The 288,358-nt window shown below is 39.5% G+C and overlaps 16 protein-coding genes across 40 annotated transcripts in view; 6 read left to right on the top strand and 10 right to left on the bottom strand.

Annotated features, from left to right (window-relative positions):
- Positions 1-1,741: 1,741 nt before the first annotated feature.
- On the bottom strand, positions 1,742-7,869 carry arl6 (ARF like GTPase 6). Its single transcript, XM_026319604.1, has 8 exons — positions 7,712-7,869; positions 6,410-6,563; positions 6,198-6,259; positions 5,929-5,997; positions 5,718-5,812; positions 5,329-5,458; positions 4,726-4,781; positions 1,742-3,992 (listed from the first exon to the last, which is right to left on the bottom strand). Exons 2-8 carry the CDS (start codon positions 6,527-6,529, stop codon positions 3,967-3,969), a joined length of 558 nt encoding a protein of 185 aa, XP_026175389.1. The 5' UTR covers positions 6,530-6,563; positions 7,712-7,869; the 3' UTR covers positions 1,742-3,966.
- Positions 7,870-8,802: 933 nt separating this feature from the next.
- Positions 8,803-63,779, bottom strand: LOC113137862 (ephrin type-A receptor 6-like). 2 transcript variants are annotated; one of them, XM_026319783.1, is made up of 20 exons: positions 63,701-63,779; positions 56,278-56,342; positions 47,425-47,553; positions 46,575-46,724; positions 46,328-46,489; positions 45,989-46,217; positions 35,628-35,748; positions 34,276-34,628; positions 20,083-20,207; positions 19,609-19,771; positions 17,575-17,680; positions 15,804-15,874; positions 12,163-12,288; positions 11,335-11,520; positions 11,153-11,214; positions 10,830-11,039; positions 10,588-10,737; positions 10,221-10,414; positions 9,607-9,756; positions 8,803-9,107 (listed from the first exon to the last, which is right to left on the bottom strand). In XM_026319783.1, exons 1-20 carry the CDS (start codon positions 63,777-63,779, stop codon positions 8,993-8,995), a joined length of 2,946 nt encoding a protein of 981 aa, XP_026175568.1. In that variant the 3' UTR covers positions 8,803-8,992. The 2 variants fall into 2 exon arrangements, with proteins under 2 accessions (XP_026175568.1, XP_026175567.1); XM_026319782.1 differs by having other exon boundaries at positions 34,276-34,626; positions 35,593-35,748.
- An 18,420-nt stretch (positions 63,780-82,199) lies between these two features.
- nsun3 (NOP2/Sun RNA methyltransferase 3) lies at positions 82,200-90,337 on the bottom strand. 3 transcript variants are annotated; one of them, XM_026319595.1, is made up of 6 exons: positions 90,152-90,337; positions 88,248-88,351; positions 87,650-88,170; positions 87,033-87,187; positions 86,195-86,316; positions 82,202-85,194 (listed from the first exon to the last, which is right to left on the bottom strand). In XM_026319595.1, exons 1-6 carry the CDS (start codon positions 90,272-90,274, stop codon positions 84,858-84,860), a joined length of 1,362 nt encoding a protein of 453 aa, XP_026175380.1. In that variant the 5' UTR covers positions 90,275-90,337; the 3' UTR covers positions 82,202-84,857. The 3 variants fall into 3 exon arrangements, with proteins under 3 accessions (XP_026175381.1, XP_026175380.1, XP_026175382.1); XM_026319597.1 differs by having other exon boundaries at positions 85,058-85,194; positions 86,195-86,284; XM_026319596.1 differs by lacking the exon at positions 88,248-88,351 and having other exon boundaries at positions 82,200-85,194; positions 90,152-90,290.
- A 614-nt stretch (positions 90,338-90,951) lies between these two features.
- Positions 90,952-94,685, bottom strand: LOC113138013 (ATP synthase F(0) complex subunit C3, mitochondrial-like). The gene is made up of 5 exons (XM_026320111.1): positions 94,609-94,685; positions 94,263-94,411; positions 92,154-92,225; positions 91,732-91,931; positions 90,952-91,307 (listed from the first exon to the last, which is right to left on the bottom strand). Exons 2-5 carry the CDS (start codon positions 94,299-94,301, stop codon positions 91,193-91,195), a joined length of 426 nt encoding a protein of 141 aa, XP_026175896.1. The 5' UTR covers positions 94,302-94,411; positions 94,609-94,685; the 3' UTR covers positions 90,952-91,192.
- A 1,889-nt stretch (positions 94,686-96,574) lies between these two features.
- Positions 96,575-99,557, top strand: rrad (Ras-related associated with diabetes). Its single transcript, XM_026320110.1, has 5 exons — positions 96,575-96,733; positions 97,010-97,389; positions 97,888-97,961; positions 98,078-98,282; positions 98,579-99,557. The coding sequence occupies exons 2-5, from the start codon at positions 97,017-97,019 to the stop codon at positions 98,854-98,856; spliced, it is 930 nt and encodes a 309-aa protein (XP_026175895.1). The 5' UTR covers positions 96,575-96,733; positions 97,010-97,016; the 3' UTR covers positions 98,857-99,557.
- Positions 99,558-99,739: 182 nt separating this feature from the next.
- cdh16 (cadherin 16, KSP-cadherin) lies at positions 99,740-123,746 on the top strand. 2 transcript variants are annotated; one of them, XM_026320108.2, is made up of 18 exons: positions 99,740-99,841; positions 100,381-100,431; positions 100,534-100,632; positions 102,637-102,771; positions 103,019-103,148; positions 103,603-103,761; positions 104,957-105,153; positions 108,626-108,751; positions 109,996-110,146; positions 111,625-111,837; positions 112,552-112,628; positions 114,962-115,153; positions 118,378-118,619; positions 118,727-118,857; positions 119,634-119,873; positions 121,915-122,031; positions 122,427-122,543; positions 122,785-123,746. In XM_026320108.2, exons 1-18 carry the CDS (start codon positions 99,824-99,826, stop codon positions 122,883-122,885), a joined length of 2,496 nt encoding a protein of 831 aa, XP_026175893.1. In that variant the 5' UTR covers positions 99,740-99,823; the 3' UTR covers positions 122,886-123,746. The 2 variants fall into 2 exon arrangements, with proteins under 2 accessions (XP_026175893.1, XP_026175894.1); XM_026320109.2 differs by having other exon boundaries at positions 122,452-122,543.
- Positions 123,747-148,311: 24,565 nt separating this feature from the next.
- Positions 148,312-158,632, bottom strand: ca7 (carbonic anhydrase VII). The gene is made up of 7 exons (XM_026320055.2): positions 158,534-158,632; positions 154,335-154,532; positions 152,830-152,948; positions 151,430-151,525; positions 151,184-151,246; positions 150,918-151,073; positions 148,312-148,669 (listed from the first exon to the last, which is right to left on the bottom strand). Exons 1-7 carry the CDS (start codon positions 158,568-158,570, stop codon positions 148,550-148,552), a joined length of 789 nt encoding a protein of 262 aa, XP_026175840.1. The 5' UTR covers positions 158,571-158,632; the 3' UTR covers positions 148,312-148,549.
- A 716-nt stretch (positions 158,633-159,348) lies between these two features.
- On the top strand, positions 159,349-168,572 carry nae1 (nedd8 activating enzyme E1 subunit 1). The gene is made up of 20 exons (XM_026320321.1): positions 159,349-159,441; positions 159,835-159,938; positions 160,023-160,083; positions 160,197-160,227; positions 160,411-160,482; positions 160,637-160,716; positions 161,098-161,207; positions 161,519-161,628; positions 161,730-161,792; positions 161,892-161,955; positions 162,074-162,165; positions 162,291-162,350; positions 162,455-162,588; positions 162,698-162,773; positions 164,108-164,147; positions 165,750-165,836; positions 165,968-166,060; positions 166,299-166,413; positions 166,515-166,564; positions 166,678-168,572. The coding sequence occupies exons 1-20, from the start codon at positions 159,392-159,394 to the stop codon at positions 166,785-166,787; spliced, it is 1,602 nt and encodes a 533-aa protein (XP_026176106.1). The 5' UTR covers positions 159,349-159,391; the 3' UTR covers positions 166,788-168,572.
- A 14,755-nt stretch (positions 168,573-183,327) lies between these two features.
- Positions 183,328-188,623, bottom strand: LOC113138251 (fibrous sheath CABYR-binding protein). 3 transcript variants are annotated; one of them, XM_026320555.1, is made up of 3 exons: positions 188,437-188,623; positions 184,791-186,098; positions 183,328-184,694 (listed from the first exon to the last, which is right to left on the bottom strand). In XM_026320555.1, exons 2-3 carry the CDS (start codon positions 186,088-186,090, stop codon positions 183,886-183,888), a joined length of 2,109 nt encoding a protein of 702 aa, XP_026176340.1. In that variant the 5' UTR covers positions 186,091-186,098; positions 188,437-188,623; the 3' UTR covers positions 183,328-183,885. The 3 variants fall into 3 exon arrangements, with proteins under 3 accessions (XP_026176340.1, XP_033181017.1, XP_026176339.1); XM_033325126.1 differs by having other exon boundaries at positions 183,328-184,651; positions 184,736-186,098; positions 188,437-188,622; XM_026320554.2 differs by having other exon boundaries at positions 183,328-186,098; positions 188,437-188,617.
- A 3,142-nt stretch (positions 188,624-191,765) lies between these two features.
- On the top strand, positions 191,766-204,981 carry dync1li2 (dynein, cytoplasmic 1, light intermediate chain 2). 2 transcript variants are annotated; one of them, XM_026319850.1, is made up of 13 exons: positions 191,766-191,904; positions 192,638-192,711; positions 193,196-193,312; positions 193,421-193,651; positions 196,565-196,728; positions 197,881-197,974; positions 198,272-198,407; positions 198,632-198,743; positions 198,902-198,961; positions 199,440-199,484; positions 199,632-199,749; positions 200,563-200,691; positions 201,489-204,981. In XM_026319850.1, the coding sequence occupies exons 1-13, from the start codon at positions 191,819-191,821 to the stop codon at positions 201,599-201,601; spliced, it is 1,479 nt and encodes a 492-aa protein (XP_026175635.1). In that variant the 5' UTR covers positions 191,766-191,818; the 3' UTR covers positions 201,602-204,981. The 2 variants fall into 2 exon arrangements, with proteins under 2 accessions (XP_026175635.1, XP_026175636.1); XM_026319851.1 differs by having other exon boundaries at positions 201,494-204,981.
- A 1,121-nt stretch (positions 204,982-206,102) lies between these two features.
- cmtm4 (CKLF-like MARVEL transmembrane domain containing 4) lies at positions 206,103-220,022 on the top strand. The gene is made up of 4 exons (XM_026319642.1): positions 206,103-207,057; positions 211,862-212,038; positions 216,620-216,718; positions 217,637-220,022. Exons 1-4 carry the CDS (start codon positions 206,872-206,874, stop codon positions 217,799-217,801), a joined length of 627 nt encoding a protein of 208 aa, XP_026175427.1. The 5' UTR covers positions 206,103-206,871; the 3' UTR covers positions 217,802-220,022.
- A 383-nt stretch (positions 220,023-220,405) lies between these two features.
- On the bottom strand, positions 220,406-228,819 carry LOC113137811 (CKLF-like MARVEL transmembrane domain-containing protein 3). The gene is made up of 8 exons (XM_026319640.2): positions 228,688-228,819; positions 228,039-228,194; positions 227,847-227,942; positions 226,872-227,051; positions 223,927-224,082; positions 223,698-223,793; positions 223,418-223,535; positions 220,406-222,654 (listed from the first exon to the last, which is right to left on the bottom strand). Exons 1-8 carry the CDS (start codon positions 228,745-228,747, stop codon positions 222,626-222,628), a joined length of 891 nt encoding a protein of 296 aa, XP_026175425.1. The 5' UTR covers positions 228,748-228,819; the 3' UTR covers positions 220,406-222,625.
- A 50-nt stretch (positions 228,820-228,869) lies between these two features.
- galns (galactosamine (N-acetyl)-6-sulfatase) lies at positions 228,870-246,326 on the bottom strand. Of its 3 annotated transcripts, XR_003296415.2 has the most exons (15): positions 246,152-246,324; positions 245,832-245,955; positions 245,455-245,529; positions 245,203-245,305; positions 244,336-244,479; positions 243,503-243,569; positions 242,894-243,021; positions 242,630-242,769; positions 242,197-242,300; positions 238,966-239,108; positions 238,096-238,198; positions 235,046-235,167; positions 230,608-230,725; positions 229,467-229,604; positions 228,870-229,160 (listed from the first exon to the last, which is right to left on the bottom strand). XR_003296415.2 is itself a non-coding variant. In XM_026319639.2 (14 exons), exons 1-14 carry the CDS (start codon positions 246,190-246,192, stop codon positions 229,518-229,520), a joined length of 1,569 nt encoding a protein of 522 aa, XP_026175424.1. In that variant the 5' UTR covers positions 246,193-246,326; the 3' UTR covers positions 229,269-229,517. The 3 variants fall into 3 exon arrangements, 2 of the variants coding, with proteins under 2 accessions (XP_026175424.1, XP_026175423.1); XM_026319639.2 differs by lacking the exon at positions 228,870-229,160 and having other exon boundaries at positions 229,269-229,604; positions 245,832-246,025; positions 246,152-246,326; XM_026319638.2 differs by lacking the exon at positions 228,870-229,160 and having other exon boundaries at positions 229,270-229,604.
- Positions 246,327-246,684: 358 nt separating this feature from the next.
- Positions 246,685-248,291, top strand: trappc2l (trafficking protein particle complex subunit 2L). The gene is made up of 5 exons (XM_026320051.1): positions 246,685-246,752; positions 247,006-247,178; positions 247,588-247,675; positions 247,957-248,036; positions 248,135-248,291. The coding sequence occupies exons 1-5, from the start codon at positions 246,714-246,716 to the stop codon at positions 248,178-248,180; spliced, it is 426 nt and encodes a 141-aa protein (XP_026175836.1). The 5' UTR covers positions 246,685-246,713; the 3' UTR covers positions 248,181-248,291.
- A 163-nt stretch (positions 248,292-248,454) lies between these two features.
- Positions 248,455-251,426, bottom strand: pabpn1l (PABPN1 like, cytoplasmic). The gene is made up of 6 exons (XM_026320050.2): positions 251,259-251,426; positions 250,503-250,626; positions 249,954-250,021; positions 249,749-249,855; positions 249,543-249,630; positions 248,455-248,998 (listed from the first exon to the last, which is right to left on the bottom strand). Exons 1-6 carry the CDS (start codon positions 251,328-251,330, stop codon positions 248,669-248,671), a joined length of 789 nt encoding a protein of 262 aa, XP_026175835.1. The 5' UTR covers positions 251,331-251,426; the 3' UTR covers positions 248,455-248,668.
- A 2,071-nt stretch (positions 251,427-253,497) lies between these two features.
- cbfa2t3 (CBFA2/RUNX1 partner transcriptional co-repressor 3) overlaps positions 253,498-288,358 on the bottom strand; it is a 39,785-nt gene continuing 4,924 nt past the window's right edge. For 4 of the 16 annotated variants that reach the window (XM_026320372.2, XM_026320367.2, XM_026320365.2 and 1 more), the window contains 11 exons: positions 271,320-271,475; positions 268,999-269,240; positions 268,787-268,876; positions 267,679-267,860; positions 264,887-265,170; positions 264,233-264,318; positions 262,838-263,138; positions 262,328-262,396; positions 261,537-261,590; positions 259,713-259,903; positions 253,498-259,193 (listed from right to left, as the gene is read on the bottom strand). In XM_026320372.2, coding sequence (XP_026176157.1) covers positions 258,810-259,193; positions 259,713-259,903; positions 261,537-261,590; positions 262,328-262,396; positions 262,838-263,138; positions 264,233-264,318; positions 264,887-265,170; positions 267,679-267,860; positions 268,787-268,876; positions 268,999-269,240; positions 271,320-271,475 — 2,039 coding nt within the window. In that variant the 3' untranslated portion in view covers positions 253,498-258,809. The other 12 variants (XM_026320376.1, XM_033325085.1, XM_026320370.1 and 9 more) reach the window with 12 other exon arrangements.

Raw genomic sequence — 288,358 nt, forward strand, 5'->3', positions numbered from 1 at the left:
GGAGCCTCGTCCTTCTTTGCACCGCGAGGAACAGCCAAATGAAACGTAGTTAGAAGTCTCCCGGGTGACTTACTGAGGCTTATAACGGGGGCATGTGCCGTCAGAGGACTGAGACACGCGTCAGAGAAACGAAATGTCCTTCTTAATGAGCACCTTTCGTTGTAACACGTCAATATACGCGTTGATCTGACTGGAAGAGGGTGGGAGAGATTCCTTTACTCTAACGAGGATGGGGGAGGACATCTTACATTTTTTAGTCCACTGAATCACTGAATGGCACGGCGTGAATTTTAATATTAGCGTTTTTTCTCACTAATTAATCAGTATTTCGTGGAAGAGATTTATGCTTCATGTGCCTCGTGTTCTTCCAAACTCGGTGCGTAACAACCGCGTTAATTGCGCAGCCATACATCATGCGCCCTTTTATCCGCTGTCACTCTCCTCACCAGTCGGCATTTTACCTTACAGCCGCAATTAACTTTGCTCCACAGGCACAGTTTTTAAGTGGATGAGAAGCCGTCCTGATGCCCTCCTTGTGCTACACGGGAGCAAACAGTGGAACGATGCCTACGTCTCATCACTTAATATGGTTAATCTTCATTTCCTTGATTCCACTTTCTTTTCTTTTGGGGCCAATAGCGGGAGAGTTAGTGCAACTAAAGATGCTCCTCACCTATGAGCAATTAGTAATCATGTACTCCTACTGAGGCTGCCGCACCCCCGTCTAGATCTATATCAATGAACTGTATCTACTTAATGACGTCCTCTGTCTGAAGTCATTTAATCTGGACTGCTCTTGTCAAAACGGACAAGCATCCAATTAGGATGGACCTTAGAAGCAGCAGAGGTTTAACGATACAGTCTGACTTTAACAAAATAACCCTGGCACACACACAAAATCACCAACTAAAACTAAACTGACAGACACAAATGCAGCTGCCCGCTAAGACCGAGGTATTCAATTAATTAACTAAACTGTCTAAATAGCGGTTTTTAATGTATCTTTTCTCCTGGATTAAAAGTACCTGAAAGATGTTTTCTAATATGCCTTGTTAATTTAGGAATAATGAGAAAAACATTTATTCAGTTCTGTTTTGAAAGTCTCGACTGTATGTTGTTTTCTAGGGCCCTCAATTTACCAGGCAGTCACAAATAAAGACAGTTAAACTGTTAAGTAATTGGAATAAGACTGACTTGAATGCTTTTTGTATAAAACCTAACAAGTGATACTCTGACACAGGTGCCAAAATCTGAATCATCTGCAAGACAGCTGGAAAGGTTTCTAACTACACTCTTGACAGATGGTTGGCACATGACCTTGAAAATTTTTTCAACCAAACACTGAAGTTGAGCCACATGTTTGTGGCTTTATGATAGACGTATACACATTCCCTGATCATCATATGTATGTAAACAACAGTATACAAAAATGATGTGGAACTCTGCACAATATATATAGTCACAACTTATATAAATAAATGTTTTAATTAACCACATAAGGTTTTCAGTGGCAAATGGCTTAAGGTTTAATGAGCAGCTGTCTCTGGCAGCACTCAAGATGTTTGAGAGAGAGAGAGAGAGATAGAGAGAGAGAGAGAGAGAGAAGAGAGCTCTAAAGAGAGCAAGAAAGAGATTTTCCTACCGCAGACAACCTGAGCATTTGAAAGCATAATTTCTCAAAAGATCAAACAATATACTTCTTTCCAACTGCATTTATTTTTTGACAACAGATACAGCTTAATAAAATACATTCAGCTCATTTGATGATAAAACTTAAAGTAAGTCTCATTTCTCTGAAGCTAAAGTGAACTTGTGCTTGTTTTGAAATAGACGTCTGGAGCACATGAAACATGATCTCACCAAGACCCTCTCCTTGTTTAGAAAATATGAAGTGAGATGTCTGGAGGTCATGAAAGTTGACCAAAGGTCTCCAAGATCAATGCAGTGTCTTTAAAAGTTCAATGAGTAGGATTGGAATTGGGCGTTTCCAGTAGTACAGAGTATAAAAAAAAGACATTGAAAATGTCTCCTTACAAATACATTACAGTACACTGATAAATAAATGACAGAAAGTGAAAATGTCAACATGATAGCAAGAAAAGCAGTTATTAGGTTGTGTAAGACCAAGTATTTAATGATTTGAATGATACGTATGGACTTGCTCTACATAAAATGTGTTTTTTAGGTACATCTATTGAAATGACATGACTAACAATGAAACTGCTCTTCAATTATTCATAACTTACAGAGCTACATTTAGAAAACTAGTTATACACTTTACAATTACTGTTTTAAACCACAAGCAAAGTCCTTTTCATGTCAGATACCTCATATATGCTGTATAGTGTTGTATAGTACAGTCCTGAGGGTGAGCAGGGCTGTAGTAAACTTAGCCTGATATTTTTGTGTTTTATGTGCTACTGGGATAGAACTTATTTTTTAAATCGACAAAAGAAGCCCTTTGGGCAGTTTAATTTAAGCAGATATTCTCTGTATTAAAGTTGGGTTTACAGTCAAAACATTTACAGGCAAGATACTAACGAAGCAATGAAATAAACCATCATTTTAAAGCCTGCATCATAACCTTTTGTAAGTTATTCCCTTTTGCCTTGAAATTTCTCAAGAACAATGAAACATATTTGCTAGAAAAAATATCCTGTGATCTGTACAGTTTTAATGCAAGCTTTAAAGCTAGAGGATCAAAGGCTTGTATTAAGAACTTTATGCAGGCCGAGCATTTCAATTGTTTTGCCTTTGCAGTACTGAAGTACAATAATTTTAAGAATTGTCTATGAATATTTTTTTTCTTTGAGCAATGAAATAAGGCAAAAATAAAACAGTAGGTGGAAAATTATCTTTGTAAAGAGACATTTTGACTTTTACACAAACTACACAGACTAATTAACCTGACATTGATTTATGACTGTCATTTTCTCACTTGTTACAGCTAATTTTATTATTATTTAAATTCACACTCAAGTAATAGTGTTTTATATACAACAAAGTGTAATGGCTCCTAGAAAACATCTATTTTGTTACAATTCTATTCTTCAATATGCAAAATATATTTCACAGCTACTCAAAGCAGCAGTGTTAATAAAAAAGGAGTGGAGCTGCATCACGTATTAGCTGCAGTAAAGCTATACTGTAGTAGCCTAATGTCTAATGTGGTAGTAAGATGGCCATAAGTACGATAAAGGCGATGTAAACTGGAATGCATCATAAACTGTTTGTATAAACTGAATTCATACAGATTGACCGTATGTTGACACAGCACGTGGGCTGTGGGTGGGATGCGTTGTTTCAGCCAGATTCCATTTTGAATGTTTAAGCCTATTAAATGCATGTACTGTATTGCCAAAAGTATTTTACAGTGATGGCTGTTGCATGTAGACATAAGAGAGCAATGGGCATAAAATTGCAGATCAAAGAATTTATCCCAGTAGCAATGTAGTGGATATGATCATAGCACATAAGGCTACAACAGAGCTATTATTAGTAATTGTGAGACAGTGGAAAACAACAAAAGCCATTGACTTTGTATCTCTGGTATAATGGTTGAATCAACCCACTGTCAATATTTGTCTCTTCAGGGAAGATGGCACATACCATTTTTTAAACAGTGTAAGGGCTAAAACATGGAAAATAACACGGGACATATGAAAATATGTTTGTCCCTTTGAACATGTGTATCAGTTTAAACTAAAAAGACCTGTATGGGACAAAATGAATGTGTTAAATTAACCTAGTTTGTATGTTTCTCATTAACTTAGCAGGGTCTGTGGGTGCGTTTTTTTACTGGCACCAGAAAATCAAGTCATGTAATAATTTCGATTAAACCACACATATTAAAGAACCCTCTAAATACCCTAAACATTACATGTACATCTGAAAACATGGTCAACTCATCTTTAATAAAAGACTTCCACAGATGCTGTTACTTCCAGCATGTCCCTCTCTATGTTCTCATGTCTTCATTGTTTTGATTTGATCTGGAAAAACAGGAGAAATTCTGTTAATCGGATAAAGCATGGTACATTAAAAAGACAAAATAAATAAATAAAATAAAATAAAACAGAAATCATTTAAGTCATGTCATTTATGTACAACTGTTGATGGAATCGGGGTGTGTTTGATTTACTTTGCTTCTACAGCTACACAGCTACACAGTATAAAGTATAATACAGCACTTACAAAACACCCAGTACTCACAGCATAATTTGATCTAGGGATTGATTTGAATATGAGAGCGTTGAAAAGAGTAAGAAGAAAAGAAAATGATGTTGACATAATGGAACAGACTACATTGTTGCAGATATGTGCAGTACATTTTCCACTCATACACAGATATGCAATGACTTACTTTGCTGTCGAGAAAAACTACACTTTCGTAGAATGAATTGTGTAATGCAAACATAAACTCATCAGCAGTCAGAACCTGATACAGTTTCACTTTCATATCTCCATCACATGATACCCTCATTACCCTGACCATAAATATTCACTCAAACTGACTTGTTTCCTTAGTGTGAAAGTGAATATTGAGCACAAGATTCACACAACCCCAACATTTCCTTTATGTAAGCCCTTGACAAGAAATATTAAGTGTAAGTACAAGATAATGTGTGTACTATATTGAAGTGTACTTTTACTAAACTGCACTGCAAGCTCATCCCACCACCACATTCTCACACTCAATTCCATGCATGAGAAATCTCTTCCTACCTTGTAACCAGTCAACTCCCTCCTGTAAACCTTCTCCTTTGAGAGCATCTGTGGCACTGAAACAAATCAGCAATATATGTAAAGAACTCTGTTATATTTTACTGTTTACTATAAAAGAAACAGTCAAAACTCTGATTATAATCACCTCTATGTTTCCCAAATCTCACATTGTCTTTTTCTGTAGTCCATCTGTTTGATAACCAATAGCAACAGTAAATGCAAATAAATATTTTGCAGGTGCTGGTATTCCTCCTTATCTTTTATTGTAAACAAGGAACAGTAAGGTATCAAGAATCCAGATAAATTATTCAACCTAAATAGAACTACCAATTTACCATAATAAACCAATGCTTACAACCAATGCTTAATCAACATAGTCACTGTCAGACCTGCTTGTTTAAAGTAATTATCTGTTTTCTGCTCACTCTAAAAAAGGTATAAATCATATTGTTACTTTTTAAAAAAGCAGATTCTGTGTCCACTGACATCCCAGACTGCATGGTTTCAAAGTATACTACAATTTATCAGTGATACAAGTCTTCTCAATGGCACTGAAATGCACGGATAACCAGTAAGCAAATAAGTGTGCATTTCTCTTCATACCAGATGTGCCAGGGTTTGTCTTTGATGTTCTCTAAACAGAGCAGCTGTGACACCTTGACTGAAGACAGAGCATCTCTGACATCCATCTTATTAGCAAAAAACAGAATAGGGATCCTCCTGTGTTTAATATCTGTAATGAAAACAAGAAAAAAAGTATTTAATTCACTTCAAAATATGAGGAACAATATTTTGAAATCAAAACAAGCTTTAAAAAAACATTTATAAATAAATACACATATATAAATACAGCCTTAACAAAATCAGATTTACTTATACATACTCATTATCAAAAAGAACAAAACCCATCATCTAAACTTAAAATAGCCCAAGAAAGAGACACACTGAGTAGCTGCACATGATCAGTATATGACAAATGTATATGAATGTACCAGGATGATTGAGTAATGTTTCCAGTTCTTCTTTGGCCACTACCATCCTCAGTTTGTCTACACTATCAATGACAAATATGATAGCCTGACCTTCCCTGAGGTAAACAAGAAAGGTAGATTTATTTATGTGTACGTACATCAACATTTATACATCAACAGTATAAATGGCAAATGTTGAAACAAGATAACTTTGTACCATCAGTCAACTCACTTGTAGTAATGTTCCCAGAGGTTTCTGTATCTGCCTTGGCCAGACATGTCAAATACTGTAAAGGAAAGACTGAAAGAAGAAAAGCTCTCATGTCATAGCCATACAGTAAAAAAACGATTAGATTTATCTAACAGATGGATCTATTAGACAAAAGATGAAAATTTATGACAGACATAGAGAACTGGAAAATGAAACAGTGGCATAAAATGAACTAGACTTTGAATTTTATTTAATGTCCAACCACTTGCAGTCTTACAATGCACAGCTACCTGGATGTCTTGAACTTCTCTATGCTGAAACCAATGGTTGGGACAATGTCTTGTGCCTGGGCCTGAAAGACAAATGTAGTGTATTATCAATAGAAGATTGAAGCACAGATTAGTACAATTGTTTTTTAATTCTTTTCTAGTTTACCATGCTATTAATCCCCTGTGTTGCTATGTGAGTTAATGTTTCTTATATCAGAAAAAGACAGACTTACATTGGAGGGCTTGAGTTGGTTGATTATGGTGGTTTTTCCACTGTTGTCCAGGCCGAGACACAGCACATTCACTTCCTTCTTCAACCCCAGCCATGCTGCCAATTTGTCGAACAACCCCATTGGCTAACCAGCGACCATCAGCTGTCTGTGAAATCTTCAGGAAAAACACCACAAAAACTGCATCATTATAATGTAACAACGCATCTTCTTGATTAAACATGGTATTTCACATTTCCTGGAAATTCATAGGTGGATAGATTACCAAACTGGGCCCACCTGAGCACTGGCTCACAGGGTACTGAGTCATGTGGCCACTGAGCCTTTGTATGAAATGACTGTTCTTGTGTTATTTTTAATTTGAAAGTCGATGAAGTAAGCGACAAAGAGACAAAACAACCGCAGACACAATATGACCATGACAATATGTAATCGACCACAAAGACGTGTGATCAGGTCGTTGTTAGTCCTTTTGAGTCTGGGAATCCTGTGAAGGAGTAGTGGTGGGGCTACTACCTATCTGTGCCCAGGGGTCCATCCCATCATAATCCATCCCAGTTCACAATTTTAACATCTATACTCAAGTGTATTCTAAATTAGTCATCTAGGTGAAAGTTGTATTTTGACCACCACTTTGTTTTGTCCCTTGCAGTGGGTTTAAAACATGCCCTAGTCCTAATTATAACATATGTTCTCTACACTTGTAGTTGTTTGAAAGCCATATATTGAAAGCCATGTATCTACCGGCCATTTCTCTAACACTCAAGCTCTTCAATTCAGTCACTACATAAAGTAATGAGGGAGGTCTCTTCACTGCAGTGAGACAAACCTCATCCTGTCATAAATAGATACCGTTAGAACCTTACTATAGCCAACTAGCTAGAAAACGTTAGAATAAGGTTTTAGTTAACGAGTATGTGGACACTAGTTACTGAACAATGGCTCTTATATAACTAACATGCTTAGTGGACTAGCAGCTAACTAACACTCGCTATTTAACGCTAGTCAGTCAGCTAGGTAGCGCTAATCTCTTCTTCTTGTCGTTGCTAGCTACCCTTAGCCACTAGTTGCTTCAGTTTGCTGACTTCACATGACAGTGTGTAATATTAGACATTTGGCCAGTTTTACATGATACAGCCACAAACATGAGACAGATAAATCTATGCTAACCTAGCTGCTAACTATCTAGCATAGAGTTATAGCGTCACTGTTAACGCTAACAGAGTAGCTTAGTGGCGATGTAGCGTTAGCTAACGTTAGCTAGTATTATAATTCCCCTGAGTTTTATGTGGAGCAGGATTTTACCTGTAGTATAACCGCAGGGTCTTTCTTCCAGGATGCACTTGACGGCCACCGTATGCTAGTTAGTTCAAGAGCCAACCAGGGTCACAGCAGTGTCTCATTCATCCCTCTCATGCTGTGGAAGGTTAGCCTACAGGATGTGCGGTTATTTACACCGTGTTGCTGGGAGACCACTGCTGTGACTCAGGTCTGCCCCCTGCAGGCCGAACAAGGCCACCTCACCTCAGGCAACGTGATTTTTAAAAAGTGGTGCAGAACAAAGATGTGTTGGTCCAGTAGGTATGCTGGCACAATCTGTACATGTTGAAAAAGAAACACATATTTTACCACTGTCTTTAACTCTTTAGGCTTTATTCCTTTTATTTATAACCTTCCACAAATAGCTGTTTGACAAACTCACCTGCCAATCCTTCATGTCCAAAAAACGTGCCAGTCTCTCAAGTGACAATTAAGTGCACACTATTACCGTGCATGCATGTGTTTGAACTGAGAACGTGTATCCATGGATCCCTGCGTAATGTGTTAGTGTGCATGAGAGATAGGTGTTAGGGCCTGGGGTTGTTAAAGTCTCAAGGAAAACAAAGTATTAAAATAGGGTTATTTATTCAGGAACAAACATACTGAATAAAACATACAATTTTCACAAGACTTTTTGTACAAGACATACTGCATTATCATGAGGATAGAACAGACATTTCTATAAAATGTTTTGACATTCAGCGGTCTTGAGTTCAAAAAACATGATTGTTTTTACCATTTTTTTCATCTTTATTTATGGTGAATTTGTTCAGAAACCAGCCGGAAACTGTATTATTAAAATCACATACTGTACCATACACCTCCATACCATATATTCTATCCAAATCTCTGGTCATGAGGTAACAGACTTGAGACCATTCAACGTTAATAGAAACCATTGGATTGTCACTTGGAGAGAGAAGAGGTATTGGTGAACACTTGAATTGACACTAGAGAGAAGAAGTCCTAAATTCAAGTGAATGCTAGTATTTGCTGAGATAATAAAGAGACCACATTTGGCCAACGCTGACAGAGGTTGGTTGTTGTGGAAGCTGTGGTGATAATGATCCATAAGATGACGATGAATGTGTATTAATTAGACCACATGTGGTCTGTTGGCGGTTAGCTCTCACATGAGCAGCGTGTGATACCTGCTACACCTAACAGTCTGGTGTTTTCTGCAATTAGTTGAATGACGATGCCAAGAAACTCTGGTTTGTTTCCAGCTCAGTGTGCACACACACAGTCTGTCTCTGTGCAATGGCCTCACACTTGAAAGCCACTCTGTTGGATGTGGTGAAGCTGCAGGCGAAGAGACTGTATGCTGCTTATGATTCTCCTCTGATGACCAATCAAACACACCCCGATACGCCTGATGTCGCTGAAGGGGAGAAGAACATTTATACCGTTTCAATTTAATAGTTCAAAAAGAACAGGAGACCTAATTGTACATCATGGCAAACATACAATAAAGTTGTCCACATCACTTTAACCTGCAAGCACATTGGTAAATCGTATCATAATCACATTTAATACAACAGGACAAAATATTGTAATACATGCAGTAGTAGCAATATAGCTCACATCAGACTGTGAGAGAGTATGTGCAGAAAATCTTGGAACTTGGAAGGTACATATTTACATTTTCATGATGATACAGCAATTAAGCGAGGACATACATTATTTAATAGTACAGAAAAAATACTGAACATTTAAAAGAATGAACGTCTACATGACACTTACTCTACAGATTCATGCTTGAGAAAATTTAATATTGAAATCACTTTTATTACAATATCAGCCTTCTTTTGTTCCTTTGTTTCTTTCTAGTGTGCTCTGTAATAGCGTAGCTGCCCTTTGATTAGGTTGGCTTCACTCACTCTATACTCATGGCTGAAATGGAATCCAGTGTTGTGTATCCTGCTGCAAGGAAGTTGTTCTTATACTGGCTCATTTTAATAGAGTCAAGCCAGTCACCGATAGAGATGAAGAGTGGGTAGTCTGGCATGTCCTCTGGGGAGTCATTGAAGCTAGGATGACAAACAAAAAGTTAATGAATATGTACAGAAAGGCTGGGATATATTAGACTTAGTGCAACTAAGTCTCAGATATCCTCATAAGGAGTTTAACAGAAACTTATACCATTCGTTCTATTTCATTGCTAAGTTTGATGTTTCAAAAATATACCACAAACCCAGCTTTCCATACTATCAATGTAGACTATTACTCAATCCAAATCTGTCGGCTTTCCACAAACACCTAAAAGCATCAGTACTGTTTACCAAACAGACTCTACTTGCAGCTCCATTACCATGCAGCAATAACTGACACAAGATGATTTTCATACCCTACTGAAAGTGAAAGCATTGGTTGTCTGGAAGGTATCAAAATGAACAACAGTAAATTGTATTGTGACAACTTGTAGAAAGTTGGCAAAATCAAGAAAAAAAAAAAAAAAGATCCTTCAACAGTAACTGCGTGAATCAGTACTTACCTCTCACCATCATTCACTAGGGTCAGCAGACTACTGGGATTGATTATGAGTTTGTCAAGGAAGGAGAGCACATCGCTGAAGTGTGGGCGCTGGCTATACTCTTTCTGCCAGCAGTGTAGCATTAACTGGTGCAGTGTCACAGGGCAGCCCATTGGTGCTGGTAGACGGTAGCCCTCTTCCATTGATAAAATGACCTGATATGAACATTAACATAATGTTGACTCTAAAACAAGACAATTACTGTTCCAATTTACTAATTTACTATTCCAATTTACTAATTGGACAATTACTGTTCCAATTTAAGTGCTATACAGTATATTCACACTGGTTGAGTGGTTATGGAGTTTAAATATGATCAGCAGCTTACATCTTGATTGGACATTTCCCAGTAAGGCCTCTCGCCATATGACATCACTTCCCACATGACAATCCCATAACTCCAAACATCACTAGCTGAGGAAAACTTTCCATAAGCAATAGCCTCCGGTGCTGTCCATCGTATTGGTATCTTTCCTCCCTGAAGCAAAACAGCAACACAGAACAAGTTTGTTAAGGAGACACTTAGAAGTCACCACCATATCCTGCAACAACTGTTAGACCCACACTCACTGTAGCAGTATAGGCAGCTTCAGTGTCATCTTCAAGGACTCTAGACATGCCAAAATCAGACACCTTACACACAAGGTTTACATCCACTAAGATGTTGCGAGCAGCAAGGTCTCTGTGAACGTAACCCATCTCTGAAAGGTAGGTCATGCCTACTGCAATGCCACGCAGCATGCCAACCAGCTGGAGCACTGTGAACTGACCATCACGTGCCTAGGGTGGTTGTGAGAAACAAAGAGAGAATAAATAATGCATAAAGAAGACATGAAACATATTCTTGAAAAAAAAAAAACATCTGTACATCTGTGAACATGTATTCTTCTCACCCGGAGGAAAGAGTCAAGGGCTCCATTTTCCATGTACTCAACTACTATCATTACTGGTCTGCCTGAAGAAAAGGCAAAAGGCATCATTTGAGTGAGACATAAAGGCAAAAGAAAGTCATTTCATCAAATAACATAGATGGTACAGAGAAAATCCTCTATGTAAATGCACACAAAAAGCTTACTCTTAGTGACCACTCCCTCGAGCCTGATAATGTTGGGGTTGTTGAACTGTCCCATTATTGAGGCCTCACGCAAAAAGTCTCGCCTCTGTTGTTCTATGTAGCCACCTTTAAGTGTCTTTATGGCCACAGCAATGTCCATCCTTCCAGGCACACGCAAACGACCACTACAGACTTCTCCAAATTCACCTGCAAACATAGTACACACATGCATCCAGAATGTCTTGTATATGAGAAAACAGACTAACATTGGTCTTATAGTATATAATGAATAAATATGCCTTCAACTACATCAGGTAAAATAAACAGTTTAAAACAGTTTCCAAATCTTGAAGTTTAAATATACAGAGATGAGGGTGAGATTACAGTGTGTTGTATGTGCTATTTTAAAAGGTTTGCACATTGTCTCCACCAGATGGAGCCCATGTCACAAAAACCACATAGACGAGATGCACTTACACTATTACTCATGGGCTACATAGCAGACACGATCTGTGCAATTAAATGAACCATCAAACATTATTATTCATAGTCAGCAACACTAGCTTTGCTACTCCAAGGTACAATATAATAAATTACATTAAATTCAGCTTGCTAAGAGTGGCAGTAAAAATTAGTTAAAACTAGAACTTTATGGAGTTTAACATTTCTTATAAAATAGAAATGTTACTTAACATAAAATCTGAGTTAAAGGTTGAGTTTGTCACGGACACAAGACAACCATCACTTGACATTTTTGTCCATGCAGCGTCAATTTAGATAATCACACTCAGAGATCACACAGTTTACGATAATGGAAAGCAAAACAATGTTGATTAGCATTCATTTTACCTGCACCAATCACTCTCTCAATGCATATGTATGCAGGATCAATCTCTTTGGCAAATTCCTCCACAGCCTGACTGGGGTCTTCATACGTGTCTGGATCCACATAGGTTTTTATCCCAGAGAATGGTACTAGAAGGCAAGAAACACAACACATGCTTGACAATTTCATATTACATTATTCTGGGCAGAATATTCTTAACTTTGTTGTGCAACTCAACCACATAAAAAACAGAAGCACTTTAAATATGTCTTTTGTATATGTATAGACACATGCCGAATAATACAGTATCTATCTAGATCATGTGTGCAAGGAGGTCGCTGTATGCTCGATATACAGTATTATTAGTTTTTATTTTATTATTAATTTCACTAAGTTCACTTAGGCCCAAAGAGAGTTGGCATTGTTGGACCAAGGTTTATGAAATTTAAAATGTTGTTGTTATGTATGACCTTTTACTTTACTGTAGAAAATAATTTCTGACATTTTACTTCATAACTTTTTGTGTGTGTGTGTGTGTATTTTGTCAACCATGGCATTTATTTTAAGGTAATCAAAATCAAACCTTTGCCTGGGCAATCCTGTAGCTCTTCAGTAAATTCTGTTATACTGAAGCATATACAGTAACTTAAGATATTTGTTGAGACAGTGCCAGAGAAACTCATTTTTAATTGAACTATGTGAGGCCATAATTGTTGGTGTATTTTGCTGCTATTATATTATTTTCTCTGTTGTTTTGTAAAAGGAGAAAGAAAATGTGCCAAAAAAAGACACAAACAGCTCCAGCATGAAAATGCCCCAGAACAGGGTATAAAGACAATGCAGTCAGACTTTCGTATCCTCCTCTATGACTGAGGCTGGGGACTGCAGTGAACACTGTGCATGATGGCTGGCACAAATGATAACTTGAAGCAGTCCCTGGTACACCTTGAGCAGATGAGCTGGGGGACCAAATGTACTTTATAGCTGTGTCAGCTCATATTGTAGAGGATTGAAGGCTTCGTCTGAGATAGATTCTAGTTTGGAGTCTACACTCTACCTCTGTCTCTAGGGTGTCTAAGCTCAGCTCTATAACAGAACAAGCCTTTTCTAGCAGTTTGTTAAGCCTGCTGGCATCCCCTGGCTGGGTAATACTTCCCCAGCACACAACAGAAAAGCACAAACAACAAAAGAAGACTGTGGATGGCAAGGATTATAACTACTCAAATAATTCTCATAATATTTGGGAAAAAAAGGCTCATAAATGTGTATTTGTATTGGCAAGGCTATTATCACTCTTTGTAATGCACTATAGGTAAAGCTAGACTGGTGATGTGCAGAACTGAATTAACAGCACACAGTTTTTATACACTGGTGGAGGGCCACAATAGACATCATGAAGACACCAAACAGTAGCACTGCACGAACACAGACAAGCCTTTTGTTGATTTCCTTGAACAGGTACAAGATGTGTACGTGTAGAAGTATTGGAATGTCGGGATATTACAGTTGGTAGAACTGCTATAGGCTTAGGAGCCACACCTGTGTCCATGCAGGAGTTTTCACTGAGCTTTCTCAGCAAAACAGAGGACACAATTTTTTTTCTATATATTTGCAATGAGCTTATATCAGCTGATACAGTGGGTACGGAAAGTATTCAGACCCCTTTAAATTTTTCACTCTTTGTGTCATTGCAGCCATTTGCCAAAATCAAAAAAGTTCATTTTATTTCTCATTAATGTACACTCAGCACCCCATCTTGACAGAAAAAAACAGAAATGTAGAAATTTTTGCAAATTTATTAAAAAAGAAAAACTGAAATATCACATGGTCATAAGTATTCAGACCCTGTGCTCAGTATTGAGTAGAAGCACCCTTTTGAGCTAGTATAGCCATGAGTCTTCTTGGGAATGATGCAACAAGTTTTTCACACCTGGATTTGGGGATCCTCTGCCATTCTTCCTTGCAGATCCTCTCCAGTTCTGTCAAGTTGGATGGTGAACGTTGGTGGACAGCCATTTTCAGGTCTTTCCAGAGATGCTCAATAGGGTTTAGGTCAGGGCTCTGGCTGGGCCAGTCAAGAACGGTCACAGAGTTGTTCTGAAGCCACTGCTTTGTTATTTTAGCTGTGTGCTTAGGGTCATTGTCCTGTTGAAAGGTGAACCTTCGGCCCAGTCTGAGGTCCTGAGCACTCTGGAAGAGGTTTTCTTCCAGGATATCTCTGTACTTGGCTGCATTCATCTTTCCTTCAATTGCAACCAGTCGTCCTGTCCCTGCAGCTGAAAAACACCCCCACAACATGATGCTCCCACCACCATGTTTCACTGTAGGGATTGTATTGGGCAGGTGATGAGCAGTGCCTGGTTTTCTCCACACATGCCGCTTAGAATTAAGGCCAAAAAGTTCAATCTTGGTCTCATCAGACCAGAGAATCTTATTTCTCATAGTCTGGGAGTCCTTCATGTGTTTTTTGGCAAACTCTATGCGGGCTTTCATGTGTCTTGCACTGAGGAGAGGCTTCCGTCGGGCCACTCTGCCATAAAGCCCCGACTGGTGGAGGGCTGCAGTGATAGTTGACTTTGTGGAACTTTCTCCCATCTCCCTACTGCATCTCTGGAGCTCAGCCACAGTGATCTTTGGGTTCTTCTTTACCTCTCTCACCAAGGCTCTTCTCCCACGATTGCTCAGTTTGGCTGGAGGGCCAGGTCTAGGAAGAGTTCTGGTCGTCCCAAACTTTTTCCATTTGAGGATTATGGAGGCCACTGTGCTCTTAGGAACCTTGAGTGCTGCAGAAATTCTTTTGTAACCTTGGCCAGATCTGTGCCTTGCCACAATTCTGTCTCTAAGCTCCTTGGGTGGTTCCTTCGACCTCATGATTCTCATTTGCTCTCACATGCACTGTGAACTGTAAGGTCTTATATAGACAGGTGTGTGCCTTTCCTAATCAAGTCCAATCAGTTTAATTAAACACAGCTGGACTCCAATGAAGGAGCAGAACCATCTCAAGGAGGATCAGAAGAAATGCACAGCATGTGAGTTAAATATGAGTGTCACTGCAAAGGGTCTGAATACTTATGACCGTGTGATATTTCAGTTTTTCTTTTTTAATAAATTTGCAAAAATTTCTACATTTCTGTTTTTTTCTGTCAAGATGGGGTGCTGAGTGTACATTAATGAGAAATAAAATGAACTTTTTTGATTTTGGCAAATGGCTGCAATGACACAAAGAGTGAAAAATTTAAAGGGGTCTGAATACTTTCCGTACCCACTGTATATTGGCTTAGCATCATCATATAGATAATGAATGGATGGATGGATGGATAGATGGATATTGGCTAGTATAGCTCTAATGTGAACTTAACTGGTTGCAGAGATTGTTTTGTGAACAGGTGATACTTAAACCAGTTGAAGCTTTTTGAGCCTAAACAGTATTTTTGGAAGTTAAAGGCATGTATGACTCTTAATCAACTCCATTAGCCAAGTAAGTTACTGTTACTGCATACATCCTGCCAGTTTAAAATCCTATTCTAAAATCAGGAATAATTTAAAAAAACAAAATTTAAAAACGCACATACATATACACACATACATACATACATACAATACATACACAACATACACATAAATACATATATATATATATATATATATATATAAAAAAAAGTACCATGTCCACTGTGGAAGCGAGTCCTCCTCTTCTCCTCTGACTTCATCCTGGCTTTAATGTACCCCTGACACCTGTACAGGTGAACCAGATTTTCATAAGAATCACCTTCATCACTACATAAACATTCCTGTAGACCTTAGCCTTTTTCCTCACTGCTAATAACCCTCTCAGTAATTGGCATTATCAGCAGAAAACATGTGTGACATCTAATAAATTTACTGCCCTCATGACAAAAGGTTGAAAACATTTTTTTCTGACAGGAAAACTGCCTAAAAACTGTTTTTCATAGGCTTTTCCCACATAGTACCATTAGGCTTCTGCCTTTAATACCATATCATCAATCTTTTGGTTTGCAAAAATGTCTCTGCTGGAAAAAACAGACAGCTATTTTCTTCTTTCCTGTAACCCATTCTTTTAGAGCAATTTTTGTTCTTGCCTTTATGTAGTTCTTTTTATTTTCTTCAATTTTCACACTTTTATCCTATTCACAGTCCCATAGTCAAAGCTTTCAAAGCTCAGTCACCATAGAGAGGGAGAATCGGGACACAAGTAGCAGTCAAACACTAGTATTCAGCAAAAAGAACCATATGCATCCTCTATTTAAAAAGCACACAGTAGATGAAGACTGCCCTTTGAAATACCATCATAAGTTTCAAATGCAAAATTTCACTTGTGTTTATTTACAGCAAATTGTTCATAAGTCAGTTTAATCAAAACCACTCTATGGATATGTACTGTAGACACAGTTAGACCTGGGCCAAAAGGAAATTGAAGATTTAGTAATTATTGTGAAGTTTCATTCATGCCTTTATGTCTATTTGGCTGACTCATGGTAAAAGAGAAGATCTGGATAGCTGATGTAAAGGCATACAGTAATATACAGTACATGTAATATAATAAAAAGAAGTTCATTACACATATTTCATTTTAAATGAGGCTGGGGATGGGTAATATTTTGATTAAAGTATACCTACATGTTACAGTATGCTTACACATAAACTATGATTACAAGTGCACTGAACTTAGAATACATATTCAGTTTTGGAAACCAATTTCTTATTGGGATCATGTATACTTGTACAAATAGGTTTATACAAGTTATGCCCAGGTAGTCTAGCTTCTGCTACACTGATGACTTATAAATTGATAATATGTAAATTAATTTAGAGTTTACATCTGACTTGGTTAACATTTTTGTTAAAACTGACGGGAACAGGCAGCCCTATATAGTAATTTAGGGGCATCGACTATACTATGCTTAAATCTCATAAATGTGCACTTGAATCTTGAGATATTGCTCCAATTTTCTGAATCGCAATGTTTTTAGCGTATGATATTTGCAAATTGCATGACCAAAGATGATCACTGTAGCGTTCCTATCGCAATTATTTTAAAAATACAGCAAATGATTTGCTTTGGGCAATTTTTCATTGTTTATCAGTAAGTGCTACTAGTAATAAAACCGTGTGAACCAGAAGCGCACTGAAGACAATTCTGAGCTAACCTGTGGAAGTTAATGGAATGGAGCAAACTGCTGGTACATGCATTACATGCTGAGTAATTAGGCAGAAAATTAGTTCAGCCATTTGGAAAATAAGTGTCTGCTTGGTGGCAAAAGGGAGTCCATTAACAGACTTCTGGTTATAGTGTCACTCTGGAGATTATGAGAAGAGAAGCACAGAGGTCTGCATGTATGTGTGCATGTGTGTGTGTGTGTGTGGTGTGGTGTTAATGATAAGCCAGCACTAAAGAGAAACAGAGGTTGTCTTACCGTCCAGTGATTAGGAGGAAGAGGGTTAGAATAACCAAGAGGGAGAAGCCTCCTACAGATGCTGTGACAACCACCAGAACTTGACCCTGATCAGCGATGTCAGGATCTGATGAAAGTGAGAACAAAATGAGAAATGACCAACCAGCACCTATTAATATTATCAACTCTCTCGCAGGTCAAACCAGAGAAATGACATATTACATAGTGATATGAAACCGTAGCAATTTACTGAACACAACAAATGGTACAGTGACATTCATCAGGAGTTAATAAATCTTGCTGTGCAGTCAGTTACACATAAATTTATTTTAAACCACAATTTCTACATTAGTTTGCTGAAGAGACATGGATCTTTCGTCTATGCATCTCTTACACATCAAACTAAAAACTGTTTGAGACTGTTCTGAAATTTTTCTGAGTAATTCTATATATTTATATTTATATGTGTCTGTATATATATTAATAATAATTTGTTTGATGATGCATTTCTTCTAATGCATTTCCTCTACTATTATTTTAGCAGTGTATCTTGATTTCCAAAAAGAAAGCAAAAAAAAAAAACAGATGGCAGGCAGGATGGAGAAGCCGGAAATCCTGAAATTATTTATCTATGTATCTCAGAACAGACTGACGCAGACTATGCTGCTAATGTGTTAATGTTTGATTGAAATAATGCTGAATTTCATACATTTATTCATTGATCCAAAATGTTGTTGACACCAGCTTCAGATAGTACAGATGCCTTGCTGTGGCACTTCGAACAGTGATCAGTGATCAATGTCCTATTTGCTTTAGTTACACCTGAGGTCTAGCTAGAAGTAGATTAGAGTCCACCTGTGGCAGACTGAATTGACTGATCAGATCCCCACAATCTGGTGGCAGCATTATGCTACGAGAGACTGCTCAGAATTGACGATGACTACAATCAAATACAGGCAGGTCCTTGAGACAGGAGCAACTTTCAGAATAACAGTGACCTGAAGCTTAGAGCCAAGACAACATTGGAGTGGCTTCTTGACACATCTCTGACTGTGTTTAAGTGGTCCAACCAGAACCCAGACTTAAACCCCTGATAAAGTTTGAGTAGGATAAACTGCCCAAATCCTAGTGTCCAGTACTTACCCAAGACACTTAAATTGATGCCAAAGGGCTGAATGCCTCTGTAAATGAGAGATTCTAGTTTTTGAGTTTGTGCAAACATGTCATGCCTTCATTATGTCAACATGGGTTACTGAGGGTAGATTGATGGGAGATAATATTAATTTCAAAGATCTAAAATTAAATCTATAGGAGAATATAGTTTTTAAAAAGTGAAAAAACACATTCTAAAATTGAGCTCTTAAAGAGGCTAACTGTTTTACATTGTTGGATCAGACCTAGTCTTGGACCTATCCAGCTGTTTGCAGAAAGTAGAAGTAGAAAGTAAGAAGTAAAAATGCCTAAATATCTAAATGTGTGATGTGCAGCTACTTCACAGCGAATTTTATGGATTTAATAAGGTGAGAGTAAGGTGAGACTGGCACATATGTATGTAGAAGCACAATCCATGTTTAAAGACAAGACAAACTTGTATATGGGATTAGGAGAATATAAAGGTAGATACCAACATATTCATTCCCCAAATTGCATATTTTGTAACAGGATGTGCATTTCAGCCTATTTCAAGATAAGAACCATCAGAGAGTTTTATGTGTATATGAAAAGTGTAATAAACACAACTGCACAGTGTGAATCAGGTACTTATAGAGTTTCTAAACATTTAAATGGCTCATGCCTGAAAAAGCAGAGATAAGTTTCACTCATCCATAACAATAAATGACCATAAAATGACTCTAGAATTTTTATACGGTTGTTGATCAACAACTCCACATTTTAACATTAAAACTTTGTTTTTCTCCTCTGCATTCTTTTAAAACAAACCTCTATACCATTGGAATTTCAAGACAAATCAGACTGATTAGCAGTGTTGTTCCTCCCAATACCATAGCCACAAAAAAAGACAATGTCCTCACACCTGCTCCTCTATAGTCATACCCTCAGCTGATGTCGCAAAGTCAAAACTGGGGCTGTAAGCAGTGTAGCCAGCAACAGTGCGAGCGCGCACGTGGAAGACATAGACAGTCGAGGGTCTGAGGCCTGTTATCACCACGCTGGGGGTTTTGGTCCGTGTTGATGAGTAGCTCAGTTGTTGCTGTTCCTAGAAAAGCAGAAACAGATTGTTAGAAACCTATTATCAAAACAAGGTTTGAACAAAACATATCATTTATGCACAAACAAATACTGGGGGATACATTTCTATTTTTCTTTAGCTGGGAGGGATGTGATGTGATGAGTCTTGATTACACACGTGTACACACGTGTAATCACTCAGCTCCAGAATGATTGTAATAAAACCCACTCTTACCACTAAGCAATTAACACACATGCTACATTATCATGTTTTAAGAAAATAAATTTAAAAAAAAAACAAAAAACAGAACTCAAAAAATATTTAGCTTGACAAAATACCTTTTCATAGTATTTAACTTCATAGTCCACTATATCTGAAGGAGGCTGTTCCACTTCTGACCAGGAGAGGGAGATGCTGTTTTGAGAGGCCCATTCTTTCCTGACTACACCCACAAGAGCAGGGCCTAAGGGTGCAGTCAAAAGTTGCACAGAAGAAAATTTAACCACAACAGCAACAAACATTCCACTTGTCTTTTCATACCATGGAGATTTGTAGACAAGCTGATGGACTGGTATTATTCTCAACACAATGGCACTTTAATGATCCCACTATAATCCAAGAAGATGATGACAATATGTGACTCAGCGACTAATTTATGTACAAAGAGTTAACTTACTAAAATGTATTAGGATTAAGAGCAGCATAAGAAAAAGGGAATTTCAAAGGAGAATGATGAAATGAAAGATTTCAGCTAAACTGAATCCACTGGGTCCACACATACTTCTGCAAAACACATTTCCAAAGTGTTTTCAGTCATTGGAAGAAAGATATCAACACTGAACAAAAAGTTTCAGAGCTCCAAATTGGGTACGAAAAATCTGAAATAGCACTTGTGGAAAATGTCTTGTACCATATACATAACATATCAACTCTCCAGTGTGCAGTAAAACTGCTTGTGAGAAACATAATGACCTGGTGGCAGTTTAGAAGAGAAATTGTTGCAGCATCACAGGAATCCCCAAAGGGACAGGATGGCCAAGAGACAATCATTTTACTGTCCACCACCAAGATGATGTGAGGCCTGGGAGAAACATTTTTGTTAACCAAACCACTCGACCTACAGCAACTGTTTATCATGTTTGCCATTACTGCTGAATTCTGGGAAATATTTTACACAAAGCTGCTGAGGAGACACAAAATCACCTAGCAGAGATTCAAATATTTACCATCAATTATTCATAAAGCCTTCGCTTGAACAGATTTGGCAAACTAATAGATTCGGTCCCTCTGTTGTTGAGCGTGCTGTTTGGCAGATCATTGCTGGAATACAAATTTAGGACAAGATTGGTGTCTTAAACTGTCCTTGTGCTCAAAGAAGCAGATAACCTACTACACACAGAAGGCCACAGACCGGATGGGGCAGATCAGAAAAGTGACGGGTCACTGTATTAAGTTGAATGCATTGGGGTGCAGATGCAACTTTCACATCTTGTCAAGAAACCATGATTTTCTAGCAGCAGTAGCTTGGCCCAGACACAATGCTTCACAGTCCAGCAACTCAACCATTTCAATTTGTAAAACAAAAAAAAGAGCAGGGAGAAAATGGTGCACCCAAAAAACAAGAGTTTGATCCTGACTCCTACAAAAATGCTGAACCCTCACGTCCTGTTGGTGAAACTTTGACATAAAATTCAGAACACTGTGTATACATACATTTAACAATTCAATACAACAAAGAAATTATAATGTGTCATTTAAAAACCATTATATGTGTGTCAATCACTGGATTCTGCTGTCTTTTCAGCAATTTGCATTGCCAGATGATATGCCTGCTGCCAGCCATGTTATTCCAGGTAGCATGGGCCCTTTCTATCCTGTTGGCAGGTGGTGCCTAAGCTGCAGAGAGTGCCTGGAGATGTTGTGGGAATATCTCAGTTTGGCTGCCTAGACAGTTATTAATGGCAAACAGCAGACACACCAATAAAGATATACAGTGTGTATTGACAGAACAGTGCAGTGCAAAAGTGCACAGCTAAGTCATGGACAAACTTTGCTAGGTTTAGTATAATACCATTAATTGTTGCAATATCTACTCAATAAAAAAGCAAGCAAATAAACAAACAAGTACTCAATATAAAAAGTACATAAATGCATTTCCAGATTTGGTTTCTATCTAACTGATGCATGACCATATTGGCAGTTAAATGTGTACAATACTAAATACAAAATCAAATGAAACAGTTCACTGTTGGACAATAATAAAACTGATTTAAAGAGATGCAGCTCAAATCCAAAGTCACATGTTGTCACCATGTAATGTATTATCAGTGGTATCATAAGTACATGTCTCTTGTGATTTAACACAATTTTCATTTTAAATCAGAGAGGGATCCAGCTGTGAAATCATCAAAAACATGCATGAATAGATCCTGAAATTTAGACAAATAATTAAATTAGTGACTTGTTCACACGTGTTTGGGATAAATCTCATAAAACACACTGAATCTAGACAATAATGGTGCACATAAATGTCATGTTCAGATAAGTAATGATGATGTTATTCAGTTAGTATCAGTGCAACCAGGCAGCTAAATATGCATAACCCACTTAGGGGATAAGAATATTTGCAAGAGTCTCATTACTGGAGGGGATTCCTGTCTGCAGCATACAGTATAATCTATGTATCTGTCACCATCCATATGTGCGTGTCACTGTACTTCCATCTTACTGAAAACTAACTGGAGTTTTCTGTGCACAGGCATTTCTGCAAAGTAAGAAAACTTCTTTAAAAAGCCTCTAAATTCTTATGTAAGAAACTATTTTAGGTTTAGGATAAATCAATCCGCTGGTTAGATACTTAATGCTATGGATGAGTGGCTCAAAGAGAACAATTATGGTCATTACAGTTTAATCACAATTCACACAGCCAAAGATAATTGAGAATCTATAAGCTCCAGTTGCTTTATTGGCAACATGTAAAACAGGTTAACCCTCAACTATGTGTGCTCAGACAGACAAAGAAAGGACAGAAGAGAAAGAGGAAGAGTGAACAGGGATAGTTGTAAAGAAATCCCATGAGGTTGCATCTCCCCAGCATCGGAGCATATAAATAGAAATCACTGTTATTCCCACAGCAAGGAAGATGAAAACAGAAGAGAAACCACTGGAGGAAAAGGGGAAAGAGCACAGTAAAAGGAGACAAAATCTCCTGAATCAGGACACCACAAAACACAGGGACATGTTCAACTATGGACTCAGCATGTGAGAACCGTGCAAAATTCTTAGCTGTTTTATAACCATGATGATGAAGACAACAACACGTATTATTTTTTTAAAAAGACATTAAGTAACAGAGATAAAAGGTACGTTTCAGCACAAACAAAAGGTCATGAGAAATGTTATCATAGGACTCCTCTGTTTCTTTTAACAACCTAGAAAAATATATGTAACAGAAAACCAAACCCCATACATCTACTGCATGGAGCATAAATATAGACAATATAATGAAAAAATTTGAATGTTGTGTGTTAAAACTAACTGAGACGTTGAGCCGCCAGTAGACGGCCTGTGAGCACCTGCGCTGTGCATAGTATACCACGGTGTGGCTTGGTTCTCTGGATCTTAACCACCACCAGAGGACCAGGATGTCCAGCCGCCTGTAGCCAGCATGTGAGCACCTTAGCTGGGCATATTATACCACAGCAAGCCTTGATTCTCTGGATCTTAACCACCATCAGAGGACTGGGACGTCCAGCCGCCTGTAGCCAGCATGTGAGCACCTTCTCTGGGCATCAGATGTAGAACAGTGTGTCTTGGTTCTCTTGATCTTAACCACCACCACTGCCACCAGAGGACCGGGACGTCCAGCTGCCTGTAGCCAGCATGTGAGGACTTTCACAGGGCATCAGATGTACCACAGTGTGTCTAGGTTCTCTGGATCTTAACCACCACCGGAGGACCAGGATGTCCAGGCACATGTAGCCAGCATGTGAGCACCGTAGCTGGGCATAGTATACCACAGTGTGTCTTGGTTCTCTGGATCTTAACCACTACCAGGGGACCGGGATGTCCAGCTGTCTGTAGCCAGCACGTGAGCACCATAGCTGGGCATAGTATACCACAGTGTGTCTTGGTTCTCTGGATCTTAACCACGACCAGAGGACAGGTATGTCCAATCGTCTGTAGCCAGCATGTGAGCACCTTAGCTGGGCATAGTATACCACAATGTGTCTTGGTTCTCTGGATCTTAACCACGACCAGAGGACAAGTATGTCCAATCGCCTGTAGCCAGCATGTGAGCACCTTAGCTGGGCATAGTATACCACAGTGTATCTTGGTTCTCTGCATCTTAACCACCACCAGTGGACCGGGATGTCCAGCCGCCTGTAGCTAGCATGTGAGCACCGTAGCTGGGCATTGTATACCACAATGTGTCTTGGTTCTCTGGATCTTAACTACCACCAGTGTACCGGGATGTCCAGCCGCCTGTAGCCAGCATGTGAGCATCTTAGCTGGGCATAGTATACCACAGTGTGTCTTGGTTCTCTGGATCTTAACCACCACCACCAGAGGAACGGGATATCCAATCGTCTGTAGCCAGCACGTGAGCACCATAGCTGGGCATAGTATATACCACACTGTGTCTTGGGTCTCTGGATCTTAACCACCAGCAGATGACCGGGGCGTCTAGGCGCTTGTAGCCAGCATGTGAGCACCGTAGCTGGTCATAGTATACCACACTGTGTCTTGGTTCTTTGGATATTAACACCAGCAGATGACCGGGGCATTCAGTCGCCTGTAGCCAGCATGTGAGCAACGTAGCTGGTCATAGTATATACCACAGTGTGTCTTGGTTCTCTGGATCTTAACCACTACCAGGGGACCGGGATGTCCAGCTGTCTGTAGCCAGCAGGTGAGCACCGTAGCTGGTCATAGTATACCACACTGTGTCTTGGTTCTCTGGATCTTAACCACCAGCAGATGACCGGGGCGTCCAGTCGCCTGTAGCCTGCATGTGAGCACCGTAGCTGTGCATAGTATACCACACTGTGTCTTGGTTCTCTGGATCTTAACCACTACCAGGGGACCGGGGCGTCTAGGCGCTTGTAGCCAGCAGGTGAGCACCATAGCTGGGCATAGTATACCACAGTGTGTCTTGGTTCTCTGGATCTTAACCACTACCAGGGGACCGGGATGTCCAGCTGTCTGTAGCCAGCATGTGAGCACCATAGCTGGTCATAGTATACCACAGTGTGTCTTGGTTCTCTGGATCTTAACCACCAGCAGATGACCGGGGCGTCCAGTCGCTTGTAGCCAGCATGTGAGCAACGTAGCTGGGCATAGTATACCACAGTGTGTCTTTGTTCTATGGATCTTAACCACCACCACCAGAGGAACGGGATGTCCAATCGTCTGTAGACAGCATGTGAGCACCATAGCTGGGCATAGTATACCACACTGTGTCTTGGTTCTCTGGATCTTAACCACCAGCAGATGACCGGGGCGTCTAGGCGCTTGTAGCCAGCATGTGAGCACCGCAGCTGGGCATAGTATACCACACTGTGTCTTGGTTCTTTGGATATTAACCACCAGCAGATGACTGGGACATCCAGCCGCCTGTAGCCAGCATGTGAACACCGTAGCTGGGCATAGTATATCGCAGTGTGTCTTGGTTCTCTGGATCTTAACCACCAGCAGATGACTGGGACGTCCAACAGCCTGTAGCCAGCATGTGAGCACTGTAGCTGGGCATAGTATACCACTGTGTGTCTTTGTTCTGTGGATCTTAATCACCACCACCACCACCACCACCAGAGGAACGGGATGTCCAATCGTCTGTAGCCAGTATGTGAGCACCGTAGCTGGGCATAGTTTACCACAGTGTGTCGAGGTTCTCTGGACCATAACAACCACTAGAGGACCGGGACGCCCAGCCGCTTGTAAGAGACTAGGAGCACCTTCGATGGGCATAGTATACCATCGTGTGTCTTGGTTCTCTGGATCATAACCACCACCACCACCAGAGGACCGTGACGTCCAGCCGCATGTAAAAAGATTGTGAGGACCTTCGTTGGGCATCATTTGTACCACCGTGTGTCTAGGTCCTCTGGACCATAACCACCATCAGAGGACTGGGAAGTCCAGCCGCTTGAACCCAGCTTGTGAGCACTTTCGCTGGGCATCAGATTTATCACAGTGTGTCTTGGTTCTCTGGATCTTAACCACTACCAGGGAACCGGGACGTCCAGCCGCCTGTAGCCATGGTGTGAGCACCGTAGCAGCGTATAGTATACCACAGTGTGTGGATCTAAACCACCACAACCACCACCACCATAGGACCGGGACGTCCAGCCACTTGCACCCAGCTTGTGAGCATCTTCTCTGGGCATGGGATGTATCACCGTGTGTCGAGGTTCTCTGGATCTTAACCACCACCACCACCAGATGACTGGGACATCCAGCCACCTGTAGCCAGCATGTGAGCACCGTAGCTGGGCATGGGAAGTACCACCATGTGTCTTGGTTCTCTGGATCTTAACCACCACCAGAGGACCGGGATGTCCAGCCGCCTGTAGCTAGCATGTGAGCACCGTAGCTGGGCATAGTATACCACAGTGTGTCTTCGTTCTTTGGATCTTAACCACCACCACCACCACCACCACCACCACCACCACCACCAGAGGAACGGGATATCCAATCGTCTGTAGCCAGCAGGTGAGCACCTTAGCTGGGCCTAGTATATACCACAGTGTGTCTTCGTTCTTTGGATCTTAACCACCACCAGAGGACTGGGACGTCCAGCCGCTTGCACCCAGCTTGTGAGCACTTTCGCTCGCCATCAGATTTAACACAGTGTGTCTTCGTTCTCTGGATCTTAACCACCACCAGTGGACCGGGATGTCCAGCCGCCTGTAGCTAGCATGTGAGCACCGTAGCTGGGCATAGTATACCACACTGTGTCTTGGTTCTCTGGATCTTAACTACCACCAGTGGACCGGGATGTCCAGCCGCCTGTAGCTAAATGTGAGCACCGTAGCTGGGCATTGTATACCACAATGTGTCTTGGTTCTCTGGATCTTAACTACCACCAGTGGACCGGGATGTCCAGCCGCCTGTAGCCAGCATGTGAGCATCTTAGCTGGGCATAGTATATACCACAGTGTGTCTTGGTTCTCTGGATCTTAACCACCACCACCAGAGGAACGGGATATCCAATCGTCTGTAGCCAGCACGTGAGCACCATAGCTGGGCATAGTATATACCACAGTGTGTCTTGGTTCTCTGGATCTTAACCACCACCACCAGAGGAACGGGATATCCAATCGTCTGTAGCCAGCACGTGAGCACCATAGCTGGGCATAGTATATACCACAGTGTGTCTTCGTTCTTTGGATGGTAACCACCACCAGAGGACCGGGACGTCCAGCCACTTGTACCCAGCTTTGTGAGTATTTTCGCTGGGCATCAGATTTAACACAGTGTGTCTTGGTTCTCTGGATCTTAAACTCCACCAGAGGACCAGGACGTTCAGCCACCTGTAGCCAGTAGATGAGCACCTTAGCTGGGCATGGGAAGTACCACCGTGTGTCTAGGTCCTCTGGATCTTCACCACCACCACCACCACCACCACCAGATGACTGGGACATCCAGCCACCTGTACCCAGCATGTGAGCACCTTCACTGGGCATGGGAAGTACCACCATGTGTCTTGGTTCTCTGGATCTTAACCACCACCAGAGGACCGGGACATCCAGCTGCTTGTACCCAGCTTGTGAGTACTGTAGCTGGGCATAGTACCACAGTGTGTCTTGGTCTTCTGGATCTTAACCACCACCAGAGGAATGGGACGTCCAGCCGCTTGTACCCAGCTTGTGAGCATCTTCTCTGGGCATGGGATGTATCACTGTGTGTCTAGGTTCTCTGGATCTTAACCACCACCACCACCACCACCACCACCACCACCACCAGAAGACTGGGACATCCAACCACCTGTAGCCAGCATTTGAGCACCTTAGCTGGGCATGGGAAGTACCACCATGTGTCTTGGTTCTCAGGATCTTAACAACCACCTGAGGACCGGGACATCAAGCCGTTTGTACCCAGCTTGTGAGCACCGTAGCTGGGCATAGTATACCACCATGTGTCTAGGTTCTCTGGATCTTAACCACCACCACCACCACCAGAGGACTGGGACATCCAGCCACCTGTAGCCAACATGTGAGCACGTTCGCTGGTCATGGGAAGTACCACCATGTGTATTGGTTCTCTGGATCTTTACCACCACCAGAGGACTGTGACATCAAGCCGCTTGTACCCAGCTTGTGAGCACCTTAGCTGGGCATAGTATACCACAGTGTGTCTTGGCTCTCTGAGTCTTAACCACCACCACCAGAGGATCAGGATATCCAATCGCCTGTAGCCAGCATGTGAGCACTTTCACTGGGCATCAGATTTACCACAGTGTGTCTTGGTTCTCTGGTTCTTAACCTCCAGCAGAGGACCGAGATGTCCAGCAGCCCATAGCCGGCCTGTGAGCACCTTGGAAGGGCGTTTGCTGTATCACAGTGCCTCTCTGGTTCTCTAGCAATACTTCTACTCCTACTCCTACTCCTACACCTACACCTACACCTACTACTACTACTACTACTACTACTACTACTACTACTAATAATAATAATAATAACATTAATAATATTTACAGAAACAATAGGGCTTTGAACATCTGGAGCTCAGGCCTTACAGAGAGAAACTGTGGATTTAAGGATTTAATTATTCAAACCAATAGCAATTTGATTTCCATTATTTCATTATACTGTAAGTTTAATACACAGTGTAATCTTTTACAGGCTTTTACTTTTACAGGCTCAACATTTTCACCTTCTACTAGGACACTATTTTTCCTTTTTTAATCTTGCATACAAAAAGGATTACGGTCAACACAGAGCCAGTCTATCTTTGTGGTTACCTCTCTGCCCCTATTGTAGGCACAAATTTTTCCTCTGTTCAGCAAACACCTCACACAACCTTATACAGATTTTTCTGTGCCTTTTTGGAGCACGCTGCAGTGAACTTTGTGGGAGGTATCTTCAGTGAGAAACGCTCTGCTGAGCAATAACTGCAGTGTATTTTGAGCAGGGTGCAGTTCACCGTTCACAAACACAGCGATCATCCTGCTCACTCTGCTCTTCATTGCTGACTTGAGAAGTATTAGGACAACACCTGACCTTCAAGTTTCAACACTCAGAAAACCAGCATGCTCTATTTCGAAGTGGAATAAAGTGTGGAGGAGTTTAGGCACAAATGGGCATTCAAGTATATCAAATGTGTTTTCTGAGAATTCATGACTAAGCAGATGTTGTTCATCTTTTACAGCTACAAAACTGATTTATAATTCCAGTATCTTATATCCATTCTGCTCAATGACAAAGTGATTATGCATCTTGCTTAACTGAGCATTATAACTTATCAAGGTTAGACAAGCACACAGACAAGAGGGGAGAGAATTATTAGTAATTCTGATTAATAGGTTTAGAATAATTAAAATCATAATGAGGTATTAATATACAATTTACAAACAAATACTATGGCAGCAGAAAATAAATCGCTCTGCTCCCTTGCACTAAAGAAAAATCCAGTTAATTGCCAATTCTGCTTTTAATTGGCTATTATTCCATCATTGACATAATATCACAATCAGATATATGAATCACATTCCAGCATGTGTGTTAACTGGCAATGACTTTGTCAATCCCAACTCCATCCAAACAGAGGTTTAGACAAGCACAGATTTACACGAAGCATTTCTTTTAACTCAATAAACTTTCTACCTCTTTTGAATTTATAGTGAGTTTGGGAGTGCTTCAGCGTTTTGCCTTTAACAAATAGTGGAGTGATTTGAAGAGTTTCAAATGTCACTTTGTTCTTAGGCAGAATAAACAAGAAGCTTCTTGAAAAATATTCCTTTATGTACAGGTAATAAATATCTATTAAATACCCTATGTACGTTTCTTGCTCATGTAGCTACATTTGTGGCAGCTAACACAGAAAACTGCATTCAAACATTATGAATGGTGTAAATTTTAAGAATAGATTTTGACCCCCACTCCCACCAAAAAAAAAAAAAGTTACATACCTGCAAACAAGGAATGTGACTGACTGTCTCACATTAAAAAATGTGCTATTGTACAATTTCTAATGATAGCAGTAAGAGAAGAAAAACTGAGAAAAAAAGAGAAAACAGAGCAAGGGGGAGGGTTTTAAAATGAGTTACTGGCTATATGCAATGTGGTGCATGGGTGATGCAAATATGTGTGTATAAATGTCATATGTGGATGAATTTGTTTGCCTGCTTGTTTGCATGCATGTCTGGTTGTGTGTGCATACAGTGTGACTACAGAGGAAAGGCAGTTTGACAAGTTAATCCACTCTAAACATCCTAATGAGAACATCCCCACAGGCTGCTTCTCCTCCTCTACAGAGATTATTTTGCATCCCAACTTCCTCCCATCGTTCTAGCTCCCTTTGACAGAGAGACGGGTTTGAAGTGACACATATACACCTGACACCTGGTTTCCATGATATGATGACAGCCTACTAGCATATTTTATTTATAAAAAATAACACTTTAATATACTATATCCCACTGTATAGTAGGGACGAATTAGCTGTGAGAAATGACTGTTGAAGTTATTACCTTATTTGAATAAACATGAGCATGATTCAAGACCATTATTATGGTGATGTGAAAATTGTAACCATGTTATATTTCATGCACTCTGCATTGCCTGAAAAACTGAACAACTAATCATTACAAAGAGCTACTAAGAGCGGAAAGGTTGGTAGAAAATGATAATAAATTAATAAGAAAACATTAATATTTATGAATTGCACTTCAAAGTCTACCATTCATAAACACAATGGGATCATTTACACAGTCTAAATACTTGACCACAAATGTGAAATGACATTTTTATTCCTTCCACTCAATCTTGGTTTCTTGCTGTCACTTAAACTGTCGACTCCACCATTAGTGCTACTTCATTCTCATCTAGTATCTTTCTGCTTTTGACACAGAAACCTTCGACTGTACCCGTGGGCACAAAATTTCTATGTAGCTCACAAAAAACAAGACTAATTATTTTACTGACTTTTTGTTTTTCGTTCTTTATGTGTTCATCAGTTGGCTGATCCAAAACCTCGGTTCAGATTGAAGAACCTCAAATGGATAGATTACGATACAAGTAGACACTGGCTTTCATGGTTTTCATGGTCTCCACCAAACCATTTCACTTTTTATTGAATGGGTCAAAGATGGTATTAGCACTGTCGTAGAAATTTCTTTAAGTTTGAGAGTTGCACTCATTTTTCCACGACAGCACTCAGGCAAAGTTGAGCAGAGAGGAGAGGGGGACAAGCATAAAAGCAGCAATATTTGAGGGCAAATAAGGCAAATAAGTGTGTTATTAATGCACATTTCTACGGATAATATCAAACACATAAATATATTTAATATATTTAATAAATATATTTAATGAGCACATATTACTTTCCTCAAACTGAGTGTTTCTATGTGTAATAATAATCTCTAGATCATTTGTGTGCATGCAAAAACTTTTTTCTGTGCTCAGAATGTCCCGTTGTGCACTCAGGAATATGGCGCAAACATAATGTCATAATCAAAGTTTGCTCACAATGAAATATTACAACATCCATCTGCATTTTGTATAGACACTCATGTTTACCCCAGAATGAACTGGAATTACTTTTCATGTAGCACTACTATCGGGTTAAAACTGTATTTTGTCTGAAAGTTCTGTTTACTTCCAAATAACTGCAAGCTACATCTATTCCCGTCATTCTCGGCTGCATTTTACTGCTGAGTAGAAAAAGTCAGCATGCACTTTTAACACATGAAACCAGGAAGGTGAACATGGTCGATATTATACATGCCAAACATCAGCGTGTTAGTATTGCCATGGTGAGGCACCACTGTGCTCAAGTACAGCCTCAGAGCCTCTAGCAACACAGAATCTTCAGGGGATATTCACTAAGGTTTTGCAGCTCATTTTTGGTGCTAAACAGTGAAATTGATGGTGTTCCTATTTACTAAGGAGTCACAAAGTGGTACTGCTGGAAATTTCACCTTTGGTCTCATGTATTATGCATTTTAAAGTGTTGCCATTCAGAGGTGGAAAATAAGAGAGGAGTGAATGGAAATTTATACAGATCTACTCAGCACCTGATTTACCACTGGTGCAGCTGAGGAAACTGTGGCTGATATTTAACATCAGGGGAAAGCAGGTTCAAAATTTGAGTAATGCTGTCAGCTTGGCAGCTGTTGTTCATTTGAGATGTCGTCTGCATTAAAAACACATACGAGGAAGGTGACATGTCTCCTTTTTGGATGCCAGAGGAGAAAATGAGAGACTTTTACAGGCTTTCATGTCAAACCATTCTTCAGTTAGTAAAATACAAGATCATCCGAGTGGTAGAAGACTTCCTGATTAAAGGTGTTCAACCAATATTATAGATCAAGAGCAGTATATGCACAATACAGAGACCAGTATATTTAAATTAACAATGTGGCTGTGTTTATTTACATCAGTGTTGTTGAATATGCAGCGAAATTGTGGTATTCCCATATTTTGTGCACTAGACTAGTATTTTGTCACAGATTTAGTAAACACTACCTATTAGTCATGTATAAATACCACAGAGCACAATTATTTTCAAGATACAAGAAAACTGGGACTGAGTTCCTGCAGTACAGTGGTTTGAATAAATATGGCATCTATAAATCTACAGACTCATTTGAAATAATGTGTCAAGCATAGCATGTGTCTTGTGGTCTGTACACCTGAAATAGTGTAAAACAGTATAAGTTACTGTGCAATATGTATATTGTTTGCACTTCCCAAATGTTTTACTGCCTTGATTAATCACTTTTATTAAGTCCTTTTCAGATTTTTTTTTTGGTAATCTAAAATACAAACTGTAAATTGCAAAAATGTTAGTGCTAATACCATTATGACAGCCTATTACTGCACACAACGATGGTTTATCATAGATATACCCACAATTCCCTACTTTAATATCTGAGCCACTGACTACTAATGAGCGTCAGTCTTGTTCTCATCAGATTTTCATCACAGTTCTTGCTGTGCATGCTGAAAGAAGAGAACATGTGCACATACGTCCCATTATGATTTATTAATCCACTCTCTTTCCTTCCTCTTCTAAGTCTTCTTTATTAAGTATTCAATCAATATTCCTGCCCTTCAAAAATATAAGGTTCAGGTTTCAGAAGTTGAATATTAGGTATCTTCTTTTTCTTAATTCAAACCTAAGACAATGCCACCTTAAGATCATCGAACTGTGACCTCGGGTCCCCTGGGCTCTGCTAATTAGGACTAGGTTCAGGGCCCAGTGGCTCTGTCAGCTATTCAAAGGTCAAAAATGTGCTTCACTTATTGACACATTAGGATGGACGGAAAAACTGTGACTGTGGGAAAAGACACAGGGTGCAGAAGAAGGAGAAAGGCTAGCTGCTGAATACATAAATAAATCCCAGCTTGTAGCATAAATATCTTCATCTACCCCGAGCTGCAATGGGAACACAGTGTTCATGATCTATAAATCAGACATTATGTAACCACAGTGTATGAATATGTCAAACATAAGCATGTAAATTTCATCTTTATTAATATTTAAGAGCCTAGGGCAACTAACAATGAGACGATGAGACTGAAAAACTTTTTTTGTGAAAAACATGTCAGGGCTCATACAATTTAGGTAGTTATGTGTCATGTGTATTTTTGGGAAGCAGCAAGATTAACTTGCATAAGTCCTGGTTGTTGTTGTAACCTGCTAGTTTTCATGTTTGGTAGTTTGGCTTGGTTCCCTGCCGTCTCACATGCTGAATAGTCCGCTGGAAAAAATCCCACCATTCCAGATGGCCATTTTCTCCACGCCAGCAGGATTCAAATCATGAATGTTTTGCATCTTACAATCTACTATTTCAACACTAAAACTATTTAAAAGTGATTCAGTTGAAATTCAAGGCTATAAGTAACGGCTATTTTCATTACCAGTCAGTGGAATATTTTTTTAAAGTAGTAAGTTAATTAGTTAGTCAAAAGTCAGAAAAAAAGACCCTGGATCCCAGTGCATTAGAGGACTAAAGCTTTTCCTGTCCAAAATGTTTCAGTCCAAAATCCAGAGCTCATTTATAGCACACTATAAAATCTGAAAATCCTCACAGACAATCTAGGGACAGCAAATGTTTGGTGTTTGATAGATGATTTATAAGTAACATACAATCAATTGTAAATAAATCAACTTACTGTCAAACATAAATGAAATTAGTAATTCATTTACTTGTTAACTGAGTTAAAAAATCATATTATTATAAGTCAATCCTATAGTTTTGTGGCAGGTACATCTGCTTGTCATCACCAGGCAGAACAACAGAACTGTAAAGTTGCCCTGAACAAAAACAACAAAATAAAAAAAGAAAAAGCTCTGTAACTCACCAGCTTGGTGTGTATTGACGGTAACATTTGCCAGAGAGCGTGCAGCCACAGCCAGAGCAGAGACGCCATTCACAGCCTCTACATGGAAGATATAGTTGGTGTGCATTGCAAAATCTAGTACTGCCACAGATGTACCAGTCAAACCAAGTGGCCGAGGGATGAACTGCAGGTCTGCTTCACATGGCTCACACTGAGTGACACCTCTGTCGATGTCACTTTCATCACAGCGCTGACACAGGATGTTGTAAGTGATGTCCTTCCTGCCTCCCGTATCACTAGGAGGCATCCACTGCAAGAAGAGAGCTGTGTCATTGATCAGCGAGACCAGGTTCCTGGGAGCTGACGGAGGTCCTGAAGAGAAATTAAAAAAAAATATTTAGTGAGAGAAAGTGGTACATCATTGATGAACTAGTTGTCACTTCATTTCGTAACTTTTTTTTCAAATGTGTTTCAAGTATGTGGTCTTGTTATTAAATGATTAAACAAAAGAATGAACAACGATCTGTGAGACCATCGAATGTACACAGACAGAATGTATTAGGATAGCCATTAACAGTATTGCAAACTTATGAAGTGAGCAGTAATAATAGAATTTTATTTAAATTCTGCAATAACTAGTTAGTATGAATGCATCAACACAACAGTGATGTGAAAGTAAGCACGTATACTCACACAACAGATCACACAACTCATCTGACCTTGAAAATGAAGATGAAGATGAAAATGAAGATGAAGGCTCTTGGCAGCCAGTGAGCATAATTTGAATCTGCAGTATGCATGTGTAGTGTGTAGGTACAGTAGGTGTGTGGGTGGTTGGCTTTCAGCAGTATTTCTTTCCAACAGTTTGTGTCAATTTCCTGGATAAAACTGTCGCAGTTCAAATTTTTTTCCCCAATTTTCACAACTGTAGAAGTCTGATTTGGCAAAGCAGCAGAACTGAAGTTGTGAGTGTGCCTTTGAATAACTGTGTGTAGGCATGTGGGCGGTAAGCTTTTGGAGCACCCTAAGTGTTTCATTCCAGTGTGCTACTTGTCAATTTTATGGATACTCATTCCATGTCAGAATTTTTCACATCATAACAGATGTATCTATCAGAGTTGAGATATGAAGGGATAAACTTTTTGAAAGAATTTATTTAAATTTAGGTCAACCATATCACTATATGTTAAATAAATAAAGGCAAGAAATTTTCAAAAAAAGAGCACCTGGATGGCAGGAAGATGATATCACAAACTAAAAAAAAAACTACAGACATAAACAGAAATTAAAAACATGCCTGCTCCCAGAGAGATAAGGTTTTTTAACTATTGTACTAACTTGTACAAGCCATGGTAGAAGGATCTTTGATAGCCCTGTAGAAGCCTTTATCGCAGTGACAGACAGTGGCAGCCTGGTCATGGCTGGAGCTATGTGGAGGGCACTTGGAGCATTTAGTGTTCCCAGCATATGCCTTGAAGAAGCCAGGCTTACAAGCTGGGGAGAGAGTGAGAGAAAGAGGAGGAAGAGAGGTTAACATTTGTCATGCAATTACATTTCCATCAGCACATATGCATTTGACGCAAAGCTCCAGCTGCTTCTCCCCTCACCTGTGGTCTGACCTTTTTTCTAGTAGTACTATAGATCACTGTCACCCCTTATTACCTCACTAAGCCAAATGCTTATAGTCCTACCCATTTCCCAGTCTTACAAATGCCACAGACCTTTTATGCCACTTTTTAGAAAAAAGAATCGCAATCTCATGAATATTTGAAATGTGCTCAACACAAATAACTCATAGCACTGCCCAGGCCTGGCACTAAAGTTTACAGGTATGTGCTGGCAGACTTTCACAGCATTCAAACTTTTTTTTTTTTCTTTATTGTGGTCTTTCATAGATCAACAAGCTTTTCTCTGAGATAGATAGATAGATAGATAGATAGATAGATAGATAGATAGATAGATAGATAGATAGATAGATAGATAGATAGATAGATAGATAGATAGATAGATAGATAGATAGATAGATAGATAGGTAGATAGATAGGTAGATAGGTAGAAATTCAGATTATCCAGCAGCTCTTATATTTACTTTAACATAGAAATGTCAGTATAAAATATAATAAAGAGATAAAGGCACCCAGTCAATAACATATAACACAAATAGCATAAATAACATATGAACAATTACTATTAAACGGTGTAATGGCTGTGGGGACAAAGGATCTCCTCAACCTCTCAGTTCTGCAGCGCAGTGAGATGAGCCTCCCACTGCAGCTGCTACTCTGTTTAGTCAGTATATTGTGTAGGGGATGTTTATTATTGTTCAATATAGAAAGCAGCTTCCTCCATATCTGCTGCTCCACCACAGTTCTGAGAGGGTCCAGCCCCCTGGCTAGCACAGAACTGGCTTTTTTCACCAGTTTGTCCAGGTGCTTACAGTTCCTGTCCATAATGCCACTCCCCGAACAGACAGCAGCATATAGCAGTCATATCAAATACTGAAGAAGCTGTTGGAAAAGTTATTTGAAAGCTGTACTGATCTTCAGGTTAATTGAAAAAGTCAGCCATTCACATTAGGAACTAATTATTTGACAGGAGGTAAATTAATAGTACCTCTGCTGTCACTTTAACCCCCCAAAATATGCTTTCTAACATCCCCATAGCCATAGTCACATGTTTTGTTTGAGCAGAAACAGAAAATAGTTGGGTTATAGGATTACTGGACAGGCGTATCTAAGGACCCCAAGAGATTTTACATATCATGTATGATCAGACAAAATGGCTACAGGGAAATGAAAAAAAAAACATAAAGAAAATGAATAAATAAAATAATGGCCAAAAAGAAAAGTGTACCTATCACGCTAATGTTAGCATGTTAGCATGGACACAGTACTCGGTTGACTGATTGGTGTTAAAAGTAATACTAGAATTTGCTAGCAAGTCTAAATGAAAGAAAGTGTAAAATCAAATAATGTTAAAAATAGTTACAGTTCATATAGTTCATATGTTGATCAAATATGTTGATGCTGATGTAATTGATCTAAATGCATGAGTGTCTGTAAAGAACTAAGGTATGTTCATCCAGGAATCTAACTTGCTGTGCTGAAGTGGTAATGTGACAGATGGTACTGCTGCTAGTGAAACTACAAATATTTGCTGACTCCTTTACATTGTAGATTGTTGTTTGTACCAGATACCAGATATTGAGAAAAAACTGCATGACCTTAAAAACCATTAAAAAAAGACAGCAAGTAAACACTGAAACAAGAATATGAAAATATACTGTACGTGACATATACTTTGTGTCTTACAATGCAGAAAAATGTTTAAGGGTTAAGAGGTAAAAATTTCAGGAGTTCAGAATGTAAATTTAGGGATAAGAGGATATTGCATCAATTATTAAGCTATGGAAGAGACTGTGGAGCTCATTTGTTTTAATCACCTGGTTTAATAGAGTCCCCACTTTCAGATCCCCTTGAATGCAGATAGAGGAAGGTTTGTATTGTTTGTCAGGCAGGTAAAAAAAAAATAGCTATTAACATACAAATAATGCATAATGAAAATGCAATTATAGCCTGCTTTCAGTCTAAAACCTCTATCCACTTACATGGTCCATTCTGCTGACCCCCATAGTCTTCAGTTTTCCATTCTTCCCTCAGTTCACTTTCCCACCTCATTACTTCCACCAGTTCTCTTCCATTTTACCTTCCCATTTCTTTTTTCCATCAATTCAACCAACCCTCATTTCCTTATCGCTATAATTTTTCTCCAACTGTTTTGCTATGCCACAATTTCACCTTTTCTTGAGTTTTTCATCTTTCTTCGAATATTTTTCCCCTTTCCCATCTCTCCTCCTTGCTTTCCTCTCCTTCACTCGTTCCCTTAGGGCTTATCAGAAGATGGCAATACTACTGCGGATTGCCTCCTTCTCCCCAGACTTATCTCAGCAGCGAAGAATAAAGCACAAATACTGCAGTTATTTAATATTCTGGGTATTTGGGGATCATTTTATTGCAGAGTGATTTGTAAGAGAATATGTGTGTGGCTGGCATAATAATATCAAAATTAGCAAATAAATATGCCAGCTACAAGACAGACAATGCAGTGATGGAGCTGAAAAGTAACACGTTGGGAAATTCAATCAAGACTTTGTGGCAGACAGCCAGAAGGATTTTATAATTTCAGCATTTTAATATTTTTTCCCGTACTAACTGTAAGTAGGAAGCACAAACCCATAGTTTTTCAGCCACATTCATTTATTTTCTTTCTCACATAATCAGTAGTAAACCTTATTACATAAGTCTCTTATTTTTTATGGATTATTGCCTCCACTGAGAAGCATTACCACTGTAATCCATCTATTGCCCTTTTTATTATACAGTGGTTAGTTTCACACTGAGTCCCATGAATGATGTCCAGCTGCTACCCAGTGCTGTACAAGTACTGTACCCGGGACGTCTTGTAAAAGTTCATTTTTACTGCGTGAATTAACCTGGTGAAATAAAGTCAATTGAATTAAATTGCCCCTGGTACACACATTGATACAATAGCAGAGACTCTAATTCAGTAAGTCAAATAGCTTAGATTGTAACATGGATTAAATGATGCAGTACCTGTAGTATCTACATGTACAGTGTACAATAAAACTGAGTACACCCCGCTCAGTATCACTAAAATATTAAGAAGCTACAAATGCTGCCCATTTAATCCAGTTTTATTTGTTTTTAGCCACACCCCAAGAAGACTGAAGCTAAATGAATGGAACAACTGAAATCTTGAACTAATACTAATTCAAATGTAATTAAAGTTCAATATTTAACAACCAGCTGCAACAAAAGTCAGTACAACCTGCTTTAGAGAGATAACATTTTTTTTGTTTAATATTTTCTATGTCTCAGATTTGATCTTCCTGGGCATGTATGATACTAGTCTTGCACAAATATGGGGAGAGATGTTCTGTCAATCTTCACAGATGATTCTTCTCTGCTGCTCTTTGCTGCAGGGGTTTTGTTGCTCTAAAACACCCAAAGGCATTGTATGAGTTCAAGTCAGGGAACACACTTGGTCAGGTTATAGTTTTACTGTTTTTCTTCTGAAAAAAAAAACTTTTGTGTGATTTTACATTGTGGTTGGAGACACTGTCATGTTGGAAAACTCCTCTGCTGAGTCATCTTTCATTGCGGTTTTGGTTATACAGCTTTGCCTTCATGCTGCTTTTTAAACGCTATGATGTGTCTGTGCGAGTCCCGGCCAGGTCCATGCCAAACATACAGGACGCCATCTGATCCAAACTCATTGGTTTTATTTACTATTATTACTAGTAATGTGCATTTAAAAGCCATAAAACTTCTTTTCGAGTTCTTTCGTGAGTATTGGTTTTCCTCTTACACGCTGTCCGCAGAAGTTTACTACATGCAATATCACAATGTCCTCTATATATTATTTATATTATTGTATTTTTAATCAGTGTTTGTCATTTTAAACCACAGGCTGCAACAACGTGTTGAAAGTATACATGTTTAAATGAAACTAGTAAATTGCAACTTTTTTCTTCTTTGAGGGCACTAGTATACAAGTAATACTGCACTCATTTTCTGTGTTTAAAAAATACCTCATCATTTTCCACATATCTGAAGAAGCCAGTTCATCACTGACTTAAACCTGCAGTAACTTGTTAAATAAATAGTTATGGATCAACATTGTCATTCATATGAAGTTGTATATTGGCCACCTGACAGACCCAATATTTATTCTGTGTTTGCTCTGGCTTTGGTCTTTAGTGTTTCTGAGATTTACTGACAAAATATTTGGCTCTTCAACTTTTAAATGACAGTTAAACAGTTAGCTGAAACTGGCTATAAAACTGCAGTGATGTAAGTTTATCACAGTTAGCAACCCTTTCACATTGTCACATTGGTGTAACATTGTCAATAGATACATTGTTAGTGTAAAATATCAGTTATAGTCACTTTAAAAAAATTAAAGCAGTAAAATTAGAGCAGTTGCTGCAAACTAGCAGTGAATGCTGAGTTACAGAATAAAGAAAATTATATAGAACAGTTTTATGATGCTAAATCTGTGTGATGCTGAATTTCATTAGCTACAAATACCAAGCAAAACTTTCAACTGGCCTGCATGATAGTGCTTTTCATTGTATGCAGTACTTTATGCCTTCACCTGATCATCAAATTTAGGGATACACTTACATTAGTTTTAATGCAGATTACTTTATTTTTAATAACTGTTATCAGATTTGTTCTTAGGTTATCTGAAATGTCAAGTTCTGATGTTCTGAGGTAACATCCATCATTCATCTCGAGCCGCTCAGTCCTATTTACAATCATGGGGATCTATTAGAATCTATCCCAGCTCTCTTTGGGTGAAAGGCAGGGGTACACCCTGGACAGGTCACCAGTCCATCACAGGGCCACATAGAGACAAACAACCTCACACACTCACACTCACTCCTATGGGCAATTTAGAGTCACCAATCAACCTGACATACACGTTTTTGGACTGTGGGAGGAAACCACAACCATACAACCATATATACATATATATGTATATATGTATATATATATATATATATATATATATATAAAATAGTTATATATATAAGAAGGAAAGAGTTACAAAAAAGTGTGTATAATTACTGTAGGACATAATTGAGTATAACAGTTTGTAAAAGCGATGGGATTAATAATTGACACACAGAAGTCCTCACGAGAAGAGAATGAGAAGGGTAATTTGTCACCCAGCTTCCAATTTTTGAGGCGCCTCATTCACTTGGATATTACTTTCCTCCTATGCTGATCTGCTGTCAAAGGCAACAGATACATAAATTCATTTGAATTTCCAGCTGTTCCTTGCTCTCTGGTATAGGCTGGCAAGATCACCACCAAAAAGCAATTACAATACTCATATCACTATTTCTATCAGAAACTTTGAAAAAATTCCCCACACACACGGACACACAGACACATAATGAGATCCAATTTGTTCACTATCAGTTTTCTGGCTTTTTGTCATGGAAGGCATTCCTAATCATGAAAAGGACATGGCACAAAATACGTATTCCCGCTCACAGTGAATACTGCTGTGCACGCAGTATATTTCAACAGGTTATAGCCTTAGGGTTGATACTAAAGATTACTTTTTCATTAACAATTACTCTTCAGATTATTTTGTTGATTAATATTTTAACTCATAAAATGTCACAAAATAAAGTGAAAATATCTGTTCTACATCCCAAAGAGATGTAGTCAAATGTCTTGTTGTATTTACCCAACATTTATTATCTTATGTCGAAAAACAAAATCAGCAAAACCCCATATTATAGAAGCAGGAAACTGGGGGAATAATTAATAGAAAAAAAGTTTATTATTTTCAATCAATTATTTGAGTAATTGTTGCAGTTTTAATTAGCTTAGTTGTCTTTTTCTCAGGTATCTCAGGTGGAGCCAGTGCTTCTCTTTGACATCTTCATATGTAGATGCGGAGCTACATTAGCATTCATTTGACTTTTGGTTTGCGGTTTCACAAATCTTGAAAATTAGGGAACATTTTACCTCTGTATTGGTCTCCACCACCTCTTAAGGAAATTTGTGATATTTTGGCTACTAAATGCTCCACTCTACTCAGCAACTAGTGGCTGACTTTGTGTGCTGTGCAGGTCATGTGTTTTTACAGCATTTTGCTGAATACAACTGCCTGTGTGCTGAAAACATTGCAGAGAAGAGCAAAAGGTAAATTTTTATGGTTATCACCCAGAAAACAAGAACGATCAGCTGATAATGCTGTAAAGCTCTGTAGATCTGAGAGGAAATACAGAATTGGGAGATAATTGTTGATTCATTATTATAAATCATCATTTTGATCCATGAAAATATTAATGAGAGCAGTTTAAAAAAGGTTATTTTCAAAACACCATGCAGTAATAAAACTTTGGCCTCAGGCTGATAATTATCAGTTAAGAAATTTAAAGATTTCAGAATCTGCTCAAAGGACATACATAAGAAGATAAGATAAGATTTATTTATCCCCAAAAGGGAAATTCAGGAGAAATGTAATGGAGGAATATAATAACGTGGTGACTAAGAGAGCTGGAAGTTTTCTTTTCACTTTATGTTGTTAGAAACAGATGGAGGCAGAGACTATGTTTATCCTGGTCTCTCAGCTTTGATATGCAGATGGGAAGTTCACAGAGAATGAGTGATGCTCCAGTCTGGCTGAGCTGTGTTAGAGGCCAGAGTAAACATAGTCCTTAATGGACAGAAGAGGGGCACAGTGACTCCGACGCAACTAACAGGATGTGCTGTATTTATTTCTTCATTTCCTATTTCCATTTACCTGAATTTAAGATCACAAGTTGGCAGTGCGCCTGCCTGATCAGTCCTGCTTCTCAAGGTGACAGAGGTCATCGACGAGCAAGTAAGTGTTGTCCATTTGTGGACAGGTATGACATAGATAGGTCATGGGGAATAACAGGGGGAACGAACTGACAGCCCTTATTGTATGATTTTAAAAAAATGCATTAATTTGTTTCCTAACTATTTTCCCTGTAATAAGAGAAACTGTGCAGTGTTGGATCAACTTTATGAAAAGTACAGTAGGTGTTAGCAGCAAATGCCATTCAAAACGTTCTGTTGAAGCCAAAATATTTGATTATAGAAGATTTTTCAGCTATTGAATTTAATCACTCAGCCTACTGTTGGGTTTTTGGTACATCCATATCTATTGTGATTTAAAAAGAATTCAAAGCAGAGTATCTATTAGCTTCTCCCACAATTCACTGCCTCTTTTGAATATGTGACGAAAGGATGTGGAACAAATAACATTAGCACTATGATGTTACCTTATATAGGTCATGATATAACCAGCCTATCTCTGAGTAATCCTCTTGTGGCTAACGCTGAATAAAAGGAATAGAATAATAAAGCACTCGATTGAGATGTCAAAACAGTCTGGCAGAATGCTTCTGGGGTGGAAAGCAGGGTCTGATAAGCGCTGATGCCTTTGTTTAGGCAGCTGGGAGGGAAAGATGGACATGTTAGCGCAGAGCTTTGCTTATATTTGGTAGAGCTGGGGTTTTCCCTGCTCTCTCTCTCGCTCTCTTTCTCACTTTCTCTCCCTCTTTTGCTCTTTCCCCATGCTGCCTCTCAGACAGCTTTGATCATGGTACCCTTTGAAGCAGTGTTCCAAAATGAAAACGAGGAGAAAGCAGAAGTCATCGCAAGTTCATGCCCAAACTTCCTGCAACTCTTGCAAAGCACACATCTTCATCACATGAGCTCTGCCAAATCCTATAGAAATGATTGATGAGAAAAAAAATAATTATCCATAACTCATTAAAACCATAAATCTTTAACTATAAGACCAAAAGCTGTTGTTACTATTGATTACCTTTTTTCACCTAACGTTAATTAGTTGAGAGATGCCATCGAGAAGTCTACAGCACAGCATTCTTGATTGTTATAAACCGACATTACAACAAGAACTGTACAGCAATACTATAGAGCAGAGGCGTATGTTTGGTTTCCTTTACTCAGGATTCAACAGAAGTACTTGAGAAAACAGTGAATCTTAAAGGAACAGCCATCTGGGGGAAAACACTTGTTTTCTTTCAGACTCAGAGTCAGATAAGATCAATATTAGTTACATGTCAGTGCAGTGATAACTCAGAGAAATGTTCAGCAGACACAAGGACTGGACGCAGGAGGAAACTGCTAGTGTAGTATCAAAAGTGAGCATATATCTTGTAACAGTTTTTAAGCTTTATTTTAGAGCTGGAGCAGTTACTCGATGAATCAGTCAAATAAATTTGTTATTTTACTTTCATAATAGACTGTTTCAATCATGTTTTAAGCAAAAGTGCGAGAAATGATCTGGTTCCAGCCTGGAAAACAAATAGTGTTACCGTTCATTTACTTGTTAAAACCATTTAATTAACTGTTACAAATAAACTATATATGGCTATAAATGACACCACTTATCCACCTGTTAGACTGTAATGAGTTTACTGCAGCAGACTACTGCTGGGCTTATTTAGATTATACGCAAAGAAAAATCGGGGGCATGGTTTGTTGACATCAAGTAATGTATTACATGTGAAAATGAGCATTTGGCCATGAAAATGCAGACGCCGTATCTACTCTCTCTCCACTCTCCACACTCTGCAGTGGTGGGCTGAGCTGTGATGAGGTCTGTGAGTAGTAGAGATCTTTGGTGGACAAACTACACAGCAGCGACACTGGTAATAAAAAGCAACTATCGTTGGCTTTCGATTACTGTCATTTGATACTGATTTATCTGCAATTAGCTTAAATCCAGCAATAAAATCTCTGGATCTCTGTTTATGCATGACTTGGGCTCTAGGATAGATAGACGAACACATATCATTTTCCAAGTGCCAAATGGGTTACTGCTTCATGAGTTACTGACCCATTCATTGTGATGGTTGCCAAAATCTCCTTGACACTGTTGCAACTACAGCACAATCGAGAGGAGCAGCTAACATCAGCCTTAGGTGATGAATAGGGATCATAGATGTACTGTAGGGCATATACCAGAGATGCCATGAGAGTACTGCTGCTAAGCTGCCATCTCATCAGTAATCTCTCCTGACAGGATTCTTGTTGTTTAACTACATCTTTGAGATGACTGAGAATGAGAGAGAAAAAAGATAAATAAAAAGCAGATAAAAGAGATGAAGATAAAAAGAAAAATTACACCCGAGGAGCCAATAAAGGAGATATTAAAGCCTGTCCTACATATCAGCTGTACTAATGACTGTTGGAGCCTCTCTGTAATAACCTAGCCCCTACCCCCAGTCTGTCTGCTCAGTCTAATTGAGAAAACAGGCCAAAGACTATCTGGAACAACTCAGCACTTGCTTTAACTTTCTTAATATGTTCTGCTCACAATGGGCCACATTTGCGTAATGCTGATACAACAAATTAGAGAGGAGGCTTCCCAAAAAGCCTTTTAAAAAAGCTTAATTATATTAATCAAAGTTTCCAAATTTGAGAGCTTTGATGAGAATGTTACGCAGGTACATTTTGGAGTTATCTACCACAAAGTGATATTTATCAAGGCAACATCCGACATAAACACCACAAATCCAAAACACAGCTGGATAGAACAAGAAATTACTTTCCAATTTAAGCCGCATTATTGATAGTGTCCAAAGAGAGCCTCATGAGAGCCAGACTAATCATTTTGAAATGTCAGAAAACACACACACACACACACACACACCAGTAATCTTTTCATATTCACATTGTTTAGGGGCCTCGCAGCAGAAAAGGAGGGCGGTAAGAGACAGTCAGAGTGAGAATTATGAGGAATGAAAAGAGGGGAAAAAAAGAACAAGGACGAGAATGAAGGAGGAGTAAGTGAAGAGTAAACATTGTGGACAAGAGAGGAGAGAAGATGATGAGGGGAGGTGGAGCTTATAAAAGATGAAGAGAAATGTGAATGGAAAGGATCAGACAAGGATGCAGGATGTTAGAATGAGAGCAGGGAATAGAGGCTCTGTAAAGTCAAACTCAAGCAGATGACTGAGGAGGCCCTAGAGGTCTGTTAATGTGATGCAATGCCTTCTCTTCTTTTTATTTCACTCTATGTCCTTCTCTGTCTATAGCTTTACTACATTGTTGTTGAAGTGTGCTGCTCTAAAATTTGTACAAACACAAACAGACACACGCACACAATAACTTCAGTAAAAACTACTCACCCCTGCAGTAGCCGTCCATCTCCTCGTGGCCAATACTACAAACACAGCGGCCCAGTGGTACCAGCCAGTCTCCATCAGCACCGCAGTACAATTTGGGTGTGTCTCTCTCCTCTGCGTTCTCCACACATGCACCCCTCACTTCCACCAGAGAGGATGAGTCCATATGTGGCACTGTGTCAGGAAAAGCTGCCAGGTTTCTCAAAGTTGATGGGCAGCGTTTGTAGAACACCTTATGTGAATGAGAAAACAAAAAGTTGCAGTATTGCTAGTCTTGGGAAAAAAGATGAGTTCTTGACTATACGTCATGTAAAAATAGGTCCCATCACCCTAGTCATTCACCTTGACAGAAACAAGAGCAATACAAGCTCCCACATCCTGGAAGGCCAAGAAGAAGCCTTTCTGTGTCACCGGCCCCACCTCCCTGACCTCAGTATTGAGGCGAAGAACACGATCTCCAAGATCCGTCTGTGTAAAACTCTCATCTGCTGCTATGGTGTCCACCTCAAAATCAACAACAATCACTTTATTAGCATAGGTCATTGATAACTAAAACACTTCCTTAATAATACAGACCCGGATAACCAACCTTGGCATAGTCAGTAGGCCTAAACCGTGTCGCTGCAGGGAGTGGTTCATCTGTCTGCAGGTAAAAGAGGTTAAAGGTTTCCTTGCAAGTACCAGACACCCAAGGGATGGAGTTGCAGTCTCTTAGTGTGAATCGCAGCTCCACATATACCTGAATTAAAGTAAAGTGGGTAAACAGATGCTCATTAGACATGCTAACATACTGCAGGGCTATCAAACTTTTTGCAGTCAGGTCCTTGCTGTGCCTGACTGAAAATAAACTGGTTTTGGGCTTTATAATAAATCTCAGTGGTCTAATATTAGTCACAAATGTATAAGTGTAATTATAACAACAATAATAGCAGGCTTTATTCTTTTCTAAATAGAAATGTGTACAAACATCACAGCAATGAATTAATTCATAGAAAGTAATTAAACTAAGAAGGAAACGACAGAATTTAATGTACATGAAATCAACAGTAAAGAAGATAAAAAGACCAACCATGAGAACAGTTTGATGAAATGGTTTCTATTTGAAACTACACAGGCAGGTCATTTGAAATCTGATGGCCCTGGTGGCATCAGCTGAGCCAGATTCACAGGGTTTTCAGCAGCTTGTGATACAAGTTTGTTTCAGATATAATGAGCAGCACTCCAGTCAACATGTAAAGAAGAAATCCTGCACCATCTTTGATTTATTATGGGCTGTTCTGCTGAATGGAAATTACCCTCACTCTAGAGTTCAGTCACGCTTTTTACTTTATGGTACATCTGCCTTCAATTTGTTTCACCACTGATTTTACATAGAAAGATGCAATGCTGAGACAATGTCACCAGACAAGACTATGTGTGTGTGGAAGAGTGGTCCAGACCCTCTGAGCAGCCTGCCGCTGGATCCATCCAGACCTTAGCCAGTTGTTCTGGTTTGGCTCCATTACATGGCAAACCTGGAAGGTGTGAATCGGTCTGTTGTGCTCATCCATCTCTGTGATGGCATCCCACTGTAAACATATATAAAGCACCAATGACACTCAAAAACAAAGGCATACCAGCAGATTATTTTAAAAAAACTGTTAAATTATTTCACTTGTTAGCTGAAATGTAGTCATTAGATAATTTTATCCATAAAGCTTTGACAGCTCCATTTCAAAATTTTCATGTCAAGCATGATACGATCACCCTAATTACAGACAGATACTGTTAATAAAATCCAGTTGCTACTGAGTGGCCTGGCTCTTACAGATAGCAGTATTTTATGGAGCAGTCTGAGTAACAAGAATTGACAAATATGTTAATTACTATGCAAGCATTCAGTTACAGTACAGTATACATACAGTAACATACAGTATGTAAGTAATATTCTATTACATACTAGTACAGATATGATGATTAGAAATTACAATACACACACCCATTGATGATCTGAATTCAGAGGTGAACCTGTGCACCTTCTGTTGCATGTAGTGAAACCTAACTTCTATAGAAGCGTTTGAGAGGCACCATGTTAGTTTCACTAATGTTTTCAAGCTGTTGCATCAGCCAGACTCTCTCATTTGTCAGCTCCACTTTAATGGTGTGCTGATCAGCGTTTCAGAAACCCTAATGTTTACTGACAGAACTTCCTTCTCAGAACTCCTGTGACAATGAATGGACCACTGAAAATGTGTCAGATACACAGCAGGGCATGTAATTATATCTCAATAGCATGAGCTAGATGGGACATATCGGACACATGGTAGCATTTATGTTTGATTCTGATTCTGTAAACGGGGTGGTAAGAGGTTGGAGGCTTGGGAGGCTATAAATCTGTGAAAATGTGTACACATACACATGCCCAGATCTTCCTAGAGTTCAAAGTTCAGGGACATCCCTGAAACATGAACAATAGTTACAGTAATTTTGTTACTATTACATGATTGATACTTTGGATCGATACGTTAAAGACGTTAATAATGCTCTAGCAGGAGTTTGTATGTGTTGTGATGTGCAGAAATCAAATGTAGTTATACTGTAGTTTTTCACAACACCCACATACTAAAGTGAAAAGAAAAGCCTGAGTGAAAAAAGAGACAATGCTTCACATATTCAAACTGTCCCTCTTGCAAGACATCTGTGGTGTTGTACTAAGTTGTTCACAAGAAATAACTGAGAATGTATCGAGAATGAAAAATGAGAGCTAGATGGAAAAGTTTAAACCCTGGCTTCTTTCTCACTTCTGCACCGCTGGCCTGTAGTGTGTAGTGGTTGTGATCTAGAAAGGTGGGGGTGAGGGTAGTAATGGAGAATTAATTTCCAGGTCACTAGCTTCTACTGAACTTATGCTGTAATCAAAGCGAAGCTTGAACCAACCATTGGAACACAGCAAGGCTTGTTTGGTTGTGTCTCCTCCGCATTGCAGTAATATTAATATAACAGTATTAACTTGTGTAAACTCTTAACACTGATCGGGTCAGCCCCAGTGATAAGTTGATATCCATGTCACTATTCTGAGGCTGGTTCCTTCCCAACTGAGACAATGCAGCCTCACAGTGACCAAACCTAATGGTGCATTTGTGCTGTCAAGTCTAAAAATTCCATGGCCAAATTTATCACTAAGTTGCAGTGAGAAATTGCAATCAACAGTATAACACAGTGTGATTAGCATTATATCCAAGCTGCAAACAAAAACAGTGATTGTAGGTATGTCCTCCATCATTTAGAGCAGTACCCTGTGGTAGATTCATCACATGGACCTAGAGCTAAGCACAAATACCATATAAACACCAGTTATTTCTTGACATTACTGACCATAGCCAATCAAACACTCCATCAAAATGCAATGATGTCTTGTGTATTTTGAGATACCAAGGGCTGTAAAAAAGAAGACAACATATCTCAGACACATGAGAGAAACCTTCAAAAATTTGGACAGAGCTACTAAAGACATTACCATCAAAGTGTTGTCACTATCCAGTAAAAGACTTTCATATGGGATACACTGTGCAAAATCCCTATTGGAGACCTCCACTCTTCCATATGCAGCAGACTGAAGCTTCCTCTATGATTGCAGCCTATTGTTTCCAGGTCACAGACTGGAGAAAACATAAGTAGCTAAATGGAAAGCACTCTGTGCCTGCATATTGATTTCATTCTCCACCAATACATTATGTAATGCTGTATCTGTGATATCTGCAAAATGGGGTATTCAATAGGTGAAAATGATCCAGAGCTGCTGTGTTGAGTGTGATGCATATGTCTTCATTTTAAAATACAGACAGGTTGAGGCTGCACAGACAATATGATGATCTTGAATGTGTCACACAAAGAAAGACTCAATCAGGGTAGATGACAAACAGACACAAAAACAACTAAGGTAGATTTTTATCAATTATTACTATTACAATATATTACAATACAACTATTAAATAACACTTTAACCTTGACTGAATTGTGCAAAAGCAATTAATTTTACATGAGTTATCTAAATTAGCTCTATGTGACACTCAAGTGCTAAATGATTAATCAATCACAATCATTCTCTCTGGAACTTCAGCCACCCACTAAAGCTGTGCTTGTGCCTTTATGATGTTAAGTGGACTTCGGGTTGCATGTAACTGTACATTTATTATTGATGTCATTGCTATGGGGAATATGCAAGTTATAGGAGCAGAATCCAAAATACAGAAAACATCTTGGTATCAATTAGTTATATAATAAATCAGTAAAATGCTAAAAAGAAAACCAAATCTTTGTATATGCATTATTAACCATTGTATGCATACCCACTGTTAATTTAATATAAAGTTTAATTTGGTACATCACATATATGTTAGGATTTATTCTCTCGCTTAAATAAGAAGCTGATTATTGTTGTATACAACTGCAGGGACTCTACAATGTCATTTTCTGCTAATGTATAAAAATAGAGCAAATTTAAATCTCGGACACTTGATGTGAGTGGAGTTTCTTCAACACATACAGCATATTCTGTAATTTCAGTGCCCTCCTTAGACCTGGAAAAAGAAGCCTGGTATCTTTAAAGAAAGCAGGCTTTCTGGTTTGCATAAGATCAGCATTAAGTAATTGGAGTTCCATTATGCATATAAACATGAGAAAATGGTGATTTGTCACTCGGTGTGCCTCAGTGTTCTAAAATGCACCCTTGGGACGTGGCATGGTTGAGAGCAGAGAAAACAAATGCAAGCCCCGCATTTGAAATATGAGCTGCATCCCACGCTATCTCAGGCAATCAGATATGCACCTACTAATTGCTCTGCCTATTAGCCCTAAGCTTAGCGGAGTGTCGCAGACAGAAACCAGGTTTTGAGTACTATGCATGGAGCTAAAATATGTACTCAAATTGTATTCACACTATTTCTGTAACATGAGAGTGCAGTACATGGTTTTCTGAACCTGCTCCGCAAAAATGTCCACTGTTAACTTAGTTTTGTGGTTGACCGTGACATTAACTATTGTAGATTTCATTAGTATCAACAGTCTGGCATAATGACTCTTGAGTTTCTTAAAACATTTCTTCACTTAAAAAGCAATTAAACCACAACGATACACTACAATTAGACCTGCCCCAGTGAAGTGTTGTACTTACTTTTGCTTGTTTATGTGCATGTTACCCTGGTCCAAAGTTTGCAACAAATCAATTAATAATTACTGTGCCTGCAAACAGATGGAGGTTTGAAAGAGCGAGTGGGAGGATCATGAAAGATTTCATTATTGCTTGGTAGATGACCATTTACTTCAAGAGTTTCACTCCCTCTTCGGATCTGAAGTGGACGTACACATAGCAGCTGCTCACTTTACATCAATTCCTTATGGCAGCATTGGAGGGGTGCTCAGAACACTGATACAGGTAGATGAAGTGCGTTCAATGATAGTTCTGGTGCGGTGTGAAAAATGTTTGTCTGGGCTGCATGTAGACCCTCACACAGTACACTAATACGTGGCTGATTCTTCTGTGATTGTAGGAATGTGAATATTAGTGTTTAAACAACAGTATTTTGCTTTTTGTTTTGAGCATGTCTTGTGACAGGATATTGCAGCAAACCCATCACCTTGTTTGATGGTCAGTGTTGCACAACACATTGTTCAGATTGTGGTGGAATGTCAGCTTCAATAGGTCATGAACTATACAAATCTAACAGTTCTGTTGTTTTTCATGTACCAACAGTGGCACTTCTGTGTATGTAATCTACTGATCAGCCTGGAGTGTCTTTATCTTTACTAACAAATATGTACATACTGTAAAATACTCATGAATTTCAAATGCTATTATCAATGTAGCATGATGATGATGTCGTGGGCCTCATTCTGATATTTGATGGGTTTGTATGTGGCACTGCCACATGATTGGCTGTTCTCCCTGGTTTTGTCCCAGTACTCAGTAACAACACTGGACTGAACATCTATGATCTGCACATCCATCCATCCATTTTCTATACCCTTAACCTATATCTCTCTATATCCTTAACCAGGGTCACAGGGATCTGCTGGAGCCTATCCCAGCTCTCTTTGGGTGAAAGGCAGGGTTACACCCTGGACAGGTCACCAGTCCACAGGGCCACATAGAGACAAACAACCTCACACACTCACACTCAATTTAGAGTCACCAATCAACCTGACATACATGTTTTTGGACTGTGGGAGGAAACCAGAGTACCTGGAGAAAACCCACACAAGCACAGGGAGAACATGCAAACTCCACACAGAAAGGCCGGGTTGCAAACCCATGACTTTTTGCTGTGAGGAAACAGTGGTAACCACTCAACCACCATGTTCTCGCCCTGCACATATAAATCCAAATCTGTTTATTCCACATCTCATCTGCACTGGGTTTCAGAGAGGACTCCTACCTCTCAGGTAAATAAGTATTCTGCATTGGATGTGTCTTCAAATTGTAGATGGCAGGCCTTGCTCTGAATTCAAAGAGCCACACTTTAGCCTTCTCTGTGACACTTAGAAGCAAAAGCAAAGCCCAAACATTGTGCAGAGAGATTCAGATATTGAAAACTTGGAGTAAGTTTCTTACAGTTCTTGTTATGATGTTTGTGGGGGTTTTTTTGTTGTTTTTTTTTCCACTGTGGCTCCCGGCAGCTTAAGGTCTGCTCTCAGCTACTGACAGGAGTTCTTGACAGCCACTGAACTGAACTGAAAGTTGTTCATCGATGAAAAGAGATTTAGATGGAACTTTTGCTTAGCAGATAAAGAAATTTTCCAATTCAGCAATGGGTGTGAGACTGAGATCGTATTCATTAGTAATAATAATTATATTTAATTTATATGTCAGTTTTTATAGCCAACATTCAATTAAGTGGTTATGTTTTTAATTAAGCAACATCATTAAATATTTCTTAACTATTTATTTCTCTGAGAACTAGAGTTGTAGAGCATGGAGAGAACGCATGACCAGAACTTCAGCTTGATTTGTGAGTTCAATACAAGTTGGCTGTAGCATGTGACACTTTATATAACAACCAGTCTACCCAGCTATTCACCTTTCCTCGCCTACTCATGCTTATGCATGTTATTTATGTAACTACACTGCCAGTGATGGCAATGGAAGAGCTGTGAGAAAGTGGCAGAAGGGGAGAAAAAAGGTGCTGTTCATTGCAATAAATGAATGCTAATTTAGCAGCTTAATGCCAAACAACTCTTAGAGCTTTTACATTTCCACAACTAATAACCTATAGTATGTGATGATTTTAATAACTGCTTTTCACATACTGACACTTGAAAGTTCTCTCCTCTCTCACATTATAACCGAGACACTGGTTGTGAAATCATTTGAGCATTTTTCACTGTTGTAGTTGGCTGTGATTTTGGGTCATTGGTGACTAAACTCTAATCACAAAAGCAGTGGGCTGAGTGTGTAAAGCTGGGAACCTCCAAGCTCACTGCTGCTATGTGCCTCACAGTCAAAAGGACCACATTAATCCTTTGTAGTCATATGATTGATTGCAGTCTTTATAAAGTGCTTGAGAAAATTCCTTAAACGTCTTTTCTTTTCAGTTCATTAACTTTTAACCACTCACTGTCTGCCTGCGGGGCACAAGCACTACAACTTTCACTGGACCTCAAGTAAACCTTCATTTATAAAACTACAGAAGCATGTAGTAGATAATAGTTTTAAAAATGATGAATCAAATAATATCAATCAGTACTGACTTTAATCAGCCACTGTAACCAAAGATTAAACCAAATGAACCAGTATCTTTACATGAGAATGACTGGTTAGAAACACAGTTGGCACGTTAACTATCGCTATCACATCCGCCACACCAGCTCACACAGACAGCAGCATCTCTCTTCCACCGCTCGCACTTTCACCACAGAATGAAGTCCTGAGTTTTACCACTTTAACCATCTGCCTGGGCTGCAGATGGCCTTGTGAGCCCAAGACAGAACAGGAGATTTTAAGAACAAGGACATATCAATATAAAGCTAGTGTTTCTTTAGGCAATGAGTCTATCATCATGAGTCTGTCTTTAAATCAACTGACTTGATGTTAGGGGTTTATCTACCCTGACATTTGTCATTATAGTCTGCATGGAAAAAACTTGGTTAGCCGATGTTCTGTCTTTTATTCTTAGTGCGGCAGCTCCTATCAAAGCTGAAGGTCAATGAATGAAATAACCTCAAAGGGGCATCAGAATTTGAGACTTTTAAACTTCAAGAAAGTTTTTTTAAAGAAAATGTTTAATGCAAAAAATATGTGTATTGATTATAAAATCACCTGCATTTACATAACAAACCAACACGATTCTTTGAGATTATGTAAGTAAAAAACTGCAGTGAAATTCTTGTCTGAGTATCAATATTTCATGTCTGTAGCTGTTGCAAAATACATTAGGCTGTTATCAAAACTCACAACATACACATGTATCTACATTGCACCAACAGTGCTGTATTAACACCGATGGTGGAGGCACTCCAACTGGCTAAGAAGTGTGAGATTTTGATTAAAATAAGACAATTTATCATTGTCAGACTAAAGGGAACCAAGAGACAGAGGTGTTATGAAAATATCATTATATCTCTGTAGTTGTGATGAATTATTGATTTGATGTGAATCTGGGTGGTGGTGCTGTGTTGTATTTTTTGTTCAACCAATTAATGGTGCTGTTGCTCCCCATAGCAAAACCCTGCTTAGGCTGGGTACAAGGGAAAAGAAGCTGTTTCAATATTGATATTTGGTCCTGAAAATATCTCAGTATTTTGTTTCTATTTATTGGTTATGCTCCAAAGGATTTATTACACTTTTAATAATAGCCCGAAAGCACAAAAAACTCCCGCTACTGCCTCGTGTCCCAAATTAGACACAACATCATGGAAATATTATTGTTGTTGCTGATGGTTGCTCAGTTCCAGCTGAAATATTTCTAAGGATGAAATCCATTTCCCCTTTAGGCCAAGGCTCTGTAAAAATTATATGCTACAATTAAATTACTTGAATCTGGAAATACTTTAAAGGCTTGATCAAATCTATATTCATTGCATATAATCATAGTTGCATGTGCTCTATATAAAACCACGAGCAGTGAAAGCAAAAGACTATTGAACCAAGAGTTTTGTGTTCTATCAATTTTGTTGAGATATGTCAGCATTTATTAATGCCTCATTTACACGTGACCCTTGATAGAGTCAGAGGTATAGATAATGGATGGATGGCTCACAGTCACAGTTTTAGCTCTTGCCTGTACAGGTATATGGTCTGAATGTACTTGTAAGTAGCTTTGGACAAAAGCATCTGCCAAGTGAGTGTAATGTAATTACTCTGTCACTCAAGTTAAAGACATGCAGGCTCAGCCAGCCATCAGAAACCCTGAAGCTGGACAGGGTGTTTACATGCCTCAGTATCTCTGTTTGTTTTCCAGAAAGCAGGATCACACATTCTGCTGTCTCAAACCAAGGAACATGTTTTCCTCCTTAAGCATGCAAACAAGATCCTTCTGGTGAGAGTTTGAAACGCTACCATTTATCATTTAATGCTATGTTTGGGCACAGAGAAGTTGCTCAATGAGCAGTGAGCATTATTTTGCTACCACTGCCACTGTTCATAAGGCATTTCAGAAGTCCCACCTGCAACCCAGCATCCCCCCCAAGGGTCCAAGTGTACAGGAGTAAATATCATCCGTCGTCGCTTCCTGCTGTGCTGGGGTGCTACCTTATCTTGGCAAGGTCAGTGGTGTGCATATTCTTTGTTCAGATAATTATGCAGCCATGCATCAGAGCTGACTGAATTATATTTTAGTGTGAAGCAGCTACTCGATCAGCTGACCAACCCAAGGCAGCACCAAGCACAGCACAGCAGGAAAGTGAGGGTTGAGGACACTAAGAAAAGCCGCAGTGTGTCCAAACATTTGACTGGAACTGCGTAGCTAACTCCTAATTTTATCTTAAGAAACACTGTCACTTTTCAACTAAATGTCCTCTAGCTTTAACTTAGGCTTTCAGGAAGGTCAGCATGTGAAATATGTCACTTGCTGCCTGTAGAATTTGTAAATTACTTTGTTTAGTTTTGCAAAGAAAGGATTGTAGATCAGGTGTAGGACAGTCTGGAGATTAAGATTTTTGATACATACAAAAATGGTACATCAAAATGTTTTCTTTCATTGTTGGTGTATGAGTTTGTTCACTTTTTGATTCTACTGAGTGTAGGCAGGATTATATCGAGCAAAGTTTGTTTAAAAAACTGCATAACAGTATTAGTAAGAAATGCCAGAGTCACTCACCCCATTGAGAGGATAGGTCATCCAGTCCAGTTCTCCTAGCACTGTTGTGGTGTCCAACAGAACCACTGGAGAGAGTGGGGTGGTGAAAAGAAAGTCATATAAAATGGAGGAGAAAAGTCAGAAGAGTGAAAGAGCGACAGTATAGGCAAAAAGAGCAACAGGAGAGAGCAGAAAGGGGAAGAAAAAAAAACAGAGTGCAGCAGAGGTTGGACAGTGAATTTGAAAAGAAGAGAAATGGAGGTGACAAAATAGGAAGAGAGCAAACAATAGTTATCAAGCTGTCAATGAGGAACTGACAGAGCTGTAAAGCCCTTATCAAATTCAACCACCTATGAAATAACAGCTCTTAGGAAAGTCCAGGACAACACCAACAGTAACACAGATCCACCTCCCATCTAGGTAATGTCTGGAAGATTAGTACTCTGCTTCTCAGAGGTCAGGAGCTTCTTCTACATGACATCAAAGATAAGCCAAAGATTAATAAAGGGGAAAGAAGAAAGGACTTAGGAAATATTTAACTGAACAATACATTATTTACAACTAATTTAAGAGAAATACACTGGCAAGAATAAGTATGTGAACACTGGAAATACCTGGATTTCTGTGCGTGATTGTCCTAAAGGTGATCAGATTGATCTTTATCTATGCCCAAGAAAAATGGTGATTAAGATAACACTCAATTCTTATCTTTATATTTTGTCTTTAATGAACACATCCATTAAATATTCACATTGCTGGTGGAAAAAGTAAGTGAACCCTGGGATTTAATAATTGTTTAAACCTCCTTAGGCAGCAGTAATCTTGAACAAACCCTCCCAGCAGCTGTGGATCAGATCTGCACAATGTTCAGGAGGAATGTTGGACCATTTTTCCTCACAGAGCTTCTTGGGATGTCTGGTGTGGATGGCTCCCTTGAGGTCATTCCACAGCTTCTCAATAGTGTTGTAGTATTGTGTTGTAAGTATTGGCTTTCTCATAACTTCGGTAAAGGTCTGTTGTCAAATTGGCAAACAGTTGCTATGTATGGATTAGCAAACATGTCGTGGATATTTCTTTAGCTTTTCAATTAAACCTTAACATTTTTTTTTTACTTCGTTATTCATGTAAAGTGGGTCAGCAACAGTCCACTGCTGGCTACCTCAGCAATAAAGACATGAACACATGAACAAGTTGAGTAATCAGAATCAATGTATCAAAATCAAAAACACAGTTACAGTAGCTGGTGAAGGTAAGAGATCTGAGGGACTGACGGCCACACAGACCCAGAGTGGGTTGTGCAGCTTGTTTAACTGAGCTGAGACCCATTGTTATCTCTCTCTCTCTCTGCTGGGAAAAGTCCCATTTTTCCCACTGGCCACTCTGCCACTGGACTAGGGGCATTGTTCATGTTGCACATTAGTTTCTCCAAGCATGACAGTGCTCTTCGCTGTACAACTATAAACATGGCACAGCAGAAAAGGAATGATCTTTCACTTCATTTCTGCAAAGCTATAACCATTTGACAACAGTATTACCCTACAGTCAGGAACATTACTCAATCAAATCACACCTATGGGTGTGACATTGTCCTCTCTGTGTGCATATTGTATTTATGGCATGCACCCACACACTTATCGTCTCTCCTGATGGGGAAGGAAAAAAGACAAAGCGAATCTTCACCGCAGAGGGTCAGTTTTTCTCATAAAACTATGATCACATATGAAGACATGTAGCTGGTGCTGTCAGGTGGAACAGTAGGGTCAGTCACACCTAGCATAACTATATTCATCATGCAAGGTGAAACACGTCATCTCTGAGTAGTCGAGGTCCAAAGTTTAGCCTGCTTGCCTCTCAGCCAAAGTTAAGTATCTCTGACTCTTATAGTTAATCTGACAAAGTGATCATTTCAAAAGACAATAATATTTAGTAATCTGATCTCAGTATAAAAGCTTGTTTCTTTATGTACGTCCATGGCTACACTGTGTACATACACATCAAGCTGTTTGTACTCTGGTCACGGCATAGGCATGAAGAGAGCCATTATCTGGCACTTGCTAAGCCCCATGCGCCTATTTGATATGATGAATGTGCAATTTCCTTTGTCTCTACACAGCCAGTTAATTACAATCTCTATCAATAAAGTGTGTCCCACTTCAGTGGTCGACATTATAGACCAAAGAGTCGCATCTTCAGAAGACCTGTCACTTCAGTGTACAGCGGACTATGCCAAATCTGGTCTAATTTAATGGGGTTGCTACTGTTTTGAGAACAAGTTAGATAACCAGGGGAGATACACTTTGGTGAGACTAAATGAACCGCTTCAGTATTTACAGAGACTTCATTTAGCCCTGATCCCCTGCTAGTAATTAAGGACTAAATTATAATAAGGTGGCCAGGCCTCTGTTCAAAAGGAGGACACAGAAGGAGGGAGAGAGACCAAGAAAGACAGAGAGATATTGAATTTTGACAAAATTATAAAAACAATGTGTCATAATCAAGAGCAATTTTCCATACCATGTTTGAGAGCAGCACACTATTCCCACTAAACCCTTTCACTGTCTGTCTGTCTGTCTTTCTTGCACACCTGCTGAAACATATATACAGTATTGTAGTCATAAAAGAACTCAACTCCTGCCACCATCTTTGGAGCCAGGAAATAATAAATGACCCAAGACCACAGTGCTGAATTTAATGCTAGATTTTCTCACTCAAGCACACACACGCACACACACACACACACTAGAAGAATCACACATATGCCAACCAGCATTTATCAGGAGGTCAAATCACATTAGTCTTGTCATTTCATAAAATATGATGGGCACAAATCATCTATGTAGCTATAAATTGCCAAGTTTTTCTCTTATGATATGTTATGGATACACTTGCACCAGTGCTGCAGGGCAATGTGTTCAGTACATGATTGGACAAATGTTTAACACTGAATCTTCAAGCTGAACTGTGTGTACTGAATCAGATTGAATCAGTAGCTTGTAGCCGTGAGGCTCCCATAACAAGCCACGTAATCAGTGACTATGTGATTGTCATGACTGCACTGATGTGCAGCTGGTGGTAACACATTATGGTTTGCTGCAATGTACCAACAAAGGCAGGCAAGAAGGAGACAGCAAGCTAGTTCATAGTGTGAATAGATATAATTACTAGATTTAAAATAATTTTGAAAAATCAGCTTTGCAAATGTTTTGTGATGACACAACTGCAACATGTTTATTAGACACCAAGTATTCACATGGGGTAAAACTTAAATACACTTTTGTTTGTTTGCAATAAAACTACACAGTACACCTTCAATTAAGTATTAAAATAGAAGAACTTGGTAATGATGTAAATTATGTTTTCAATGATAATTTATAAAATGTTTTCTATCTTAATGGACATTTTGGGAAATATGCTTGTTGGCTTTCTCCCACACTTGTTGTCAGGCAGCCTCACTGTGACAACAAGACTGTGCCCAGCTTGTTCGCCAAGAAGTAGTTCCAGCATGTACCTCCACATAGGACCACCACTTGTGACACAATAGTTTTATTTAAACCATCATTCCTGCAGTGTTGAATTTCTAACAACATAGTCTCTGTTCAGTCACACGTGAACACACGTATCACAGATATATTTTTTAATTGACAACAACACCGCCTTTACTGAGAAGCCTTTTGCAGAAAATTGCTGAAACCTGGCCCTGAGCCAGAAAGAAAACTTTTTGTATATATCTTATGTCCTCTGACAGAGGCTCTCAAACATTCAAAAAGGCAGACATTAAGTCTGGATCCTCAATTATATAAGTATTTGGCTGGGGATATTCAAGTAGACAAGTACTTGGCTGAGATCCCCCAGAGAGACAGACATTTCTATAAGGGCCTTGTCTTTTTTCAGGTTTCTGGATGTGGTTTCAGAAAGCCACTGGGAGAATCTCATTATTTTTTGTATGAGATAAAAATAAAAGGTAACAAGAGCATCTAATTCACCTGATCGTGACAAAATGATGAGGCATCCTCATATTAATATTTGCCTTAATGTCACTGCTGTAATGATCTACATCCACTACGCAAGTGACTGATGACATCATTACTTGATTTTATCAAAATCCATAAAACTTTTCTCTAAAGTCAACTTTGCTGAACTTTCTGCTGTTTGCAAACTTCTACAGTGAATTAGCCACGACCCCTAGAATTGTTGAACTGGCCTCTACTGTCGAGATGTGACGTTCAGCCGTGAATGTCTAGGGCTTTGATGAAAAAGGCTGTGGAAAAATCTGCTAAAAGATAAATATTAAATTAACAATCATATTAGACCAGAGTACTAAAAAAATACAGTCCTCATCTAAATGCATTTTCATGCGCTTTCAAAACATACTGTTGTGACCCTCCTTTGAATTGTTTGTTATTAGAATAGTTACAAATGTCCTTCCTAAATGTCATGATTTTCACACACTGTGCCAATGTCTCTAGGGACACTATTAAGACCATTACTACAAGCTTGGAAAGTGCTGTCGATTTTGCTTTTAGTTTGTTTGTTTGGTCTTTCGAAAACCAAGATCACAAGACATTATCTGTATATGTTAGCATGTCTGGCTAATTAGCCGAATAAAATACCCTGAAGTTACCATTAAGTCCATTGAGGATATTGTTGGCCAACTACAATAGTTTAGAAACTGTTTAGTGTTTCTCCTGGTAGCTATTAGAGTTTACACTAATATTGGCAGCTCTGCCCTGCTGTTTATTGAATTTGAGGAAGTTTACACTCCAGCAACCCAAACAATGTCACTTGAGATAGTGTTTTCGGCAAACACATTGATTGGTCTTTCCTCTTTTAATATTCAAAATTATATCCCACTGTTTTAAAGTCCAATTAAGCAATCTGAGCATCTGCACAGGTTATTCTGCAAATAACAGTTTCAGGATACATTTTTGCTGCTCATAATATTTCGACTAACTCCACAGTACAATACAAATTCTGGTTCTTCACCTGATCAGGATGTTGACTTTTTACCTGGGACACGCAGCTTTAGGCTTTAAGAATACTGGGCAACTAATTGTGCCAATGTTTAACTTAATGAGTCAGAACTTTGCCAATAAAATCTTCCAGTTGTGAAGTTGAGACAGTTGTCAATCCATCATTAAAATTACCAGTCACTGCCTAGGAATCAGAAGCCTGTTTTTTTCTGAAAGGAATGGCCCATTATTTCAAATATTACTGAGAATTTCAATGGTAAAACTGCCATCAATAACATTAGAAACTGCATATGTTCTGTGTCAGAGTGGAACGCTTCACTGCAGCAACAATAACTAACAGGGATGGGAGTTTAGAGATCAGTTCACTTTAAGATATTGGATAGACAAGACAACTTTAAATTAAAGACTGCTATTATTTTGGACATTCCTTGTACAAAATTACCTTTTATTTTCAACCCTAAATGACCAATGCATACCCTGTTATATTTAAGTTACATATCTCTCTCAGTTTCTCTTGGTCCTAGAGGACATACACAAGTGATTCACATTCATTACAAAGCTCCCTCAGATAAATTGCACCTGGCTAAGATACATTAGCTTGTTCTTACTATATTTTAAACTCCTCACGTTGTCAGTTTTTTTTTTTTTTCACATTTCCCCCGTGTTCATCCCATCCCCTTCAAGCCTGTCGCTACCATAAGCAGACAGATGTCCTGTGGGGAAAACTGAGTACACACACAAAGACACCCACACACACACACAAGACACACAGAAAAATGAAGTGAAGGAGATTTTGACATTTGGCGCTCCTGTTGCATTTGAAAATGTGTATCCTAAACATTACACATTCAGGAAAGAAAATTAAACTGACCTCTGCAAATGTGCAAAGTAGAAGATGTAAAGATGAGATTACATTATTGCAGCTATGTACCCAAGTGACTTATGAGTGTAACTGGGGGAGATAACATTATTGTGTCCTGTGTTTCTCATACATATGCAACTGCACACACTGTCCATGTGACTGGGAATGAATTTTGAAAAGTGAGAAATTGTTCTGATACATTTAATGTCATCCATTGCATAATATAATCACAAGTGCCTGTGAGGAGTCCTCATGGGGGACTGTACAGGCCAGAGTCTGTATTTTCAGCCATGAATGTATGAATACAGTCAGAAATAGACAGGCAACTCAAAAGTACCAGTACAGGTGACAGAGTGTGCCAGAGGCTGACATTTACTGTAACAGTCAGTGGCCCCTATAGCTGCAGCATTGTTTCTGTGCATTTAGATTTTGGAGGTCGACAGCAGTGTCAATACAGCATTTTACAGCATTGTGTGTTTCAGTGCAGATTTATTTAAATGTTGTATTTTGAGATGAAGAGAGTTGAAAATGTAAGAAAATGAAAATGAGTTCCATGGCTACATTCAGTTTGTTAAACATATTTTTTGTACGTTGAGCATTATCAGAAGTGTTTTTGTAAAATTCTGAAAAAATATCACATTAGATTCACTGGGTTAGAAAAGTTACTAAATTATTGCCAAGTTCAGCCTTTAAAATATGTGTGGTAAACACTACATGTCACTGATTAGGAATCCAAATAGATCTACCAATCTCTTGGTTCAAGCAACAAATTAGCATTTATCATTTTTTTGCATTCATTTTAAGGCATTATGATATGATATATTCTGAGTAACTAAAGTTACTTGAAAAAGTAACTCAAAAACAATTATCATTACTAAGCATGTTGCAGTAAGGTACAGGCCTACAGTATCAGTGGTGAGGCATACGGATACTGCCAGCTCCTGCTAAAACCAAGAGGCTGACACCTCCAGGTTCAACCATCAAACTGACAGTTCCACATGCAATTGGAGGCTGTAAATGGATCTTTGTAAAATTGAGAGCAAGTCAATCTACTATGACACAGTGTAAAAAGTACTAAAACAATTTCACTGCCATGTTCAAAGATCATATGTGTTGCAAGAGACAAGGACAACAGATAAATCTACTGAAACTATGACTGACACCTCATGATAGAGCCAAAATTCTGGGGCTGTCATGTGAATATTTCGGTGTTTCCTGTCGTTGCTGACAGATTGTAGATAGATCCACTGTGATATCATATTAAAACTGAGAGTCTGCATTTCATTATTCACTTAACAAACTAATATTAGATGGAAAATACAAGACACTTCAAGTTTCAAACCCTTTTGTAACCCTGGGGAAATTATCTTATTGAAACGGCCTAGTGCTGTCATTTGTGAAAAGACTACACTGCACTACTCATCATACACGTAAGACACTCAGATTTCTATATTTGCACACAGCGATCGAGGCTGCACTGCACACATTATTTTGCCCTGTGTCAAGAGTGCGTAATGAGGAGAGAGGATCCATAGACTTTGAAATAGTCAGATTTACTGCATCAGTTGTTCTGAGTGTGTTGTGAGATGCAGTGCCGCCCCGTTACACTCACCTTGGTTTGAGGTCCCCGGGTCCGACAGGATACTTTTGAGCAAGAACAAAAACACACAGTATTTCTCCCTGGAGCACATCGTTGAGTCAGACACAGGTGCGCTCTGAACTAAAGCGTTTCACAGACTCCGAAATTGACCCCCAAAATGAAAAGGTAAAGAGCATTCATGAAAGAGGCAACAGAAACCTTCTCCAGTATCCAGACTCAGAAGGTCATTGTTGGATTTTTTTTTTTTTTTTTTTTTTTTTTTAGCCAAGCATCCAGTCTTTTTTTTAGCCAAGCAATTACACCGTGTGGAGACAAGGAGACAGACAATACCAACAGCCAGCCATTGCGCACGAAAACCCGACGAGTTGTGCGGTAGCAAGTTTAAAAAAACACCTTAAAACAGGGACAGGTCGACGTCGGCAGACGCAGACTGTGCTAAAAGTGTCCAAAAGCGATGAATGTTTGTGGTAAAGTCAGCCTATTGTCATTTAACGTTTTTTAACCCAAAACGAGAGAGAAAAGGGAAAATCCCGGACTTCCCGCTTCACTTTCAGCCAGTGCATCCCTCTGTGTCTCCCGAATCACTGCGTGTATCTTCTTCTGTCTCTCTTTTCTCAGGATAGGAGGGATGCTCTGGCGCAGGCAGAGGAGCCCATTTTTTACATCACAGACAGAGATAGGAGCAAAGTCCATGCGTACAAATCTAACTTCGTTTTTCTGATATTTCACCTCATTGCTCTTTACATCATGGAAAACGCGCGGGTCGGTCGTTTTACCAGACGGAATGTGGGGGCTCTGCTCAGTTATTGATTCTGGGGGGACGCTTGGGAGACGAAGAAAATATGAAGCCATTATTAGATCGCTGTATCACTTCTGTACTATGATGTAGGTTATACCTGCATTGGATTATGCTGTAGGAATAGTAATGTGTCTGGGATAGTTTCTATTTACGGTGGAAGAGGAGGAAGGCAAGCAGACACCCAAATATAGACTAGTATAACTTGATATAGGGCATGGTGGGTTGAAGGTGGACTCACACACATACTTTCTATAGTTCATTGACATAGTGGAGTAATGCATTCATATTATTCAGTTTTTGGAGATTTCCATCAATTCTCCTTATGTTTGCCAACAGTTATTTGATTGAAGAGCTCAGGACAAACCACAGAATATTAAACCTGCCATAATAAAAGGACACATGGATTACCATCTAATCCCTTATGTGCTTGTGTATTCATATTGATTATGGTCAATATTGGTATGGTATATATGGTGCCTGCTGTTTAGAAATAAATCCACCTAATACCTTTGCATTGTAATTGATTTTTGGTTAAAGCAGATCCTGAGTTTCATTACTGCTTTAAACACCCCTACCTGTCCTGACTAATGGTCTGTGAGCTGTGATCTGTAACATGATTGTGGAGATGACTGTTAATAGAAGTCCACTAGGATCCACAGTCAGGGAGAAGGAATAAATGCAAGGCCCTCAACATCATGAAAGATCCCTCCCATCCCACCGGGACCAGCGGTCCTGGAGCCTTCCATCCCACCCTCTTTACCCTCCAGCCACAGGTACAAATGAATTTAGACCTCCTCTGATGCACCCTACAGAAGCATCTTCTCTCAAGATGTGAACACTGAACGTCTTGAGCAACAGAAAAAGATGGTGTTACCTGAATTACACCAGTATGTCAAGTTTACTACAATGGTAGAAGCTATACTGGACTGTACAGGAAAGAGATTTTATTGAGACCCACCAAATGCAGATCACCAAGATGATTACTGAGTATAACTTTGTTGCCTTCCTGAGCTGCAACAGTTTTAATGTTAATGTTGTGCTGAAACTTTTTTCTCTTCCAGGCTGCGCATCAGGGCTGGGCCATCAGCAAAGTAGGCAACCCAATTGGAGCCTTGCTTCTTTCAAGGTTTCCCCCATATACAAATCTTTTCTTTCATAGCCTTCTTGTTTTCTGAGGCTGCATTTAACTTAACTTTAATGCATATTGTGGATAATTAATTTTTGAGTTGATGCTGTCACATCACAGCACAAAGCTGGACAACAGAGGCAAAACTATAGATGAAGCTAAAGGTTTATTTTATATTACTTAAAATGGAATTTACATGTAAATTCAATCCACATCAGTGGGCAGTGAGTGTAAGACACCATTTCAGCACCATGGACAGCGATCATTTTTGCCTTGCTTGGCTAAAAAAGTCTTGGTGTGTTCAATACTTAAATTGGGAGTATTTTTGTGCTATCTGTGCAGCAAAGACGGTCAGAAATCAACTCTAAAGGTTTGTCTCTACTAAATAGTTTCAAATTTTGTTTTCAGTTTTGTCTTTCTCTTTCTGCCCACTGTTTGAAATACTCAAGACAAGGGGTTACTGATCATGGTTGTCAATTTCAATCTTTAACCTCCTGCAAAGTGAAAGTAGCTTAACTAATTTCCATATGTTTGATTCTGTCTTTGTGCAACAGTCTTTTGTATTAGTGGTGTTAAAGTATGTCCACACTTTTCACAGCCTTGACATAGTTTTGTGTTCTAATGGGAGCTTTCAGCATTGTGCCAAATGGATAGCACTTCCACCATACATATTGTAAGTTGTTTTGGGCAAAAACATTTGCTAGATGCATGCATGTAAGTGTAAATAAATATCATGTAGCTCTTGTTGTACTGTAAGTTATTTTAGATCTTAATGGCTAGCACAGAATGTTGTATTGTTGGAACTGCAAATCATCTTAGAATGGATGCTTCCATAATCAAGCAAAAAGGACATCTGTGGATTCCTGCTGAAGGGGCCATGCAGGGAGAAAATTAACAGGGATGGTGCACACCAGCTCCATCATGCATGGATGATCAGTTATTTTAATGAACATTATAACAAACCCATCTAAATCATTTGAAAACAGTTTGCATACTTCTCACTTCTCAGGACTTTGTCCTACACTGTCTTTAAAAAGGGTCTAAAATGATCTTTTTCATGTTGCTCAAAAGCTATGACAAAAGAAATAAATAAATGAAGGGCAATTCATTTTAAATTAATTTATTTTTTCCATGGTATTATTTGTTGCCTTCTTTACTACTTTTCCTTGAAATGAGTTATAAAGTAAAGATATGGCACAATACATCTTCTCACTGTTCCTGCTTATAAAATGCACTTCAAAAGGCACACCGTACAGCAAATGAACAGAAAAACTAAAAAAATAGCTGTATGAAGGACACTTGGAATAGTTGTTCAAACTGCAAGTTTATATACAGATCCATGCTCTGTTCTAGGCTAACAATACTTCACTGGCAAGTTGATTTTCTCCCTTTTTCCAGTGGCTAACAATCATTTTAAATCCACCCACCTGGATGTGTCCATCTTTGAAATGAAAAGCGGTACATCTCATCACTCCAGATATTGAAACACAGAGGCTGTTTTTCCTGTGCAATGATGACCACCAGTAATTTTGTGAAAAGTGTTGTTGTTTCACTTTCGTTTACAAATTCACTACCAATGTGAGTTGCTTCTATATGCGGTACTGAACATCAGAAAAACAAGACTAACGGCTTGAGGTATGCTTGAAGCAAACAGTGTATCATCTGAATGCAAAAGTATTTCTACTTGTTTTGAATGGCCACATCAAGATACTAATCATTCAAATTGGGTTAACACATACATGCTTACATGTCTGGGAGTGAAATTATACTGGCGCATTTGTTTGTAAATGTGAAAAGGAACAAAATGATTTGAATTAATGTTGTATAAACAATGAAAAACAAATTTTCCCCATAACACACCTGGCCAATCACTGTGAGAAGTGGGTGGGAATGTTAAATTGCCAGTCTCTGACCAGTGTTTAATATGACAAAAAACAGAATAACACATAAAAACATATTCTGCCAAAACAGTTTTAAAATGAACTAGATTTGGGTTGGAACTGTTGTTTAAGCTAGAGTTGCCACGTCCAATAGAATTAAGTATCAGAAAAAGAAAATAATGTGATTGTTATTTAAAGACACAGAATGAACTGACAAGAACCTATCAAAAAAAAAGCCATCATTAGGTTCTAGATCAGGATTATTGCTCTTCAGGTTCATTCTGACAGGGATCGAAAAGAACTTTAGAGCATCATTTTCTGCAATCCATTTCCTCCTATACACCTCCTCTGCTACAGGACACCCCACCTGGTGCTACCTGATTATTCCTGATTTTGTCTGCCTGCCAGTCTACATCTTTATTTGTCCCCCATGTTTAAAGTACATAGCCCTCATCTACTTCTCTGCTCTGTTGCCTTCTTTCTGTCCTCTCCCAGTTTTCAACCTCTCTCCTCTCTGTGCTTCATTTTCTCTCTCAGTCCTCAGCTTTCAACCTTGTTCATTCCCTCTGGCTCCCTCAACACCTCCCCATGCTTTTTTTTTGTTTGTTTGTTTTTTTCCCCTTTTCTCTTCCTCTCCACAAACAATCCAGTCCTTTCCTTCAGATCTTCTTCTGTAGCAACAAGCCACCAAGAGCCACACACTTTTTTCCCTTCCGTCCATCTTATTCTGTTATGTGTGACCTCTCTTTTCCGCTCCCTCTTTTCTCTCTCTCTTTTATCCTCTCACTCGCTCGTTCTCTCCCCACCTCCCATCTCTTGCTCTGAATATTTCATGATTTGGTGGCACAGTGCTGAGGTGAGGAGCCTGCCTCTGTCTAGAGCTTGCACAGCACAAATATTTACTCCCTGAGCTGAGCTTAGCTGAGTGTTAGGACAGACTAGTAGTGTGTGTATGTGTGTGTTTGTCTCATAAGTAACAGTGATTACATGGGACATTGGCCCCTGAGGGGAAAGGACATCTTTAGTCTCATCCAACATTGATGTTACTGCCCCATTGCACACTCTGAAGTCTTCAAGGACAGACAGACAGACAGAGACAGATAGATAGATAGATAGATAGATAGATAGATAGATAGATAGATAGATAGATAGATAGATAGATAGATAGATAGATAGATAGATAGATAGATAGATAGATAGATAGATAGATAGATAGATAGATAGATAGATAGATAGATAGATAGATAGAGAAAAGTAGGAGGAGGAAGGAAAACACTAGAAACTGTGGGAGAAAGAGGGTGGGGAATCTCACAATGTCAAATAGCTGTTCTGTTTTGGCTGGTGAGAATGGAGCTCAATTGCAGGTCTGGAGGAACATCAAAACACAATTAAGGGCTGACATGGAACTGTTCATGCAGAAGCGTGAGGACAGGGAAGAAGAAGTGGCACTAGAGAAAGGAAGAGTAAAGCTCAGTAAGGAGAAAAGGACAAGTGAGACATTTCAGAAGCAGACATACTGTAGAAGCACAGACAAATAGTCATATTTTATTGGCTATGATAAGAGGAAAGGTGGGAAACAGAGTCACAGGTCACAGTACAGTCATTTAAAATGTGTATATGTGTGTGTAAAGGGCAGGAAAGAGGTTACTGACTGGTGCTGCATAAATAATTATTACTTGTGTACCAGAATTATAATGCATTTAGGGAGACTAATTTAATTTCCAGCTAAGTGATTCAGAAATTTACTATGCATGAACTTGTTTGAAATCAGTGTGCAGACACGACTGTCAATTCCTTCTAGATTATGACAAGTGGCTTCATGTACAAATGAGGACATTTAGCTATGTGGTTCCTCTGCAGACCAGGTTTTAGGTGTTTCTAAAACTTATAGGCATATCAGGGGTAATTTGTTGGTTGCTTATTCCAGCACATTTGTTGGTCTAGACTGAAAAATCTCAGTGGTCACTGGATGAATTGCCAATGATTTGTTTTAAAGACATTCATAAGGCCAGAGGAAGTGTAATGACTTTGGTGATCCTGTGACTTTTTGTTTAACACCACTAGTAGGTCAAACTTTTTAACCTTCCTCAGTACTGTAGTTTATGAGCAAATACCTGCTAGTGGCATTTCTATTGGCCTTACTTGTACTTTTACTTCTCATCTTTAGTGCTATTTGGCAAATGTCAGCATGCTAACCAACTAAATATAAGCTAAATAAGACATGTTAGCATTGTCACTGCAGTTTAGCTGTAGCTGAAGTTTATATCACCTATTCTCTCCCTTTGTTTTGGATATATCTTCATTCATTTTAGAGATTGGACTTATTTTAATATGACAAAATGGTCTCCATTATGAGCCATAACCGCAATCTAACAGTTGCAATTTTCTATTAGCAATCATTCCTTAGAGAATTATAATTGATATGTTTGAAAAATCTGGATATGACCTGAAAGAAAATGTCCCATATGAAAATGAAGTCATGTGCATATTAAGTTTGATATTCATTCTAGGCTCGTTCTGCCCTTTTACAAGTGTGTAGTGTTTAAATGATAAACATTATTTTCCCCTAGGGGGAAGTTTCATTTTAGTCAAAAGCAAAAAGGTCACAATTAACATTTTGTTAATGTTTTTATGATCCCCAGGAAGAATAGCGTTAGCCATGAAAATAAATAGACACACTAAAATACAGATAACATACATACACCAATTCAAAGACATGCAAAACAGGACACTTGTCGTGAGCACATCAGTCACTATCATCACCATATAACTAAAATAAATTACAGTTCAATTTATTCATAAATTAATATCACAAATGTTGAAGATCAGTTAGTTATGCTTAGTCTGATCTTTGTCTTTCTACGAAATCAAATCAGACTTGTTACATGACAGTCAGGATTCAACCATTGCCTTTGCTTTAAGTTTGGTCATAGCCATTATCATGCATGTAAATATAATTACATAGTTTTTTTTTTAATATGTGGATTTGTGAAATTTTATATTTTATAAATTTAAGCACAGAATAAATAAATTAATTTGTGTAAACAGGAAGTCTGACTTAGAAAGTTTGAATTTATCTTCCTCTTATTTTATCTCAGTGAGATTTTTACTGTATGCAACAGTAAATCCTATACCTTCCACACATCAGAGGATGTTTTAGGCATTCAACCCAACATCTCCACTGCAAAGAGAAGGTGACATATCAAACATCTAGAGGACATCACATAAACTGCAATACTTTCTCTCCTGCTGCCTACTGAGCTGATTTCCTTTGTTCTTAAGCTCAGAAAGGCTTTCAGTCGATGCGGGACCACATTTAAACACCTGTGAATACCTGTGGTTATAAGATCGATCTCAGTGGCAGGAGGGGAAGCCCAGATTTGTGGGTTAGGAATTGGATTGAAGAGATGTCTAAGAGGCCCAGTGGGATATTGAAGCCTCTGAGTGATTAAGGGATGTGAAAGGCTCCATGCCCTTCAAAAGTATTTTGTAACTACAGGTCTGCACACACTATTCTTTGAGAAAACCATAGCCATTTATGTATTAATCCATAACAGAATGATACAATGACAAAACTGCACTTAAAACAGACTCAAGTAGTTGTCTGTGTTAAAATTCTTGGTTTTAAGCCAGATTTTTAGGATGGCTCAGCAGTCTGCACAATCCTGTATATAGTCTGCTTATACAAACCCAAATAGCTGTGCAAGGAAAAACTATATTAAATGATGAAAGACTGCTATGCCAACTCTTTATTACTTTTTTACTCTAAAGCAAAATGTCCTGATGAGGATTATTCTCAAGTCCAGTTTGATACTGAGACCCATGTATCACTTGTGCAGGGGAGATGTTAAAGATGTGACACGATAACAATGACAACTCAGCAGCTCACAGCACACTAGATTTAAGTCAAGTAAGGGGCTTTACAGCTGAGTTCATCCAATAAATCCTGGTCCTGCTAATGCCTGGTAAATTATTGGTATCAGAGCCTGTGTTGGTTGTCTATTGGTTGGTTGTTTTACATTTTGTGCAGACATTCATGGTCTCCAGAGGATGAGTTTTCATACGGCCAAAAGCAGGTCAGTGTTTTTACACATTTCAACAGTCCCTTGACAGGTTGACACAAATTTTTCTACAGTTCCCACCACAGTGATCCGCTGACATTTCCTTTCATACTATTATGAAGTTACCATTTGTGATTTTAAAAGAAAAGTCTCAATAACTATTGAAAGGAGTGTCACAAAATTTGATAATTATTCATATCACATCCATCTCAGGATAAACTGTAAAACTCTGGGGATCATTTTTTATCTAGCACCCTTATCAAGTTGAGATTTTGATTTGTCCAATGATCTTTTGTTTGAACAAGCGATATTCTCATCATCTTCTGCTGCACTTTGTGTACAAAGCATTAACATTTAATTTAAAGTATAGCCTCACAGAGATGCTAGCAAGACTTCTTGGTCTTTGCCAAAAAATGATTTAGCTTCACTTTAATGACATTTTTTCATCTCTCTCTTTTTGTAGTCTAACTTAATTCATTTTATCACCTTCTCGTCTGCCATCCCTCCTCTTATGGCTTATTAAGGTCATTAAAGTTTAGAGGCTAATTTGAGTCAATGTGTCTTTTTGTTTCCTCCCAGCTATTTTATCTCCACCCCATTACCTTTTCACTTAACCTGATTAACCTTACTTGTCCTCAAATTGTCTTCAACAAGTGAAACACGTAATGATAATCTGTGTAAAAATAGCACTTTTTTTGTCATTCAACCATCACACTTGAACGTTTTATTTTATTTAATTGTATTGTATTTTATTTAAGACTTAATGGCCTTATGCTGTCAAATAACACAAATGCTCCTTATAAGAAAAGGCAGAGCAGGCTGTACTTGCTGAGGAGACTGAGGTTTTTCGGTGTACAGGGGACCCTCCTGAAAACCTTTGTTGACACTGTGGTGGCATCAGTTATTTTTTTCTGGAATGGTCTACTGAGGCAGCAGCATCTCGACTGCAGATAGGAAAAGACCGAACAAACTGATCAAGAAGGCCAGGTCTGTACTGAGATGTCCCTTACACCGAGTGCAGGGAGTGGGACAGAGGAGGATGTTGGCCAAGTTAACATCCTGCTGGAGAGTGACTCTCTACCTATGCATGAAACTCAGGCAGCACTGGGCAGTGCTGTCAGTGACAGACTGCTCCCTCCCAAGCGTGTGACGGAGCGCTACCACAGGTCCTTCCTTCATGCTTCTGTCAGACTGTACAACCAGCACTGCTCCTAGTAGACCCACAGCAGATCTCACACTCTGATAGACTGTAAAAATGTAAAATATACAATATACCAGAGTGCAATATTGTCACGAGTTTACTTTGTTATTCAATTTTTAAATAGATTTTAATTGTAAATACTTTTGTTTTTAATTTTTCTCTTCTGCTTCAATTTTTTTTATTTTGTACCTTACTTGCTGCTATGACTATGTGAATTTCCACACTGTGGGAAAAATAAAGGTTCTTATATTCTTATCTTAAATGTTATTATACATTGCATTTGAAACCATCTATTATTACTACATACAACTATAACCTAAAATGCTGAAAATTAAACATTTTTCTCACAGTTTCTCTTCATGCCAAAGCAAAAAAAAAAAAAAAAGTGCTTCCTAGTCGTGGAAGTTGATATGAAGATCACCTGACAAGGGTTTCCCTTGCCTTTTACCAAACACAACGCTTCATTGCAGACCTGACACTGCATGCTCAAAACAGGTACAATAGAATACACTGGATAGATGGATGCTGTGAAACGCTAAAGTGCAGCTAATTTTGAACTTGAAGCTCATTGTTATTTCTGACCAGTGATGGACAGACAAGTGGACGATTTGAGAAAAGGAAAGAAAAGAATTTATTGCATACAGAAACATAATTATTGTTTCTAGTCTGTTTCAGATGACTCTTCACAGTTTTGTCACATTTAGTTCCTGAGCTAATTTGAGCTACCTCTTATTTTAAAAGACTCAAGATGCATCAGTTACCTTGAACAAGTGTGACTTGTGTCTTTACAAATGAAGAACTTGTAATCACCTTTGTGAAAATGTTTCTCTGCTTGAGAACTGATATGTTGGTGTTTTGTGATTGAAGAGGAGCTCATTTGACACACAAGTCTGGCAAAATAATTGTTCAATTCCTCATGGTGTGACTAAAATCTCCAAGCACCTTTTAATAATAAATTTATTATTCATGAGGATAATTGAACTACTTCTGTAGAACCATTTAGTCACCTGCATTATTCATTCCAACTAGCTGTGCATAATGAATGTGGCAAAGCAGCAAAATAGTCTGTTTATGTTTTCACACTTGGGCGTTGACGTTATTGTCCCTAAGGCTCTGACATTCATGTTTCTTTGCTTGTTGATATATCTACTGTCACACATTAAAAACTAATCTGACATTTCTTCGTTTTTTATGTATAAGTTCAAGACGTATTATAAAAGCAAAACATGCAAAAGTTGTTGTTAGGGCATCTGCTCATATATAAATACATGAAAAATGTCTGCATGTATGTGCACCTATAGCCAGTTCTGCTGCACCCACAGTATGTGTGTGTGTGTGTGTGTGTGTGTGTCTATGCAGCATGAAATTAGACACAACAGTCCAAAGAAAAAGACCCTCTGAGACATGAGACAATTAAACATTAATTTCAGGTCCACGGTCTGTAGTTCAGTTAATGTTCAGCCATGATTCTCCTTATTGGCCCAACAAGTTCAAGTCTTCTGGTGCTTGTTAACAAGAAAATAGTGCTGGACATGAATGAATCAGCCATTTTGCCTTTCCAGTAACTTGTTATCTATGGTTTGATTTGCATGTAAAGATGTGGAATGTTAATAGCATTTAATAGCCTTACTGGATTTCCAAAGAACCATTTAAAGTAGGTCTGTTATAAGATTTATTAAATATAACTTTAATATATTGAATTCCCAAAGTCTTATTCCCCAAATATAATACTTATTGATTTCAGGGCGAAAAAGGCCTCATTCAGTCCAGCTTTGATATTCTGGGCAGCAGCCACCTGTCACAACACTGTGATCCACCCCCAGAAAAGAGAAATATGAACACACAAACACCACCACTCTGTCTTAACAGCATCAACACTATTGAGTCTGTGCACTTCCAGAATCAAGGGCAGAGAAAAGAAACAGTCTTCGAACCAATACTGTATTTGCAGGTGCTCTTTGGAGAAACACGGATAGGAGAAACATTTATTAAGAAAGAAGATTTGAAAAGACCTTTGACACATTCCTTAAGATTAGTCCACTCTTCTTTTGTTTTATATACTGTAAATAGCTATTCCATTTCAATTCATTTTTGACTGTCCAGTGTTGATACATAACCCAGATTTGTTTTATATTTGAATCGTTGTTAAAGGAAAATTCAAACCATACCTTTTTGTCCTATCAGAACTGCTATGCTGCTGTTGTGTCCAGATCAAGTACTTTGCTACTGTGACCAAAATAAATGGTCAAATCTCCAAATACAAATTGCTATGACGCATAATTATGCTTTGGTAATTTGTCAGTTTATCCAGTGTTAAAATAAAAACTAAAACTAAAGAAAAGGAAAGAATACTCACATGCCCACATGTAAATTGAAAACAGTAACAGTTGTTATAATTATTACACGTGGCCATACTGGCCACAATAAGAACCGTTTTCTAAGTAATTGCAGTGTGAGTGAAGGGGGCTGGCTTTGCTCTGAGCAGAAGTGCTATTAAGTTCAGCCAGTGCTCATATGAGACTTCAGTACTCTTGCTTGTGTGATGTCTAAACCTTTTTTGTGTCAATTTGACTGTAACTTAATAACAGAGAAACAAAAACATATCTAATAAAGTATAACATCAGGATAGTTAATCAAAATGCAGACAATAGACACAGTTTATAATGAAAATTAGAAAACAAAGCTGTGTACAGTCTTTAATCCTGCAAACGGTCATGATTCAAGACATGAAGACATAAAGATTCAGGTACTAATAAATGAATCTAAGTCTGTACACATTATGTTCTTGTACTGTCATAATTATAGCATGCAGGGATTTGCCTGCATCTGTGTGACTGCGACTGTGTACACTGTAGTGACAGCAGTAAATACTCTCCTTTCTCCTCTGTCTCTTTTCCTCTGGGTCGTGGGTCTTGAAAATGTATGCTATGGGTCTTGAGTGCTGAGTGCACTTGTAAGTTTCACAAGAACATCAAAACACAATCAAGTTGTGTGGATCCCTGAGGTTTGAGGCTGGAAACAAGCACTTAGGAAAGAGGGGATTAAGGGGAGAGAGAAAGAGAGGGACTTCAGAAATGGGGAGATGAAGGCATAAAGCAGGGCAGAAGGAGAATGTGTATTTAGAAAACTGATGATTGGAAGTGTTGGAACAAGCTACTTTCTATAATTTAATATTGTTGAAATCAGGTGATAATATATTTAATAGACAACCCAGATTTGTTGGCATCACATTGTTCATATCAGTTATTATAGAAATTTTATGACTAATTGATTCCCTCATACATTCATTCTGAAGTTTTCCCTCCTCTGTCATTAAGTACTGAGTTCACTGAATCGATTCAAAGCGCAGCTCCAAACCAGCAACCTCTTAAATTACTGATGTCACAATTCACTGCTGTTGAGTGAACTCTGACAGACAGAGAGGGGGAGTAAGGGAAAATTAAAAGTCTTTCTTTTTTAACACTATCAAGAAACCCCACTCCGTTTTGTTCACTTTTGAAGTCTGAGTGTGAGGAATAGTAATTGAGCCATCAGTCCAGGAAAGAAAGAGAGATAGACAGCAGGGAAAAGGAGAAGGAGAAGGGTGAAAAGGCAACCTAAGACATAAGACATCCATGGTATTTTGTTCATTTGCATCTACATTTTTTTTCGAAACAAACATCTGGGGGAAAGCAGTCATGCTAAGATTATTACTGATTGTAATTCATGTGTGCAAAATCTTCGATGTGACTGTGACCACTTGGTCAAACTTAGGGAAAACTGACTTCAGTGTGGGCTGTATGATGGTATAATGAATATCTTTTTAACAATTTTCAGACATTTTAATGGGATTAATGGATGAATTTGGAAAACAATCAGCTAAAATCTATCATGAAAATATTTCTTACAGTTGAGGAAAAAACAGCTTATAAAACTTGCTGTAAAAATGCTGTTGTGTTTGTTGGCTCTGCTATTTTTTCTCTGAATGGCAGGTCAACATGACCTTCAGTTGTCCTTGGCTAAAATTATGCAACCCTACTGAAATTAAGTTTTATTATTTTGTTAACCCTTAGGAGTCTACCGCCATGCTGGCATGATCAAATCACATGACATTCCACTAGACTTCTAAGAGTTAATTTTTAAACATATATCCATGTGCTGACAACTCTCAACAGAACAAAATGCACAAAAGAAACACACAAACACACACAAATTAACCTCCATTATATGCTCTTACCCATTCACATAGAGCTGTTCATAACTATATACATACACCAATTAAATAGTAGGCTTGTGCACATGCAGTATACTGTACATACAGTTTGTGTATGTACAATAATTGTATGGTTTTCATCTGCAAGAATATCTCAAATATCTTCAATAAAGACCCTCTTCTTATCAGTCAGTTAGTGGCTTTAACTGAGCAATACATGATCAACGCATTATGATATTAATTGACTGATCCTTGCAATTTCTAACACTGTAATTGAAGGGGAATGCTATGATTTTACACACCCAGAGGGACCTACACAACATTTGTCAGGCTGTCTCGAGTGATGTCAATTGAGTCAACATCGGTTGTGGCTGATGACTGCAAATCTAAAAAAAAAAATATCTAGGAGTGTTGAGTTATTTGAGTTTATCAGACTTAAGATGTCTTTTGTCTAACCAATGATAGATCATTTGTTACTACCTTCAAACACAACCCACGGTACTGTTCCAGTGTGGACTTTTGTCATCATGGTATCAATAATACACTCGTTCTACAGGAAAGTGCACTGAGCCATTGTTGTCATGGTAACGATAATACAGTTGTTCCACAGGCAAGTGTAACTGGGCCTTTGTAGTCATGGTAACAATAACACAGCCTTTTCACAGACAAGTGCACTGTGCCTTTGTCGCCAGGGTAACAGTAATAAAGCCATTCCTAAGGCAAGTGTACTGGGCTTTTGTCGTCATGGTAACAATAATACAGCCATTCCAAAGGCAATTGTGCTGGGCCTGGTCAAATTGCCAGTTTTCACCAAATTTTCTCCATTTTATGTGTCATAATTACTACTGTCATCAGACGTTGCCTAACATTGAGCCGTTATTGTTAGTCATAATAAATTTCTGCCACAAATGATTTACAGGAAACTCTCAACTCTCTGTTCCCACTGCTCCATTTCTATGTAGGGTTAGTGAAGAATGCTCCACTGATTTAGGATTTCCTCAGCATTTTCAGACTTAAGATGGACATATACTGCCTTTTTTTCACTCTACAAGTTCTGCTTCCTAGTCAAAATCTAGCACCATTATCCAAAATGCAATTCATCCCCTAACAGTTCATTCTGAGTTTTTTCTGAGATTAGTAGTAGTTAATGTTAAAAGGCTGCTACACATGCATGCACATATTTGTAAACAGCACCATATTTAAATATGTTTGTGTTTTGCTTGATTTTAGCTTAGGAAAATGTTAATGTTGCAGAGCATCATTACATAGCTGTTTTGGTAAATCTTCTGCTCGCTACCTATTGTGCTCTCTTTTTTTGTATGTGACACTGGAAAAGCAATCTGTTGTGGTAGGTGGTATTTATCTTAATTTACCTGTTTATTTCATTGCCACAGAGAAATTTGTTTCTTCCCAATATCCTTGAGCAATAATTATTCAAAAGTTAGCTCTACTTAAGGATGCAGTGATGGGTGCAAGGCTATTACGCTATATGTTTTTTTAATTCTACACAGTAATAGCATGGCTTGCATGATAATCATTTTCTATGAAGTTATAACTCAACTTACATATGTTTCTCTTTTCAATATTATTACAGTTTTATCAAATCTTACCTATTGCCACAAAATGATTATTTGCATCAGATTATAACTGGTTAATTTGTGTGTGAATTATCTGGACACTGTGGTTAAGTGGGTTTGTCAATGATGAGGACACTAGTGTAGAGTGTTATTGCTATTACTACAGTTATATCAGTGTATATGAATTTCAAAACTGTTCTTCACCTCATTCAAATTTGTCCAGATCCACATAGTGTGAGTGTGCAAACAGGTTTTGTTCCCAACACTGTAATATCAGTTCCATACACATACATACACACACAGACATACACACAAAGTGGACTTGTGATTCAGGATGTCCTGACCTGCCATTAGACTGTGCAGTGTAGGGAATGATGTCTCAGTAGACCTCCTGCAAAGGCAGAGCAAGAGTTAAGACATTAATAGGCAGAGAAAGCCATACAGCATCACTGTCTACCTCTGTGCAGGGACTGGCAAGATCAAAGACTGCCTCTCCAAGAGAGAGGAGGGGGTTGCAGAAAGACAGTCAGACACAGACATAGAGGAAGGGAGAGAAAAAGTCATCCAGCGACAAGGAGACAGGGAGAATAGTGAGTTCTGAAAGCACAGAAGGAACAGGGAGGCAGGTAAAGAAAAAATTGACAGGGAGGATAAATAGAAGACATTTCCCTTCTGCCACCTGCCTTACTGCTGACTTCAGATTATGTGCTGCATTGGCCTCAGTGTCACCTTCTGTATACCTTGTGAAACCCTTGAAACAAAACAGGCACTGAACTTGTCTTGTCAGCACACTGACTACTGAGTCATGCTAATTGGAAAAAAGCCTGCAGTGAATATGTTCTTATTGCACCAGTGACTAATTTTATAGCCACGGCATGGCTCTGTTGATGGGGATGACTGTCAAGTCAGTCGGTTCAGCGCTGTGGTTCAGAAATATCAGCCATGAAATTCTGAGTCCACCTGAGGGTGAATCCTGAATTTGGAATGATTTTGGTTTGGCTGCTATTTTGGCTTTTTCACATTAACCAGGTTAATGTTTGTGATATTTAGTCAAAAGTTAACAAATGTTAACAAACCTTTTTAACCTTGAGTCTCAGATTTGAAACACACATCCATGTTCCTCCCAGGACTTCAAATGTTATAAGTCATAATATAAAACATTTGAAATACATACAGGAATCTTCTTCTTTAGAAAAGAAATATACTGTGATAGATCAAACTAGCCAAAGTAGCACAGTCAGTTTATTACTGTGGCACAGGTACTCACTGTAGCTTTGTCAGTGCCAGCTTCTAAAGGCAAACTGCCCAACTTTTACTGAAATAAAAATGGTGTGAAAACAGGGAGAAGAGATGGCATTCTGCAATACTTTACAGCCTCACATACTCCACAGTCACTGCCTGAATGTGAATAATAAAGATATTATGTGTAAGTGCTTAAGTGCTTATGTTTAATGTTATGAATAGAGTATTGAATATCCAAATTAAGGATTTTAAAGGTAGGCGCCAAGAAGGCTCCATTATTCCTGAATTATCTCAAATCACTCTGAATTTGTTCTTAATTGTGCCACCCATCTGAATGAATAACATCCCTCACTAATGTTTTTATGACATTTTAAACTGAAAGGATTCCTATGAAATCATTCCGTTTTTATCAGCCCTTCATACCTCTCTCCTCTGACTCCTTTGTTCCCGTTTTTCCTGTGGGTGAAGAATCAATTATTCATGCTTTTCCTTCACTTCAGGGAATCGTCCACTTCAAGGTTTGAAGTCTGGAGCTTTAAGAGAAGTGATGTAAAAATGGAGATGAGTCCACTCAGTGTGGGCACACCTTTTCTGGATGAATATTTTATTATTAGGCACCTGTATTGAAGGGTTCACGCAGGGGTCAAATACGTGTTAACACAGGGCTTCAGAGTGTGTGTTGTGTTAGGTACGATCAAATAGGTTTGCAGTCCATGGTTTGCAGCGCTGCAGGTCTGCCACTGGTCCTCTGGATTACATAAGTATGTGTCACTTTTATGAAATGAAATCTTATATATTTTTGATTTTATTGTGTAAACAGATCTGGAAAAACTGACTTTTCTTTCTTAAAGGCAAATTCGGTTCATTTCAAATAGAACATACACAATAGATTGAGGGCTCACTTATTAAAATGTATATTTTAAAATGGATGCATGATTTTGGAACAAGGTGGAGGCCATAGTGTACAATTCTGCTATACTAACTGCCTATATCTCATTCATTCCATAAGTCCTGTTTTCCCTATGTATGGTTTTTAGTTGCTCTTGTTGTTCACTGTTTTGTTTCTAGAACCACACGCAGTGGGAACAAGTGGAAATGACTGTGAACCACTTGGAGAAGTTACTCTTTAAGCAGCCTGTAGTGTAAACTCACATCCTAAATTGGCATAATTCATACCCAGTTTTACTGCTCTCTGCTGTCCCAATTTGCATTTCATTTGGGGGAAAATGATGACTTGATATTTTAAGTCGAAAAGACCCGGTAGTTCTCTCTCAAATCCAATTTCTCTACAAGACTGTCCAAGACTTTAGTTTTATATCTCCCAATGAATTCTGTCTTTTCCTCAAAGAATGAATAAATGTCAGGCCGGGCTGATCTGTCCTGCCTTCAGTTCGCGAAGCCTGTGCTTTGTCTTTTGCTGCAGTTGTTATGGATGTGTACTTCCTCACAGCTGCTGAGGCTCACAGAGGTCTGCAGGAGGAGCAACTACAACAACTACACCCCATCTTTTCTTTGTGTGGTTTATCAGGGGGATGCACTGCAGTTAGTTTGGAAGCACAATGATTTGTTTTCGGTTCCTTTTTCCTCCTATTGTCAGACTACAGTCAACTGCAGTTTTATCCAGGCTCTGCTGGCCTTGAAGACACCTCAGGTAGGTATTTTGCTGGAATCTTCTGAAATAGCCCTGGCTCATAGCTCTGCCAAATCTCAAAACAAAACACTTTCACTTCTGAAAGGATGAAAATCTTAGTTCTTTTCCTTTGTCTATTGTTTGTTTCAGTTACCCTCTTACTTTCACTCCTGCCCCAATTCATGTTCCTGTGGTGTTGTCCATCTTTCCTGACATCCACAGCAACTTTTTTCTCTCCAGGCCATAAACACAAGAGGAAACTTTGTTCTGTATTTAGTCGGCCCTCAAACAAAACTCTGTAACTGTTCTTCTGTGTGGTGTATTGCAAAATTGCCCCAGGTATAACTGACGTTATATTATCTTTCTCTGAAGTGTCACAGGTTGTAGTGTCACATTTGCCACTAGCCATAAGTGGCAGGAAAATGATTTTTTTTTTTTTTCTTGTTAGGATTGCATCCTGGGTATGAAGTAGCTGGTAGGCCCATAATGTGTTTCTCTTGCAGGGATCCAGGACTGCTAGTTTTCTTGGCAGGCTTGTTCATTATTTGCGGGAGTGTGTATTTGTAGAGAGTTCTACAACACATCTTTATTCTACTAAAAAGCCTTAGCATAATTAACAAAACCGTATTTTTTTCTGTGCACACGGACAGTATTCAGTATTCATCCTTTGAAGACTGTTTTTCCTCAGAGATTAATCGTGTAACAATCAATCAAAAGCAGCAATCCTGGTCTCTCACTTCCACTGATGGAATATTGACAAATTATGACAGATAAAATGAATGATAGATATCCCAAAAGGCATTAAATCCATAGACCCACTTGCCCACTTGTTAACTGTCTGGGACATTCAATGGCAAATGCTTCAAGTCAAACATTTTTCAAATATGACAAAATATCAGATTGGCAGATGTTGGTTTGAAACTGGAAAGATCTCAAAGAGCACAAATACATAGTTGTAGATGTTTCATACAGTATTCTGCATGCAAATACATCATAATGCCTAAAAATGCTAGGTTTGTTAATGTGCTGTTGCGACAGTACACTGGGTGCTTTTTTTCTTTTGCTGCCAGCTGCTTGAAATAGGGTTAATGAGAGCAGTGTGACTGAACCATACAGCACATTTACAGGCTGCTAAATACGTTCACTATGACCAACTGACAGTATATAGCTTCCTGAACAACCATAGTTTTCTAAATTCCACATTCTCCCAATGCACTTTCAACACTGCATACCACTAAATAGTAAAAGCATACAGTGGGTAAAAGAGGTAAGTAACATGCTGAAAAACTGGTACTGTGGTGTTATAGAGCTCAGGCCAGAATAGTCTGCTTAGCTGCTGTATCCTCTGGCATTCAGGCCCACGCTATGCTCCATATCTCTTTCTCATTCTATCTACTGTTCTACAATTCCTCCTCTAATTTCCCCTCCTCCTCTCCTCTTATTGTCAATGACTAGGGCTGTAATGATTACATCTGGCGGTGCCACAAATTAATTCCTGCCTCTCTGGCAAAAAGCTGTTCCCCACCTGATTATGCAAAGCAGCCCTACATTCTCTCCCTTTGAAGTGGAGGAAAAGCTGCTTAGAGATTCTCCCCTTGAGGAAACGCTGCAATATGGGGGAACATCAACAAACCAGAGTTCACACAAAGGTCAGCAACATGGTTAACCCCAATGAAACCCCATTTCATCTTCACATCTCTCCACTTTTAAGTTGTCTTGAAGTTGTATGATGCTATGGTGGTGTAATGATGCACTCATATCAGAGACTGGAGCTACTTTTCAAAGACACGCAGAAGTGGATCGAAAGTAGGGCAGCCAATAAAAATAGCCATATAAATGCACCCCATAATGCTTGTGTCTATGGCCACGCAGAGTAGTTGGAGGAAACGGGTGCAAGGCTCTTGTAGCGTTCCTGTTTCAGCAGTCATATCCTTCAGTGTCTTATAGGGCTCCTCACCACCAGCCTTACATATTTGGGTGGAAGAAATAAATAGTTCCACACATAACTACCTCTGCAACAGCATCCTTTGCCTGTCTGTTTCGCTCAAAAGGTGAGGATATATGAAATCGTGGTACTGTCAACACTTACTTTCAAAACACTTTCGGTTTCTGGTCTGAGCAATCACAAGCTGATGAAAGTCTCCAACACTACAATGAAACAGCATCTACTTTTCAGTCAGGCATGACACAAGAACATCCTGCCCTGATAATGAGCCACTGTAAGAGATGATACTGCATTCTCAATTACACTGAAGGGAGGCGTGATAACAGATTTAAAGTTGTTTCTAGTGAAGCCTAAAGCGTGTTAATTAAATGTAGGACAACACAGGGAGGGAATAGCAGGAATGAAGAAAGAGAAACTGTGTGTTAATTATATTAGTGACTAGAAACTTTTAGCCTTCAGTTAAGTATGTAAAGTCATGGATGTTCAGACAGAAACATTAAAAGGCATCAGTGATGAGTAAAGCACTTAAACATGTACTTAAACTTAAACATGTTCTGCTACTATTCTCCAATTGTACATCTCAATAATTGAATACACAATAAATCACAATGAGACGGGCTGAAACTAAAAGACAACTGAATTTGTGGCCACCTGGGGCAGTGGAAACATGTTGAGAATACAACATATCTAGCAGTTACAGAGCAACATTATCAATCATTTGGAGTTAAGGAATGTAAGAGCAATATTCACTCTGGTTTTAGCTCTGGTTTTGTTCTATTTCAATGCCTGAAAAAAATATCAAGCTCTCCAAATGTGAAACGCTTCACTTTTTTAGTGAACAGCTGTTTACTGTAGTTGATAACAAAGCTACGAGAGTGGTGAAAGTGGACCTGAACAGTAAAGCCAGAAACTCATTATAAAGCTCAGAAAAGCCAAGAGGGAGCTGCATATTTGGATGATGATAGACGGTGGGTTTATAACTACAAGCAAGTCATTTTACATTGTCACATTTGATTAATTGTTATAATAAAAATATTGATTAGAGGAGCTTCAAATAAATGCATGCTGTCTAAAGGTCTATCTGCTGCAGATCACTGGAGGTTAGTGTGAATGACACAAGTAATGTTCTACTTTTTTTTTTCTCTAAGTGATACAGGTTTTAAATGTAAAATCTCACGCAACACACTCAAGCACACCAAAATGTGTGGCCACAATGACATGTTTACATCTGCATGTCTAAACTACTGCTGCTATTACATTTCTCCTTAATAAGTGGCAGACGCAGGCATTGTGGAGTTGGCAGTGTGCTAAATGTTAATTAGTATGTTTGTCTGTGTGAATTACACAGCGACTTACAAGCTACTTCCATGAGGTACTTTGCATCTTAAAAATCCCAAATGGATGAACACCTGCACAAATGAAATGTATCTTTATGTATGAATATTCATATACATATGTATAGAAGTGTATGTATATCATTAGTTTCACATATGTTTTCAGTGCAGGAGATTGCACACTAGTTTTTTCTTCTAATCCGAGACAAAAACATCGGTCCCCAGGTCATGCCAGGCTGTGGAACCACTAAAATGCCAAGCCTGCGGTGACAGGAGGACACAAGGTCATTCTGTGGCTGCAGAGGTGGATTGTGAAGTGTCTCTCTGTGACCAGGGTGAGCAGGACTAAATGTAAAGTATTTTGATAAAGGAATGGCAATCTCCTCCCACAGGTCTTCAGGTTCAGTCCCAGGACAGTCATTTAGCACGGTTTCAACCACAGCATAGTTCTCAGAGCTGGACAGTGTACAAGTGGAATAGACGACAACACCCCCTGGATGCACTGCTGACAGTGCAGACCTGTCAAGAGCAGATAAATACAGCACTTTATAACAACAGACTTTAAAAGGGTACTTCACTGATTTCACGCATTTCAGTCCTGTTTACAGGTCTTGGAAGTATAACTGCATGCGTGAAAAACTTATGAAAATCATTCTGTGGCTCTAGAATGAGCTGCATCAACTATTTTCATGTCAAGCGATGTCACTTGAATCAGCATCAGTTTGAAAGTTTGAAAAAAAATTGTGGGTGTCGAGTTAAAAATGAGTGTCCTCACAGGACCTCTGTAGCCTGATCCTCATCTCTGCTTCAGGCTAGTGATTTGAAGACACATAAACTTCTACAGCAATAATATACCTAAATCTCAGACTAATCTGTCAAATTACATTGTGGGTAATGTAGGCTCCAGAAGAAGTATGCGTAAAATCAAAAAGACAGTAACTCTAGTTATACCACATTGATTTGATACTTTTTAGACTGTCCATTGTAAGTTTGTTCCAGAAGTGCAAAATCTATATGCCTATTTTGCACAAGCCTACAAAGCAGGATGATAATACGTTCCATACAGATTGTGGCCACCAGTTTTTTTGTATGCCTGTCACATAAATGATATGTTTCTGCTCCTCCAATAAAAGTAAATAACTTCCTAATTTTTGACCAAAACAACTAACGTTTGACAATGTGACACAGGCTCCATAAACCTTCTTTTTGGCTGCTGTGACATTCATTTTTTAAGATCTGAATTGACAAATGATTCAAATCACCATCAAACCTAATGTAATTCCACTTTATAGCACTGTTTGAAATTGGGATTAATTTAAGTCCTTTTCTATATATTGTTTACTTTATGCAATTGCAATTGTAGAGCACAGGGAAATATTTCATAATATTATACTGTATTTCAGTTTACCCAGTCATCATGTTCAGGCAATAACAGTTTCATATGCATGTGTACAAACATGTAGGAAGACAGGAGAGTACCACACAACAGACATTTTTTTATGCTGGGCACTGGACATACCTAAGCAGCTGAGCCTGGAGCACAGGCAGTCTGGCTCGTTCTTTCAGTCTCTGTTCCCCCTGCTGGCTGCTGCAAGAATACAGCCAGCTCCTGTCATTAGAACATGGAGCATCAACCAAAACCTGTGAGAGCCAGTAAAAGAGATGCATATTGTTTAACAGCCTGAGTCATAGAATTCAAGAGTGTAACATCAGTTAGAGACAGAAAAAGTGAAAGTGTAAATGCATAATGAAGAGAAATAAATAAAAAGACATGCTGGAAATCTCTAAAATAATAAAAGAAAGTTCTATTTCCCTATAGCACCTGATCCACCAGATTAGGATCAGTCAGGGAGACAAAAAAACAGCAAACTACAACAGTCCCTTATCATCCAGTGTAAAAAAATTAATTAAAACAAAAACTGTTTCTGACATTAACACCTCAGCAGAGAATATTTCCACAAATCTGTCCCCTGTGCCAATTTTACAAAACCTTATCATTTCCATAATACAGCTCTATACAGTGTGTTCATACTCCACTGCCTTTCAGTCTTTGTTTGCAGTGTCTTACTCTCAACCTTCTCATTTTGTGCTTTCCTTTTTTCAATATTTTGTTCCATTATCAGTCACTTTGAGTCCTTGGTTCCTCCCAGCCATTTGTTTGCCTCTTCTTGGATTTTATTCTGAATAAACAATTTTCTTATTTTCTGCCAGGCTTATTAATTTCTGTCCAAAGGCCTGTTATTCTCATTCCTTCCTAACCATGACCTTGAAAATGAAGTGTGTCACTCTAATTGGTAGGACATTGATGTGAAACTCAATCAACACTTCCGTAATCTTGACAGAAGTTCTTTGCCCACCTTGTCATATGTCACCGCTTCACTCTGCCCAAAACACCGTCCATCCTGTTCAGACACAATCACTCTGCTGTTTAGTGAGCGAGGAAGAAAAGACTCCAGAGTTTTGGCCAACCGGTCTCGTCTGTGAGGATCTGGTTCATTACAGCAGAGAAGTGCTGGAACAAAACACGGGGCAGCGTTATTTATTACTGTCATTCAATGCAAATGGGCTATTCACAGTAGATAAAAATATTCCTTACAACCAACTCCAGCAACATACATGCAAAGTGAGCTTTTAATGTTTAAAAACAAAGCTTGGCACATTTCAACAATATGTTTTGTGAAAGGTTTCTCATGCCAAACAGCTCTGTCCTGGAAAGGTTACATGATGTGCTATCAATTAGTCTGTTTCAATCTAATTACAGTAACCATTATTATGTATTAACTATATATGCTGACAAATAAACTTTAAGGTATATTACTAGAAATGCCAGAGATCAATATTAAGCATTTGCATCAGTATAAGTTAAACTATATAATAACGGCTGTATCAATTTCCTTAAAAAATGAACTGCATTTGTATACTTCTTTGCATTATGTAAGTTTTTATTTAGTAAAGGTCCTATAAAAATGCTTACCTGGGGTGGCACACTGCATTATAGCTAAAGCTTTTCCTCCTGGGGCAGAGCAAAGATCTAAAACCTTATCCCCATCTCTGACTTGCAAAGCCATCACTGGAAGCAAGGAGGCAGCATTCAGGAGGTAGTACTGCTTAAGCTGGCCATGCCTGTGAGCCTGAGAGGGAAATCGTAGTGGATATGGATGAATGTAACACTGTAGTGAAGGATGGGACAAAATGACTAAAGACTCTGATTTAAGGTCTGGGCTGTTTGCATTAGAGCTTCTGCCAGGTTGGGGATGGGAATCACTAGGAGAGCACTTGGAGATGCAGTGAGATGACAAAAGAGAGTCTTCTCCTGCCTGGTATTTAGAACTGGACACTGATAAGGAAGCTTCACATGGCAATGTGGACACATCTGTTTGCGGCAGGAACTTGGAAAAGCCCTGTGACTGCAGAATCTGTGTGATGTCTGTCACAGCTGTGAAGCGATTAAGCATGACTCCATACTGCCAGGAGTGAGGGTCCAGGAGTACTGATCTGCAGATGAGACACAAATGCAATGATCAGAACATACAAATGTTGTGTGTAAGCTTTAATAATTTGACAAAATGTACCTCGCAGGTATCCACAAGTCTCCAAGTTCTTGACTATACTGTTGCTCGAAGTGGTCTAGTACTGGCTTACAAGAAAGTCTTTCCTTTTTGTGTCTTTTGTGTACCTGTCACAAACAGATCGCAGTGAACATGTTATAGGAAAGGTGCAACAAACTACTCAGCAACTCACAGAGCCCCAGAGAGCTGCATACCTCATAAGAAATTACATGAAACTATGACAGTACTCCGATTTCTGATCCAGAGCTATAAACTTTACATTGATGTAAATTTAGACCAAGTTTGTAAGCTAATAGTGAGCAAATCCCATGAGTGTTATTTGTTGACTCAATCAATTTATTTTTTATGTTCTAATTTCAAGTTTAAGAGTTCAATGACCAAAACCACTGAAGGTATAACTGGTTTATTCTACCTTTAAAGTAAAAATTCCCTTTATATTCCATTTGAAAAACTTGCTTAGTGTCTTGTACTCTTGCACCCCCTGGTGGATAAAGATAAAGAGCGTAAAATCAGTCCTGTTGGGAGCGACTGAAGGACATGTGGTTATAGGGCAAATGCACCGTACTGTAAAGATTTTAGGCACTAAATATAAAGTAAGCATGCTCAAAAAAAAAAATAGTGCCATGAATAGGTTTTATCATTTTATGTCATACAAAATGCAGTAAACATGATGACCACACCATCTGTGGTAGGGCTCCTTGTTTTTCTTGTCACTGAACATTGTAATTTATGACTCTGGCTGTATGTGTGGGGTTGTTGTAGTGCTGCAGAATAAATTTAGCTCTGATCTGACACCTCCCTGGTAGTATTATGTGATAACAATTTAAATAACTTTTGCACAACAGTGCATATTAAAGCTCCATAAATCATACGAGAACAAGAAAATTAAAATGTTTCAAAAAAAATGACCTGGGGAAAAAGAGAAGTCTATGACTTTAATTTTCATATGAGCCTCTATTACATCTACAGGGCCTTTCAAAAGTACCCCCCCCCCCCGCCATTTTCCTATTTTACTGCATTATAACCTTGAACTGCAATGGATTTTTTTGGGCTTTTATGTAGTGGATCTATACCAAACAGTCCAAGTTCATGATGTAGAATAAAATAAAAACTTATTTTAAAAAATTCTAAAAATGTGTGTGTGCATTTGTATTCACCCCCTTTGCTATGACGCTTCTAAATAAGTTCTGGTGCTACCAATTACCTTAACAAGTCACATAATTAGTTCAGTTAAGTCCACCCGTCTTCAGTCTGAGTGTCACGTCATCTCAGCACACTTATATACCTGCTTTGTTTGAATGTGCAAAGATCCCAGTGACTAGATGTGCTAAACTCAGAGACATACACAAAGAGACTTGAAGCTGGAATTGCTGCAAAAGGTGGCTCTACATAGTAATAACATTGGGGGGGTGAACTGTTATGCACACTGAGGTTTTCTGTTTGTTATTCACAATAGGTTTTGTAGGTTATACTTATTGAGTCTTTTATTTAGCATCTCAAAAGTTGTAAGCATGTTATGTAAATGCATATAAATAATTTGTAAATCAACCCATTTCAATTCTAGGTTGTAAGGTAACAAAAGGCAAAGCAGGGTGAATACTTTTGTACGGCACTGTATACAAGTACATAGCTCAGCTCTAAATAAAAATACATGTTGACATAGGCCTGCATACCTCTGAGGTAACCTGTAACTCTCCATCTAGTGGGCAAATAGGTTGCTCTCCACTTTGGCCGTAAACTACTGAGCTTTATAAACCTTAACGTTACATTTAACACCGACAGCTTCCTTTCTGCTCAGAGGGCATTAAAGCTAAACTATCAGGCAAATGTAACGTTTGTAATTCCCCAGAGCAGGGACGGACGGTGCTCGGTAATTAAGTCAGTGCACTGTGCTGATGTTAGTTTACCTGGCTGTTGGGACCCGTGTGACAGCTGGACGAGCACCGCCACCACAAAGACGTCGGCGGAGCGTTTTCAGCTTTAAAGCAAGTTATCCTCCGTGCACGGTAAACCCGACGCACTGCAGACATTTACTCACATGTGCTTATCCCCCAAATATATTTGCTTTGTGGGTAGACATTAAACGTTGACGAGTACGTCCCTCAAATCTGTCCTCCGTCACCTTGAACTGTACTTTGGTTCCATTTCAAAGCATTAGCGTCGCTAATAGCGGTTCTGTGTCTCTGCAGGTCTTAAAAACAGATTATAGGTAATTAAAGTTATCAAAAGTCTTCAGCTTAATTTAAAACTACCTTAGCATCTATCTATTCGCTATAACAGATATGGCTGTCCTTATGTGATAAGGCCTTATGTTTAACAAGGTCATGTTTTATTATTAATTACATTAATTTGAATTGCTTTTTATTAGGACTGCAGTTAACAACTATTCCCATTAATTATTTTTTCCATTTAAAGTTAAATCCTGAGGCATATCCACTGGGGCTGATATAATGCTAACAAATCAGGAGATCATCTACACTGACTTTTGTAGGGAAGACAGAAAAATAAAAAACTATTTCAATACCCAATTCATCACTTCAGCTAATTTGTAGTCAAACTGAAAAAACTACAAAATATTTTAAGATTTCATCCTCTTCTGGTCACAGACAGGAATCTTGGGATCTCAGACTTTATCCATTTTATGTCCCAACATACATAAATAAACCACACATACAAGAGAGGCTACAAATGTAGAGACAAACTAGGATTAAATGTTGTACTTTGTGTATTGGTTGCATGTTTGTTAACAAAAACATTTAATTAAATATACACTATAATGACAAAAACATCATTAGAATGACATGTTTGTCAGAGTTTCATACATCAGTGAGTGAACAAGAATAAGCATGATGATACGCTGAACTCAGCAGATCAATGAAAGACCTGTCAAACTGCTAATTCTTGTTAACACTGCGATGTGGACTCTTCACAGAAAATGTATAACTGCTTTACATGGCAAATAGAATTAGGAAAGCAACCATCAGACAGAAGAGACCCATAGCTTCAGACAGAGCAAAGCCCAAGATGGCGTAAGAGAACAGCTGCTGCTTCAGGGAGGGGTTCCTGTTGACAAAGAGAGAGGTAGCTAAGACAAGCTGAAGGTACAAAATCTTGAAAAGTACAACTACCAAGACATTGCAGTCAGGAGACCGTCTTGGAAGACACTGGGACACTGGATCACTTGATACATGTGACTAAATATCTAATGATAATGCTTAACATTTCAATATAAGTTATTTTCTGATGATGTAAAACTGATTTTGGAAACAAGCACACGTCTGTTAGCTTTATAAAGACCATATTACCAAAAAAATATATGTAATCTCATGGCTAATATCACATTAGAGCCACCACCAAATGTAAATATTTTCCTTTAATCCAAACATGATCTACCCACTAAACTAAAGGGCTTAAACTGAGAAACAAGCCAGCAAAAATGAATAAAACGATTGCCCTCCTGTGGATCTTTAAAAATAGCCTCATTTACCTGGCATAGCCAATAATAAGGCTGCCGAACACTGTTCCAATTCCAGCTCCGGATCCAGCCACTCCCACAGTGGCAGCTCCTGCTCCGATGAACTTTGCAGCAGTGTCGATGTCACGGCTCACAGCACTTGTCTGAAAGCTCCGCACTACCAGCTGCGGCTGGGTAGCTGCAATACTATGTGGTGCCAGGAGTGAAGCAGTCTGAAATACAAAAATTATATTAGGTTACTATGAAACTGTACTTAACATATTTCTGCAATGTGTGGATTTATTACTAATACAGATCAGCTTTGATTAGATCCCCTAACTGCTATGAAACATAAAATATCCTGTATCTTGTTGATTTACAGTCTACAAAATGTACCAGTTTCACCATCAGTGTCAATAAAGCAGTTATACTTCTCAGCACAGACAGATACTCACCTCTACTTTCCTGGCATCTGACACTGCTGCTGCTGAGAGCGGCCTATACAGTGCCCGAGATCCAGCACGGACCTATAGTTATTAAGAAAAAAAAGTGAGTTAAAATGTTGCATTCTTGTAAGATGACTGAATAGCACATCACATTGACATCTGCCTCTATAAGTTTAATCGCATTTACTCAAGTATCATGCCAAGTAGTAATTTGAGGGCTTATGCAATTTTCTAATTCTGTTCTACATTCTCTACAGGTACTGTAGATATTAAACTTTTTACACACTACACTACATGTACTTGACAGATTTAATTACATTTCAAATGAAGACTTCTGCATACCTAATAAGAGCTGATCAAATATAATGCTTTGTTAAAAAATTAACTAAACAGTATATACTGTACAGTAAAGCTGAAACAATTAGCTGATTGACAGACAATCAGCAACTCTTGTATAGCTAAAGTAATTTTCATGTTGCAATAGGGACAGATCATCGGTCAACCACAGGACTGACACACAAAGACACATTTACACCTACAGTCAATTTAGAGTTACCAATTGACCAAAACCCAAATTGCATGTGTTTGGACTGTGGGAAGAAATCGGAGATGCTGGAGAAAACACAGAAAGTAGAGAACATGCAAACTCTACACAGAAAGGACCCAGCTTCAAACAGGATTTAAACCAGGTTTTTTTTTAAATTTTAACTTATTTTTGAAATTTGACAAAGTAAGTATTGCGAATGTGTCATTTTGGACAGTGTAACTGACATGAGCATTTATTTATTACTATTAGGAAAATAATCAGATGGTTATATTTTGATGTCTTTTCAAATTTATAGAAAATTCAAACACCGAAATCTCTTGTTCGTGAAAGTTTTTAGACCGTTAACTCAATACTTTGTTGAAGTCCCCTTGGGTTTTGGCTCACTCCAGGAAGAGTATTGTTTTTATCAGACTTCATTTCTCCATTATTGAGACCCTTGTGCTCTTGGGAAGAATTGAAACATTAGACATTGTTTCATACCCTTGCCCTGACCTGTACCTCACCACAATTTTATCACAAAGGTCTACAGAGAGTTCCTTGGACTTAATGGTTTAGTTTTTATCCTGACATGTAGTCTGAGTTTAGGAACCTTATATATACCACTGGACAAGTTATACCAAAACAAACTTACCCTTCCAATATCAGTAAAACCGCTTCATTAAGTCTACCTGAAAATGTTCTAATGTCATGATGGTCAATGGATGTAAATTGTGTACATTCACATTTGATTTTATACATCTCTTTTTTTCTGTTAACTTCGTCAGTGTGTTTTCATTCTACAGTCGATGCTTTTAGTGGTCTGGGCAACTGGGTTTTCTGAGCATCAGCGCATTAGGGCAGGAGTGTGTGCTGAAGGGGCAGTAGTCTTTATATAGAACCCTGCTCATTTCTTTCGGTATACAAAGTAGCTGTGTGTTTAGGATTGCTGGAAACATCTTGGGAAACTTGCTGGAAACATCATGCCAAACCTGTGCCACAGGTAGTCTCCAGTAGCACTCTAGACTGGCCTGAAGAAAAATTAAAACCTAACAACTGCAATTGTTATTCTTGATTAACAAATGAACTGTGCTCCACATGGTAAATTAACAAACCACTGCTAAGTTGCATCAGTTTTTGTGATGGAATTACACACACTGGCTATGACGTTACAGAAAGAATTTATTGACATTTATGGACAGTGAATCCAGGCATGGGTTCAGGTTCAGGTGAGAAAGTGAGGTCAAAATGACACTACCTGACTGCATTACCCTTAACAACCCTGTATTCAATTAGAATCTTATAAAATCTGTATGGTTCAATTTATGCCTTTTATAAGAGGATACTCTGATTGGATGTTAAGTTTGCTATTTGGTTGAGAGCACAGAGAAGGAGGGAGGAGGACAGTGATGGAGACAAGGAGACAGAGCAGGATTTAGTCAGCAGAAAGACCACTGGGCATAAGGCCCTGTATAAATGCCTCATTCATTGTCCTTACGGGCTGAGCTCAACTAAAGGTTTGATCATACAATCCGCCCCTGCAGCACAGTGACAAAATGCATGTAACCCAGCTGTTTCCATCCATGCAGACTCACCAGAGAGGGCGTGGAGACGAACTTGGCGCAGGCATACATCACGACGGGACGAACTGATCGGGTCGAAGGCTGATTTGAGTGTGTGACTGCTGGCTGCGAAACCAAACAATGATGGGCAGCCTCAAACTGCTAACTCTGCGGCTTCTTCCCTAAAAAGAAACGCGCAAAGACAAGTAAGGTCAATATATGCAGCAACCCCAGCAATGTCACTAAAAAGACGAGGTGGCACGTCAGAACAGGTCTGGGGTGAGCAAAGCTACAGTGAGGCAGTTAGTTACAGAGAAGAGTCAGAGTTAACGTTAGCTCTTTAAATTGGCGCAGTTTGTGACAAGACGTTTGCGCTCACCAAGCTGGTAGAGGTCGAAGACGTGAGAGCCTTGCGCATGCGCACTCCCGCGTTAAAAATGGTTGACTTCCGAGTTCCTATAGCGGGAGTCAGCACAGGACAGAAAAAAAACACAAAAAGCTGCTTATTATTTAGGACACTGCCACCTACAGGCAACTTCAACAAATAGCTAGAACGTCTGCACCCAATGTCGCCAGGTTAGACTGAGAAGAAAAGTAATAAAATATCTAATACAGCATGCTCAGGTCAGGGGTGGGACACCATCAAACACGTCACTACTACTCAAGTATTACTCAAGTACTGTACATGTTTTGACCCTCTTTACATATACCTTTTTACTCCACTGTCTGACAGCTGTAGTATCTAGCTAGTGTTTATATTACAGATCCCACAGTGTTTAACATGATGCATTGCTTCAGGTTATTCAAGTCAACATACATATTAATGCAGCAATAATATTAACCCCAAAACATCATATATAACAGTACTAACATTCAGAGGCCCTATTTTCCTTTATAAATACGACTCTTATTTTTGATCACTTAAGTGCATTCTGCTAGCATTTTGAATGCATGACTTTATAGAGTATTTCCACAGTGTGGTACTGCTACTTTTATTTAAGTAAAGAATACCTCTGAATACTTCTTCCACCTAAGGATACCGTATGATGTCCATAGGCTGCATTTTAAGTAAGTTATAGTACAAAAACATTTGGTTTTTTTAGAGCCTATGGAAGTAATTCAATTAGGCTATAGAATCAAACTTATAAAAATACAGTCAGATATACCCATGTGCTATGGTTTCATTAATTTTAAGTAAAAACGCTGAACCAGAGTTGCACTAAGACCACATACACTCTGTAATGTTGATATCTTTGTTATTCTAACAAATATTAACTGTGCAGACCCACCCACCCACACCGATATCAAACTTTTCACCTGAGATGTAAACCTAAAGCCACAAGGGGGCAGTAACATCATATCTATGAAATGAACTCTAAAATTTGATTGCACATCCTATTGTATGCAAAAATAAAATAAAATTAAAACAAGCAAAATACAGTGGACATAAGATTAAACAGGCAATTAAAAGTAAAATAGACAAAAGTGACCTGAAGTCATTTGAGCTCCATTAGGAAAGGATAATGAGATTTGCCCCTGTTGATGTGTTACATGGTCTGGATCTATTACACTGCAAAGCACTTTGCATTATTCAATAAGGCACGAATCAGTAAAACTAAACATTATTGTATAGGCCAGGCCTATGTCAGGTGATGAAAGGAATTACGGTTTTGTGGCTGCAGCGCTGCCTTATTTTTCCAGAGGTGGTGGGTGGTAAGCCAGGGATGAATGATAAATGAATGCACCATGTGTAGAATCTTTATGTCTTCATAGCATTTTCACCGCCAAGTAGGCTAAAAAGGTGTTTACAGGGAAATACACCCAATACCCTAAATGTAGATTTATGATGGTGTAACCGAGAGTTGACAGTAGGTGCAGAATCAGTAACATTTCGCCTAATGCTTTATGTGTAGGATAAATGAGATACACCTGCAGCAGCTCCATCATATTACAGTTTTACTGTGTGTCAATGACCTCCACCCTGCAGTGACCGTGACCCTGAAGCGTCATGCAGCGAGTAAAGCAATGGATCACACCACCATAAAACATGCACCTGGTCTGTGGATTGCGCCCTAGTAGCCTACACTTTCACAGTTTACATTATGTGGATGTGGATATCCTTCCACCATCTCTAAATTTATCTCCTGAATTAATGTTAAATATTTATAGCCCTCCAACTTTTAAGTGGGCTTCCCCTCATCAAGGATTCATCTCTGGCCGCCCCCTCAGAAGTAAGCTTCATTTGGCCATGCGGAAGGGAGATTCCTCAGCTCTTCCTTTCATACACCCCCCTCCTCTGTATGATGTTACCGTTACGCACCGCTATAATAAGCGGAGACGTGAATCTCCGGGGCAAATCCCTGCCGACGTCATCTCAGTCCTATATAAATAGGCTGAGCGGCGACTCTGGTCAGACTCAAGCAAAAACCGCTTTTTCGGCTACTACACCTCTTCAAATCAAGGATTACTGGATTTCCTTCGTTGGATTGAATTGCCATCACCGAGTAAGTGTCTTTAATACTGATGAGACCTTTTCAAATGTATGTTTCTTTTGCGTTTTTATATTGAGTACAGTTGAGTAAACATGTGGTCAGGTCAGCTCCACATTTCAGACAAAACCCATTACATTTTATGTTTTATAGCCTATTTTACATCATGACTTACAATGATAACTATATTTGTATAAAAGCATTACCCTCACAAACAGCCTTTAGGCTTAGTTTATTTAGCCTGTGCTGAACACAGGATCACTAATTTACGCATCGCATGTCTATCCCCAGAAGAACAATGACTTTGAACAAGGGTGACAAATTGCGGAACATGGACAAGAGGAGAGGAAGCATGCCGTTCCCCATGAATTTACCAAATCTACACAGGAGAAGCATGCCAGTGGACGACCGGGACCTACGCACCACGATGCCACAAACCGGACAAACCGACGAGCTGTCCAACCTCCTGCGCTGCACGTCCTACTCTCCGAACGAGCAGCACCGGGGCAGCTGCGCCTCGGACTCCTCCGACTCCGTGATCTCCACCGGCAGCGAGACAGAGTCCCAGGTGTACAAGGTGGTTCTCCTCGGGGAGCACGGGGTCGGAAAGTCCAGCCTGGCGCGCGTCTTTGGAGGGATTGAGGATGCTGGTCACGACTGCGATGAAACAGGTAAATGGTGATGCCGAGGATGAGTCATCAACGCTAACAACCCACACACGCCCATAAATCACACACTGAAATTCTCCATTGTCTGTAAAGATGTATGAGATCGTTAGGCCTGTCTAAGGTTATTTAGTCTACACAATAGCCTGCAGAACAATACACAGTACAATTATAGAACCAACGTCTGCTTGGAGTTCAATGGGAGTGCAGTTTTAAGCATCAAAACTTGTTGGACATGTTCTACTTTTTAAAATGAAGTAATCAATAGGAAGAATTGATTATTGCTATTTCCATCTACAGAGAAGCAGCAGTCCTGCCCTCTATAATACAGCTGTCAAAATCGCTTCCAAAAGCGTAATGTGAAGTAAAAATAGGAGCGAATGTGCTAAAATCACTACATAGAAAAGCAACAACACAAACTGACAACAAACATGACAGATGAGATAAGCCATGCTCTACTCTTCTCTGTCAGTGTGTAACATAATATTTATCTTTTTCCCTCAGGAAACACTTATGACAGATCTATTGTGGTGGATGAAGAAGAGGCATCCATTGTGCTATATGACATCTGGGAACAGGTGAGTTGTGTATTATTTATGCAATGTTTGTCCATTTACACTGATTCAGGGGTATCACATTAAGATGGGACCAGGCATGTGTGATGCTAAACTTGGTATCTGCTTCTTTCCTGAAGGATAACAGCCAGTGGCTGAAGGAACAGTGCATGAGGATGGGAGATGCCTACATCATTGTGTACTCAGTGACAGACAAATCAAGCTTTGAGAAGGCGTCAGAGCTACGTATTCAGCTGCGCCGAGCCAGGCAATCAGAGAACATTCCCATAATCCTTGTGGGCAACAAGAGTGACCTGGTGCGCTCCAGAGAAGTGTCTGTTGATGGTAAGTCAGTATATAATTAACTCACTTTAAAAAAGCAATTTTGATCCTACCCAAATGCTATTCTTTAGGCCTTTCACGATCAAAGCTGAAAGAGCTGGTCAGGCTTAACCGCCTTTGGTGGGGTTAGGTCACATTTCTCACTTGACTGCTCAGGTTCAGGCTGGGCCTACATTAAAACGCCATGGCAAATTAAAGCAATCAGCGCTGCTAAATTTTCCAAGTGTTTACTCTGTTTTTTTAAATATACCCATCCTCAGAGTTCTGATTCTCCTTTCTCTGTATTATCTCTTTCACAGAGGGAAGTGCCTGTGCAGTTGTATTCGACTGTAAGTTCATCGAGACGTCTGCGTCCCTTCATCACAATGTGCAGGACCTATTTGAGGGCATCGTCAGACAAATCCGCCTGAGGAAAGACAGCAAGGAGGAGAATGCAAGACGCATGGCCAACTGCAGGCGTAGAGAGAGTATCAGCAAGAAGGCCAAAAGGTTTCTGGGCCGCATGGTCGCACGCAAAAACAAGAAGATGGCTTTTAGGCAGAAGTCAAAGTCCTGCCATGACCTAACAGTTCTCTGAGGAACAGATGGGACAGACAGACATTTGTTCTTTGGCCTCTGAAGACCAGACGCTGTGTGTGTTTTAACACTAACCCTAAAGGACTAATAGAGTTGTACAGAAATATATTTTTACTTTTTAGACACCAACCAAAAGCAAAGAAAGGACTTGATGAAAATGACTGACATTATTTAATCCATATCATGATAATGGTGATAACCTGCATGAAGTTTTGCAAACATTTATTATATTTTTTGTTTGCCTTAAATATATTGCTGTCATAACATGATCAGTATGTCTGAAAAATCCACAAAAGGCTTGATATTTCTAATGAGTTGCAAAGATTGCCTTGCTGTTGGGTTTTGTTGTGCTCCTATATTGGAGGGGATTGATGTATATATTATAACATGAATTATGCTTATATACGTACATCTCATTATCCTTAAAGACATGGTAAATGATCACAATACTAAGTTATCTGGAGTCATGTTTACTTGAAACGTGGTATGCAGGTTCGTGCCATGGCCAAGTTACTGAAGACTAGTCAAAGATAAGAGATAACGTCTGTTAATCTATATTGTTCCACAACAATGAATTCAGGATGTGAATGTATGAGTAAAGCAATAAGTTATATTAGTCTTGTGAACCTTGGCATTATTTTCAGATTCTTTGTTTACGTTGATTTTCTTTTTCAATAAAATATAAAATCAAATTACATCAAATCTTCTCTTAATCCTCAAGCTGGGTATTTATCAAAATGCAACACAAAGTAGATGACTGACAACCTCATGAATATTCATTTGATGGTATTAATAGAAAGGAACCTCACTGGTCAGTGGTTTTACTGGAAGGAAACATGGTAGTTAAGCATGTTTATCTGAAGATGTTAACCATTAATCCACCGAAGAAGTACAAGAACACAGTTTTTCCACCCAATTTAAACTCCTCTCACACCTCTCACACCTCTCACACCTCTTAGAGGGAGCACATGCAACATTCGGAGAAGGTAAGCTACAGAACGCTTTGTTTAAAGAGTAGAATATAATGTTTTCCTATGTAGTTTATGGCATTTTTAGCCTTCATTGTCATTGTCATCATCTGCTGTTGTTAAGCTACAGTATATGAAAGGTTTATTGTCATACTTTAGAGGCTCCGGTTGGCATGAAAGAGAAACATAGGGCATTACTGTTTCTTATACAATGTACCAAACCCTGTGATTTCATATTGTTAAAACAGCTGTGAGATATTTGACAGGCTTCAAAGAAATGGAAAAATCTTTGTATTTAACTTAATTTCAAAAGCAAATTTTTTACTTCCAAAGTAAACTATTGTGCTACAAACTATAATGGAAGTTCAGAAGTTGCTTAAATGGCTTTGTAGGTGATCATGTATATAAATGCAGCTGTTGCATGTGTGAAAACAGCGCAATATTTGTTTCTGAAAGAATTCCATAGTGGTGAATCAGTAACGAGACAGAAATTGTGTTTGTGATTGATGTGCTGAAACCATGCAATTTGAAGTACTGTATGTATGCCACATTTCCAGGGCCAGATGGCTGACAGAGGAGCCACACCAATGCTCTTCATAGCTCTCATAGTAAGATGTTGTTTTTTAAAGTAATCTTAACTCTTGCATTTACAAGAGAAAATTACTACTTGAGCAACATCATTAAGAAACATCTGATGTTTTGTTTTGCAGCTGGTGATACTTTACACATTTGCACCATGCTCTGCAGTAAATGTTAAAATTGGTGTCCCTGAAAATTATGACGGCATTTTCCCATGGTATCTAGCCAAGGTAAGGCATTTTAATTTACCTGTTATTCTTCATAGCCTTCTGGTAAGAAATTTGTTCTGACCTTTTTTTTAACTATAACCATAGGAATTAGAGCACATACCTAGAAAACTAGTAAAAGTGCACAATAGGAGTAGGAGTTTTTGTATTCTCATATGTGATATTCATAACTATAGCAACTCTAAGAGCAGATAGCAACCAAGCAACAATTACTGTTGGGTAGGTCTAAAATCGTATATGAAAGTGATTTTTTAACCTTTAGTTAGATTAATGCAAAGCCAAATGAGGACAAGAGGAGAGGAAGCATCCTCATCACTGAATTTCTAAATTCTTGATCCCTTACAGATGGGGAACATGGTGAAAAGACCTCCTGTTTAGGCAAAAAATGAAAGCAGATAGTACGCCAGAATTGCAGCAGTCTCTTTTTTCTCCACTATCTGTGCTCAAGGTTGAAGATGTATGAACATCATCATTCTGCCGTCATCACTAAACTATAATTGGAGTGTTCACAATGCTTGTCAGGCGTCAGACCCAGCCTCTGCATGTAGCCCAGCTGTGTGACACTTTATTCATACATGCCACTCAAACATCTTCTGGATTGTGCAACCACATGAGTATTTGGCACTTTAATTGGATGTATTGTGACGTCATCTTTTATGAAGCACAGTTATATTTTCAGTGTCTTTGTGTTGGGTTGAGGGTCATTAACACTTCTCAAATAGCACATTAATGCCCAGAATAGAGGAGTTGGTTAATAACCCCACTTTATGTTATAAATGGAAAGGACATTATAATGATTTCAGATTTTTTCAAGGTAGCAGCTCTTAATGGTAGTCTGTTCATCAGAGAGGACTACACTTGTCAGTTCTCATGTCTTGAATAATACATTTTTCAAACAAAAGCAATGATTTTTTTTTTTTTTAATTAGGCTCCTGTGAATGACACACCACTGCCTCTATATATATATATTTCAGACTGTCCTGCAGTAAAAAATTAGTTTGTGTGTTGTTTGTGGCTTCAGATTATTACATAGTTACACGTTGTTAGGTAACCCCTAGTGACACAAACAAAGGCGGACGCTGGGTGATGCATTAAACACACATCACAGTACAAAGCAAGAGGTTGAGGTGGATGGATGGGCAGAAAGACGTTTTTTAATCCATGACAGTACCACAATCTTCTATAAGATTGTAGAGAACTGCTGCAATTCTCACTCCAACCACGATAACACGATAACAGATACAACCTTCTCCTCAGCCTCACAAAGTTATTTTTATGCATAAATCTAATAAAAACCTGATAGTTCCCTAATCGTAACCATGTGTTTACATTTTTTTTCTGTGATTTCAAAGGTTTGGTATGCTTGCCAGTGGAACAGTCGTATGAAGTGTATAATTATTAGCCCTAATGTGATGACATAGGTCTAATGCCACAGGAAGTATCCTGACTGTTGTTTTCTAATTTAGGGACAATTGATGGAGTGTATTGTCATTTAGGTTGGAGGACTTGCTTAGAATTTTGGATGCTGGGATATATGCATTAAGATGACTTTCTTTTATGGAACTCAATACATGCAAACCTTGTGTCTACTTGTCTAGGCTGAGTCTTCTTGCAAATTATTGCATGCTGACAAATTGAATGACAGCATGCTATTAAAATATTGTGCACTGGAGTTTTAGCAAACATATTTCAAACAGCAGCAGTGTGTTATATGGGGCCAGTTTTCAGTGGCAGATTAAAACAAATCTAGGGTGCTAGTGATTATTTAAAGCATCATTTGTGTGTGTGTATGTGTTTTATTGTGTTTTTACCATGTTTTTGTCTCAACTGGACTTTTAAATACAGTCCTTTTGAGTCCAGTCCAGTCCACTTTAAACACATATTAAACTAAAACCACTGATGTCTGCAGTGATTATCCTGCTCCTACCCCTCCTGTCCAGTCCTAGTCCTCCTATACTGTTTGAACATATGGCTTGCTTTCAAACAAACGAAATCTGTTCTGTGCAGCTAAATAGCCTTCCAGGCAATTACAGTGACTTGGTGGTAACAGGGGATGATGAGGGGATATTTGGAGTTGAAGCTCAGTTTCTGTACGCACTGAAACCACTGGACAGAGAGAAACAGCCGTCTTACTCTCTCCAGGTAGGGTATATTATCATGTCAAATTATATTGTAGTAATGGTGGTGATTTTGATACATAGCTAATAGGCACAAATTAAAGCTACATTTAATCCACATATCAAATATAATTACATTTCTTGTTTGTCATATGAAGTTCATATGTTTACATTCAGTGATATCTGAAGAACTTTATAATGTTGTTAGCTCCACATTGAAGGGCTGCATGGCAAATCCAGATTGTTCTATTGTGTTTGCATGTGTGCTGCAGGTGTCCTTCAGAACGTCAGTGCATCATCAGAGCTTCACTGTGGAAGTGTGTGTCATCGACAAGAACGACAATGTGCCCACTTTCATAGACGAGAGCATGAGAGGCAGCGTGCAGCTCGGGCTGCTCAAAGGTTGGAAAACCTTCAGCTCTAATGTCACTGGGTTTCACAATCTAATTTGGGTTGGGTCACATCTGTCAGTCGTACTACATGAAATACAAATATTCATTCAGTTTTGCCTAATTAATAGAAAATAAATAATATATATAGTAAGTGAAATTTATAATTTAGCCTTAAACTCAGTATTAATAGAATTAATAATGTAGAAAACTGGTTCAGTTACTTTTTAGACATAGAATCTTTTGCATTTCCAATCATGTTGAGTCATTATGTTATCTTTTAACTTGGTTAACAAAAGCCAAAGATGTGTTAAAAATGCCTGTATGTCTTTGGTGTTAACTTATTAATTTCTATGTTCTATCTTTTCCTGTATAAACACAGGTCACATGCCTTAAGTTTTGGTGGAGTGAGATGTCTGTGATGCAGCAGGTACTATTTTTAACTCTACTCCACCTGTGTCTCTTAGGCATCCCATTCATGCAGGTGGAGGCGCTGGATCGTGATGATCGCAACACTGCCCATGCTGAGCTGCGGTTCAGCCTCATGGAACAGACACCCAGGATTCCCTCCAGCCAAATGTTCTTCATTGACTCCATCACTGGAGAGGTTTCTCTCACAGAGGAAGGTCAGTCTGGCTGTAGGGAAAGTATCAAGTTAATGTGGTACTTTATTTATCCCCAAAGGGAAGTTGTCATAAGCAAGTTACCAGCAAGGTCCTAATGCAGGCTCTCCTACAGGCTGTCAGTCCTCTTACAAGAAGAAACAATATTCTCCAGATAACATCATACAACTTCAAAGGCCTAATCTTACCCATGAATTTCTTATGTCTTTGTGGGATTTAGTTTTCGCTATCATTGTCAAAAATAATATATCCAGTCCATTACCATTTTGTTGATACTGTATATCAATATCAGTAAACAAATAAAACAAAATGCATTACAGAAATGCCCAGTATTTGTTTCAGGATGTGTTGCCAATACATATAGCTTGTATTGGAGAGCAATATTGGTCAGAGTAAAAAAAAATAAAGGATTCCTATCCAAATTTACATTTGTTGATGTGTAATTATCTGTTAATGAGTCATACTGGATTTTTAAATATTGTTATCGGTATCCAGCTCAAAAGTAGAGGGGCTACGGTAATAAAGACACACACACACACAGACACACACACACTTACCCTCGATGCAGCACACTCCTGCTGGTGCTATTTCTGTAGCTCTGGTAGTGCCCTTTATTACGGCTTGGCAGGAGTTGGATTACTTTCACACTTGCCAGTATCTTCCAGCCCACACTGCTGCTGGTTTCCACACAGCTTCATAGTACTATAATAGTGAAAATTGAGAATTACCGTCTTGAGTTGATGCTTTATCTTCAGGCCACTTAAAACTGGTGGTTATGATTACCTTTATATTAGGGTGTTTATCTCGTCTCTGACATTTAAACAAGAAATTGAAAATTAAGTGCCGTAAACAGTAGTCAATAACTAAGAAAGGTATGGGCCTGTCCTTTAATTTAACTTGTCACATCTAATGTCTCATTTTATTTGATGCATCAGAACATCTAGCGACATGTTTCTCAGTGTTTCCATAGCCTGTCACTTAATTTTGTGCTTGTTTTCCATTTTCAAGTCTTTCTATAAACGTCCATGTCTGGTTTTTATACACCCTCGGATATTGCACGTGTAGTATCATGTCAGCAAAAGTAACACAATATATACTGTAGAAGTCTTTGTAATAAAAAATAATTCTGAAATTAAAGTGATAGAATAATTTTTGAAATAAAGTGTTCTTGAATCATCTATCCCACTGTAATAACCAGGAGCCTCTGCTCTGGACCCAGAGATGTGTGGCCGTTATAAGCTTTCAGTGATGGTGAAGGACATGGCTGGAAAGGCGAACGCTTTCTTCACCACTGGCATTGTTACTGTTGAGGTGACTGGAAACACCTGGGCATCGCCCGACCCTGTACGACTTCAAGAGAACCTCCCAGGCCCCTACCCAATCCCTATCTCACAGGTGAAGTAGCAAGACCACAGAGAACGTGTCTTCACTTTGAAAAAAAAGTGACACAAATATACCACTCTAGGACTTTACACGTGCTTTCTCTTCTTTAAAACCCCTTTTATTCATTTCATTTTCATGTTAGATCATGCAAACAACAGGGGGTAAGTGCTGACTCTATTGTCAATGCAGTTCTAATTGTTGTATCATGTTACAATAAAGCAAACTGTCAAAAGCATCGACTGAGTAAAGTGGCTGCACATTGACAGTTGCTGTTTCTAGTGGCTCTTGGGTCTTCCTAAGTGACCAAATACTGAATTATTAATGTTGGTCAAATGCCATGGATCCTTTCAGGCTACCTCCTGACTGAGTCACTTTAACTCCTTTACTCACTCACTCTCCCACCCACCAACCGCTGCCACCATTCTGAGGTGTATTACACAAACCAAAGGGCTTAAAGGTACAACGCACCCTAAAAAAACAATTTGGAACATGGATTTGCTGCTGACTTTTCACTATTTCTGTTATTTAGCAAATAAATCAAATAGTCTAATACAGAATATCTTTGGCCAGAGCAGTTGATAATGAATATGATTAGTTAGTTGCACCGGCACAGGGCAAAAAAAACAAAAAAAAAAAAACACGGAAGCTACAACATGAACTCTAGAGATTTTATGATGAGATGGAGTCATTTTAAGGTCTAAAAATGGCTATTTTGGAAAAAGTCTCTCCAAAAGTGTCTATAAGTAAGTTCTACTAAACTTTGGGCAAACATAAACATATCACTACTGTTCTGTCCCTAGTCTTATCTAGCCTTTTGGATGTTATAATATAAGCCACTGGAGCTACAGGTCTATAAATAACTACAATCCCTCAGAGGTTTTGAAAAAAGTGGGAAAAAAAAGCTCAACTAGAAGTTGCAGTTATTCTTTGTTTGGACTGTCAGTGTATGCCTCCATGGAAAAAACAAAAATATAACTTTATTCATTAACTGCCTTGAATGTGGAAACAAAAACTTGATTCAAAGAGGCTATAAATGAATTGTGCAGTTACTGAGAGTTGCTGTGGCTAATGGGCACATCACAATACCGCCCCCTCCTCCTGTTTTCTCCCACCTCTCCCACACTCACCCTCAGCCTCTCATCTCTCCTGTTCTAACAGCCCCTGCCACCCACTGAAAACATGTGTGTTCACAAGTGTGGGCACAGTTGATTTTTATTTCTCATATTTTCAAAGGCCAATTCAAGTCTACAATAAAATCTTTTTGTCTCCTATGTTTGAAACCTAATGACCAATCTTACAATACACAGCTTGGTGACTTGAAAATTATATTTCATTTTCTTAATTTTAATATCAAGGAACAGCATTTGTATCATTCTATGTAAATGAGGTTATGTGAAACAATTTCACTGAGCAGACTCCCTCTGTGAATCTGTTTTAAATTCTAATGAGAAATGTGTTAACAGTGAGAAATTATGCTTATACTGTTCCATCACTGAACTGTTAAAAGTATGTGACATTGCCCTTTAGTTACAATGTCCTATTTGTTCACATCCAGAATATAAATCACAAAAAATAGGTGAATATGGATATTTACTTGGGGGAAGCCTCATTTCACCCACGCTGAGTGATTGTACTTCTGTGCTCAGTGGGTGGTGGGACAAACCGCTGTTATGACACATACAGAGGTAGTCATGTTCGAAGACCCACTCCATGGATCTCACCTCCCCTGCTTTTTCAAATAAATTGAGCAGTCATGTCCACATTCACTCAGTCATAACAAATGTTGTCTTTTACTTGTGCTGATTACCCATGGTGTAATGACACTTTGTCACATCTTGAAATCAATCTGCTGCTTTGAGTACTTCATACATTTCTGCCATCATCCTTCTCTGCATAAAACCCAGTCAAAGAATAAGTTGAATTTGCTATTGTGAACAATTTGATTCTACAATCACATCAAAAGCTCTGGCTGTAAGTTTAAAGGCTTTTGCGTCACTGGAGATAGGGAGGTCAATTTCAATCTGTTATCTATTTCATGTTTCTGATTGCCTGCCTAAAACTTTGATTATGTAATGCAATCAGCAGAACTACTTGAACACAGTAATGCAATCTATTGAGATTTTGGAGTGGAAGAGAAGCCTCAGAGCCTGTGAATCAATGAGTCAAAGCTCTTAACAGTATTGAATTGAGTTTTCACAGTTAAATGAAATCTGATTATTTGTTGCAGAATTAGTTTAAGTCCCACTAGACCTTCATTGTGTCTCGCAATCAGTGTTCAATATTGAAAATAACATTTGTATTAACGTGGTGCATCAGCTAACATCATCAGAGGAGATGTACTGATGTGAATACCAACATTAAAACTGCTATAATCATTTTGTTATGTTGATTCATTTATGTGGGACTATGTGAAGAGAATGCTTATAGTGAAAAATCCACAGTTTTCCCCAGCTCTACATAAGCTTTTAGCTTATTTCAGATCAGTGATTAAAACACACTGCATACTACATCACTAGTATGAAAGAAAAGAAAAATGTCCGCACTGCCTCAAATATATTGTGTGCACATCTTATATTTAGCAGTATCAATATCATATCTATAAATTTTCCTCCCTGTAACCATCAAATGTTTGACATTTTTTCTTGAAAATGGCCTGAAAAAAATTAACTGATTATAAACATTGTTGCAGATTATGAATCAATGAATCATTAATGATATTTTAGCATTTAATGATTTCATGTTGTGTTTATTACAGGCCAGTGTATTATTGTTTGTAATTTAGCAACTGATTATAGGAAAGCACACACAGGGAGATGAACATACACTGATGACTTCATAGTTATTTTGTGTAGAGCTTTATAGCAGTCAGTAATGATTAATCAAGTTTATGAGCCTATTTCTTCAAAGTTCTGAGGTCTGGAAACACACCATAACACTGACAGGTGGCCAGCTGTGTGAAGTGGTTTTATGTATACAAAAGCATAATGTTTGGGCCGTCATCTCCAAAACAAGGGAGGAGTTGTTGACAGTGAGTTGAGAAGATACACGTGCCCTGGGTGTACATCAGCTGTGCTGAGACTGGGCTCCTCTCCTTGTTGGGTGCTGTTTGATGGCTACTAGTGCCTTTTCAGCTCCTCTGTCAAGGGCCTGTAAAGCAGAGTGGAAAATCCCTTTCAGCCTTCATAGTTAGTTTTGGCTGTGCTCTCTGTTCCACCTCAATGTCAGTGCATTTGGATGACTCCTTATCATGTAAACAAATGGTAGCTTGGCTTTGTAGTTATACATCATGCAGAGCCTTTTGCAAGACTGTATAGGCTTGCAGTATACTGCCATTTAATTTTAGTTTTGCACTCTAATAGTAACTGCTTTACAATTCATTTTATGATGTTGACAAATCAAAATGTCATTTTTGCCACACTTAGATATATATTAGTTTGGATTTACAGGATGTTTGTTGTCATTGTGTCTGTGTGTGTTTATGTAGGTCAAATGGAGTGGAAGTCAGGCAGAGTACAGTCTGGAGGGGGAGTTTCCAGAGATGCTCTTCACCATCAGCAGAGAAGGAGTCATTTATCTCAATGCCCCTCTGGACAGGGAGACACAAGACCAGGTCTGTACAACTGCAGGCTAAATGTCTCCAGCACCTATGATTAAATGTCAGTCTATGATTCCTGTTTAAAATGTCTAAACATTAGGGCTGTAGGTGCCATGCTCCTCCCCTATGTCAGACAGAAGCCGTTATTTCTAGGTTTGAAGTCTGTTATACTGTGTTTGTTTCACATATGATGAGAAATGAATGCAGTTGTTATATAATATTTCTTTTAAGTTTACTCATTATTTAAATAAGCTCATTATTTTCGGGTTTTTGAAAGATCCTCTTCATAAAAAATGACAGTCACGGTATGCTGTGATTGTTTTCTCTTTTGAAGTCATTTTTAGTGGATCTCATTCAATTCAGAACTGATGACTGGGATCAAGACTGAATGCAAAATTAAGAAAAAACACAAACAATACAACATAACAGAATAAATGGTACTATATAATTTCTCATATGGCTCATTAAATGCAAATACAGCTACGGTCTTGTACTTACAGCTTAATGATTGTAATGATTTAAATAAAGGTAGCCTGCAGCATATTACTACAGCAAAGCTGAGCACAGTCTATTTTTAAACTGAACAGAGGCATCTAAGGTGACCACCCAATACTCAAAGAGTACAGCTCTGTTCCTTGAATCTATCCTGTCTATGGGGGGAAAAAAATATTACTGTATTATAGTGAGGATTATCAAGCCAATGGTTTCATTTTAAAACTTTCTTGATTTAGGCTAAGACATTTTCAAGACAATCATTGTTTGTGGCAGGATTACAAATTAAAGTGCATTTGTTTGTTTTTTACCCTGTGGGTTTTTTTTCACACAACTGCAGCTCCTGAGAGCTTTAAATGACTCAGTGAACAGTACACTCTGACACAAATGCTCAAGTGACCAAAGAACACAGAAAGCCTGAGCTACATCAGTGGATATGAATAGTGTTCAAGCACATGTTTCTAACATATTGCACTTTCTGTCTTCTATACTGAACATTCAATGAAAACTGAAAACGTTTCTTCAAACTGATGCATTATGGTTGTGGTTTAGTCGAATGTTGAATGTAGTGATTCCAATTCATGCAGGTATTTTTCTGCTTCTAGTCTACTCATCTACTGGACTGTCTACCATTCTACACTGGGCACCTTCATACTTCTTGTTACATACTGTAATATGAATATACGGGTCATGAATGTGATGCTTTACAGGATCTACAGTTGAGGTCACAGTTTTAAGATAACAGTGTTTCTCTTTTGCCTCCCCAGTTCCACATCAGCATCGTGGTCGAGCGTCCAGATGGCAGAGAGATTGCCAAGCCTGTGGAGTTGAGGGTGATGGTGGGTGACGCCAACGATAACAGGCCCACTTTCCCACAGGCACAGTACCATACAGTGGTCAAGGAACTGGCTGCTCGAGGTAACTAACAGCTTTCTTTCCTTCTTTCTTTCTTTCTTTGTTTCTTTCTTTCTTTATGAGGGCAGTCATGGTCTAATGGCTAGGGAGTCGGACTTGTAACCTGAAAAGTGCGGGTTTGAGTCTCAGGTCCGGCAGCAATTGTTGGTGGCACAGAGTGAATAGCCAGCGACCTATCCACCTTCACTACCAAGACTGAGGTGAGACCCTTGAGCAAGGCGCTGGACCCCTAACTGCTCCCCGGGCGCTGCAGTGCTGGCTGCCCACTGCTCTGGGTGTGTGTTCATGGTGTGTGTGTGCTCACTGCTGTGTGTGTGCACTTGGAATTGAGTTAAATGTAGAGCGCAAATTCAAGAATGACTCACCATATAAGTCACTTTTATTTTCTTTCTTAGCAGTCTCAAAGAAGATATAAATTAATTCATCTAAATAGTCTCACTTTTGCTACTACTATAGATTAGAAAATATGATCCAGAACCACACAGAAGGATATTTACTTTTTGCATCACAGAGATTGTGTTTTAAGTTAAAAACCAAAGCAAACTGAATATATTACAGTGTATTGGCAACATTTCAGTGTAAAATGCTTTTGGCCAACTGTATAGTCAAAATGCTCTACATAATCACACAACCTTTTCAATGAAGTTAGGGCTCATAAAACAACACAATAAACAGTCCCCTGTCACAGTTACTCTGTAGTGGGACTATTGTTTTCCAATCAGGTAGATGAAACATTGGCTGGAAGGGATGTTTCAGTGATGAAAAGGCTGACTGCCAGATACCTTTTGTGAAAGCAGATTGGGATTTTTGCCAGGACACTGGGGAAAGTACCATCACTCCAACCCATGCTCATAAAAAGCACATGGTGTGTTGTGAAATATCTAGTCCAGGCTTAAAAGCTTTTTTGTTGATGCTTTAAAAGGGTTGATTCTGGGAAATGAATTGGGCAGGACAATCTGTTAATCTAAATAGAATCACTGAGTGGGGATTAAATGAGACAGCTATTGTTATGTCCTTCCTCCCACGTATTCCTATTCAGTGTTTTATGTTACTGTGAATTATTTCTGAGAGAAAAACATTTTAACTTCCTAACAGAAATCTTAAAGTCCCATCTGAGAAGTTTTCAGGCATCACTGAAAGCTGTTTGAGATTTTGATTTCATAATGGGGCCTAATGGATAGGGAGTTGGACTTGTAACTTTCAATACCATGACTGAGGTGAGACCCTTGAGCAAGGACCCTGAGGTGCTCCCCGGGCGCTGCAGCGATGGCTGCCCACTGCTCCAGGTGTGCGTTCACTGCTGTGTGTGTGCACTTTGGGATGGGTTAAAAATTCAGAGTATGGGTCACCATACTTGGCTACACAAGTCACTTCACTTCATGTAAAAATTTAGAAATGCAACAAGAAGAAAAAGATTCAAGTGAGGTAACGGGGAAAAAAAGAAAGAAAAAAAGAAATACCTTCTGGTGTGTCTTTCCCAGGGACAGAAATCCTGATAGTGCAGGCAGCTGATAATGATGATCCCAAGACAGACAATGTGCGGATCTTCTACCGTTTAGTCGGTCAAATTCCAGAGAGTCCCCGTGCCCTGTTCAGAGTGGATCGTGACTCAGGGGTCATCTCCGTTCAAGCAGACAGTATGGAGGGCACAGCACCACAGTACACCCTCACCATCACTGCTGAGGATGCCAAAGGTGACTATGGATCAATACAGTACATTTGTAAGCTTTTCTCATAATGGATTTATTTTCTTTTTCGACATCAGAAGGTCTCATAAATATACATAAAGGCCATTTTAACAGTAATTTGCTTCTTTAATTCAATGTTTTGTTATTTCCTCTTGTGGAAGTAGGATATTACATTAGTAGAAATAGAATATTTGAGATTATTTATTATGTGAAGTAAAAGTCAACAGATTAAAAAAACAACAGATTAGTCAAAAGCATACCTATACACCTAATAAATATACAGATCACAGTATACCCATACAGATAATGCCTCATATAGAGTATAGGAGAAAGTGCTTCAATTTGGAAAAACTTTTCACATATTATTTCTTCTGCCTCATTCAACTATGGTTATATCATGTAGAGAAATATAAACAAATGCAGTAACTGTGCTCTTTTCAAAAACAAATTTGATAATTAAATCTCAATTTGATAATTAAAATCACAAACAAAAGGGTGTTATTCTTGCGAGCTTGCACGTCATAGCTTTGTTGACACTGCTGCAATCAGCGGATGTACGTATGCTAGCCCCTGGGATTGCAGACGATGTGGTCTTCATAACTCATGGATCAGGGTGTGACGAAAGCAAGATCAAGTACTTTCTGTTTTCTGGGTATGCTTTATTTTTGGTATGGACTGACCCTGAGTCATTAACAAAAGCAGTGATGATGTCCCTTGCAGGTCTGAACAGTTCCTGCACTGTGGTTGTGACGGTGCAAGATGAGAACAACAACCCACCAGTCTTCTCCCAACATGAGGTACGAACACTCAGGTTCAAACAGATGTATGAACAGTTCAGGGCATGATAAACAATACCTCTAGAAAAAAGGCAGGCAGAGGCCATAACAAGTGGCTATTGGACTACAGACTGTGAATCCACTCTGCAGGTCACTGATTTAATTTTCCTGGCGGGGAACTAGATATGCCCCCTAATCTCAGGCTTATAGTGATGGCACCATGTTATTGGAGGAGTTTTATTCAGTTCTTTGTAGTCTAAGTGGACAGTGTTTTTAGAATTTAATCTGATAAAGCTTTCCTTAGAGTCTGGTTTCCACTCATTTGTTTGTAGCTAAAACCACATCATAAATTCCCAATGACGTAATGTTGTCCTGGCTATCACAAGATCACAGAAATGTCTTTATCAGCTGGTTATTTATTTTAACATCTTACTAGTATGAATCAGCACAAGAGGGAAAAATACTGTAAAAAAAACTTTTAAAGACTAACAAGTGTGGGGTCACCGGTAGCCTAGGGATTTATACCCCAACCATTAATCACAGCAAACCTTTGTTTGCATCTGGCAGGGACATGTTGCATTTCATTCCTTATCTTTCACTCCTCTCATTTCCTATCATCTGTTTTCAGTTGACTAATATAGGCATAAAAGCATGAAAACAAAAAATAAAAAAGATTAAGATCTGTAACTGTAACTGCAATAGTGAATCCAAACATTTTTACTTTAATTTTCATCTGCATCCTAGTTTACATTTAATTGATATGTTTGCATTAATGAAACATCTTTTGGACTACCTCCAATATTTATTGTTTCCTTGTAGTAGTTCAGTTGATCAGGGCATCATTAAAGCTGCCGTCACACAACCAGCATAAATTTGAAGAGTGGTTTTCCTCCTTCTACCTTAGCTGCTGATATAAAAGAGAAACAGGGCTAAAGATAGGTAGATACAGAAAATCCCCTCACGTCCACCCACATTTGCAACATAATACAAGAAAGAAAAGTCATGAGGGTTAGGAGTTACGTGGGAGAGCCGTCACGCTGTGATAATAAGGAACGAGTCTGTAGCTGTTCTCTGTCAGGCCATAGTGACAATGAAGGACTGTACGGACATTATGAGCTGTGAAGAGCAAGGGGAAAAGGTACAGCTTTTAAATGTAATAGTGGAAATTGGCTGAAGAGCATTGGCATGACTATCCAGACCAATAACAACAGACTGTTTTGTTTAATAAAGACTTAACATAAGATTGAATTATTTGTTTTTTGATATAACATCTGACGTCACTTTGACGTTTATGTTCTTGCCTCATCCAAATGACACTTCAGGATTTTAAACTTAAGCCTTTCAAACCTTGTTAGATGTTCATTTTCAAGCAGTTACAAATAAATGTGCGCAATTTCTCAGATAATCGTGACCATAAACCCACACACACAAAGACTGAGGTGGAAAATGCTCTTGAGCAGGTCAAGCCTGAGTAGTGCTGCTTTTTCCATAGTGATGTGAAGGCCGCGCTATAGGGGGTGATGTGGGAGGTGAGTGGTGACAGGGCTGGGTTCAGCAGGCCTGGGGATCGGGCAGCCAGATCAGAGCTATGGCTGCTTCACTAGAGGACATGTGTGAGTGGCAGATTAAACGGCTGTGTAAACACTCAGAGGTGTGTGAATAAAGGTCAGTGAACACCAGGAGGGCAAGTGGGGGCAAACATATACTCAGTCATCTCTGATTTTTATTGGTGGCTACAAAATTGCTACAGCTAAGATAGCTGCAAGCATGCAGTGACCTCTTAGTGAAATAAATATTTAAAATTATTATTTAATATTTAATGCAGCTATTAATGTAGAGTCAGTTGAGAATAATATGTTTATGGTGCAGCTAAATTACTCTTTATTCTGTAAAAACCTTTCGTAAGAGCTAGATTTTTTGATATATTTTCAAATTTATTTCACGTTTGTGCACAAAATTCATTTTCTGTCATTTTCTATAAATACAAAAGTACGTTTTTTCATAGAAATAATAAAGGTATACAGTTACAGCAAAGACTGAGAAAAATATGAGTAGTAATAAAAAAGCTTTGTCATTTAACTAATTGGTCTGATAATAAAATGCTCCAGTTTCTTATCATTAGTTTTTTTATTACTATTTTTCTTTTTGAAAAAGGTTTTGCTTGAGCTTCCTTGTTCCATCAGCGAGGATTGATGTGAGCTGAGATTTTGTAAAAGTTTGTAAAACTGCTAATTAAATAAATATATTATTATAAATATACTGCATCCATTATTATTATTTTAATTATTATACACAGGCACACTTAAATGCAAGTGTCTTGTTTTCCAATACACTGCCTGTCTCCTCCCCATCAGTATGGGCCCTTTCACATCTCAGAGGATGCTCCAGTGGGCACCACGGTAACAGCTGTGCTAGCAGGCGATGCAGATGTTCGAGGAGGAGACAGCTGGCAGGTGGACTACCGCTTGGAGTCTGGAAACGAGGAGGAGGTCTTCACGTTAGTGACAGACAAGCAGACCAATGAGGTCTCACTTGTGCTCTCAAAGGTGAACAACACAAAACATCCCCCAACCTTTGTACACACATTTGACCATTTTATTGATTATGTACCACACATACACATATTGTATATTGGCTGAAAAAACTGATTCAGATCAGAAATATTCTAGTCCAAATTAATCCAAATTAAACTGACATGCTAATTGTTCTTTATCCTGTATTCTGTAGAGTATGAATAAATAGACACGCAAACAATTTCTTCTCTCAGTGGCACAATTTTTAGCATGATGGCGTGTATTGGTCCTTGGTGCCTATGCAGTCCTAATTGATCATTTAGTAGCAGGTTATGTAAGTGGCAGTAACCTATAATTCAAGTAATGTGATGGACAAACATGAAGGTTGGAAAAAAATATTCCAATATGTCCAACATAACTCAAATTGGCATTGGAACGTTTTAGCTTAATAAAGTCTCCTGTCCCAGGGGACATCACCCCTTCACCCGCCTACTGTAATCCAGCTGATAATTGTTGCACATACTCCAGTGACCTTAAGGAGGAGATGCAAAAGCTAAAAAAGGATCTTGTAGCATTATTTCAAATTAACACAGAAGGACTTCTGCTTTTAGAAGTTATATTATACAGCTTAAGTGCTTGACTTTTTAAAGCTCTTGTACTGATGTCATGAAATATCTCCGTAGCAAATGTTAAATCACCAGAATGGAAACTGTTATATATTTAGCTTACTTTAGTAATAATTAAATCTTAAATCCCTCACAAGTAAAGCCCTGGATTAAAATGCACTTGAAAAACTCCTTTAATTCATTGTGTTACAGTGTGAGGTCAGCGCCAGAAGGCAGACACATTTCATTATTGGAAATTACACACTGCTCACAGCCCCAAGTGAATAATTAGATTGGGTGAACACTAATGGCAGTTTACCACACAGGCTAGAGGCTGTTGAATGTGGTAGATGTGTGATGAACCAGGGGAAGTGAGGGCAATTTATTGAGAGTGGAAGAACTGTAGACAATGTAAAACCATTTTCTTAAAGAAAAATGACATGAAACTGAAAATAACATATAATCTGAAAATGAAACTTTAAGTGGTACAGGGCTTATAGCATGTCATCATATTGATTTAAACATCAATGAATTATTTTAAAGTTGTCACCAAATACTTTCTTAATGCACATTAATCAATTATTAACTACCTGCATGAATCATCAGCTTAAAATTCCAGTTTGCTAATTTAAGAAAATTGAAATTTGAAAAAATAACATATTGTGTGCGTAACTTTAATTATGTAAATAATTTATTATATGCTTCATTTAAAATTACACAAATTCTTTAAATATGTGATATGACTTAAAACAGCCAAAAAAACAAAACAAAAAAAAAAGAATTAGCTCTGTGTTATAAAGAGGCAGGTGAACAACTGTACACTAAAAACTTTGCCATATTAATTTAAAATATGCAAATTGTCAGTGTTGTGTTGATAGCATGTTTCAACTGCCTCCTGACACCAGACAACACACTTATTACAGCATTAAATAAAAGTAATGTGTGTAATCTGGGCTCCAGCCCGTCCCCCAGCAGTACGAACAGGATGCTGATATACTTGTCAATATGTATGGTGATTTGTTTTAAATACACGTTTGATATTGTATTGCTGTAACAGAGATGGTGAGGTAAGGTTGATATTAACTCACTGGAACATAATTTACATGATGACCAACTACAGCCACCAGAGCAGTTTTATGTGTCACTTCCAGTCAACAGCAGTACTCATGCACCCTCCAAGATCTGCATATTTACCCCCTGGCAACAGAGACACACTCAGCCAGAGTAGCATAATACCAGAGAATGCTGTTCCCATCATATCTTGCTTTGTCGAGAGACAGAACACATTAAAGGATTAAAACCAGAAAGCAAATTCAAGCCTCAGGGCAGGATTCAAAAAAATGACTTTAAAATAACAAAATACACCGCCTGATACACTAAGATACAATGAGTCCTTTTCCTTGTGCTGACTTTTTTTGCCTTTAAAATATTAATTCAAAGGGCTGCACTATAATAACTTTAAAAACAATTTCCATATCTCCACGGTAAACCTGTTTTTAATCCTTCAAACAAAGTCAACAGGTCACAGTTACTTTTTATAGTGTCCAGATTATAGTAATTGTATCACTTGAAATCGGCTATTTTTAATTTTACTGCAGACATTTGGACCCAAACAAAGTACATATTGAACATCAAAGAGAAGTAAAAGTGTTAAATTTATGGATCGATTTTTGTATTTTATGATCATACAGTGACTCCTGCTCACATGGGTATTTATTGCATTGTCACATAGCAGCACTCAGCACACCATCATGGAAAATTTGTGAGACTGTGAATCAATTGGCTTGTTTCATTGTGACTAGAGTGTCTGGTTCATATTGGAAATACACCAAAACTCTGCCAGTAAATCCATTTCCCCTTGCTAAGGGGAGCAGGCACAGGGAACTGTACTGTGTCCCTGTAGTGCTTGCAGTGACGACATACTGTTTTTCTTTGAAAGGGTGGCTGCCAGTGTGTAGATGATGTAGTTGATTCCACAGAAATTTGTGATGTGTTGTTGTGTCTGACAACGTACATGCCCATGTAACGTAAAAGAACTGGGACTTGTCAGGCCAAGTGCTCTTCTTCTGTTGCTCCAAGGTCCAGTTCTGAGGCTCTTAAGTGCTTTTGATGGTGGACAAGAGCCACTTTGTATACTGTATGTTGCAACATGTTCCTTTCATAGCCATTTTTCAATTTTCAGGGATTAGTGCCGTTGAAGCCCTTCTGTCACTTTAGACCAGACAGGATAACATTCATTGCCCAGTGAACCTTAGATGCCCAACACACTCTTGCTGGTTTGTGGTTTGTACTGTAGCTATTTAGACCACTGTAGGCAGGCACTCCGCACTCATTACAAGGAACACCTCACAAGCCTTACCATTTCAGAAATCCAACGCTGTCATCTCACCTTAGTTATCAGGCCCTTATCAAACTCATATTCAACACACTGACTACAAAAAACAACACTCTCCATCTAATTACGTAAGTTCAGAGCATTTGATGCACAGTTATTACGGGATTACGGGAGAATTTGGTTCATATTATAGTTCTTGAAAATGTGGCAAAAATACCATCAAGGGAAAATGTTTTCTGTGGTTTAGTTGAACTAGTCCTTAAATAGGCGTTCTTCACTTAGTGGCAGTTATTTTAATATCTTGCAATACATTACAGGTGTTGGACTTTGAGCGCGAGAGTGAATATATCTTGGTGCTCAGTGCTCAGAACCCAGTGGCTCTGGTCCGTGGTCGATATGGACCTGCATCCACAGCAACTGTCTCTATTTATGTTGACGATGTGAACGAGGGTCCAATACTGTCTCAAAGCCATTATGAAGTGACTGTCAGAGAGGGTGAGGAACCAGGACGGGTTATTGCCACAATCCGAGGTTATGACCCAGATTCTCACCCAATCAGGTAAACCTTGACAATAATGAATGCTATATGAATAACCAGCTCCCATTCAGGAAGACAGATGCATGGACTATCACAGTATTTACAGAGCTGTACATGTTTTTATGCAGATATTCTCTTCAAGGAGACACCAAGAAATATTTTTCAATAGGGAAATATTCTGGTGAACTAAAGACTGTGCAGGCCTTGGACAGGGAGGAAAACAGCACCTACACCATGGAGGTCATTGCAGTGGATGGACGTAAGATTGGCTTCACCATTATTAATAACACAATTATTTAGTTAAAGGTGTATGTGTTTAAGTATATATTCAATTCTAGTAAATGATTCATTAATCAATACGCTAATACCTTGTAAAATATTAATAGTATGGTTCAACCTTTCTATTCATACAATCTTCAGTGTGACAAATCATTGATCCCATTTTTCTTTTATTTCTATCCAAATTCACAGATTACTTTGCATAATCTGCACACACATCTCACACAGGAACATCATGACTGACAGCATTAAGAATACAAATGTAGAAGAAGAGGCACAATTGTACAATAGAGATCTGGAAGGAAGGGAGAGCAGAGAACAATCCAAAAAAAAACCAGCAAACATGGTTATGAATGGGGAAACGTTTGCATTCAGAGCTATGAGAACATGGGTCACAGAGGTTAACAGGTCACAAAGGTGTGGTCTACTAACTAGTCTACTACTTCTCAGTGAGGACCAAATCGATATACCTTTTAAAATAATAATGAATATCTTTTTAAATAATTGAATATATGCACTTTTTATTAAATCAATAAATGTGCTATTGATTTTATTTAACTTATGCAAATGTAATTTTGACAACCTCAGAGAAGACAAAGCCTTGTGCACCCTATGTGATCTTTGCTCTCTCACAGGTGGTGTGAATCCCAGGTTGGGAACCAAGGTCTTAGTCCATAATTTCATGTACAGAAATGACGTTATTATGTGTGTGATTTTGGGGACACATTCTTTTCACACTTGTCATTTTACTCTTAGGAAATTCTTCCTTATCTGCATCCACCCTGGTGACTGTCCAAATCTTGGATGTGAATGACAACAGTCCAGTGTTGGTTGGAGACTATTCCTGGAAGTACCTGTGTACACCACGCTGGGAAGACCAAGCTTTGGTGCTGGCATCACGAGACAGTGATGGGCCACAGCATGGAGGACGACTAAACTTCTCCCTGCACAGTGATGCCACAGTCCGACGTAACTGGAAGCTAACACCTATTAATGGTGAGCTGATTGCAAGCTAGGTGAACCCAGTCAACACACAGTATTTAATATTATTCTGATGACTCCTGGTGAAAAGAGAACTGACACAAATAAGATTATTCTAAGGAGAAGCTACTCTTCTGAGATTAATTGTACCCGGTCAAAAAAACATTTTTATTTGTTATAATAGTGGACACATTTATAATAGAAGTGTTTCGATAATAATTTAGGGACTTAAGTCACGTTTTTCAAGTATAAGTTGAACCAAAGTACTATCTAATTCTGGCTGCCAACATGGTCTCAAAGCCAGCCAGAGTACTACTAAATACATGTTTCCATTAATTATCACACATATCAGCGCACATATCTTAACCATATACAGTACAGTAAGTATACTATACTATAAAACTATTTTGAGGTATACTGCATATAAACATCTATATCTATACTTTTAATTTGCTTGTTGTGTAACGCTCATCCCCTTTTTAGTTTATATATGTATACTATAACCACAAACTCACACAACAAAAGGAACCAAACTGAACAATGTAAACTCAGACATTAATGGTGGTCCAAGTAATCCGGCAAGTACACTTTGCAAAGTATTCGATTTCTGAATAACCTGAAGATATAAAGAAAAATCACTGTCAATCAGCTATAGTGTGACATTATTGATATATGGATTTAGATACAGTGAGTTGGCACAGCATGATACAGCACATATTCTGGGATACTTTGACTTATATGAATATGCCAGCCATTTATACAGTCAAAGAAACAGTGTGATTTAGCCCTGAAAATGTGCAAATTGCCCCGTTCTATTTTCAACCACAGAAATTCTTCAGACTTAAATGTAATTATCCCTTTTTTCAGTTGTAAACTGCTAGTGTTGGGCTCATTTAATGTAAACAATTTACTGCTATGACGTCTGTCATTAAGTCATTCAAGCGCTTCAACCACTTCTCTCAGTTTTTTTTTTTTTTATCTCGCTCTTTCAGTCCCCTGTTCCTGTTGGTATTGATTGATCCCAGCTGTAATTATATCTTCCGTGTAATTTCTTTGGCGTCATCACTGGGTTCCTGCCAGCTAATGGAGGCTAAAAGAAGAATCTCACAGAATGTTTTGCACCTGGTCACAGCCAATAATGATTGAACCAGTAACATGTACTTGTTCCAGTATAATGTCTGCTCTTGAGTTGTACGGTTTGAATGATACAACCCTGACCTTTTATAAAAAGAACGTGTGTGTGTGTGTGTGTGTGTGTGTGTGTGTGTGTGTGTGTGTGTGTGTGTGTGTGTGTGTGTGAGTCAGTCATTGCCATTCATTTCAAGTCTTTCACTGATTCACTAATGTACCATTTTCAGCAGCACGCTCTTTTCCAAGTTCACAGGTAATGGCTGCTCATACCAGTAATGGCAGAAATGGTAATACATTTAAATGCATTTTAATGTAAAAATACATGTTGATTTCACTTGTTGATTTCAAAATCATGCAAAATAGTTCTATGTAGCTAGTTGGTCATACATACAACCTGCTAAAATGTCTCATCAGAGGTGAAACAGTGCAGATAGAGGGTAACTACATTAACAGCCTCTTCAGAAGAATTACTCAGCTCATGTTTCCCTGGCTGACAAATGGAACATGAAGGGGAATGATGGTAAGGTGCAAGAGTAGAGTTTAAGACCCTCAGATAAGGGTTCAAACAGCTTGATAAAATGCTTCTCTTTACAGGCAAGGGCTTTTACGTCATGCAACCAGGCGTGTATTTTAGACAGATTTACAGAGATAAGATCAAGAGTCACATACTCCAGGCCACAGCATAGACAGCTCCACCAACCTTCTTCATTCTGCTTCTTATTTATGTTATTTATGTGCACTGACACTCAGTTGCACTGCTGCAAAGGAAGTGATGCTTTGTTTTTCAGAACAAAAAAGATAAAAACAATGTTGGTACCATTGTACATGCTATATGTTTCTTAATCCACCAAACAAACATGCATCAGACAGCCCACTTTTTTTTTAATGTGCAGTTTTTATAACCAAAAAATATTTTGTCCTACAGATACTCACACCAACCTGTCTTTAAACATCCCATACCTGGCTCCTGATGTATACACGGTGCCCTTCACCATCTCTGACAGCAGCTCTCCTCCCAGGAGCACCTTCATAAACTTGCCAGGTAGTGCTGATGTGTGCTGATGGGCTAAAGCAAGCACAGGGAGTTTATGGGACAGAAGCTTAGGAACAATCAATAGACATTGGCCCCTGTGTGCCAGCTTGTCCTAGCTCTGTTCTTGTTTATTAATGATGCAATAGGGCTTTGCAAATGATTTTTCCAGGCTTGTGATTACACAGCTCTCTTAAGACTGTGTTCTGGCAATATAGGCTGCTGACACTTCATATGCATGACACAAAACAACACATAACCTCTAGTGCACAGATTAGGATTTACATAGGGATACCTCTGGATCACCTCTTACAAAAACATATTGTGGAAATTAGCCCAAATTACTTTGTGATTTTTTAAAAAAAAACCTGAATTGTAAGTTTGTTTTTTTTTTCATGTTCGGTTAGTGACAGTGTGTCCTTGCAACATTAGAGGGAATTGCAAAATGGCCGCCAAGCAGTTGCAGGGCATGCCAACTATTCAGTCTGCAGTGGGGATTCTGCTTGGCACCTTTGCTGTCATAGGTAAGCAGAAAGCATGACAAAAACTCTTTTACAGTAATGTTGCTATTTATGCTATTTCCTAGTCTGTGCATATCTGCTGTATTCGATTTCTTTTGATATTTCAAGACTTCATAATCTGTGCCCATTCAGTGTATTTTAAACTATTATATGATAAACTATTATAACTATTATAGCAACTAAGCAATAATATAGCAATGTTATTGACTACATTTTTAATCTTTTTTTATTTTGTCATTTCCAGGAACTGTGCTCATTGTTGTATTTGTGAGACTGTCCTACCAGAACCCCAAAGAGACCAGCAAAACTAACCAGGAGAGAGTTCCCCTAAATATTTCAATCTAATGAAGATGAAACTGTACTGTCTGTATTGGCAATAAGCAATCATAATTGTCTAAAAATGTAGTACATTTAAGTTATTGGATGAAATTATGAAATATTTCAGATTAGCCACAATGTCTAATGCATGTTGGAAGATGTTGACAATGTCTCTGTTTTAAGTTTTTTTATTGCTGTAGATCTGTTCATTTGTTTCGATATGGTGCCTTTATACAGCAACAGCATATTAGGGCCATCTTTAATAAAAGCAAAAAAAATCATAAAATTGCATAAAATGTTGCAATATTTTGAGAATAAATATAATTTTATGTAAAAAAACGATGTGACATATTTGAAATTTTAAAAAAATTCAGTTTCCATTAAATAATATCAATGTAAATTTTCTACTATATTGTCAAATATTGCAACTTTTTTGCTACAGTATCCTTCATTGCATGAAATGTTATCTTCTCAACTCTGTGGCTTCTTGCAATCTCCCACATTAAAAACCAAAACACCTTTAACGTAATGAGATGACCTGAAATTGGCCTGTGTTTCTCATTGCATTAGCAGTGTGGTCCAGTCTCTCAGATCATGGCTTTGTAATTGTTGATCCAGACAATCTAATAGGCAAGCAAAGCTACATTTAGACCAAAGGGTATGTATGTATGTATACCTCAACAACTGAAGGTCCACGAAACTCATGATGCAGTGTCTGATGAAGTATGGTAATCACCTCATATTCAAAAAAGAACGCTTTACAAATTAAATGGACAATCATTGTTAATGTTGCAACAAATATGAAGTTCAAAAGATCGTCGGAAAATGTGTATACAGTCTAAAAAATTTTATGTCTAATAAAACCTTAAAGTCTCACGATTCAAATGACATAAAGCAATTTTGGATTGAATAATCACAGCGACTACAGTTTCTTAATATTTAAACAAAAGTACAAATACAGTACAATACGTTGTTCCTTACCTTTCTCTCGTGTAACTTCATATGTTTACTCAAACATGGAGTGTCGCATATCGTTTTGTTCGTTAGAATCCATAGAACAAAGTGCACCCATGTTGTAGTCCAAAAGACGTAATATTGTACAGTGAATCCATAAATCCATCGTCCTCCTCATTAATAAGCCGTAAACCGCTTCGTTTTACGGCTGTTTTGTCAGTTTATTCAATAAAGTTTGACATAGCAAGCTTCTGTAAATCACATGAGGCCTCAATCAAACGTGTTGTTACGTTTCACAGCGTAACTAACGGTAAAACCAATAGAATTCACATCCTCAGAGAAAATCCCAGTCAGGGGGCATAGTCTAACTTCGATTGACAGGAGAATTACCCAGTCAAATTGTTCGTAAATGGTGACAGACGCATCTTGTAGCCAATGATGAGACCTAAAAATCAACATACAGGAAGTCGTGCCAGATGGTGCAACAGTGGGCTTTAACGCAGCCCCTCCTTACTGTAAATGTAGCCATGACAACACTGGGCAGGTAGCGCTCGACGCTAGAGGGGGAGGGGAGTCATGTTTCACATTCTACAGCGCGCCGATAGAAAACTGGGACGCTTTTGCTTCAAACGGCACCAAGGCCGTCAATATAACTCTTAAAATGTAAGAACAACAGCTAGTTTAATTTAGCTATGTGTTTTTCGGCCATTTGCAAAAAAGGGGGCGGGGTAGACAACAGTTAGTTATTTCAATTGGTTGTTCCCAACGTACTAGTGATGAAGATACAAACATAGAAAAGACATAGAAACAATGTATACCATCAACTAATGCAGCTTTTATGGTGCTAAATGTTGAATTTTTCACATCTATGCCAATTGAGCAATGCAGTCCCACGCCCATATTTCACGTTTTGTCCATAAAAAAATTTAGAAAAGTGTAAAATTGTTTGTTAGTAATCAGGGTTTCATTTGTTTCTCTGTCTTTTGCTGTGTCTGTTTCATGGACACCTGCAAAGTACTTTATTCTTATTGACACATGTCATGGTGAGGAAAAAATAACTAACTATATATATTTCCAAATGAAAAAATAAACATGAATAAATACTGGATTTGAAAGTAAATAAAAAGAGAATGTTCGCAGCATTTTTAAATGATACCTTGATCTGTCTACATTCTATTGCCTTTGTCTAATCCCCTTTGAACACACATCAACACTATGACATCATAGCATTCTAGCAACCACTCAGTCACACAGTGAACCAGAGAGATATCACATCGTTTCATCACTAAGACAAGTGCAAGAAAACAAGTTGAAATGGGCAGAAAAAACCCTCAAAAAAAAGCCTTCTTCAAGGATTTGAGAGATGTCCTCCCCACAGAGGACATTTCTAAAAAGTTTGTCAGTGACAAGACCCAAACTGATGCAGGAGACCCATACATGGAACTAGTAGAAAAGGAAAACCAGCCATGTTCTAAGGAAACAGCCTGCCACGCAAAAGAAAAGCCACAGCCAGTAAACCCCTGGAAGATACCAAATCCCCAAGAGGTGGCTGACCTCAAGTCCAATCTCATGCTTGACCACACAGACTTTCCTCAGCTCCAGACGAGGCCAGAGAAACAGCAGGGACTAAGAGCGAGGACTCAGTCTCAGAAGAGGTCCTCTTTTAGACCTCTCTGCGTCTTTGGATTGACTGTGACAATGAAAACACAGACTGACGAGAGGACAGTAGCAGAGTCTGTAGGTAAAACCAAAGAACAGTCTGTGGGTAAAACCAAAGAGCAGTCTGTAGGTGAAACCAAAGAGCAGTCTGTAGGTGAAACCAAAGAACAGCCTGTAGGTGAAACCAAAGAACAGCCTGTAGGTGAAACCAAAGAACAGCCTGTAGGTGAAACCAAAGAACAGTCTGTAAGTGAAACCAAAGAACAGCCTGTAGGTGAAACCAAAGAACAGCCTGTAGGTGAAACCAAAGAACAGCCTGTAGGTAAAACCAAAAAACAGCCTGTAGGTGAAACCAAAGAACAGCCTGTAGGTAAAACCAAAAAACAGCCTGTAGGTAAAACCAAAAAACAGCCTGTAGGTGAAACCAAAGAACAGCCTGTAGGTGAAACCAAAGAACAGCCTGTAGGTGAAACCAAAGAACAGCCTGTAGGTAAAACCAAAAAACAGCCTGTAGGTAAAACCAAAGAACAGCCTGTAGGTAAGACCAAAGAGCAGCCAGTAGGTAAGACCAAAGAACAGTCTGTAGGTAAAACCAAAGAACAGCCTGTAGGTAAAACCAAAGAGCGGTCTGTAGGTAAAACCAAAGAGCGGCCTGTAGGTAAAACCAAAGAACAGCCTGTAGGTAAAACCAAAGAACAGCCTGTAGGTAAAACCAAAGAACATTCTGTAGGTAAAACCAAAGAACAGTCTGTAGGTAACACCAAAGAACAGTCTGTAAGTAAAACCAAAGAACAGTCTGTAGGTAAAACCAAAGAGCAGCCTGTAATAAAAAAAGAACAGTGTGAAAACAACACTGAACAAAAATCTGCAGTGACCATCACAAAACAGCCGGAAGTGATTCCCAACCCACAGCCTGTCAACACACAAGAACAACCACAGGATGCTGCCAATAAAAATACCAATGTCAGGCTGGAGGTCTCCTTGCAGAAGACCAATCAAAACCTCCTTCAAATCGCTGGGCTTGACCTACATCTGCTTCTGGGCAAAAAGGACAAGAAGATAGCTGCACTAGCTCAAGAAAAGTCTGCCTTGCTCATGGAGGTTGAGCATTTGAAAGAACTGCTCAAAAATCAGAAATCTGAAACAGACCAGGAGTTGGCAGCCCTTCATGTTGAGTTGTCCCAGAGTAAAAAGACAGAAAGAGAAACTGCTGTAAAAATTCACCAGCTACAGGAAGCTCTCAGGGATGAAGAAAAGATGAAGAAGGATGCCCAGATATGTATAGCTCAACAGGTGGAGGAAACCTCCAGAATCAATGCGGCACTGGTCCAGGCAGAGGAGGACCTGAAAAAGCAAAGATCTCAGTGGGAGGAGGAGAGGTCTCATCTCCTGGCAGAGCACAAGGAGGCAACCGTCAGCCTGAAGGCAGCACTGATCCAGGCGGGAGAAGATCTGGAAAGTGAAAGATCCCAGTGGGAGGTCAACCAATCCCGTCTTGTTGTTGAGCATATGGAGGCCACCTGCAGCATGAGTGAAAGATTTATCCAGGACCTAGAAAACTACAGATGCCAGTGGGAGGAGGAGAAGTCTCGCCTCATGGTTGAGCACGTGGAGGCAACCTCCACCCTAAAGGCTGCACTGATTCAGGTGCAGGAAGAACTGGACAAAGAACGACTCCAGTGGGATAAGGAGAAATTCGGTCTCCTGGACTCCATCAGAACCATGAAGCAGGCCATGGACCTGAAGGAGGAAGCGATAACAAGATCCAGGGATGGACTGATGGACAAACTAGTAAGCCTGGAGAATCAGATGGAGGAGGTTCAGAAGAAACAAAACAAGAAATCTTTAAAGAAAAAATTCCTTCAGGTCTTCAGAAGAACAGGTAGAACCCCACCTCGCTCTGACCTTTGACCTCCTCTACCACATCCAATCAACCTGCACCTACAACACCATCAACCCCAGCAAAAAGATTATTTCAGGGCACGGTAATACATTGATTAACCTGTCACCTCACAGAAAGGTTCTGGTTTAAATCCTATCCTTTCTGTGTGGAGTTTGCATGTTCTCCCCGTGTCTGTATGGGTTTTCTCCGGGTACTCCGGTTTCCTCCCACAGTTCAAAAAAATGCAGTTTAGTGTAATTGGTTAAATAATTAAAATTTAATTTTAATTATTTAATTATTTAATTTTAATTATTTAATTATTTAATTTTAATTATTTAATTATTTAATTTTAATTATTTAATTTTAATTATTGAATTATTTAATTTTAATTATTGAATTATTTAATTTTAATTATTTAATTATTTTAATTAAAATAAACATTAAAAAAATATATTCAGTATTCACTGTGTTTTCTATCTAAGTTATGAGTTTCTCAATGTTGAACATATTGTCTAAGCATTAAAAGCAACATGTCAGAGACACTGTTTACAAAAATATTTTTACACAATTTTACCTTCTGTTGTGGTTGGAGATTTGTTTGACTGTGATTGTAGTTGGTCACAATGTACATGTGTAATCAGAATATGACACTGGACATACACATTTGGAATTTATGTTTTACGTGAAAGAACATTGGTTGATTATTTGTACAAAAATCTTCACAATGGATCAAATTCTAGTTCTTGTGTATTCATCATGAACTAAAATATTTGATAGTTGATTTTCATGAATAGTTAATGTACAAAATGTACACAAAATAAGCACAATCATGCAGTAATACAGAAGGATAAAAGTTATGATGAAAAATTAACAATGGAGTTTTGCCTGTGTGAAAAACACACAAACTAATGGTAGGAATTACAGTCAATAGGAAATTTCCACACAACATAAAGCAATGAAGAACGTGTAATTCGACTTATTGACTCTCTATAGGCCAGTCATTATTTTGTAAACCTCAACTTCAACCAATCAGAATCAAGTTTGAATCATTTTATTCATTCTGCATGGTCAGCTAGTCTGTACCTGTGTTGGATAAACCAAAGCTTTTACTGACCACCTTTCATAACAAAATTACATTTTGTGTAACATCTTGCATTCATCTTCTATCCATTCTTTATGCCTCTTCATCTAATTCAGGGTCATGGGTGGGCTGGAGCCAATCCCAGCTGGCAGTGGGGTGAGAGATGGGGTACACCCTGATCAGACTGTATAATCAGAACTGAAATCAATACAAAGCAGTCTGATATAAGCAAAACATTTTAGGTGCTTCAAAACCAGGTATAGCATTGTCAAAATGGCATTATTTGTGTTGTGATTTCTATTATGTAAATTGATAATGATCTAATGATGGCTCCACCTCGCTACATATTGGAGATTACTTCTGATTTTCTCATGATAATGAGAGTTAAAGTCACTGGCCTATAATCATTTTATTGAGGACAATGCTTTTTGGGAAATGGAAGCGATGACTATTACAAATATGCGTAGGCTATGTAAAGAGTAGATGCTGCCTCATCTGAACATTTTCAATGTACAATGATTCACCAAATATACAGACAATGCTGCTGATAGCCTACAAACCCATTGCACAGTTATATTATGCTATTTTTATTTCTGGCTAACTGTTCCAATCAAAGCACATCATAGCTCCAAGTAAAAGAAAAACACTGAAGGGACATGGGAGCACAGAGGGGAAGGGATTAGCTTGTAACATTGGGTCAAGAGGTAATGAGCCACCAACTTTAGCCCTGGTGTGTTTAAACAGATTTTCCAAGGCCAAAGATGGTTCAGCTGGCTGACTTTTGGTTCAAGGTCATAGAGAGAAATGGGGGTGACATTTCCAATCACTTCAGGTAGTTTGGGAAATGAGAGATAGCTTAATTCACCACATTTGGATGGTCATTCTGGGACAGCAGTAGCTGGTTTTTCCCAAGTGGCTGGCTGGTTTTCCACTGCAGTTACCATTAGAGTGTTTTTCCTAATCCTTCCTCCTGCTGTTTCCCCACAGCTTTGGCTATTTTAAGCTCATGTAGTTTCACTTTGGCTCCAAACTTGACAGTTTCCCCATCTGGAGCTGTTAAAGGCTCATTGTGTATTAGTACTGCTGCACGTAATTTCTGATAAGTCTTCTATTATAAACATAACATAGAATGCTCCCACTACTAGAGCACTCGCAATAGCAATTTCTCCACCTAATCTTTGTGAAGCACTGAAGCAACTGCAATCAATATTTTATACTTACAAGGACTGCACAATTACTTTGAAGTGAAAAAAGTTGCTCCTACTGATGAACACACAATCACCTCTTCAGGTTCCACGGCCATTAAACATGGCATTTTATCATCTTTGTTTTGCTCTTCTGTACTGCAATTTCACATCCTCACTAGCATCATTTTCAGCTTCGTCAAGCAGCTGATTATTCCAGTGTACATTACAATATCTGCCCAGCAATGTATAACAAATTTAGTGACTTCTGTAGTTAGTGGAGCACTTAGCTACAAAAAAGCCAAATGTTTCCATAAAGAATTAGTTGAGATCATTACAGAGAAACATGTAATAGTTGAATAAAAACACAACTTCAGCTGAATAAGCAAAAAGACAAGGAAACAAAGGGAAACAACTAACCTGACTCGCTCCAAATGTACATTTCGCAATGCAAGGTCCTCTAAGACACAATAATGTACATAACATATTTTGTTTGTTTAATCAGTTGGGTGCTGGATTATGTTTTGGACAGGAGCATCAGGTTCCACTTGATGGAATCTCCACTTTTACTGACAGTAAAACATATTTTTGTATTGATTAAACAAACAGGATAGGATGTGTTAATAAGTGAGCTTTAGAGGTGCTACTGGGTGGGTGTGTTACCTTTTACCTCTTGTTTCCAGTCTTAACGTTAAGCTAAGATACACCACTGCTGGGTCCAGTTTCATATTTGCTGTCGAGACAAGAGAGTGGTATCGATCTTCTCATCGAACTCTCAAGAAAGCGAAAAAAACATATTTCCCAAAACTTCAACCTATGCCTGTAATAGACACACACAAGAGGGCACATATTTCTAAATATTATGCCATTAATTGCTTATCCCAAAAGTGTCTCAATGAAGATTATCTATCTCCTCATGCCAAATCACTCTGACAAGAGAACTCTGCCTCCCTGGAAGTACTACTTAAAAGTGACAACTTCCTAAAATCAGCCAAGCATGTCCCTGCTACCTGTGTCAATTTAATATCACTACCACAACAACAACACAACTCCTTCTTGCTCATTAGGCAAAGGTCAACTGAAGGTCAAATAATTTGTGAAGTCTCAAAAGTCTCTAATACCTTTTTGATCTGATGCGTACTTAATCATTTTGAGCATATGTGTCCTGGGTGGGTTTGAGAGAGTTCAGGGACAAAATGCAATTAGCATTTATTGTGAAGACCGGTTCATTGTTCACCTCACTGATTTGTCACATTGAAATACATTATAGAGGTGTGGAGATTAGGCACAGATTTATGTACAGTACTCATTTGCAATTTGATTGCAGTGTGTTTGATTACATTTCATCTGCGGGCAAACACGTTTTTTAATACCACTGACTGCAGAGGATTTAATTTGTGTGGAATAAAAGCACCCATCAACAAAGGTGGAAGAAGCATGCAGGAATCTTGTTCCATTGACTTAATGACAACTTACATTATAAAACGTTAAGCACGTGAACATTTCCCTTTGAAATGACCTTAAGAAATGCAGCAATAACTGGCCGGCAGAATGTGGGAATACTCTTACTCTCAGTTGTTTTAGCATCTCTTAGCTCTCTCAGTAAATTATGTTTGACTAATATAAACTGCCTGCAATTACTGGCTTTCGAGAAAGGTCAGACACTTAGAATTTTCCATTTGCGCAGTAAATTGATGCATTGACAGGAATGGTGGTGCGTAACAACGACACAACGTACTAGTGTGTTATATGGCATCATTGTGAGTGATGTACTCCAGCTGTCCACTTCAGGTAAGCACACTGTGAGATTCACTGTGGAGTTTTAACAAACGGTGCTCATCTCAGCAAGGGTATCATCAACACTGAAGCTAATTGCAAGATCTACACTTTCTTCATCTCTACAACTGGGATTAGTGGCGTTGACCTGGGATTGTAGGAGGCTGCACGGCTGTCTCGTGTCACATGACATTGCTTCTGGCAGTGTGAAAAGCTGTTAATCCTATTTGCTACAGCTCTGCTCCCCTTAGTGTTGGAATGTAAATAAGTACATTTACTCAAGTACTATACTTAAGTACGAATTATTTGAGGTACTTGTTCAAAAGGAGATATTGTACTTTTACTCCACAACATTTAGTTTTCAGTTAATAGTTTACAGGTTAAGAATTATATAATGGACTGTTGTAGATTATAAGGCTTTAAAGGATAAATAAAACTTCCTCAACTTCCTCTTACAAAATGAAATTATTAAATTATTTCCATGTCATTTTACTTGACAGTGCAGAGTGACACATGAAAGATGAGGATAGAGAACAGGGTACAAAATGTAACAGAGGTCACCAGTGGGAGTGAAACATTGCACTTGCACTTAAACTTGTTGCTTGTGGCCACTGTTTAGCAAAGCTTACATTCTCACTTTGAAACTATCAGACCCTATTTTAAACTGCCCTTTAAAATATGTGCAGTTACAGTATTTCTGCAGCATCCACCTGCTTACACATTGATGCAGCCAGTAATAACTCATTTCCATTGTCAAAAAAACAGATTACCTGCTTGCAATGTTAATATCAACTGGAAAAGTATATTACTAATGTTTACTGTCTTACACCTCCGAATGAAAAGGTTGAGGGATTTTTATGTACAGCTGAATTGCTCATTAAGGCTCAAATGTTTTTTTTTTTCTGAAAAAATAGCTCTACAAAAGAAAAGGTCACAGTTCTGTCTTCTATTTTTATTTTTTCAAAACAATAATTTGATGTCCTGAACAGGAAAACAGTCTGAGCTTCTTGTCATATAAAATGGACATTTGACAGAGTACTTGCGTCATTCATGCTATTTATGGCGTTTCAGAGACTGTAATCACTCTTACATTTCAGACTATCAAGACAGGAAGCTGGAAATTAACAATTTGATTCAAGAAGCAGCTGGAATATACACACATGAAGGCAAACCAGACTCTAACACTCCACTGCGAATATAAACTCATTCCTGTTGTATTTTTAAAGTGTTTCAGTGGTCAACAATCACTTATTACAAGCTGTAGATTTGCTATACATGTATAGCTTATATTACTTTATCACACTAATAAATTCTTGAAGGATGAGTATTAGATGGTGATTGATGTATGATGAAACCTAATTTGCTTTGACCTGAAGCATTAAGTACACTGTAAAAATTGTCACATTTCATAAGCCTGGTACAAGAGAAAGGAACACAAGAAGCAATGATGTTACAATTTTAACCATAGGTCATTGTATTTTTATTTGCAGTGTGTTTGTATGGTAACAAAAACTTTAATGTTTTTTATTTAGGCAAAACTGTACAGCATTCAGTTTTGTGTGATATTATTATTACTTGTTACTGAATGCAGCTTCCCCAGTTAACATATATGTTTAAATGGTTCATCTTTTTCTGTTGACCTAAAGATTTTTCTCTCTTAAACATTTTATTTTTCACCTAGTTTATGAAAGAGAGTCTACGGAGCCCCGGAAGGGACATGGGAGATAAAAAATAAAATCGTAATCCCGAGAAACTTTTGCGAGATCCCGAGAAACTTTCTCATTGTAAATCTATTTCCGGGTCAGACTCTCCATGGAAACCACAGCGCACATGTCACGTCCATATGTTTTTATTTTGAGATTGCCCTCAAATATAAAGACGTTAAATCCGTGCTCCACAGTAAGCGTGGTTTTCACATGAGTGAGAGACAACTGAAGAGAACGACGGCGTGTTCTCGACATTTTGCGTACATCCAACGGTACCCCTGAGGTTGCCCGGAGTACTGCAGTTCGTTGCTAACGAAATCAACCATGTCCCCCAGTTCGGACTACGTTTTACTACCGAAAATAACCCCTTTTGTTAAGTATCCTCTTCAGGTGTCTCTCACTTAGGTAAAAACCGTGTTTACTGCCAAGCACTGGTTTAACGTCTCTGTCGTTTCCATGGAGACAGTTTGACCCGGAAGTAGATTTACAATGAGAAAGTTTCTCGGGATCTCGCAAAAGTTTCTCGGGATTACGATTTTATTTTTTTTCTCCCATGTCCCTTCCGGGGCTCCGTAAGAGTCAGGTCAATTTAGCCAATTTGGTCTATATATTTCCATTTTCATTAATTTGACCTTGAGGTGGAAATGGTCATATAAAATCATGTTTATTTATAGCGTTTTAATTTGTCTAAAACGGAAAGCCACTGCAGAGCATCCACAAGCCTGTATTTATTTCCTGATCAGCAGAAACTGCAATTTAGAAGAACAATTACACAAAAATGTTCCAATTATTCATTTCTCACAGACTCACTCATCCCACACACATCTACCAGCACTGACACATCTCCATCTTGGCACAGGCGTTTGCATCTTCGCACTCCTCACACTCGCAGATCAATGCAAGGTTCAGTAAGAGATTATAAATAGAAATGATTAAAATCATACATGTCATAGACATTCTAAAAGAGCAACAGGACCTTGTTCATTAAGACATAACTTCACATTTAGAAACACTCAGGCTTTAGTGTTAACTGTACTTTAGCCTGGAGAGGAGAATAAAGCCTAGACACACAGATGCACGCACAGTCCACCTACACCATCTCTGTTCACTGTGAATGTGACCTCTTCAATCAGTCATGATCTGATTCTCAGGGGGATGAGACCTACTGCCCATGTGTGGGCAGTGCTCTGGTGTGCTCTGAAATATTCTCAACCAAACACACAAGAAGGGTTAATAAAGGGAGAGGGAAAGAAAGGAAGGACTGCAGAGGAGCAGTAACACTCAGTTTTTCCACTGGAAGGCTTTTTGACCTTCCCTTCAGAGTTTCATTTAATGTGAAGTGCACAGGACCAACTGAGCCATATCTCTCAAAAGAGTTAGACTTTAATCTAACCTTTCCAGTCACAGATCTCGGAGTGTAATCCTACTCTTTAGATACAGTGTTTTTCTTGCTCAGCAGGATACTTGGAAGATCCAGCCAGATTTTTTACTGAACTCTGAGTTTGACTTTACTCTTGCATTTGCTGACCACCCCATCTTTTTTTAATCTTGAAACATCAAACAGAAAAGCAACATTTATATTTTACTCCACTACATCCAATGGATGCTACAGAAAGAAAACTGTACATATTGAGGACTGAACGCTTAGCAGCAACAGTGGTGGGAGAAGTCTATTTACTGGAACAGAAGTAGCAAAGCCAGAGTGTAGAAATGCTGTTACAAACAAATGCCATGCATTTAAATAAAAGTAAAAAACATATAATATGCTGTAAAAATAAAGCTGACTTGATGTGACTTAATCTTCTAATCTATAATAATACGTGATAATCATGAAGGTAATGAATTTGTGGTACCTGTGGATACAGGGTGGACTTTTTATTAAAATTGCTTACGCTTTATGCTGTTGTATTAAATTATGCAGTATTATGCTTTAGAAGATATGTGACATGTCCTGGGTGTTGCAATGTATTTCAATCACTGGTAAAAAACAGCATTTAATAAGCCCAAATGTAATGACGAAAGAACACAACAAATGAATCATCTAACTACTTTGTGCATCATTTATACTTTATTTTTCCAGTCACTTTAGAACCATAATAATAGCAGTAATAATAGTGGGCTTAAAGTAAAGCATATTTCTTTGTACTCAACCAATGCTCATCTGTATTTCATCTTTGTATTCATTGTGCACTCATGTCCCACTTTTTTATGATAGAAAATAAGATTTCTGATAATGCTGTCTGCTTTTTTGAAGTCCTGAATAAAATTGTTTTCCATAATAATTTTTGCTGTAGCATTAAAAACATGCAGGTTCTTAATGAGAAAGCTGAGCTTGAGCATTTAAATGCAAAAACTAAACGTGTTTACCAAAAGACAGTGAAGTGTGACCTACAGTGGAACAAAGCCACAGTTATGGGTCAACAGCTCTCAAGTAACAGTAATTCCTGTCATGTGACAGTTGTAATAATGCCAATCATTATTCCACAATAGTGGACATGCTTATCTGTCATCAGAGGAGAGCTCCATAAACATTAAGTGGATGGAAAGAATCCGAGGGCAGGAATCATCAAGCCGTTAACTCAGCAGCTGTTAGGCGGTTTGTTTCTGTAAGGGACACAGGCTGCCCAGTACGGTAGGCCCTCTGATTACTGTTTTTACTCAGCGGTGCTTTCCAGTGTTGGGCTGAGAGCTTGGCACACGTGACCTATCGAACAGTGACTGGAAAGCTTTGGAAGTGGTGCTGTCAACACCAGGACATAAATAAAGCTAAAGATAGGGTGATGTGGCTTCAGCCCAGGTCTCTGGTCAGCCAAAGGCTTTTTATAGAAACACTCTGATTTATAAAAGGCTAACATGGACTATTTTTGACTCAGTGGGCTTGGGGGACAGGGAGCTTGGAAACTTGTGATGCTCCTGGGTGCATGACTGACCCCTTTGACTTGAATGTGTTGGTGGTGGTTGGTTGTGGGAGCTGAGGCAGATAACAGATGTGGCAGGAATCAAACTGACCAAAGGCCTGTGATGTTTTTGGAGACAATCCAGAGAGACAAGACAGAGAGATGATCACATGGGTCTACCCCAGTCAGATACATTAAGTTATCAGATCAGTCCCTAAAACATGATTATGATTAATTCTGCATCATTTGAACTGAAAATAAATGTATGATTTGTTCAAGAACCACATACTGTATATACCTCAGTGCTATTAGGTCAGACAGTAATTATATTTCATTTCATCATATCTACTTCTTTTTTAATATCTGTCAAACATGATGGTTTAGCCATGCTAGCGTCACGTTCTCCCTTGAATTGTCCATCACTGTTGGTCCAGACTGAAACTATGATTAATCACATTAAAAAAATTATGTATAATAAACATAAGTCATTCAAATAACTCCTCACAGGCTCAGAAGATGCCATAATATTGACTTTCATTAATTTAATGAAAATCCTTTAGGGATCAATGAAGTGTATCTTATCTTATCTTATCTTATTTTATCTTATCTTATCTTATCTTATCTTATCTTATCTTATTGCAGTGTAACTAGTGTGTTTGCTTAATGGTATGCCATTAAAAAATCTCCAGCCATGCTGAAAAAGGTTGGTCAAATAAACTAAAAAGATGTCTAGCCAATTTTAAGTCATGTTTATTAAAATAATGGACCTCTGTGACCACTGGTTCATATCAGCTCTTTTCAAAGTTGAGTGAAATAGCACTGAGTGTAAATCTGTGATTCTTTTAGGCTCCTGGAGTTAGTTTCATTTATCTACTCAGCAACCCAAATCTGTTTGACACTGATTTGAAACAGAGGTGTATGGAATAAATGGAGGATGACCAAGCTCTGATGCAGCACTGGCTCTATATGTTGCTATAGATACAATGTGCAAACAGTGGATCTTGGATTGAATCAAGGTTTAAGAGACAACTGAGTAAAGCCAGTGGAGTTCTCTGAAAACCATGTGGCTGTCTGCTGCTTACTCAGAATATCTCATAACCTAATCCTGGGTAGCTTCACACTGTGAAGATCAGATGTCAGAGGTCACGGTGTGTGATGGTCATACCACACACACTGAGTATCAGCATCTGAATGAACAAGCCAAAATCAAATAGGAAGGCTAGAGGAAGCTAAAAGATACTGTTTAAGAAATGATCCATAGATCGTAGCTTTTCTGGCCTAGAACAAAACAAACCATTTGACTTAATCTCCTAATCTATAATAATACGTGACAATCATGAAGGTAATGGATTTGTGGTACCTGTGGGTACAGGGTGGACTTTTTATTAGAATTGCTTATGCTTTATGTTGGACCCCTGGTCCATATTAATACAATGTTAAGCAATTACAAATCCTACCCATTTAATATGAAGTCCAGGAATAAGAAAAACAAAGCTAATAATTTGAAAGAAATGTTTGACTAATTAAACTATAATTAAATATTTATATTTAAGAACCAACTGCAGCGCAAGTCAGTATACCCTGGGCATGTATGATACCAGTCTTGTGCAAATATGTGGAGAAATGTACTGTCATTCTTCACAGATGATTCTTCTCTGCTGCTCTTTGTGGCAGGGGTTTTGTTGCTCTACATGGGTTCAGGACAGGGGACACACATAGTCAGGTTATAGTTTTAATTTTTTTCCTCTTTAAAAGCTCTTTCTTTTAGTGTGGTTGAACTCACTGTCATGTTGGAGAATTCCTCTCCTGCCCAGTGACTTGAAACTGGAAGCTATCTTTTTTTCATCTTTGTATATACACACTTGCATTAATAGTGCCGTCTATAAATGTCTTCTCCCTGCAGTTTTTGCACTCATGCGGCCTCATATCAGCACACTCCCACTTCCATGTTTCACTGTCCAACAGCACTATGCAGTCTATGTGGTCGTCTTGTCTACGCCAAATATTTTGGACCCCCTCTGATCCAAACTCATTTATTTTGGTTTCATTTAACCAAGAATGTGTTGCCAATATTCATCGACAGGCATCTTGTCATGTTCTTTGGCAAAGTTTGATCTGGCAGTTCTGTGCCATTTTTTAGCAGTGATTTTCTTCTTGGAAACCATTAGCAGAAGTTACCTTATGCAATGTCTTTCACGCTGTTTGAGCAGTCACAGACTTCCACAGAAAATCCATATCAGAAACACGTGTCTGTTTTCAGTGCAAAGTTGCACTATGTATGGCATTATTTTTCCCTCAGTTATGGGTAGTATGGCTCTTTTTAAACCGCCCATTATTTTGTATTGAGGTTGTACATTATATTGATATCGCATGGGTGTATTGAGTTTAGTTTATTTTATAGTGTATAGCGTTGACAGCCAAGAATTACAGATCATGACTTCTTCCCATTACGATGAAGTTCTGTTTCTTTAATGATCATAACAGACCACCAATAATGTATCCAAAGCCTGAGAGGGAAACCAATCCTGTCATGTGCTGTGATTTATAGTTCACACCAGAAGTCACTGACTGACACCTTAAATGTTATTTGATTTTTAAACACAACCAATGAAAGCTGTCTGTTGTTTGGCAAACTGTCAGAGTTATACCTTTAACCTAGGTCAAGGCCAAGCTTAAAAATCAGGAAAGATAGGTGGTGTGTGTTTGGTTTGGAAGAAATAATATGGATATTGTGTGACCGTTCACTGAGTATCAACAGAAAATAGATAACAAGCCTCTAAATAAAGCTCCCTAATGAATAGAGAAACACACGTGTCACCAGAGGGGTCTTTAGTATGGTTTTATTTTGACAGGGTGATGGCGATGGATTACTGGCTCATAGACAAGTAGCAGAGATATGAGCTTGCCAAGCATTTGTGTTGTGTTATGTGTGCTGTTTGTATCCATGGCAACTGCACCGAGGCCAGGTCCCTGGATTACCAGATAGAGTCGCTATCCTTGACATTATTGAGAAACTTAAAATAATTTAGGGGATGGAGTGTGTATAGTTTTTGGCTATACTCTGGAAATATAAGAAATGAGTAAATTGGTGTAAACTGCGTGGTCATGAATACTATGAGATTAGAAGCTTAGATACATGTAGTTTAATTTAGATGGAAAATGACTGTGGTTTAATGGTGCACATGCATTGAGCTTTTGTAATGCCATGCCAACTCATTAGGTTTTGTTCAAATAAATGGCTTATAAATAAAATAAATGTGGCTCAAACTCCAAAATCACCTGTGCTAACAGGTTTCATAATGAAAATTGATAGCATCTTAACTACTTTCTCTCTGATAAAATCTCTAAAACCTAAAAACCCCATGCTACCACATACTGTACTTCTCACCAACCACACAGAGAAAGACATATTGCCTGTTTTACTCCATTACATATATTTAACAATTACATTTATTTAATAATTTGCAATACCTCCAATGAGCTATTTAAACACAATATGTTACTCCTGCAACATAACGTTTCTTACACAGTAATGAATTACTGATATTAACCTTTCACATTACTGAACGGTAATGCATTATCTAGTATCTAAACTTGTGATGTTCTGAGTATATTCTGATACTACTTCAGAAGCTGGACATGACAGAAAATCTTAATAAACAAATTAGATTCAAAATGTGAAATTTTGAAGTGGAGTGGCCCTTTAAACAAATACATCATTTTTAAAAGCTTTATATAGTATATTATTTAGCTTTGTTATACTTGATATGTTTTGTAAAATATTTTAGTTATAAATGGGTAGACATATGTGGTTAGCATGGATAAAACAATGATGGAGCATTAATTCACGTTTCTCCGTTCCAGTTTCAGATCACAAACTTTTTCAGCTACTTGTTTGTCCTGCATGTTTTATATTACACAAGTTGCTCAGATGTTGCAGCGTCTGGGAAAAATCACTACAACAAGTAAGTAGATATCTTGATGCTAAAAATACGTGTGACTGACTGTATTTCTGAGGCCTGACTGTAATATCTTATTACATGGCACATCGATTGTAGTTGAGGATGATGTGCCTGCTCAGGTATTCTCATTCTCAATAAAGCCGCCTGCGGCTATTTTGGAAGGATCATTTGAGAATATGTGTTAAATATACTTCACATACACACACACACCTATCTTCATACTTTATTCATTAGCCTGCAAACTGATTTTTCCATAACCATCAGCAGTTAGATGGAAATGAAACCAACATGGTGACCAGGAGGACGGACAATGCCAAGGTCGTCTGTCACTGACGCAAGAAAAAAAGTAGCTTTCTCCTTGGATATAAGATATGTGTATCTGCTGTAGCTATTACACAAAAAATATTCTATCTATTTCTATCTAGTGTGCAGTTGTCTGTGGTTTATTTTAATTTTTTTATATTTAAAACCTTCTGTCTGAAAAAAAAAAACAATCACAGTTCATGTGATACAAAAAACAGTAGATGCTGCCATCTACAGGAATACCTGCACATGTTGAATGAGTTGTATGTGGATACAATTTTATAAAAAAAAATTAATAAAAAAAAATCTGATCATCTAATTAAAATATCCATCCATTATATATACCTCACTTACCCGGGGCAAATTAAAATATGTCTAAGAGAAAAAAAAAACAGGTCAGCACAGAAAATGGAATATGGTGGAAAACAAATCCAGCACAGTGTCAACAGAATGAATTTCCAAAATATTTAAGGTGCTTGTAACTGAATAAATAAACTATTGTAAATAAACTATTTATTTTTATGAACTATTACTTTTTTCTTTATCATCTTAAACCTTTTCAATTCAGTAAACACGTTTCAGTTAAATACTGAAAAACAGACAACCAGGGTTTAATTTCCATCCATTTGTCATCTGCCCTTGACTTAAAATATCTCACAAACACATTCTACAGTAAAACATATGTTTGTTCTTATAAACTGTGTTAATTGAATAATTCAGGGTTCATCTAAAAAAATATTAATAAATCACATTTCTGTGTGTTATACTTCTTACACAGTATGTTTGATGCATCCTTATCAATTATAGGTCATTTAGGTTCATTTATATAGGTCTAAAGGTATTCAGAATTATGATTCCATCATGCCCAACCTTGATTATTTGGCACCCAAACCTTTTAGTTAACTATATTTGTATTTAATTTAAAAGTGCAATTTATTCAGCCATCATTTATTCATTATTTGAATTAACCAGTGCTCATCATCCAAGGATCACTGGTCAGATCATGTGAACAAGATTCTCAGTAGATTATTTTATTTCTTAAGTCATAGAAAGTTTTAAGGCATTTTACACACATACGGCAACAAACCTTTATGTATGGATGAATAAACTGATGGATAGCTGCACCTCTGTTCTAACCTGCTTTATCTGTGTCTTAATATTTTTGTTATTTTTATTTATGAGATGTCATGAACATCCTCATCGTCATATCACATACAACACATCATGGGTTTATTTTTCAGTTTGAGTAGAAGAAGGGATCATATTCACTGGGATAAACTGATGAGTGTCAGACACTGAGTTTCCTCTGATGAGATGAAAAAGTCAACACAAGACACATTGTGCATCTACAAACTAATATAAAGTTTCCTGCTATACTGCAACTGTTGCAACTAATTCACCAACTTTTTAACCACATTGTGTAGTTGATATATAAATATTTGTTATTCAGATTAACAAAGATGGTCTGAGAATGCACCGGTGTATTATTGATTGGATAATTAAATGGTGCAATAAAAACCCCTGTAATATCAACACAGAAAGATAACTTGCCCCGTAAAAAGACAGAGGAAGAAAAACTGTTTACCGTTAAATTCAACAAAAACTAAGTTGAAATATTAGGAAATAAAATAGTTGAACGTCCTGACAAAGTTCGTTGGGTCAAACTGGTCGTTATCACTGTGACTTAGAAAGTGTCTGGTTTTACTTTTGGCGGGAATGTTGTCAAAAACGCTCGCTTTCTTTTCGACTAACGCTATTGCTAGCTCTCTGAACTACTGTTAGCTAACTAGCTAACGCTAACTGATACGCTTTGTAATTTTAGGGAGAGTGGAGCTGAAATAGTAATAGCTGTAGAATATTATGAAGTATTGCAATTCTCCTCCATTAGCAAATGAAAGAAAATCAATTTTATGTTTACGTTAACCAGAAACTAACTTTACTTCACATGGCTAACGTTAGTTAATTAGCAAACCAGCCCTATTTCACTTTCTATGGTCACATTATAACTTAACTATATACTCGTTAACCTCAATTATACAATTAAACAAGCATACAGTGGGTACGGAAAGTATTCAGACCCCTTTAAATTTTTCACTCTTTGTGTCATTGCAGCCATTTGCCAAAATCAAAAAAGTTCATTTTATTTCTCATTAATGTACACTCAGCACCCCATCTTGACAGAAAAAAACAGAAATGTAGAATTTTTTGCAAATTTATTAAAAAAGAAAAACTGAAATATCACATGGTCATAAGAATTCAGACCCTGTGCTCAGTATTGAGTAGAAGCACCCTTTTGAGCTAGTACAGCCATGAGTCTTCTTGGGAATGATGCAACAAGTTTTTCACACCTGGATTTGGGGATCCTCTGCCATTCTTCCTTGCAGATCCTCTCCAGTTCTGTCAGGTTGGATGGTGAACGTTGGTGGACAGCCATTTTCAGGTCTCTCCAGAGATGCTCAATTGGGTTTAGGTCAGGGCTCTGGCTGGGCCAGTCAAGAACGGTCACAGAGTTGTTCCGAAGCCACTCCTTTGTTATTTTAGCTGTGTGCTTAGGGTCACTGTCCTGTTGAAAGGTGAACCTTCGGCCCAGTCTGAGGTCCTGAGCACTCTGGAAGAGGTTTTCTTCCAGGATATCTCTGTACTTGGCCGCATTCATCTTTCCTTCAATTGCAACCAGTCGTCCTGTCCCTGCAGCTGAAAAACACCCCCACAACATGATGCTCCCACCACCATGTTTCACTGTAGGGATTGTATTGGGCAGGTAATGAGCAGTGCCTGGTTTTCTCCACACATACTGCTTAGAATTAACGCCAAAAAGTTCAATCTTGGTCTCATCAGACCAGAGAATCTTATTTCTCATAGTATGGGAGTCCTTCATGTGTTTTTTGGCAAACTCTATGCGGGCTTTCATGTGTCTTGCACTGAGGAGAGGCTTCCGTCGGGCCCCTCTGCCATAAAGCCCCGACTGGTGGAGGGCTGCAGTGATAGTTGACTTTGTGGAACTTTCTCCCATCTCCCTACTGCATCTCAGGAGCTCAGCCACAGTGATCTTTGGGTTCTTCTTTACCTCTCACCAAGGCTCTTCTCCCACGATTGCTCAGTTTGGCTGGACGGCCAGGTCTAGGAAGAGTTCTGGTCGTCCCAAACTTTTTCCATTTGAGGATTATGGAGGCCACTGTGCTCTTAGGAACCTTGAGTGCTGCAGAAATTCTTTTGTAACCTTGGCCAGATCTGTGCCTTGCCACAATTCTGTCTCTGAGCTCCTTGGGCAGTTCCTTCGACCTCATGATTCTCATTTGCTCTGACATGCACTGTGAGCTGTAAGGTCTTATATAGACAGGTATGTGCCTTTCCTAATCAAGTCCAATCAGTTTAATTAAACACAGCTGGACTCCAGTGAAGGAGCAGAACCATCTCAAGGAGGATCAGAAGAAATGGACAGCATGTCAGTTAAATATGAGTGTCACTGCAAAGGGTCTGAATACTTATGACCATGTGATATTTCAGTTTTTCTTTTTTAATAAATTTGCAAAAATTTCTACATTTCTGTTTTTTTCTGTCAAGATGGGGTGCTGAGTGTACATTAATGAGAAATAAAATGAACTTTTTTGATTTTGGCAAATGGCTGCAATGACACAAAAAGTGAAAAATTTAAAGGGGTCTGAATACTTTCCGTACCCACTGTACACTGTTTACAATAGACATAATGTCATAATAAATCTAAAGTAAAGAGTTTAAAACAAAGACTTAGCCAACATCACAGTATCATCGCTGTAATTAGCGCCATGATCCTTTTTATTTTCTGTTAACTTATTTCATTCTACTTCATGCTGTTTTTACTGCACTACATTAACACTAAGCACCATTAAACCCCTGGCACCAAGTTGTTCTTGTTTTCCATCTATATATCCTTCCTACTTTCTTTTTCTTTTCCTGATGTATTTACTTTTTATTGTTCGAAATAGAGCTTCACAGAATCAGCCTAACACAGTGTAATTTGCTATAACAGCATCCTGCTCCTTCAGACAACCTGAACACAGCTCAGCCCTGTCATGTCATTTGATTTACAACTTCCATGTGTCAGTTTGACTGCAGTGCTGTGTCTTGTCTAAGGTAAAAATCAATAATCATATTGTTCAGTGTTTCATCTCCACTTTAAAGTAGCCACAGTGTTTCATATTCTGACTTTATTGGACTTTGGCATATTTAAAGTACATTCATGGCCAGTAAATTTAAGCTTTGGAAGAAATCCGGGGTTTCAGAAATGTTTTGAAATTACACCAAAGTCACGCAATTGCATGATCTTATGACGTCTAATATTCTCCTGAATATTGTTTTTATGGGGGTGATGCGGACTACCTTTCTTTGACTCTCTTTCTGTTTCTTTTTCAGCTCTTTGTCATATTGAATCTTTGATTCTAAGCATTTCCTCTCAATGTCTGGTCTCCATATTTTTTCCGTCATCTTCTTCATTTTATTCTGATTCTTTGACAGTTGCTTCCGCCTGTGCTCACGTGGTCCGTTTCCATCTGAAAGTATAGGAAGAGGTCAGTGTGTAGTGCAGTGCTACACTAACAGCAAAGAGTCAACAGACATCATTTGTATTATGTTGCATGAAAAGGGTGGCTGTTGAGTTGGGTGGTGAGTTGGCCTGGCACTTCAACTCAATATTAAGGTACACAGAAACCAAATACTGAGGATAATACAGAGCATAATTAAGATGAACTAATTTTATATAATAAAAGCAAAAGCCAAATAATCTAACCTCTGACATTGTAATATATATGTGAAAGACAGTTGATTTTCTTACCATACTTTTTTTTCCTATTCATTTCCCCCATCTTCTGTTGCAGCTGCTCCTTCTTCTGACGAATTCTCTCCTTCCTCTCCCTCCTCCACTTTAACTTAACTCTAGTAAGCAATTTGTTGGCTGACTGAATGTTTTAGACCCATAGTGATTATTTTTCTTTTCAACAAAACCAACAAAGAAACTTACCAAAAAATGAAATAGAACTTAGAAATATCTCTGCAAGAACCAAAGATTAATCATTTTTGTCTAATAGATTCATTTACTTATAATTCTTCTTCTTATAATTTTACTGTTGTCTCATGTGTTTTTCTGCTCCTGTTACTTTCTGGACTTTCTACTTATAGGGTCTACAGTTCCCAGATTTTCCTCCCTCTCATTTTCCCATCATGACTCACATCCAAAGAAAAAGCTTAGTACTGAACACTCCTTGGTTTTGTGAAAACCGTTACATGCCTCAATGTGTTGCTTACTGCACAGGTACTCACCTTAAACACGATGGAGCTGCTTCCTGTCACACATTCTTTAAAATGCTTTATCATTATAAGACAAACAGATGAATCTGGTTTCTCAGCTCAGTTGATTTTTTTTTTTTAGGTTTTGTTCTTTAAATGAAAAGTAAAACAAACTTTTGTCAGACAGAAAAGCTACAAATGATGGAAACACACACAGCTTGTAAGATGCATTAGTTTTCTTTAGCTGTGTGAAATGTTTAATCAGTTAACACTGACATTCGTGTTTTATTCAATTGTATGTAATAGGAAATAATAGTGGTTGGAAATTATAAATTTAAGGTGGGATTTGGGAAAGTCATAAAGAAGGCTGAAGATTCATGTCCGCTCAGGGATGTAACTCACGTCAAACTTTCTCATATTTCTCATTTTTTCAATAGAAGCAGGCTGAGTTGACAGTTTCTTTAAAGTGAATTCCATTTTCAGCATATTCATCTATAAGCCTACTTTAAATGAGATAAATATGACAAACTTCCGATTAATGGGGGAGAAAAATGAGTAATTTAGAAAAAATTTGTTGAATTACCAGTCAGTTGGAAAACCACCCACCACTCCACAGACCTTGTCACACCATACACCACCTTATGCACATGTTCATACTGTAAGAAAAGATCATGGAATTAGGACTGAAGCAGTTATTTTATTAACACATACAGTATGTTGAGGTAATATGCTTCACTTTTTAACCATAATTTGCATTTTAAACAGATTTTCAAAGTTGGTCATCTTAGTTTTAATGTTTTGATTTGTGATTGTAGTTTAACCGCTTAAAGAAGATAATTCTGTTTTTAGGATCCTTGCTTCACTGTCTTTGGTAATTATCTGACATCAGCTTATAACCGACTGTGTTACATTCTGGTTTTTAATGCAGTCTCGTCTCTGTCTTTCTCTCTGTCAGGTATTTACATTTTTCAGGAGATAGAGGGCTGTGAATGGGATGATGAGACTGGATATGTTCGGTATGGTAGTGATGCAGAAGACTTAGTATCGTTGGACCTAAAGACACAGACATGGCTATACACAGAACAGACTGCAACCTACAAACACGAGTGGGACAGAGACAAAGCTCAATTAGACTTCCATATTAACCTCCTCAGTAACATTTGCCCTCAGCTGTTGAAGACCTATTTGAATTGTGGGAACAGCTCTCTGCAGAGAAAAGGCAGAGTCACATAACCTGATGTAGTGTAATTATGTAAATATTATACACAAAAATATTGAATTTCTAATGTACAGCTTCAGTGATCACAAACTGATATAGTGAGCCCCACTGAGATGTTTTTTGCTGTTGATTTAAGCTCACTACATTGAACTAGTAACTGTACTTTCTAGTTAACTTTTAAACAAAGACTTAAGTATAACAAGTTGTGGACTTAATTAAATGCAGACAAATCAGAAAGGCAGGATGGTGGAATTGCAGGATTTTATTCCAGGAACAGATAGGGCAAACTAGACAGGACAGTGGTGAATTCAATCAGGAGGTAATGACAAAATCAAGACAAACAATAATGGATGCCCAAGTAACAGAAAATAATTCAAATTGATAGTCTGGGAACAGGGAGTGCTGCAGGAGTGTGGACTTTATATAAAGAAAAATATGATTACCTTTTAAATAACATTTTAATAATTTAAGATTAAATCAGTAGTTTCTAAAGTGACTTCTCCATAAATAATATTTATGTAATAAATAATTGTGTTATGTTTTCTGTCTTCACCAAAGAGATGTTTCCCCTCTAAAAATCTCGCATTATCAAAAAGGTCAAATGATTCAATCTGTCACACAAAAGTAAAGAGTCACACCTGAAGACCAGAGCAGGTACGACTGTGTGCTTCAGCTCTCTGGAGTTAAGAACAACATCGTCACCAAACTGGACAAAGACAAGACTCCGGACTCTTTCATACAAGAATCAGGACTGACTGGGGTAAGACTGGGATCAGAGGGTTCTGAGTATTACTTTATGTTTGTATTTTAGCCTTTGTCTGCAACAAACTAATATTAAGAAACCAATTAAATAATTGAATTAACCAGTGCTCCTCATCCAAGGATCACCGGTGAATTTACGTAGTGGAGCATGCATATGTATACACACTGATGTGTTGTTTCAGAGGTGAGCTATTAATACCGGCAAGCACTCCTGCATAGTGATCACTGCATAGCAGAAACATTTGACCAGGAGATATGATGCCTCATGCAGAATGCTATTTAATCTCAGAATGAAGAACAATCACTAGAAAGAGTTCATTCGTTAGCACTGCCTTACTTTAATAAATCCCATATGACAAATGGTTGTAAACAGTTTGTTTTTAGAAATTTTAGAAAGCATACTTAAAAAAATAAAATAAAATAAATCTCTTGACTGCTTAAGAACCTTAGACTCTTTGCCCTCCATCAAGGCCGAACATAGTGCTTTAAAGAAAACCCCACACTAATCCAATCCTACTTCCAATTAGAACTGCTGAACTGAGCTGGGTCTATGGCCACAAAAACTGGGAATCTAGCAGCAATAGTCTGGATCAACAGGGCATCATTTGGGATCAGAAGAGATCCTGCGGCCATGAATATGAAATTGGCATTTAGCGTGATTCCATTAAAAGAAAAACAGTAACAGACTGCTGGTATAAGGACTTTCTATATCCTCTAATAGCACTTTACAACAGCTTGCTCTTAGGTGATGCAGTACCTTGTTATCTCAGCAACAACTGTTTTGCTTAAACAGTCTTGAAAGCATGAGTGCACATTTAAACTCTGATTTTTCATTAAAGTATGGCTTATAATAATATCACTCACTAGTACATAGTAGTCTTAAGACCTCTTATATTTTCCGTTAAATTGCCTCTCTCCCATATCAATGTGCTGGTACAGATATCCTCAGGAGGAGCTACCATAGAAATTCCCCTTAATTCATCTATTCATACCTGTCTAAAAAAAGCTTATGTCAGTGATGATTTTAAATCTCTTGAGGTCACATTAGATAGAGGATCGTACTTTCCTTCCTTTGAGAGGCTGGGGAGGTCTGAAGTTGTTTTCCATGCGTATCCTCTGATCCTCTTCCTCTCCGGTGAATAGAAGCATTCTAAATTTGCCCAGCTGCATTGAGAAAGAGATTTTTGTTTTTGAAACAACCTGTGTGAACAATCTTTACTTCACACTACCGTAAGCATGTTAAAGAATAAGATAACAAATCACTGACTAAGCTACTGTATATCAAACTTAAGCTACAAAGACTATTTATTAGTAGGTTCAGCTCTTTGTTGGTATAATCTCTGAAAAGAATTTGTTGAAATTAAAAATACTGAATATTTCTAGACTTGCTCTTTAACCTACTCACACATCCCATCTATTATGTGGTCTTTCCCTTTTAACTTTGTGTCTACCATTACATGAGGAAATGAAAAACAAAATAATATCTTGTATTATTAGAGCTTTTCCCTGCTGGATCTCTGCAAGCATTTCCCAATTAAAGTCTTGTACCCATCCAGTCATCTATCCATCAATATAATCAGGTTACGATCAAAAGCTTGAGGGCCGGAGTCAAAGGTTTTGGGGACAGTTGCATGACTTACACTTCACCCCTTACACTAGAGACAGATTGTTCACAAGTACATCCAGGGCACCATCACCATCATTAAAACTCCTGATTGCTCATGCACAGTCCTGGATTAAAAATGAGAAACTAGAAAAAGATCAACCAAGTGTGAGAATTTAATCCTGAGGCTGGCAGCAGCCCAGCTCACAGGGGGACCTAGAAGACGTGCTGCAGTCATCCTGGCCACCCAGGGTTATCTGACCTAAACTGTCTGATTAAATATAATGCTTTGAGAGATGGATTAAAAACAAGTCAATGCTAACACGGTATTCCCCAAGAATTATGTGCTGCTCCTTGTTTTGGCCTCTAAATATAGCATCATGCTTAGGTCAAACAGTGTATATCTGGATATGCTACAGCACAGAGGAAAGCCTTACAGTATGAACATCCGCCTCCCACAACTAGTAAAACTTGCAGATCCAGTGATGCTGAACTTTCACTTTGCAAAGAAGGCAGTAGATCCTTAATGTGGTTTAACCAAACATTATGCAGGCCTGGAAACAGTGATCAACTGCAAAATCAGTACTTCTAATTCTACTGACTTGCAGACAAAAGGTCTAAGGTCTTTTCTTTGTTAAAAATGAAACAATAATGTAAAAAGAGAGACATTATCTTAATGCAAAGTCTCCAAAAAAGTTTCTCCACTATCTAAAATCATTAATAAGAAGCTTATGCTCAGTATTGCTCTGTCTTCTGACATTGGAGTTTCCTGGAGGAAGAAATGGGGTTATGAATTAAATGCATCCACAGTCTACAAAGATTTAAACAATGCTTTTCCATGTACTTAAATGCACTCAATGCATTTACACTAGCAGCTCCACAAGTGATGCTGTGTGTCTCAACATCTGTAACCATGGAAATTCTGCTTATGTAAATATATTCATAAGCAGGGAAAAAATGAGAGTAAAATTTCACTAATGAAAAACTGACAAAAACTAACAAATATCCAATGACTAAATCTGAATTAAACTTACATAAATTTTTAATAATAGAAACTAAATAAAAAAAATCAGGTACTGTGTGTCAAAAGTCAGGCTAAACTTGATTTTAGTTGGTCTACCTTATAACTCAAGCTTTACATTTTGAGAAAGGATTACAGTTAAAGAGAACTAAAATTATGAAAGTGACTTTTGTGGCCAAGTATGGTGACCCATGCTCAGAATTTGTGCTCTGCGTTTAACCCATCCCAAAGTGACCACACACAGCTATGAACACACATCCGGATCATTGCCTCAGATTTTCTATTTTTTCTGTCATGTTTCTTCCAGTTGTGGTCCAAAAATATACATAAATCTTGTGCCAGAAGGGTCACCACTGACTTTCAGCTCAGAGAGCTGGATTGGACTTAATGTTTGGTTTGAATGATTGTGCCACATGACCCAAAATAATAAATAACTCCTATACATTGGTGGTGTATAATCTGGTTTACTGTAAATATTCCACACCAACACTGTCGGAGAAACTTAGTCTCAAAGGGAAACAAATCTTTCTCTCATCTACTTAAAATGTGAGTGAAATAGGCTACTGTTGCTCACAAATATGTACATGCAAGTACAAACAAAATCTTTCTCTTATCCATCATTCTAATTATTGTTAAAGACTTTTGTCTTTTTCATTTCAGATGCAGGATAATTATTATACTTTTTTTAGATATTTTTGGAGTTTTCAGCGAAACAGTCTAGACAGGAAAAAAATAATACGCAAACAAATCCCCATAGACTGGATTTACTGTACATTGTCAACACGCACCTGTTTTTCAGACACTATAATTGGCTCTCTCAGGACAATCCAGATGACGCTCTCATGCAGGGGAGGTGTGGTCAGTGATCCCAGGTAGGTCCAGTAGTGGAGGCTACTGGGTAGGAGGCACTTGGGGTTGAAACCTTTTAAATCTATAACACTCCCCTATAATGGAAACAGTAATTTTTAAAAGAACTACAACAATATGAGCAGGTCATAAACCAGATACATGTTTCCTGTGATAAATTCCACTAACAGTTAACAGTGGTACTGACCTTAAATTTTACCATGTACAGAGCATCTGTTATTACGTGGAGCCATCTGTGGTCATCACCTGTCTTATGTAACAGGGAAACTGCTCATGAACTGGGTCTGAGACTTGGAGAGAGTTTACATCTAATCTTTTAGATTAGATGTAAACTCAGCATAACACTTAGCATAACACAGAATATCACAGAAATACTGGTCTTTTTTTCGACTAATAAAATGGAAAATGGGATTACACTTAAGAGAGAGTTTACCTCCAAAAAGATGCCAAGGACAGCAAGGCCATCGGGAGCTGTTGCTGCCTCTCCAAACGTCTTGTATTTCACAGCGTTCCAGTGTACTAAATGAAGCTGGAGGGGGAAATAGGAGAAAGATAGAAAAGCAATGACATTTAAAACAATGTTAAAAACAGAAAATAGGCTTGTGTAGTTAAATAAATTATTGCAAGTCAGACACACCACATTATCCTTGTGTACTAATAAGATAATCCTATTCCAATAATTCCCACATGGGCAAACTCTCTTTTCAGTCATATAATGCCTAATGTCTTTTTGAGGTGGGATTGGAATTAAGGACGTGTGTGTGTGTATGAATAGATATAATTAGATAGATGATAGGAGATAGCCAGATAAGATTCCGTCTGAATATGCAGGTCTGATTCACATCTACAAAAAGCACTTGCTTGAAGATATTGATGCAAAAGGTGGTTCAACCTTGTTATACAACATGCAAACAGTACCATCACAGCCTTCGCTCCCAGGCTTTTATTACTTTCAGCGTTCCATCAGAACATACTGAGCTTGGAAAGGAAGGTTTTTTCCTACTCTGGACCCTCCACCTGGAACAGGCTTCAGTAGAATCTGAAGCTGTCCAGTCTGGTCACACTTGGGGAATTCAAACTTCTATTGAAAGACCTGGAGAACACATGTATAAGCACTTGCTCTTGATTTTAGTAAAGTATTTGCTCGTTCTCTCTTTTATGTTAATGTCCATACTAATATTTTTTGATACTGTAGAATTGCATATTTTATATTACTGTCTTGTATTGATTGTAATGTTTTACTGTGTGAAACGGGTCTCTTAAAAGTGAGACCTTGTCTCATTGAGAATCTTTTTTTCTTTTCCTTTCAGCTGCTCCCTTCAGGGGTCGCCACAGCGAATCATCTGCCTCCATTTAACCCTATCCTCTGTATCTTCCGCACCCACACACCAATTATCCTCATGTCCTCCTTCAACCTTGTCAATGAGAATAACCTGTATACATAAAAATATTTAATTAAAACACTTTTGCCATTACCTTTTCCACCATGACTATATGTTTAATGGGTGTGCTGAATGAAGACATGAATAATCATGACTGTTGGTGTTTTATCAGCTTAGTATTGTGTTTGTGAACAAACAATACAATAAATTAATCATGAAATGTGATCTGATCTTCAGCAGTCACAAACATGTTTTATCAGCTTAGAAGTTTTGTGTTTGTGATCTGCTGAAGATCAGATCACATTTCATGGTTAATTTATGCAGAAAACAAGGCAAATAGCAAACAATGCCACGAATTTTTCTTGCAACTGTACCTGTATCCCTTTGTCAAAAATGTGTTTTTTTTTTTGTTTTTTTAAATCAAACATTGAAGCCAATTCCACACACTGACCTCAGATGCATAGCTATTTCCTGCAACAGTGTGCTCAGAGCCATGACAGCCCTTTTCACCCCAGTGGAAGTGAAACTGTTTCAGTCTGTAGGGGTTGTCAAGAGGCCCCCCCTGGATCACTGCAGAAGATGAGAAGAGACGTGAAGAAAAGAGCTTTGGCATTCACACACATGGCACACAAGTACTGGGTGTGTGTTTATATAAAAAAAAAAAAAAAAAAAAAAAAAACTTCCCAGCAGACCTATGCAAAGAGCATCCCGTTTGTAACACCATACAAATTTGTTTCCACTGCTTGACACTCAACACCCAGAAGACTTCAGAAGAATTCTCACTGGAAGCTGAGTCGTGAGCACAAAGATACTAGTCTGACAGTTATTCATTATGATGCAGTTGACGTCTTTGTGACAAATAAGCCACACCAGTCCGAGTCAGGTTAGTTAGGCAGAGATGCCACAAACTGATGCACTCATCTTTAAATATAGATATTGGACAACTAGAAAAATTAATGGAATCTTTTAAAAGATATGGATACTTTATTCAGACATAGTGCTACTTACTGTATTATAAAGTCAGTAAGTCATTAGCCACTTACAATAACTAACAAAATAACTAGTGATATTGTGACAGAACACTGTCATTTGTATACCCAGACCCAGCTACATATAGATACTTGGTAACAGCAGATTTAAAAGATTTGTGCACCTCATGAAATGCTGCAGAAATTCATTAGTTTTCCCAAAGTGTCTCCTCTTTTTATTTCCAGTGATAACTACTTGTTTGCTCACTGGTAACTGAACCAAACAACCTCACATTTTTGATAATGACAGGGTGGTTCATGTAGATCCACCCAGTGATAAAAGCAAATAGGGTCATAATAACCAGTGACAACACTGAAGCTTATTATATCTCTTGTCCAGTAGACAGATACTCATGGAGTTAACTGCTGGCTGCACTTTCCCACTGCATAATCAGGTTTATTTGCAACCTTTGATTATGGTCAGTTATGCACTTTCTAAGAATCAAGGTAACCTCATATTTTCAAGCATATGTTTACTGAACATAAACATCAACACAGGTTTTCACTGTAGATGGCTGACATCTGAACTAAGATTACCCCTAAGCTGTCACCTCTATTGGTGATAACATGGCAGATGATTCTTTAATACAGACATATATGAATGCACACAGTCCCTGCCAAGATGTTACAGTGTGGTCACAGTTTATTTTACCTTCACTCCATCAAGGCAGATGAAGTATCATTTGTAAATATCAAATATCCTCAGCACAATACATTTGTTTTTTGATATTTTATGTATATTAGTGTATTTCGTCTTTAGTTTTCCTGGATTTGATGTTGGTGACTACAAAGCACAGAGAGCTGCTGTATCAGGGTCAGATTCCTTAGGTGTCCAAATCACTTGGCCAGTAAAGCTGATGCTGGTAAGCCACCTCCACATTGCAGAGCTTTGGGATAATAACACAAATCAATACCATCCATTTCTCACCTGACCGGTCATCTGAGTCATCAAACTGCACAACTACGGAGTGTCCATTATTGGTGATGTTCATGGAGGTACACTGATCGTAGTTTAGGACGACTGGGCCCAGACTGGGGTCATGTAAAGCCTGATGAGGGACAATGTCAATGGGAGACTGCCGGTTCCCCTGGGCAACGGGGTAGTTTTTGTGCCATACAGAAGGACCTAATCATATAAGAAGACAGTGGGCAAGAAACAATATTTTAAGGTTTTATTACACCCATTACTGCATTTTTTCCTTTATCTGTAACAAAGATCAAGAATCAGGGCTCCAAACTGCGACCAAATATATTTATTTGCGAGTGAAATTTCTGCCAAGGTCGAGATTGACGACGATACAAATTTACTCTCTTTAATTGTAAAATTTGCATCCGACATGCATGTTTTATAACCAGTCTTATCCCTTCATTTGTTTTGTTAACGTCATGAAATGAGATGCTTTGTGTGAAAGTTTCAGAGTGAAAGTGTCAAAATATGAATGGGTAAAGCCAATGCCCCCTTTCCGCGCCAGAAAAAAAAAAATAAAATGTCAAAACGAAAAATATCAGTTCTGCACAGATTTCCAGAATGTTTTGCATCTAGTTGAGATAATGCTTGTCCTACCAATTTCGGCTGCTCAGTGTGAACGTGGCTTTTCAGCTCAAAACAGGATAAAATCTAAAAGTAGGCTACGCAATTCACTCCGTGTGTCAAGCTTGGAAGATTTGATCAGGATCAGCACTGAAGGCCCATCACTTGAACAGTTTGATCCTGAACCATGAGCCAGACACTGGCTTTCTGCAAAAAAGAAGGAGACGGCCAAACTCCACTCAGTTGCCAAGTGATATGGACATAATCATTTTGCACGAGAATGTGACCGACGGAGGCAGAATAAGAGAGGATACAGAAGATCAGATGAGTACGATAGACCTGAGCCCCATAACCTTAATGCATGACTAGACCCCTCAAACACTGAAGAATTGGATCTTAATGAAATTGTGGAGACTTATTATAATACAGAAGGGAATAAAGTGATGCCCATCAGGATGTTAAAAATTAATGGAGTAAAAACAAAATTTGTGTGATTCAGGAGCAGACAGAACAGTATCCATTAAAATTAGATGCTCTAGCAGGAATCAGACCTGTAGTGCAAGAAATGATAAGTGCAGGGATTTTAGTAAGAGCCCCAGAGGCTCAGTGTAACACCCCCATATTTTCAGTCAAGAAAGCTGATGGAAAAAGTTGGAGGATGATCCAAGATTTGAGGGAAGTCAATAGGGCAGTAGAGAGTAGAGCACCATGTGTCCCAGACCCCCATAACCTGATAAACCAGTTGAAACCTGAAATGAAGTGGTTCACAGTAGTGGACCTTAGCAATGCTTTCTTTTCTATACCAGTGCATCCAGACGCATAGGGATGGTTTGGTTTCACCTTTGAGGGAAAGAAGCTCACATACACTAGGTTACCCCAAGGCTATGTGGATAGCCCCACAATATTTGCTTCTGAATTAGAAAACTGTTTGTCTACATTCCACATGCCTACACACAGCCGAAATTTTGACTTATGTTGATGACATCCTAATCGAATCAGACACCCAGCAACACAACAAAGACACCGCAATAGCGCTGTTCAAACACTTAGAAAAAACAGGCAACAAAGCATCTTCAGAAAAATTGCAATGGGCTGCCTCTGAAGTTGTATTCCTGGGTCATAAACTAACATCAGAAGGCAGAGCCCTGACTGAATCCAGGAAAACAGCTGTTCAACAAGCCTGTAAGCCTATCACTAAGCAACAGATGATGCAATTCTTAGGGCTGTGTAACTATTGTAGACAGTGGATTCCAAACTATGCTCAGGTGACAACCCCTGTTAGATTTAATTTATGAGACCCCAATGGCCATGAAGCAGGAAATAAAGTGGACTCCTGAAGGCGAGCAGGCTTTCAGTGAGTTAAAAGGAAAACTAGTGACCTCACCAGTTTTAGGCCTACCAGACTATAGTAAACCTTTTGTCCAGACAGTAGACTGTAAAGGGAAGTTTATGATCTCAGTGTTGACTCAGCTGTCAGGAGGAAAACAGTAGCCAGTAGCCTATTACTCTAAGAAGTTAGATCCTGTGGCTTGTGCCCTGCCTGCATGTGTCAGAGCTGTGTGCGCAGCTGCAATGGCAGCAGAAGTGGTACTTTTTCACCCACTTACAGAGAGACAGAGACCAATATGTCATTTTTGTCACCAGCCAGACATCTGTCTGTCATGGCTCTCTTAATGTCTCAGCCACATTTGACCATAAAAAGATGTTCTACACTTAATCCATCTACCCTACTGCCCACAGCTGAGGAAGGCACACCACATTGTTGCATTACAAACACTGAAGAGACGTGCAAACCTCGTAGTGATTTGAAAGATGTTGCCTTAGCTGAGGGGGAAGTGTGGTTTGTAGATGGCTCCTGCTCTAAAAATGACAAAGGAGAAAATATGTGTGAGTTCACTGTAGTATCACAACAGGACATTTGTGCAGCAGGTCAACTCCCTTCACATTTCTCAGCACAGGCTGCAGAGATAATTGCTCTAACTCAAGCATGCAGACTAGCCGAGGGAAAAAGTGTTAGTGTACACAGATAGCCAGTATGCTTTTTTAACACTCCATTTCTTTGCTGCACAATGGGCTCGCAGAGGAATGAAGACAGCTGGAGGACAATCAGTTAAACATGCCTCCCTCCTAAAAGAGTTATTGCAAGCTATCATGTTGCCAAAGCAGGTTGCTATCTGTAAATGCGCCGCACACACACACAAGGCACGGCCTTTGTGTCAAGAGGACATGCAGAAAAGAGCCCCACCAGCTGAACAACAACTCTGGCTCAAAGAAGGAGCCACAATAGAGCAAGACCTTTTTAAAATCAAAGACAAACTTTGCCTACCTAGAAGTCTCTATCATACGGCAGCTATTTTGACACATGGGCCTTGCCATGTGTCAACAGGAGGGATGACAGCAGCCCAGAAAATCTTATGAAGTTGGGATAGCCTGATATATGTTTCACAATGGCAAACAGGAGGGAGATGTTGGGGTCATGAGGTCAAAAGTACAATTGTTGTCATTGTGTAACATGATTTGAAGACAATACCATGTTTGCGTTAGCAGGTGTCTATCTTACCAGATAAACCACATAACTTTTGTCCTGTGAAAATGATGAGCTAAAACTTCTCACTGCACCCACGCATCATGTGCCTTGTTTGTTCCTCACTATAAAAATAAAGGACTGCTCAGTGAAAGGGGGCGAAGGCGAAGGAGAGTCAAGGTCGCATGGGGGAGAGAAGAAACTTTCTTCTCTCCATCTGCAACTGAGGCCTTTTTTCACTTGCAGAGTATATACTCAGTACAAAGTTGTCTTGTTTCATTGCCTTCAGGGAAAAGAGCCGAGTCAGTGTAGCGTAACCCTGACAATCATGGTCAGTGGCAGTGACACTGGCTCAGAGTCTGCGTAAAAAAAAATTATTTGACTGTATATAGTTTATAAGTCGGACATTCAGTTCCCAAATAAGCTTTAGTTCCTGGAATATTTACACGATTAAAATGCTGAAACTGTAAGAAGAGGAGAGATGCACACAACAGGGTGATTAAGAGTAAGTGATTTATTATTTTTTAAGTGCATTGTTATGTGGCTCTTAAAAATTATTTGGCGTCTGTTTTTTTCCCCCCTTTAGGAGTCAATGGCTCCTTAATTGATTTTTTGTTCGGAGCCCTGAAGAAGCTTAAACAAACACAGATTTCACAGTCATCTAGACAGAAAAAAACATTTCTAAAGCACAGTACTATAACATTTGTAAACACTGCTTATTCGTTTAAAACCACACCAAACCACTAAATGATTGAAGTTAACTTCTACTACTATTAGTAAATAGAGCAACTTGGAACACTGATGCAGTGCAGTCAGCCAGGGACAAAACCTGTGGAAAGTCAGTTTAAGGAGACAACACTCATCCATTTAAGCATGGAGCTAATCCCGCATTAACAGCCATCCTTACATCCAATTTCCCCTTTAGAATAAAAGAGTCAATGCCTTCAGCACATTTAAACAGCAGAAAGCATTTCTTGTAGGATAGAGGGTTAATTGCCTCCACTACAGAGGAATAGAGTAACAGAGCTTATATAAGGACTCTCCCTGAAGCTATGAGACTGTAAGAGCTTACCATCCTCGCTTCCATAGCCCCAGCGACTCCCTGTCATTGCCTCTCTGGGTTCAAGTCACGCCAGTTATCAGGGTTTGAATCCTCCACGCTGGTATGCACGTTGATAGAGGGACACGGAAATCAGCCGGTGCAGCTAATGAATTTATATTATGGCCAAGGGGCAGGGCAATTACTGCCTCTTTGACACGCCCCCATCACACACACACACACACACAACTAATCTTGTCCAGTGTCAGATCACTCAAATTAGCGGATTACGTTTACATTAGGTTACATAATAGCTATGCCTTCTTCTTTTATTCTATATAGTCCATTACATGATCACGTGTTTTGATCACTGTCATTGTTAATTGATCTGATTTGATAGGGTCTTTTTTTGCCTTTGGTCGATCAGATAATGGATAATGATGGACTGACTAATATGGAAACTTTTCTGTATACAATGAACAGATTTTTTGAAATGGTTCTCTGGTGCCAGGATCTGCTGCTGTCCTTGGTCTTGGACTCGTGTAATTAATTAATTTGTTAAATGTAAATACATATTTGGTCAAGAAAAGAACAGAAATTTGAACTGGAGTGAAAATAATAGAAACATCTCATCAAGTACCACAGCAGACTACTGACTAAAGTACCAAGTTACCTTTGACTACTGAGGGAGCTTCTTATGCGATATTTATGCCACAATATCAGTTGTCATTATATATAAGCCCAGTTCTTCATATATATATTATATTATATTATATCATGTTAAACTTTGTAACGAAAGTGCGAGTCTGAGTTCTCGCGCAGGCGCGTTGTGTCGAATCTGCCGGGGTGGAAGTTAAAATGCGTCCATAGACGTCATTGATTGGAGAGAGTATGGCAGCCACTAAAGCCTCTAAGGAGCAGAAATACGACAGACAGCTCAGGTACACTTAAGTAGCGTCACAGGTCAGACGGAGAATTGTTGGTCCTTAAACTCAGAGTTGTGCTCCGTTCATGTGACAGCTGTCCGCAGACACACTGGTGAGGCAGGGATGCTAACGTTAGCTAGCGTTAGCTTGCTAGCTGCGTCTCCTATAAGAGTTAAATGAGTAGGGACGGAGTTAAAACATAATGTATGAGGTTTGTGTTTGTTTGTCCGCCCAGGATAGCTGGTGAATGGCCACACATGGTTTGATTCGTTTCATGCTTCAACGAGCGCAACAACAGACTAGTCGGTGCTAATGATGCTGTCAGACCCTTAGCTGAGAGACCCATACAGAGGGAGGATAAAGTGCTTTCACAGGTGGAAACACGTGTCACGTGCTCTGTGCTTTCAGACTGTGGGGCGACCACGGCCAAGAGGCGCTGGAGAATGCACACATTTGTCTCATCAACGCCACAGCGACTGGGACAGAGATCCTGAAGAACCTGGTGCTGCCAGGTTAGCAGATGTGGCTCTGCCGGATTAACTGTGATGGTGTCGGGTAAAGAGACTTTCTGATTGAATTATTGATGTGTTTGTCAGGTATCGGAGCATTCACAATAGTTGATGGACACACGGTTTCTGGGGAAGATGTTGGAAACAAGTAAGAGAGCTTTTTTTTTTTGTTTAGTTTAGTTTTTTTCTTAGAAAGAAAAGCTAAGCCTAAAATGTGATGTGTTCTTTAGTGTTTATGTTTGACTTGATCTTATCTTGCAGCTTTTTCCTCAACAACAGTAGCATTGGAAAGGTAATAAAAAATAAACCTGTTTTTGTTTATGAGCATATGCTGTTCTCTTTTCAAGTACATACATACACATTTTCCACTGGTTCCATGCATCTGCAAGCTTTCTCCATTTTTTTATATTAGAAAAAAAAAGTTCAGTGTATTTGCATGATGGTGTGAGCCCTGACCATTGTTTCCATGGTGCAGAACAGAGCACAGGCTGCCACTGAGCTGCTGCAGGAACTCAACAGTGATGTCTCTGGAAACTTTGTTGAAGAGGTCAGTATTGTTTATGCTTTGACATGACGCCACTTGTGTTTTCAGCTTGGTAATGCTGTTTCAATAGGAATTGAAAATAAATGTATGTATACATTAAATGTGTAAATGTGTTCATATATTACACACTATCTTGTATTTTCCATCACTCCTGCAGAGTCCAGACAAGCTACTGGACAATGATCCAGAGTTTTTCCACCGGTTTACCATAGTCATTGGTGTCCAGTTGCCAGAAAGGTATGAGACAAAATAATAATGAAAGAGTTTGTGAGAAATTGTATAGGATTGTCATATGATAAACTGCAATTTTTAGTATTGTTTCAAAGAAATATCTAAACGTTGAGCAGTCCATCATGGTTGGAGCATTTCTGGCCAGGCTTGATGTTAAAATATGACAAAGCATCTAGTTTGTGTTGGAGAATGTTTGTATACACATGAGCAAGTGCATTGAACTTAGTGGCAGTGGTCCAGCCAACAATGACAGAACATCTTGCTTTTTTTGTTCTGTTCATATTTTTAATCCTTTAGAAATTGTTTTGCAAAAACGTGTTTTATTTTATTTTCTATACCTGTTAACTATTACTATTAACTGGTCACAATATGCCTTAAATCATACAGCACATGTTTGAGGCTCGGCTCAGTCCTGTGGAGTGCCTCTGTACCATTCCTAGTGTGTAAAACCTACGGCCTGATTGGTTACATGAGACTAACCGTGCAGGAGCATACAGGTTAGTTCCCTTTCATTAAACTTTACTTCCGCCTTATTTACTTATCACTGATTTAAATATCCGCTTTTAGGTTTTACTTTTGATTTGCATCATATTTATACATGTGTAATTTCTTTCATTTCACAATGTAGCCAAACCCCATGAAATTTCCATTGTATTGGTGTGATAACCTGTAATAAATTACTTTGTATAGTTGTAAATTTTTCCATGGCATTATTGGCATCTTATCCGGCTGTTTCCACACATTTTGGTGTTTAGAGCTGTCTTTATACAGAAAATTAGGAAACATATTTTACCACATCTCTCATAAGTGATTGAATCTCACCCGGACAATGCCTTGGAGGACTTGAGGTTAGACCATCCATTTGGTGAATTTAAGAACCACCTTCAGTCTTACGACCTTGATAGCATGGACAAGAAGGTGTGTACTCAGCACTTTTGCATATACACATTAGTCAGTATAAACTATATTTGCTTTTCACTACTCATGGTACTGATTCCCCATTCTTTATTTCATTTTAGGATCACAGTCACACGCCGTGGATTATCATTGTTGCCAAATACTTAGAAAAATGGCTTAGTGAGGTAAGGTATAATGTCTATCTTTCGGACAGATACATTATTAATATTTGTTCTTGTTTAGTTAGTGGTGCTGTACAATGAGATGTCAATCTGCCTTTGTAGCACAGCTGTCAGCCACCAAAAAATTACAAGGAGAAAGAGGCCTTCAGACAGTTTATTCGGGAAGGTATCTATGGACCTACAGACTGTAGTTCTCACACACACACTTACAAGTGATTTGGCTGTGCATGTCAACTTATGTGATTTTTTTTTTTTTTTTTTTTAATTATTTTGTGTCCCTTCAGGGATCCTGAAGAATGAGAATGGTGTCCAAGAGGATGAAGAAAACTTTGAAGAAGCTATTAAGAATGTTAATACTGCGTTAAATCCAACCAAGGTACCACATCTCAAATACTCAGCTTTTTAAGAGTTCTGTCCCATACAACATCCCTCACTTCTGAAACTGTTTTCTCTAGTGTCATAGTCAACAGTTAAGTTTAGTAATGTCTCTTCTTTCTGCAGATTCCTAGTGCTGTTGAAGACCTCTTCAATAGTGAGCACTGTAACAACATCACATCACAGGTTTTGACTTTTTTCCCTAAAACCATTCTAATGAAACAGTTATATGATGTTCTCAAATATGTTGTTTTTAACTATGGAATGTATTCTGATGGTGCCTGTTTCAGACCCCATCCTTCTGGGTAATGCTACGAGCTGTCAAAGAGTTTGTTCACAACGAGGGCAATGGAAGCCTTCCTCTCCGGGGAACCATCCCAGACATGATCGCAGACTCAAAGAAGTTCATCAGCCTTCAGAATGTGTAAGAGTGCAGTATGTGTGCAACAGGAACGTTCTCTGACCCAGCAGCTTTCTCCTTCTAACAGTGCATGATTCTTGTGTCTTGCCTTTCATTGAGCGTTTTATTTCAGTTACAGGGAAAAGGCCATGCAGGATGCAGCAGCTGTTTCTAAACATGTAGAAAGTCTATTGCAGTCTGTTGGGAAGGTATGATTTTTAGCTTCTAGTGTGCTCAAAATAAGTGTTTAGTAGGTCAGATGGATTAGCTGATACTTGATACCATATTACTGTTGCCATAGCCATTAAAGGCTAACCAATAGCCATAGTGGCAAGAAAAACAATGTAAACCACTTGGAATGAACTGGTTTTGCGCATTAATTTGCCAAAAATTTGATCTGATATGAGATGATTTAAGCTGATAACACAAACAATTATAATCTTTCATGTCTTTATTGAGAACACCCATTAAACATTCACATGCTGGAGGAAAAGGTAAGTGAACACTTGGAGTTAACAGCTGGTCAAACCTACTTTGGCAGCAATGACTTCAAGCAGGCACTTTTGGTAGTTCATTCAGGAGGAATCTTGGGCCGTTCCACTTTAGATAACTGCTTCAGCTGAGACACGTGTAGGACGTCTGGTGTAAATGGCTCTCTTGAGGACATTCCACAGCATCTCTATGGGGTTAAGCTCTAGGCTCTAACTGGGCCGCTCAAAAGGTACATTTTCTTTTGTCATTCTGTGGTGGATTTACTTTGATGCTTAGGATCATTGTCCCACTGCATCACCCAACTTCTACTAAACTGCAACTAGTAGTCATCCTGACATTATCCCTGTAGGATATTTTGGTAATTCGATGGGAATTTATTTTCCACTTGACAACGGCAAGTGGACCAGGCCCTGAGGCAGCGAAGCAAGCCCAATTTGTGATGCTCCTTCCACATTGGGATGGTGTTTTAATGTTAGTATACCATACATGATGCTTCAAACCTTCCCAAACATTTTGTTTCATCAGAGTTGGTCAAAGTAATTAGTCTATGGGTTCACTCACTTTTTCCTACAGCACTGTGACTGTTTAATGGGTGTGTCGCATAAATTGAGTTTCTTTTTGTATTATCAGCTGTTGTTGTGACTGAGATGATGATCAGATTTTATGGCAAATTAATAGAGAAAAGCAGATGAGTTTCCATACTTTTTTTTGCCAATGTACTTGGAGGGTAAGTGTAAAGGAATCTATCCAACAAATAGCGTCAAGAGACATGCCCCACAAAAAAAACTGTAATGCATGTAACAGATACATTCCTGGGTTCTACATCTGCATCCACAGAAGTTAATCTTAATCTAAGTTTGGAAGGCAACTTGTAGTAAGTGCAGACCTACAACAAAATTGCCTTGTGACCTCCAAGTCAGTCTTGCATGCAGGTATGGTAGGATGAATTCTGATAGCATGAATAGAGTTTCACAGACATAGTCAACATATGGCTGAAAGTGCATTAGACCTAAATTGCGTTTCCACTGACATTGCTTTTATTTTCCACTAGCCACCAGAAAGCATCTCTGAAAAGGACATCAGACTTTTCTGTAAGTAAACTGTTCTTTAATTACCAACCTTTACCCTCACGTTTCATCATGAACACATATATGATGTGATTTTGATTAATCCAGTATAGAGTGTGCTTTAGATGAATGCAACCACAGGGGGGCACAATCCAGTGTCTTCATGTGCCGGTCCCAAATTCAGGTAAATGCAGAGGGTTGTGTCAGGAAGGGCATCTGACGTTAAATTTAAACCAAATCAAACATGCAAATCACAAATATGACTTCCATACCGGATCGGTCGCAGCCCGGGTTAACAACGACCACCACTGGTGCTGTTGACCTACAGGGTGCCAGTAGAAATTGGACTGCTGTTGGTCGAAGAATGAGAGGAGGAAGGCGTGTTCGTGGGCAAAGAGAGAAGAGGAAGGGCAGGAGTGTAGGACTTAGAGTAGGGACTTTGAATGTTGATTACATGTTGTGCAGATGTTTCAATGCAGATGAAGAGTTGATGAATGAGGAAAATGTCAGAGAGCACAGAGTAGAAGAGGTGACTGTTGTGGAGCAGGAAGTAGCAAAGATCAGTAAGGATTAAGTGAGGAAGGCATTGAAGAGGGTGAAGAGTGGAAAGGCAGTTGGTCCTGATGACATACCTGTGGAGGTATGGAAGTGTTTAGGAGAGGTGGCAGTAGAGTTTTTGACTGGGCTACTTAACAAGATCTTGGAGAGTGAGAGGATGCCTGAGGAATGGAGGAGAAGTGTACTGGAGCCCATCTTTAAGAACAAGGGAGACGTGCAGAGTTGTGGAAACTACAGAGGAATAAAGCTGATGAGTCACACAATGAAGTTATGGGAAAGAGTAGTGGAGGCTAGGCTGAGGTCAGAAGTGAGCATTTGTGAGCAGCAGTATGGTTTCATGCCAAGAAAGAGAACCACAGATGCAATATTTGCTCTGAGAATGCTGATGGAGAAGTACAGAGAAGGCTAGAAGGAGCTACATTGTGTCTTTGTAGATTTGGAAAAAGCGTATGACAGGGTGCCGAGAGAGGAGCTGTGGTTTTGTATGAAGGAGTCTGGAGTGGCAGAGAAGTATGTTCGAGTGGTGCATAGGATCAGGAGTGATAGTGATAGGATCAGGAATGAGTACATCAGAGGGACAGCTCATGTTAGATGTTTTGGAGGAAAAGTCAGGGAAGCCAGATTGAGATGGTTTGCTCATGTTCAGAGTAGGGACAGTGAATACATTGGTAAAAGGATGCTGAGGTTAGAGCTGCCAGGAAGGAGGCCTAGAGGAAGACCAAAGAGGAGGTTCTTGGATGTAGTGAAGGAGGACATGAGGATAGTTGGTGTGGGTGAGGAGGATACAGAGGATAGGGTTAAGTGGAGGCAGATGATTCGCTGTGGCGACCCTTGAAGGGAGCAACCCCGAAAGGCGACGAAGAAGAGTGTGCTTTAGATGCATATATTTTATATTAAGCTCTACATTTTCAAGTAAGCCATGTAATGTCTGACAATGCATCTGCTTCAAATAATACAATCCTTACTTACTACACACCTTACTTCTGGCATAATCTGCTGTAGCAACAACTATTGATGTGACTGCAAGAGATTTATTGCTAACTGTATGCAATTTGTATTGGTCTCAAGGTAAGAATGCATCCTTTCTGAGGGTAGTGCGCTGCAGATCTCTGGCTGAAGAATATAGTGTGGATTCAATAAATAAAGATGAAATAAGTAAGTTGGAAATTAATTCACCTTCTAATCAAACTGTTAAGCATTATGTTCATTCTCATTTCTTGTGTTTGAGACAATGTTTCTGTTTTTGTAAGTATATTCACAGATTACCAATAGCTCTGTCTTTTCAGCCTCATGCATGGACAATCCAGATAGTGAGATGGTCTTCTACCTCATGCTTCGTGCTGTTGATCGCTTCTATCAGCAGCACTCTCGCTCCCCAGGTACTGTACAGGTTTCTACAGAACTGTCTTTGAACTGAACTAGATGTGAAACACCTCTATTAAACGTTTTGTCATTAGCTCTTCAACATTGAGCTGGTTAAGCTGTGTACCTTAATATATTGCTCTCATACTACCCCACATAGAGGAGGCACCTTAGAATTTATACTGTATGTCATAGACTTTTACTCTGCAAAAAACTGTAGCACATTTCTCCTGATGCCATGTCCACTTTTATCAGGTGTTTACAACTACCAGGTAGAGGAGGACATCGGCAAACTGAAGCTGTGTGTGAACAGCCTACTGCAGGAGTACAGCCTCAATGTCAATATCAAAGATGACTATATCCATGAATTGTAAGTCCTGTTCAGTGCTCAGTTGAACCGTTTAGAGTGATTGTTAAACTGTGCAAAATATTCATTTTGTTTCTCTTTAATACCATTTTCGTAACCTGCAGCTGTCGATACGGTGCAGCAGAGCCACACACAGTGGCTGCATTTTTGGGAGGTAAAGTTTTAGCACTATTCAGAAATCAAATAATCCTCAATAGTCCTACTTTACCCAAAGAGTACCGATGTGTCAAAGCTGTCTATTAACTTTTGTCTATATTTTCTGCTTAGGATCAGCTGCTCAAGAAGCCATCAAAATCGTCACCCACCAGTTTGTGCCCTTTAACAACACTTTCATTTACAACGCTATGTCACAGACTTCGGCCACCTTTCAGTTGTGAATACAGTTACTGATCCTGCTTATTGAAATATCGGGAAAAAAATATGAAAAGGAAGAAAGAGGCATTTACTCTACAAACTGACTTTAGTAAATCCAAAGTATAATGTGCACATCAGGTTTGAAAGAGGGAAGAAACTTTTTTTTTTTTAACACATATTTTAGCACATTTGAATTGGATTACTGAATAAACGTGTGCACTTACACCTAAAAAAAATGCTTCTCATGGAGAAAATTAATCTTCTGTTCATACTGAATCTTCTGTCGATCATAAGGCCTTGCCTTGCTCTGAAAAGTTCTTCACGAGGAATACATGTCAATCAGGCTAGTACCCACAGAGGATTTCTTAAAGCATTTTTTTTTTTTTGCATTCTACAGATATTAAACAAAGCTCAAAATGAAATTAGTACATTCAAAACCTTCATGTAATATTTTCATCTGTAAAAAAACATTTTGAATGGTACATTAAAATGTAGCAACACTATACTTTAGTCACAACTGTCTCAACAAGGTGGAAGAGTTTTGGTTAAAATGAGAAATATTGAGCATATGTGATCTTAAACTCATCTATTGCCATAAAAAAAAATCATTTTACCTGAATTTGTCTATTTTGATGTTTAAGGTAAAGTTAACACATATTCAGCACACATATCTGGAGTATTTAAAGAAAAAAATAAAAAAGGTTGGCTCTTAGTTCATTTGCCAACTTTTGCACAGTTTCTCCTCTGTTCAAATATAGAAGCAACAGTGACTTGTTGACTGGTTTAATAGCTGAAATAGGGATTACACACTTAGCCAGATTAAATGTTACATGACAGACATGAGCTTCTTGAGATGCCTGTGGTTTGATGTGCTTTCTGGAAAGATTCACATGCAACCCAGGTGAAAATTAGTTTTCTTAACTTGGTATTGTTTTAGCACTAGATGGTGCTCTTCCATCCTTTTCCATTCATACTGTAGGTCAACGTGTCATTCAAAGTTTACTTCACATGACCAGTGACTATTTCCTGAGTGCTGATCGTTGAATACAGACCACAGTTGAAATTTGGCAACAAGATTTAACAAAAACATTGCAATATTTATTATAAACCAATGTGTTCACTGTATAATTCTGTTGAGATGCCTTGACATGTAGGAAACACTGGTCTTTTTTAAGTGTGATCTAATATGCAGCATTGAGTCTGACTATAGAATAAGAGCATGTAGTGAGGGTTTTTGTAATGTAACTGCAGGGCCAACTTGTTTTTTAACCTGACTTTAGTTATCTGTCTGAGAAGGATAGAGCTGGCTGACCATGTCCTAAATGAAGATGTTGTCCCCTGCCTCTTAAAGATTATCCTGTGCCCATCTAGTTACCCACTGCCTCTTAAGATTGCTGTGTTATGGCAGTGCCAGGCTTACTAGGCCAAACCAGGCAGTTTTCTTTTTTTAAAGCTGGACAGGCAGCCCGCTACATACTGGCATAAAAAAGATCATTTGGATATCTTCAGAGGTAGAATAGTTGTTGAAATCTATGCTTTTGAAATTTTTACATCTGTTGTATGGTTTAAAATCTGACAGTTGAAGTTTGAATTTTCTTTTTGCCCATCTGTTTAAAAAAAAAAAACAGCACTGAGGGATCAGGATCTACATTATTTTAACAGAGTGTGTCATTGGTAATTTTATTCTTATGTTGTTGCATGACTGAAAACCTTTGTTTCTATTGCTGATTCACATTCTTGTAGATAAAGAAAATCACTGGGCATTTATTTAGTTTTTCTCGTTTTCCTTTAAACTTGAATCAACTATACATTGTTTTTCTGTTTGTATGTGTGTTTCCATCAGTAGGACTTATTAGAGGCAGGGTCACTAGTGGTGGCCGTTTGAAACACACCAAGGTGGCTTCAGTTATCACACTGTATCTGCTTCCTACTGTGTGCAGCCTTGTGTTCTTCCTTGTAACATAATGCCCCCACTCTTATAAGGATGATTGCTGAGACAACAGGCCATGACAACAACCTTCTCCTCTCCCCAATGTCTTTGTGGAAATGTCTTCACAGACAGATACAAGAATTAAATACAGTTAAAATAGAAAAGGCCTTTTGTGCTGTATGAAGTTCAAAATTCAAACACGGCAAGACAAATACGAATTTAAAATAAGAAAATACTTATTCATCAATAAAATGTGTATATCCTGAAGACAATGCAGTGGGATTGCTGAAAGGTGCTGTTGCTCGGACATTTAACCAGCTGGACTATGTAGAAATGGAAGGATATTTGTAAAAGATGTAGAAGTGTGTAATTGGCCACATGGTGGCGCCAATGGTAACATGCTGCAACATGTAAGTTTTCCCATAGGACATTTGATAGACCACCATTCAAACTAAATATTTATTGAAATATTAATAATTAATTAAACCACACCAACAAAAATGTGTTAACCAATGATTGGTGAGATCCTAAATCAAAGACATGGGTATTCTTTTAAATATGCTCTTTACTATGTTTGGTAGAGATTGGATGTAAATGATGTTCAACTGAAAAGTGACATCCACAACTCTGGAAAATGCCAATCATGCTGCACCTGAAGCAGCACAACTTCATGCATGCATCATCTATACTGTGCTTCCTCTGTTGCATCCTTATAAGACTTCAGCTTCAAGCTGGATGAGCTTGTAACTGCTTTATCTTGAAGCCACAGGAGAGGCCCAACAATAGACGTGTGTGTGTGTGTGTGTGTGTGTGTGTGTGGGTGGTTGGGTGGTTGGGGGGGGTTCAGAGGAGGGGCTGGTCGTTAATGCTAAAATCAATCAGTAAATCATAAGCACAGCCTGCAGAAGGGCCATAGTGCCAACAATGTTTCTGACTGGAAGCTTCAAGCAATAAAGGGAAAGAGAAGGGGGTGGAGTGGGCAGCTGGATGAGTCAGCTTAGTGAAATTAAAGAAATTGCACAGTAAGGGTGGCAGATTGGTGGTCATGTCTCCCACAAGGACATGGATTGTATCTCCCTTTGTCACACCCAGTCACTGCAAGGTTGCATTTTACAAGCACATCATGAACAGTGTCAGAGAGATGACTAAGGTGGTGAGAATCAAAGGCATGAGGGGGTTGAGGGTGATGTCTCACAGTTTTTAGTTTGAGCCATTTAACTGGTTTTGGTCCAACTTCACCTCCCCATGGGGCCCAAGCTGAATTAAAACCAGCCTGCCAGAGTGGAGTGGAGCATTTAGTGTATTTGCTGGGAGACTGCAGGATATCAGCATACTTTAATCCTCTCAGGGGTCTGCTGCAGGTCTCTCTATTCTTCCTATAAACAGATGGAGCTGTGACTGAGGAATGCATATGTATTATAGATACAGACCCTGGTGGAAACAAAGAAAACACAAAGAAAAAGCATTAATTTGACAGTGCTTTAGTCATACAAATGATTAACCCTACCTAGTAAAGGAAGATCATTTAGTTCAAAGTAATAGTAATACTAAATTACTTGTATGTATGCAAGATATGTTATGTACATCTAAGCATTTACACCTGGTCTATAGGAGTTGTGATTTGTACACTACTGTACCTACTCTACAGTATCTACTGTACACTCAGTGTAGTTTAAGCCACAGTGTGTGAGGGTAGGGCTGTCCTGGCTGCCAGGCGTCAATAGTTATATCCTTTCCAGATGTATTGCTAATGAGTTCAAGAAATGTAGAGACATAAATGATAGAATGATAGATTCAATCCACGTATGGAGGAAAAGACAAATTTGATCCCTGCCAAAACTGGAAAGTATCTGAAGAACATTGAGTATAAATAAATAAAGAATATGATTCTGTGTTCCCAGCCTATCAAAACAAACTCACAGCTTACATCTAAATTGCTAATGACACAAAAACCTGTAAATCTGTAAAATGTATAACTGATTCCAGCATATTGTCATCTGCTTCTTTGAAGACAAGTAAAAATGAGTTGAAACAAGAAAAGACAGTCCTCTTAAATTCACATTTAATTATAATTAATTATAATTTTTAACTTTTAAAATAACCACAAAAACGACATCACACTTAGTGTAAACACACACACACACACAAACACCCACTGTACAACATAATTGACATGCAGACAGTGGGAGATACTAGTGATTTACTATGAATGCGTGGCCTTGGTCTTGATCTGGATTGCATTGTTATTTTATATGACAGGCAGAAAACAATTATATGTTTTTTGCTGACACTGGCCTTTTTCACTGAAGACATTTTGGCATCTTACAATAATAAAATCACAGGTACAACTAATAGTATCAGTGATGGATGAATAAGAAAACATGTCAATTCAGCTGCTTCACCTTGGCAGTCCAGTTCAATGTTACACTGGTAATGGCTAACCGGGAGAGTAAAATATAATGGTATCATTATTTATGTTATTAAAATGAAAAATGTCTGTCAATCTGCAGGTATGCCCTAAACTCTATGTTAAACCAGAAATCTCTTTTGGTGTCATACATCTTCTTACAACTGCTGTGCCTCCATACAACTGCTATCCATGCTTTACATAGCAGTTTTCTCAATTTTTTTGCGTATTTTATTTTGGGTGGAGTCAGGGGTTTAGTTTAGTCTCCTTCTTTTTTTATACACATTATCATCTATTCATGTGGATTCATGTTCTGTTAGCAGCCAGGCCTTTAGAGAGTCTGGGAGTCTGTATCGCCAGATGGGGTCAGACATTCATTCTCCCCCTGCGAGACTTGGGTGTCACGTTACACTCCTAAAATGTACACTTACAGTGTCTGCACGAAATCCATTATGGGGCACATGTGCACATACTGTACACACAGGAAACTCTGATGTACAGGCTGGAGAATATTTGAAGATTTTCCCAGTGTCCTGGTCCAAATTGCACAATGCATAAATATGTACAATATGTATTTAAATATGAAGCCGAGACTCAAATCCTCCTAACTATCTTTCTCTAGACTGTCTATTTATTTATCTATTTTAGGTTGGACTATGTTGTCAAGCATATCTTTTTCTGCAGAGGTACATGAACGTGCTGTAGGGTGCATTCTCCAGGTGCCATTCTTATCTCTGTTGTTGTACTCTTGACATTCTCCTCATCGTTGAGATCAGTCGGAAACAAGGCAGCTGGTATTCCACTCTGCAGTAAAACACAAGCTTGATCTGTGCTGCCAGGTCTATGTGTGTTTTATGTTTTTGGCAGATACAGATCAGCCTCAGTGAGGTGGAGATAAATCATTTCCTTACCTTAACAGACCATTGTCAGTTCCTGCAAATCTGGCAGAAACAAGGAGAAATGTGTCATAAAAAACACAAACAAATTGTGAGAGCATGTGTTACTCTTTGTCTCATTAATGAGGGCCACCTGTTTGCTGGAAGCCATGACACTGAAAACAAATAGACAGAAAGCCATGTTGGCAATGTGATCAGTTTATGGAAGTTCCAGGTGGCGTTTATGGGCCGTGAAGGATTTGCATGATAGATATTGTTTAAGCTATGCATCCTCTTGTATAAATTTTCTGGTATTTGAAAAGCAAACTGCTAGCACACCATGTAGATCCAGATGGGTGGATGTATATGTGTGAAAGAAAGATTCAGAGAGAGGCATGTGGTCCACAGGGGAGTGTTTATGAAGAGGAGATGTTCAGGATGAATTCCTCAGATAAGTGACATGGCCTCTTTCTGTTCTGGATGAAGCACAGCACACCCCAGGCTGTATATGGTAAACCTCAGAAACACACACATACACAAACTGTAGCTCATGATTTTGGAGTTTACAGTGGGAAAGTGGGTTATAAAGGCTTTTTATGAATGATGCAGCACTGCTGCTGCAGGATCTAGCGAGACTGTGGAAGAGTTTGCATTATTAATAAATGGCACAAGTAAAACCAATGTCAAACTACACCCCACCCCCCACCCCCCACCCCCATACGTGTACATACGGTACACACTCTGAGAGTGGGTAAATCAGTCGCATGGGGCCCTTTACATGGTGTCAAGCTCAGTTCAGATCACAGCATTCTTCAGATTCCTGCCTGTAATTATACATGTCATGTCTGACTCAGCTCTGTCTTTTATCCACAAAATGTGAAGATGGTGCTCGTCATCCTCAGCTGCTTCTCTGTTCCCCACATCACAGTTGGTGGACTACAGACAACAATCAGCTTGTGAGTGGATAACAGAGGCCCCTCCATTTAGTGCGCCATTTAAAAGCAATCACTATGTTATACACAGATTTGTGTGCCCACATAACGTGAGTGTATTTGGATGTTTAGATGTTGTGTTTGCATGCATTTTTGTGCTTTGTGTGTGTCAGCAGTACAGGAGACATTCTATTAAACCACAGTGACCCATAAACACTGCAATGTGCCTGAATGGGTGAAGGAAGGAGGAGACAGAGAGAGGGAGAAGAAGGGGTAACCTCAGTAAGGGATTGTAACTAATATGAAGAGTCTAATCCTCTCATTAGACAGCAGGGGGGGTGTGGTGCAATCAAATTCAAGTGGACGCTTTCACTGCCATGTGGGGACAGAGGCCTGCCAGAGCCCCGGGGAAGATTTCTGTGGCCGTAAGAATATTATCAAACACACACACACACCAACTCAGTTTTATTCAGCCAAAAATAAAAGAAAAAAACAGGAAAACATCAGATACAGATGACACATGATGACAAGTGAATATGAATTTGTGGTGCAACAGTTGTCATGTTTCCACAGCTTCCCCATCTCCCTCACATCCTGAGAAGCACATCTTGAAAAATAATTTGTGTACAGTCCAGAATCTATCATATATTTTCACACAAGTTTTTTTTTTTTTTTTGTTAGTTGGGTATTGTATTTAGCTACCTTTGGAAAAGCCAGAGTTAAAATAATTACAGAGTTGAAGTAATAGTTTGACATTTGGGGAAAGTTACTGTTCAGGTGATGTACAGTACCAATCCTCCTGTCTAAGTCTCTGCAGGGCTCATGTTGAATGTGAGATTACATGTCGCAGAGATAACTGCTTTGTGTCAGGTTAGGATAAGGGAAAAACAAATTGATGGGGAAACACTTAACACGTTGCAAATATTCATAACCATGAATTTCCTGCTTCACCTTTGGCCTGCTATGCTAGTGTATTCATTTCCTGCGCTGAGGAATTTTTACCAGTTTCACTGGTACTGGTAGGCAGATCTTGTTACCTCTTGACAGAGCCAATCTGTTTCCAGTCTTTATGTTACAGTATTATTCCCAGCGGCTTAATGTATCTTCCCCCCTGTACCATAAAGTTATGTAAGTGTATCTCACTGATCTTAAAGCAATAAAGCAAATACTCATATTCTCAAAGTGGAGAACAATCACTTAAATTATTGTTATGTCCTTTTATTGGAAAGGGGCTTGGTTGCCTCTGAACATGTAATACCCACTAATCACATCTCCTACAAAATCACTGAATTAAATCTGCAGTTTTATTGAATTAAAGCATAATTCCTATGAGACAGGGCTGGACCATATGTTGCTGTTTTACAGTTGTCTTCAACATAAAAAAGTCAAATAACAGTATCGCTTTTTGCTTTCTTTTTACTTCTGCTCTCTCCAATCTGTCTGTCTTCACTGTCCCACTACAAGTCTCCCTCTCCTCACCCCTTCCCCTCTTATAGGCATGCTTTGAAGAAAAATACAGGACGTCTCATATCAAAGGAGTGTTTTACATTCCTTGTTCTGTAGCCGACTGTGTCCCCTGCTCAGAACAGCAGAATATTATATGTAGACTTTTATACAGTCAGGTCTTATTAAGAGTTTCTCATACTGCTGATGTATATAATATAGATACATAGAATGTATAGTATAAAGCTGCATGTCTGTTTCTTTTGCATGTGCACACATGTAATTCTCCATAAACCTCAATGTTCAATAAGCAATGAAATAAGGGTCAGACAAAGGTGAGCAGCTTTTTCTTGTAGCAGCAAAATGAGGAAGGATAATTCACTGTTATTTTTTGGAAAGAAACTTACTGGGGAGCTTTCTGGGAGGTTACCTCTTTAGAGTTGCATGTCCACACACACACAGCCAAACACACACACAGTGCAGCTCTCCTCCCATCTCATTCTCTCACTGCTTTCCCTCGAGCACCAGCTGAGTTGACTTTCTTGCTATGTAGTGTCAGGGAAGCTGTTCCTTTCTTGCCTTTCAATGTCAGTAATGGTTTGAAGTGATGGTGGCCCTGACCTGCTTTGCATGATGCCTGTCCATCAGAAATTCACAGCAGTGGTGGATCTGGGTCAAGTCCCAGTGCCTGTTGCTGAGTCACTCTGCTGACTTTACCTGTTCTAGCTGACCACTGGCTTGCCAGAACACAAAGCAGCCCCCAGTGAAGGGAATGAAGGACCATCTTCACTGTTTGCTTATTTCTGCCTTTCCTGCTATCATCTCTTTTTATGAACATCCATCCTTTGTACATGAAAAAATCTCCCCTAATGTAATTGTCGGCATGTGGTAGAAGGTAACAGCCAAAGTGAAAACAATCAGTTTTGTGTACAGTCAATTGCAATAAAATCAATAGCATCTTTGTATTGCTAATTTTCTCTCATACATAAACAGACAGACCTCTTTCTAACCTGAGTAAGAATAGTACTGACCTAAGGCCAGGTTAACAAGATGTGCAACATACAAACCATAATTTGTAACAAAAGATTTTATCTCATGCAAACATTGCAAATGTATCCACAGTTTTAAAAGTCACAGTTCTTTGTGAAGTATAATGCTGCCAGGATTTGTGATAGACCTCTGGCTTCTAACTATTAACCCTGAACTGATCACAAGGTTTAAAGTAAAATAAAGATGTAAAAGTAACTTTAAAACAAGAACCTGAGCAACAAGAACAAACACTGGTCTTTCATCACAGATGATGACTCAGATGATAGAAAATTAACACTGTCGGATGATTTCCTGCTGGGTCCTGTACTGTAGAATGTAGTAATCCTCAGTGATTGCACAAAAGGCGTAACTTTAGAGGGCAGTACAAGTGGCTTGGGGGCTCAGCGTTAAACATTACAGCAGCACCAAAAGCTTGTCGAGCATTTATAATCCATATATGGATTGTTTTCTCTCTGTCTAAAATGAAGGTCAGAAGCATAATAAAATTATGTTTTACTGGGTGAATTTTTATGTAGATTATGTCAAAACGTTATTTTCACATCAAAAGCTGTTGTTTCAGCTACAGTGCACTTAACAAAGTTTCATCAGCTACAGAAACTGTCCTGAATGCCAGAGCTTGAACGACTGCAAATATACTGACCCATAAAAATGAATATGTAATCCATTAACTGGAGTGAACACATGAAAAGACATGAAAAGTTAGAGGTTTTCAACTGACTCACAAAAGCCTGGGGTCCTCTGTGGTAGCCTGCCAGTCATTCTCCAGGCTCTTTCTGTTACAATAGGCTGACGTGCGTGTGCTGAGTACAGGGCAGTGAGGGGCTGCCGGTGGCTGTGTGGTGGACATATGGCAATGCCGTGAGCCAGAGGCATCATGGGGGGTGGAGGCAAGGGGCATTGTGGTTGTTGTTGTGCATGTGTGTGTGTGTTTGTATGTGTGCACACGTGTGTTGAGATGAATCTGTGACAAAGTTAAGGAATTTACCGAGGCAGGCAGGGGGTCAGTGACAGACGGAGGTCCTGACACTTTCTTATAGTGTTTCTCTGTGAGTGAGGGACCAGTTTGAAGTCCTTGTTATCAAATACAATAAGATCCCCCCACCGCCACCTTCCTTCAATCCACTCTTCTTCTTTTGTCCACTTCAGTTTCTCTTTCATGGGCAGGCGCCAAAACTACTTTTTTAAGCAAGAGTACATACAATTTTGAATATTGACGGCACTAAGCAATGTGAGGCTGAAAAGACCACAAGATCAACTTGGTTATGTGCATTGGGGGTGGGGTATGTTTGTATGTGTTTCTGCTGTGTATCCAGGCTGGAGGGATTCCTATTTTATGAGTCCTGTCTGCCTCATCTTGAAAACCCCAGCTGGAATTTTCTCTTGTATTAAAAAGGAGCTGTACAGTGAATGCCCATCATTAGCAAAAGAAAAACCCAAAAATCAAATTGTCTTACCATAGTATAATTCATATGGTTCCTTGCTAGATAAAAATCTCCATGTTATTTTACAACAATTATTTTCTATAAGTGAAAAACATCTGCAATGTTTGTTTATGTTTATTATGATGAACTCTCAAAAAATGCCCACATTTTAAATGGTTTTTATCAGTTGTGAGTGCTTTGACCAGAAATTTAAAAAAGTACCTCTTTCTCTTTCTCCCCCTCTATCTCTGTTGATATAACTGGACATGAAAAGCCAAGGTAATGATCTGCTGCAGCGCTTTAGAGTCCTGCACAGTTGAACAAATGTTGACAGGCCAAAACAAAAGAAACATAGAGAACACTGTATAGCTGATATAAAACAGTATGTGTGTTGTTTAAGATATGCATAGCATGCATTCAGTTTGAAAGATACCTTTCTCCCCAGTTTTAGTGCTGGCACTTCTAAACTTCTGTTTTTAAAATACTTGTGCAACCGTGTGAAAGCAATTGTGCCTTTGTGAGATTTTGTGAAAAAAAAAAAAAACACTAATCAAATAATGCAAACAAAACTACAGAATTTTGCAAAACCCTGGAAAAATACAATAATGACCTAAAGCTCTGTGGTATGTTCCTGTTGCTCTATGACTACTGTCCATGTGCCTGTCGCAGCTGAACAGTAGGTGAAAGATGCTTGAAGCTGCTATTTCTAGTTGGTTGTTAAGAAAGGTGCTTTTCACATCTACCTGCCACAGGACAACTGTTTATGCCTGATACACTAAAGTGAGTGTGACATGAGGTATAGTACACAGACAAGAGACAAGGAGAGAATGCAGTGTTTGATTTGCACCTAAAACCTAATCTGTAACTTCCATATGTCTCCATGCATTTCTTAATTATAAGAAGTTGTGTTGTGACTGATGGTAGGAGAAAAAAATAGGGCATTTCACTGACTGTCATACCAGTCAGTTTGCAGTGGTTGGTTAGAATTATGCTTCATCTGACAAACACGAAGTATTGCTCATATCTGCCAAATAATTTTTATTTATTCAGTTAATCAGACAGCACCAGGAACTGAGATGAGATGGTGTGTGACACAAAGATTACGTTCCCTTCTGTAATCCCTAGACCACCTATATTCCACGCCAGTTTTTCTAAAAATATTTATATTATTATTAACAGAAAACTCTATCAAGCTAAAATCATTTTAATGTAAATACAGACTACTAGCCTGAGACAGCAATCTGACTGTCAAAACTCATTCACTGTCCAGATATGAAAAAACACACTGGTCCTCATGGAGACAGACATCCAAGCTCACACAAACAAAGGGAGAATCATACAGTAAGTTGCTGCTTTACCAAATCTGGAAAGACCTCAAACATGCAACTCCCTAATAAAGGCTGAGTAATCACTTTGCTCTTTTCATCCATTTCTATCTTTCCTTTCTACTTTAAATCTCATGTATATACAAACATACTTGAAAACCTTTTTTTTTTTTTTTTTGTCTCTGCAAGTTTCTCTCTCCCTACCTCCTACCTTTTGCTCCATTTTATCCTTGTCCTACCACTGCTGTCTTCAAAGTAGCAGAGGTCATTTCATGTATAAATAATTCACCAGGGGCCATGCAGCCAGTGCCAGTGGTGTCTTAAACAAGCAGCAGTTTTGATTTAGCTCTGTCACCAGAGGCACAGTGAAGGTCATGTCTCCCCAATGGACATTCCTCTGCAGCCATGCTGGCTGGCGCTAAAACAATTTACAGCTGGAATTTTATTACAAGGCCACAAACATGGATTTTTTTTTTTTTTGAACAGCCAAAAGTGCTTTCAGTCTTAATATATTGACTAAAAAGTTAGTCTGATATAAAATGTATTTTCCATAACACTAGCTGCAACACAAATACCAGTAACAACATTCTGGGCGCTCTTGTTGTAATTGGATAAAGGAAAAACAGCCAATGTTTTATGTTCTCCTATGAAATATCATCTTTTGCTGAAATAAAATGACAAATTGAATAAAATGACAAAGGTGAGTGCCTGAGTGTATGAATACTTTCACTATTATTTCAAACACAGTGGCACATACCTCACATCAGGAGAAAGCTAAAGAAGGGGAATGAATTTTTCATTGGCTGGTTCCTTGAAGGGGCCCGAGGCTTGATCAAGGTGACTGCACACGGAAAAACTTTCCATCTCTAATCTAAAACACACACTGTGCTTACGCACCCTGGTAAGCAACCCCTCTTTCACTGACCAGACTGAGATAACAGGTGGAAGAGTACTTGTTAGTAATACTAAGCTGTGTTCGCATATGTGTTTGTGCACTCGTTTTTACACAGCGAAAAAAAACATAATTAGTTGTATAAAGCATGAAAAATAAAGCTTGAGTGAGAAGTTAAATCTCAGTTTACTTTTTCTTCACACACTTTGTTGTTTTTTCAGAAAGTTACACAAATTCTAGGATGCACATTTCCTGCTATTACAGTACAGGCTTACTGTGTCTACATTTCAAAGAGTGATGGATGAAGCAGTTGTGGATGCTGTCTCAATTTCCATTTCAGTGCTGCCTAGCAAACACTGTGACATTGAGTAGTTGCTGATACAATGGCCTGGGCACTGAAAATCTCAGCAGGTGTTGGGCCAAAATGAAACCTGAGAAGATTTCCAACCTGCTGTCCTGCACTTTTCATAGCCTTAAAGTTTTTTTGCTAGTTTTAATGAAGCAGGTGAGGTACCACAGCAGTTTGTTTCCTGTGTGTGTATAAATGTATAAATGATGTATCAGTTTTTAATTTAAGTTTATATATATACAAACACTAATGTTTCCATTTACCTTTCACACACAGTACACACACAAGAAAATGGCAGATGGGCAGATGTAAAGTGCTCACTAAGGGCAGCAGCTGCACCAGCAGTGACAGAATAAAAAGCAGTGTGTGTGTGTGTGTGTGTGTGTGTGTATCAGATAGAGTGCCCATGTGTGAGGAGTTATGGGTGATGGGATCTTTGAGCAGAAAAGGGGAAATCAGTGTTACTTTCAGTGTCCATTAGACAAACCCTATTGATCAACATTGATCCTTACTACCACCAAGTTCTCTCTAATAGGCCTCTGCCCTCCCTGATGCAATGACAGCATTAGCGCACATGTCCAGATGGATGGATCTAGGGGTGTGTGGGTAAACCACAGCCAGAACAAAAGAGAGAGAGAGATAAAGAGGCTAAAGTTATTTACAGATCCAGAGGAGAAAGGAGAAGAAACAATAATCCTGATAATCTGTGCAACACCAAAAAGAGAAGGGAGAGTAGGAGGGATATAAAAATAGAAAAATCATAGTTTGCTTATGTAGGTACAGTTTGAACCAGAGGATGAATCCATTAAACACACTCTTGCTCTTTCAGCATGTTGGTTACTTAGTGCAATTTCTCCTGACTGACCATTTTAGAGAACATAAAGTGATTGAGAGGAAGTATCTGTACATCCATCACAATAAAAGCATCACACATCACTGTGCGTGTCTCAGTCTGGGATAAAAGAAAGAGAAAGGGGAAGTGTGAGATGTTTGTTTTTGGCTGTTCTTTGTGTGTGTTTTCCTGACTTCTGCTTGACACCCTCTTGCTTTAATAATAAATAGTGATCAGCTGTTGCTGTAATTTGGCCATCTGATTCTTGTTATCTCCTCAGCTGAGTGGACAGAAGGAGAGCATTTCTTTCATACTCTCTATCAGAGAGTATTCCAGAGGTCTGAGCAGTCTTATACACGCACATCCTCCCTGTTTATTGCCTCGGCAACAACCAAGACAACAGTAAAAGATTGCTTCCCAGAAATCCACAGCAATTTGAATCTTTTCACTGGAAAATGGGGAAAGACATATTAAATATTACCTGGGGCAAATTTGTAACAGTTCAGCATCAGAAGAAACAGCACTCCATATGGATAATAAAGCATTAGGGGCCCTGGAAAGACATGTCCTCAGTCTGCTTCTTGCTATAACCAAATGAGTCCTACACAAAGTATTTTCTGCCAAAATGAGAACAGTTTTGGTTGTTTGACATGAGAGATTTTTACATCTTAGCCATTACTGTTTTTAGGTGAACAGGGCTCAGTTGGAAAATGGGGATATCATTTACTTCCATCGTTTGTTTGTTTTTTTAACCAAATCAGCTGATGGTGTGGGGATTGTTTTGCTCATGTTTCAAGGCCACTGTCAATAACTACTAATGTTTTCTTCTTGAACTTTCTTATTTTTTCTTGAATCTTTAATGTTGTAGCTTGTGTTTGATACCCTCCTCATACCGTACTCTATTGTCCCTCCTCCCTATGTAATGCATGGTCAACAGTTTACTCAATAGTCAGCACTAACACTTACACACTTACACTACTAATCATCATCATTTTGTGTTCTGCTGACAGAGGTCATACAGTTTGTCCAGCTATAAAATGACCATGTACTATTTCTGTTCCATTGTTTTGCATTGTGAAAAAATTTCACACTTCAGGTAAGGTAAGTATATATGTATATATAATGCAGCTTTATACACTAAATAGTGTAATGTAGATTTTGGATAATAATCAATTTTATATATATATATATACATCCCATAGGCTCCAGCGGATCCCCGTGACCCTGAACAGGAAAAGCGGGTATAGAAGATGGATGGATGGATGGATATACATCCCATGTTCACCATTTTCTGCATACAGTACATTAACAAATGTGTCAAGGGACTATAAAGAATCTGAATGCCTAAAATTATAGGGATGTTCCACATGATACTACTTTAAATTACTGATCTTCCCTTTTTTCAACTACTTCTCAGTCATAGACACACATACACATTGATAAGTCAATCATGAAAGTACTCATAGTTTACAGTTTCATTAAAAACCCATACACAGTGATTTTTGAATAGTCTGCCTAAATGAAAAGAAGAACAAAAAACTAAATTGACAACTTGACACAATAGGTCAGTGCCTCATGAATTTCCTCAAAATATAGCTTTTGGATTTAGTTCACGTTTTCTTTTTCTTTTTGCTTCTTATAGGGATCAGAAGGGGATAGCTAAAGCCTGCAAGCTAGTCTGCACACAGGGAAAAAAGAAGCTGGGACACAGTCTGAGCTTTGTGTGGGAGCTTGCATATAGAGCACATAGTGTTGGGGTAACCAAGCAGTGCAGCTGGCCTTTCACAACTATGCAACTTTAACGCAGTGTTTAAATCAAGATTCAAAAGACAAGGACTCTGTTCTCCCACACTAACTCACACATAAAGGAGCAAGAAAAGGAAGGAAAGTGAAATGATGAGGTTTCATTAAAGGTCTTCGGTAATGGAAAAAAGTTTAAAGAACAAATAAGAGCAATACCTCCTCTGATAATGCACTAACCCATAGTGGATAGGATTCGTTTAAGAATAAAATTGTTTTGAAAGCAGCTCCATGCTCCAAAAAAAAAAAACCCTCACTACAAATTCCTCTTATAACCCTGTAGTACTGGAGAAACCAAAGACAGCTGGTATGTGAGCTCATTATGAAGCTGCATCTATAGCAGGTTCTTCTTATCACTATCACATCTTGTCTCATGCTCTGACCCATGATCCAGCACTTATTGCAGGGTTGAATGGCTTTACTCTGCAAATGACTCCTCCCAACCTCACGTCCACCCACACACACATCACTGTCATATGTGTACACACACAGATGCACATAAACACAAATATCATTTTACTGCCCCTTGTTAATGTATGTTCATTAGCAGCTGCATGACAAAGACCTTCCAGTCTGACATTAGTGTGAGCAGTACGCTGGCAGCATTCTGCAAGAAGGCATCAGGTAGGTGTCAAAAACATGTTTGCCACTGCCAGTTACTATTCAAACCTGGTTTTTAGCTCTGCTTCTGTCATTTTAACTTGTCAAATAATCTCTAAAATGTCTGTTCCAAGATAACAGAGTATCTAATTTTGACATCTTTTTTCCTCTGTGCAGCATCACAGTACCACTCCCCTGCCCCCTCTTGCTTTTCTCTGCCTTCTACCACCATTCATGCCCCTCCCCCCTTTTAGTTCCCTTTGCCGGTATAGATCTGTGAAATGTTGGCTGTGTGTGCTGCTATTGCAGGGAGTCTCAGCAATGGGCACGGTGAGGTGGGGAAGTACGAAGTAAGGAAGATGAAATCAGAAATGGACTGCATATGATAGCCAGCCAAATATTTGCAATGTGACCAGTGACCTAATGGACGTTGCTTTAAGTAAATATGAATTATCAGCCAAACTCTTACCCACTAGAGCTGATATGAGCAGATGATGTCAGCAACTGGTTTGAAATTAACAGAGCCTTGATGTTCTAATGTTTCTCTTAGAGTTAATGAAATTGTAAATTTTGTAAAATTTTATTGATTTTATGATTTGATAATAACTGATTCATTGATTATTCATTACAGCAAAGTACAATAACTCTTATTAGTGACTTAGACAATTCAAACACTGTGAATGCATAAAAAGAAAAGAAGATCACTGTGGGCTATAACGATCTCTTTTTATTCTCTATTTCCGAACAATCAAATTAAAATGAACAGTTCTCACAAGTACCATCGTTATAAAAGGCCAAAACATGTATGTAATGTCTTTGCATATAGTAATAGAAAGGATATATGAAATTCTAAATCAGATAATATACTAATAATGAAGCTGTTCCAACAAATCACTTATCGGGCTCGCACACAAAGACAGATCTAATGATTTTATTCATTAATATCATATTGTTCAGTATTGTTGCTTTGCTGTTAAGTTTCAACCATCTGCACTCACCTCTCAAATTCCAAACTCAAGTCATCTCTCTGATCTCCAATCTCACCTACTATTCCTCTCTCTGTTTGTCTGCCTATTTCTCTTTCTTTCTATCCTCAAGTGGCTGCATTTCATTTTTGATGACTCCTTTTGCCTGAGTTACACTCTAGACACTGCGGCGGTTACAGCATTTCAGAAAGCCTCATTGTGTTTGTGATAACTTAATGGCTTTCTCCCACCGTCGGAGGATTAAACTGAATTCACGCTGATTTGAAAGACAGCTTCTTTTCAGACTGCCTGGGTGACCTCAGTGCTGAGACTGTCCACCATGTCGGAGATGGCATCTGGAACTTCCTGGACATCCCCACTCAGCTTCACGTCCTTTTTCAGCTCAAAGTCACTCTGCTCTTTGATAGGTGTCTCCTCTGGTTTTTCATTACCATTAATGCATTCCTTTGTCTCTGTGGCAGTGGAATCTGTGCACTCTCCATTCACAGCTGGAAGTGCATCTACTGCTGCCACATCCTCTAAAACAGAAGGGCTTTCTAAATCCCCATTTTCCATCTTGCTTTCTACCTCAGGCTCTGTACAAGGCACTTCTTCCACAAAGACTTTGGCTACCTCTTCAGACTCAGCCGTAATTTTGCTGGCAGAGACAGACTCTGAGATGACAATCTCCGGGACAGGTTCTGCTGCTCCTGATGCAGCTACTGCCTCATTGATGCAGGTGTTTGTGGAACCAGATTCCTCCTCTTCAGGCTGATGATGACAGGGGACCTCCTCTGCTGCAGTCGCCAAGACTTCAGGTGCTTTTACTTCTGCTTCCACTGTCTCAAGTTGAGTACAGTCAGATGTTGCTATGCCTGGTTCTGGTTCAACATTTTCTGCTTGTTCCTCTGCTGTAAGTTCCACTGCAAGAGCCTTCTGCTCAAACTCTGTCTCTGGTACTTCCTCTGGTTCTGGCTCTTGTACTTGCTCTAGTTCTGGCTCATGTGCTTCCACTGGCTCTGGCTCTGGTACCTGCTCTAGTACTGGCTCTTGTACTTGCTCTGGTACTTTCTCGGGTTCTGGCTCTGGTAGATGCTCTAGTTCTGGCCCTGATACTTGCTCTGGTTCTGGCTCTTGTACTTGCTCTGGCTCTGGCTCTGGTACTTTCTCGGGTTCTGGCTCTGGTAGATGCTCTAGTTCTGGCCCTGATACTTGCTCTGGTTCTGGCTCTTGTACTTGCTCTGGCTCTGGCTTGAGGGTTTGATCTGGTTCTGGAACTTGCTCCAGAACTCTTTCAGCAACTGGTTTATCAGCTGGCCTGGGTTCAGGCACAACAGCAGACACAAATGTCTCCTCTACAGTGGCTTCTGGCTCACTAACTGTTTGTGACTCTTTGGGGGCTTCTTCTGTACTGGATGGAACACGTTCTGGCACAGATTCCACATCTGCAGCAGGTTCTTCTACAGGGAGATTTTCGGTTGCAGCTGCAGACTCAAGTTCAACCTCACTTTGCACAAGTTCTTCTAATGGAGCTGGAGCAGCAAGTCCCTCTGCTGATGCTACAGCCTCTGGGAGTTCTACTGGGGTTTGTTCTTGTACCACTGGAGCTGACTCTTCTGCTGCTGGAGGACATTTCTCTGCTACTACAAGTGGTTCATCTACTAGTAGTGCTGGTTCCTCTACCATGGCAGCAGAATCCATTAATACTACATCTGGTTCCTCTACTCCTCGAGCTTGTTCCTCTGCTCCTTTTACTGGTTCTTCTACTACTGGAAAAGATTTCACAACTGGTTCTACTTCTACTGGAGCTGTTTCCTCTGCTGCTGAAGCTGTTTCCTTTGCTACTGGAGCTGTTTCCCCTGATGCTGGAGCTGGTTCCTCTGCTGATGGAGCTGATTCCTCTGCTGTTGGAGCTGGTTCCTCTGCTGATGGGGCTATTTCATCTGCTGTTAGAGCTGTTTCCTCTGTTTTTGGAGCCAGTTCCTGTGCTACTGGCGCTGGTTCCTGTGCTGCTGGAGGTGGTTCCTCTGCTTTTGGAGCTGGTTCCTCTGCTTTTGAAACTGGTTTCTCTGCTGCTGGAGCTGGTTCCTCTGCTACTAAAACAGATTTCTCTGCTTCCACAACTGGTTTCTCTTCTACTGGTTCTGTTTTCTGAGCTGCTCCAGCAGCTGGTTCACCTGCTGAAGAACTTGCTTCCTCTGTTGTTGTAATTGGTTCTTTTGTTACTGGAGCTGCTTCCTCTGCTGCTGCAGCTGGTTCCTGTACTTGAGCAGCCTGTTCTTGCTCTTCTGAAGGTGCAGATGTTGGCTGTTCTTGAGCTTCTGCAGTCTCAGTGACTGCTGCCACAGTTGACCCCACGGCTTCCTCCACTGTTTCAGCTGTGGATGGGGCTCCATCCTCCACTTTAGCAGGCTTGTCTTTACCAGCAGCTGCAGGCTCATCTTTCACCTGTTTGGGGTCGCTAACATCATATCCCTTTCTCTTCTTGCTCAATTTTCCACCCATGATGTCTCCTACAAGTGAACAAAATGTTACTTAAATCACAAAATCTTTTTATATTGGCCTGTAATTTTAAACATGCATGTTGAAAACCAATTCTAACACAAAGAAAAAGCTGTGAATGCCTCACTAAAAGACTGACAGGGTTCAAACCCAACAATTGTGTTAACCACTAAACCAAAATGGCACCCAAGCATAGAGGTGATTAATTTATGTGTATGTTTACTCACATAGCTCAGACGCTACTCATGAACATCAGGAATGTGTTTTGCCATAATTTATCTCCCACTAGTGTGTAAAGCCCACATCTTTATCAGGAGTATGAAGTCTATTGTTTAGTATTGAACCACAGTCAGTTTCGTTAACTTGTCTGCCAAAGACAGCTTGGCTAAAAATCAAATTGAAATGCATGGGAACCTAACTGAGATTAGACAACCCCACATACTTTATCATCTCAGGAATGTCTGATAAGGCTGGGTGCCAAGTAAGCCTACAAATTTAAGTCGAACATATCTTTCATTTTGATTTAATGGATTTTTCAAAATCCTGTTTTATTTGGTCTGTATTGATTATATTCTGTATTTCATTTATTACAGTTTTTAATGTTGTTCTAATTGGTTTCTTTGTCTATGCAAAGCACTTTGAAATGGCTCTCTGTTTGGAATGTCCTACATAAATAAAGCTGACTATGATGTAGACATACAACTATTTCTCTCTCAGTATAGGAAGTTTTACAAGACACACAGAGAAACAATCCAGAGCCTGAAGTTACATTCTCATATATCATCTAAATCTTCTGTATCACTGTAAAAACACAATAACCAAACATGTACTACAGTTATTGTGACAACACAGCTGTGGGTGTAGAGGAAGATCCAGTGATTGTCACTGAATCAAACTTCCATTCAGTGACAGAATAAAGAACTGGAAGTTTAACTTTATCTCACTGATTATGTGTCAGTTGAACCAGAACAATTCAACGTGTTTGAATATTTCCTCAACAAAACCAAGACCTGAAAGGAAATAATTCTGCACATGTGAATTTATATTACTGTCTGATCATTGGCTCTAGTTATTTCGGTTATTATGGCTAGTTCTTTGTTTGTTTGTTGTTTTTATTTTTTTGTTTTGTTGCCTCAGGCAGGACTTTTACTTTATAAGGCAGCATGTGGGTACAGGTACAATGAGGGAACTGTCCGTAGTGCTGCAATAGAGCAATCAAGTCAGGATGCGCCAAGGGCAGGGATAGGCTGCATAACTATTACACCCATTTACAGTCTAACGAGCCAATAAAAAAGAAGTCACCCTGTCCGCTTTTACAATAATACTAGTCTAATTATGCTTTAGACCTACCTTTAACTAATTAGCCTACACTTTTTCCCATTTTTATGTGATTGATTTCATATTTGCCTATTTTCTTGTCAAAATCTGTGGTGTTTCCGGCCTTCAAATCAGACAAAGAAAAAAAAGTTTAAGGAGAAAAGCTAATATTTTTAGTTTAAATCGTTGTGGGTTCGCATTGACGAATTGTCAAATACTAAATCCTAAAGTCAAATATAGCGCAGACAAAGGTTTTACACTCATGTTAAAGATAAAAGACGCTAGCATGTGTCTGCCGGTAACAAAGGATGGAGACTCCTCATCAGTGTTCACCCACTGATAAAAATAAGTAGCTGAATTGGCAGTAAATTGATGCTAAGCTGTTCTGTGGTTTAGACTATAGATTACTATGCAAGGCATTTTTAGGCCCAGGGTACAGCGGCCCCGAACACTTGAGTGATAAAAGATGTAGAGGGGTCTCCATCCCCCCATTTCAACCCACCCACCGCTGCTTCTCCCAGCTGCTGCTCTCATCTTTTTGTTCACCAGCATTTGAAAATGTCGTAGCCTTCTCACATGTAATACTGGCATGTAAAAAAAAAAAAAAAAAAAATCACCAGAATAACATGTTGATACCAAATAAGTAGCCAGCACAACTTAGTTTAGAGCTTTCTTTATCTGAGAATTGCTTTAATGGCCTGTTCCATTTAAAAACCAGCGCTGCTGCTTGAGAAGACACTATTCAACCGCGGAGAATGTGAAAATTAAAAGAAAAAGAAAAAAAAACCTGCTTTCATTGTGCCAGCCTTGAAATGACCACATTTGCATAACGGTAGAAAGCAAAAAGACAGAGGGAACAATGGGCAGGCTGCAGCTCTTTCAAACTCAGCCTTCTCTCTTTCTTTCTTTCTTTCTTTCTTTCCTTCTTTCAACCTACATACAGAACATAAACTCTATCATCTGCATGCTCCAATTTTAAAATAGGACATAAGCCATTCTAAAAATCAAACAGTGACTGATGCTGTGACTGACCTGTATTTCTAGAGTGATCAGTTGGACTTCTTTTGCCAGCCCCGGCTGGATGTGATAATGGAGGTAACCCTTTGGAGTGACAGCTGCAGATTCCGCCCCGGCTCTCCGAGGTGCAGTCTGGGACTGTGCAGTATCTGAGGAGTGCCTCTCACAGTATTCTGGACATCTGTCGCTATCACAATCCAGCCTCCCGCCCCGTCTGCAACCTACGCCCTCCCAATCTTTAACCCCTCCTCTGCCGCCCACAGCCACACCAGTCTATATTTCTCTGATGCATAAATACATCTGGGGAGGAAGAGCGATTTTAAACAAATTTCATATCGCTTCATAACATTTTGTCTTTTCTCTCTGTGTGTTCGCTTTGCCAAAATGTAGTGTTATCATGAGTATTACTGTAAATAATGCTTAGGAGACATTATGTCAGTAAAAACTCTTGAGGGCCCCACACACCACGTGTGGCTGGTATTACCCGCATTGTATGGACAGAAACCCTATTACATATTCACACTCAGTGGGACCAGATGCCGGTCCCCATCATGTAAATCACTGGATCCTACTGTGGTGACTTGGTTCAACAATAGGATTAGTTTATAAGCTACCTCTGCTGAAAATGAATACACACGTATGTGTGTGTGTTTTTTTTTACATCATTGAAAGAACGTGCATTGAAATTAATGCATTCCCTGGCCCTTTGTCCTAAACTTAACCTATACATAATTATAGCCCTTACATGAGGATGTTGAATGTGTACACACAAACACACACACATACACACTTAAACAAAAACTGCAGTGATTTATTGTTTTATTTTTTATTTTTTGTCAGCTTAGACATGTATATTCATGTTCATATATTCATGCATAGGAACAGTGTCTGGACTGTGGACTTTTGAATAAGTCATTTTAATTACATAAAAATATGCAGACACATGCTGGTTGATGTATTTATGTGCTACCCCATGCCAGGCTTTAATAATAAGTTAAAGCACTTGTTAGCAATTTAAAAAGGGCCCTTAAAAAGCACAAGTTATTTCTGTTTTAGGTCTAGTTGCACATGTACACACTCAAGTGGCAAGCAAGAAATATGCCTTTGTGCAAGTAACAAATTTTATATTCAAATATTCAAAATTTCTTAAAATACATATATTTTATATGATACTACTTTATATTATACAAAAGAACTTGTAATATATGTTTTCCACTGCATAGATCACATTTTGGTATCACATTTTTCAATTCCCCTTAAGAGTTTTGCCCATAGAGAATAAATAAATGCATATGCCATTGATGTTTTACAGTATTAAGTCCAAAGAGCCACATAATTGAGAAGACAGCACCCTCTCCTGTTATAACAGTACAACACAGCTACTATGGTGAGACCTTGTTATGTACTTAAGAAAAATTAACAGGACAACAAAAGTTATACAGTTACAATGTTTGCAAATATCCAGTTACACTGTTTGTGATATACCCATTAAAACTGTATAGAGCTTGTTTACAATGACAAATGAAATTTTCCTAGTTTCCTTTAATGTATATCAGCATAAACCCGGACAAGGATATAACCTTATAAACAAAAATGTATCGAAGACAAATGAAATGTATTAATTTCTGGTATTTATTTCACCTTGTTGGGTCTAGAATTTCTTAGTGTGCTTATATAAATTGCCAGGTAGTTTTATTCTGCTTCCCAGATACCACTGAGTTCTAGTTTCTATCTGTGAAAGACAACAAGAAAATACAATCAATCTTGTTTGTTTTCCCTGCTGGCAGCACAGCTAAACAGTGACAAGGGGGCCACAAAAGCTCAGTTTCACATGATGTAAAAGCACAGGAATGCATTCCCAGGAGAACAACCACGATCCCAGCCAAGCAGTCTGCTCCACATAGACAGAGAACTCAGACACATGGGGAGGCCTTGGAAAATCCCTCAGAGCTGTCTTCGTGTTAATAACCGAAGCTCATCTATCTGTAACCCCTCCCCCTGCTGACATAGACTGACACAAAGACTGAAGAGTTGGATAAATAAAGAAACAGGTGTTGGGTGTGAGAGCACACTATACAGGCCAGTAGCTTCACCACCAGAGTGAGTGTGGGCAGGAATGTATCAACGTCCTGGACTGGTGTGTAAGAGGAACTCCAGCTTGCTTCCTACTAGTTAAATAAAGTAGTCTGATGATGCTTGTGGTGACACATCTACAACAGGGCTCACGTCAATGCAATCACAATCATATTCTTATAGTATATGAAACATCTGTGTTCCATAAACATCTGTGATGGGAAATGCTTATCATCTTTACAGACAGTAACAGGTTTGCTTTCAGATTTTAGAAATTTCAGTTCAGCTGGGTGAGTATGGATTTTGCCCAATCAGTTTTTACCAAGAATAAACAGCACCATCTACTGGAAAGTTAGTGTTTCACAGATTTAGTGATACATACAATTTTTTTTTTATGCCTGCACCGTTTTAAAACAGAAGGTCAGTAATATTCACAGTAATATACTAACTTCTGGTTTGGCTGATGCCAACATATCAAAGTCTGCACATGTTTTACATGTATACAAGGAATTAATTCTCAATTCAGTGTCCACATTTTAAAACTGTGGAATCACTGCTGTGGAACTTGTCATCATAATCTTGACTTTCAATAATAAAAGCAGAAAGGGACAATAAAGTGCTAAAATGCTTCCTTTCAAGCATAATGTAGAGATGGATGATGTGTTAAGGAGTAAATAATAGGCCTACTTTTATAAAAGAAACTTAAAACTATGTAATTTATTTAGCATAAACAAAGTGACAATGTGTTGGCCTTAATAATGGCCAGGTTTAATAATGGTTGTCTAATTGCTTATCTACTGACACTAAATTTAGTCAAGATCAGGCAACACAGCTCCTTTTCTTTTTGCTCTTGGCTGTGCGTTTGATGACAAATATACTGGCATGTAATGGACACATGGAGTGTCTCACAATATCACAAAACAGGCAACCCATAACACCTTTCTTATGGGATGCTGAGAGCTGCTGAAGGATGTGCTGGCCCTACGAAATAAAAAAATGAAAAAATGAAATTTATTTAAATGAAATGGTTCCATTTCTTTTTTTTTTTTTTTTTTGGACCCACTTGGTCGAGTGAACTTTGTAGAAAAAGGTGTTTATTGGTAACGTGATAAGGTCCACAGTGTGTACAATAGCTGTGATACTTCTTGACCCCTATAAAACTAATAATAAGTAATATGACGTAATTAGTTAACAGTGAACCCGGGTGCCGGAGCGACGTGGCAGTCAACAAATGTAACGCACCCCTGGCTTCTCTGAGGAGGGCGGTGCTAGTGTGGTGGCCAGGCAGCAGGGCCTCGCCTTTGTGGTCGTAGAGAGAGAGAAGATGGCTCCCGTTCTGGAGAAACAGCTCCCGGGCGCAGCCGGGCCAGGCGACAATAACAACGAAGACGAGGAAGGGCAAAACCTTTGGCAAGTCCTGATACTTTGTTCACGACGTTGGGTCTGCCGAAGCCCTTCTCGGGAGAGCACGGTCGTCGTGGTTCTGCTTTGTCACTGCCGGTGGCTCCCGGTGAAGCACCGGCCCGGCTAGCAGTAGCATTAGCATAGATTGAGCTCAGCTAACGACAGCTAACGGGCTACAGCTCATTAGCAGCCATGTTTTTAGAAAGATTGTCCCTTAGCCACCTTTTCTTATAGCAGGGTGCTGTTGAATGAACGAGTCAAGAATGAGAGAGAGAGAGGCAGTTATAGCATGAGGGTGTGTTGATAGTTCATGTTAGCAACTGAATACTAGTTAGCTCATTTTTGTGGTTTACAACAGGCTAACAATAATGTATCACGCTGAAATCATAACTTACTGGGCGAAATATGCAGAAAAGTAATGTGGGCTTTTCATGAGGCTTCAACCTGTCCGGTTTCATAGATCCGGATCCTGAGTTAGTCTTGCTTATTGCTAGCGTACTGGTCAGTGGAGATGACTTATCGTTTCCTGATTCTTGTGTTGTGGACACATCCTGGTCTGGAATAATCTTTCCTGACCCTACAACAGAGAGATAGACTCAGTGTCTCCGGCTGACCTCTTACTGTGTTGGTAGAAACTCCTGTGAGGAGATGGGGACCTGTCATTGTGCCACCTGACTGTCAGTCTAGCGACTCCACCTTATCTGTTTTTGCTTAATATGTGGTTTGTTATCTCCCGTAGGTCCTCAATACTGAGTGAGGTCTCAACTAGATCCAGTTCAAAGTTGCCACCAGGAAAGAATATCCTGGTATTTGGTAAGTTTTTCTTAAGCTACACGTATTAAAGTCTATGCTTCTGCAGTGACTGCGAGTTATGCAGCGTCAACCGAGGGGGAGTGGAGAGCCTGCCAAATGACACTGAACTCACAAAACCCAGTGAATGCACAAATCTTTCTGCCCTTTTAGCTGCATTTGAACAGAACATGTAATAAACACTATATGATTAATAAAGAGAGGTCTTTCCTTCCAAGAATGGTAGAAATACTGCTATAGACCAGAAAGATCTGCATGAGATATTGTGGCCTTTGACAGTCATGACTCATTGCATTTAGGGTGGGAATGTTGTAATGCCTATATATATTTTATTATTATGCTTTAAATCCAAATCATGAGTTATTGTTACATTTGCCCCTCATGTGCAATGCTTAAAAAAAAGCACTAATATATATTTGTCAACATTACTGTTGTACTACTGCTAGCAGTGACTGTTGGCATAACCGATGAATCACGTCTCTTGCAGGTGAGGATGGATCAGGAAAAACAACACTTATGGCCAAACTTCAAGGAGCTGAACACAACAAGAAAGGGAGAGGACTGGAGTATCTGTACCTGAATGTCCACGATGAGGACAGAGACGGTTAGTTTACCTGCAGGACTTTTTTTCTGTGGTGGTTTTAAGGTAGTACCCTTTACAAAAGAGCATTCATTTAAGACAATGCCTGTTTCTTCTATTTTGCCTTTGCAGACCTTACGCGCTGTAATGTCTGGATCCTGGATGGGGACATATACCACAAAGGCCTACTTAAGTTCGCAGTATCTGCTCAGGCACTACCTGACTGTCTAGCTGTGTTTGTTGTGGATATGTCAAGACCCTGGACCATTATGGAGTCACTGCAAAAATGGGCCAGTGTACTACGTGACCATGTGGACAAACTGAAGATATCACCTGAGGACATGAGGGAAATGGAGCAGAAGAGTAAGTAACAGTTGACTTTTGTGGATGGTATCAAAAAGATACATCCAGTTAATTTTTTTTCATGCTGATAAGTGCAATGCTTTTATTTAGAAAGGTTAGCACTTAGTTTGCTTAAGCTTCCAGTTTCTGCATACAGGATAATATAGTATATCCATATCCCTTAAAATTAGAATATATGCATTGTTTTCATGTAACTAGTTCATTTCCTGGTGGAACATTTGGCCAATGTAAAACAAACCGGGAAATAATAAGACTGAAGACAAGTGAAATCTGTCAATGGAGTAGAAACTGAGTACTATGAATATCAGAGATTAAAATAAATTCAAATGAATCTTTGTTTTCGTAGGCTGTTGCTTCTGATTGATATAAGGTGGTGATTTGTTATGATGTGGCCATTTTAAGATGTGATGTGCATACATTTCATTGAATTGTATGTATCTTGAGAGTCTTAGAAGAGAACATCCAGACAGGATCGAAGCACTGGGTGTTTTACATGATATCAGCCACACTCCTTGGTCTCTGGCTGCTGGAAAAGGAGAGATTTGTTGCTGCTTAGGATTGAAGGCAAGCACTTTATAACATTATACAATGTCATAGATGTTTCTGGGTCATCATCAAGAGGCCCATGATCCTCAGCTGTGCTCAGGCTGGAGGCTAGTTCTGCATATCAGAGAGTTCTCCTGTTAATTTTAGCAAGGGTCATTTTTGCTTATGAATAGTTCTTTTGTGTTTCAAAAGATTGTTGGTTTTCACCTGAAGGAAAAAGAAGATTTTTGTTTGTCTACAAAGCTTGATTACTGCTGTTGCTCTCATAAATGTGAAAATATTTTTTGCAAAGACATTAAGACTTAATTGTTTTCTGATTACAGATTAGTTTGACAGAACAGGTCTAGTGATGTTCTCAGCATATATCATGCTATTCCAGAGGCAAGTAGTAACAAGTGCTCTAGTCTGCTGGCAAAGGTGGGGAAAAGGGAAAGGGAAGCTGATAGCCAAGTGACTAATGCACATTGTTAATTACACTTTTAAGTGGGTAAAATGTATTTAATGTGCCGACATTTTCCACTGGCTTTACTGGCTCATTTTAGTTCAAATAGCTCTATTAATGAAGCATAGTTGATATTTATTTGTACAATGCAGTAGAGAATTGGAATTTATATAAAATTTATACTTTGTACTTAGATGTAGATTTTTGGCCTGAGCATTCATTACAGTTGTAAATTTGCATTTGTAGTATTACAGAAGTATGTTTTTATACAATTTGGTCAGTTTTGAGGCTTTGGTGCTAAACCTTTAATCTGTTTGTCTGAATTAAAGATTCCTCCTTTCTCTCTATGGCCAAACATTTTGACCCCTCCTACTGACATGGTCAGATTTCCAGTTTAGCTGAGACATGTCATCCAGATGAAGCATCTTGTTGCATGTCAGTTGTGATGTCAGTAGCAGATTAGTGAGACCTAGTAAGATTATGTTGTTGCAGATATGGGTGTCTGAGAAAGAGAGACTGACAGACAGGAAATGTGTGTGAATGGCTTTTGTCCAGCGAGTCTTGCAGGCATCTTGCATCATGGTTCCCTCCCCTCCAACAGGAGCGTCAGGGAAAGGAAGGGACGTAAACGGACTGGGTCTTAATAGTGGGCTGTACTCTCTGATTCCTGCTGTGCTGTAACAGAAGCAGGGTGGCTGCTGGAGTCGCTCAAGTCAAATTACAGGAAAGACCTATTGCTGCCTGGACCACACATTGAAATATTTTAGCCAGTGACTTAAGTGGTAGTGATGAGACATGGCTTTTTTTAGCTACTGTATTTGGGGAGGCTGTGACATCTTTGGTATTTTGTTTTGACTGTCTTTTTCAGTTAGGCTACATGTAAATGAAAAAACAAGTGAACTGACAGTTGTGAAGATATTTAGCTAGTCAGATTTCTGACCTTTGATTTTTACTAATATATATAAAAAACAATGTTGCATTCACACACACACACACATTGTTTGAAATACAGTTTCAGTACTTGAGGTACAGTGTATTTAATTTATAGAAGGCTCAGCAGTTCTCATCTATGTGTACCAATGCATTTCGACCTCACCTTTGTTTGTGGAACAGATAGGTTTTAGTAGGGCAAAGTCTCATTGTCTCTTTCACTTGGAATTTTAAAGTGATACTCCACTTTAACCTTCCTCTAGCATCAAATGCTCAGCTCCTCCAGGCTTGAAATGGCCAAAGTAGAAGTTTTTATGGCAAAAACCAAGTATCATAGCACCCGTACACACAACATTAACATTTCTTTGGCATAAGCCACTGCTCTTCCTCAGACATCGTGGTGAATGAATGGCATTGAAAACAATATATGAGATTTCTCATGCCTATGCCTGTTTTTGTGATATTTGACAATTTTTTTATTTTAAAATATTATAATTATAATATAGATGTAATTGGGTATCCAAGAAGTGTTCCCATTTAAATAAGGAGTTGACTCAAAAAGCAAAGCAATCTGTCTTTTTGGGCTCCCTAACTGCATTCCTGAAGCTCCTGAGGAAGTCAGCCAAAGATTCCTGCATATACCCCCCCACCACCATCATGTGTTGCTGCTTTGTGAAGTGCAACAGGAAAATGAAAGATGCAATGTAGTTGTCTTTTTCTGTCTTTCACACAAGTTCATAACAATGGAAATGTAATATGATCATCACAATTTCCTCTAGTGATACTAAACTAGTACAGGATTGAAACAATCAAGAATTTATTTACATTTGAGTTTGGGATTTTATTTGTCAGTGTCATATTTACTTAAATAAATATACAGTGATGTAGTTAATGAAATGTGGCCATGAAGAAATGGGAGAGGTGAGGGTGAAAAAAACACTGCAAACTAACTGTCTTCATTTTTATTGCTTCACTAATGATCTTTTTTACATTAGTGGTGAAAGCGTTCCAAGAGTACACAGAACCGGAGGATGCCACCCCATCCTCCCCACAGAGACGGACCGCAACGGCAGGTGATGACGAGGCTGTTGTACTGCCACTTGGGGACAACACACTCACATACAACCTGGGCATTCCAGTGCTAATAGTTTGCACAAAGGTAAATTGTTAAAATCTCACAAGAATTTTTTTGTGTGAATTCATAGACTCTGGATAGATGTAGAAGCCCTCCTTGGACTCTAGGGAATTATACTGTATCGATTTTTTTTTTTGTTTTTTTTTTTTTTCCCCCCGGTGAGCCGTTGGTTTCCATTAGGAGGATGTGTCCACTGGGTTTAGGAGTTTCTCAGTGGTTTTTTTTTTTTTTTGGTTTTTTTTTGTTTTTTTTTGTTTGTTTTTTTTTTCATTTTTGCAGCCAAGGCCTTTCTAGCTTATAGGTATCTTTATCAACTTAGCGCTGAGATGCCCAAGAGACAAAAGCACAAATACTGCTTGTTTTTGCTGTTTGTGAATTGCTACCATGACAAGCACATTTGTGTTCAGAGCCTGTGTATTGTCTGCTCATTCCCCAATGATATATTTGTTTAATTTTATCTTGTACTTTATTTTTATCTTGTGCTTTGTGAGACAGAATCCTCAAACAGCTGCTATTATACTTACTTGGTAATCCTCCAGGGAAAGACTAGTAATAAAAACACTGTGTGGCCATCAGCAAAGCCTCACATGCTAGCTGTGACCATAAAATTATGAATATACCTTATTGTTTTTGGTGCCCTTGTCAAAGAAAAAGTTTTCAGCTTAGCAAGAATGGTAATTGGTCAAAAACATTTTTTGCTGTTTATCCCATTCACGTTCATCATTTCTGTCTTTATCTTCCCAGTTCTCTATGAGATGTCTTTAATGAGCTACTGAGACATAAAAAATAGCAACATCATGTGGAAACAACTGTCCAGTTATAGCAGAACATGTAAATTACATGCTCAACACAACAAGGCTGGAAACAGTCAGCTACTTTAAATCCATATCTCTGAACACAACATTAGGAGTCATGTCTGGTTGTAGTAGAGGTTGAGCAGGCAGAGCACACGAAACTGTCTAGAGCCTTCCAAGGGCAAATTTGAGCCTTTCGCTGTTAGTATGGATCAACAGATCTATTTGATCCAACTATAATCACTACAGAAACTGATGTCTTTGCAGAATGGATGTAAAATGCAGAGAGCATGTTGCATTATTTACATATTTGTGAATGGATGCTGACATTTTACTCTCTGTGATAAATGTTTTTCTTTTATATTTTTCTTCTTTCCTTCAGTGTGATGCAGTCAGCGTACTAGAGAAGGAGCATGACTACAGAGAGGAGCATTTTGATTTCATCCAGTCTCACATCAGGCGATTTTGCTTACAGTGTATCCGTTAAATACATAATTGTTTATAATGGTTCATATATTTCTAATATCAACTATTCAAATAGAAATCATCCATCCATCCATCTATTTTTTACACCGCTATACAGGAAGTCTAAGGTCACAGCCAGCCCTAGATGACGTTGGGCGTGAGGCGGGCTACACTCTGGACACAATGCCATTGTGTTGTGCTGGGCTGAAGTCTCCCATGATGTGCAATGTTATAGATCATGATGAATCAATTAGTCAATGTACCGTACATGTTATTATCATAACTGCTTCCTTAACTGAGTTTAACAGATGGAGCTGGGCTGATCTACACTTCTGTCAAAGAGGAGAAGAACCTGGTTCTGCTTTACAAATATATAGTTCATAAGTTGTATGACTTTCAGCTGACCACGCCTGCTTTAATAGTGGAGAAAGATGCAGTGTTCATGTAAGTAAAGCAGGAGATCTTTCTATATTTTCATCATGAGTTCTTTGGTTAAAATATTACTGACCATGATAAATGGAACATTTAGATAATATTGTTGCCAAAGACGATGTGCTATTATCTTTCTTTCAGCCATTGTCATCAACATCAACATCGACAAAACTATCCACATCAAAACTGATGTCATTCACCTCACAGTACCTGAACTGTCTCTTGCTTTTTTTTAGTCCATCTGGATGGGATAATGAGAAGAAAATTGGGATTTTGCACGAAAACTTCACAACGGTCAGACCTGAAGATCCATTTGAAGATTTTATCACAACACCTCCAGTACGGAAGGTATGACAATGGCAGAAACTTTGACATTACAATCCAAAGTGCCTATTAAATAACCACGTGTAGCTATACTGTAAGTACTTTGCAGCTTCTTACAGGAGATATCTGACACCGTTGTCTTTTTTTTTTTTTTTTTTTTTTTTTTTAACTCTCCTTCATAGCTGGTTCATGACAAGGAGATAAATGCAGAGGATGAGCAGGTATTCCTGATGAAGCAACAGGTATGTGTCAGTCTTTTTCTGAATCTCACCACTGACATGCACTCTTTTCTGAGGATTTCCTCTATGATTTTGGGCATTGAAACTTGCACATGACAAGTAACTTTGCCTTCACTTCCTTTTTTGACAAATAGACCAGGAAGCCAAACTTCAAAAACAAAAAAAAAAAAAAAAAAAAACCATGCAACTGAGGCTTCAGCTTTTCTACATTTCATTTAGACTGACTTCCCTTCTACTAATCAACATTTATGTTAAAGTTTGTGAAACAGTTATACCAGATTAATGGAAAATGTCCTCTCTTATTTTTTTTTAATATGAGAAATATATTTATTTGAATATTTTAAAATGTATTTTGCAAAAATTCCACAATTAATCAGCCAGGTTGCCATAATTGTGCAATATGTGTGCGTAGAAACTTATTTTTGAATCATAAACAATCTCTGAACCAGGAAATTCACGTTTTTTTTTTTTTTTTTTTTAGTCTTTGTTAGCAAAGCAGCCAGCCACATCAACAAGAGGACCAACAGTAAGTGTTTCCACAGCCCTGAAATGAAGAATCTTTGTAACAGATGGGTTTATTCTGTTTTCTTAGAGCTATAAGCTTGTTCTTTTGTATGGCCAAACTAAGCTATTTGCTGGTGATCGCAGTCTTCTTCTGGGTTCTATGTTGCAGGAGTCTCCAGGACGGCCAGCTTCAGGGTCTCCCAGACCTGCAGGTCGCGCTGGTCAACCCAGTGTGACCAGTGGATCACCAATGGCTGCTGTCAAAAAACCTGACCCTAACATGAAAGGTAGCAGCTCAATGAGTGCTGATTTAATTTCATATCCTGTTACTGGGAAACACACTTTACTGCACTGCTGCCTAGTTGGACTAGTTTGGCCCAGAGGCCTGCACAGCCCTTTCTACTGAATTTAAGACTTTCTTTAGTCATCTAGATTTCTCAGAGCTAGTGTTATGAACCCCATAAATTTCAGTACTTTCTGTTTATTTTAGATCTGTTGACATGAAGACTAATTGTGAAGTGCTGTAATGCTGCCCCCAAGTGGTAACAGCTAAAATAATTCACATAGCAATAGATTGTCCTACCCGCTGTTGTCCACTACACCATCTCTTACGGCAGTGGTTCCCAATCCTGGTCCTCAAGGCACCCTGCCCTGTTTGTTTTCCAGCTGTCCCTGCCATACCCACAGCTGATTACCTGGTTCAGGTGTGTTCAGCCAATCAGAAGTGAGAAGTGCAAGGATAGTTTGAAATCAAGCACGGCAGGGGGGCCTTGAGGACCAGGTTTGGAAACCACTGTTTTAGGGGATAAATGGTTTTTGTCCTCAACTTCACAAGCTCAAGACACTACCCTGTTTTGTTAAAGGCTGAACAATGGATACACATATATGTAACTTTGTAACAGATGGGTTTATTAAGTCAGGTAACATAAAGCTGTGAGTATGAAAACAAGATGATCTGATTATAATCCAGTGTTCTCACTAGTGTTCATGTTGGGAAGGTGACTATCCACTTAGTTATAAATTAACAACTTGTGTTTGTAATCTTGTTTGGAAATTTCTTTAACACTGCAGTGATTCTACATTCAATGTTTCTTCTGCAGCGGGGGCTGCCAATGAGGGAGTGCTGGCTAACTTCTTCAACAGTCTGTTGAGTAAAAAGACCGGAGCCCCTGGGAGCCCAGGAACTGGAGCAGTTGGACCTGGAGTGCAAGGGTCCGCCAAGAAAACAGGTACAACCTCTTATTCCTCTCACCTCTAATCTCAGTGCAAACAGCAGCCTCCCTATTTTCAGACTGTCATCCTAGCAGGTTGGCAACTGTTCCTCATGAGTTAGAGACAGGGCCTTTTGTTGATGGGGGCTGTGGACCATTTTGCTGTCTGGAGTTTTATCTCTACAGCCTGAAAGAGAAGGTTAAAATGGAGATAAAGAAAATTTGTCTTCTTTGACATCTGGGGGAACTTGTGACAGGCCTGTATGCACAAAAACTTTGACCATAAGTGGCCCCATGAACTAATGTCACTCACTTCACCTCATACCCTGCTGCCGTCTTGCTCAACTAATTTTTTACCTGTTATTTTACTGCTATTTACAGCTGTTTAGCATGTCAACAGCACTTCTATTACTTTGTTATATTAAGCAAATATAACAAAGTCAGCTATTGTTTGTGAAATAGCTGAATGTACCCAGTGAAACATTGAGGAAAACATTGCATAACTCATCTCTGTCTGAGGCCACTGACAAGTGCTTTTTGTTGCAGCACTGAGCAGTGTTAACATCTCTATGAGACCCAGCTGAAAGGAGAATGCATGAGCACATGTTTCCTTTGTCTGATGATTAGTTTTGCATGTGTGTTAACTGTGGCAGTGAGCCATCACCTCCAGCATGGGACCACATCACCATCCAAACCCCATCCATCTGCTTGCTGGCCATCGCAAACAGCTTTTTTTTTTTTTTTTTTTTTTTTTGCTGAATACACACAGAAGCTACAGGAGATTACTTTTGGGCTTTGTCTCCTTTTTTTCCAAGGGCAGAAGCCGGGTTTGACTGATGTCCAGGCTGAGTTGGACAGGATGACTCGCAAACAAGACTCCATGGTTTCAGCTAACAACATACCACCGCCGACAGAGAACGAAGCGTGAAGGCAACAAAAAAATGGCTGCATCATCCACTGCGTTAATACTCTGGAAATATACATGTACATGTGAGCATAAAAAAAAATTGACCAAATTCCTAATGTCTGTATCAAGCCAACACACAATGGTTTCACCAAAATGAGTTTCAAACACTATCAGACATTTTGGTGAAATGGGAAGAGAGAGATAACAGAGGTGGAGGTGTTCATGAGATAAGTGCTGAAGGCTTGGCTTTATTTCTGTCCTCTCTTCCACTGCAAATGTAATTTTGTGAGGGATGTCAGTTTCTGGAAATGTGTGCACACTCCCTGGCACCCAGTCCAATGCGCTGGGCTGCAGGTCACCTCCAGTTTTTGGGATAAAGCACCCTCTCCTCATGGGTTTTAAAGAGTGGAAATATACCGGTCCTGTTGCCTCTGGTTCAGCTTATCTCATGGAAGGAATTTGGTTGTGATTGGAAAGGTATTTAAACTTTAAGTATATTAATTGGGAAATTAATAAAAATACTTGCAAAGATATGTAGTTGTAAAAATGTTGGACATGATGCTGATGTATTTATACAGTTCCTCAATTTTATTTTATTTATCGGTTTAAGAATCATTCATCTATTGCTACATGTTAAAATGCCATTGATGTCATGACACTAATATGACATGTCCCGATTGCTGACAGCATATCATATCATTTGCCCTAGTCATAACGAAGGATTCTGTAAATGTAAATAAAAAAAAATCTATTCAGGTTACCTCTGATTTTTTTACAAAATGCAACTCTGCCCAAATTTTGAAAATAGCTTCTTTAACAAAATGAGACTTGTTGGGATTCGACTGACTTAAAGGTTGCCGCAGATTCTCGTCTTTAGCTACAGGTGTGTATATTTGGGGAGGGGGTTGGGCAGCATCTTTCCTACTATAACTCCTAAGTGCCTCGCACAGTTAGCTGTTTGTGTCATAGTAGAGGTGCTTGTCTACATAAGAGGAAATGCACTGTAGCGTCATCAGTTTAAAAAAAGGTTAAATGGTATTTGTCCATTTCTTGTCGTCCAAATAATTTATTTTGTTTTACATTTTTGTTGACGTACAACAAGCCTGTGGTCTCTCTTACGTTTCAGAAATATGATTTCTGTGGCCTAGTTGATAGTGTTCAATAGAGAAATAGATTGAATACCTTAATACAAATTGTAAAAGGCTGCTGATATTAAGAAGAAACCACGTGATGGAAGTTTTGGGTCCCCCAAGCAAACACTTAGTGTGGTTGAAACCACTTACTTAGCAGCCAAAACACACAAACGCAATGATTTTCTATGGTTTGAACAAAATGAGATACTGTATCCTTCATTGTTTGACAGCACTATCCTCCTTTGGTTTCACATTTTATTCACACTGTACTTCACATGTCATATTAAACATTCCCAGTTGCTACATGAAGTAGCTGTAGAAACATATCCCTGTAGTAAACCTGTTTGTCCAGTCAGGTCTTTTTGTTAGATCTCTTTCAGTGCCCATTTAAAATGACGACCTTTGCCTTCAATGTACAGCTAACAGTTTGTCACACTGGGCACCCTGCCTTCACAGGAATGCTCGTAATTTGTGTGTCCTTAAGGGGTTGCTTAAATGTTTTATGTGTTTTGTTTTTTTGTTTTTGTTTTTTTTTTAATTAAAACCATTACACTGTACCATAACAGATAACCTGTAATAATATTTATGGTTTCATGACACCATAATCAAAACAAAATTAACTTAGTGTACATTATCATTTAAAGTCTGTATGAACAGCCCTGTTTAATCCTATGGACACTGTGCATGAGTAGCTTTCACAGAATTAATGGCAAGTGTAAAGAGAACACCTGTTTGCTGTTCAGATAATAGCAAAAAAAGGAAAACTGGAGTGAATTGGAACATGTAACCAAAGATGCATTTTAGGTTTTTTTTTGTTTATTTTTTTTTTACTTTTATAGTTGGTAGTCATCCATAGGATTAACCAGTGGCCATGTTTTGACCTACTCGTGCATGGAGACCTTGCATTCCACACTTCAGACCTGCGTATGTATATGAATAGCACTCTATAAAATGGCAGCGATGCCTTACACCCCTGAACCATGTCTGTGTTTTTAGGAGTCAAAGAAAAAAAAATGCCATGATTGTGTTATGGTAGATTATGGCATATTCTCTAATCTGGTCTATAAATACAATGCAATTTGGATTTCATTTTTAAAACCATTTTGCTCTGTAAGGGAATAACCACAAGACCACATTGGTGTACAGTCTATGCATGATTTGCTTTGTTGTCAAAATAATACCCCATTTCAGGATTTACTTTTGATCAAAATGAGGCTTTTATTGTTTTTATTTTTCTTGAGTTTTCTGGATTTTTCCTTTTTTGTGACTGGATGGAACGTGGCCCTTGGGGTCTGTTGCTGAAGTGGATTAAGCACAATATAAGAACAGCCACAAACAGTCCCGCCACATGTTGAAATAAGCACTTTTTCTTAGACACTTGTACCAGTTTCCCCTCTTCCTATAGTTATAGATGCAGAATGCATATTTTTCCTTTTGCCTTGCATATAATAATGAACTTGATGTTAACCTACACAGTACAACTGCATTATTTCTCTGCATTGCTGCTTAAAGTTACGGATGGTGCCCCATGTGGTTCACTATGGATTTAATTCCTTACTGGTCCCGATGTAAATTTGTTATGACCCTTCTGGAAATCATAGTATTACACCTTTGATAGATATATTTTTGGGGACATCTTGGAATAGATAAACCAAAAACAGGTTTGTCCCTTTCCCCCCCATGAAACCAGCTTGTGTTTACATCCTTCCATGCATTTGTTGTCAGATATGGTTTTGCCTGTAGTGACTTTCTGTTTGAAATCATTTTGAAATGTCACTCTAGCCTGACTGACCGCTACTCTAACCTAAATAAACGTGACCACACATGTTAAATTTGGCATTTAGCTAAGTGGAATGAAGTGCTCTCATGCTGCTTGGTTTCAACATTGCACTTGCTCTTTGTAAAGATTGAACGTTGCTCCCAAGATTAAATAATGAACAGATGTTGTGTCTTTTGTACTTAAGCGACAGTTGAGAGCAACTGCCTCTTCACATCCTAACTGAATTGCCTTCAACCACTATTGACAGTCTGCATCTATGTGGGACTATGAGCTTCTGCTTCCAGCCCTTTTGTATACAGGATATCAAGACATTGTAAGCACATGGCTGGCTGCGTTTTTGTGTCCTGAACTAATTCAGAAGTTTGATTGTATGACTTGAACACGATTCTGTAGCCTCGAAGCTGCCATGTGGATTCTAGCTTCTTTTGCCGACAAAGATAAGTCAAATGTTTATCAGACCCCTGGCTTCAATAAAAACAAGAATCCAATTTTTTTGTGTCTGTTGATTATTTATCAACTTTCCATGTTATGACAAAAAAAATTATTTAAAAAAATTAAAATAAAAAAAAAAAATCCTTTTACCAGGACATTTTACCGTGTTAATTACTCCTAAATCCATGTTCCTTGAAAGGCCCACAATGGTATAAGAACTTAATAACTGGTACTGATTGCTCAATTTAAAAAAATGTGGGGGGAAAAAAAAAGATTAATTGCAGTGTGAACAAATGGTTTGTCTGCATGTCAGTAAATCACAAGCATTGCCAAAGGTCTAAAAGCATTATTCAAATTTTACCAAGCAAGCTGACAGCCAGAAACCTCCTTTTACTTTGGGTCTTAATTAGGAAAAGTTGTAGTACAGTCCAACTGTAGTTCAATATGCATTATGTGTGATAAACTTCCTAGTTTGAGTCCTAAACAGATCATTTCTCAAGCCTGATCTTATTCAGTTGAACTGTCTGTTTTTAACTCATTCATTCTTGTTTATTTGCATGAGTCCTGTTATTTCCTTACTCCATCCCACCACTCCAAATTCTCCATGAGGCCATGCGGGTTTGCAACACCACACATCAATTGTACGGGAAACACTTTTAAACAGCGGTTTATCTGCACATCTGAGCTGAGACTTTGATCCCCAGCATCACAATCAAGAGAACTGCACCTCTTTATTATTAATAGCAGTTCGGATGCAACGTTGAGGTATCAGATGAACAAGCACCAAGGCAAACTGCCAATACCACTAGAAACCATGTGGGGGCAGTAATGCTCAGTGCAGCGTGGTTATTTCATCCAGGTTATAGAAAATGAGGCCTGTATTCTGAAAGTTCACTTGGACATGACTGACATGGCATATGATACAGGTTTAGAGACAGTTTTGAGAAAAGCAGCTGGAGGCACCAGTGTGACTGCATGTACCCATTGTTAGATTTTTGCAATCCCATTACGTTTTTTTCCTTACATTTAAGAAATCTGGCTTTTACAGATAAAAACATTTAGGCTCCTTATGGTGAAAGGCTGCCCCCCCCGGAAGACGCGCACTCTCCAAAACTCCAGAAAAAGCTCTGGGGCCACAGTGTAATCATCTGGAGAATAAAGAAATCTTTCCATCAGGCCTGGCTGCAGATGACTTGTGGTTTGCAGAGGCACGGTGAGAAAATCCTCATCGCAGAGCCAGACAAAAGGCAGCAGAGCTCGGTGCTGTGGCCGTGGGTCCGCCTGGGCTCGTTTTGCAGGCGGTGTGGGAACACTTAAAACGAGCGCAGGTCATACACAAGAATGTGCAGCTTTCGTGGGGCGGAGACAAGCTCGCTTTGCATCCAGAGCCAGTGAAGCAGCGTATCGACAGGCTGACCGCGGGCTGCTGCAGGGCCAGGCTAATTAAGTTTACAATAGGGGACAAACACACGGTCTCTTCTCGATTCTTCTGCCCCACATTGGCTGGATGTTTCTCGGCTGCAGATGCGATTCACACCGCCCGGTAGGATTTTCCTTCCGTGCTGCTGAACTGACCAGAATCATCCACGGCAAAGTGACACCGGGACTCGAACGAGTGACCCGCCTAACATAGTTGTTAAGTGCGACGATTTGACAGAGACGCAACACGGTAACCGGGAGGAGACGTCGCAGGGTTACGTTAACGGATACCAGCCCGATTTTCCTGTGCGTAACGTTACACGGCGCCTACCGCGTCTGTTCCCCCGTGGGGTGGCTATGAAAAGTGGACTGTCTGGTTTGTTTTCTCCATCCACCGCCGACCTGCATGGACCAAAGTGTGCTCTCTGTCACACAACCTGCGCCGTGAGGTAGATCCACGCGCTTTGTCAGGGTTTATGTGTCGTAAACATTTCTAGTCAGAGAGTCCACGTTCTCCCGAAACCATCATGAGGACCACCGAGGAGACGGAGGGCTTTGACGGCGAGGCCTCCAACACTTCCATGATCTCCGGGGCCAGTAGTCCGTATCAACCCACTACCGAGCCCGTCCATTCGAGGAGCGTTCTGGGGGGAATAAGGTGCGACCTGGAGTACATCAAGTCGTACTTCGGAGTTTTAAAGGTGGTTGAAGTGGTAAGATTACGCACGACTACATGACTGCAGTGTTCAGAGATGCACAACCTCATACAAGTGTAACAAACAAACTGTAACGCCCAGCTGGTGGGGTGACATCCACCAAGGAGCCAGGAACATATGACAAAGTAACTATTCTTTTAGAAAATCCTTCTCTTATTGCAGGTTAGTTATTATACACACTTTTCACTTAACTGCGCACGGTTTATTAAACAGATGTGGCCCTGGTTTACTCTGACCTACATCCCTGATAGTGCTGCCTATACCACATGACTCCTGAAGGTTTAGAAGTGAGATAACACTGGCTTCAGCTTGTAGTGATTTTATAGTAATATTATTGGTATTTGTGCCCTTTGAGGAAAGCTAGGATGTCATCTAAAACTTGGTAACATATGGTTTGCATGTTTGCAAGAAGGTGGAAAACTACCTTTCCATTGTCTCACTGTTTCTGCCATTACAGTCCTGTTGTGTCTGATTTGGTTGATTCCTGATTTTTTTCTCTGATTTTTTTTATTTTTTTATAGCCCTTACTTTGTCAGGATGTGGTTTATCTGGAAAACACACACACATACACACACACACACACACGGCCCTTCACTGTTATTTAAAGTCAGCACACCTAAATCAAATGTCTGAACTGGGCGAAGAGGAGAATAACAAAGCAAAATGAGGACTCCCCAGGCTCTGACAGTTCGCCAGTGGAGGGAATATCTATCAGACCATTTCACCGTCCTACACTCAACAGGAAAAAAGCATTGGGTTAAGGAAACTAGTAATTACCTCTGACAATCTTTGTGGACAGCACAAGCAGATGAAAAGTCCAAACATCTGGAAGATAATACTGAATAGTTGTGGGTTTCTGTGCTGCACTCTTAAAACTTTATGTCCAGTAAAAACTGTGTTATTTGTAGTGAGTTGTGTGTGGCTGAGCGTCCCAGTCAGCCTGTGTTGTGGCACACACCTACGATGTTTACCTCTGTGTGTGTGGGAAGTTGTGATAGGAAGCCATCTGTCATCAGCGTGGGGGAAGCTTGGAGCAGGCACTAACTAACGTTCATACTCACAGCAAACGCTGTCCTCAGTCTCTCTGAGCTCCATGAGTAACAATAGCCACAAATGCCCACATATGCAAAAAGTAGTTTAAAACCACACAGTACAGCAAAGGCACTGATGTAAACACACTAGAATTTACATGCAAAATACTGTTGTAACACAGAAAGATAGAATTGCCATGCAAGTACTCCAGCTGTGCATATATATACTTTGTAAGATGATGATGAACTAAACAATTCCAAAACCATTCCTACTATTTTTTTTAGGAATATTCATCTGCTGTAATGATGACAGCTATAGTACAGCTAAGGTAAACGTGAATGTTGTATTATTTTACATTCAACTTATAGTATTACCTTAGTTTGAGCTAGTCATGTCTCTTTCACCAACAAGGACAGGACTAATGAAAGTCATCCAAGTTTACGTTCATTACCTTAGAGGAGGCCGACACGGCTCACGGCCAAACGTTAATAGCTTCAGCTTTTATTGCTCTGCTCTCTAATCGTTCGACTCTGTGCTGGCTGAGAATATGTTGTTTTTTTTTTTTTTTAGAAACCACTGATGCCAAAGCTGACTGCCTGTGATGTACTGCTGACATACCTAAAGTAGCAGAGTTTCACACTCCTTTGCCATGGAGGCGTTGTGTCCGTGATTTATATCAGTGTTAAACAGAAAGTTAATTAAAGCGTTTGGTTGTATGAAATACATGTTTAAGATTAATTTTTTGCCAGTCAGCACTCAGAAGTGATGGACTTTAATACCTTACCCCTATGTCCTTTATCCCTGCTTCCTTATGACTCTGCCAAGGAAATGATTATTATATTACCTCAGTAACCAGGCTTCGTTTACACTAGTCATTACACTGACGTTTTCATTGACATCTGTTTACAGAGAATTTCTCTTTCCTTTTACACAGACCAGGGTTCTAAGGGCTAATAGGCCTGTGTAGTTGTTACATACAGGCTTTTAGAGAGCTACTCAGGTTGTCATTCCTTGGATGAATAGATACACAGGCTGCTGTTGGCCCTGGTTAGGCACGGCCCCTGGAAGGGTGTAACCTGATCGAGGTGTGTCAATCCTGACTGCAGGTTTGTCTTTGTCTCTGCTGCGACTGGGTCAACAAGGTCTAACTGATGTTCACCTCATTCCCCTTTATACCAACAGGAATTTGATTCCATGTGGGACTGACAGTGAACCATTCAGTTTCCCTGTTTTCTCAACAAGACTTATGCCTCTGTGATAAGTTACAACTCTCATAATGGTGTGAGAACCCTTTCTCCCTTTTAATATACTATTCTAATAAGCAGTAAATACTGCCATCATTTTTTCTGTGAGAATGTTTTGCAATGAAGTTACCAGATGGTTCCAAATGTCAGCAAGCATTTCCTGCTCTAACAGAGACACCATATGCTCCAAACTTCACTTATTCACAGCTTATAGAGAGACATAAAGACAACAAGAGCTTTTGTGGATGTATGCAGGGTGACATGCAGGACTTTGGCTGCAAACTAACATACACTTAACCTCTGGGATGAAATATAATCTGCATTTAGGCCCCACTTTCCATCACATAGAAGGCTGTGGGCTGTTGTGGAAGCACATTCAACATTTTATGTATGTTTTTGCGTGTATGTGTGTGTGTGTGTGTGTGAAGTCTTATATACCTCTAGTAGTGCAGTATATAATTTGGCATACCTTTTGCAGCAGGGCCTCTCTTCTCCATTAATTTTATGCTGGCAACAGATGGTGTATGAGAAGGGGATCTGAAACCAAGAGGTCTTAAAGGGCAGCTAATAATGTGCATAATCGTACAGATAAGGATGTCAGTGCATATGGGAGATAAGAGAAAGAGAGATGATGTGCACAATCATGCACTTATGCATGAACAGGTTGTGTAGGGGTGAAGGTTAACATTAAATCATTGCTTACAAGATTATCCAGTGTTTTGCCTTGAAGCCCCCTCCCCCTCCCCATGGCTGTCTGACACCTGCTACACAGGGACTTGGGGAAAGCAGCACGCTTTCTTCAACAGACATGACATCATCCATCAGTTTGAAGCAGTCGCATTTGGGTGTAACCATTTTGGTTTTGGTGTTACATTTGCAGATGCATTGCTGTTCAACTACATGCTCTAAACAGTCTTCAAGAGCTGCAGAGAATGAAACATTTGTCTTAAAGATGTTCAGCATGGTTGATTTGCATTCTCTTGTTTTACTCAGTCAGAGACAGTACACCCTGCTCATTAAAGTGGATAAACAGCATTGGGTCTTGAGCTGCTAATAGCTGGGGGAGAGGAGGAGGGGTCTTTTGCTGAGGTCTATTCTCAAATGTATTTGTTCATTAGGGCCAAACAAGGGATACAACTTTCTGGCCTGGATTTAATTTGTTAAAAATCCGAGTTTCACAAACAATCTTAGTACATATTTTTAACTAGTACGCATTTCTACATGGATACTTTGGAATCAGTTTAGCTGCTTAATACGCAAGTATCTAATTTTTAGATACAGCCACACTTGTTAAATAATCTGAACTCAAGACTTGTACAGTTTCCTTGACTTTGATGCCCAATGACCTACAGGAAGTGGGTTTCCAAGAGGTTTTAGCCTTTGTTTAACAATGATATGAGGGACTTTAGGCTCGGTTGACATAAGCTTTAGAGTAAATACAAGTTGAAGGTTGAATACACTGCTGGGAACAATAACTTTGTATAATATCCACCTGCTGTCTCAGCAGCCAGGGGTTACTATTTAGTCAATCTAATACACGAAAACAAAACCAACGTCCTCTTTGAGATTGATGCAGGTCTTACCACTGAACCACCTCTGCAATCCACATGCTTCTCTGTTAATGACTTTACGAACATCACTAAAAAAAATCATCAGAGACCAGATCTTAACCTCACGACCTTGTACTGAGTCACCAAAGCAACTAGCTATACTGTTCATGGTTACACTGCAGTAAAGTTTACACATGAGTTTCTGAAGCATAACAGCAACAAGTATCTTTTATTTTGTGTCACTTCTTGGTTTTAGAGTACTGTATCAAAGTATTTTGCTTAAACTTTTAATCTTACATGAGTCTGATACAACAAGTAAAAAAGCTTAGTTAATATGACCTGGGTGTGGATGTATGTTTTGGAAAAGCTCCAGATGTTACCATGATGTGTTATAATTTAACCTACAACAATTCCTCAACTCAAAACCTGCCATATTATATGCTATACTATGTTATATTATCATTTAATAGAGAATGTCACGTGATTTTAGTCCTTGTCTAAACTTAATCTGAATTCAGCTTTTTCAGGTCAGTAACATGTTGCAGTGTCATTCACTTAGTTCTCTTATGTCTCTGGGTTATGGACAGTTCTGAGCCAACTAGTAATCCATGTGTGGTTTTGTCGTGGTCTAGATGGCAGGAGAACACCTAAACAGCAGAATTCTTCCCATGCTGTGGTTTGCTGATGGATGTTGGCTGGAGGCTGACATTATCAAACGCTGCCAGCAGTGGAAATCGTGAGATGGGCTTATGGCCTCTGATCTATTCATAGGACAATCGCTTTATCATCTGGAAAGCTTAGGACTTCAGCACACATGAAGTGAACATGAACGGCCTGACCTAGAGGATATTTTATGCTTAAGAACAGTGTAACCAGTGAGCATTTTTGGGTTTACTTTATCTGACAGTAAAACTGCTTTGCTAATCAGCTGATGAATCACAGATCTTTACACTCGATACGGTCTTTTTATTTCAGGTCCTGTCACTCATTGGATTCATCTGCATAGAGACTATCATGATGTGCTCTCCCTGTGGAGGGGTCTACTTCTTCGAGTTCGTCAGCTGCAGTGCCTTTGTGGTGACCGGAGTGCTTCTCGTGATCTTCAGCCTCAACTTGCACATCAAGGTGCCTCACATCAACTGGAGCCTCACAGTAAGTACAGGGAGACATAATAATACGAACAGGACCAGACTCAGTATATTTGACTTGGTTTAAAAGAAAAGCTTCAAAACAAGAGATATGACAAACCCCAGCAGTGGTTTGTGGTGGTGTTGGTTAGACTGGTGTCTTTTTGGCACAACTCCTGAGGAATGCTGGTGCCTACACTCATATGGAAATTCAACAGTTAGTTTATTTTATAACAGCAAAGCAGTGTTTCAGCAAAATGATAATATGGCTGGTTTAGTACTTTAATCCTTTATCCAGATAGTGTTCACAATGACAGCAAAAAAGTCTGACATTCCCATCGGCCTCAGCAGTGCTTTGTGTATAGTACTAATTAAACAAATGTTAGCGCTAAATAAAGTGGAGGACATGATAAACCTGCTAAACAACATGTTAACATTGTTTGATTGAGTTAATATGCTCATAAGCTGAAAACACCACCATGCCTGCTTGTAATGGCTGTAGACCCTTAGTCTTGTTAGTGTATATTTAAGTGTTAAATTGATGCATGTGCTGGTCACTCTTGCCTTTATTTTCCTACTAATCATCATGATCAAACTTTAATGTTATGGACATAAATATCATTGTCATTTTAAACCATGGATGTAATCACTTGTATCAAGTCAAACCTTTCCTGAATGTATTGTTACTTCTCTCTTATGAACTGAACTACATACTGTGAGTGCTGCACAGCTCACTGTATTGTTGTATTGGAGTATTTAGTGCCAGGGTGAAGCTTAGCACAAACTCATTATACCAGGGAATGTCAAAAAATGTGAAATGACTAATTGGGAGGGCATGCAGGATAAGCATAGTCAGCTGTAAGCAAATGAGCTGGTGGGTGTTTTCCAGCAGATGCTGGTTTCCTCTCAGTATTTGCCTGCATACACACACTGGTACAGCCAAGCATCTTTTACAGAGGGGAGTGGAAAAATGGATGTTAGCCAGATGCTCTAGAAGATTCGTATCCGTGGTACGTTAAGGAAGTGACAGTATGTCTTTGGCTTCTCTTTTGGCAAAACAACACCAAACGCAAGTGTTTTACAATCTTGGAGATGATAGAGCCAATTTAAGAGTGCTGATGTAGGAACATTTACCAGATACCTGCGACCAGTGCAGTCCATATAATCTAAAATCCTCATGTTCATTCTTTTCTGAGACATTCTGTTCCTGCTCTCATGAGGATTGTTAGCCTTTCATATGTCAGCTTTGACAAGTTAATTAGTTTTCCACTCAGGTGATTAATCGTTTAGAAGTATGTGATTAATATTTATTATGTGTGTTTGTGTGCACAGGCCTGAGTTGAAGTACTCTGCACAAAACAAAACCCCTTGGTTGTGGATTGCCTTCAGGTTCACAGAGAAACTTCAGAGAAATTAGACTTCAGTTGCCTGCAGGTTGGCTCATTGGTACTGCTGGAAATCATTGTATTGTGCATAAAAATATATATGTTCATACTTTAAAAAAAAAAAAATGTAGTATTTGGAGGACAACCTGTTCACCTTTAGTTAGTTAACTGTAACATGGCCAGTAGGTGGTGCTTTCTGGATTTCATAGCCTCTGTCCAGACTCAAAATTATGCTATACCCCACACTGTTTATGTCTGTCAAGTTCAAAGCTGGTCCAGTCACATTGGGGCCCCTGGGAATTTCACCCTGGATAACCATTTCTGAGTGTTAACTCTTCAACCGCCGTCCTCTGTTTCCCAACTGCAAACTGTAGGCTGGCTCTGACATAATTCTTCTGTGGAGGGAGTTGGTTTATACTGTGGCTGAGAGTCTCAGGACAAGCGTTTTGATCATTTGCTATTTGATTCCATCTCCTCCAGTTCAGCCTCTGTGATGACTTTGGCAGTACAGAGGGGGGAAACGCAGATCTTGATCCCATTCCCTCCCCGTCCAAAAGGAAATGAATGCAGTCCTGGGACCTGGTTGTAAAGCCAGACTTTCAGTGATTAAGTTGAACTACAGGGTTGAGTTTGCATGAATGAGCTTGTTTGGCACAGCAATTTGGCTAGGAGAGGCAGATGAAGGCAGACCACTCGGTGCATTGTTTATGTGACTCTCACAGCCAATCCCAAATAAGGGATTCTGCATCAGAAATGGGAACAATGCTAAGGGCACATGGGGAAGAAAATTCACAGCTTAAAGGGGAGGGCAACTCTTCGAATACCCTGCCAGATCATATCCTGTCTGTTTAGTTTTGGGAACAGAAAGTATCTCATCACAGTTCATGCATGAATGAATGGAGCACTTCAGAGAAACAAGCGATGGTGGGTGCTGACTGGTCCTGTCATGGCCTCAAACACTAGGGACAGAATGCAAAGCTACTGTTTATGGTAAAAAAAAATCATGAGATTGCTTATTTTTTGGTGTTAAATTGTTATCTACAGCCATGCCTATACTTTTCCTATCCACACACATTGTAGTTATTATTAGCTACAGTCATTAATCTATCATCAGGTCAGACCAGACATCACTTTACTGCTGTTGTATTTACTTTACGTACAAGTGGAATCCAATAAAAGCTTTTTCGGTTTTAACAGCTCAACCTTATCACCTAAGACATGACATGCTTGTCTACTATCTTTGATTTGTCTTTGTGAAAAGAACCAGTAACACTTGTGCCAGAGATGTTTTATTCTTGCACGAAACCATCTGGCTCTGTCTGCAACTGTCAGGAGAAAAGATCTCACAATTTGTGTTCTGCTGAATCCTTTATGGTTTCCATAGCTGCAGCCCTCAGAGTGTTTTTCGCTGCTGTCTTGAGAGCACAGTAACATGAAACATTACAGTATAGGTTTCCATACTAATAAAAACCACTACAAAAAAAAGTTCCTCTTCTGTACACAAGCCAGTATACAGCACATTAGTAGATAAATGCTTACTGATGTTAAACCCTTGATAATCCAGTCCTCATTGTTGCCTCCTCCGTAGGGGAACTCTGGAGTTTACCATCAAGAATAATATAAGTGACACCAAACAGAGCCACAAACATGCATGCACATGTTGCGCCATTTTCAGGATGTTAAAATTGCAGATAGAAAAACAAAGCACTTTAAAAAGTATATAGTTTGATGATTCAGCTGAATGTTTTAAATTAGGTAGCTGGTTGTTAAGGAGCTGATTATGGGATTTTCAATTCTATTTCAAATTCAATGTCCAGAACAAACTTTAAAAGCCCTTTTATTTTTATTTTTTAAAGTATAGGAGTTTTGTTCAAAGTTCCAAACTCAGCAGAGAGAGGATTGTAAGGCAGTGATATGAGCCAGTAATAAGCCAGAGAGCCAGTGGTTTGGTCCCGTCTGCGCTTGTGTTATTTAAGGTTTTACAGACCGCTGGCCTGGTTAAGACGTGGAATGTGGGAGAGAATAAAGCAGAGAGGCTGTGGGTCAACCGAATTGACCGAGGGACTGAACAAACTGCATCCCGAGAGAACGTGGGATCTGAATGCTCTAGAAAAGCACATGTGAATGGTATGCTGGAGCATGATGACTAAACAGTATTTCCTGTTTAACCAGTTTGGTGGAATAGATGCAGATTTGTGTTTGTAGTGTGTACATTGACTATGCCAGTTAGCATGCAGTGTCAGTTCCATCTTAATGTGTTACTGATTAAACCGCAGGATCTGTGGAACAGTTTTTAACATCCCACTGAGTTGTCTGCATTGTCTGTTGTGTGTGTGTGGACCCCTGTGTGTGTGTGTCTCAGTGTCTGTGACATTACCACTGTATAAGCCCTGTGTGTCATATGAGAGACCACGTCGGCCGTAATTACAATCATGCATTTTATCACGAGGGCCATGCCCCAGGCACTTTGTTATTAACTCTTTCCTAACTGAAGCACTGGAAGCAGCATAATAAAACATCAAAGGGAAGTATCTCCTTCGTTTTTCTTCTCCTGTGTAGAAAGGTGTTGGGTAGCGTAGGTTATGTGTGTAAAGTGGGTGGATGTGTGTAACATGAGGTGCTGGGTGGCTTTTAAGTTTGTGCTGTTAGCTTCTTGGCTCTCCTGTGGTTTTAGACTCATAGTGAAACACCAGGATGCAGTCTGGCTGGTTAGAACAGCGTGAACTCTTTGTTCACCATCATCAAGGATATCCTTCCTGGAATAGGCCTTGTTGCTAAGACCAAGGTTTTAAATTGTGTTTAAGAGGCCTCAAATATTCTTGGATTCTTAAAGGTGAAACTTAAGAACCTTGTACTTATGCAAAGAACTGTCTCATGTCTCATAATTACTGTAATACTTCTGATGTGCCTCAGGGTAACAAACAGCTCCTGCTGTGAGGAGAAATGTCTTTTGTGTGTTGAAAATGTAAAGTGCAAGAGGATATTGGTCAAAATGCACACAGATCTAGTTTTATAACATATGTTGTTATATTCTAGGCTATATACCTCTATGAGACGTTTGCATTTATTCTTAAATGGAAAAAAAAAGTTTTGTAGAAAAACATGCTAATATACCTCAACACACTAAATTATCCTCCCTCAGCTGTTTAGTCCTGAAAACATTATACTGTACATACATCGGAGTCTAATGTTATTTTCTTTGTGTTTGTGTCTTTCCACAGGACCTGGTTAACACTGCTGCCAGCACCTTCTTCTTCTTCTTGTCATCTCTTGTGCTGGCCTGCATCAACCACAAAACTGGAGCAGAAATAGCAGCAGTGGTAAGTAGTCAGAACCAGCCTCCCTGTTGGTTCACAGCAGGTATCTGTAAATATCTCCTTATCTAGTGGTATCCTACCACGACATATCACATAAGATGCCTATATGTGTATATGATCAGCCATAACATTGTGACCACCTGCCGAACACTGTGTACACAGGAGTCAATGTGGTATTTTGTTGGCACTTGTGTTACTCTGCAGTTCACTTCTCATCTTCTGTGAGTTTATTTGCTTTTATAGTTTTATTGTCAGAAAGAGCAACACGCATTTCTCTACCATTCAGTAAAAATATATGAAAACTGGAGTCATGAGGACAAGTTCAAGATGCTGTTTTAGACTAATTCACCATCTCCACACTGGTTGTGATATCACCCCTACAGTCGCTTAATTCTTCTCTGCATAGAGACCAATGTACATTATTTCCCATTTTTAACCATTTAAACAGAAATTCAAACAAAGTGGAAGGTTTTGAAAAGGATGAATGAAATTTGAGAGTTCTGTCCACAGTAGATCAACCTCGTCATCAGTGAATCCTGGGCGCCTGTGACCCTGTCACTGTCTGTCTTTGTTAGACAGCTTTTGGTCAGTACTAAACACTGCAGACCAGGAACACCCAACAAGTCCTCCAGTTTAGGAGATGCTCTTACCCAGTTATCTAGACATCAATTTGGTCCTTTTGAATGTCACTAAGATCCTTAGGCTTGTCTGTTTCTCCTACTTCCAACACATCAACTTTGACAGCTGAAGGTTCCCATGATGCCCAGTATACCCCACACACTGACAGGTGCCATTGTAACAAGATAATGCTATTCACTTCACCCGTCAGTGGTCATAATGTTAATGCTAAGGTTAGTGTTTTTTGCTTCCTGTTCACACTCCAACATTGTTATTCTGCTTCCCTTTTCCACTTGTGTGCAGGTGTTTGGCTTCCTAGTGACAGGTGTGTATGGAATAAACACCTTCTTGGCGGTGCGGAGGTGGCGTCTTGGCAACGGGTGCCAGGGGACGGCTCAGACAAGCGAGTACATGCGAGCACGCACGGCATCTCGCGGTGAAATGGAGGCACGTCCTGAGCTTGCATGAGCACTAGCAGACAATCAGATGGACTAAGGGAAGGCCAAACTACTGGCAGCTGACTTAACACTATTGAGTTTTCAGAACACTCTTGTGTAGAACGACTGACTCAAGCTCACCCCACGCTTTTGACATCTCAGCACATTTCAGCTGTGCTTTCTGCCTGCTCAGCCAATGAATAAATCTTCATTTCAAGCTCTAATTGAAGAGAATCTCTGTAAAACATTTTGTCCACTTGTTTTCAAATGAGTGGAAAAGAAACCTTCATGAAGAGCAAAAACAAGGCCGAATGAAGAAAAAGGTGAGCTTTCGTACAGTCAGTGAAGTCAGTGGTAACAAATGTGATTGTAGATCCAGGAAGCAGCTGGACCAGAAACTGGCAGTATAACAGAAGCGCCATGGCTTTACTGTTCTTTCACATATACTGACATCAGCCTGCTCCCTATCAACAAGGCTGACGTTGGATATTTTAATCTTAAAATTAACACATGCTGATATAACAGTTGGTTTCCCTTCTGGCTGATTAACTTTGCAAAGGCCTTTAATGTGACTTTTAGCCACTATGAAGAGCTTTGAAATAAATGGGAACACTACAGGGTCATTCTTGACTGCAATAAAGACAGGCAGTACAACATAGGGTCAAAGTATTTAAAATTGCACAAAGAAAAATAACAGTAGTACTCAATTCCAAATATTTTATCCCAGATTGTGTGCAGATTATTTAGGAAACATTCACAACAGCATCCCTCAGATTTTACTTTAACAGGACTATGTCAGGTCAACACTGTAAGCCAGGAGTAGGCTGTACCAGGTGATGATAAGGCAATTGGTATCTTGTTATTAGTGCACATATCCAAAGCTTCAGGTAATACAATTATTTGATGGTACCTCACTGATATTCATTTTGAAACAAACAGCAGTATGTGACCCGGTCACGTTCAATGCCCTTAGCCTATACACTGTAGACTCAGGTAGTGACACACACCTTCCATTTGGTTTTAAATGGAAATCAAATAAAATCATAGGGTGCCTGGACCTGAACGCTGTTTTTATTAATGCCTTCTTAATTATTAGAAATTCTCAGTGGACTGGAATTAATTGATCCCTTAAGTTAAGTGAAAATTGATTACAAAACAGAGTCAGGTGAAAGTGGAGGCAGTGCGATGGAAATATGGTGTATTTAGCATTATCATCACAGCTTTCACTCTGGTTGAATTATGGTTCATGTCTGTACACAGTATGTATCTACAGTATATTATCACACATTTATATTGCAAACTCTATCGTTCTACATTACAGCCTTGTAAAGTTCATAAACAGAGTGCAAAACAGTTTTCTGTTAATATTTGGCCAGTGTACTTGACAGCAAAATGATAGGATTCATCTTGACAAATCATATTTACAGTTTTTTAGGTTGAAGGAATAAATGCAGACTTCATTTTTGGTGTCTTACATTGTTTTAATGTATTGACATTACAGCTACTCCTGTGTTTTATGTTGCCTGAGATGTCTTTTATGGTTATTAGCCTTGGTTGAGTTTGTGCAGGGTCTAAATCGACTCTATGGCTCCATCTCCTGGGCTTCATTTAAACTGTGTTTGTTTTGAGTGTACAGCCAGATAACTGAAGCAGTGTGTGTGTGTGTGTGTGTGTGTGTGTGTAAGGGAAGGACCAGGGGAAAAAAACTGTATGGCTTTGTAAACGTCCACAGAAAATTTCATGAAGAGGTTTTTAAGTAATTTATATCATGTTTTATTGCTATTTCTCTCGGTTTGGTGACTGAAGTAGTTGTATAAGACAGTTGCATTTGTATTTATGTCTGTCACTTATGTTGGTGGATTTCTTTTTATTAGTATTAGTGTTTGAGTATTCAACTGAACATTTGTAGAGCAACAAAATCATTTAAGTGCATTATCATATTTGATAATATAAAATGACTGATAATCGATAATCATATTTGTCAACAGCTATCAACTTTATGTACAACTTTATGCTACAATATTGTATTTATGAGAAAGAAAAGTTCCCAGATTGTGATGTAAACAGCCAATGGGATCAATGAAATTGAAGGTGAAATGATTTTCTGTTTCCATTTAATTCTGTGTGCTTTGTACAACAAGGTCTGTCTTGTACAGCATAGAGTCGTTCTAAATTGTATTTAAAACATTCAGTTATAGGCTTTATCAACATCAGTTTATAGTGACAATTTAAATAAAGTGATTTTGACATTAGTGAAAATAGCTTGTTTTTTGCACAAAATGCCAAAACAGTAAAAAAATGAATATCTCCTACAGTAGTCCTACAAGAGGCCTCATTCACAATATCTCCACTGAGAGGTTCTGTGTTCAGCTTGAATATGAGAAACTGTGTATTCTTGGCAGCCGGGTAAGGTTACGTTTTCTTGCTGTCCAGTTGAATTTTTCAGATTCTGGGTTAGATTTCTCCTACTTCTGAGGAGAAATAAACCATTTAAACCATTGTTAGGAAAATGCATAATCATAAAATGTACATAGATGTTTTTCTTAGTTGGTAAAAAGTGAATGAAATGGAGATAAATGCTTTTCACAGGCCAGTATCGGTGTGTAGTATAACATCACATACTGATTAGCAGCAGTGAAGACAAGTTTGATTTATTCATATTTTTTTTTCTTGATCTGGACACAAACAAACAAACAAACTCTTAAACAAACCCACAGAAGTGACAAACTGTGTAACATTTTGGAAGCATTTTCTTCATTAAAATGCAAGTTGCTCACAACAGTTTTCTGACTTCACACAGAAATTAGAGGCCACTGACATCAGGTTTCAGTCATCTATTCACAGAGCTGTTGTAACACTCATGTAATGCAGTTTGTATGATGTTAACAGTCGCTGTGTGTCTAATTTCTCAGTATGGCCATGGAAAAACCAAAGCATCAATCAAAGCAAAAAAGCAAATGTTCAAACGAAACAAGAAACACATTCAATATTGCGAAATAAACAAAACAATACTCCATGAAGTGTCATCCATGCATTGTTATTCACACACACACACACACACACACACAGGTTGTATAGAGTAAATACAGCAGACAAACTGAAACTTAACTAAATTGCTTTGAAAACATATTTTTTCTTAGCTTCCCAAAAACTGTCAAACATAAAAATTGGGACTTATAAACATTGTAATGAAATGTCAAAAGCGTGGGGTGAGTTTGATTCAGGAAACTTTTCATGCAGGACATCACGTCACAGGAACTCTGTTCACCCAAGCGTCAAATTTAAAAAGAGATAAGCAAATACTGTCATCAAAATATAAAAATACACCACTGTAGAGTTAAGATGGACAGAGGTTGTAACCAGCCAACCTGCAGCCAATCAGTTCTTCTCTATTTTCTGTATAGTAATACAGTGAATTTATAAACAATGATGATGCTGTAGGAACAGTTATATTTTCTATTTTTACTTTCATTTAAAGACACTTTTGTTAAAATACAACTTCACTATGAGTACCCCTAAAATTTTATTCTTGAAGGATGTTACTTTAGTGTTGCAGTTTGTCTGTAAATAGGGCCACAGTGCATGCTAAAAATCAATTAGTCTGTATTTCAGGTTCAGACATGTAGATTGCACAGCTTCTTACAACTCAGTATATGACAATTTCACAGCTTTATGATTTATCAGGTTTATGAGTTTATAAATGTGGGCAGGTATTATTTTATTACATATCATGATCAGTAAATGATTTGAAAAAAAACAACAACAATTTTTACCACATCAGTGAATACTTATATCCTGAATGTCTTGAAATTATAATGTGTGAAAGGCATTTTCATGCCCATTTAAAGAAGACAACTGGAAAGGATCTGGTTCCACTTATTTATGTTTAGCTCTAGAAGACTACATGGAGACGCCCCAAAGTACTACAAAATGCAAGTACCTAACCAACGAGCAGTGTGACTGATATTTGATTTCAGCACAGCACAGTATTACAGTTTTTCTCTGTTGCTTTGGTGCATTTCTCAGATCAGAATGCTGTCACTCGTGCATCATATGAGCAAAGAACAAATTACAACTGCTTTTGGACAAGCACACAAATGAGTCCTCAGCCTTCAAAGCCCCCAAAACAAATAGTCATTATTTCAGTTCAGAAATCTGTACTAGCAAAATTTCTGAGCATGTTCTCATAATATGTCAAGCATATGTCTCTCCAGGCTTCTATACATTTCCAATAGAGGTTGGTGTCCAGTACTGACGAACTGCTCTCAGGTGAATCTTGACTGTCACTAGAGGAGAATCTGTGAAACGTAGGGTCAAACAATGATCAGCTGCTTCTGTGAATTAGCTCAGAGGTGCAGCTCATGAACCTTCAATTGGCAGAGACTAGGAAATCATTCTTATGTTTCCATTTCTAATTCTGTATGTTTTCCTTTATGCTCTAAAAGATAAAACTGCAGGCTGTTGCATTTTCAAACACTGTCATCTAACCCTTAGCCATAGTCTGAACATACTTTTTGTACACTGTTCTGTTGAGATAAGGACTCGACCTTCTGATGGCACTGACTTGATCGCTGATGTAAAAACCTGATTTTGAGCAATAGACAAAGCATTCGTGCTTCTGCAGGTCCTCCATGTTGTGGTTGTATGAGTTGTGAGAAATGCAGTCTTCTGTACACTGCAGTTCTGATCTGAAAAATGCACCAAAGCAACAGCGACAAACAGTAACATAGTAATAATGTGGTATGATGAAAGACTTTCACCTCATTGCAGGTGGCAGCTGAGCAGCAACACATTTCTGTTGCAAAGGTTTATTTTGTATGATCAAACAAATCGATGCACGAAGATCCCTGTGGTCTCAGTCCGAGTCAGAGTCTGAAAATTCATCTAGAAAAACAAAGTGAAAAACATATCTGGTATCAGAATGAGTCCTGTGTTTTTAATGTGGAGCAGTTAGATATTTGACTAAAACTTGCAGTATCTCCCACTAGCAGTAGCTTGAGCTTAACTAGTTCCTCTCTGAAACCCAGTGTAAATGATTTCAGTTTGTCACTTAAGGCCCTAAAAAGTTCCATTTAAAAATAAACCCAGAGACCATTTAGAAATGCCACTGTCTACAAATAGCTAACATCAAGTGTCAAAACTGTGCATACATAAAATAAATTGATTTAGTGTTTTAAAGTTGTGAGTCTGTGCTTGTGGGTTGAGGCAAAAATCCAATTTTATGACTAAATTGCATTCTGCCGCAAACACACAGCTTACTTTAGACTCCATGTTCTCTGGATTATCCAGCGTAACACAAATGAAATTTAATTACGTACTACTTGAGGTACCTTTCAAAATGTTATTTTGTACTTTAATATCTGAAAAATGTAGAGGAATTTTACAGAATAGACATGAAAAACTATGATATAATGCTTAAATTAATAAGAAATCCATACATCCAGCTTAGCGGTGGAACTGTTATATCAGCAATACATGTATGATGAATTAAACACTGAATTGTCACATATACAAAACTACACATATCAGTACATATACCTTATAATGTATAAACTGATTTCCAAACTACTGCGCATATAAAAACATATCAAACCTTTATGCTCTGTTATTTAATGCATGTACTGTGTTTTTTTATTTGGAGTATTACCTTGCTGTCTTGACGGCTCATCGGTGGACTCCCCTCCTTGCTTTAGGAATCCGGCCAGCTCGTTAAAAATGACATAAAAATCTAAAGCAAAAACAATGGTGGCAACGAACCCAAACACCTGTGAAAAAAAAAAAAAAGCATCACAGTGAGAAAGTGCCATGGAAAAAAGAAGCAAGGTAGTTAGACAAAATGTCGGACCAAATGTTTTTGCATAAACTTAGTAATGAATGAATTATAGAAGTCAGGGCTATGATTAGACAAGTTCAAAAGCTGACTTTACCCCAGCAGCCTTAGAGGAGCCGTCTGTATATTTGGACACTGAAATTATGGAGATGACGAAGAAGATAATGGAGGCAGTAACACATCTCATGAAGTCCTGTGAGAGAAGAGAAAACTGAGCTTCAGAGTAGCCTCCTACTTTCCTCTTTTAGCACTGGAATATTGTCATATACAAAAATGTGTACATCCACAGCAATTTTTTTTTAAATGTATCTGTAAATTTCTCTCACCATAAGAGGCCAGAGAAAGCCTTTAAACCTCTCATTGAATTTGGTGGAGTAAGCGAACAACAGGAAGAGGGCAGCCAGGAACTCCAGCAGGGGGACTGTCACAAAAGCTGCTGCTGTGGATGCCGCGAAACACACAAACGACACTAAGGACAAAGCCTGTAAAGACAATTAAGGCAGAGTAGAGGGAAATAACTAGAAACATGTTCTGTATATATAGAAACAGAAAGGTAAAATCTGCTGCTTGTGATGGAAGACAACTATGGTACTATATTACAGCTGTAGGTCTACTTCCTGTGGGGAGATACAGCTATTACAAGACAATGTTGATTCACAGGGGCTTGTATCCTGCTGGATCAGATCCCTCTCGTTCTTTCTCGCACACAAACACATTTGTGCAAACACCCACAAATACAAATGAAAGACAACTCACAGCCAATCACAGTGCAAGTAAAGTGAGCCCACCCTGTGTTTGACACCCTTAGAAGAGGCCGACACATCTTATCAGTGCAAATGAGAGCTAGTCCAGACGCTGTAGTCTCAAACAGACCCGGCCATCTTGTCTTTGTCTCAGTCAGTGATCCCACATCAGCCTGAGGGTGGGAACCCCCTCTGACTGAACCCAAACTGCAGCTGAGCTGCTGCTGAGCTGCATCCTGTCAGGGCTCGCTGAGATATCCCTGAATGTCGATACATAAACTCCTGACGCTTTTCTTTGAGGTTTTAGGTAGATCCTCAAACGTGTTTCTTTTTGAAGATAAAATCGTGGGATGTTTGGGTCGCCACTGTGTTGCTGTGAAAAACTAACGTGAAAAACTTGTACATGATGTCACAGACATTTTTTTTCTTCAAATTGTTGCTGATTCATTTTCTGTCAAAGGGCTAATCAAATCATCAACAAATCATTTTTACTCTCGCTGCTTATTTGTAACCTCTGATGATGGAATGGCCCACTGGTTTGGAGTAGGATGAGCTGGAAGAGAGCGTGCTACTGCCCTTATAAGGTATGCTATTAGTCAAACAACACCTCTGCTTTTAAAATCACAACATTACAGTTCCCAGGGCCAGGAACACATTGAGCTAAGACTCATAGTGTTCCTCATTTTGTCAGTTTATACCACCTAGGGAGAGGGAGGAACACTTTACCTTGTATAAACAGCTTGTTTGCATTTTGAAAATATCTGAAAAACTACAAAAAACCCTGTTTGTGCACTCTGTTTGTAATTTGACTTTCCTTATCAGTCTTGTTGCTGGCTGAGCCTGAGAATCCTGGTGTGAACCACATGGCAGCGTAACACATTGCCAATAATAATGCATGCGCCTGACTAACACCCCCAAGAAGAGTAAAGCTACAAGCTGTTTTCTCTTTGGAAGCCTCGTATCTAAAGCTTGAGTTCAGTGACTGTGTCTGTAAACTTTGAGTTGTATCAAAAAAGCAATTTAACTGTGAAACTTCATTTCAACTTCATTAAATTTCCTTTCACCTTTACTGTATTTATTATTATTTGCTGAAATCCAAGAGATGGGTGTCTCAAAACTTGTAAAAAACAAACTACACTACTTCATACACTCACACAGACCCACACACACACACATTGACATTCATTTCCTGGAGACCTACCATCCCCTTAACTAACCACTACCTGCTTAACCCTAACCCTAACTACACACAACATAATTAAGTTGTCTCTTTAAAATTCATTGATTTACATTGGGGGGACCTGAGGAAGCTGAGACTCCACATTACTGTAAACAGGTTTTAGTCTCCAAAATGTAACAAAAACATAGTACACACAAGTTTTCATTCCACACCGGGACCTTAAATTGACCTACATTAATTTCCCAGTGACTTACCAAAACCTTAACCATAACCACTACCGGTCTAACCCTAAACCTAACCTTTGCCTTAACCTCACTCTAACCTTTCAAAACTTACATTAAGGCATCATCATAAAATTTAATGATTTACATGGGATTCCAAGTTCCCACAATGTGAGTAACACACACAAACACACACAAACACACACACACATTACATTAGCAAAAGTAGTAAAAGCTCATGTTCATTTTAGTCCGTAGGTCACAACTTCAATAATAATCACATATAAATAATGTAATTTCCTGTGAAATAGCCCCCCCTGGCCTTTTCATCGAAGCCTCAGATTTCTACGAACAAGGCAACATCCTACTTAACACATCGCAGATTAAAGCTCAGTCTATTACTCTTCTGCACAAGCTCAGAACCAGGTGCGCTCTCTGACTGCACACTGGTGGTGCGTTATGCATTTAGATGAATTACAGAAGGATTTCAGGCTCCCAGTCACAGTGTGAAATCACAGTAAAGAGTGTGTGGGTGCAGGGGCTGCAACTGTGCTCCGGGCTACATGTTACGGCAGCACAATGAAGGATGTGACTGCGCTCTCACAACCTAACATGAGCCCCGAATGTCACATGACTCAAATGTGAAAAGTTACTGCAAACAGACGAAGTAGTGCATGATGCTGGTGAACCCCTCTCCACCCACCAGCAGCGGCAGCGCTTGGCCTCTCAGTTTGGAAACCAGTCATTATACTTTCTGACCTGAACTGTGCAACAAACTGACTGAAAAATGCACCAATACAGAGGGAACGCTAACACTGAAGGAGCTGGTTAGAGTAGTGTCTTTAGTCCAGTATAAATATTTACTCCAACTTTCTAAAGTTTACATCCTAGTTGCTTTAAAGGCTCACTGCTCCTCCCTTTACTAATGCAAACTAGAAACTGGCTGACCTACATTCAAAATGACCCTTAAAAAGGATTTCTAAATGTGCGTTAAAGCTATAGCGCCATAACTGCCCAAAAATATCAAGTAACGTGTAGTAGTTTCGATCTGTGTGCGCATTAGGCGAGGCCACGGCACAGGAGGAGTTTCATTTGTTTCAGATGATATTTCTTTGGCCGTTTCTTACCACTTCAGCAATAAGCAGCATTCCTTTCCTGGAGGAGGCGAACTCTTTGCTCGGAAGGACGGAGAGCAGGGCGGTCTGGCGCGGCCGATTAGAGTTGGGAGCCTCGATGTCCCCCATTGTTGAAAAAAAGTTGTTTGAACTCTCCTCGGACGTCAGATATCTCAAACTACACCTAAAGTACTTGATTCAACACAAGAAAGAAAGAAAGAAATTGATCTGTGGGGGCGCGAGGCTTCTTAGAGGTTGAAACGGAAACAATGACAGCGCGGAAACGCAGCGCCAGCTCCCAGAAGCGCAACATCTGCTTTCTCCAGATGTGAAATGCGATGCCCCCTCTGCGCACAACACAATACGCCGTCGCTCATTGGAAATATATAGTCATGATGTCACAAGACGAAAGAAAAATCGTTAATGAGGTGTGTTGTTTCCATCAATGTTATTTTTAATTATAACCTCTATAAAACAAATTTCTGAAAGTCATAAATAGGCAGCATCGATAGGAATCTTAACTATACATTGTGAAGTATGACATTAAAATATTTCAATTTCACAAGGGATCATGGGAAAATAATCTGTGTTGGGGAGTTTCAACATGTTTACATAGTACACCATATTAATCCACTGAAATGGATTTATTCATTTGTTGTCTTCATTCGGGGTTCCTCTTCTTGACTGGTTGAATGTGATGTTGCTGAAAAGCGTGTAGGTGTCAACACACAGCACCCCAGCTGTCAGCAGACCAACTATCTGCAAGTAGAGAGCAGATCTCAAAATAAATGCACCAAACTGCCCTGCGACACATCCGGGGGTCCAGGACAAGGGTAAGATACATCTTTAAAATAACCTCACATGGTTTCAGCAAGAGCACATACACCCAGATGCCGCAGTGGTGCAAAACAAACAACATATAAACAAAAACTAGCCCACACTAACTGAGATTGGAATTGTAGATTTAAAAAAAAAAGAAAGTCTCACCCCTCCAGCCAGTGTGCCTGTGACAGTGTACGTTGTCAAAGCCACCAGGCTCAAGACAATAAAGTAGACGGCTGCAAAGATAGAATTGAAAACATCCTAGACAGAAGAAAGCAGAAGTTAAAATAGGGGTCTACAAAAATGAAAGTGAACGAAAACTTGTAAGTTACTATAATGTTGTAAAACACTACCCACAACCAGAGGCCAGAAGAAGAAAGTCACTCTCTTATTGAGTTTGAACAGGTACAGCAAGAACAGAAGTAAGGTGATCAGAAACTCCAACACTGTGGCTGTGATGTACTTTGGTCGAGAGCCTACAGCGAAACACACAAACGCCACTAACAGAGACCCCTAAAGCAGAAATACAAAAGCAGGTATGACACAGAAAACAGGCTAAACATTCATTCTTACATCTGTTACATAAAGATATTTACTATTAAACATAACATAACACTATGACTGGAAATTTTTACACTAAAGCGATAAGACTTGACACATTGTTTCTTATGATTTATACAACATGTTGCACATTACAGTTCATGGAGAGAAAGAGGAACTTGTCTTCAGCTCTCTGACTTACTGCGAGTTTCCACATCACATTTTTTTACACACACAACAGATCCTGTGGCTCGGTTACTCTCAAAAATAGTTTGGTATACTAATGTGAGTCAGTGCTTTCAAAAAACTACTAATATTAACAGTCTTAAAGTATGTAGAAAAGTAGTGCTGCTTTGTTATTACATCAGGCACCACATCTGTTCCTCTTTCTAGCGTGCACAGGACATTTCCAACACAACGTCTGAAAGTGCAAAACGGTCAAAGTTATCACGTGCAAACATCTCACCATCGCTGCTAATTTTAGGATCCCCCTCTTGGATTTGAGAAAAGCAATGTCCACTTCCATAGATGTTATGTTATTGTAAACCTCCGACCCGATGATGTGATTTCATTTGTAAAAGACACATTCTATTTCCTGAAACAAGCAATTTCCTTTAAGCTGCATAGGAAATGACTGTTGTTTGTGCATTTTTTTTACACCAGCAGAAGCCTGGCAGTCTACTGAAAAAGTTGAACAAACTACCTGTCAGAGGTTTTTAGTCACACCATCAGCACATAATGATGCAGTTCTATGTAGATATGAAGCTAAAAATGTTAGTAGCCTCTCTGAAAAAAGCTAAAACTAATTTTTGACGTATGCATCAAAGCAACTCTGTAACATAACTGACAACATAACTGATACCACAACATTCAGTCCACTCTTCTGCTCAATCTGGGGTCAGTTTTCCTTGCAGGGAGGTTGTTTATGGTCCCATGGACCTAAAACATCATAATATATTTGTCTGAAACAGTCATAATTAAAATCACTTTAATTAAAAAACAGATTTTTCAGCACAATGTATGAGTATATAAACCTTCACTTATGTGAAAAAAAAAAAAAAACAGAATCAATCAATCATTTTTCTCATTAAAAACACAGCTGTAAGAGTTATTTCCATAATCTTTGTAATCTTGTTATACCTTTAAACATTATTTAACATAGTACTATCTATACACCACCAGTCAAACAATCAAAACTATTTTCTTTTTAAAAAATAAGGCTGTTGGTTATTCTGTAGAAAGCACCTCTCTGGGTTTTGCTTCCTCATCCTCACTTCTGGTTCAGCAGTTTTACTCTCAGTGAGGCCAGTCACACTTCCAGGGATCAGACTTGGGCACTTTGAGACATTTTCCTAATTTCTCACAGCCTGCAGGGGCCCAGTTCTGTAACCGAGAGCAGCCAACACAGTAAATACAAAGATAATATTTATTTTAAGATTTATTGTTGTCTTAAGCTGTTTGTCAATGAGGGGAAGGTATCAGATTACCGCTGTGTGCTGTTCTGTTGGCAGAATAGTTCACATGCACATTTTTCAGATTTTTTTAAAAATACAACTCTGGTTTTAGGGTTTTGTTGCAATGCTTTCCATTACTAATTACATTTAACTGTATTTATTTATAAAACAATCAACTCATCATTTGATAGTGATAGTTCACACCAGGTTTCACACTATCAGTGTTTTTCAGTATAATTTCCCTTAAAGTGACAACCCTTTTTCTTTAAAACATCTTGATAATGCCAAATATTAAATTAGTCAAATGCCATTTAAATGACGAAGTGGAAAGAAAAGTGGAAACCAAACCCTTAAATGTTATTTCCCCTAACAACTATGTTAATGGTAAAAGACATTTTGCTAACCCAACAGTTTATTTTCTTCACCACAAGGGGGCAGTGCTATGACACAAATAAAACCAGAACAGGGTAGTTCACAGGGGTGCTCGGGGAGACAAAGCCACCGCTTAATTCAGCTGCTTTAAATAATCCTAAAACATAAATGTGCTGTCAAAAACAAATACATAAGATAAAAAGATAATTAAATGACTTCATTGGTTCAGAAACGGTGACAAACAAATATAAAAATAAAACATAAATCTGTTAAAAGGACTCAATTTAGACTGAAGATAGACATCAACTGAGAAAAGACTAGTGTCTCAATTTTTTTTCGTAAGTAAACCTGGCTTTGAGAGCTGCTGCCCCAAAGAAACAGCTGTGTTGAACAGCTGAACTAGCTCTGGACATAGTAGGAAAAAGAGTTAGATGCTACATAATGAAAAAAAAAAAAAAAAAGAAATCATACCAATAATAATAAAGATTTTTTTTTAAGTTTTCCAATAATACAGAATGAAAAATGTTTTATATTTTATATTGGAGTTATATAAATCTCACCATCACAGCCACGTCGCACATGTTGAGCTGGGGGAGGCCAGGCACCAGGTTGTTCTTATGCTGCTCAACAACTGGAGAGATCCTGCTCAGCACATCCAGGTACTCTTTAGTCAAAACACTGCAAACACACAAGACACATGATTATTAGGGTGTCATCTGCAGATTTTTATGAATAATTAAATAATATTTATTCCACCAAATGTCTAATTCTCTGAGCATTAGAGTTGTCTTCAGATGTATTATTTTATCTGACCAAAAGACTAAAACCCAATGATATTTAATTTACAATGATAAATGACAGTGAATCCTCACATTTTTGGAAATGCTAATGTTCATCTGGTTTAGTCGAAGGCTTACATATTTTGAATTTAAAGTTATTAATACAAAAAAAAAAACAAGAAGATGATGCCAAATGAGTATGAATTGGTCTATTGGTCATACAATTTAAACCTATACACATTTCCATATAGATGATGTTTATATATGAACAGAGTGAAGACACAAACGCAGACACTCTGCCTTCTCGTTCGTTTCAGCTGTTTTACTATGAAAAACACCACAACACACAAAGGCGTATACAAACACACATACACATCAATGAACATAATCCTTCAATTTGTGTTTTTCTCCAGGAGAGTGATACTGAATGCACTGCATACTTGTATCCTGTGATAAAACAGTACTTTGAACTCTGAGCTTAAACCATTATATCAGAATGGGGACATGATGTAATTTTCAACAACAAACACAAAAATATAAATGCAAGACATCTATTCTGGCACCCATTAGGGAAGCCCACTCAGCAGGGTGAACTATGTAACCCTGTATCCCATCCCCTGTCTCTCAATTACTGCTGTTGGACACCAGTGAGCCCGAGCACCCCTGTGCATCATTATATTCTGCGTGTAAAACACTGGGGCCCTGAAGGCTTTCAAAGGAACGCTGCTCTCAATAGGACCTGTAGGGTTAATAGGCTGTGTGTGTGTGTGTGTGTGTGAGGGTGTGTTTGTTTGTGTGTGTGTGTGTGTGTATGTGTGCTGTGGGAGTGGGCATCTGGTGGCGTGACACACAGATAGACAAATATCAGCAGTGCAATTACACCCCTGATACACTCACCAGCAGCACCTGTGCCAGTCTTCCATCCTCCCTCCACTGCAAATCCAGCTTTTTGATTGGCCCCTGGGGAATATGTGCATGTGTGTGAGGTGAAGTGTCAATTAGAGTAATAACCCCAGGCTCTGTCCAGCTCACACCTACCCTCCCTCTTAGGTCTCCCACAGGGCAGCAAGGCTTCCTCCATCAGCCAGCACCTGCTCCTTTCCTTGATACTCTCCGTCCTTCCCCTACAATTACTTGACTGATAATGCACCGGCTGTAATTAGTCTCTCTCCTCGTGTGCCACATTCAACATAAGCTAACTGTCCAAGCATCGTGACCCTGGTCGATATGGAAAAACCAGATTACTCCTCTCGGTTTAAAAATCAGACATTCAGATTAAATTGCTTCAGCTATCTACAAATCACAAATTCTGCTTTTGCCCGATCGCAATCAGCATGGGGGATATTTCATTCCACTCCTATCTCTGCCCGCTACTGATTGTTGTGATTCATTTTGTGATAAGTGATGAAGCAACTTAATAGAAGTAAATGTAAGGGAGATTTATCAGATTGCTGTAAGTATTCAATTTCCCCCGCACAAGTCTGCAAGCAAAGCCTGCCATGTACTGAGAAAGTTGCATAAGACACAAAGTTTTCTATTGTTTTGTCTATGTATTGAAAATCTTACAGTGCAGACCTCTAAATCAAAAACTAATAATATCATTTGTTTATGCCCCCTCTGCATACAAATAATGAAAAGCCTACAGTCAGCACAGCTCATTATCATGATTATAACCCTTAGCTTACTTGTGTAGAGGCAAAATCTGGAATAATAAGCAGGCTGTATGCAAATGGAGTCTTTTGATTTATAATGTATGGCACCCAAGGGGGATGGGGGCATTGCTCAGGTGTGTCACTACTCTGATTACTGATTCATAACACTATTGCTAGAACACACACGCATACACACACAAACAACCACACTGTAGCAGAAGGTGGGGGAATTGAGGAGACAATCAAATACATCTGTCCTGCCTTCCCCCTTCCCTCCACCACCTTCTCCACCCCAATGGAAATTGAGCTCTTCAGTGAGGACTATTGATTGGGCACACAAGAGTTTGGTGGCAGGCAGCAGATGAGGCCAGACTGTGCAAGGCTGCCTGCAGCGTTAGGGCTGAGACTACATTCAGGATGACCACGGCTGTGGGGAGGTGAGCTGAGGTAGGTAGTGAGAAAGTAGACTGTGTTAACCTCAGGGTCTTAGGTCACAGAGATGGAGGGCAAAGTGGAAGGCTGGTAAAGACTTTGGATAAATCCAGTGCAGATCCAAACTCGCTCAGAAACGTAGATGCATACCTGGTGAGGTTTGTGTGTGTCATGCTGTACAGATGGACTAACAGCTCAGGCCTTGTCATCCTGCGCTGCATAAATCACATTAGTCCAAAGCTGTTTATAGTCATGAGTCACGCAAAAGATAAACAGGAAACTAAAAATGACTGTAAGGTTATTTCCAAAATTCTCTCCTAGATCGCACAATTATATTATGGAGATCGTGTGTTCGTGCGTGCTCTTTGCTACATCACAGCCTGCGACAGTAGTGAAGGTATGTGTTCAGACAGGCTCTACATCATCTTAAGTGGCTCTTTAGGTGCCGACAGAGATTAATGATGGCCAGGCAGCCGGTCCAGCTGGGGGACCGAGGAGCACACGGACAAAATGCACACATACACATGTGTACACACAGACATGCAGGTTTAACTGGGATGGAGAACAGTCCCAGGGACAACAGCTGAACGGTGATATCTGAGCTGAGATGCATAACAGTAATTGGGATGAGAGACAGATGTAACTAGAGAAAATGCAAGACAAGTTTGGAGAGGAGGGGGAATGAAAAGTGTAGATTAGAGTGGAGAGAAAAACAACAGTGAAGACACCATGCAGTTGGCTCTGTGGGGAACCTCAGAAATGGTGTTAATTTCATTGAGGAAAATTGCAACTAAACAGGAGTTTTAAAATAAAAAAACTATCAAAATCTCTGTTTTTGAAAGACATGAAATTTCACAGACTTGTTTTTCAAACAATAACACAGTTCAAATGGTCTGCTGCAGATTTCTATTGTTTACAACCTATTATAAACCCTTTATGAGTATAACACACTCTAATACACGACCTACAAAACTATACCATAAAATCAACACCTTTCTGGCACAGTCTGGACATAACTGAAGATTATAAGTTATGGTTCTATTGCAGGGCTGTTGTTCAGGGTTCTTTTGGATTGTGTAGGATTTTGATATTTTCTGGATACTCAGGGTTTGTAAGACTAATATGGACTTTCGATCTCTGACCAAGACACAATCTACAAATAGGTGAGAAAATTAACACTGCCTGTAGATGACCTCAGTGACCCCTCTCTGTTGTGGGTCACGCAGGTGAAAAATCAGTGTGCATTTTGGGTTTGTGTGTGTGCGTGGCTACATGAAGCACTCAGTACATGGCTGCATATTGATTGGTTTTTGCTTTTTTATTTCTTCAAGTGAATAGCAAGGCTAAAAGGTGGGCAAATGAAAAACAACATTAATGTTTTATCATCCAATTTCACTTCAGAACTGAAAGCAGTTTGAGCAGCAGGCAAAGCAGAGATGAGGCCAAAGCAAAATATGTGAGGCAGAGCTGCAAAAGGCAGAAAAGAAAGGTCAGCTGTGGAGGTTTTATTGCTGGAGAGCACCAAAGTGAACACTATGCACAAAGGAAATCTCTCATCAAAGCGATTTTGAGATTATCTTAATGTATTAGTCATGGTGTCAGCTTGTGTAATGTTTTTTAATAGATCACATTCAGCTTTCACATTATACTGCAGAAGATAATACTCATCTATCTCTGCAACCTTATTTAGTAATGGTTTTAGTTCGTTCCTTGGCTGCTGGTGTCCACTGGCGTTACTCTCTCCACTCTGCCTTTCTTAACTCTTCTCTGAGCTGAGGCAGTGACACACAAAACTCCATTAAACAGCACTCACTCTCAATTTAGACCTGAACAATTTATCTTGCAATTTTAACCTGCAGCTGGAGGGTTTGGGGCCAGAGCTGTTTGCAATCACAAAGAGAAGGGTGTAATCAGGCACTCTCTCGCTGAGCGGATCAATCTGCCGCATTCTTTTTCATGCCACTGAATCAGCATTGATCTCATGCACATTCTTTGAACAGGCAAACAACCTTCCTATTATCACCTCTCCTCTTCATTTAGGAACCCTCTTCTCTCTTTCCTCTCCCTTCACTCATCCTCGTTCTTCTCCTATAAATCAGCTGCATAAACAGATTTGAACTTTTCAGGCAACTGACCTGATGGGGAACTTTTCACCAGGATCCCGCCCCAGGTGGAAAATGATTGGCTGCAGTGTGTGCTCTTTCTGGGTGTGAGTAGTGACACCTGGGACTTCTTGACCCGGACAGAAGTTTATACCCTGTCAGGGGGGGAAAAAAAATAGCCACTGATGATTAGATTCTTAATTTAAGTAAATCTCAAGGTTGGCAAATGGTGATGTCCTTACATGGCAAAAAGCTAAAATCCACTGACTAGTTTGGGACTTTCATCTGTCTGGTCACTAGTTAAACACTTTGCATAAGGTCTGGGTACATGTAAAACTCAGAGAATGCTTTAAAATTTACTGACTTAGTGTATTTCGACTGAAAACGGGGAAATTGAAAAATAATTCCATTCTTTCCATGTTTTTTCCAGTTTAAACACCTGCTGAAGGATCTGTTAAACCCCATAGAACAGTTCACTGTGCTCTGTATGTATGCAGCAATAATAAAACTTTCAATTTAAATATAAAGAAGTATGTAGTATGCGTAGTATGGCGTAAATGCATGTTGTCATCCAGTCCGTGTTGTCTCTGCAGTTATTGTTGGTTCTTGCAAAATAGAGGACTTTTGTTACCTTCCATTCATGTCTCTATGCTTTCGCTCCTGCTCCCTGACACAATTCTCATGAGCCTGGCAGTGATTACAACCTGACTGAGTCACACTCACTCCTCCACAATCCCCTGGGGATCTGCCCCCTCCTTCAACACACAGACACACAAATACACACTTTTTGATGAGCAAAACTAATATTGAGAAAGCATTCATCTGTACTGTTGCTGCCCCCCTCTGAGATCGCTCAACAGAGCACTTCAAAATATATATATGGAACAGAAAGAAACAGAGACTAAGACTGATAGATACCCCGCGTTGTAGAGCCTCCTCTGATCCAGATTTGTCCTGTCTTTTGATGGCAATGGCTTAGAATGCAGAAAAGAATTTAAAAAAAAAAAAAAAAAACTTATCCCAATGGAGCAGCAAGAAAGGCCTGCTGTGTGAGCTGTATCTCTCTGGCACTGTTTCTTATATCCACCACATAATAACATGAACTCTATATTTTGCCTGACGTTAATTCTATGGATACAACAAAACTGCTTTCAAACTGGCACAGGGCAGTCACTATTACAAGATAAGGTGAGGTGCATCCATGAGTGGCAGGGTGGAGTTTGGAAAAGGCAACATTTTGTGTCTAATTTGGATGAAAAGTTTGATTTGGATTGAGAAAACCACTTGGTAGTAGATTGTAGATTGTGGGTAAAGTTTTAAAACAACATTTAATCTGTGTTTCTATATTTAGTTCTATTTCATGGATATGACAAGAATGTCTGACATAGACCCATAAAAAATGCAATTGATACAGGGTGGTGGAAAGTAACTACATGTGTTCGCTTCTAGACTACACTGACTCCAGACAGGGAACCTGGACTGCATTATCTAACTGGTAAATTAGAAAATCTAGCTCCACTTAAACCAGGTGCAACAGTAAAACAGAGGCATTAACAAGCTAATAATGTCACACCAGGCAATATATCGGTCACTGAGGCAATGTTTCTGCAGAACAACTATTTTTTGTTTTGATTTGCTAATAATACTTCTGCACTTCTAGGTAGATTTAGAATACAGGACTTTTAATTGTAATGGAGTACTTTTACATTGTTCAGTACTTCTATTTAAGTAGAAGGTCATAACTGCTTCTTTCACTGCTGTGCAACAGCTGGCACACAACTTCTACCGTTATTCAGCAATCTGGGGGCCACATTCACGATAAGCTACATTTCGCAGTATTAACATCACTACATTGCCTCAAGAATGTTTGATGAGAACCATTTAAGCCTATGAAATTTCTCATTTTCCTCATGGCTGAGCTGCAGGAACACAGCCAGGACAAAGCAATACATCTCCAAGCTTTTAACCTGTAATTTCATTCCTTTCACAGAGACATGTTTCCCTTGTTTATTTTTAGCAATTGACCAAAAAAAAAAAAAAAAAAAAACCCAACAAAAACAACAAAACAAAACAAAAAGAGCAAACAGGAAAATAAGAGAGTTTGACTCATTTTTTTTAAGGCAAGTTAAACTTGAATCTAAATAGTGATTTAAAGGTCAGCCTAGTTTTATGTGTGTACCGAAGAGTAGGAGTGATCACTACCTGCTACCTTGGAACACATTTTTTCTTCTAAAACTGATTTACAAAACACTTGATTCAAAATCTAAATGAATGTATAAATTATTTCCATTTGTTATGTTAATGAAATGTGTTGTGGCTTACACTGAACATTTCAAAGAGCCAAACATAATGATATGAAGCTCAACAGTCACTCCATAAAACATGTGTGCAGATGTGCATGTTTTCTCTTGTCCATTCTCCTCTGTCATGTACACACCAATCGATAGGCAACTCACAGGCAATCAGACGCCATTATTTGTGAAGTTCCACTTGAGTTCACATGAGTTGATAAAGGAGGCTGCTATTGATTCAGCGGCCCTGAAGGAGAGAGCAATTTAAGCAACCGATGGGGCATAAAACAAACTGGATTGCAGAAAAAGCAGAACCATGGAGAGAGTACTGGAGGACATGTTCTTATGGACATGGAAGAGAAAGAAGGACCATACTATCCTGCTTCTCAACTGTCCCATTTCACATTGCTCCTGATACATGTGATTAGCACTGAGTTGATGTACTTATGGCACAGAGATACTGCTGGTAACTGTCTTTCTATAACTGGGAATGATGGTAAGTAAATTGATAGGAAGAAAATCTCCACTGGAGTTAGAACAAACAAGTCAGCTTGTTGATGAATGATGTAAGTTTGCTGATGTGGGGGCTCTTCATTAATATTCATTACGCTCTGATGTACACAGCAGTCAACTGATGAGCCATTTTCAAGATAACACCAACAGTGAAAGTGTTTGAGTGTGTGAGTAAGATTAGGAGAGACAAAGAAGGAGAATGTGACAGCGCAAATCAAAAAGCAAGATGAGGAAGAAACAGAGATGGGACAGAATTGCTGTGTTAGACAGAGGTCTTACATTTTTAAACTCCATCCATGAGTTGCTCCAGGTCCAGTAGTGTGCCTTATACTGTCCAAGCCTCACAGCCATCAGCTCATTTCCACGGTAATAGAAGATTGGCCTGTTGAAGATAAGGGGAAATAACCCTTTGTTTTGATTTGTTTTCCCATGTGAATTTGTGCCAAAGTAGACACTTTGCTTTTACATAAAGTCCACTCTCATGGTTTTCCACCTTTTTGCACTCCAGCCCAACAGTGCACTGAGATAAAAGCTAACAGTTCACTAGTATACTCACAGTGACAATACTAACACTCTTAACAGGTTTAATATGTTGAATGAATCGTTGTCTCTGTGTCAGTCCTGTGACAGACTGGTGACCAGTCCAAGGTGTACTCTGCTTCTTGACCAGTGTCAGATAGGAATGGCTTCAGCCCCCCTGCAACCCTCGACATGATAAGTGGTATAGCTAATGGAAGGAAAGTCACGGGGTCACCAAAGTTGACACAAATACCTGTGCAAAACTGCACTATAATCCATCCAACTGCTTTAAAGATGTCACTCAAAACTACAAATGTCAACCTCCTCATGGCTGTAGAGAAAAAGTGAGGATTCATTAGGATTCATTGTATGGGAATCATGAAATGTCTGTACATGTCAGTCATTCCAATTATCATTTAGATGTTTAGTCTGAACAAAAGTGGAGCACCGACCGACCTAGAACGACGCTACAAAGGTCAAAATAATTTGTTTACTTCTTGCCAGACACAACCAATGCTTCTGTGTCACTCAGGGATGTGATTGTGAATAGAAAAAAGCAGTAAAGGACACAACCACGACAAAGCTCTAGCCATCTAGTAACATCCTGCAACAGCTGCTCTATGCTCCCACCTGTTATGGAGTGTGTGGGGGCGATTTAGAAGGACTGGTGTCAGGTCTAGTCCATCCATGATTCTATCATCTGGAGGGCTAATGCCAGCCAGAGCCAGACTGGTGGTGAACAGGTCCATCACATTGGCCAACTGGAAGCTCACCTGCAAAAAATACAAATACATAAGAAAAACTACCACTACGTCTCTCCAGTATGAAAAGGCATTTCACAAAACTTGCCAGTTAGATTTGGAAAAACAGAATAATTCTGAAGAAATGAGGATCAGACTCAAGTCCTAGAACTCAAAGTGGTCAGTGGTAGGTTTATGCCTCACACCCACACACGCGCACACAAATACACCCAAATTTGGTCTTAATCTTGTTCATCATCATCCTTTACCATATGTGGAAAATACTTAAGAGTTTACAAATCAGGAACTAGTACAAGTTTGCCCTGTTACACTGGATTTTTATCATCATGCACGGTCATGACAGGATCTTTGCATGTGTCATGTGTACACATGTAGGAGACAGGTACATTTCTTCAGTCTCCTCTCTAACCTCTGCTTACAGATTTATTATAAAACCTCCAAAATGCTCTCTTTCTAAATTAGTTTTTGAGGGGAAAAAAGAAAAAGAAAGAGTGATGAAAATGAGAAGAGGAAGCAGGGAGAGGACAAGGCCCGGGCAAGCAGGCGGCTGGAGCGAGTTGGTGTTTTATCTCCTTCTTCCAGTCCCAGTGAAAAGCTTTATTTTATTTATAAACTTTGAACTATTTTCAGATAAAATGCCATTTTTTCGCTGTCATCCTTGATCTTCCGTTCCATTCTCTCCTGAGCGAGCCTTAGAGGGAGACGGCACGCTCACAATCAGATAGCGCTATCAGGCCTCTGCAGCTGCACAGCCATGTGCCGTTGTGCTCCTATCGGCAGCCAGCACACATGCAGACACAGACACAGACACGCACACACACGCACACACAAGTTCCTAAGCACTGAAATGAAATCCCTGTTCTTCTGTATCCACAGAACGAGCCACAGAAAAAGCTCTGCAATGCTTTCCATGATCTATCTGCTCATCCAGACATTCTTTCTCACACACATACACAAACACTGATTTAGTCCTTAACTTCATTTTTCAAAGAAGACAGGACAAATGGATAGAAGAAGTGCCCCTGACATTTACTTGGTAATAACTTGCATGACCAAAAAATCCTAACTTTCAAACTCTATTTTACAAGTTGCCATCTTTTAATTCCTCTCTTTATTAGCTCTGCCTTCTTTTGCAGTCTACACTTAACTCCATTTTTTTCCCTTCAGCCTTTCCCTCCTTTTTCAGTCTGACTCATCACTCTCTATTAATGTCACATTCTCCTTCCCCTCTCTTTCTCTCATTTCTCTCTGTGTCGTGAGTGGCGATGTTTGTTATCTGAGGAGGCAGTCCTTCTATCCCTGTCTCAGGCACTCTGTGTGCCTGTTGCCTGATAAAATACAACAAAAGGGATTGTGACGCTAAACAGCGTTGTGGGGCTGACACCCCATCCACCTCTGCATCTTTGTTCCTACAGCCACCACCCCTCATCATCCCGGCCTCTCACACCCCTCAGGCACTGGGAGAATGCTGAATCTGCACCTGCTTTGGACCACATAAGCTTCTTCATTCCACTACACCTCCTTCCAGTCTGCTCAATATGAGTGTATTATTAACTCACAAAAATTTCTTGCATATCCACCCATCTAGTATTATCATTTAGATGCATCTACAGATAAAGCGCTTTTTGTCTGTTTGAGATGCTTGGAAACACACAGTGAAGTGGTGTTTCTATCAGTAATCCACCCCTCCTCCAAACTTGCTTCAACATTTTAACATTGTGAGGATTGTTCTGTGCTCAGTCGATACAAAAAAATGCTTAACAAAGGCTTGAGTTGCTGTTTGATGTCCCCACTACTTTGCTCCAAAAGCTTATGGATTTTACGATGTACAGATCAGCAGAGATTTTAGGAGACTACAAAATAAAAGAGGGGGCAACCCTGTGCCTGATCTGTCCTCCCTCCCAAGCAGCATAAAGTGATAAATCCAGAGTACAGTAGCTCCAACAAAGCAGCTTTATCATCATACCCCCAGAGAACTTCAGGGAGGCTCTGCAGACCCTTATTTTCACAGCTAAGACACAGCTGCAAATATAAAGCCAGACACGCACAGGTGTCTTGTGATGTCCTGCATTGGTTGTGTAATATTATTTTGTCTGGAGTAGCAAATGATCTTTTATGCATCCAACTAATCCAACATACATACAACAGTATGTATATATATCTAAGCCCATATAGTCAAACAAAAATTACACAGACATATCCTGCACATATGTAAATACATACACAGACACAGTGGTCAATTATAATGTGACACAGGTGCAGAAAAGCCCTGCAACAACATTCCTGGCAGTGTCAGTCTTTAGCACTACTCCTCCTTTTCTCTTTTCTACACCAGCCACCTCTTTTACTTCCTCCTTGCTTCCTTGCCTGCACCCCCTCTCCACCCTCCCGTTCCTTTATCCTGAGCGCCTGGCATATTCAGATACTGAAGTCCTCATTACGGCTCAATCCAACCTCAGCAAACACACAAACAGATTAGCCGCTTAAGACGCTCCCAATCCCCCTCTCCCTCGCTACTCTGCCTTGCTATCAGGCCCCAGCACACCCCTGTGAGATGAGCCAGGGGCAAGGCTTACTGCAGACTGCAGCCTCCGCTCGCTCCTCCACCAAATCCCTCTGCGTCACAGCCCCGTGTCACAGCTGCCCCTAATACAATTAAAAGTCATTTGCAGAACGCATGGGCTTAGGGGATCACGGTGAAGCCAGGGGGGTGGAGGGGTTCAACTGGGAAGGAGAGAGCGAAAAAGAAAGAGAGTTGGGACGTTAATTCCAACCAAAAATATTTGAGGAAACAGTGGAAGAAGTGCCCGCATGGTTTGTGGCCAAGATAAAACACATTTATTTTTACTGTTTCTGGAGCTCAATCAGTTGATTGAAGTTGAACACAGTCAAGATTAACAGGTTAGTGCACCACTGGGTCAGAGTGTACAGATATAAAGTTAGAAATAATACATAAATGAAACAGAAAAGTGATAATTCAAAAGAGAGAATTAGTGAAATAATTGTTCCTTAACTCCCTATTTGATTTACAGTACGATAGATTGCCTGAAGCTTCCAGAGCTCCTGATACGCTACCTGTTGATATGCATAACACACTTACTGTGCCTTCTTCGATGTGTCCAGGCCACCAGGCAATTGCGGGCTCCCTCATGCCCCCTTCAAAGGTGGTCTGCTTCCCACAAAGGAATGGCCCATTGCTGCCACCTGAAGAATCGGAGGCACAAAAACACAACTATCCATGTATCCATGTATGTACATGCACAATTCAGAAATGGAAAAATGCTAACGTGTACTTTTGTATGATTATATACAATCTGAGGAGCAGTCTAGGTTTTCAGATAACTGTTTGAGGGTTAAGACTTAATGTTAGATTTAAGGTTAGAATTACATTTACTGTGAAATTTGGGGTCATGGATTTAGTTGTGAAAACTAAGGTTAGGGTAAGGGGCTAGGGAAGATCAAACAAAGATCGAAAGATAGTTGCACAAATATGTATATATGCATGTTTGTGTGTGTGTGAAATTAGCACCTACCTTCATCTGGGGCAGATATTAAAGCAGCTCCATTGTCTGAGGTGAAGAAGACAAAGGTATTATTTTCAATACCAAGACTGTACAGCTTTGACAAGATCTGACCTACGCTGTAGTCCAGCTCCATTACTGCATCTCCATACCTACAACACACATCCAATCACAGTTCATATCATGAGAAACAAATCAAATTCATTTATAACTATATGCATCTGCTGGATTGTGTGTTATTAAATGAGAGAAAGTGTGAGGTATGATATAAAGTACCGTCCTCGCTGGCTCTTCCCTAGGAAGCGTTTGGAGGCATAGACCGGGGCATGAGTGGCATCAGCTGCCCAGTAGAGGAAGAAAGGCCTCTGGGCCTCCGTCTGACGATTTATGAAGTCAAGACCTTCCTGTAGCAGTGGCAGGCGTGAAAGACTATTATAACACTGTCAATACAGCTGTTCAATGACTTATTGTAGCTACTTTTCAATACTGCTATTAAACTGTATATTGTAAATAACTTCTTTCTCACTTGCATACCACACAGTTCTAACCATGTTTTGAATATGTGTTAAACACGGTTTAGTAATATAGTCTCATACAACAGCCCTGCATAAAACACAACCTTCATGAGGGTCATAAATTTCAGCTTCTGTCTTGTTTGTTTTTGTTTTGTTTCAACTCGATGCTCATTATGGTGGTTGTCATTTGTGGTGCTGAGGAATTGAATTACGAGAGGAAACATACCGTCTGTCCCATTAATATCAGAGAAGAGAGACTAAATATTAGAAACACCCTTCAGTATAACGCAAAATTGCTTCAATATGAAACAAAACTGGATGTACCTGGTTTACTCTGAAGATTGCATCATCAAATAGGTGACTAACTTACCAATAAATAGATCTGTGTGAGGTTGGACTCTCCAGTCTTCTTGTCAATCTTAAACTCCTCATAGTATCTGAAAAACAAGTGGGATGACATGATTCATTAAATAAACTTTCATCTGAATCCCTGCTGAGGCCACCATGCCATTACTCCTCTGCTCCTTCAACCCCATAAAATTATTCTTTCAAAATGACCTATTGGACCGTCAGGGCTTTCAATCTGACTCTAAATTGACTTAACTACTGCAGACACTATCATTACTATAACAGAATCATATTTTCCTCTTGCAGACTGTGTTTGTAGGAGATTGTGGTGAAAGACATATTTAGGAAGTCTCAGCAGAGCTGAGCAGAGGGAACTGTTATGAGGTGTTGCTGAAGCGTGGCACAGCAAGGAGAGAAGCAGTGACAGGCATCTCTCTTTCTTACGCTTCACTTCCTCCAGGTGTCCTCGCATACAGCCAACACAACCTGCTGTCTCTTGAGGGCGTGTGTGTGTCTGTGTGTATACATGTCTATGTGTGTGTATATGTCTGTCCAGGGCCCAGGTATGCAGCGCTGATTAAACCCACGGCTAAGCGAAAAACACGCCCGGCTGCCAGTTCCAATGACCCTGAATACACATATGGCTGTTTTGGGGAAAACAAATGGGCGGAAAATGGAATATACAAGCACAGCTGGTACAGAGAAGGAAGAGGCGGGGAGACACTCATCAGATCCAGAGGAGCAGCCAGCCAAACTATTCCACTGAGTCACTGGGAAAGAAGATTTTTATAGATTTTCAGCCTACGTTTCTGTGTCTGCTGTTATGTATATGTGAGTGTTTGTGACGGATACTACCTGCCAAGCATCTCAGAGTCATTGTACATAGGAATGTTGGGTCTATTGCTGTTGTTGTAGGGCCCAAAGTGGCAGTTTGGTGCACCAAACCATTCATCGAAGCCATTCTCCAGAGGAAGGTACTGTGGTCTGTGACCTAGATGCCTGCAATGACAGATTAAAAACACTAACACCACTGGAGGATCAATATGACTAAAGAATCATACTTGCTTAAATTCATACCGTTACTACAAATATTCATGCTCCACTAAAAAATATAATATTTGACATTTTGGTTGCAGTTACTACCTCTAGGTCATCATTTTCCATTAACCTCAGAACAGTAAATCAACATGCAGAGGCTTTAAACAAGATGCACATATCAAACAAGATTTAGGTTGTTGCATTTACATACTACACTCAAAGGCCTTAAAATCAATGGACCCCACAGGGATAGGTACTGTAAAAATAATTAAACAATAAAAAGAATTATTGCATACTGTGAAAATGATCATCTGTCATGTTAAGTATACAGTAAGTGATAAGCATAAATGAGTTAAAACAGGGAAATATAATATTTTAACCCCTGAATTTGTGTAATGACTTAAAAAAAAATTGACCGGATAATGAAATATGATGCCTTTTTATAGATAAAACTAAGAACAGTGCCTGTGTATACAGGTAGCAGATACTAATATAACAATAACCCCGACGGGGCATTCTGCACAAGGGGTATTTTTATGGATAATTTGAAATGCAGGTCTTTATAGTATTATTATAGTATTTCCGCTTTTACCAAGATAAATAATTTGATTAGGTCTTGAACCACTGATCATAAACTTTAAAACTTCAGAAACCTGAATTAAAGAAAAGGATAAAAAAGCTCACCACTTGCCAACTATCTTGCTGACATAGCCCTTTTTCTTCAGCATCTGGGGCAACAGAATCTCGTCCTGTGAGATTCCTCCCACTATCTCCTGTGGCGTGTATGCTATAAAAAAAAAAAAAAAAAGTTAAAATTTAGTCTATAAAATCTGCCATTACTTTATTGAACACTATATATTATAGTGCAATAAGAATCCTGCAAGAAATGATTTGCAGCTGGATCATCTGCACAGTCAGGAGATACTGAGAGTATACCATTTCTGGCATGGGCATTAGTGGTGTAGAAACCATTTCTGACAGGCAGCCTCCCAGTGAGAAGTGCAGCTCTGGCTGTGGTTAAAATGACAGAGAAGGTGTCATTAGGAAAGAGTCATTGAGATGCCTGTGTTTGCCTTCTAAAATCTCATTTACTAGCAAATGAATACCAGATATTTCAAATGAAGTTATCCAACTGAGGGTGTATTTTGTCCTGTATGAAATACATGTTTTCTACCTTTAAAGAATGAAGTGTTTCTTAAACATTTTAATGATATTACAACAAAAACTAAGCACAGATGACTTGGCAGAGATGACTATCATACAAAACGGAAACTGCAGCTTCTTGTTCTGCTTTACAGTTTCAGCTGACTCACATGGCGAACAGAGGGGGTTGGCAGTGTAGAAGTCTGGAAACAACATGCCCTGTGCAGCCATAGCATCCAGGTTGGGGGTCTCCTTAGAGGGCTGACCAAACACCCCCAAGTCCCCCCAGCCCATCTGAAGAGCAGATGTGAGTTTATTTACAGGTCTAAGAGTCCCAAAGCACAGCAAGGCAGCATAGGTGCTACTGTTCACAACCCAGAGAGGGGAAGAGGTAATGACATGACAACAAGAAAATAAAATAACTGAAGCATTTTGAGTTCTGTGCTGCTGGTGCGCAGAGAGCAGAGAAGAAAACAGAAAAATAACTTACGTCATCCATGAGCATGATGATAATGTTTGGAGGTGAAACATTTGAAGACTGTTCTGCCAAGGAGCAACATGTTATTGCACTGAGGAGAGTCAGAGTTAGAGGAGACATTACTCGCTGTGCTCCAGTCATATGAACATCTATTTCGAGGAAGTGGCTTGTTTGTCTTCGAGCCAGTGATCAGCGCCGCATTTGCGCATATTGCGCAACTGGTTTGAAGCGTTCGCTTGTATTGAGTTATATATTAATTTCAGTTTAAGTTATTTTTTATTTTGTTGACATGTAAATAATTGCATTGTTAAGCTGTAAATCAGTCCTTGATAATCGGAGTCTTCTGATGAATGGCATACATGTGATGTGATTAAAAATAAAAGAATGGAGCACACAAAATAAAAATATCGTAGACCGACAAAGTACAAACCCACAATGAAAATAATAAATAAACAAATGTCAAATAGCTAATCCGATTAACACTTTTTTCGACAGCGTACATACACAACGTGTCACGTGACAGCGTCTGTACGCACCGTGTCATGTGACACGTCTGACAGCTCAGAGGAGGAATATGAACATGGCGGTGTGCATAGCAGTGATCGCAAAAGAGGTATCGACTGCTGTTGTTATCAGGCCCACGTTTTATTCGGAGCCTTGTTTGTACTTCTATGTTTTTACAATAGTCTTCTGGCAGATATTTCAGTTTTCTAGTCATGTCAGAGGGAAACGCCAACGCTAGAGAGCTAACAGTATTAGCATTATTTGAGAGGAGCGGGTGTTAGCTAGTTTGCTGTGTCTCTGTTGACAGTTTGTGGTTTAATGGTGGTGCTTTTGACTCCGTTACGTTATTTCCTATTCTCCAGAATTACCCACTGTATATTCGCAGTGTGCCAAGTCAAAACGAGCTGAAGTTTCACTACACGGTGCACACATCTCTGGATGTGGTGGAGGAGAAGATCTCAGCAGTGGGCAAGTCTCTGGGAGACCAGAGAGAGCTGTACCTGGGGCTGCTGTATCCCACGGAAGACTACAGAGTGTATCCTTTATTGTCATAGGTCATTGTTTAAGGCTTTCTACATCATGCATAAGCCACTAAAAAGAACAACTTTTGTATTGTCGATTCTGGACAATCCTTCTCTAGCAGGACGCTTTTCCCCTTTCATGCTAACTCCTTAATTCATTAGGAGACTTCTCCAATTAACTGTTAGATCATCTGTGAAACAATGACCTAAGGACAGCTGGACCAAAATATGTTTATAAGTAGCTTATTAACATGAAAACGGTAACAACTTTAATTAGAGCTGAAGTAAATTTTCATTTTGTTCAAGCAAAATGGTGAAATCTCTATATGTGCTGATTTGATCTGTTGATATCTGTGGGTGCTGTCAAATGAAATAAATGGTTTTCCTAAACAAAAGGCCAAACATCCTTAACTGCTAAAATAGATATGGGTATGTAACCAACTCCAAGGTGAAATTTGTCATTGTTGTGGACTCATCAAATACGTCATTACGGGACAATGAAATAAGAAGTGTAAGTCATTTGTGTGTCTAAATATTTCCAAAACCCAGTTTAATTAGCAGAAAATGTAAAAAAAAAAAAAAAGTTACACAGTACAAACTTTTTTTTGTCACAGTATTTATCTCGTTAAACAGTATGCATGTGGAATTAATCTATATGCCACAGCTCATATATATTAACCAACAGATGAGGAATATTTCATGAATATGTTATTGGAAATGTCAGTTTACTCAACAGCTTTGTAATTCTGTCCAAAATTCTTACAATAACTTAACTTGTTTGTTCCTTTCCAGATGTTCAGAAAATTGCATAACTCTTTCACTGATGTAATGTGCAACCCTTTCCACAATCCTGGGGACCCTATTCAGTCAAAGTGGGTTTTTGCCTGTGAAATCTGTTTAGAATTAGTAGACGATTATAATTGATTTTTCTTTTTAAGCTGTGTTTAACAGTTCACTGATTATTCTCCAGGACCTTCGACGGCATCGTTTCTGGAATGATGGTGCAAACTGGCTGAAATCGCCTTTATTCCTTCTACTGAGCCTCCACTGTACATAACACCCCTAATATTTCTGTTTACATCTTTAATGAAATTAGTGTAATAAAACCACGTGTTCATTTACTACAAGTGGAGCACTGGATCAGTCTTTTATTTATTCGATTACATAGCAAAGAGTTTAAGTTCTACATATTAAGGATTTATACATTACACTTCAGGCAACACAAAGCATTTACATTAATATGTAAAAACAGTGAGAGATGAAACAGCATTAACAGTCTGAGGACTGTCTCATGCATCCACAGCAATAGAAGCTTAAAATTAAATACCACTGACCCCAGTCTTCATATCTCATGAAGTTGCAGGACTGATGCAGGTATGCAACTGGATCATCTCTGCTGTGCATTCTGTACCTTTCACACATTACTCAGCTTAGCAGGGCCTGGAAACATTTGTTTAAAATTATTACTCATCTACTCCATTGGAGATGTAGACCACAAATAGTGCTAGCGCTGTTGGCCGCAGTGCTGTTCACCTGACCCTGCCCCCAATTCCTCAGATGGTGGCGTGATGAGAAGAAGACATGGGTAACGGTTAGGCATCTCTTCATAATTGTCCACATGTCCCCACTGTCTCTTGCCCACTGAGGGGCCTCCGTAATAAGGGTGTTGTGTTTGATGCTGTGGCCTCGTTGACTGGTACCGGAACCTTCCTCGAGAGCTATTGTGGTGTCTGGGTGGACGGTAACCTCGACCTCTCCCTCTGGAATGCCCTCCTTGGTGTCCTCCTCTGTCGGTGGTGCTGATTCCTGGCATGTTGGTTCTCTTAGGCAATACCTGCAAGCCGGGAAAAAAAAAAAAAAAAAAAAAATTACTCTAATAAGTATGTCTGTTTAGATTTTAAAGACATTTGCTTTTCAGTAGTGATAGAACAAAAACTGGAATATAGTTCATAGTGTAATTTATTCCCAACTAAGACAACAGTTTAAAACCAGGATAATGAAAACTAAATTGGTGCTCTAAGTGGTTTGCATTAAAATGAACATTAGATGTCAAATTACATGATGTGTGGTTTGTATTTTCAAAAAGTGATTATCTACAGCACAGGCCACATTGTGTTTCTCAATTTAACAGAAGGGTATAATGATGAATCATGATGTGAGGAAGTGGGAAATTGCAGGCAATATAGGGGCAAGATCTTGGTTTTCAAAAACATACACCTCAATATCTTTCCACTGATTAAATCACAAATGCATCACAAATTCTAATGTTTGTAATAACTCAGTGAGCTGTGTTTGCAATCAGTGCACCAACACTTGTGAGCAGTTAACTAGTTTGTGGGGCTTCTTTCAAGACTAACATGTAGTGTAATGCTCCTCACCTTAAGGACTCTTCCTCTGAACAAAGTCTCATGCAAACCAATAGCACTCTGCACAGAGTCTCGATCAGAAAACTCAATGTAAGCAAAACTGAAAAGGAAAAAGACCAACAACATAAATATACTTGGATGTCAGCAGAGTTGTATACTATGGTCTATTCAGTGTCAGGTAGGGAAAGGTATAAGCTGAATGCACAAATTGAACCCACCCCTTTGGATGACCAGAGAACCTGTCACACAGGATGGTAACTCTGTTGACAGGACCGCAACCATTAAAATGGATCTCCAACTCATCTGCAGTGGCTCCATAGTCCACCTGGGGTTTATACAACAGTATCAGATCAGAGGTGTGGAAAAAAAAAAAAAAAAGCCTACTCAGTATAAAAAAATAAATTAAAAAAATGTCAATCTTACATTTCCCACATAGACAGATCTGTTGTCTGCATCTATCCTCTCCTCAGGAGTCATATTGTAGAAAGGTCCTGTGGAAGAAACAAAAACAAACTATATGCTGATTTTGTGTATACCACCGTATATAAAGAAGTTCCACCCCAAGTGAAATGAACAACTTTCACCAAAATATCTATTCATTGCATCATCTCTGGCAATCCATGCATCAGAACCTGGCTCCTCTCTAAGCAACAAAAGGGAGACAGGAGGGTCAAAGGCATGAAGAGACACACAGGGTCAGAAAATAGCTACAGGCAGCAAAGACCCTTCTGGTTCTCCAGGGCTGGCTGCTTTGTCTCACTGGGCAGCGATAAGGCACATGTGACCACAGTGAAATGTCCCAGGTGTTAGCCAGATGGTGTTTGCAGTTTCCTCACCTGCCTGGAGACTGCCATGTTAGACACCTGGCTAAAAATATGCTGCTGTAGCTCACCAGATTCATAATCAGTATTTAGCTGTAGACCGGGGGAGACAACAACAAACCAAGAAGCAGATAAGACCCAGCTATCTCACCGGGCCGAGGGCTGCTGGTCAGGAGCTGCATCTCTGGTGCATCATATCTCTCCTCCTCCTTCAGTCTTTCCGTCTCTTCTTCCATCTCCAGTTCCTGAACCCTGGCCTTGATGGCTGCCAGCTCCTGAGATGAGAATGGGGACCAGTAAAGTCACTTTGGACTAAATTGATGTTAAACCCTTAGAAGCTAGATTACCAACTAGGCAGACCAATCAACTGATCCTGCCATGCAAGGACCAAAATCATTTGGTTCTGTTGTGTTTATTTGTGTGTTGGGAAAGGTGTGGATGAGTATTATTCCATCATCAGTTACATGAATAGCCCCTTTGAGTAATTCAGTCTGTTCTGTCATATTTCCCAGCCATGCATGGGCTACATGGAGCTGGCCTAGATTACTGGGCAATACCGAGGCTGGAAAAGCAACATTGTACCATGAATTGTGTCAGTGCCACAAACACATTGCGAACATTTCAACCCTGGAAATGTGGACATGCAGTGCACCTGACTGGCTCCACGCCGGGTGTGTGTGTGTGTGGGGGGGGGGAGTCACTCTCAACATGTCACACGGGACGTGGCTCACTGATATCGAGCTTTCCACTGTAACGTTTATCAGTGGCGTAACGACAGCATCTAGTTAATGTTTGCGTCTGTTTGTCCTACATCGCAATCGTCGCTTGCAATCGTCGCCCTACTGACGTGGGAACAAACAAACATGTCAGCATCCTTTTGGTTCCCCACGAACACAAGGACACTCACCGGGTCCTCGGTGAAATGCTCCCCGATAGACTCTCCCTCTGGGAAGCCGTAGTCCAAATGATTTTCCGCCATGCTCACTGCTCCAACATGGCACCTGCAAAGCCGAGTGCTGCTGGCCAAAAACCGCTACAAAAATTCTCTCACAAGAAGGAACTGGTCTGATGATGCGCAGACGCGACACCTGACGCCATATGAGGTAGGCTAATAGATATCACCTGTGCACGAGGCGCATGACGCGCTGGATTGATTGACAGTGCAGCATGAGGGGAGGGGGGAGGATCTACCTTCCAGCCAGGACCGTATCTACCACAAAGGGTGCTCTGGCTGCCCCTTTTTTGCCCTTGGAACACAAATAGCACCCCCCACACCACATGTATAATTGAGCTGGAACAATTTAAATTTAAAATCATCATGGTTTAAATATTAATTAATATTAATTACTTAATATAATAACTGTTAAAATATTAATTAATATTAATTACTTAATATAATAACTGTTAAAAAAACAAAAGATTAATCTAATTGAATGTTCTAGTAATGTCAATAAATGAAACAAAAACATTAGTGTCATCTGAGTAGCACAAAGGCTCCACAGGAGGATTCCTATAGACTACATACTGTACGCAGCAGCTGGACAAACTGGTGGGAAACACTGGCTTAGTGACTGGAATGAGGCTGGACTCACTGGAAGTTGTGGTGGAGAGAAGCACACAGAAAAAGATAGAGGCCATCCTGGAATACACTGACTGTTCCCTTCACCACCATTCTGATGGAGCAGAGAAGAAGCTGCAGTGGACGACTCACCTCACTGTACTGCAGGGCTGCATGATACGAGAGATCCTGCATACCCACTGACATCAGGTTGTACAACACTTTAGCCAGCAGCAGATGACGGACCAACATGAATAGGACTGTTGCTGACTACTTTCTCATCTCCTCTCATCTCACCTCATCTCCTCTCATCTCATGTCACCTCATCTCGTCTCATCTCACCTCATCTCATCTCCTCTCACCTCATCTCATCTCACCTCATCTCCTCTCATCTCATCTCACCTCATCTCCTCTCATCTCATGTCACCTCATCTTGTCTCATCTCACCTCATCTCATCTCCTCTCACCTCATCTCCTCTCACCTCATCTCATCTCACCTCATCTCATCTCCTCTCACCTCATCTCATCTCACCTCATCTCCTCTCATCTCATCTCACCTCATCTCCTCTCATCTCATGTCACCTCATCTTGTCTCATCTCACCTCATCTCATCTCATCTCACCTCATCTCCTCTCATCTCATCTCACCTCATCTCCTCTCATCTCATCTCACCTCATCTTGTCTCATCTCACCTCATCTCACCTCATCTCACCTCCTCTCACCTCATCTCCTCTCACCTCATCTCATCTCACCTCATCTCCTCTCATCTCATGTCACCTCATCTTGTCTCATCTCATCTCACCTCATCTCATCTCCTCTCACCTCATCTCCTCTCACCTCATCTCATCTCACCTCATCTCCTCTCATCTCATCTCACCTCATCTCATCTCATCTCCTCTCACCTCATCTCCTCTCACCTCATCTCATCTCACCTCATCTCCTCTCACCTCATCTCATCTCACCTCATCTCATCTCACCTCATCTCCTCTCACCTCATCTCATCTCACCTCATCTCCTCTTATCTTATGTCATCTCACACCGATATTGATTGAATTGTCATTGAAATGTATTTATGTATTTGTTTTAGCCTTATAGAATAGGTACCAATGGAAAGTTTGGGATCTTCCCTGAAATTTAAAATACGAAGCTATAGGAATAACCAAAGTTTTGCTGCACAACATAGTTTGTATTCAGCGGCTGAATGTCAAAGAACCAGCGTGTCTAATATACAGAGTTAGATCAAACTCATTTTTTATAGGTTGAGTGCAAGATGTGGAAACACTGTTTATGGATGTTAGGTGTTTTATGTATCTTTAAATTTGCAAACAGTAATACAATGTCATAGACATAGACTGAGCTTTGTGTTTTTTAAATGAATATTAATATTTTGTGTATGGGAATGTAGGAATATATTTTGAAATTATTGTTTTCATTATAGTCTATCTGCTGTTTCTATAAACATGAGGGAAAGCAATCATATGAATTCTGACGTTTAAGTTAATAATCTTTAGGAATGAGTCAGTAACAGTATTTTGGGGATGTCAGCTCAAAACAGGCTTGGATTTACAGAAGAAAAGTGACATGGGTGATGAATACGTCATTTTATATTTTAATTACACAGTTACATTTTTCAACACAGACAATAACCTGAATTAGAATGTTTTACAGCTTCACACATCCAACAGAGCGAACAGTTAAAGAGCGGTATTAGCAACAGGGAGTAAAGCATGCAAGAAATAAATACAAATCAGAATTGAATTCTTCTGGCACAGTTTACTTCATCTAAAAACGGCAACGGGACCTTTTGAAGAGGGAAATAAAATGAGAAAGATCTTCAAAGCGCCAACCTTTCCTACAGAAACATGTTTTTTCTGTAATAATGTATTGCACAATACAGTATAGAATGCTTCCCTACACATATAAAACCATAAACCTTTTTTCAAATTATGTAAAGGTAAAAACAAGACCATCCTGAGCCATGGCTTTTGGGAAAACAAGTGCTGAATCCACTATTTGCCACTTGCCACAGCTTCCTACTGTAGCTGTTCATCATTACATCAGATGAGCCTTGAAACTTCATGGGTGCAGTTACCAGTTGGGGTAGGGGGAGACAAATGCCAACCTGCTAATATTTGTCATTTCTACACATGCATTTTGCCCATATCATGTACATAGTTAAACAAATAAAAAAGTGGCTGATGTAAAGTGTTCGGAGACCCTTGGACGGTATTCACAACAGCAGAGCCCTTATGCATTTGCCATCCAAAATATCTTCATCAGATAATATGACACCACGGGAAAAATCCTGTTTGTTGTAAGACTGAATGACACTTGCACACAGCTCAACAGAACAGTGGTCTGATCTTTTTGTAATCTGTACAATTAAATCAGGAGAGAGAATCTCAGTGAATTTGCTCTTTCCTCTTCAGCTTCAGTTTTTGTAGGACTGTCGCCTCACGTCCCACACAATCAACCATGTTGATGTTTTCTAATGCTGGGTCATAAACCTTAACCAAAGTGAAGTCTGAGTAAGAAGGCAGAAGCTTTTGGTTGTATTTTGGTCATTTATAAGCGGTGTTGGGTTTGGCTTTGTTTAGTTTATCTGAGGGCTTTCTTGCAGACAAGGACACACACGCAAAGCACTTGGAGTTGAAAGGAACTGTCATTACAATGTTGTGTTGATGTGGATATTGTATATGGTATTTTACGACACAAAGCAGTTGCTACATATTGTGAATCGATCTGCCACTATAGTCTGTCTGGGATGGTTCATTAAAGCTCTGAACGTTTCAAGTAGTTTGTACAGAGAGACAAACAAAAAGTATTTATTTTTTACAAAAGCACACACATTACCATTCACACTAAATCACACACCCACAGTGCATTCATTATAATTCTGTACCTGTAAGAACACGCAATCAGTAGGCTTTTCCAAAGAAGATGCTTTTACAGAAGCACTGTTCGGTATGTAGACAACAAGCTCTTTGATAGCTTGAATAAATTCTAGACATTAGGGACTCAGACTGTTCATTGAGTGTGCTCTTCACTCTTGTGCTCTGTGTGTGTGTATTTCAGACACTTTGGTTAACTGGTGTAGTGGAGCTCTAACCTTGTTATTTATGTTCTGTCAATACACACTGTCAAAGCCTACTATGGCAATGCAAAAGTACTTTGGTTTTTGCTTTTATTGGTTTTGGACAACAAATGGCATGTCATGGTAAATTCTGTGTTTCAGTTTGGTAATGCAGGTTTGACTGTATGTGTACCTATTGCGGTATCACTTTGGTTAGCAGGATGTGTTCAAAATGGTGAGATTTGGTGGAAATAAAAATTCCTCCACATCGTGGGTAATGGCAGTTCCTTTCAGAGTCTGTTTTTTTTTTTTTTAAATCATTTTCAAATTCATATTCTTATGCTTGCTGTTGAATGTGTGTTTGCATGTCTGCTGTCAGCCCAGCTTTTCAAAGTCCAGGTCAACCTCTCCTGGTGGTTAGCTGTATGGTCACAGGAGGTAGCTAGTGTGAGAGGGGGCTGTGAAGAGTGGCCTGTGGTGCTAACGGAGAAATTAGAGATCAGCGAAGGAACAATGACACACAAAAAGACACAAGAACAAATCACGGTAAATATAACACACATACATAAATGCTACACACAGATGATGGGTACCTTGCAGCTTATCCCATTTGAATTCTATGTCTCATATAAATCACTCACTTATCCATCCGTTGACAAATAGAAAGCAAAAAAAAAACAGAGGTTTAGTTTTTTTGTATGCAAGCCACTGCAAAAAGATTTCCGAGTTTGGTCCGAGTGTGTATACGGTCAAAGGTCTTGAAACAGTTTAATATATGTGTGTTTATCAGAGGTGATCTTATTACTGCAACAGGTGAAAAAAAAAAAAAACTAAATCTAAAGAGGTGAAACTACTCTCTTGGCCTGGACACATGTCTTAAACTAATGCTCACATTGCATCTTTACAAATAAAAAATAATCAGAAAGCAAATATTTCCAACATTGGGTATCAAAATTAGCTTTAAAGTTTAGTGTAGCTTAACACTGGTATATCCCTTAAATCTACAGTAATGGCATGTCCTGCACCTTGGGAGAAACAAACACTCCACACACACACACACACACACACACACACACACACACACACACACACACACACACACACATGCACACACAGACACACACACACACAAGGTTGGTGAGGACCAAGACAAAGGGTCACTACAGTGGCCCCTGAGCCAACTGGAAGGATGGTGAACAATGGTGTGATGGTGTGATCAAAGTCAATTTAAAACAGAGACACCACCTTTAGCGTCGGTTTAATCTACTGACTATTTTGGGCCTTTTTAATCAATGGCGGGCAACAACACACACTGTTGAGTCCCTTGCAGGATGTAAACTGATCTCGGGTGGATGAAGCACATGGCATCAACAAATGAATACAATTTTAGGGAAATATAAACATCTAGTTATTCATCAAATGGTCTCTGACTGTAGGACAATGTGAATGCTTATTCAAAATTGCAAATTAAGGTCTAGAAAATATTGAGGAAGTCCATCCATCCTTGATGTGTTTCCATCCATTTCAAGCTGCATGCAATTGGGTATTTTATGGAGCCAGTTTCTCTTTCGCCTCCAATCAGGGTCACGTGACACTTTGATCTGACTAAAAACTGGAAGTGTTGAACTTGTATGAGAAAACTGCTAAATTTGAAAAACAAATGTACTGTGAGAAAACCATAGGACATTAGACTTTAAAGGTTTCTGTTATTTGGCAAACACATTTTTGGACCTCCTTAAATACTATGTACATTCACATTAAGTTACTGATGTTACGTTAAATATATTTATATGTATCTATATTATATGACACCCTATGGGCAGTTGCTGAGGTTCCATTCAGTAGCTGAATTCTCTTAATATTGCACCTCCGTCCTCTCACTGTCTTACAATGCGAGCAATACAAAATATTCTACAAGAGGGGTTTCATCTCATTAATATAGATACAACAAATCAAACAATAAGTACAATGTGGGGCTTCCTCTCATAAACAAGTGTCCTTGCTCTGACTTCACTGCTCAGCCCAAATGCAAAGGAGGAAAACAAAAAGTAAAACCAAAACAAAGTCTATCTTTCTGGATATACACAAGGGGCAGCACATGTGGACATCAGCGACAAGAGACATTATTGGAAAATGAAAAGCAGAACAATATCTACAAGCAGGTTCGAACCCTTCCCATGTGACTGCTCTGATGCTCTGTCCAAAGCAGACTGGGTTTAGGGGCATACTTGAGTCAAGTAGTCGGTGTAGCGCATCGAAGGGATGTGTGGGGTGAGGGGAGGTAGAAAGAAGGAGGAGTACCAGGTCTACACCATTCTTTACTAGGCTCTTTCATCTGTTTATCATGCTTTGGAAAAGAAAGGAGTGAATGTAAAGGTAACAGCATTTCCTTGAAATGTTTCCTTGTTGTGGAGCTTAAAAAAAAAAAAGAATGACTTACAAACAAACATCCCATATGTCTCCACGATATGCAATGCCTTCTTGGAAAATGTTTTCAAGCTTCTTTTGAGGTTTTTGGCAGCTCCATTGCCATGTATGTGTTCTCAAGTCCTTTGAGGCTGTGTAGCTTTTCCTTTCCTCTTTTTTCTCTCTGTCCTCTCTGTTACCATTACCAAAAATCACACTGTGGCAGGGTTTCCATCCATTTCACTTTGTCTTTCTTGTTGGCAAGTTCACAGAATTGTTCATATTCACTAGTCCTGGCCGTCACTGAGGAATCACTGTATATTTATCCCGACTGCAGGAGGCAGCTGCACATCAAAACAGGCCACGTATTTTTTATGTCTGACTTTCTCTGGGTCCCATTCGGCAGCTTCTCTGCAGCCCGTTGCTCTCAGGGCTGGCTTATCTGCTGAGGAGGTGATGTTGCTTTGCGTTTGGTTATGAGTGCTTCTCCTTATCGCTTACTTACTCACTTTGGCAGTGTAATACAAAGGTTTGGATCATGTTATTTTTCATCTTTGAATTCATTTGGGTTCACAATGGTGCAGAGAGGTGAGTCCGGCGTAGATTTTCTTGGCTCGCTAGCAAGGTAGTTAGCAGTTTAAAATTAATTTATTTTCATATTATTATTGTTATCATCAGCATCGTCATCACTATTAGTTTTTTATTTAGAATATTTGGACTTTTCTTTATTTTCCCTTAAAGCCAGAAAGAAACATTTAATAAATACTAAGCTGTGTTTCTGAGGAATTAATTGCATCACAGGTTTTTCTCCTTCTCTCATCCACTTGAAAAAATTATGCCCCTTGCCTCTTTCCATTAGGACACTAAAAAAAGTGTCACATCAGTGAACTGTTTGGACTGGTAGTGCACATCTCAGGGCTGAGTACTGTCCTCTCATTGGTGCTAAATTAAAGGGAAATCCTATCCAAGTGCTAATTGGCCAAGTCATCCCCTCATCAATGTTGCCTTACCACAGCCCTTGTCTTATGTCCTTACATGGACATTATTTACCGTGCTTACATTACTGAGGGCACATCTTCAAGTCAAAGCTCATGTTCTCAAGAAACACATCTGACATGTTTCTGTTAGAGAGATAGGAGACACTGCACTATTCATGCTTTACACTACACTGAACCCCAGGCTGGGATCTTTGTATGGTTGTGTAAGAGACAAAATGTATTTCTGTGGGGGAAGGTGACAAGTTGGGAAAACCAGTCTATCATCAGGTAGTGAGAAGATATTCAGACGTGCTTTGGATGAGAGGGAAATAAGGACTGAAGTAGGGGGGGAAGAAAGGGAGCAATGTGTGATGAAGATTCCTCAGTTTGGTTTTGTGTGGAGTGTGGGCACTGGAGCATCAGTATGCAGGGAAGGGTCAGACATCAGCGAGAAGTGGCATCCAGTAGTGCAGGGGTAGCTGGAGTTGTGGAGCGAGAGGCACTGCTGGAGCTGCTCTCCTTAGGGCTGGCAGAGACACTGCCACTGCCAGCCCCTCCCGCAATACTGCTTTGACCTGTCAGTGACAGGGGTCCCGGAGGTGTGCTCTCCGAGTGAGTGGGGGGCACACTGGAGGACGCTGAAGGGGTGGAGGATGAGGAAGGGGTGCCTAGGGGGACACTGCTCCCTCCTGGCAGCCCCTGCAAGCCTTGACCACAAACGTGGTGGTGCTTCTCCCAGTCTTTGTGTTGGCAGAAGGAGCCGCAGTAGCGAGCCGTGTTGCAACCGCTGCATGTCTCACTGGCTTTCCTCCCACAGTTCCAGCAGCTCTGTTGAGACAGTGGGGAGATAAAAATAAAGTCTCTTGTTGCAGGATAGCAAAAAGTTTTATCTTGCTTAAATAATTATATGTTGAAACCTAAAATAAGTAATTTTTATAATCTAGTTTATGTGTCTGTTTTGTTATCCTTTGCATACAGATTTGGTTTTAGGGCTTTAAGAGTTGCTCCAACCCTACTGATTTGTGTTATCAGCAGGTGGTGGTCAACTGTTCTGTAATGGCCTCAGTCTGGCCCTCTGCTCCAACCATCTGGGTCTGTCTGCTTTTATTTACACAGACAACTGGACTGCTTCTGGAATAATTATGACATGGTGCAGCAACCAAGAGCAGCCAGCTGTAAGGATTATACAGGAAAACATAGAGGATCAGAGGAGCAGTGTGAGGGTAATAGATGGAGCAAGAAGGCTCTGAAAGAAATCTAAAAAGTGAGTGACTGATTTAGCAATTAAAGAACAAGTGAGAGGAGGAGGAGCAGGCTAAATGTGGGTGGAGTATCTGTGATACTCACTTCACTGGAATCCTCCTGGTGGTTGATGACTGTTAGCGCATCCTCTGAGGCTTGCCTCTTGGCCTCAGCCAGCGCCCTCTCCATTTTAGAGCGCTCGGCCGAAATCATCTCGTGAGCCTTTCTCTCTGCGTCTGACACTGCTTTCTGCAGCTCTGACATGGCCTGTCGCTTCACCTCATTCACCGCCTCTTCTGAGAGAAAGAAAGAGAGGGAAAAGAGAGAAGTGTTAGTGCATATGACCATCGCATGCCCGGTCTGACATCCTTTATTGAGGCTCCTTAAGCTGCCATCTTGTTATGTCTCACCGAACAGATGTACATCATCCAAGATTTAAAACTTTCTGCCAGAAAACAGTCAGACTTCAATAATTAATTCTAACAAGACTGGCCACAATCATTTTCAGCGTTGACAACAGCAGATGTCTCCAAAATTTTGTCACTAACTTAGCTGTCCCACCATCCTGGGATTCCCTGCTTGCATGATTGTCATCTTGTCATAAGAATCACTTTAATAGAAATTGTTAGATAAAGGTTACTTGAAAAGTAAATCATTTTCTCCAGCGGCAGGCCATAGATTATATCGTGAGGTCTTTTGTTCTTCCAGTGCAAGCCTTATGAGTGGGGAGGCAGTGTTTTTACAATAGGCAGGTGTAGACTCCTTTCCAGATGGCTGTTTAAAATAGAAATTTCATGCATTCCCTTCTCATTAAGAGGCAGCAGTAATTGCCTTTTGCCATATTTGGCCTCATACACAACAAATGTGCAGTACATGATTTCTTGTAGCTCATTATACACCAAAGAAATCAGTTGCCAAATATACACAATTTATTTATCTAATAATGTTGTATGCTGTGATCTCAAGATTTAATCAAAAATGTAATTTTGTTTTGCCATCAATAACAGCAACACTTTTAAAGATTACATTATTTTTCTCCCTCTGACTCCACCTCCTCCAAACACACACACAAGATCACATACAAGTGGCTCTTCAGGTCTGTTAGGCCAGTCAGTTCTGATGCTGTTCTCTCCACTGCTCCCTATTTCCTCCAGTCAGTGTTTATTTGAGAGAGAACTCATAAATAACTGTCACTTTTCCTCGCTGCTCCACTCCAGTTGTTTCAAACTACCGTGCAAAAAGATAGGGAGCAGGAGGAGAGCCTTATCCACAGTTTACTGTGTATATGTGCATGGTTGTGTGTGCAAGTGTGAGCTGAAAAGTTCGTTTTCTGTTAATCCTGTCAACATACAGTCACACTCAGATGCATGTCTCAATGCTTTGCCTCATCCTGTCATCTTGTCTCTACCTTGATTTCATTTCTTCTCCTTCTTTTCTTTTTCCTACAAATTCCTCTTCCTTTTTTCTTCTCTTCCTTGCAAACACTATCTGCATTATCCTTAGCTTCTCAATTATCTGGCCTAATGCATGCACCGCTAAGATTAGTTTGCAAATTTAATTAATTCTTATCAAGGAGACTGTATAGCAGATGCTGGGGCAATTAGCACTTAATCGAAAACACGGGGGCAGCAATATTAATGTTTTAATTCCACAGGGATTTGGCAAGTCCCTGAGATGTGTAATTTCTGTCTGCTTTTTCACACTTCAGATCTTATTTTTCAAAAGCACTGCAGTCTCTCAACCTGAACCAGACCAGAGAATATGTGTCTGGTTTTAATTAAAAGCAAGAGCTGCTACAGCTACATCAGGGAGAGTATCTGGCTGCTGAGATAGAGGTGACACACACACACACACACACACACACACACACACACACATACACGCACACTCACTAGAGGTGAGATCTTGAGAGTGAGATATGTTACTCACCCTGCTTGTTTTGGAGGTGCTTTTGTGCTGGAGAGAGCGGGATGCTTGTAGTACCTGTATGAAAAACAACTGCAATTAAAAAGGCTTCTTCTGCTGGTGAAAATGCAGCACAGTATTTTGCCGACAGCAGCAGCATCTTTATTCCATAGGGTATTGGAATATGACTGCAAGATAATAGTGCTGGGACTAGGGTGGAACAAGGGCTGAGCCAGATGACTCCTAGGATGGGCTCTATCTAACATGCAGTATACAAGAAGGCCCATGCAATGCAACATTCCCACCTGTGTCCATTCGGCTACAAACTGAGCCAAAAATCATGACAATGGTCATTATTTGTTTGCACATGTAAATGGCTGTATTTGATTGACTTCAGTACTAGGTTTATGGATTGTGTGTGAGACTAGATAACAATGACAATGAAAAAAGAGTTAGAAAAACTTGATAGTGTGTGTTTCTCAGGACAATGGAGATGGATTAAACTCCAACCTGTGCTGTGCTGCTGTGGCCTGTCTTGGGCCAGGTGACTGCATTTTCACTGCAGCTTTAACTGCAGTGGCCTTTCATAGTGGTGACAGATGGATGGTATTTAGCCCTAACAACATAGAGGGCATCCAGTCCTCTGGCCTGATTGACCTATGGCTTTGAGGCTTCTTTTCTCTTTTCTGTCTGTCTCAGTAGCCAGGTCGAGGGTCGTCAAGACTGCTGATTGTGGTTGTGTGTGTGTGTGTGTTTTGTTAGTCTATGTGAGGCCAGTCATGAAGACCACAGTGAGAAGGGAGGAAGGCTCTTACCAGCTTTTCTCCAGATTTCCTCTGGCAGGTATCCTGAGGGAGGCCTGTGTAAGAAGTCCCGGTGGATCTCTGAAACACGCACAGGCACACGCTCAGTCTCACAGTGACAGACTCTTAGTCTGCACAAGTACATTTACAAGCCTCCCTATATTTTCCAATTCTGTGTGTGGAACCAAAACAAACTGTATGTGTGGCAACATCAACTTTTTCAACCATTTCTGAGAAGGAACAGGAATACTGGAGTTAGAAATGAGTTCGAAATGAATACAAATCTTAATTATGATTGAGCATGCTGGCAACATGAGAGTGCAATCAGTTAGTTAAAGATACAGGATGTTGCAACTAGTTCTGTATAGCTTCACAGTATGAGCTAAAATTTGTTTATTTGCTTAAAAATATGATCATCTAACTGACTTTTTGTATCTAAATTGGTATATACTGAGATTTTTTTTTTTCAGCATTTGAAATAAGCCATACCTTGCTGCGTGTGATTTGGTTTGCCAGACATACCCTGTGTGTGTCTACCTGTCTGTCTGCCTGTCTGCCTTTCAGCAGCCGAGGAAGTTCCTATGGGCAGTGACTCGCTGCTGCTAGCTGTGTTGGAGGAGGAGTTGTGGTGAGGAGTAGGAGGAGGAAGAGGAGGAGGAGGAAGGCAGTGCTGTCCGTTGCTCCCACCTTTTTTCATCTCCTCCACGTCGCTGTAGCGTCGAATCCAGTGATTCATCTCCTCCCGGTCGGCCTCCTGGCACCGACGCAGCACGGTCAGAGAGCGGCGGGTCTTCTCCACCATGTCCATGATGCAGTTTAGGAGCTGCAATAGGACCAAATTGAGAATAGGTTGAAACCTTAATATTTTAGTTTGGAAATCCTACAACCATTCATTGAGGTGAAAATGTAAATCTCTACTTCAGAGGTCCTGTAAAAACTGATAAAACCTTTATCATCTCCACAAACCAACCTTAATAAATCCATAAAAATCCCCACATGTAATAGGAACAAAGCCCATTCAGAGGAAAAAGAGGAAACTTTTGGAGCAGCTGAGCTATAAATCTGCTCATTATTTTCATCTGTGTGTTACTGTGTCAGCCATACTGGATTGTATGTTTGTCACTGAATTTTAATCTTTAAGAGCATTACACCAATGATAATGTAACAGCTGGGTTGCTGATGAAAAAGTTGAGCCAATTCCTTCCAGCCTTCTGCTCTATTCCCTGCCAACTCAACAGATTTCCTCTCTTTTATCTACTTTTTTCCCACAGTGTAACAGCAGTGTCACTTTTTTCCACAATGCCTCGTGTTTCCAGGCCCAACCTGGTTTGCTAAATGGGTTTAACATGGGTGACATTCAATCCATATCATTGTTCACATTCAGTGTTCTCTCTGTCTGTGTCTGCCTCCTTTCCCCTGTCTCTCCACCCCCTCCCTTCCCCTCTGAGTTAGCTATATTTATTTTAGTGAAGTGTTTCTAATTTGGCAGGGGTCCAGGCCTGGCCGGTTCTCTCCATGACTGCAGCTCTTGTCTCAGCTGCTCTCCCCAGCTGGAGCTGCTTTCTGCTGAGTCCTGAGCTCCATCTGGGGCCCTGTTCCTCTGTGTGTGTCTAATGTACATGATTTTTTTGGGAGTTGGGTGCCAGAAAGCCAGATAGGTGTCTGCCTGTTGTGAATTCACCACACTGACATGGACCTCCTAAGGTCAGCTGTCCATCAGCTGTTAACTCAGCTGGGACGGAGGCTCTTCTCTCTTTCAGCAGTTCCTGTCCCTGTCATCCGCATGCCGCTTCTAGCAATAAAACTGACTTCAATCACCTGCTGATCTCTTCGCTCTTTTTTCCATGGCTTTGTTGTGTTTATGAATAAAACAAGGAGGGGGTTGGCATTAAACATGGCAATGATACTCTTACATACATTATCAAGGTGCTTCCATTCTTCTGCCCACTCTCGATCTGTAAGACGGTGATCAATCACCTCCTCTTGGCGGGCCCCATGCACTGCTGCATCAAAAACAAAACAGGACAGATCTCTGTTAGCCTGCAGTCACCAATTAATCTAACCCTAAGTTGCATGTCTCTGCATGATGGGAAGAAGCCAGAGTACCTGAAGAAAACACACACAGACAAAAGGAGAACATGCAAACTCCACAGGTTGGCAAAAGGATTCGAACCTGGAAATTTCTTGCTGTGTGGCAACAGTGCTAATCACATTTCCAGCATGCTGCCAATATACAACTTTTTACTGTTTAAACATTTTAACAAAAGAACAACTGGAAGGCATTCACTGAGACACCTTGGCTGAGAATTCATCTCTTTCTTTTCGGGAAAGCAGAAGGAAGGCATATATGGTTGCCACAGTTGCAGCACATTGGCATGTACGGCTGTGAGCTTTATATAGATGCACCACCACAAGGATTATCATACTGGGCTGACAACTGGCCTTTATTCTCCACATGCACCCCTTTTACATATACACAAGCCCACTCAGTCTTGACCATATAACTGTGGACTATGTGACTATAGATCTGTAGATTTATCTAACCATGTGAATGCTTTGCAGCTGTTTTACCTGTCTGCCTGTGCCTGTCTCGGGCATCGCGGTGTTCATTATGTCTGTAAGCGTCTCTGTATTGATGTGCCAGGGCCATGTCTTCCAAGCGATAGTGTTGGGGACCCACTTGGGGATTGGGTGGATGGGATAGGCCGTTGGGAGGGTGTGTGGGCAGGCCGTTAGGAGGTGGGTGAGCAGGAAGACCTGTGCTGGGGCTGAAGCGTTGGCTGGGGCTGATGGTGCAGGGCCTCTTAGCTAGGTGCTCCTGGTGCAACCCATCTCTCTCGGAACTGTCTTTGGTCCTGTACAGGAGGGGAGGAGAGTGGGTTAAAACATGATTGAAAGTTATAACAACTCAGCTGCTTTAAAGTAATATTACATGATGTTGCAACCATTTCGTAGGAGCCTACAGATTAAATGCTTTTTTTAACCAAAAAAAAAAATACAGTCAAGCATTAGTGCGACACAGTTATTAATATTACATGGAAAAATAACAGAGGATCAATAAACAATTTAAATGTGAGTTAAACTTGTTAAACTTGTTTTGCTGTCCATAAAACTGAGGTTGGCATCTTTTTTTAGCAGTAGTGAGAAGTGTGGTATATAATTATTCACTGCAAATATGATCTATGTTGTAAAATTTCATGTTTCTTGCCCATATGTTGCTGCCATACACTGACAGACTACACGTTATAAGCTCTGTTTTCAATACCATGTTTGCCACATTATTACCTTTTCCACTGCATGGCCCATTTTGTACCTAAATCTCATTCAGAAATGAATTCCTAATACATTAACATTGTATTGTATGTCTGAAAGAAGAGAATGAACTCTATTCATGCCATTTCTTGATCACACTGAGTCATGTAAAAATGCGACTAAATAAGCAGTGCCAGTGTATCACATCATAGTTCAGGAAAACATGTCCAGTGAGACTAGAATGCCTTTAAAATCACATCAGGGGACACAGACATGGCAGCTGTAAAATCATCAGCAAAGATGATTCATTTCATAATGTGTAATTGTGTTTCCCTATGTATTTGCAATAAGCTACTATTGCCTATATTACTTATGTACAGTGTCTGTGTATATGGCATTATGTAAAACTATGTAAAGTAAGAGAAGCACCAAATTAAGATGTGCTATTATTTAAATAACTCTAAGAAGTTTACATTAACAGCTGTTCAAATTTAAACCAAATAAAGGACAGGAGACTTGTAACTCTGCTGAGAGATGTGACAGTGATCTATGATCAAAAGGAGTGAATGGATCACCTCTCAAATGAGGTAAGTTTTCCATTGTCTTATTTTCATAGATTGCAGCATTTTGTATTTTGTATTCTGGACTATATATGTTTTAGGAGGCTGTAGCATAGAATATATGGAATATAGACTTCTTTTTTTTTCAACAACTTTCATATGGTATATGCAAACACATGCTGATGTGCTTATGTATCCCTCCTGAGAGCTGCTTGTTGTTCAGTTACAGCAAGCCATTGGCCCTCCTAAACATGGGCACAGCTGTACACCATATGTACCAAACAAAGCCAAGTCCAAGTGTACATTATGTCTCGAGCTCTTAATCTGAATATCCCTCAACCTACTCTTAGATTGCATGCTTTTCTCCTGCTCCCTCCCACCCTGGCTTTGGGTTTAAGGGGCAATATGGGCTGAATGCTGTGTGTTTGGCAGATGTTTAGTGACACTCATTTGTGTTTAAGTGTGTGTGTGTGTGTGTGTGCGTGTGTGTGATGTTGTGTTTTTGAGCCATCTGGACAGTTTAAATGGGAGTGTTGATATTAATCTGTTTAGCTGGATGGCAATAGGCAGGCATTTGAATGGAAATCACTCTCTATCATCCAGGAGATCAAAGGCGAATAAATGCTACACTGCCTCATGTAGATGATGTGTGGTTATGTATGTGTGTATGAGCGCGCACATTTTTGATTATACATGTAGATGTGGATGTTTGTGCAGGTCTGCTATATTCCTACAGAACCCCGGCCCTAGCATCTGATAAATCAGAGGAACAGCTGGCAAGATGTAGGCCCTGCCTCAGCTTGAGCGACCCATCACCTCAACCGAGTCCCGCCTGCTGTGTATAAGCCAGAGGTCAGGAGGCGGCAGTGTGTGGATTACAGTGGGATTGCATGGTCAATTCCAACTCCTGGTCCCATCCAAACCACTACCACCCACCTCCCCACACCCAACTCAGGATGTGCTGTGTTACGGTCAGCACATCACCATCTGGATACATCACTGACATATGGACAGCTGCTGGGAGCCTGCAGATCAGGCAGTTGGTGAGAGGGAGAGTGAGAGCGAGTGTCAGAGGTGAAGAAGTGATCAAAAAAGAAAGACAGTGCCAGGAAGAGAAGAAGGAAAAAAAGAGAAGAAAGGGAAATGCCAGTTAATTCTCTCTTGTGCCATCTTAGCTGAGTGAGCAAAGGAGGGGCTAAGGAGAACTGTGAGGCAGTAGAAGAACCGTCTTTCTGTCTCTGTTGGGTTTGTACTGAGGACATCTACTATACTTCACCTCCCTTTCTCTTCTGTGGTTCACTCTCTCTTTTTCTTATCTGCCTCGCTCTTTCTTTTCCTAGTCTGCATTTATCACAGAACCAGCCTGGCATCGGGGCTGTCCAGACTTCCACCTCCTGCACAGAGGATTTATAGCCTTTCCTTGTTGCTTGGCATTCAGACATACCCTGAAATAATCAATTTATAACACTGTCCGTGTGAGAGTCTATTATTGTATGTGCACTTCTAAAGTTTGCATGTTTGTTTTCTTATATTTAATGTAGATATTACTACCTGTCAGGGGTCCTTCTCTTGCCATGCTCATTCATCTCCAGCATAATCTCTGAGGAGTCAAGGGGCGAGCTGGCATTGGCGTCCAGGAGAAGCTGCTCATGTTGGGCTAGATACTGAGCTGGAGTCTGCTTGGCCAACCTGGCACAGTGGAGCAATTCTCTCTGCAGCAGGGGTAGGTTTGCCTTCAGTAGTAAAAAAAAAAAAAGAAAAAGAAAAGAGACATATCTGGATTACAAATAAAATAAGTTGTTGTACCAAGGATATAGAGTTATTCAACCAGTATAATTGTAGAAAAGCTTGCTAAGTGGACAAAAGATAGATGAGATGAGGTGAGAGTGAAATAATGCCAGATTAGAGCAAGAAAAAAAAAAGGTGATAGATGGACAGACAGGATGAGATAAGACAGATACCTTGACACATTCCTTTGCCATGTGTGGGTCTCACTCTCTGCTCACTCTCTGTGGTGTGTTGATGTGTGTATTTTATCTATGTGTGTGCATAATACTGCTGTCAAACAGCCCTCTCAGACCTGTCTGGTTGATATAAAACAGTCATAGCAATGTCCCAGATGTGGAGGATCATCACATGCTAGGAGGTCCGACACACTCACATAGCAATCACTACTTTTAATGGACAATACATGCTCCTCAAGGGCCACTGACTGGCATGTTTTCCAACTATACTTGCTCTACCTGCTGCCGGTTACTTGGATCAGGCATGTTCTGCCAATCACAAGCAGGAGGATACCAATTCAGTTTGTCTTCCTCCTCTTCCACTCCCATCTGATTGATATTGTCCAGATTCTGATTGCCGGAACACACCTGATCCAAGTAATCAATGGTGGTGGTGCAGGGATCGTTGAAAAACAAGCAAGACAGGCCACTGTTGCACTCAGTGCCCACCTATGCTATACACAGTATACACCTATAAGCTTTCCTTCCTGCCTTTCCAGACAGAACAGGAAGCTTCACAGAACAAGAATACCAGTCTAGACAAACACACTCCTAAATACTGGCCACATGGACCGGAACAGTAAATTCTGTGCTTGCCAACTAATAATATCAAGGTTGATCTGTCTTATACATCACATCTGTACACAGGTATTTACCTTCAGGAAAGGAATGACGAATGGCCTCAGAGGGAAGTTGGTGGCCTCATGAAGTTTGGAGTGAAACTCCTCAATAGTGAGAGTGGAGTTCTGTCCAAGACAACAATGAGAGTAAGACATAGAGTGGACACAGGAGTCGAAAGAAAGTTTCGTAACTCTTTCTTAAGGTATCTTTAAAGTAATTTCACATAATCATACAGTAATCAACTTACCACCAGCCCCAACACAAGGCTACGCACTCGCTCTCCAATCTCCGGTGATATGTCAGTTCCAAACTGCTGCAGTGTGGTCAGGAAACGTTTCAGCTTGCAGAGCTGCCGGGCACCGCAAGCTGGTGGGAGCTGCTGGTTGGAAAGTGAAGCCGTCGAGGACATGGCGGGCCCGTTACTGAAGCCGTTAGGAGTGGACGGAGCACCGTTCAGTGATGTAGGAGAGTGACTGCTTCCATTCAGCACTGCAGATAAACAGACAGAAGAAAAAGAGGACGTGAACTGGGTCAGTAGTTATGGAGGGCCCTGAGGAGCACTTACATCCTGCTGATAGAAGTGTGTAGTTAAGATCAAATAGAAATTAAAGGACAACATAGACTCAAATTAGACGATGTGGTGCAATTTTCTCAGTGTGTATGTGGGTGTATGTGTCTTCTTACTCAATGCGTCACAAGTAGTAAGTGACCCCCCCTCCACACACACGCGCGCACACACACACACACACACACACACACACACCCCTGTATCAGTCTATTCTACCCTGGTCCTCACCCTGTCCCCCTCACTCACTCACTCACTAGGACACAACTATAAGAGGAACTTGTTAAAGAGGGGCCAAAAATAGTCCTGTGGTCCATGTTACTTTTATTCCAGTAGCAGGTGTGTTGCCATATCTGGCCCTGCACATGTTCACCAGCTGAAAGTAGATTTGCAGCTTTAAGGTTCAGAATAGACGCAGCATTCATACACATATATCATCATTCACATAGTCGTCTTAATGCAGGGACAAACGAACTCACACGTACACAGGAGCTCATACCCTCACAATTCTGTTTTCATAAACAAGCCTAATGACTGCTCTCATCAGTCTAAGCATGATTTATATGTCAGGAATGAAACTAAAATGCACAAATTATTCCTCTTATAGTTGTATATTTTCTGTAACCATTTGATTGTATTTTATGTGGGTGAATATTTAATGATGACAAATGTTCTCTCTAGTCTAACATATGCAGCAGTCTTTGCATGAGATGTTTGTACCTAGAATAAAGTGGCTTTATTTCATATGTACCTATATGTACCTTCCCTGAGCACAGCACCCAAACTGTAATTTTATTATAACTTAATCTTTTTATGGACTCTTCAATATGTATAGTACTATACATTGACCTCATACTCATACTCACTGCTCAGTAGTTCAGTTACTGGGTTTTTTTTTTCTTAGGCATGCTTGTTGCTCTAATCTGTGGACTAACCCATGTGATCCCAACAGGCAGTGCTTGTGTTCTGGTTTCAGAGAGAGGGAGAGGTGCTACACTGCTGACCGCCTGCCACAACAGGTGAAACAACATGGCCTGTCATTACTATATAGGGAAGAAAGTAGTCTACGCACCGCAACACCACCCTGGCTGATATTCCCAGTACCCACTGCCGCCTGACCAGCTGGTAAACAGCAGAGACACACACAATGCCACAGCAATCACACATGTGCTCAAAGACACTTGTCCCACCAGCAAGGGCATTCTGCACACAAAAAGACACATAGATAGGTACCTGCAGAGATACACACCTGACACACAAGTGACCTTAGCACTTGTTCACCAAAACAGAACACCAGAAGAAACAGATATTTAGCATTTTTCCCTACGCAAGCATATAAAGTGTTCATGGCAGTTGACTTAAGAGTGACAAATGACTGTGTAGAAGTCATTACAGAGGTGTGTTAATTAGTGTAATTTATTGCATATTGATGGGTGAATAATTTTATTTTAATGTGTAGAAGGTCTTCACACTGAAATACACTAATACTGTTAGAGTGTTGTATGAAATATGTAACAAAGGTCCATGACTGGAATCAAACCAAGGACATGGGAATCCCAGTACAGCATATGTTTATTGACCTACTATTATGCCCATGGGTTGCCACAGTTTAGTGCAGTTTTACAAGCATGTACAAACTCATGTGATTAGATGTGCATGATAATTCTGTAGTAAAACATTATTTGCAATCCTGTAGCTACCAGTTCACGTAACTCATGGCTGTCCATGACAATTAGGGAAATTCGTCCATTACAATGCGATACTCAACACAATACAATGCTCAGTGTTTTTCCTCACACCTGCCTGACTGGCTGCCTGATGCCATGATGCATCAGCACAAAAGGATCACCTTCAAGTCATAGCAAACATATGTCTTATAGCCCAATAGCTGAACAATTAAATACTTCATAATAAACAGAATTTGGAACTATAGATGATTAACATGCAGACAAATTTTACAGTATGAGGGTGGGATAAGGTTTAACCTTAGAAAGTAGCCATACTTGATTTACTGGTGGTAGGGGTGAATGAAGCATTGCGATTGGTTGCTTGGCTGACAGCCGGGGGTGGAGGAGGCATTGTGGGCGGGGTGGACCTGGGCTGGGTTTTCACATCCGCAGGTGAATCTGGCATTGTTCCAACCTTCTGCACTCTGCTATCTGTGATATGAAAGGAGAAAATGAAAGAGAAAACAGAGACTGTCATCAAGATGGAGCTCCGGTGTAGAAATAACAAAACACACTTACAATGTTGAGACAGCTGGTTAAAGAAGAGAGTGCTGACATTTTCACCTGGGAACCATCGATTGTTTTCTTAAACCAAAAGCCCCATAAAAACAACCAAAACAAATCAATGCACAGAGAGGAAATGCATCCAAACTGGTATTGTGTCTCTCTTGCTGGAGATTCATGGGCCTGGGAGACATACAGTAACACCTGCTCACTCGCTCAGCTGCTGCTGACTGAGAACCCCCCCCCCATACCCCCCTCCCCACTCTCCTTTACACTTACACACTCCATGTAGCTCTGACATCCCAATCACTGCCCCTCCACTGTAACCTCCAACCCCCAGACACACACATACACACACACATGCACACACAAAGATACACACATATTCACATGCACATACTCTTCTCTGCCTGTCCCCTCTCGTCTTCTGGTTCAGACAGCCGGCTTGACTGCCAGTGACAAGTGCAGCTGGATCTGCTGCTGTCCATCACTGTGGACTGGCTTTCAGTAGAGGTCTGTCCTGCTACCAGAGGCTCTGCTGTCCTCTGCCAGACACCCTGCCAGGACCAAACAAGGCAAGGCCAAGCTCTGTAGCATGAAGGGAATGGATGGTACAGCAAAGGACATGAGAAGAAAACATGACACAGGGTGTCTGTACCATGGCCACAAGCATGTGTGAGGACTGTTACCTTTCATTCTGCATTTGTGGGAGACAGCGTCATGTAGTCTGTAAATACAGTGTGTCTTCCACAAGAATATTCTCATGCACACAACTGCATTTACTGAGTTAGTAACTATATACAAATGCAGCAGGTCCATAATTTAGTGTTGTATCTGTGGAGTGTTGACTGGCTTTCTGTCTGTCAGTGCAGCTGCTGGAACAAGATCCATCCGCAATGCAAACCTGAGCTGAGAGGTGTGATGACTTTTGCAGCTTGTGAGAAAGTAGTTTTTAAGTACGTGTACATGTGCAGTGATAGCTTTCACTGCACATGTGCAATGAATGATACAGCGCACTTTCAGCTGTATCTTAATGCATACAATGAAAAAAAAATGAACGAAGGCAGGACCCAAACATGTTACTACAGGAACCTTTTCAAAATTTCAATAGCCTGATTCTCCAACCTCATACACAAAGAGCAGAGACCACTGCCAGAGTGGCTCTGTCACGAGACTCTACTTAGTAGCCTGTGATAATCTCTTGTACTCATACTAATAAAAAATAATACCAAAGTCCAAATATATCAAATACCAAATATCACATTCTGGCCTTTACACCTCTTTACCCTGATCTGAAAACCTGTGTACAGCTGGAGTCTAAATGTATTGTAGTCACTAACTAATATGTTAAATCACTAAGGCCTCAGTCGGCCCCATTCCTTGGTGTTGGCCTATTTTTGAGTACTCGTGTAGAAGCGTTCAACAGCTGGTGTCTGTATTTAAAGAGCATCACTCTAGAGTGCTGCATGAGGGCCATTGATACAGTGATCCTCAAGAACACGAGGGACACTCTGCTGTTTGCCTCATGCCAGACGCTCTGAACATAAACACACAAGGTTGTACATAGAGGTAGTCGCAGCCAGCTGGTATAAATAGATGCAGCCATTCTCAACACATAAACAAGCTCTCCGTGTTGCTGAATTGGTGGACTGCTTCCTGCAGTGAGGCAGCCATATGTTTCTGTAAACCATCTCTTTGATCAAATTTACTGTGCCACTCTATGCTGTGTGTATATTATACAAGTCCTTTTCTTGAATACTTGTTTGGTCCAGTTTTAGACAAGTCTGAAGCTACCGCTGTGCTCAAATGAGCAAGAGCAAGACCCATGTGTGATCAAAAGTTCAGCGAAATCAAAATGCTTTCAGTCTGTTGACAACACAGCTATTTTTTGTCCCTTCTGGGACAGGAGAGGAGTGGAGGAGAATGAGAAGGGGACCGCCCTGTCTGTGTGTCTGCTCCCACCGTGGGATTATAGACAGCTGTTTAATCTGACCAGCTACAGACACAGGGCACACACATACACACCATGCTCTGGATTTCACTTTTAATACATTAGGAATTCTGCTAGGTTTGCAACCCCATCTGTGGCCATCTGTGCTCCCATTGTGCTTTGTGCTGAAGGCTAAATCACTCATGCTAAAAGAAGTATAAAAAGAGAGAGCACTGTAACAGGTAAAGCAGACCTGTGGTTATTGTTTGAGTCTGGACCACGCTCCTGACTTCAACAGGTTTTTGCTAGACTCTCTGAGAGAAGCCACTTTGTGATTTGCTCAGGATACAGATACAGTATATTGCTTTCTACCCCAAATGCTCATTATTGAATATTATTCTGAAAATAAAATGAAAATGAAAAAAAAGGTTAAAGTCATTACCTGTCTCTGTGCCATTGCCTGTGTCTGTCTCTTTCTCTGATTCTCTGAACAGCTGTATGTCAGTCCGTTTGACGTAATCAGAGCTAAAAGATTGCTCATCAAAGAAACAGTCTGCAGTCTGAGTTCTAAAATGTTCCCTGTCTTCTGTTCTCTCCTTGTGCCATGATGAAACAAAAGGAAAAACAATTCACTGTGACACACACAACACAACACAAAACCACAGATTGCATACTGCACAACTGCACACAGAGTGCAGTGGTTTGTCAAACTTTCTAAAGCCACTCTGGGGTCTCATTATAGATTTAAGGACATATGCCGTCATTATAGTTGCTTAAAGCAAGCACACACACAAACAAGCCATTAGAAATTCATTTAGATGCTGGTAGTGCATTTTAGTCTCCTTTCACATTGACATATGTCCGTGTTTTGACTGTATGCATATCTCTGTGTATTTGCGCTTCCACTGGAAATGCAGCTGCAACTTATTAGCTTTAGCTCACCACTGCATAGCAGTCCCCTTAAATCCCCCCGTCTATTCAATCTTGCGTACTCCGCAGAGACTGTTGTCAGTGACCACATAGGCTTAAAACTCTCCCTCTGTCTCTCGCTCCTCGCATCTCTCTCTCCCTCCCTCCCACTGTAATTCCCCCAGTCTCCAGGAATGCTGTTGTTTTTAATTTCTCCCAGCTGCTCTGGCTGGCTGCCCGACCGCCTGCCTTCCCACATCTGTTCCCTATCAGGCCGCTGAGGAGTCCACACAAACAGAGCCTGAGGCCCTGGCCCCCAGCCCCCCACCAGGCTTTCATATCAAAACATGGGGATTGTAGCCCTGTGCCCTGGACCTGAGACTAAAGGATACAACACCTTCCACTCTCATACCACTGCCACTAATACTGTTTGAAAGGAAAAACTGCTGACATCAGTAGCACAAGACTAGTACACTATCTTCTGTGACCTAAAGCAATCCAAAAAGAGTTTATTTACTTCTGCGAGGTTGCTAGTTCTATATTTTGATATATGCCTTGTTATCTCAGGGAAGTCTAAACCATGTCTCAGGTAAGATGCGTGTCTGTATTTGTGTGTCAGCACCCAGGCTGCTTCTGCAGACAGATTCCAGACTCCACTTCATCTTAAACTGATTTAGAGTTCAGAGGCTTTAAAGCCCTCACTAATGACAGGGTGGGAGAGAGGCCTGTACAATGTGCGCACACACACACACACACTAACAGGCACGCAGATGCACGACACACATGCTTGCATGTTTGCAGAATGCATACGCTCATGCTGCGGACACAAACACATATTTTCCCCTGTGTTACTTGAGAATCTCTATGATAGTGAACATGCAGTGCCGGCTGAACAAACATGTTGAACAAAAAACAAACGGGGTTGTGGTGGTGGTGGGTGTCTCCATAAAAAGCACTGACAAAAGCCATCCTGTCTTTGATCAGATTACCATGAACAAATCACTGACAACTCACCAGTTTTTCCAAGTCAAAGCTTGACCACTTTCCTCAAATGGGTATACTGGCAAAAAAAAAGCAGGCATAACTTGAGGACAAGCTGGGAGTGAAGATTGATTAAAGACAATTTATCCAGGGCCAGAGGTGCTAAGGGTAGATGAGTTGTATTTCTCTGTCTCTGAGCTGTAGGGATCCTGTCATACAGTGCTTATATCTGTGAAAGCTGTTATTGATGTAATTGTATTGAAGTTCTAGCGACCATCTGTTCTCCTCTGGGAGGGCCCGGCTCCTCTCGTCGGCAGTGAAGTGGTTATGTACAGCATATCACTGCTGCCGACGTGCTCACAGAGAAAAAACTTCCTTTTCAGATTTTCCCAACGGCTGCTAATAAAATCCAGATGCTAGACTGGAGCTGTTTCTGCCTCACTCCCTCATGTTCCCTCCTCCTCCTTGACTCCATCTCCATCTTCTATCCTTCTTCATCTCATCTCTTAGTTCGTCTTATTCATCCTTCTCCCCTGTCCTTCTACATTGCTAATCATTTACTTTTTTTTTTGCTTTTTTCATCAATCCCTCCTCCGTTCACTCCCTCCTCCCCCCATGATTCATCCATCTTCGCCTCCTTCTTTCTCTCCAGCCACTAACCCAGAGCCATTCCTAAATAAAGGAAAGTATTTGTGACATTAGCCGAGGTGGGCTGTGCCAAGAACAACTCCCTGGCTAGCCAGACACATCTGGAGTGTGTTAGGACTGAGTTGGGCTCTGGTACCATCTCTGGCTATCCCAATGCAGATACACACAGAAAATGGCCACAAATAGTAGACCAAAGCAATCATATACACACAGGAGTGTATGCAGTTTGACAAAGACTGTTTTCATCCTACACTGAAAACTGTAAATCTTACTGCTCACCAGACATCCCAGTAGCTGTTGGCACAAATTCTCTCTACTTGTTACTGTATTGTTTATACTTCCTCAGCAGCAACAGAGGAATACACGGTTTATATGCATAACTGTGCAAGTACATAGCTACTCACATGTATTCTGTGTATACATTGGAGTGCATACATGTGTATTTTGCTTTTGTGTGTGTGTGCTGTATCTGTGTGTGCATGTGGCTCCAGGGTCTTGGTGTGAGAGGAGTTGAACACCTGAACATCAATAACTGTCATGTGGGCCACCTGGGACCCCACAGCCAGCTTGCACCATGGGCACACAGCCATCACCAGCACAGCTGCCACAGAGAGAGAGGTGGGGGGAGAGGCGATAAAAAGAAGGGGGGGGGAGCAGAGCTATGGGAAGGAAGTAGGAGACAAGAAAGAGACGTGCACATGAGGAAGTGACTGTGCATGTACATCTGGGAATGGGCCAAACAGACAGAAAGGCAGATAGACACAGAGCACAGAGAACGATTTACATGTAGCGTTGACTTTGCATGATATCTCTCCTTTGTTCCAGCTCATCTACATCTTCTTTCCTTCGGCCTATAAACCATATGCTTAATTTTGCTAGCTGAGAACTGAACCTCAGGCTGCCTTAACCCAGCATCTGATCAGGCTTTCTTTTGTCTTTTCTGTTTCAGCTTGCGTCGTGCGTTCTATCCAACATGACATAATCGATCCTAGTATTGAATAAACTGTTGATACACTGGTATGAAATGCAGTTCTACAAAAGCCTAAAACTTTGTTCATGACCTGGATACACCTGCCAATTTAAGACCCAAGCCAAATGTTGCACTTGCAGCTGTGTCTTGTTTTAATATAACTATAGCTACCTGACAGCCCACCAGGAAATGCAACACTAGAGTATATTCTGTCACCTTTCCCTCTTCTCAGTTTTCTCCCACTGAACATTATTTAGCTACTTTATGCCAAGTGAAGCATACATAGCATGGAGTAGAGGTTACACGTACATAAATAAGCTCCCTGATCCAAGCACCTGCAGCCTCACCCAGCATCAATTAGCTCATCAGGCTTTTAATTACTCTGTTAATTGCATACAGGCTGCATGAAGGGCAGCCTGGGAATAGGGCAAGGGGGGCCTCCTGAGGACCCAGCCTGACAAGCCTGACAAACAAAGAAGAGGTTTTCTACCAACAGCAGCTACAACAGAGCAGCTCTGGAGACAGGGAGGAGAAGCAAAACAGGAGACAATAGTTCCAAGTACCTCATCAGCATCTCTGTAGCACTGAGTCATATCACTTCCTTTTCTGATCAGTGAGACATGGTGGTCAACACTGTGAGCTGAGTGATGAGACAGGCTGGGAAAAGCAGAGACATAGCAGAGAGGATGAAGTTGAGGGGAGAAAGTAGCAGGGCCATACAAAGAGAGTTATGTGTACATCTGTGAGTGGCTACAGTACATCTGGATTAGTTCATATTGGTCACAGGAGGGAGGGGTGTGTGCTGGGGTTGGAGGAGCAGGCGTGGGAATGTCCAACTGTTAAGTTGGGGGCAATGGGCTTATTGCATTTGTGGGAGAGTTAGGCTGTAGTCTCCACGGAGTGACCTGTTAAAAAGCTTCACAAAAACACAAACATTCTCTTAAGTGTGTTCAATTTGGACACACACATGCAAACAGGAACCCAAATCAGCTGACATGAGAAAAGAAACACATTAGAAATTCTGTAGCTGTTTTCTCTTCAGGTTATTTGCCAATTCTCTATCTATTGATCTTTTGGTGTATCGGTCTGGTTGCCAGTCTGTATCTCCCTCACAGCAGATGTCCTTCTTCCATTTCCTCCAGGAGCAGTGTTTGAGGAGGTGTATCCAGGAAACAGTGGCCGGCGCTTACTTCCTGTGTGACAGGTGTGCGATGGAGGCCTGACAGCTGCTGTCCTGCTCTTTCTTTCCCTCTCTGTATTCCTCTCTCCTGTTTCTCCCTCTTATGAGCCAGCTGCAGCAGAGAGCAGCTCTGTTTGTTCTTACGTCATTGCTGCTGCCTGCAGATTTATGGCGCACAAAAGACTTAGATTTGACCCTGGCAACATACACACATAGACATGCACACACACCACGGCAACTGCAGCATCTCTACTCATACTCCTCCCAAACACCGACTCTTTACGTTTGTTTGTGTTAAACAGAGTGTGTAAATTGTGGCTGTCTATTTTTCTCACCATGTCTCTCGCTCATATGCTCTGTGCACTGTTAAAAACTTGACACTGAGCTGTCAGTTACAGCTAAGATAGGAAAACAAACAGCAGATTAGTCATTCTCCTGCTTGATGTCATGTATTTCATTTCATTCATTGTTAAATGCCTGCTCTGTCACTGTGGAGCTGTCAGCACTGACAAAACTGTCTGTAGCCTAAACTGCTCCCCAGCCTGCCAGCACTCTCATACCTTTTCATTTGCCCCACAGGCACATTAACAATAGGTCCTGACATTAGCCAGGCATGGTAGGGTGTTCTGTGTTATTCTGCAGGACCCCATAGGTTTCACACATATACACTTGCACTGACACACGCACACACACACAAACCACTGGGAAGCAGAATGTGCCAGAGGGGGGTCGGGGGACATTCATGTGACAAGTTAGAGAGAAGCTTTGACAGTTTCTTCATTTAGCCTACAGCAAGCTCACACTGGAAGCTGCTGAAATAAATACCAGCTATTCCTCTGGGACACAAGCCGACTACAAGACGCCACCACAAAAACAGTGCGAGCGGGCAAAGAAAAGAAAAGTCACCGCCGTGTCAATAACATACTGATTAGGGAGTCTAATTGGCAAATTAAGATGACCATGCCATGTCATCGTCAAAGTAAGCTCTGCAATATAGAAAATTATCTTTTGCGAATCATGTGAACTTAAAATGTCACTGGTGTTTTCAAATCTTATGGGGCAGTTCATAGAAATTCCATCACAATGCAATATATATGAATTGAATTTTATTTAAAGATGAACAGCTACAATAAGTGACAGTTTTTTTTTTAAACTTCTCTAAGGCCTTAACTTTGCTACTAGATAATAGGTCAGTTGGAGTTTGGAGGATGATTTGAGAAGAGATGAGTCCAACCAATTGTTAGACCGTCTTGGAAGATGAGATTCTGTGCTGTCAGGAAGTAAATAATGAAAACACAGGGATGTAGGTACTGATGTATTGATTGTTTTGTAACTCTACCGCATCATGTCTCCAAACTCCAAAACATTCTGCTGGTAACCACATCATTAATTTTACACATGATTAGGAGCCCTAAATAAATACATCACAAACCTAAAATTTATATCAAAAAGTTGTCCTGTACAGTCTATTTACAACTATATATGATCTCACACATAATAACAACATTCCTGTTTATCTGAAAGCCTACAGAAGTTTGTAAATGCCTCCCCTGAAATGATAACTCACAGAGGTCAGTGGAAACTATCAAACGCCACCCATACACCCTGCTGAGATCCCTGCAGTGAATTTAAATGCCAGGGAATAACCCGTTCCTCAAAGTGACCACTGCTATTTGACATATCAAGAAATCAAGAAAATCTCTGAACTTCCTTTCCCTGTACCCCAAAAATCTCTGAAAAGCCGAAAAGTCCATTTCCTAGTAAAATTAGTACTTCACATGAGCAATACTTTTATCTTAAGGGGTCGAAAGTTGTTTGTGTGTTCGTGCGGGTGTGTAAAGAGAGGCAGAGGAAGGAAGGCTGGAGCCGAGATTAAGGTTTGTACAACTAACTGGTAACACAACGGCACAGCCTCCCATCTGAAGAGACGGAACCATCTGTGTGGCACAGGATCTGTTTCCAGAAGATAACACCTTTTTTTTTTTATTTCACAAATACTGTACATGAAGAGAGAAAGAAATAAAGTGAATACAAAAGATGTCTCTTGCTCTCCAATCTCTGCCTGCATGCTCCTCTGCACCCCTTTTTCAAACATCGAGGGAAGACCACTTTGGAGTGGAGGCTTAAATACCTTCATTCTGTGCTCTTTTGTACCTGTTTGCTCCATGCCTGTGATAAAGACCTTAGTGTGGGGCAGTAGGAAAGGGAGGGATTCAATATATCAGGTAGCAGTGGTGATATGAACTTCCCATTTGGCTTGATTAAAACAGAGCTCAGCGCTACTGTAGATTAGCCCAGCTGTTTCCTGTGTCTGACTCTCTGAATACACTTCCTCCAATGAAGTAAAGAGGGAGGGAGGTGAGAAGGTACCTTGGAGAGAATGGGACAAGGGAAAAAAATAAGAGTCAAAAGAAGGTCAGAGGTCAGCGGGAAAATGAGGAAGCAAAAGGTGAGGAGGGACAAAACAGGCACAAGACAGGGATGGGAGGTAGAGGAAGGGTTTTTGTTTGTCTTGGCTGAAGCTGGCAGCAATTCAGCTATAGGTAGTGTACATATGAATTTATTGATGTTGTGACACTGGTTTGCTGTTGCATTCATGGCTGATCATTTCTGTGCAGTGAAAATGTGCCTTCCTTTTGAAACCTATAATTGAGGGTGCAATTTGTCAGTGCTGTATATGTTGAAGTAATTTTGTTAAAATGAAGAGTCAGTTCAACAAATAATTTCCAGACATGCTCAAATGGTGAGTTTTCACCCTTGAATGTCACAGATGAGGTAATTGGAGCATTTCACCTGCTCGGCATGCATTGAAATCTGGAGAAAAGACACCTGATATTTCCAACAGAGGCAAAACAGTGTTATGACTAGCATGGAAAAATCATCAGGGTGTGTTGTGTATGTGTGTTTGTGTGTGTACTGTATGTTATTCATGGGGATTTGAGTGGATATGTGCACATGTAAGGAAGAGAATGAAGAAAATAGAAAAAGAATGATATTTCACACACACATTTGGGGTTTTACTTGGCCTCCACCCTCTGCTCTGCTCCCACGCTATGGCGTCAGCAAGCCAGCCATGCAGCGAATATGTTTCTCATTCCATCAGATGTTGGGAAGCTGTTCGCTTCTCTGCTGTAGTCTCTGACATTCTCCATATCCCCAGAGAGGCTGGGCAGCCTTGTCACAGTAATGTCAAACACATGTGGAACAGACCAGGGCAGAGCACACCAACACACACACAGGACAGAGGACAGAACAGGAAGCAGCCAGAACCACGCTGGTCTTTCACCACTATGTATTAGGATAAACAGCAGTGCAACCATAGCAATTCGGCACCAGGGAAGTCACTGTCTCTCATATTTAGGCAAAAAAAGACACAAATTTACACATTGATCTCATAAAAGTTACTTTAACTGAAGAGTAAATACAGTATGTTTTTTCTGTGCACATCAGTGCTGCAAAGCCTCCTGTTTATTTGTTAACAGAAGTACCAAAGAACAACAAAAGTCGAAAACATCTCATAACTCTCTGCAACACTTCACTTTGTACTCTTTAAAAATCATTCCAGTTTAGTGGTTTTCTGTTTTTTGCTTTTATCTTAAATTCACACATGCTCATGCAGACAGAAGACTCCTATTACTAACAATTATGGCTTCCCCAAGCTTCTGTAGTTTTTCTCTTACTATAACTATCTGTTCACTCTGAAACAAATAATTTTGAAACCATATTTCTCCACTGGAAGCTGAAATTCTCACCCTGGAGGCAAAACTATGTGACTACAAACACTCAGCTAATCTGAGATTCCTGTTCTTGAGTGACAGCTTGTGTCAAAAATAAATATTGTACATAAAGATAAAAAAGTGCTTGTGTTGCGCTGACACCTAAAACGTATTTGTGCATGTCTCCACAGATTTTCAAACAAATCTCCTTTCTTTGACTCCTTTGCTGTACTTTTTAAAATAATTTATACACATTGCCTTTTGTTCAGGACCAAGGGGCAGTGAGGAAATCACACACAAACATAAAAATAAACAGGCTTCACATGCTCGGTACAGCACAACACAACACAACAGCTGTCATATATATATATATATATATATATATATATATATATATATATATATATATATATATATATATATATATATATATATATATATATATATATATATATATATATATATATATATAAAAACTATATTTTACATAGACAGAACATGTGTATCTGTATATACACAGGCCTGATGTCTTTGGCTTGTATCAAGCACTTGGCCTGTCTTGTTTGTGATGGCCCAGGTGTCCATGTTGTGCTGACCACCTGACCGGCTTGCTGTGCACTCACAGCTCCCACCCACCCAAGGCCATCTGCTCCACTCATTAATTAGGAGACAGCTCGCTTCACCTGCACTGCCCGCATTTAGATCACAATAATTACCTCACACACACACACGCACACACTTACAAAGCCCACTCAACAAGCCCACACACTCACACAGTAAACACATATACTCAGATCTTGCTGCATCAAGTGACAGTATAGACTGAGCCCTTTCACATGCACTAGATGACACAAACTGTTAAGACTGAGATGATGAAAAACAGTAATGGCTTTCACCATCTTCTGCATTTCTGCTGTCAAACACCAAATTTATAACTCACTGATAACATATCTAGTTAAGCACATTCAAAAGTACAAGAAATATTGTGCTTCTGATACCTTGATAGTAAAACATTACTCATGATGTCCCTAAAATAACAGCAATATTTCACACAATAATAAAACATGAAAACAGTCATCTCCATCATTAAGCAAAAGGAAGTCAGTGATGTATTTCTTCTGTCATTAAATGGCAAAGAAATCTATGCTGACATGTGGCTGTGCATGATGGTGATTCTTTTTCTTCAAAAAATAAAATAAAAACCAGGTTCAGTCACTTTCTGTTAATGTCCTGTGGTATGTTTCCTCCTGAATATAAAACAGAAGACATGCACCTGTGGTAAATGGGAACTGTGTAAACGCCCAGCAGGCTGGGGTCATAATGAATGGCCTGCCTTTTAAGCGAGCTACTTAATGATGAGGAGGTGACATCTGCCTTAGCAGGCGGCTGGCCGGGCTGAGTTTGGCGCTGGAGAGGCCAGCGTTTGGAAGCAGAGAGGAAGAGATGCTCACTTGGTGGTGATGGAGGTATAATGTGCGGTGAGGCAGGGTGTCTGCACTGCGGTTTCACCTCTGCAACCCCTCATCCATTGTTCGAGACTATTATCAACTGTTCAATTATTCAGACGATATTTACCAGGGCCAATTATATAGGGCCATGTCCTGCAGAGAAAATGGGCTGAGTGTTTTACTGTTGCACTAACAGGCGGAAGAGTGCGCTGCTGAGGCTGTTCAAGTGGGGTTTGAAACCTTTGGCTGGACTTGGATCTTCACAGGGAGTGTCTCAACAGTCACAAGGGTTATTATGAATCAGCCATTATAATTTTAGCTTTTTAAACCATTTTTCAGCTGTGTTCATGTCATTTGGTTGGCATAACATTTCTGATAAAAACTATTTTTTCCTTTAACGTCTTCGCCGAATGACCTCACTGCAGTGACACAAACACCATGCACTCAACAGAGCAGACTTGTCTTTAAGGTTCTTTTTTAACACAAAAGTGGACACTTTATACCATAAGAAAGGTGGAGACGCTATTCTGAGAGGCCACAGAGTTCAGCTCAGGGTAAATGTCTAAATTTATCCCTTCACACCATTCCAGTCCAGGTGGACACCAAGTTCATAGAGACCAAAGATTTTGTGTCATCACTTTGTGTGGACATCACTTTGATGTGCAGCACAGACTGATGGGGCAAACAACTCGCAGCCCTTTAAGTCTCTGTCTCACTTCACTTCTCCACTCTCTCTGTTCTCTCCTACATTTTGTTCACTGCAATAAAGTAAAGTAAAGAAAAACAATCAATAAAAACCGCTTAGAAAGTGTATATCATAATAATCATAATAATGATTTTCTGATTGAGAATTCTAGTCACTTTGGTGCCTGATTTAATACAGTGGTAATTTGGAAGTGTGTAGTTCTACAGTAGGCTGTGCTCTTTTCTTTACACAAAACTCACTATATTTAAAATCCTAAACCTAAGGAGAAGTTAGTGTGTGAAAGGATGAAATAAAAATGGCTTAGATTGCATAAAAAAAACATCAAAATTAAGGCACAAAAGCAGTTTAGAGATTATAGAAATAACAGGTATTGCACAGACACAGTTGCCCCGGATCGTTTTCACCTCTCGCTTTAACACGCCAGTCTATAATAGAGCTGCAAACATTATGTTGACCAGACATTGAGCTATTTCAACACCTCTTCCACTGATGTCCCAGGAAAGGACTAGTCCAAAAAACCGACCAGACGCTCTGACAGCCCTGGATTGAAAACAGATCACACCAATAACAAATTGCGTGTTGTCTCACGTTTGGAGTTTGCAGGATGGACTTACTTTGTGAAGGTCAAGCTGAGGTAATTGTAGCGGTGATAATCCACACCAAAACGGTTTCTGACACAGGTTTTACATCGACTCAATCCTCATTATTAGGAAAAAGGATAGGCTAAAAAGCCTTGGATGAACAATACCAACAAACTATTCAGGTGTTATTCCTTTTGATTTAGAAATATTCGGAGGGAGGAGAGGCAGAAGCCACAGTCTAGCACATTAAAAAAATGTTTAACTTTCCTTTGGGAGTTTAAAAGGGGTCTTGACTTTCCAGGTTTAATAAATTATGAGGTATTTCTCTTTTCGGTTAGATCGAAAACGGAAGAAATGAAATCAAAGCAAGGGCTTTTGGATCCTTAAGTACACTGATGTCTTTGGTTTTGCAGTGTTTTTTGTTTTTTTTTTAAAAAGCCAGAAAATTATTGTGCTGACGATAATGTGAAAAAAAAATCACAACTTCTCCCGGTCATGTATATTCGCCTTTCTGTTCATTCTGACCCCATATATATAGAAAGATATAAAAAATAGTTTCAACTGCAAAAAAAAAACAAAAACAAAAAAAAACGTCCTTTCTGTTCGTTTTAACAGACCAAACTGTGAACTGTTTTTTCGCACAAGTCCCCAAATCCTCTGGTCTCCCGAGTCAAAAGGCAAATGATTAAGATGCGGATCTTCTTGTCTGCAGGCTGCGTCTATTATTCCTCCTGTGCCAACTTTAAACCCCTCTTCTTTACTTCACAGTTCAGCCACAGTCCGCGGTGTCAGGAGCAAGTCCTTACACATCCGGTGGCATGAATTCGTCTCCTTCTTTAGCTGTAGAAACAGTTTCAGTGCAGCCTACGGACGGGCGACCCTGCTACCACGTTTCCGTGCACGGTGCTCCAACGACGCGCCGATCGTCCGCCGAGCTGTCTTCAGGTGGTGTTAGAAAAGACTCACTTCTCCCGAAGAAAATCACATTTCAGCCTTTCCCTTCCCGTCACTTCACAATTTGGGGATTTCAGACTTGTTTTGCCTTCACTGATGAGTGAAGCTGGCGGGGCCCACTGTACGCACTAACCGCGGCTCTCTCCTCCTCCTCCTCTCTCTCTGTCCTCGCTGTAGCCTTCTGTCTGCGTTTAAACACCATCTGGAGCTCCTAACCTCTCTCTCTCTCTCTCTCTCTCCCCCCCCCCTCTGTATCTCTCTTTCTCTCTTTCTCTCTAGCTCTCTCTGTCTGTCTCCCTCTCTCTCTCTCTCTGTCTCCTTTTCTCTCTCTACCTCTCTCTCTCTTTACCTCGCTCTCTCCCTCGCTCTACCTCCCCACACACACATCTCTCTCTCTCTCTCTGTCTCCTTTTCTCTCTCTACCTCTCTCTCTCTTTACCTCCCCCCCCCCCCCCCCCCCCCCCCCCCCCCACACACACACACACGCACATCTCTCTCTCTCTCTCTCTCTCCCTTTCTCTCTCTCTCGGGTACCATTAGAGGCAAGAGCTGGCAGCTATTGTACAGGAATCCTTTCTAAATGGAAGATCATCCAAATTGTGAAGTACAAAACCCCATATTGCTACAAGATCTTTGACATTATGCCATCAAAGGTTAAATATACTGCACTAAATTACCAAACTCTACCTCCATGACCGCCTATAGAATTTAACCAGTTCTCAAACATGGCTTGAAGAATATTTAAGAAAGCTGTGTATATAATATGATCGCGTGACTTGTAAAAGTGTAACTTAAAATTAAATTTATCAACTGTCTAACCAGTTAAATAAAAAGCAGTGAGAGCTGAGTGGAATAGGCCCACAACTGACATGCTGTGCCGCGTTTGGCCCATGGGGGCCGCTGTTTCCCCGTATCAGGACGACAAGGACAACAAGGAGACAACAACTGAGCTCAGCAGAGTGCAGCTTTTATTGACATTATTTAACACTTGGAAATACACAAGAAACAGCTTTCTGGGACGTGAATGATTGCAAAAGAACATATACAAGTAAACACTTCAGAGCTTGTAAAGCAGCTGAAGTTTTCTTTGTGTTGTCAGGTGTGGTCATAAATAGTCAGGTGGATGAAATAATGCAGAGCAAAGGAGCTGAAGTTAGAATTCGTCTCGTATAGTAAACAGGATTATTATCACTGTCGTTAATGTTTTATTGCTGTGTATGCACGCATCTGTGTTGCTTGTTTTAATTAGTACCTGATAATGTGTTGTCCTACTGTGTATACTACACGTTATCTTTACGAACATTAATATTCCCATTTTATTATTGCTGCGTTTTTATGTCCTATCTAATTGACGGTTATAACCTCTTATTTGTTTTCAGGTGATCATGTAACATCTGTTCAATGGCTACAAATTAGGCTGCAAATCGGAGACAGAGTGATTAATTTGTCAATTTCTTTTGATTAATTGATTAATCATTCAGTCTATAAATGCCAGAAAATAGACAAGGCGTCACCATCAAAATGCTTAATTATCTTGTTCAACACTACAAAAGAAAAAGTACTCATTTAGGAAAATCTTCACTTTTGAAAGTTTGGAAACAGTATTTTTATTTTTTTACTTTATTTTCTTTTGTTGAAGACCTAAACAATTAATTGATTATTACAATTGCTGCAGCCTTTCATCAACTAATTAATTTACCAGAATTTTCCAGACAGGGATCACTAAAGTGCTATCTAATGTGTTTAGATTTACATTTCAGCTCTGCAACAGGTAAAATGACTTTAGTGCATTTACAGTAATGCTACAGTAATATACACTAGCACTAAATATAGCCTACTAATAAATCAGAAATACTGCTGGAGAAACGGGAGGTACATATGGTTCATTTATAGTGAGAATCCCCCACCTGTCCAGACTGGACTGTTAGTCCCTTTGGCCCACCCACCTGCCTAGACACACACACACACACACACACACACACACACACACACGGCCATGAAGGGGGACAGAAGACAAAGCTGACACCCTCCTGACCCCTTCTGTGTCTACAGAACAAACAGAACCAGCTTGTAAAGTACACACAAACAGCTGCTCAGCCCCAACTCCAGTCTCACCAGCCTTGCCAGCCTCGAACACAAACGCTGGCTTTATATGGAGCCATGTGGACTTTAGGAACACGCTCCAACACGGATTAAATAATGTGATGAAGCATACAGGGGGAAACCCCAGTGCTCACTGAGTGGGACTTAACAGTTTTAAACAAAGTCCAGGAGGGACCAAATAAAATGCCAACATTTTTGCTCCAACCACAATATGCCTATGTACTGTAAAGTTGCTCCTGTAAACATGGTCACACAACATGGTAAAATACAGCAGCATTACAAACATAAGCAGATGCACAGGCCATTACAAGCAGGGTCTGTCAGAGGCAGAATGTGTAGTGTACCATGGTGTAGCAAGTATGGTTGTCAAGGAGATGGATGGAGTGTTTATGAAACTCACTCTATATTTCTTTCCCTCTTTTAGAGTTATGGTCCTAGGTGGCTCTGTACACATGCAGCATGTGTGTGTGTGTGTGTGTGTAGCTCCTTAGTATGTTACTATAGGTAGTTTATTTCTTTCCTGTACAGAATATTGAAAAAGGGAAGAGGTGTGTGTGTGTGTGTGTGTGTGTGTGTGTGTGTGTGTCTGTGTGGCCTTGAGTGACAGAAAGGTTGGCAATGGGGGTTGCATCCAAAGAAAGGATTCCTGTCGAGGTGACAGCTCCAAGACTGACAGGATGCTATT

Source organism: Mastacembelus armatus, chromosome 3, assembly GCF_900324485.2.
Source record: "Mastacembelus armatus chromosome 3, fMasArm1.2, whole genome shotgun sequence".
Classification (NCBI taxonomy): Eukaryota; Metazoa; Chordata; class Actinopteri; order Synbranchiformes; family Mastacembelidae; genus Mastacembelus; species Mastacembelus armatus.

What these genes read in the sequence shown, in the direction of transcription:
- arl6 (XM_026319604.1), bottom strand. Translation starts at nt 6,529, where the DNA reads ATGGGGTTGTTCGACAAATTGGCAGCATGGCTGGGGTTGAAGAAGGAA. An exon ending in GAGAAGTTCAAGACATCCAG is followed by an intron (nt 5,998 to 6,197) that starts GTAGCTGTGCAT and finishes TTCTTCTTTCAG; the next exon opens with TCTTTCCTTTACAGTATTTG. An exon ending in GGGAGTTGACTGGTTACAAG is followed by an intron (nt 3,993 to 4,725) that starts GTAGGAAGAGAT and finishes CTGTTTTTCCAG; the next exon opens with ATCAAATCAAAACAATGAAG.
- LOC113137862 (XM_026319782.1), bottom strand. Translation starts at nt 63,779, where the DNA reads ATGTGCTCCAGGGAGAAATACTGTGTGTTTTTGTTCTTGCTCAAAAGT. An exon ending in CCCGGGGACCTCAAACCAAG is followed by an intron (nt 56,343 to 63,700) that starts GTGAGTGTAACG and finishes CACTCTCTCCAG; the next exon opens with TGGTTCTGTTGGACACCACA. An exon ending in TGAGAGAGTGATTGGTGCAG is followed by an intron (nt 11,521 to 12,162) that starts GTAAAATGAATG and finishes CTATGTTTGCAG; the next exon opens with GTGAATTTGGAGAAGTCTGT.
- nsun3 (XM_026319595.1), bottom strand. Translation starts at nt 90,274, where the DNA reads ATGTCTGCAGTGCGTCGGGTTTACCGTGCACGGAGGATAACTTGCTTT. An exon ending in ACACGGGTCCCAACAGCCAG is followed by an intron (nt 88,352 to 90,151) that starts GTAAACTAACAT and finishes TGTTTGTGACAG; the next exon opens with GTACACAAAAGACACAAAAA. An exon ending in AAGCGGTGACATATGACAAG is followed by an intron (nt 86,317 to 87,032) that starts GTGGGCAAAGAA and finishes TGGCTCTCACAG; the next exon opens with GTTTTGGTTGATGCTCCATG.
- LOC113138013 (XM_026320111.1), bottom strand. Translation starts at nt 94,301, where the DNA reads ATGTATGCCTGCGCCAAGTTCGTCTCCACGCCCTCTCTG. An exon ending in TCGTCTCCACGCCCTCTCTG is followed by an intron (nt 92,226 to 94,262) that starts GTGAGTCTGCAT and finishes TAATAACTATAG; the next exon opens with GTCCGTGCTGGATCTCGGGC. An exon ending in CAGATGCCAGGAAAGTAGAG is followed by an intron (nt 91,932 to 92,153) that starts GTGAGTATCTGT and finishes TTTGTATTTCAG; the next exon opens with ACTGCTTCACTCCTGGCACC.
- rrad (XM_026320110.1), top strand. Translation starts at nt 97,017, where the DNA reads ATGACTTTGAACAAGGGTGACAAATTGCGGAACATGGACAAGAGGAGA. An exon ending in TCACGACTGCGATGAAACAG is followed by an intron (nt 97,390 to 97,887) that starts GTAAATGGTGAT and finishes TTTTTCCCTCAG; the next exon opens with GAAACACTTATGACAGATCT. An exon ending in CAGAGAAGTGTCTGTTGATG is followed by an intron (nt 98,283 to 98,578) that starts GTAAGTCAGTAT and finishes TCTCTTTCACAG; the next exon opens with AGGGAAGTGCCTGTGCAGTT.
- cdh16 (XM_026320108.2), top strand. An exon ending in GGTTTCTCTCACAGAGGAAG is followed by an intron (nt 103,762 to 104,956) that starts GTCAGTCTGGCT and finishes TGTAATAACCAG; the next exon opens with GAGCCTCTGCTCTGGACCCA. An exon ending in CCAGATTCTCACCCAATCAG is followed by an intron (nt 118,620 to 118,726) that starts GTAAACCTTGAC and finishes GTTTTTATGCAG; the next exon opens with ATATTCTCTTCAAGGAGACA.
- ca7 (XM_026320055.2), bottom strand. Translation starts at nt 158,570, where the DNA reads ATGACAGGGAGTCGCTGGGGCTATGGAAGCGAGGATG. An exon ending in TGACTCAGATGACCGGTCAG is followed by an intron (nt 152,949 to 154,334) that starts GTGAGAAATGGA and finishes CATCTTCTGCAG; the next exon opens with TGATCCAGGGGGGGCCTCTT. An exon ending in TCCTTGGCATCTTTTTGGAG is followed by an intron (nt 151,247 to 151,429) that starts GTAAACTCTCTC and finishes CTGTTACATAAG; the next exon opens with ACAGGTGATGACCACAGATG.
- nae1 (XM_026320321.1), top strand. Translation starts at nt 159,392, where the DNA reads ATGGCAGCCACTAAAGCCTCTAAGGAGCAGAAATACGACAGACAGCTC. An exon ending in AAATACGACAGACAGCTCAG is followed by an intron (nt 159,442 to 159,834) that starts GTACACTTAAGT and finishes CTGTGCTTTCAG; the next exon opens with ACTGTGGGGCGACCACGGCC. An exon ending in CTGCGTTAAATCCAACCAAG is followed by an intron (nt 162,166 to 162,290) that starts GTACCACATCTC and finishes TTCTTTCTGCAG; the next exon opens with ATTCCTAGTGCTGTTGAAGA.
- LOC113138251 (XM_026320554.2), bottom strand. Translation starts at nt 186,090, where the DNA reads ATGGGTGGAAAATTGAGCAAGAAGAGAAAGGGATATGATGTTAGCGAC.
- dync1li2 (XM_026319850.1), top strand. Translation starts at nt 191,819, where the DNA reads ATGGCTCCCGTTCTGGAGAAACAGCTCCCGGGCGCAGCCGGGCCAGGC. An exon ending in GAGGAAGGGCAAAACCTTTG is followed by an intron (nt 191,905 to 192,637) that starts GCAAGTCCTGAT and finishes TATCTCCCGTAG; the next exon opens with GTCCTCAATACTGAGTGAGG. An exon ending in ACCTGACCCTAACATGAAAG is followed by an intron (nt 199,750 to 200,562) that starts GTAGCAGCTCAA and finishes TTTCTTCTGCAG; the next exon opens with CGGGGGCTGCCAATGAGGGA.
- cmtm4 (XM_026319642.1), top strand. Translation starts at nt 206,872, where the DNA reads ATGAGGACCACCGAGGAGACGGAGGGCTTTGACGGCGAGGCCTCCAAC. An exon ending in ACATCAACTGGAGCCTCACA is followed by an intron (nt 212,039 to 216,619) that starts GTAAGTACAGGG and finishes GTCTTTCCACAG; the next exon opens with GACCTGGTTAACACTGCTGC. An exon ending in GAGCAGAAATAGCAGCAGTG is followed by an intron (nt 216,719 to 217,636) that starts GTAAGTAGTCAG and finishes ACTTGTGTGCAG; the next exon opens with GTGTTTGGCTTCCTAGTGAC.
- LOC113137811 (XM_026319640.2), bottom strand. Translation starts at nt 228,747, where the DNA reads ATGGAAGTGGACATTGCTTTTCTCAAATCCAAGAGGGGGATCCTAAAA. An exon ending in GCTTTCTCTGGCCTCTTATG is followed by an intron (nt 223,794 to 223,926) that starts GTGAGAGAAATT and finishes CTTCTCTCACAG; the next exon opens with GACTTCATGAGATGTGTTAC. An exon ending in GCTCCTCTAAGGCTGCTGGG is followed by an intron (nt 223,536 to 223,697) that starts GTAAAGTCAGCT and finishes TTTTTTTCACAG; the next exon opens with GTGTTTGGGTTCGTTGCCAC.
- galns (XM_026319638.2), bottom strand. Translation starts at nt 246,280, where the DNA reads ATGACTGGAGCACAGCGAGTAATGTCTCCTCTAACTCTGACTCTCCTC. An exon ending in CAACCCCCTCTGTTCGCCAT is followed by an intron (nt 245,530 to 245,831) that starts GTGAGTCAGCTG and finishes TTTTAACCACAG; the next exon opens with CCAGAGCTGCACTTCTCACT. An exon ending in CCCCACACACTCCATAACAG is followed by an intron (nt 238,199 to 238,965) that starts GTGGGAGCATAG and finishes TATCTTCAACAG; the next exon opens with GCCAATCTTCTATTACCGTG.
- trappc2l (XM_026320051.1), top strand. Translation starts at nt 246,714, where the DNA reads ATGAACATGGCGGTGTGCATAGCAGTGATCGCAAAAGAG. An exon ending in CCCACGGAAGACTACAGAGT is followed by an intron (nt 247,179 to 247,587) that starts GTATCCTTTATT and finishes CTGCTAAAATAG; the next exon opens with ATATGGGTATGTAACCAACT. An exon ending in GGGACAATGAAATAAGAAGT is followed by an intron (nt 247,676 to 247,956) that starts GTAAGTCATTTG and finishes GTTCCTTTCCAG; the next exon opens with ATGTTCAGAAAATTGCATAA.
- pabpn1l (XM_026320050.2), bottom strand. Translation starts at nt 251,330, where the DNA reads ATGGCGGAAAATCATTTGGACTACGGCTTCCCAGAGGGAGAGTCTATC. An exon ending in AGCATTTCACCGAGGACCCG is followed by an intron (nt 250,627 to 251,258) that starts GTGAGTGTCCTT and finishes TTCTCATCTCAG; the next exon opens with GAGCTGGCAGCCATCAAGGC. An exon ending in GACCAGCAGCCCTCGGCCCG is followed by an intron (nt 250,022 to 250,502) that starts GTGAGATAGCTG and finishes TTTCTTCCACAG; the next exon opens with GACCTTTCTACAATATGACT.